At 48.1% G+C, this 288,358-nt stretch overlaps 2 protein-coding genes across 3 annotated transcripts in view; both read left to right on the forward strand.

Moving 5' to 3' along the window:
• The window catches only part of FIBCD1 (fibrinogen C domain containing 1), a 953,795-nt gene extending 943,517 nt beyond the window's left edge, over positions 1-10,278 (forward strand). For both annotated transcript variants that reach the window (XM_086924803.1, XM_086924804.1), the window contains one exon: positions 5,161-10,278. In XM_086924803.1, coding sequence (XP_086780929.1) covers positions 5,161-5,420 — 260 coding nt within the window. In that variant the 3' untranslated portion in view covers positions 5,421-10,278. The remainder of the gene's footprint in view (positions 1-5,160) is intronic.
• Positions 10,279-48,435: 38,157 nt separating this feature from the next.
• Positions 48,436-173,029, forward strand: LOC147718003 (uncharacterized). The gene is made up of 6 exons (XM_086919899.1): positions 48,436-48,821; positions 48,881-50,396; positions 108,693-108,872; positions 113,983-114,162; positions 119,171-119,350; positions 172,974-173,029. The coding sequence occupies exons 1-6, from the start codon at positions 48,684-48,686 to the stop codon at positions 173,027-173,029; spliced, it is 2,250 nt and encodes a 749-aa protein (XP_086776025.1). The 5' UTR covers positions 48,436-48,683.
• The last annotated feature ends 115,329 nt before the right edge of the window (positions 173,030-288,358 follow it).

Here is a 288,358-nt window from a genome sequence, read left to right on the forward strand (position 1 = left end):
GTGCACTGCTGATGGTTCAGTAGTGTGTGAACTGGAGTTTCCATACTTTATTTTTCCTTGCAATATTATATAGCGCGAACTCGACAACATGGCATGAGCACAATTTACATTACAGAAGAACATATTCATTTGTGGTAGGCACGGGGAGACAAAGCGATTTGCCTGGAATCACAGGATGTTGCGCTTATGCCGAGATTCGAACGTAGCTCCCCAGCTCTAAAGTTCGCAATTGTAGAACTTGTGGCGGGAGGTGTGTCTAAAAGTGTATGTCGGTGCTGGCCATCAATGAGAGAGACCTGTGCATTTTTCAAATCGGTGGTGAAAAAGTATGAGTATGTTGCTGGAGATGTGGCCCGCCGTGCCACCAATGTACATACCGGGGGAGGGTAAACACCCGTTATTCGGCAACTTTCTTTCCGCATACCATCACTCCGCATACTTTCATTACGAAAGTACCATGACTCCGCAATGGCAGCATGGCATTACATTTTATATGCTTTTACCATGCATACATTTACAACGAAATTCATTGTAAATGCATGAATGGTAAAAGCATGTTTTTTTTCTATGTTTGGATACGGTAAGTATGGGTATAGGGGTATATGTTTTGGGGTACTGAGGTATATGTTTTGGGGTGTTTGGGTATTTTAAGGGTTCAGATATACTTTTGGGTTATGGGGTACAGGGGTAGTTTTAGGGTTTAGGGATAGGTATGGGTTTTGGGGTACAGGGGTATTTTTAGGGTTCAGGGCTAGGTTTGGGTTTTGGGGTATAGGGGTATTTTTAGGGTTCAGGGGTCAGTTTGGGGTACAGGGGTATTTTTAGGGTTCAGGGGTCTGTTTGGGTTTTGGAGTACAGGGGTATTTTAAGGGTTCAGGGCTAGGTTTTGGGGCACAGGGGTATTTTTAGGGTTCAGGGCTAGGTTTGGGTTTTGGGGTACAGGGGTATTTTAGGGTTCAGGAGTAGGTTTGGGTTTTGGGGTACAGGGTTATTTTTATGGTTCAGGGCTAGGTTTGGGTTTTGGGGTACAGGGGTATTTTTAGGGTTCAGGGGTAGGTTTGGGTTTTGGGGTACAGGGGTATTTTAAGGGTGCAGTGCTAGGTTGGGTTTTGGGGTACAGGGGTATTTTAGGGCTATGGGGTAGGTTTGGGTTTTGGGGTACAGGGGTATTTTAACGGTTCAGGGCTAGGTTTGGGTTTTGGGGTACAGGGGTATTTATAGGGTTCAGGGCTAGGATTGGGTTTTGGGGTACAGGGGTATTTTTAGGGTTTAGGGATAGGTTTGGGTTTTGGGGTACAGGGTATATTTATAGGGTTAAGATGGGTTAGTGTTTAAGGGTGTTGGGGTATTTTAAGGAGTAAGGGTGGGTTATGATTATGGGGTGCAGGGGTATTTAAAGGGATCAGGGTGGACACCCAGAGCTGGATTGTACAGAACCAGGTAAAAAAAAACAATGAAATATTGGGCACAACGCTCGCTTTTTTTCCCGTAATCCCGCGCCCCGCACACGCCCACGCCCCAGCACACGCCCACAGCACACGATATGAGACATGGCATGAAGGGCGGAACGTACCCCACGCCCCCAGCGGTTTCACACCCACATCACAACGCAGACACGCCCACAAGGGACTACTTTGCTGGCACGGTTCTTTTACCTTTTAAATGTATATGGTGGGCATCTGCATAGCCTATGTCCTTCTGCTGCAACTGCCCGTTCCAACGCTGTATTGGGTGTTGTGATTGGTGCTGTGGTTCCTGAGATTACTCGCCTCAAAGGTTTGGGCTCTCTCTTTATTATTTTAGTATAGATAAATGTCATACAGTGGAACCTGTTAGTTGAGTAATAAGAGTTGGCTGTAGAAATTGTAACCTTGTCCTTGTGACTCTGTCTTTTGTAGAAGAGTCCAGAGTTTGTGTGCTTGATAAATGTACGAGAGAACAGCTCTTCTGTATGGTGAATTATTAAGTGCATTTTAACTTGTGTATAAGAAGAAACGGATATAGAGGCCACTGGGCACCATTTGTGATACCTTGGAGGTTAGCAGAGGGAATTCGACCTTTGTCGTGGTAGATGAGGCTTTTGTAGGAAAGAGCAGAGTGAGTGCACTCCATGCTCTTTGATAGTCAGCTTGAAATAGAAATGGCACCTTAAATTCTTTGGCACCACAATGTCTTGGCAGGTTGCATTTGTTTCTGTTTAAACTATGAAGCAGAGGGTAGAGGTCTTTGCTGCTCCACTTGTAGTGTTACTCCGCGCTCAGATGTTTTTCCTTCGGAGAATGTTTGTTTCTGCCATTTTCTTTCTTGTGAAAGCTGGTCCTCGTTCCAAGATTGGCGCAGAGACAAAGCGACCGGACAACTTAATATCCTGTGCACATTGTTATGTGTAACGTTCTTTGTTTTTTATTTTTAGCACTTTTACTTGATACTTACTTGTTTCTTTTAGTCTCTTCTAGAGCCACTAATTCCATCAATTCACATTCTAGTTTGGAAGATATTCTTCTTAGCTCCACAGTTGATGCTCTCACCGATAGAGCCAATAGCCACCACTATGCACGCAGTGCACTTTACACATTGTCTGCATATTTGCAAATGCCTTAGCACTGCAGCCCGTCCCGACGTTGTCCGGGGCAGAAGGGGGCTTGGGGCAGCACCGCGCAGCAGAGCGGCCAGCAGCGGGAGCAGCGGAGCCGGGGAAGGAGCGTCCCGAGAGCCGTGAAGGGGCGAGGAGGGAGCGCGGCTGAGAGCCTGGGGGAGCGAGCGGGGCCGAGGACAGGCAGTAGACAATGCAGCTTTTGGTTAGCAGGCTTACTGACGTTGCTGGTGCTGCTCTGGGCTTCCGAGGCCGGGGCACGTACATGCGGAGAGCGGGTGAGTGCAGCATGGCGGGGCTCTTACTGACGTTGCTGGGGCTGGTGCTGCTCTGGGCTTCCGAGGCCGGGGCCCCTGCGTGCGTGCTCCTGTCCGTTTGTTGTGCATGTCGCCCTCCGCAGGGTGTCGTTTCTGCGCTCCTGGCCGCTACTGCCCGCGCTCCTGCCCGCTCCTGGCCGACCGGTTTACTTTACCAAAATGGCCAATCCGTGATGTCAGCACGCCTAAAATTCTACGTCGTTAGCGCATACGCCCACCTCAGAGATGGCGCTACTTCCAAGGGACTACTTTGGCAAAGAACGTACTTTGTCCTTCTAAGGTATATTTTTTTCTGGTATATAGCCTATGTCCATCTGCTTACCCTAACGTTTCAAATGATGTATTGGGTGTTTTGATTGGCGCTGTGGTTCCCGAGTTTACCCGCCTCAAAGGTTCCCAGTTCTCTCTTTATAATAGTAGTATAGATATTCGTAGAATCAATTGGAGGAACCCGATCTAAATATTGTAGATTCTATTTTGATGGCTAAAGATATATGTTTGTCGGCCAATTTGAAAGCTCAGGTATATAAAACAATATTCAGATTATACTATACTCCCAAACGTATGGCAACATGGGGGCCTATGTACGATGGAAAATGCTTTCGGTGCGGAGGGGAAGATGCAGATATTGTCCATGTTTTTTACAACTGTCCGAAATGATTGTCTTTCATAACCAGTATAGAAAGGTTCATATCCTTAGTCATTAAATATCCGTTTAAAATATCCCCTGCACTTATGTTAGTAGGGGGAGGGCAAAGTGTTAATGAAAATGAGAATATATGTAAATGTAATAACTTTTTATTTTTGGCTATGACTATAGCTCGGCTATGTATTGCTACAGAATGGCTGCAACTTGAAGCACCGATGTTTGAATTTTGGAGAAGGAAATTGTTTAATATATATGAATTAGAATGGAATTTGTATGCTCTAAAGGGTGTCAGGAAAAGACGATTAGGTATACTGACTTGGGGAGTACTTAAAGTTTATTTAGAGGAATAACTCTTTGTATATATTTTGTATTGGGAATCGGTAACCTGCCCTACCCGCCCATCCATCATCATCAAAAATTATTGTAAAAGAAGATGTTGAATGTCTATTTTTTTATGTTGTGAATGTATTCTTTTTTTTTGTCAAATGACCCAACGATGGTGATAAAAATTTTTTTTTTAAAAGAGACAGCATCTGCGGCTTGGTTTACATTGCTAAGGGATCGAAATGCCTTTGACACCTTGTACACCATATAAGCTTGTTTAAAATGTCCTCTTTTTTGTGTAATGGTGTCTACTGTATACTCTGTTTGTTCTATGAGAAATGTGCTGAAAACAAACATTTTTCCTTGCCTGAACCCCTCACTTTATGTTGTACGTCTTTCTTGCTAAAATGGGATGCAGGCTTGTGTCCCACTTAAAACTGCTTCTAGTTTATTTTTTGTAAACATTGAATTGATTGCACATTAAATATCTGTTCGGCTGGACAGATTACTACATTATAGTACTGATTTGGTCTATATTTATTTTCTTTCAACAATTTTTTGTCTGGGGACCACTGTTTTTAGAAAAAAGTTTAATTACCCAAAGGTCCCTGACCAAGTATGAATTGGGTCTCCTTGTCCTTTTATAATATTTCCACAAGAGGGTGTCAAAAGAGGGGTGGAAATGTGTCAGTGAGTACCAAGGAAAGCTCCAAGAAGGAAGACTGAATGCCATGAAGAAAGAAGAGGACTCTTCACACTTCCCACCGAAAGGCATGTCGAAAGATCTTCCTTAGCAAGACACTAAATAAAAGTAGTAAAAATACTGATCGAAGTGGACTCTAAATTTGATTACATGTATTCTCAAAGGGTCCTGTAATAACAAAGTGAAATATAAACATTTGAAACACTCTATAAGTGAACGTTTCACAAGTGCTCTTTGAATGCAAAGGGGATGGGGGTGTGAGTCGGTCATGGGACAAATACATTGAAACCCCTCTTAACCAATGTGAATTATGACAATAAAAAATCTATGTAGACTCACAATTGGATGCGGATCATTGCAGATAGAATCCTGGTACAGCTATGAATCCAACTTATAAACAGACATCAGAAAGTAGATGCATCATTTTTTATTGTTTGCCCTGAATAAGATGGTGCTGGACACCTGAGTTGCAACTTATAGTCCGAATACTGCACTTGCATTTTGATCTATTACTGGTTGGAGATTTGCCGCATTGTATATTTACTTCTGTCTTTCTTCGTCTGCTCCCCTCCAGGTGACTCCTTACTGAAACATAGCGGCATGAGATTCACCACCAAAGACCTAGACAACGACCACTCGGAGAACAACTGCGCATCCTTCTACCATGGGGCTTGGTGGTACCGCAACTGTCACACCTCTAACCTGAACGGACAGTATCTCAAGGGGCACCACACCTCCTACGCCGATGGCATTGAGTGGTCCTCCTGGACCGGCTGGCAGTACTCACTCAAGTTTACTGAGATGAAGATAAGGCCTGTCAAGGAAGAGAAGTGACAGCCTCTCTTCAGAGTGTATCATCGCTTCTCAGTGTCTTGCCAACAGTGTTGCTCATTGTACGACTCTACTCCTGACTGTGGAGGGGTTTAAAAGACAAGGAGCGTAGGGGGTCCATTTCTTCCAGTGCCTGTAGACAGCAAGATTCACCTTGGTTGGAAGAGGGGAATGCAGAGGTCTCATAAAAATCCAGAGAGTAGATTGTACTCTTGCATTTCCAGAATGGAACCTGTACGAACAGCACCGGCGCTAGAATGATATGGGTCCAAGTCCATCTCGAGCACAACTAGGAAGAAACCACCTTGACAATCATTAGAAAATATAGGCAAATGGTCCCATTTTACAAGACTTACCCATGAGTCAGTAGAAGAGAAAACCTTCCAAAGAGCCTAGCAAATGACTTCCATTTGCCATGAAAAGATTATCCAAGCAGTTCTCTTTAGTGATGTGCCCATCAGGAGGCAGACAATTTTGATATCAGAGATGAAAGAAAACCCACAAATGCCAATATTTATTATCCCTTGTAAATCCAAGATAAGACATTCTGAGTGGCCTAAATGCATCTATAAATATTTCGGACAAACTCCTTATTTGCCAATATCCTCCTGGAAGAAGCTCATCGTAAATTCTCCAGAAAGAAGCCCAATCTTAGGATATCCAAGATGTCAGTCCTCTTCTTTCACTGGGCTATCCCAGAATCAGGGACACCAACTCTCTTCTGTAAATGTCTCACGATAAACACATTTGAGATATATTTTCTCTTGATTTTCTCATCCTGAAGACACCTAAGTTATCAAATCCATCTGGTGATGGGCGCTTTATGAAGTTATCAAGATACCAGCTCTTGTATCAGTCTGCACACCATAAGAACTTCAAAGGCAGTCACTTTTGCAATTTCCTTATCTCAACACCATCTTTGATGGTGACTCCCTCCAGCGATCAACTCATGTAGACGTCAGAGATACCCACTCTCTTCTGTGATTGAATCAACCTAAAGTCTTTCATGTCACCATCATTCAGTAATGGACCTATCCTGATACTCTCAGAAATGTCAGCTTTCTTCTGTTATTGTTTTTTCTTGAATCCACCTGGGATGATAATCAAATGTGACAGCCCCTGTGATATTGATCCATCTAAGCTGCAGACTCCCTTGTGCAATAGCTTCTTGTTAATACTTTCAAAGACTTCCTCAGGGTGGAACCATCCTGAAACACCCAGAGAAGCCCATCTTTAGCCCCAGGTTTAAAGAAAGCGTCCATAAACCCTCCAGAGTCTAGGCATCTGAGGTGTGGCGGCATCAGTGATGGACCAGGCTTTAACTCAGGCAGCTTTAACTTTGCTTCTCTCTATGATACATGGAAGCATCAAGAGTGAAAGAGCCACAAAGACTTCTCCTCTCCCTGTGAACTGATCTACGAGGCTGGTGCTAAGGTCATTTTGGACACCATTCACTGGACCGCCTTGGTCAGCAAAGAGACTAGTCACTTCTCAGCGGCCTGGGCTCATCTCCTGGCAGATCAGGCTGAAGGGTAGAACGGAGAGAAGTCCCAGCCGGCTGATGATTCTGCTAGGTTGTTACAACAGGAGCAAAGCATGCTATGTGTCGGAATCTCCTCTGATGGATGGGTGCTGTTGGAGGAGTTGGTGATATGTCAGACAACAGAAGTGACGTGAGACTATAGAAGTGAGATGCAAGACAATGGACGTGACATGCAATCAAGCTTGCACACTGGGCTCTTGTCATGCAGGGGCATAGTCCCATGGTGCAGGCATCGCTAGCGTTTGCACAAGGTGAGGTAAAGACCGAGCACCGGACGACACCTAATGATAGTTGCAAATTACTACAAAAGGCCAGAAAATTGTCTTCATTTTGGCTGGTCGGGCTGGACTATTCCTATTGGAGCAGGGTAACGACTGATTTACATATGGGTGGGTTCAAACTGAGGTGTCATGGTGGGCATAAAATGATGGACTGGAACGCGGCCCAAGCGATTGCCAGTGGCTGAGATTGATTCAAGCATTCTATACATCCCCTTGTTGTTTCATTTTGATGTAGGCAGCTCACTGTGGCTGACGAAATGCCATATCCCTTTTGTTGTATTTGAACTTGTGTACAAACAACAGATCCCCATAATAATAAACGTATGCCATAGCTCCCAGAAGTAAGGAAATATCACCGTCTCCTACCACAGCCCCCACCCGTCCAATGACTACTTCAGGGAAGCACCCCAGAATCAAGTCACAAGCTGACAGTGGGTTTGTAAAGCACATTCTTTTTAGAGAAAACCCAAATTTTTAGCTTCAGACATTACAAGCAAATGCTCAGAATAATTACATAAACACAAAGCACAACATCACTCAAGCTGTGGCTTTGTCATTCATGGACACTCAACTATGATCAACAATTGCAGATATATTTTGTTGTGTTTGTGCTCAGTGGTGTGATACAAATGAGATGCTTTCAGAGTAAGGACCGTCTGGGAATGACATAAGAAACAACCTCAGCGACCGGTCAAGTCCATAAATAGAAAACAAAGTCCATTAAACTGCAGGTTAAAGACGCCACATTGACTCTTATAGCCTTTTGTTTCTGTTTCTTACCTCAGAATCAAGGTAGCACCTTCAGGCATGCTCCTATCCTCTTAGAAATGCAGACACATTACTCCCTAGCCAATGCCTCAGAAAAGATTGCAGTAGCCCTCCACTAAAGCACAGCTGTGTCTCTCTAATCACGACCGCACTAGGCCATGCCTTACGAACAAGGCCCCTTCGTCATCAGCTCCTTACTCCATTCCACCAGGCCATTCCTTCTCTTTACAAATCCTACACCTCCAGCCTCACCACTCCCCGTAATTAGTTTAACAGGTCCTACATCCACTCCATCAGGTTCTTCCTTCCCTCCACTAAGCTCTGCTTTGCCTCCTCTCCACCTGACCCTGCCTACTCGCCACCATGTCCTATCTCCTCTCCACCTGACCCTGCTTACTCTCCACCATGTCCTGCCTCTTCTCCACTATGTTCTGCCTTCTCTTCACCTGGTTGTACCTCCTCTCGACCAGACCCTCCCACCTCTCTGCCATGTCTTACCTTTTCTCTACCAGGTATTACATCTTCTTCACCACTCCCTCTACCTATTCTCTGCAATGTCCTGCCTCCTCTCCACTAGACCATGTCTCCCCTCCCCCATGTCCTGTCTTCTCTCGACCAGGTCCTACGTTTTCTCTAACATGTCCTGCCAATTCTCCATCAGGTCCTACCTTCTCTCCACCAGGTCCCACCTCCTCTTCACAAGGTACTGCTTTCTTTCCATCAAGCCCCGCCTGCTCTCCACCAGGCCCTGCCTTCCTCTCTATCAGGTTCTTCCTCTTCTCTCTTAGCTCCTGCCTTATCTTTACCAGTACTTCCTGCTCTTCACCAGCCCTTGCCTCCTCTCCACCAGGCTCTGCCTTCTCTTCATCGGTCCTACCGCATACCTACCGGCCCTACCTCCTCTCCATCAGTCACGGCGTTCTGTCCACAAGGTCCTGCCTCTTCTTTCAAGGTCCTGCATGCTCTCCACCAGGTCCTCCCTCCCCTTCAAGGCCCTGCCTCTCCTCCATTAGCCACTGCATTCTGTCCTCCTTCTGCCGTCTCTTAACTCTGCCATGCTGACTTCTGTTTACCAGACCCTCATTCTCCACTTCTTCAACAGTGGCCCTTCCTCTCCACAACCACTCTCCCTACCACACTTAGTTCCACCACCGCTTGCTCCTGTTGCCCGATGGGGGGGTGGGCCTTGCTGTAGGTTCTCTTGTTCTCATTCGTAAGTCAGCATAATGCAAGATGCTGGGCAGCAGGTCTCTCAGTGACCGCAATACTACTGCACACGGCATATGCCCGTTGAGGAAAGGGGGAGACTTCGAGCACCATCTGAGAGAAAGAGACAGTGCAGTTAGACACAGCTGAAAGCAACTTAAGTAGAAACAGGCATGTGAGGGAAGAAGCCATTGGTATGGCAGATGTATTAACATGCAAATTAAAACTTTCTATATATACATCCATAAATTACTTTGAAAATGTGCCAGACAGGTGGGGGAGGAAAGGGACCATGACCCTGCTGACATTCCTTTGACTGGTGAGCCGCATTACATTGAGGCCAGGGTCAAAGGGTTGCACACTCCTAGCCTGCCATAAAAAAATAAAAATGAAGGTCATTATATGAGTGTTAAAATCCCTTATAAGTAAAAAAAAAAAAAAAGGCAGGTTTGACAGTATTTTTTACTCCAAAAATGAAAATGTCTTCCATAAAGTTAGACAAGTCAATAAATATCATTGGAGTTGAGCATTAAGTAGCAGAAGAAAAAACACAGAAATTAATCCAATTAGTGAAACATACTACAATGCCCGGGAACTTGAGGATAGATTCAGGAAGGCAAAACTTCTCTTGCTAAGTCTGCTTAAAGGCACTGAAGACGCAGATGAAGAGAACACTTCAAAGGACTAAGGCAGCTGTCTTTTTTTTACTACATCTTATGTTGGCCAGTGTACTAGTAATGTATTTCCTAAAGACCCTCCAAGGCTGCCCACTACACCAAACCTACAGCTAAACCTCTAAACCACAGCTGCGAAGATCACAATATGAAAAAGGATTGTGCTGCAGAAGCTTGCAAATGAACAAAAGGTCTACTGATACCCAAACCATTTTTGTTTATCTGGAAAGTCAGGAAATACTTTCAGGAAGTGAAGCAAAAACCAAGACTAGGAGGCTTGCATGAAGTGTTGTGTTTACCTGCTGGACTGAAAGGGCTTACTGCTTCCACCCAAATGATATGTCTGATTGGACTGAGGGACTGGTCCGTTCTCGCTTTAAATAAAGCTGTTGCCCAAATTGTTGACAAACAGGCTGCAGACTTTGCTTTCTGATGACTATGATTCTGACTAACATGCCTCGGTGCTGTGGTGGCTATGAGAATGCAAATACACATTGGTGGGTGGAGGGCACAAGGTGACTGATAAGCATGTTGAGGAAACCCCAAAAGTCATTGATTATTGGCTGATAAAGAGTGATCGCGTGGACTGGAAATATCAGTTTGAGAGCAAGGCCTGCTAACCTGTGTCCAGGATATATCAGTTACATTTTTCCTACTGGTGTTAGGAAAATGGTAAAGAGTGTTGAGAAACAAACTTTTATTTTAGAGGTGTACAAAACAAGGGTGGTGTCACTAGGGTCTTCTGAAGCATGAACTATTTCCTGTGAGTAAGACTGCAAGCCCTTAAAACTAGGAAAGCTAGAAATCAGAATATACTGAAGGTATCCCTGAAAAAAGATTTACTTTCATGCTTCAGATATCCAGAACTTGATAACATACACCATGAAGCATGTTACTTAGGAACATCAGTGTTCACAGGGCAGTATAACAGTTACATGTATTTAGATTGTGCAAACACAAAACTTCAAATGAAGATTGGAGCATCTGCGTGTACTCGCAGCCACCAGGCACCCACAAGTCACAAGCTCAGACCTCTAAACCCCCAGGACAGGGATGGAGACAGACACAACCTGTTGGTTGTCCTTGAAAGTGAGCAGTCGAGATCTTGAAAGAGCCATCTCTCAGCTAGAGCCCTTCCACCCAGTGCATTTAATCCTGAGAGCCCATCGCCTTCTCCTGCTGCATCCTAAAGCTTCAAGAGCCAGCATCCTGCCAGAGCTCAGAACATATGAAGGTAGCGGGGACTTGGGAGATGTGTACCACCAGATGCCATGCCCAGGAGTGCCTCCCTCTGCGCCCCTTAATAGGAACCATCACATGACCCCTGACGAAGGATCCTGTCTATATCCCCTGGTTCCTGCACCAAAAGAGGACATATGGGATCTCTAGATCCAAGCCTTTAGTCATGAAAGAGCTCCATTTTCAATGTAAGAACCCTAGATAGAGGCACAATGGGGCATATTTACAAGCCCCTATCCCGACAGGAACGTCACTTTTAAGGACGTTCCTGTGGCAGTACGGGCTTTGCCTTAATTACAAGTCAGCATTAAGACACTTAATGTGACTTAACGCCTCCTTGTAAATAAGGCACCCTTTCACTCTTTACATAGCATGAAAGAGGACTGCAATGGGTGTTGTGGCGGGCGTTCCGCCGCTACACCCATTGATTCTGACACTGCCCCTTATTTACAAGGATGGAGTAAATAGGAGGCAGCGCCAAAATTAAGACCAGGGAAAACCTGGTCTTAACATGGTGAAACGAGGAGAAATGCGTTCTTTCTCCTCATTTTTGCTGTTTCCATTTGTGCTGCATTGAGCAGCCCACAAAGGAAACAGCAAACGCCATGAATTATTGTGATGAACCATTACAAAAATACGATTTGCAACTTCCATGTGTGCTGCACAACGCAGCACATATGAAAGTTACAAACAGCCATTTGTGATTGTTTATGTGCAGGAAGGGACACATCCCTGCACATCATAAATCATGACCTCAAAGCAGGCACCCTTGCACCATAGCACAGTGGTGCCTGTGTTGGCGCCTGGCAGCTTACATTAGCGCCAGTGCTAGGAAAAACGCAGGGGTGCGCTGTATCTTTGTAAATACGGCGCATCCCTGCATTTTCTGAAGGGAGGAATGTCGCGTTAGCATTTTGTACTTAACATCACACTCCGCCATTCCCTTGTACATATGCCCCAATGCCCAGAATTGGCTCATCTGCACATGACGGAGCCACCGCCATGAACCATGCTCCCTCCTGGCACATGCACCTCATACACAGAAGAGTTCCATCGCTTCCTCACTCTGTAGACTGGAGTGCCTGCCTCCGAAAATCAAAACACATAGTGTACGCTACTCACTGCCCACAACCATCATGTTCTTGAGGGGGCGACCCAAAAACGTTCATGTTGATCTAAACATGGGTCTGTCCTCACCACATATTCCCCTATCACTAGTCCCTTTGTCAAAAGAAACTCATTGATTTTGGGAGGAGGCCACACTGGACTCTTGGGGTTTAAATATCTGGGGCTCGAAACTGATGAGAGCACACACAAGTGAGGTGGAAGCTGAGTTCACGCACAGCAGGACTTCCTAGATGAGCTGCCTAGTGCTGTCACCTAAGTGTAGTTACCAGTGGTCCTATGGCCCACTAGAAGAACATCTTACAACATGTGTGGATGTTCTCCAGGTCTTTCATTTTCAGAACAACATCTGGAAGAGATGGCAGAACCCGCCTTGAAGATGCATCAAGGGGCTCAGATACCTTCTTTACCTGCTTGAGTGCACCTCAGGCCTTAAGAGCCGAAGCACCTCTAATATCTCAGACCAGGCACAGCATCATCTATCAGAGGGTCAATCACTTGTAAGGATGTAATACATCATGGGTTGAAGCAAGGTTACCACATATGTTTAGGAACAGTGATAGGTTCCTGGGACCACTTGCTCTTAGGTGGGGCAGGGATTGATGGACCTGCAATATATACCCTCTTGCAAGGCATCCTATTTACACCTCTTTGGGGTGTCCTCCCGGCACCTCTAAGGGTGTCCCGCTGGCAGCTCTGAATGTGTTCTACTAACACCTCTGGGACTGGGGCTGATTTCTATGTTGGCCAAATGGATACTCTGTCTCAAAGGCGACAGATTGTCCCGGCCAACAACATAATGGTCCTCCCGTCAGATTTAAAAGCGTGTGGACCTTTGGTGTACCCAAGGTGAAGACTCTCTGTCTCCCCCATTGTTACATCCCTTTGACAGAGTAAACGCTATAGTAGGTTGACCTCTATGCCTGCCGATCTAGTATACCTGGGCGGACAAAGGGATCAGTTTTCACTGCTCTGCTCACATCCTCTCAGGGGTGTGTTCTAATGATCCCTCTTCAGAGGAGTGCTGTATTGATACCTCTTCAGAATTCTGTATTGCTGACACCTCTTCAGAATTGTGTATTACTGACACCTCTTCAGCAGTGTGTATTACTGATACTACTTACACCTCTTCAGAAGTGTGTTCTACTGACACCTCTTCAGCAGTGTGTATTACTGATACTACTGACACCTTTTCAGCAGTGAGTTCTACTGACCCCTCTTCAGAGGTGTTTTCTGCTTACATCCTTTCAGGGGGTGTGTTCTCCAGATACATCTTCAGAGGAATGCTGCATAGACACCTCTTCAGAATTTTGTATTACTGACACGTCTTCAGAGATGTGTTCTGCTGACCTCTCTTCAGAAGTGTGTATTGCTGACACCTCTTCAGTGGTGTGTTCTATTCACACCTCTTCAGATGTGTGTATTACTGATACCTCTTCAGAGGTGTGTTCTACTGACATCTCTTCAGAAGTGTGTAATACTGACACCTCTTCTGAAGTGTGTATTACTAACAACGCTTCAGAAGTGTGCATTACTGGCACCTCTTCAGAAGTGTTTATTATTAACACCTCTTCAGCAGTGTGTATTACTGGCACCTCTTCAGAAGTGTGTTCTACTGACACCTCTTCAGAAGTGTATATTAATGACACCTCTTCAGAAATGTACATTACTGACACCTCTTCAGAAGTGTGTTCCACTGACACCTCTTCAGAAGTGTGTATTACTGATACCTCTTCAGAAGTGTGTATTACTGACACCTCTTCAGCATTGTGTATTACTGACACTTCTTCAGAAATGTGCTCTACTGTCACCTCTTCAGAAGTGTGTATTACTGACACCTCTTCGGAAGTGGGCTCTAATGACACCTCTTCAGAAGTGTGTATTACTGACACCTCTTCAGCAGTGTGTGTTACTGACACCTCTTCGGCAGTGTGTACCACTGATATTACTGACACCTCTTCAGCAGTGTGTTCTACTGACACCTCTTCAGCAGTGTGTATTACTGACACCTCTTCAGCAGCGTGTTCTACTGGCACCTCTTCAGCAGTGTGTATTACTGACACCTCTTTAGCAGACTGTTCTACTGGCACCTCTTCAGCACTGTGTATTACTGATGTTACTGACACCTCTTCAGCAGTGTGTATTACTGACACCTCTTCAGAAGTGTGCTCTACAGGCACCTCTTCAGCAGTGTGTATTACTGATGTTACTAACACCTCTTCAGCAGTGTGTATTGCTGACACCTCTTCAGAAGTGTGTTCTACAGGCACCTCTTCAGCAGTGTGTATTAATGATGTTACTGACACGTCTTAGGAAATGTGTTCTACTGACACCTCTTCAGCAGTGTGTATTACTGACACTTCTTCAGCATTGAGTTCTACTGACCCCTCTTCAGAGGTGTTTTCAGCTTACATCCTTTCAGGGGGTGTGTTCTCCTGATACCTCTTCAGAGGAATGCTGTATAGACACCTCTTCAGAATTGTGTATTACTGACACGTCTTCAGAGGTGTGTTCTACTGACATCTCTTCAGAAGTGTGTATTACTGACACCTCTTCAGAAATGTGCATTACTGACACCTCTTCAGAAGTGTGTTCCACTGACACCTCTTCAGAAGTGTTTATTACTGATACCTCTTCAGAAGTGTGTATTACTGACACCTCTTCAGCAGTGTGTATTACGGACACCTCTTCAGAAGTGTGCTCTAATGACACCTCTTCAGAAGTGTGTATTACTGACACCTCTTCAGACGTGAGTGTTACTAACACCTCTTTAGCAGTGTGTATTACTGATATTACTGACACCTCTTCAGCAGTGTGTTCTACTGACACCTCTTCAGCAGTGTGTATTACTGACACCTCTTCAGCAGTGTGTTCTACTGGCACCTCTTCAGCAGTGTGTAATACTGATGTTACTGACGCCTCTTCAGATGTATGTATTACTGGCACCTCTTCAGTAGTGTGTTCTGCTGACACCTCTTCAGAGGTTTGTTCTACTGACATCTCTTCAGAAGTGTGTATTACTGACACCTCTTCAGAAGTGTGTATTATTAACACCTCTTCAGAAGTGTGCATTACTGACACTTCTTCAGAAGTGTTTATTACTGAAACCTCCTCAGCAGTGTGTATTACTGACACCTCTTCAAAAGTGTGTTCTACTGACACCGCTTCAGAAGTGTGCATTACTGACACCTCTTCAGAAATGTGCATTACTGACATCTCTTCAGAAGTGTGTTCCACTGACACCTCTTCAGAAGTGTGTATTACTGATACCTCCTCAGAAGTGTGTATTACTGACAACTCTTCAGCAGTGTGTATTACTGACACCTCTTCAGAAGTGTGCTCTAATGACACCTCTTCAGAAGTGTGTAATACTGACACCTCTTCAGAAGTGTGTTTTACTGACACCTCTTCAAAAGTGTGTATTACTGACACCTCTTCAGAAGTATGTGTTACTGACACCTCTCCAGCAGCGTGTATTACTGATATTACTGACACCTCTTCAAAAGTGTGTTTTACTGACACCTCTTCAAAAGTGTGTATTATTGACAACTCTTCAGCAGCGTGTTCTACTGGCACCTTTTCAGCAGTGTGTATTACTGACACATCTTCAGCAGCGTGTTCTACTGGCACCTCTTCAGCAGTGTGTATTAATGATGTTTCTGACACCTCTTCAGCAGGGTGTATTACTGAAACCTCTTCATAAATGTGTTCTACTGGCACCTCTTCAGCATTGTGTATTACTGATACCTCTTCAGAAGTGTGTCCTACTGGCACCTCTTCTGCAGCGTGTATTACTGATATTACTGACAACCCTTCAGCAGTTTGTTCTACTGACACCTCTTCAGCAATGTGTATTACTGATATTACTGATACCTCTTCAGCAGTGTGTTCTACTGACACCTCTTCAGCAGTGCATTCTACTGACACCTCTTCAGCAGTGCATTCTGCTGACACCTCTTCAGAAGTGTGTATTATTCACACCTCTTCAGAAGTGTGTATTACTGACACCTCTTCAGCAGTGCATTCTACTGACACCTCTTCAGAAGTGTGTATTACTGACACCTCATCAGCAGTGCATTCTACTGACACCTCTTCAGCAGTGCGTATTATTGACACCTCTTCAGAGGTGTTCTGCTCACATCCTTTCAGAGGGGCTTTCTGTGACAGATTTTTCAGAGGCCAAGGGCAGGCTGGATCCTAGGCTCCAATTGTAACAATCAGAGACTTTTACCACTGTTAAGGTTATTTGAGCCCCAAAACTGAGCAACAAGTACACCCCTGTAGCACTTGACCCACAGTGTAGAGAAATCGGGCAGCCCATTGCGAACTCAGGGGCAGGCTGTGCTGTAGAAGCTCAGAACTCAGTGAGACATATAACAGTTAATAATTCATTGTCCAGCCAGTGCTTGGACTTTTAAAAAAATCACTTTTAAAAAACAGCGCAAAAATGAACATAAATGCCAGAGGGATCCAATATGGGACAATCTTAGCAATGCTCTTGTTACTGATAAGCGGGAACAGCCGGTGCTAATTGTGGGCGACTTCTTTGGACCACGCACAGAATACGCCACTTTACCCTTGTGGGGTTTGAAATACTGAGAGCTATTCTGCTGACCCCCCCGTGATTTTGTTGTATATTCCTCTCCAGTGCTCATGGTACGCTAGGGTGAGTTGCCCCTGCTTGGTCTTTTCCCTTCCACTGTAGCTTTCAGCTTTTCCATCCTCTACAGGCTGGTTTGTCATTAGCAGCTGTGGCAGCTGACAATGAATAATTAATTATCAATTAAAAAAACTGTCATTTATTTATTACTTAATTAACGTACCACACTGTACCCCCACAAACCTACCAGCCCACTCTTAAAATGTAATTAAAATAAATGTAGCACAATTATCATAATGAATTAGTAAGTAAATATTAATTAATAATGTAATAACTAATTAATAATTCATTGCTCCTGTCCTTGCCCAAGCCATTGCTCCACAGTGACTGGTGCACACATTGTCTCTGACTGCAAGGAGGGGAGGCAGTATGAGTGATGGCTTGAGTAGTTCCAAAGCTCTGTTGGGGTTCGTCGCAGTCAAGCAAATCCCCGGCCTGGACAAAAGCCTGCCATCCAGAAATTAGAAGAGCCCACCCTGGGTTTCAGTCTTGATTTGGAACAAGTGGAGGGGGGAAGAGAAGAGGAGAGGTGAGACCAAGAGGGCGGGAGAGAGGGAAGGGAGGGAGAGGAGAGGAGAGTAGGAGACTGAATGGGAGGGAGAGAGGGAAGGTTAGGGAGGGAGAGGAGAGTTAATGGAGTCTCAGGGGAGATGCAAAACAAAAGCACAAAGAAGGGAGGGGCTTCCTCACTTAACTACTGTGCAACCTGTTTCAACTAATACTTCCACATGACAATGAGACAGAAAGGGATAGGTTTTTTCTGTTCACTTCAAAAATGACCCTTGGTGCCTTATTTATGACACTTTTGCACAGCTGTTGCATCACTTTTTGTGCTGCAATGGCAGCATAACAAATGCACCATGTTTAGCCCCATTAGCAAAGTGACGCATCTAAGCAGATGCGTCACTTTGTGAAGCCCTGCGCTACATTATCCCTGCATCAGATATTCTGTATGCAGGGTGGGTGTTCCCCGCATAAAGCCTCGTAGAAGTGATGCAGTGAAATCTATCAGATTCCCCTGCTCCACTACTAGGACGCCGCTGCTTCAAAATCTTATGCCTGCCTCACAGTAGGCATAATACTGACGCAGGCACATTTAGCATGGGACTTGCCCATGTGTAATGACCCAATGCTGGAGTTGTGTCACTTTTGCGACACACTTCAGCAATATGTCATTACCTCCCGTCCCTCCCTCGCCTTCCTTCAGCACAATTGAGGCTCCGCCTCCCACCCAGACCCACCCCCAGCATAAAAACTCTGCCCGCCCCCACCTCTACCTGTTTTTTTCTGTCTCCCTAGTGAGACTTACCTTTTCAGCTCCTCTCTGTGGCGGTGCCGGGGAGTCTTCGGTCTGGTTCTCTGCTACGGCGGTGCCCTCTGCAGCGTTCTCCTGGCGGTGCCTCCTCTCCTCGTCTCCCTCGTGGTGTGGGGGCGGAGCGGTGGCTCAGGAATCCTCGGCGGTGTCCGGCGGTCCTCCTGTGGCTGGGGCTGCGTTTCCGGGTCGGGCTGTGTGGCTGCCTCCTCCCGGTATGCTGTCTTCCCGGAGGCCAGGTGGGGCGGGTTTCGAACCATTTTTCCTTTTTTATTCCTGCTTGGGCAGTTCTCTTGCCCTGCGGTGCGGCCCTTGGTGCTTTGGCTTGGCGGCTGTTCTCGTGCCTTTGGTGACACGGGCTCTCGCTGCCTGGGGTGCGGCTCCGGCCACTGCTCCATGTTTCCTTGAGCCCTTGGCGCTTGTCTGCCGCTGGGTCGCTGGGGGTTGTTGGGGCCTGCTGCCTCTTCCCTGCTGCTGGTTCTCCGGTCCCCCTGGGGTGCCCTGGCCACATGGGCTCCGTGGGGGGTGTTCTGCCTCTCGTGTCTGCTTCTGTTGCTTGACTTGAGTGGGGCTGCTCTGTCCGGTGTTCTGGGGTTCGGCGTGTGGCTTCTGTGCCCTCCCATCTTCGTCCTGCGGCTCCTGTTCGGGGCTGGTTCCTGGGATTTGGGGGGTCCTTCTGCCGCCTTTGGCGTCGCATCGGGCTCTGGGTTCTTGTCATGGATTTTTCGCTGAACTCCTGCGCTGGTCAGGGGATGGGGGGGGGGCTTTGCTCTTTTCCTGCCGGGCTGGAACTGTGGGGTTCTTTCTTTGCTGTTCCCGGCCCTTCTGGTTGGGCTTGACCTTCATGCCCGGTGTGGTGTGTGGTGCTGTGGGTGTGGCATGCGCTGCCCGTGCGTGGTATTTTCCCATGCTGTTCCCACTGTTGTGCGCCTTGTCCTTGCTGCTCTGTCCACGGTGGCCTGCCCGGCTGGCGGTTGCTTGTCGGTTGCCTGTGTGACGTGCCGTGGCGGTCTCTCCTCTGCCCTCCGTGTTCCTTCTGCGCTGTGTTGGTCCTGGAAGGTTTTCAGGTTTCTTTGCGCGCTCGGTTGGTGTCTGGGGTTTCGCTTCTGTGCTGGTCTTCCCTCTCTTCCGCCAGTGGCTTTGCTTCTTGGTGGGGGTCGCCCCTTTCCTCCCGTTGTGCTGCCGGACTCTGTCCTGGCCGTGCTGCTTGGTGGGTCTGATGTTCTGCTTGGCTGCTGCTGTTGCGCTGGTTGGCCTGTTCTCTGCTTCTTCTGTTCCCTCATTGTTGTGGGGTTTCATGGAGTTGGCGCCGGCGGCTCGTGGTGGCTGGGTGTTGCCACCTTGGGCCCTCTGTTTGCCTTGCCTGGGATGGGGCGTCCTGCCTTTCCCGCGTGCTTTGCGCTGGGGCCTTTTCCGTTCTCCCCGCTGTGGGTGTCTCCTCTGGCTTTCGGGTGATCGTGGTTTTGGCCTTTTGTTCGCCCTGGCTTACTGCCTCCTTTTCTGGGTGCTGTGCCCTGTTGGGTTCCTGTCTCTGCTGTCTGGTCGATTCCCTGTCAGTGGGTGGTCGTCTTTGGCATTTCCTCCTATGTGGCTGCGGGACGTTTCTGTTGACGGGGTCCTGTGTGCCGGGGTTCGTGGGTGCTGGGTCTGCTTGGTGCCGGTTCCTCCGGTTCGTTGAGGGTTCCTCTGCCGGTGCCCGTCTCCGGTTCCTGCTGGGTGGCTCTCCTGGACTGGGTGTCCTGTTTGCTTGCCTTTTGTTCCCTCTGCTGGGTTCCTGTCGGTGGGGCTCGGGTTTCGGGCCCGCTCCGTTTTATTGCTGGGGCTGGGGTGTACGGCGGCTTTGTGCCTGTTCCGGTTCTCCTGGGGGTCTGCTCCTGGCTTCGGCCTGTTTTATTGCTGGGGCTGGGGTGTCCGGCCGCTTTGTGCCTGTTCCGGTTCTCCTGGGGGTCTGCTCCTGGCTTCGGCCGGTTCCCTTCCGTGTGTTGGCCTTTCAGGCGGCTTTTCCGCAGGCTCTGCCTGGTGGTTTTTGGCGTGCCCTGGGATTCCTTCCCTTCGGCCTCGGGCCTTCAGCCTGGGTCTTCGGGCGTGTCCGGTTGCTCTTGTGGCTCTCCTTCATACGGCTGGGGTGTTCCCTCTTCCTTCTCTGGTCGGCCTCTTGCGACTTACGGCTGGGGTGTCTTTTTGCTCGGTCTGTTCGGGTTGTCCTTTGTGGTTCTTCTGGTGATTGGGTTTTTGGTGGCCCGGGGTGTGTCTTTGCTGATCCCCTCTCTGGGCCTGGGGTTTGTCGGGGTGCCGTCTTCGGACTGTGCTCAGCCCCGTTCCCTTGTCCGGGTGCCTGGTCTCTCTTCCTTCGTGGGTTTGGGCCTTTTTGTCCCGGGCTCCTCGGGCGGTCCTGTGGCTGCGGGTGCTGGGGCACCTGGCTTCTGTGGGGTTTCTGGTTTCCTGGGCTCGTTTTCTTCTTCTCTGCCTGTCCGTCTGGCTCCTGTTGGGTTGGTCTCCGGGGTCTGTTGTACCTGCTGCCCTTGTCGGTCCGTCCCCGGGGGTGCTCTCCTGATGGCTCGGCCTCTGTTGCCTTCTGGATGGGTGTTCGCTGGCTCTTTCGGCTCCGCTTGTGGTGGCTTCGGTCACCGGCCTGTTCTGGGCTTGGCTGGGGTCGGTTCGGGTTCTGGTTCCTGCTTCTCTCCCGGTGGTCCTCTTGCTGGCGACTGTTGTGTCGTTGGGGCTTGCCCTGGTGCCCTTTCGGGGGTCTCTGCGGTTCTGAGGGTGTTGGCTCCGTGGTCGTTCCAGTGGCTTGGTCCTCTGCCTCGATTGGATGGGTCCTGTTTCTGGTCCTTATCCTTAGTTGCCTGGGTCCTGTTTCTGTGGGCTGGGGTCTGGGTGCTGGGTCTGTCAGCTCTCTGCCTTGGTGGGTGACCTGTGTGCTGGCTGTTCTGCTTTGCTGGTTTCTTACTTCGTCCTGGGTTTTCTCACGACTTCCCCTTCCCGGCTTTTTCGCTGCTCTGGCCTTTCCTGTGCGGGCTCCCTGGGTCTGTGCTCGGGGGTTGCTGCTGCTCCTCGTTGGCCTTGGGCTCTTTATTTTCCTCTCCTGTCCGGGCTGTGTTGCGCTCGGTGGAGGTTCCTTCCGGTGGCTCCGTGCCCGTTGGGGTTTCGGGCTCTTCCCATGGGTTCTGTGCGGGGTTTGTGCCTGCTGCCTGGTGGTTGTGCGCCTGGTTTCCGCTGTGTTGGGGGTTCCGGTCTGGTTGGCGGTAGCTTGCGGGCTTCCCGTTGGTCCTCCTCTTGGCTGTCCGGTGCTTGGTGTTTGTGGGCCTTTTGGTCCTGGTGTTCTGCTCTGGGTGTTGTTCCCGTGGTGCTGGCCTCCTTTTGGTGGGGTGGTTCCCTCCTGCTGGGGCTCTTCTGGGGTTGTCTGTGGCCCCTCTGCGAGTGCGGTGAGCGTCATTCCGGCTTCTTGGTGCTCCTGACTTCCTTGCATGTTGCCTGGGGTCTGTTGCCTGGTTGTTTTTCCGGGTCTGCTGTGTTTGTTTCCCCGCCTTGTCCGGTCCTTCCCTTCGGGGTCTTTGCTCCTGGGGTTGGTTATCCTGTCCGGTCCTCTCTCTGGGCCCGTTGCAGGTCTTGGGTTTCGGGTCTTGCCTTTTGCGTTTGCCCCCCGCATGGGCTTGGTCGGGTGACTGCCTGGCCTGCTGCGCGCACTGTGGCGGCCTGTGTTCCGGTTCTTGGTCCCGGGTTCGTGTCCTCTGGTGTCCTCTTGGCCTTCCGTCCTTGGGGTGTGCCCGTAGTCGGCGATTCTGCTTTGGCCTGTCGTCGCCCCTGTGGGGCGCTTGGGGGTCTTGTGGGCCCTGTCTGGGTCGTTTCCCTTCTGTCTGGGCTGTTCGGTTCTGTTGGTTTTGGACTGGTTCCGTCCTTTGTCCCTCCGGTGTCTCGGCGTTTTGGCTCTGTCACGGGTTGGTTTTGCCTGTGTTCGGTCCTGCTCCTTCCTTGGCTGTGGTTCCTTTGGTCGGTTTGGCTGTTTGGCCTCTTTTTCTGTGGTGCCTGCTGGTTGTGGTATCCTTCCGGGTGGTGGACTCTGTTTGTTCGCTTTGGTCCGGCTCGGGTGTTTGCCTTCCCCCGCTCCGTGGGGTTGTTGGTTTTGGTCCCCTGTCTTGGTGGCTTTTCCTCTGGTGGGGGTTCGGGCTTCGGGGTCTTGTCCTCTTTTGCGAGGCCAGGGATGTTGATCTGCTGGGTTTGGGGCACTGTTTTGTGTTCTTGGTCGCTCAGTTGTCCGTCTCTGTTTTCTTCTGCTTGCTATGTCCTCAATTGTGCTGAAGGAAGGCGAGGGAGGGACGGGAGGTAATGCATCCATTTCTAACGATAATGGCATTACTCCTAGTCCTACTCCCTCGCCTTCCTTCAAGGACCCTCCCTCCCTCCCGGTGCGGTACAACTAAGTGCTAGCTCGGCTTGTTTGTGTACAGGTAGAGGTGGGGGCGGGCAGAGTTTTTATGCTGGGGGTGGGTCTGGGTGGGAGGCGGAGCCTCAATTGTGCTGAAGGAAGGCGAGGGAGTAGGACTAGGAGTAATGCCATTATCGTTAGAAATGGATGCATTACTGCGCCTACAGATATGTCTGAAATACTGACGTATATGTAACTTCTTGCAAGATGGAGCACAGTACATTATATTAGGCGCATCCAATGAGGGTGCAGTGAAAACCTTTGCATTGTGGTTTTCACACTGACAGGCACCACCCACACCTAGGGGCGTGGTACCCTTAGTTGCATGTCGGGCGGGAGTCGGTCTTGCCTTTTCTTTCCCGCGGGAGGTAGAAGATGCCGGAAGCTTAGGTAGTCGCTGAGGTCATCAAAGTGCCAGGTTATCCCCTCCCGACAAGGAGTAAAGCGGCGGGAGAGATTGGCAAGCCCTCTTTGTCCTCTCCAACAGATTCCTAGACGGCGGACCATCCGCAAGTCACCAGCGAGTCATAACGGCATCTGTAGTTCGTCCACAGTCCGAGTGGCTTCCCGGTAAGGGCGTTGCTTGAAGGGATTTCATGGAGATGGACGCAGGTTCGTAGGTTGGTTCGTGGCATCGGGGAAAGAGGGAGAGGGCTTTACAGAGTAGTCAGCACCCATTGGGTGTTTTTTCGGGTATTACCTGTTGTTGAATAGGTAACAGTGTTTCAATTTGGCATAAGTGGGTAAGAGCTGTTTACACGGACTTTGGGGAATGTTTGGCGGGAACGCAGCGCTCATGGTCTAGGCAGCATGACCCGAAGTGGATTACGTAGGATATTTTTCGTTGAGTTGGTCGGCTGCAGGGTTTATCAGGTTACTCCTGGGCATTAGGGTAGTAAGCATCCCTGGTGCCCTGGGGATCGGCAGCGCACGCTTTTTTTTTTATATATATATATTTTTTTTTTAAAAACCTTTATTGAGTTATCAAAGCATTACAAGCGCAGGCCTACAAGCACAGGGGCCGGCCGCAAACTCAGAGTAAGGATTCAGGTGGCATGCAAATGTATACGACCGCGTAATATCAACGAGAGAAGCATAGCATATGATTGTAAGTGCCACTAGGCGAAGGATATCAAAGGTTTCATTTTTTAGTTATGAAGAAACAGTAGGGGCTGCACTATCGATGGCGTCACACCATAAAATAGAATTAAGAAGAGATGGGGGGGACGCACCCCGCATTGCAATCAAAATCAGGTGATGAACATTACAGCCTTAAGCATACTACGCCCACTGAAGCAGACTAGGAGCAAAAATCAGTGTAATAGCGAGCGATTCAGCTAGAGCATCATCCCGAAAACCCACCCTCCAGAGACAGTGAGGCATAGGCAAGTATAGACGCCAGATAGAGAAAGAAGTGAGATAGAGAGAGACAGCCAGCCTACTGAAGAGGAAGGGAAACCCCACCAAAGAGAGAAAGGAAAAGAAAGAGACCATAGAACAAAACAAACTAAAATAATAAACCCCCCCCCACACCCGCCACCCTGCACCCCTGTAATGGCTACGGCCAACCCCACTAACAGCGTGCCTGTCGCCCCGGAACTGCCCTAAAGAAAGGAAAGAAAGCGGAGGAGGAGAGCAATAGACACACTCCCGGTCCTCAGTACCCCACACCAGCAGCAGCCTCCCCAAGATTCAATGTCGACTATTAAAGCAAGTACTGAACACATACATGGGGAGAACTCCAATAAAAACCTCCCGTCTCCCAGTAGAATACACAGTGCATATCCGGCATAAAGCACATAGAAAAGCTAACCCCGAATGTCAAAGTCAACCCTGACCAGTTCGGTTCTTCACGAAAGCCCATGTCGTCCAAGCCACAGCGATCACGAAGAAAGCGAAGCTTCCAAGACAGTTCAAAACAATGGCGACGGATCGAGGAGATGAGACAAAATGGCGGCATCCGAGAATTCGACAATAGAGGATGAAGAAGGAAGACGAACCTCTCCGAAAGTCACTGAAGAACTGTCTTTGGCGGGAAAAACCTTTAGCAACAATGTTCCGTCGAACAGGAATAGAGCCGGGAAAGCCAACGACGATCACAGGTGCACCCTCCATGAGGCCAGAGTCATCAAAATAGGCTAAAATAGGCTTCCGCCCGGGGGTCTCTAAATGGTGCGGAGAATAATCCACGGGGTCCAAGGCATGTTGACAACTTGTCAGATTATCCACTTCTGGTTCCAAGTGTACGTTATCCAGCTTTACAGACATCCGTTGGCACAGGACGGCAAAGTGAGAGCGGAGCCCCCCAATGGCGGCCATTACAGACCTCAGCGATGGTGTGCCGTCAGTCTCCCCCATCTCCTCCGGCAGGAGACGAGGCAGGATTCGGACCCCTGAAACACCGTCCAGGAACCAGGCCCACACGGGTCTTATGACAACAGCGAGCGCTCACACAACAAGCAGGGTCGGTATTTCGCCACTCGCGGGGGCCAGCCCGACAACCTGGGCTCCCCAGCGGGTCACCGGGCATAGGACCCCCGACCGTGGTCGCCGATATCACAGGCGTCACTGTGCCGTGTCCTTGGATTAAGCCGGAAAGCCAGTTGCCAACTGGAATTAGAATGATTGGACCGAGGTCGGAAGACCGGAAACCACCCTGGTCCCACAGCCGATGTTGATCACTTCCAACCCAGATGGGCCAGAAATCGAGGTCCCGGCGGAAGCCCTGGAATAGGCCAAGAAATAAATTCGACGTAACTTTGTCACCCGGTAAGTTGGAGGGTCCGGGTTTGCACCGCAGGAGTCAGGAGCACTTCATACGTGTGGGAGTCCGGCGTGCGTGAAGGATGAAAAGCAGGATATATTAGCTGCCGGTGGAGGTCGGCGGAGCCGGGAGCTTATGCGGCCATCTTGGATCGTACCGTGACTCCTCCCCCAGCGCACGCTTTGTGATTGCTCCTGGTGAGGTTTGTTATGCCTGATATTGCATGGTTTGAGTTCATACGGCATGTTAACCCAGGGCACTTGGGGGCATATTATCAAGAATGGGCGTTACATTATCGCCGCTTTTATCGGCATGAAACTGCCGATAAAGCGGCGATAATGGGCTTGATAATATGCTCTATGAATTCCAATCGATTGGAATTCATAGAGCATATCTCCTGATGTATTGTTTTGTTTATGTTTATGATTTATTTTATGTTTGGTTAAACATTTGGAACACTCAGTCACCAGTCACGACTCACTCACTGTATGCATTCTTAGTTTATGTTTTGTTTGTTTTTGGACAGGTTATCTAAAGTCATTTTGAAATCAATACATAAAAAGGTTGAATACCAAAAATGTAACTTTCACCCTATGGTCAGTGTCAGTTCTTCTGATATATCAGCTATTGAATATATTCTTTCTTTATAAGTATTCAGAACTTGTTTCAAAGTAATTGTGTTCTGTGTTTGAGATATTCATCCATTTCTTAGAATGGGCGGTGCAGGATCTGGTGTTTTCGCAAGACTTGGTGCATTATTCGGATGACTTTGTATTCTTGGGTCCTTGTAACGACCGGATTTTCCGCTCAGATGGAATCAGCCCCTAGGGGCCCCTCTAACCCAGCCGGAACGTAATCACCTCCCACCTCAGGACGTATTTACAATGGGTATAGACATATATGTACGTACATCTCGTACCTAAGGATGGGGAAGATAGCAATAAACATGCATAGGTTTTCTACAATATCCTATTTATACCAACTAGCCTCGCGGCCACTTCGGCCCAGACTAATCTGCCCTAGGGCAGGTCTGAATATATACCCTTACACACTGATCACTATCAGTGCTCACTCGACACACAATCTGGCGTGTCTACACACATGGGTCTGCAGCCCCAGTGCTCTCATTTTCCAAACGGTCCACAATCAGGCGAACCTCCACACTGTGTCCCCCCAGTGCTCTCACTTATACACACGGTCCACAATCCAGCGAACCTCCGCACTGTATCCCCCCAGTGTTCTCACTAACGCCGTTCACTAACGACGACCACTTTCCTATGAGTACTCAAGAAGGAAATCTCTCACTTGTCTACTCGGGATAAAACTACAATAATCGAAATCAGTACGACTGGTCAAATTGATGTGTATATATGTACCTTCTGCTCTTGACATCAAACATACCCTCCTTCCCTCATTGTTCATTCATTCCTTACCTGATCGGGAATCACAACCGTTCATGCAAACAATGCTTGACTAGAAAGTGCGGTTACCTCGATTGAACAAGAATACAAGGCACATGTCAGTTCACTAAGAACTCGGGGTATTTATTAGCAGTTAACACAAACACAATACTATGCAATATGTATATATTCTGCAAAGAAAAAGACAAAAGGGGTTAGGATGAGCGCTCAATATGGGAAAGGGCGGAGGTCACCTGGTTAATATGAAGTCGGGGCTCGGTAGTCATCTAGGTTCCCTTCTCGTCTCTGTGTCTTGGCTCGTCTCGGGGTCACACCTCAGCCGTCACAAGTACACGTCTGCACCGCTAGGCTCAACCTCCTCTGCTTCCCTCCAAGGCACTGGAACCTCGCTCGCTATTAGCTACCGTCTCTCTCTCTCTCTGGCTCTATGCGCTCCGCGCTATTTCTCCTCCAGTCTTTCTCAGAGAGTCTCGGTCTTAGAATATTTCTCGGACTTCAAAATGGCGACTGTCCGCCTTGAAGATAATTAATAGCATAGATGCTAACGGCTAGCTGCCGCCTACGGACTAACTAACTCATTGCCTAACACTTTCGCTAATATCAAAGCCTGTCCCTTCATGGAAAGTTACGGCCAGTAACCTGCCGCCCACCAAATTCTTGTACCTCCCCGTACCAAGGACACGTTCCCAGCCGGCCAGCCTGGAGTTGTGTCTTCGGAGTGGAGAAAAATACATTCCTTCGATAAGGGCCAGCCTGAGCCGGTTCTCTCCAAGCGAACAACACCTTGAAATTAAACATTACACTTGACCTAGAAAGCCTCTCCAGCTACCGGGCAGAAGGCAAGATGGAGTCTGTCCCGTTTAAGGCCTACGACGCCCAAAATACGCATAACTCCATGGAAAATATGCTAATACTCTTGCAAAAGGATGAATCATCACTAGCACTTATATGTCTATTCCCTAGCTTAAGCTCATAAGCCCTGATCTAAGAAAAAGGGTACAAAAATGCACTACTGTGCCTTATGAATAGGTCCTACTTATAGTCCTCATCCCTATACTACAAAGATAATAGACTGGAGTCATTCTCCATCATCCTCCTTCTAAAAGGGCCAGAAAAATTCAGTTATTACATTTCACCCTTGACTCCAGTCTATAATCTATACACTAAATAGAACTGACATCAGTAGAGGAATAATAAGAAATAAAATTAACTGATCTATGTCTTCCGCTAATTCTACAATATTGGAGTAGAGAAGGAATGCACTGAATAAAGCAGCAAATAGCCACTAAAACACACACACAAAGTATAATACCCCCTAAAATCTGTTGTAAGGAATGTAAGTCAGGTAACCAATTAAAGAGTCAGTCAAACCAGCCCTGATCAATATGTTGTCTAACTTCTGTAGTCAAGTCGTGGAGTTTGTCAATATGGGCTTGGATCGATTTAGAATGGTCAGACAAATTAAAACAGCAGAGGCCCTCAAAATCAGAACAGTCATGTCCATGTTTCAATAAAAGGTAATCAATTGCAGCGCGATTCTGCAATATGGCTCGGCGTTCACCCTGGGCATCTAATAATAGATCAGATAACACAGTAGACGTTTGATTAATAGATTTAACCATCCAACAGGCCATCTTGCCAATTGTTTTGGCGTTATAGACAGCTAACGCCGGGACACCAATGATAGAAATAGCTAAACTAAGATATTCTGATTTAGAATAAAGGTGTACTGATGAATCACAATCTTCATGTAACATCATTGAATCACGTACTACACAGGAATGAGAACCAGGGTGCGAGGAAAACATTAACAAGCTTAATCTAGTAATAGCACATGGACCTCCAGAAATATTAGCGGGAATATAGGGCCAGGAAGTATTCCCGCAGGAAAACAACCATCCAGCAGGCAATAACATTGAACGGTAATAACTAGGGGCAACTAATAAACGTTTACATGTCATATTATTTTTTACGGAAACACATGAATTCGGAAGTCTCTTCAAACACAGCAATCGTTGATGAGCTGAAAAAGAAGTGGCAGCCTGAAGTTTTAATTTAAGGCATTCGGTGATAGCCTTGGGATCACATGTTAGAATAAAACATAAGTCACCTTGCGTGATATTATAGGTTGTGATTTGGGAATGAATAGGGGGATCAGAATCTGAAAGAATAGTACATAAGGGACAAAATTCATGGGCTGCAAAATCGCCCAGAATAATATTGGGTCGGGCACTTGAAATATTAAAAATATGTTGTAAAGTCTCAGTGGAGGCAGGGACGGCAACCAAACAGGTCGCTAAAATGTCAGTCACAGACCTCATGGGAGTGAGGCAAAAATGTGGAGAGTTAGTAACTCTTTTTGCAAGAGTAATCCAAAAATTGGAAGAAGAGTCCCACGCAGCGAAGGAACGAGGAATTCTGGTTCTCCAATCAACCGAAGTCGGTGGGTTCTCTCCTCTCCCGGCGTAGCAGACCAAAAGGAGTCCAACGCCGGCACATCCTGCAGCAGCAGTCCAGAGAATGATCTGAAAGAATACAAACACAGGCCTTAATCATTCTCGTAAATAACATTTGTCAGCTGGGACAGCTTCCCAGCTATCTTTCCCTGGCTTCATCACCAAAATGGTGTTGTCATGACCGGTCGCAATAACTTCAGCCTGTTCAGGGGGATGCTTAGGCGATTGCACCCATATCTTAGCTCCGGGATTATCGGAGGAGCCGAAGCCCTTTTGGCCACGTGTCGTTAGCAAAGTCGGGGCAGAGCCTTTCTTAATCTCACCACTGAAGATAGGCATAATCAACAATTGAGCAACGCGGTCAGACTTTTTGAATGATAAATCCACCTCACTGCTATTAGGCAAGAGGACCTTAATCTCTCCCTGATAATCGCTGTCAATCACTCCTCCAAGAACTTGAATACCTTTTAAGGCAAGGCCCGATCTAGGGGCAATCAGTCCAAAGCTACCGGCTGGTATACAGACACCAATGCCAGTTTCAACAATGACTCGGTCTCTACTTTTTAGGACAATGTCATCCATAGCATGCAGGTCCAAGCCTGCGGAACCTCGGGTTGCTCTACATGGAGCCAGAGCTCCGGGGGTAATTTCCCAATATATAACCGTAGCAGCAAGGGTATTCGGTTTTACATCCACAGCTGGAGGGAACAAACGCATTAAAGGAGATTCAGCATGCAACAAGGGACGATTGTTCAAAATCAATAATGCCTGAATTAAAAAGTCCCTCCAATGTTTGTAATGGTCATCCGTTAACTTTCGTAACTGTTCCTTTAATAAACCATTCATTCTCTCAATCAATCCCGAAGCCTGTGGATAATATGGAATGTGAAACACCCATTCAATGTTGTTTTCCACACAGAATTCCTGCACCAATCTTCCACGGAAGTGGGATGCGTTATCAGATTGAATTTGAAATGGAACACCATAATATAAAATGAGTAGTTCCAATGTTTTAATGGTATTGATTTGGGTAGCATTTTTACAAGGGAAAGCGACCAGAAGGCCACTATAGGTATCAACAGCGGTACAAATATACTGACAACTTCTGCTCATAGGAAGCGGGCCAATATAATCAATTTGCCAAATTTGAGCGGGCAATTTTCCTCGATGTAAATGGCCTTGAACAATGTGAGGCACTTCTCTCTTTCTAGAATGCTGGCAAATGGGACAATGCAGAATGACATCTTTAATCAAATTTAAAGGAAGGTGAATCCCTCGGTCAGTGGCCCACCTGCTAGTGGCTCTCTCTCCAAAATGTCCCGCTTTCTGGTGGGCCCATTTCGCCAATCCCGCCAAATCAAAATCTTGCATGTCCACCACTGCCTCAGAAATTTTAGACTTTTCATCTGCAATATTATGAAAGAATTTGTCAAGGGAATCTATTGGGGTGTGAGCATCTACGTGAAAGATTGTCACAGTACTCTGTGGGAGCAATTCCCAAATTTCTTGCCATAGTTCTTTTCCCCACAGTTCTTTTGAATGCAATTCCCAATTATGAGAATGCCACGTTGGTAACCATACCGCCAGTCCATTAGCAGTGGACCAGGAATCAGTGAAAATGTGACATGTGCCAGGTAGTTCCTGCTTCAAAACTTGGTAAACCGCATACAATTCAGCATATTGACTACTCTTTCCATCACCAGTGGTACTCAATAATTTCTGTGTAATCGGGTTGTAAGATACTGCTTTCCAATGTCGTTTCTCACCAATGAATCTCGCTGAACCATCCGTAAACCACACATGTTTTCTGTCCTCCACGGGCAGATCATCAAATGATTTACCCCACTTGACAGGAGATTCCTGTACTACAGGTACAGAACAATCATTTCCAGTCTCGTTCGAGGGCACCTGCGCCACTCGCTCATGCAACACAGCCACACCTTTCGGACCCACACGCGCTCTGTCCTGAATGTACCATTTCCATTTAATCACGCTCGCCTCCTGAGCATGTCCAATCCGATGGGATTTCGGCGAACTTAAGACCCACTGCATGATACGAATTTCAGGTCTCAAAATCACAGCATGACCTAGAGTCAATTGCTCGGTATCCACCAGAGCCCAGTAACATGCAAGCAACTGTTTTTCAAAAGGTGTATAACGCTCACCAGCTTCAGGTAACTTTTTAGTCCAAAAACCTAATGGCACTTTTTGTCCGCCCTGCTTTTGCCATAAACTCCAATTGGCATACGGACCTTCCACAGACACATTCAAATCCACATCACCCTCGCCCACAGGCCACAAATCCAAGGCATACTGAATGGTTTCTTTCGCCAAATTAAATGCATTCTGTTGTAGTTCACCCCATTCAAACGCATTCTTTTTGCGAGTGACTCGATATAAGGGAGCCAAAATCTGACTCAAATGGGGAATATGCTGACGCCAAAAACCAAACAAACCAATGAAACTCTGAGCCTCTTTTCTATTCCTTGGAACCGCGAAATCTAAAATTTTCCGCTTCACCTGTGGGATCACTTCTCTGTGACCTTCATGCCAATTAATGCCTAAAAATTTAACATTTTGGAATGGACCTTGTAATTTATCAGGATTGATTTCCCAACCTTTTGCTCGTAAACAGTCACGGATCTGATCTGAATGGGACTGGACCAGATCTTGCGTCTCACCTTGGATCAAAATGTCATCAATATAATGACACACCAGTATTTGTGGATGTACGGGCACCTCAGACAAGTGTTCTGCCACCAGATGGTGACAGATCGTAGGGCTATGCACATAGCCCTGAGGAAGACTCCTAAACGTCATTTGACATCCATTCCAGGTAAAACTGAATTGATCCTGACACTCGGGGGCAATTGGAATCGAAAAGAAAGCATTAGCAATATCAATGGACGCATACCATGTACCTGGATGCTTCTGAATTCTCTGAATCAAAGTAACAATGTCTGGTACAGCAACAGTCAAACGAGGTGTATGTTTGTTCAATTCACGATAATCGACCGTCATGCGCCAAGAGTTATCACTCTTGCGCACGGGCCAAACGGGATTATTCCAAGCAGAAGTAACCGGAGTTATAACTCCTGCATCAACCAAATCCTGAATTGTGGCACTGATCTCTTCGTGGCCACCTGGGATGCGATATTGCTTTTGAGAAACTACTTTCGTGGCTTGAGGAATTGTAATGGGGGGCATTCGTAAACGGCCAACCCGTACGGGTCTGGACGAAATGTAATGCTTGGTTCCAAATTGATAACAACCATCATCCAAATGTAAGGTCATTCCTTTCAAAATATCAATTCCAATTATATACTCCAAGAGTGGTACGACTAACACAGAATATTCTTTACGGGGAATCCTACCAATTTTCATCTCAAGCGTAGTTTGCACTGCAGGGGTCTCTTTTCCACCTAGACCAGTAATTGTGAAGAATTGTCCTTTAAATTTCTTTGCTTTGCCATGAATTAAAGTGGCCTCCGCTCCTGTATCCACTAATGCTCGGGCCCTTTGGATATTACGATGTTTCCAAAAAATCTCAATATCTACATAGGGTCTATTATCTCTGTGAGCCAACCTTCGTACTGGAGCTTGACCTATTTCCTAGTCATTTTTACTGCGTTCCGCTAACCAGGACAAATCAGGATAAATACTCTCGTGTTTCTTGGGTATCAGAATCTCCTGTTCATATCCATCTCCATTGCGAAATGGATTTTTGTCATTTACCTCGTACTGTTAATTACGATCAGCAAGCCTGTGACGATCCTCCCTTCTCCTCAACTCAGGGGAATAATCTCTCTCCTCTCTATACCGGTTGGATACACGATCATCTCTCCCCCTTTCTTTTTCCCCCTCTCTCTCCCTCTCTCTGTCACGACGAGGGGACACATCACGCTCATACCGCCGATCACCACGGCGATCAGAATCCACACGGCGCCTCTCATCACCACTGTCATCAGAACCACGGCCACAATCATTCTTTCGGACACAACGGGCACCCTCCTTCCGATCCAAACCACGCTTACGGAATATGTCCCACAAGCGATTATTAGGCTCACCGTCAATATCCTCCCTTTTCACACCGTCAGCCAAAAGTGCAAGAAACATATCACGTCTAGAGAACTTGTAATCCCCGGCAGCACGACCTTCAGGGCGAGATTGTCTCTCAGGTTTAAACCATTCACCCAACTCACCAAGCTGACGAACAGATTCAAGCACCGCAGACAAAGGGTTGCCAGTCTGATTAATCAATAAAGTCATCATAACCTGCTTGTAAGCAACAGGGGAAGAACGGATAATGCGATTGCGTACAGTAGATGTTAAAAGACCGTCCAACAACCTGTCAGAAGTACTGAGAAAAATCGCGGTCTTCATCACTTCCTCCTTCAGACGTTGCGACGCATCACGCAAAGTGTACCACGGCTTGTCATTGACAGGCCAATCAGATTCAGTAGGGTATTTCTGGCTACAGCCATCAGACGCAAGCTGGAGCAAAGTAATTTGACCAGCACCATTATAGTTCCGAAAATGATCTTGAATGGTAGAATCAGAACTCAAAGAGCAAAACCGTGAACAATCAACAGCATCGAGCATGATACCGGCAGCGCCCAGTTCATAAAGGCGCACCATCCACGTAAGCAAAGCCTCACCGGGCCGTTGTCGAAATCGTTGTAAAATATCACTAACCTCCTGTTGAGTAAAATCTTCAATACTATCCAGGGCAACACCACCCGGATTACCAGGAGCTTGTTGAAACTTGCGATGAAACACAGGATGAGCAGAAACCTCCGGCAGAGCTCCCGAAGAAGCCCCGTCCTTAGATTTAGAAGAACAGTCAGGATAAGACACGTCATCGGAACGGGAAGAACGACCACGGTCGCTAGACACGACATCTTTGTCACAAGAAGCAGATTTACAGTCACGTCCGGAGCGAGAAGACTCGCGCTTGTCACCCTCCTCAGCCGAGGAGTCAGAAGTATGAGAATCCCAGATATTACCATCCCACTCGTCAGGGTTCCAATCCATTCCGGCTTTCGCCACAACCATACGCACTTTCCGTGTAGACACACGACCACGACGGTGCTTGTACTTATACCTCGCAATGCGAACTGCAGCCCTTTCGGCAATAGTTTGATAAGTCTCAAGTTTTTCGGCAAGCAATTTATTTTGACACCGCAACAAAGTATGCGCATTCTGCAATTCAACAACCTGTCCTTCCATATCCTTGCACTGCTTTCGCAACAGAACAAACCTCTCATGAAGAATCCGGTATGCATGTAGTACAATCCAACCTCTGCGACCCAAAATAGGAAGCTCATCACCCTTCACTACCGGAGCTTTTTGCAAACAAGAAACCACCTCAGCAGGCTCCGCCTGCTCCAAGCAAGAAGTCCAATTCTCGCTCAAACCAGTAGAATCGGCCCACTCACGGGCCAAGGCCTCGAAAGGCGTAGACTCCCAGCCGGGAATCTGAAGAGGCAATTTGAAAACAGAGCCTGATTTTTTCGAAAACATTTCGACACACAAAAATTATATACACAATTATAAACAAAGAAAAACACGTACGAGCCGAGCGCAAACCAACAAGATGAAAACAATACAGCGCACACAGGCTTCGTAAACAGTTTGTGACGCCAGATGTAACGACCGGATTTTCCGCTCAGATGGAATCAGCCCCTAGGGGCCCCTCTAACCCAGCCGGAACATAATCACCTCCCACCTCAGGACGTATTTACAATGGGTATAGACATATATGTACGTACATCTCGTACCTAAGGATGGGGAAGATAGCAATAAACATGCATAGGTTTTCTACAATATCCTATTTATACCAACTAGCCTCGCGGCCACTTCGGCCCAGACTAATCTGCCCTAGGGCAGGTCTGAATATATACCCTTACACACTGATCACTATCAGTGCTCACTCGACACACAATCTGGCGTGTCTACACACATGGGTCTGCAGCCCCAGTGCTCTCATTTTCCAAACGCTCCACAATCAGGCGAACCTCCACACTGTGTCCCCCCAGTGCTCTCACTTATACACACGGTCCACAATCCAGCGAACCTCCACACTGTATCCCCCCAGTGTTCTCACTAACGCCGTTCACTAACGACGACCACTTTCCTATGAGTACTCAAGAAGGAAATCTCTCACTTGTCTACTCGGGATAAAACTACAATAATCGAAATCAGTACGACTGGTCAAATTGATGTGTATATATGTACCTTCTGCTCTTGACATCAAACATACCCTCCTTCCCTCATTGTTCATTCATTCCTTACCTGATCGGGAATCACAACCATTCATGCAAACAATGCTTGACTAGAAAGTGCGGTTACCTCGATTGAACAAGAATACAAGGCACATGTCAGTTCACTAAGAACTCGGGGTATTTATTAGCAGTTAACACAAACACAATACTATGCAATATGTATATATTCTGCAAAGAAAAAGACAAAAGGGGTTAGGATGAGCGCTCAATATGGGAAAGGGCGGAGGTCACCTGGTTAATATGAAGTCGGGGCTCGGTAGTCATCTAGGTTCCCTTCTCGTCTCTGTGTCTTGGCTCGTCTCGGGGTCACACCTCAGCCGTCACAAGTACACGTCTGCACCGCTAGGCTCAACCTCCTCTGCTTCCCTCCAAGGCACTGGAACCTCGCTCGCTATTAGCTACCGTCTCTCTCTCTCTCTGGCTCTATGCGCTCCGCGCTATTTCTCCTCCAGTCTTTCTCAGAGAGTCTCGGTCTTAGAATATTTCTCGGACTTCAAAATGGCGACTGTCCGCCTTGAAGATAATTAATAGCATAGATGCTAACGGCTAGCTGCCGCCTACGGACTAACTAACTCATTGCCTAACACTTTCGCTAATATCAAAGCCTGTCCCTTCATGGAAAGTTACGGCCAGTAACCTGCCGCCCACCAAATTCTTGTACCTCCCCGTACCAAGGACACGTTCCCAGCCGGCCAGCCTGGAGTTGTGTCTTCGGAGTGGAGAAAAATACATTCCTTCGATAAGGGCCAGCCTGAGCCGGTTCTCTCCAAGCGAACAACACCTTGAAACTAAAACATTACACTTGACCTAGAAAGCCTCTCCAGCTACCGGGCAGAAGGCAAGATGGAGTCTGTCCCGTTTAAGGCCTACGAGGCCCAAAATACGCATAACTCCATGGAAAATATGCTAATACTCTTGCAAAAGGATGAATCATTACTAGCACTTATATGTCTATTCCCTAGCTTAAGCTCATAAGCCCTGATCTAAGAAAAAGGGTACGAAAATGCACTACTGTGCCTTATGAATAGGTCCTACTTATAGTCCTCATCCCTATACTACAAAGATAATAGACTGGAGTCATTCTCCATCATCCTCCTTCTAAAAGGGCCAGAAAAAGTCGGTTATTACAGTCCTCCAGGCTCACCGGCTTGTGGGAAAGTCTTGCTGGGCTTCCAACAGTTGCCTAAGGCATTGGAGGTCCCCCTTGTGGAAAATGACCACGTATATGTACATAAGCAGCGTTCATTTGCGTTCACTATACCCCTCTCTGTGAGCAGAACGAGTACCGCGAAGCATTGACTGCATCATCCCGCCAGCGTAGGCCCATGCACGCATGTACTCGACAGCCATTTTTAGGCACCATGGCCTCTCTGCCCGTTTGTTAAACCCCCAGCACCCCCCCCCCCCATGTGCATTGAACACCCCCGCTCTCTCATGCATAGACCATAAGACCCTCTTCCTCTGCGTGACCCTACTCTGGAAATGACACCCCCGCCTGGTCCACACCCCCTGCATTTCCCCTCAGGAACACCCTTCCCCTCTTCTGATGATCCCCCCTCCCGGCCACGCCTGTCCTCTCGACCCGGTTCCAAGTCATAAGACCAAGCCTCGTGGATGTACCACCCCCCCTTTTTTAGCCCCGCATAGCAAAACATGATACACCAACTGAAGTCCCCGATCTTATCGCCTGCCCAACCTTAGATCTGACCGCCCCCTCCTGCCCTCGTGTCCTGTTGGAATGTCCGGCTGCAAGATCACAATCACTTGTTACATTTAGGAGGGGAAACGACACCCTAGGAAGGGTATGGGAATAGGCCTGAAGCTGGGATTCCAAACATGCCTTTTCGTACTTCAAAGTGTCTTTATTGCAATAAGGAATGTTTGTGCATCATAAACCTGTGTATAAAAGACGAAGCCTCAGTGAAACTTGTTAGAGCACCTCCTGAAGACACTGTGTGCGTGTCCGAAATGACAGGCTCTCCTCATGAGAAATAAAACCCTGTTCTTGCGTTCCTGTTTCCAGCGCCCGTCTCTTTATTTTGTAATTATTTAAAGATGGGAACTAAGAGGCGTCTTGCGCCAGCAGCCAGGGCATCGGTTGCAATCTGGACTGCTTTTCCTCACCCTGGCGGCTGATTAAATGGAGGGTCTCCCGACTTGCATGACTTTTCTGGGCATTAAAATAGACACCATAGCTGGGGTGTGCAGGCTCCCACAAGAAAAAGTGAGGGCATTCAAGGCTTCCATAGACGAATGTCTAGCTACCCGTAAGGTTACCCTGCACCAGTTACAGGTTCTCGTAGGGCAATTGAACTTTGCTCTCAGAGTGATACCCATGGGCAGGGCATTCTCCAGGAACATTGCCAGGTCAATGTCGGGACTCCAGGCACAACATCACCACACCAGCCTTTCATCTGAGGTAAAGGACGATTTATGTACTTGGAGAGAGTTCTTGTTGGGTTCAATGGCTCTCTGCTCTGACAGCAACCTGTGCAATCTAATGCAGATGTGGCCCTCTACACAGAAGCATCAGGCAGTGTAGGGTTTGGTGCAGTGCTGGGCACAAGGTGGTGCGTGAAACACTGGCCAGCAGAGTGGGTCGGGTCAGGGTGACCCGCAATGTGACATTCTTAGATCTGTTTCCTAACATTGTGGCACTACAGCTCTGGGGCACCTTCCTGGAGAACAAGCGCATCGTGTTCTGGTCTGACAGTATGTCTGCAGTGATGGCTATAAACAACCAGAGGGCCAAATGCCCCTTGGTGCTTCGCCTACTTAAGGAGCTCATTCGTTGCTGCCTAAAACGTGATGTGTATTTTATTGCCAAGCATGTGCCAGGAGTTAACAATGCATTAGCTGAGGCCCTGTCTCATTTTAGGTTAACAGAATTCAGAGCACGGTGGCCGCAAGCAGACAGCCAGATGGCGTTCTTCCCAGAGGAATCATGGAAGCTTGGTGCCCTATTGCTTCCGATCTGATAGCTGCCTCCCTTGCTCCCAAGACTAAGAGTATGTATGAAAATGCATGGTGGGTGTATATGGCTTCCCTCAGTGACCCCGTGGGGACAGAGAAATTTACAGCACAGGGGGTGCTGTTATTTGAAGTTAAACAGAAAGAGAACAAGAAATCATTATCTTTCGTTAGGACTAAGAGACAGTTGTCAGCGATCGCCTTTTTCGCGGGACTGGAAGGGGTGGTGGATCCTACCAAGGATCCTAGAGTCCGACGGGCCTTGAAAAGTTGGGAATGCTTGGCCCCGGTGGCGAAGGATGGTAGGAGACCCATAGACAAAAATAGATTGTCAGGTATTTTGGAGATGCTACCTCAGGTTTGTGCATCCCCTTATGAGACACACCTAAAGAGCTTAGCGTATTCACTGGCCTTTTTTGGGCCGCTCAGAATTTCAGAACTTATACCTGCCTCGAAGGCGGATAAGGAGGGGGAATGAAACGTGGCGGATGTTAGGATCTCAGAGGACATGCTACAGGTCAGGGTAAGGAGATCAAAGACGGATCCGTTGGGGAAGGGAGCATGGATGCATCTGCGGGCAGCTCCAGATGTATTGTCCAGTAACATTGATGCAAGCATTCACCCGAATGTGTCCTGGAGGGGGAATGCTAGGCTGTTATTGCATGCAGAAGGCTCCCGTCTGACAAGATTTCAGTTCACACGCTTGTGTAAGCGCTCCCTGATGTTGTTAGGCGACGAGATGTCGCTTTTCATGTCCCATTATTATTATTATTATTGGGGATTTGTAAAGCTCATGGCTGCCCTGAGACTTCCCAGCGCTATAAGATCGGAAACTGAGTAGGGTGCCGATGACTTAGAGATATTGCTTAAACAGCCTGTCCAGCACCTTGCTCTGTTTCTAATCACATTGGGGCTGCCACGACTGCGGCCTCAATAGGCCTGTTATTCGAGACCATTAAAGGGGAGGCAGATGGAAGTCAGAGCTGTACGTAGAACCTCCCATAGCTTAAACCATGCCTTTGGCACAGCGGTGTGATGAATTCCCTCTCCTTATTTGGGTTTCTTTCTCTGTTTTTAAATTCCATACAGTTGTCGAGCGGCCGCGACACAGGTTTGCTGGTATGGCCATTCCTTTTGCGCAGAGCAGGGCAGTTTTTTTGCGGCTCAAAGTTAGAAAAATCACAGGTGTCGATGTGAGTCGAACACCACTGGATAGGGATTGGAGGGCAGCGGGTGAGCGAACTGTTTAACCACATACAGAGGGCCTTGGACATAGGCAGCGTGCCCACCCCGGATGTGCTTGTTATTCATTCAGGGGGTAATGATATGATCACTGCGGGCCGGAGGTGTGTTAAGGAAGCTATCGCTGGTAAGGACCTATCTGCCAGACATGGTTATATTCTGGTCAGAAATAATTCCACGCCAGGCTTGGTTCAAGGGCGCACCTGTCTGAACTGGGGTGGCTTGGTGAGCAAAATAACGATGGATTAAACCCAGATCTGTGACTGGGAGTGAATGTTTTGCCATTGTGCAACATTCCGTCCATCATCTTGTGTGTTTTTCTAGTGGTGAACAGATCAGTTAAGAAATTGAATCAGGCAGTCGCTAAGGTATTGTTTGTCTCACCCCTGCGTACGGTTAGGCACAACTTGATACAGGCTTCCAATACAGCGTTATATTTACCAGATGCGGTGCATTTGTCTAATAAAGGGAATGAACTGTTCATCAAAACTATTTTAGGGGCCTTTTCAGTGGAGTTATGTGGTCAAGTGTTTGGTGGGGGAGGGCGAGAGCGCCAGTAATCTCCTCGTCTTGTGGTGGGGTCCCTGGCAAGAGAAATGGTGTGGACTCCATTTTAGCATGGACTGTCTGACCCTGGAAAAGGGCAAGCATCAATGGGGGCTCCAGGCTGGCGGGAGAGGGGACTGACCTGCTGGTGGTCCTGGACTCTCCTGCCCTACCCGAGATGCCTGTGTGTGTGTAAAGAAACTTTGGGGGGTATCTGGTATTCAGGAACCCCGGTGGGGCCAAGGCATTAAGCAGTGCCCTGGTGGTAGTGCCTCTGAGATGGAGGACTGGTAGTTACTAAGGGCAAAACAGTACAAGCTGGGGCCTGCTGGCACAATAAACATAGGGGGATTTATTACCAAAGTGTGTGTCTGGATATCCTGATGGCTAAGACCATGTATGGAATGTAAACACAATCTTTGCTTAAATGTATTCTTTGCAAAACCTACCTCTTTTGGCTACCATCTATGTTGTTTTGTTTTACTTATGTATAAAAATTGGTCAAGTGTTTTCAATCAACCAACAATTAAATATCGCGTAACTTTATGGTGTAATAAAGGACTATGCAGTGATGACCAACTATTTGCCTGATGTTCTTCTGTGGGACCAAAGGGTGAGGAGGGTAGAGAAATGTGCACAGTGTCCAGTTGTTCCGGTCCCATATCACTCGGGAGGGCTGTGGGTCTCTGTTTTGCTGGGATCTTGTGTTGGCCTCTGAGAAGTCTGGAAGTCTGTGTCCTGAGTTGCAAATCCATCGGGATTCGGCGGGAGCCTTGGAAATGCCGACCGGCAAGATGCTTCTTTGGTGCCTGTTTGAACGGGGGAGTCACTCCTTGACCCCAAGGGAGATTCTTCTGTCTTCTAGTCGATGTAGAATGTTGAAGTTCCAGGATATATGTTGCAGAGTTTCATTCAGGTTCCCATATTTATACTAAGTTAGGGGGTTGGACATACTCTGGGGACCCACCTATGGGAGGATCTAGGGAGGGGGTGGCTACACCCCTTTCCCTTTGTCCAGTTTTGCACCAGAGCAGAGGCTGAGGGCCCCTGCAACCGGTTTGAACTGGGATATGCACAGGGACACCAAGTGTGCCCCCAGCACTGTCTGAAAAGCATTCTCTGAATGCACCCACCCAGCCCCAATACACTAAAGCCAGTCTGGGAGGTGGTTATACCTCCCTGTGACAGGAAACCTATTGTCCAGGCCTCCCCTGCCAGTGTTTCGTCCAGCTGCAGGAGGCCAGACTCATGTCTTTGGCTGCAGCATCCATTTTGTGATGCTGGGGCTCTTTTAAACTTTTACCGGTTAGGTCTGTGTGTACATGTCTCTCCCTCTAGAAGGGTGGAATTCTACCCCTGCCACAAGGACTAGCAGGGGTGGGGATAGGATTCCAAAGTGTTTGACACCAAACACGACATGTTTCCATGCAGCCATTCCAAATGTTAGCATTTACAGCGAGGTTATAATGCACTTAAGAGTATATGGTCTGGCTGCAACACATAACAGCCTCAGAGAATAGATTCTGAAAGCTGCAGAGGGGTCCTGCTCAAGCATGGGCACCCACTCACACAAAACTAAGCACTCTGCCTTCAGGATTGATAAGGCCTGCCATAGGAGTGACTTATAGGTTTATATGTGTCAGTGATTAAGGTAGATATAGGTAACCTATATCTTAGTAAGGGGTGCATGCACCACCTTACCTAGGCTGCGGTAGCAGATTTGTGGTGCCATTTTTGCAGGCTTTCCAGGGATGGCATAATACATGCTTCATCCCCTGGTAGGCCTCTGGGGTACCTATGCCCTTAGGAACTAAGGTACCATATACTAAGGACTCACAAGGGTAACTTAGCAACCAATCTGGAGTGTACCTAAAGTACATGCAATCATTTTAGAGAGGAAGCAGCTAGGCTGGGGTCTTGGTTAGCAGGACCCAAGCCGTACTAAGGTTGATAAACAGTGAAACACCAGCAAAAAGCGGGGGTAACCATAGTAATCAGAATGCAGATCCTACTCTCCTACAACTGGGGTGCACTTATCAGTCCCTAGTACATGATACACCATGTACCCAGGGCATAGGTACCCCAAAAGACTCCCAGCGGCTGAAGCATGTATTATGCCACTCCTGAGAGACCATTCAAAATGGCACCACAGGTCTGCTACTGCAACCTGGGTAAGGTGGTGCATGCACCCCTTACTTAGATATAGGTTACCGATATCTATTCTAAATCACTGCACATATGTATGTATGTATGTAGAGAATTTATAGAGCGCATGAATCAACCCCGAAGGGGTATCTCCGCGCTAACATAGAAAACAAGTCAGACAGGCACAGATTCCCATAACTCAAGCCTTGAACAATTCTGGCTTCAGGAGTTTCCTGAAGCGAGCAAGGCTAAGAGATTTCAGTAAAACCTCTGGCAGAGAATTCCACTATTTAGGAGCCAAATAGGCAACAGTTTTGCCTCCAGATTGTATTTTCTTAACACGAGGGACCATCAGCAACCCTTTGTCTTCCGATCTGAGACACCGGGTCAGGCAGTACACTTTGAACTTATCCGCCAGATGGCTCGGGCTTACACCATAAAGAGCTCTATGGGCAAGACAGCAGAGCTTGAACTTGATTCTCTGGTGGATAGGAAGCCTATGGCGAAATTTCAGTAATGGCCCAGGAGAAGTGAGGGTGGTTTATTCAGACGAAGGCGCGCAGCCACATTCTGGACGATCTCCAGTCTGCTGAGAAGAGACTCGTTCGCAGATGCCAATAAAGCATTACAATAGTCCAGGTGATCACTGATCAGAACCTGAATTAAGGTTCTACGTACAGTGAGGGGCAGCCACGTGCCGCTCTGCGCAAAAGATTCAAGGTATGATAGCAGGTCCCTGCAGTGGTCATGACTTGATCCTTCATGGATAGCCGTACATCCAGCCGGACCTCTAGATTTTCGGGAACAGCGGTTGGAGAGGGGGCAGGGCCTAACGCTGTCGGGCCACCTCTCAAGGGACCAGGAAGATACTGCTGCACCAAACAGCAAAAATTCTGTTTTAGTCGCATTTACCTTCAAAAAGTGTTCCGACATCCATTCTGCTATGGCTGACATGCACTTAGCAAAACGCTGATCGACTGACTCCGTGTCCTTGTCAAAGGAAAGGAGTAATTGTCTATGGTCAGTGTAGGAGAACGGCGTAAAGCCTTACTCTCGGATGACTTTAGCAAGGGGGCCACATAGATATTAAACAAAGTAGGGCTCATCAGTCACCCCTATGGCAGGCCTTATCAATCCTGAAGGCAGGGGGCTGGGTTTTGTGTGAGAGGGTGCCCAGCATGAGCAGAGCCCCTCTGCAGCCTTCGGAACCTATTCTCCGGGGTTGTCTGTGATGCAGCCAAACCATATATATTTAAGTGCATTATAACCTCGCGGTAAATGCTAACTTTAAAACGGCTGCTTAGAAACATGTTGTGTTTGGTGTCAAACATCTTGGAATCATACCTCCACTCCCGTAACTGATGTGGGAGGTCTGATTCCTCCCTTCTAGCACCACTACTGAGGGCCACCGGTCTACCCGGTACCAGCTTTCTTTAAAACATGTTTTTATTGTTTTTTCCAACTCTACAAAACAATGACGCAAAGAAATAGAAATTCTCAACGACATTCAACAGACGTGGTAAGTGGATATACGATCAGTGGCATTGTCATCAAACAGGTGTGTATGCTATACAGTGCAATGTCTTTGCACAGGAGGCTCGTGACCCCTGCAGGTGTATTCATTCCTTTCTATAATTGTAACTTGATGTCCAATGAGCATAAAAAACTTTAGACCTCGTGCCATGGGGCAGGTGAGCAATTGGGGGAATGCCGTGAGTGTGGAGACCTTCACATAAGCACTGGGGGACAGGGAAACATCATACACAGCACAAAAGGCATCATCTGTGCAATATGACACTTTCTATAATGCTAGGTCTGCTGGAGTGTCCCACGCACGACATGTGCCCGACATGTGAAAGTCTTTAATGCCCTAACATCTACGGTTCATCAGGCATGGACTCCGCAGATGGAGGAAGAAGGTAGCTCCTTAAGGGACCCCATATGTTTCTTGGTTTCCAAGCTCTGGGCAATGTTTCTTCAGCGCTTGGACGCCCATTGGGCAGCAACCGCGCTATATAAATAACGATACAATACAATACAATACAGAGTCAGTTGATCTTGACAATATACTAAGTCATCCAGCCATTCCTTGAACTTCGGGCTCGCCCTCTACCCCAGCGGCAGGCCACTGCACGCTTAGCTAATTTTAATGCAATGGCAAGGGATTTGAGATAGGGTTTGGGATATGTTTAGCCAAACAGCGCTATCAATGGTGTGCACTCTAGAGTAATGGGGGCCATCTGGCACAGGGCATCGAATATTTGGGCCCAGTACTCACTAATTCTGGGACACTCTCAGGCCAAGTGTAAGACGTCAGCCTCAGGGCTGCCACACCTGACACAGCTATCTGTGGTTCTCAAATTAAATCGAAACACTTTAGCGGGTGTGTAATATAGGCGTTGCAAAAATGTGTAATGCGTGACGCGAAGTCTCGAACTGGCAGAGCTCTGTTCCATTTGAAGGCAGCAGCATAACCACTGGTCATCAGTGATCTCATGTCCCAGCTCCTGATGCCATCTAGTGCGAGAAGAACTAGGGGCTTCCGTCTGCTGTGTGCGTATATTGTGATAAAGCAAGGACACCAGGTGTCCTGGTGACGTGGCACCTATCAGTATGTATTAAATAAGTTGTGTGCGCATGAAAAATGTGCATGCAACTGAGAGAGCGCAATTTGAATAAAAAAAATATGTATGAACCATATTCACAAGCATATCGTATAAACGTGGAATCTATAACATGAAGTTAACACTTGTAGCTTAAAGTTAGCAGATGTAACCAATGTAATAGGAAAGGTATCTATTCTATAAAGTGTATTAGAATTAGAAAGGCCGTATACATAGTGGGCTAATATAGAATTGTATAGAAATGCTTAAGAATAGTAGAACGTGCAACACTGAATATACGTGTGTAATCATGAAACAAAGAAACGGCGAAAACATAAAGCGAAGAAATGTGTAGAGAATGTATAGCACGATGTAAGCACGAGAATAAATGTTGCGTTATATGTAGAATGTATTCACTTATAGTCATTGCTTTGCTAAATTCGAGTATATATAAATGTGTGTTAAAGGTTATACTGTGTAGAAAGCTTTTTGTAGGAATGTTAGAAAAGGTTTAGTCATATGTGATTTTAACCTAACTGACCAAGAGTTCGCAGGAGTGTAGTCCGCTGTATGTAATTTAGTGGACTCACAGGAGTCGTGAATAGCCTTAATTTGAATGTGCGAGACAAGAGTCAAAGGTCTTGCTAGATTTAAGGTGACAACGCTGGAAGAAGTTTATGGCCTAAACGTGATAAGAGACGCTTGGAATTTGAGTCTTGTTTAGAAATGACCGTTCACAGGACCAACTAAGGTTACGAATACAGTCGTAAAGAGTAGAGTTCTGCTGAGGTGATAGACTTTTGCTCCGAAAGTGTCAAATGAAATGTCAAATGAAGTCACCAGCAAGAAGACGAAGATGGCGTCTAAGGAGAAGGGTCAACTTAACGGACGATGCGAAGAGATGAAGCCATGGAGAGAGCAAGGAATGACATCATGGAGAAAGTACGTGGTGGGCGTCGAAGGGGCGTTCCACCCATACTGTGATTGTGTATTTAGGGACAGTACCCCGGGGAGAAGATAGCACAGATGGCCTGATAGCAAGTTAGGAGCGAGCGCTGAGAGAGATCAGAGCGCAAGAGAGCAGTAGGCCGAGGACCCTTAGAGAGCGGATGGGTAGGCAGAGAGGGTACTGCTTCTCGACATAAGTTACCATTAGGGGTTAAGAGAGTTTGAACTTCTTTGGAAGTCAAACTGCTGACACCTTTTTAGGTAAGGAACTTGCGAAGTAGGGATGCCACCTAGTACAGAGTAGGGACAGAATTAACTTGTTTATTCTTTTTGTAGATGACGCAACGGGACCACATTGTGATGCTTTAATCTGGAGATTTAGGAATTGACTCTAATTGTATTCTTTTGTATACTTATTGAATTTTATCCTGAGAGGATTGTATATGCAACTTAATTCAGATTTTATATAAAACTTTTAAAACTTCATCAGTTGTCAGTGGTCCTTCAGAGTTGCGTCAGTTTATGGGGTTTATCTAACCTATGCGGGGTTTGTCTTTTACTCAATGACAGAAAATAACCGATCCAAATTGATGAATGAGATTAGTATCTAAGTGATCAAAAAGGGTATCAAAATCTCATTCCCCGCAGTTGGTAGCAGAGGATGGTTTTCTTCTTGAGGAAGACAACCTAGGTCAGGTCTAGATTACCCCAAGGTCCCTAGTCATCGACGACCAGAAGAAGAATCCCTGCCGAAGAAGGTGCTGACGGTGCGTCGAGAGAAAAGCAGCAGAGTCGGTCGAGAGTGAGTATAAGGGTCATGCGTTGTAAGATTGCGGTGTTTTATGTTGTACCTGTGTTGTAATGTCAAGCGGAGTTGAATGCCTGTAGTGTGATTGAGGGAAGGTTGTGAGCGCGCGCAACCGGATAAAATCTTAAGTTCAAGGAGAGCTTAAGTGGTTCGGGTGTATCGAACACCCAGAGTAATTGTTCACCATTGAAAGGGGGTCATGAGGTACCATTGATCGCCCGACAGACCGATGATAGGGGGAGCGTAAGAGTGAGTGAATGAGTAACGGACGCTGGTCGGACGTTTACTGTGTGTAAGTAACCTATCAGTTAAGGCGAGCGTCTGACCGTGTGAGGAAAGACGTCTCGTCAGTTGAGGTGACAATTACAGTTAGACTGTGGCCGTACAGTCAGAGAAAAGTGATCGCTTGGACGGAAGTAGTCATTTTTCAGCGTATGAATGAAAACGCATGCAAGATCGTGAGACGAGTTGAGAAAGGAGGGGAACTGCTGCAGAGGGGACGAGTGACGTCAGCGTAGAGCCGCGCTGAGATTGGTCGGTCAGCATAGAGTCGCGCTGGGATAGGCCGATTAGCGAGAGCCGCGTAGGGATTGGTTGGTTTGTCATCGGGACGTAAACAAGGAAGAGAAAAGGAAAATCGTAGATTATCGAAAATGAAGTGTTTTAAACGGTTAAGGGCGATCTTTAAGAGAGATAGAAGAAACTTGTATGCCGGAGAAGAAGCTCCACCAGAAGGCACACCAGCTTATCACATGGCAGTGAATGTAGGCTTACACTCGATATTATGGATCTCCGAGTGGAATAAGCTAACAGAAGGGAATAAGGAATTGACGTTTCCGAGATACGGGACGTTTAAGCTAGAAGTATTGAATCAACTGAAAGCGGTAATTCTAGCAACGAGACCTCTACCGAGGCAACACAGTTCGAAGCCCTTAGTGCATGGTTTAGAGCAGCACACGAAAAGAGCTTAAAGAGACGCCAGGAAAGAGTGAGGCGATCGGTAAAAGCAGTGCAGGATGCTAAATGGGACGATGAAGCTAAAAAGTGGAGGGTGCAAAAGATAGAAGCAGACAAACTGTTCACAATGCTAGAAGCTACGGGAGAAAAGAAAACTCTAGAAGAAGATGAGGATAGCGAGCCGGATGAGGATTTGATAGAAAGACTGTTAACAGATAGACCACCTCCGTACAACAGAGAAGCCGAAAGGGGACGGAGCTAGATGGGGGGAATATAATTCGCTCCCAGTAACAGAGTGGGATGCCAAGAAAGGTGAGGAAGTACCTCAATCTAGTCCCGTACAGAGAGTAGTAGGAAGATTCGTGGTCCAGAAGGTGCCAGAAACACAGCATGCAAGGTCGTATCAAATGCCCGACGCTTTACAAGTTCCTGTTACCATAGGCCCTATAGTGTCAATCTACAACCCAGAGGGAGTCCAGCAGGAGGAACAGGCACGATGGGACAGGGAAAGGGCAGAGATAGAGGGAAGGAATAATACGATCAATTCCCAGAGGCAGTTGCTAGGACCAATGAGTCGGAGTACCCCACTAGATTCCGCAACGGGTCCCTGGATAGAACAGGGGGGCCAAAGAGGACAGATGGATCTGAGGGGACCGAAACCGAAATCCTATAAGGAATTAAGGGAGTATTTGAGAGAATGGGATGCTGCCGAAGAGACTCAGAATAAAAGATTAGAAACAGGAGCAGAATGGAGTGACCAGGATAACAGGATCCTCTCTCACTGCGGAGCTGGCGAAAGCAGCCCTGAGTGGGAGGGAGGGAGTCAAGGAAGCAGAGGAGATACTTGCCATATTGTCAGTGGCAATAGGCAAATGTGCGACGACAGGAATGCAGGGTGTGGGGGAGTGCCTCGCGTCGTCCTTAGTGAGGGGGAACGAAAGACGCAGGAGTACCGAAATAGTTTCAAGTGCACTCACCATGCCCCGGACAAAAATGTGCGACATTGGAATCACGGGAACATGGAGAGTCGCGAAGCGTCTCGCCATGCATCCGGTGATCACGGACGAAGTCAGGGGAATATGGAGAGTCGCGAAACGTCTCGCCATGCATCCGGTGATCACGAACGAGATCGCGGGAACATGGAGGACCGTGGAGGACCCTTCATTTTATTGAGCGACACCAGACAGCAAGGGATTTGCAGTGATACAGAACAGCACGGAGGATCCTATATTGTATCTAGAGAAACCGAGCCGAAAAGACGGAATGTAGTAATGGGGAATAGATCAATGTTCCACCATACCCCAAGGGAAGATGGAAAAGCTTGGGATCTAGAGAGGTGGGAACAAAGAGATGGAAGAAGAACTCCTCATAACTCACCTGTGCTTAGACGTAGGGCGCATAGTGGAGGTGAGAGGGGTGTAAGTGAACAACCTAGGACTGACGTACTGAGAGCTGAACTAAAAGCAAGACGGCTTGATGTAACGAGTTTAAAATCAGACTTGGATGAGATAATTGACGGCACAGTGGCAATAGAAAGGTTAGAGCTGTACGAACCGGATGAAATACTGTTTTTATCTAAGGATGTTGCTCGGAAAGCAAGGGCAGCTCATGAAAAATTATCTGAATTGGCAGACAAGTATATGATAGACATGTCACGGACTAAAGCTTTACAGGCCAACCATAGGCTAAATTGCACGGATCAGGATCTAGATGAGCGTAGGACGATTGGGCTAAGGGTACACATAAGGGAACTAATCATGTGTATCAGAATATGGAGGGATCTGGATAGATGGGAGGAAAGATGGTCCAAGAGGGGGTCCGTCAGAAGGAGCACACTTGCGAAGTCCCAAGATGGAGAGCTAATGCGAATGGAAGCTTTCCCTTTGCGAGAAATCGCGAACGGAAACTACGTCCATGTGCCCTGGAGTAGGGGGGATTTAGCGGCATTTACTAATTCTTTCCCCAAGTTAAGAGAGAACCCCGTGGAGTGGTACAAGCAGGTAGAGAGGTTCGTGAAGATCTCTAAGGTACTGTGGATCGATTTGAACACCCTGTTTGATATTGTAGTACCCGGAGATTTGTGGACGGCATGCAAGCTTAGTGTCGAATGGCCCGCTTGCGAGCCTCCGAGAGATGCCAGGACGAATGGTCCATCAGATAGAGTCATGGAAAAGTACGAGAGAGTAATAGCATGGTTAAAAGAGAAAGTACCAGTGCAGGACATAGACTGGGTTAAGATAGATCGAACAACTCAGGAACCTAAAGAGACAGTTCACGAGTTTTATGAGAGATTGCTGAAAGCATTCAAACAGTATAGCGGGTTGGATGTCATGGATCCCAAAGACATAGGACAATTTGTGTCGAAGTTTGTTCTAGGATTGAGACCAGACATAAGCCTAATGATTCAACAGCATTTGATTTGTTGGCAGAATAAACCTTTGGATGAGATTCTGAGGTATGCGAGGTACTGTAGCGACGAAATAGACTCAAAAGCAAAGAAACTTAAAGAAAAGCTGATGTTGGTGCAGATGCAATCAGCTGGAAAGGGTGGACAACGGCAACAGGGAACAGGCACACCAGCAAAGAAACAGAATAATCAGAGCAGAGATGAAGAAGAAAGACCGAGACCGAGAATAGATATCGCGACACTGAAAAAGACAACGAGGTGCCATCAGTGTAACGAGGTGGGACATTGGAGACGCGAGTGTCCCTATAATGTCGAGACGGGGGAGTTAGAACAGGAGGAGGATGAGGTTCAACCCAGCATGGTAAAGGGAACAGCAGTCCCGAAGGGAAAGTTTATCAAAGGGGGGAATCAGACTCCTCGAGCGCCGTTCCCTCAACCGCCTCGCATTACAAATGGAGGGAAAACCTATAGACAAATGCCATTGTTCGTAGGAGGAGAAGAATGCTACTACGTTGATCCTCTTACAGGGCAACGAGTGAATAGAGAAGAAGACTGTACTCTAGGAGCGGCCCTGGAAGTAGATCAGAGAGGACCATACGTAGAAGCTGAGGTGGCTGGATGTCCTACGACCTTTTTGGTAGACACGGGGGCCACTCGATCCACCTTGAGATCAGCGGTAGTCCCAGGTTTGCCAATGTCGGGAGAGACGATTCAGGTGGTAGGAGTCGCAAACAGGAGGATGACGAATCCTCTGACAGAACCAGTGTCAGTAAAGATAGGGAATTACAGTGATGAACATCAGTTTGTAATCTGTGATTCTAGCCCTGTGTGTCTGTTAGGAAGAGATCTGTTGTGTAAACTGAATTGCACAATACATTGCACACCTGAAGGAGTAGAAGTGCAGACCAACGATGAGGATGCCGATTTTAAGGTTGCAAACTCGCAGGAATGTGTGGAACTATATCCTACCTTGACAGTGGAGGAGCTTCCACAGGATTTGAGGGAGAAAGTGTCAGCTGAGGTGTGGGATTTCACTGGAGAAGAAATAGGATTGATCAAAGGGGTAGAGCCAGTAAAGATCATGGTAAGACCCAATGCCGAGTATCCGAGAATACCACAATATAAGTTGACACCGGAGACGATTGCAGGAATAAAGCCCGTGATCGAATCCATGATTAAACAGGGAATACTGAAGGAGATCGTGGGAAGTCCATGTAACTCCCCGATTATGGGTTTGCAGAAGCCTAGTGGAAAATACAGAATAGTGCAGGACCTTCGAAAGATTAATAATATCGTTGTTTCATGTTGTCCAGTGGTACCGAATCCATCAGTGATATTGTTTCAGATACCGTTCCAAGCTGAATGGTTCACCGTGATAGACTTATGCCAGGCTTTCTTTTCGATTCCTTTAGATGAGGAGAGCCAGTATTTGTTCGCTTTTAAGCTGGAAAATCGCGTTTTAACATGGTGTTGTATCCCTCAGGGGTATACAGAAAGCCCATCGATTTTTAACCAGCTGCTGAAGAAGAATCTTGAAAGTCTAGTACTGCCCAAGAACTCGGTTCTAGTCCAGTACATAGACGACCTCCTAGTTGCGTCAGAAACTGAGGAAGCTTGCAAGGTAGACACCATCACCTTGTTAAATCACTTGGCCGAGAACGGACACAAGGTGTCTCCAAGTAAATTGCAGTATTGTCTGACCGAAGTGCAATACTTGGGCCACAGGATTGAAAAGGGAAAACGGAAGGTGTCTCCAGACAGAATAGAGGCGATCATGAAAATGAACGCGCCTAAAACACAAAGAGAAGTCAGGATGTTTCTAGGCATGGTCGGTTATTGTCGGCAGTGGATAGCCAACTTTTCACTGAAGGCAAAACCTTTACTACAACTGACGCACAAAGGAGTAAGTGATCCGGTACCATGGGACAAAGATTGTTTGATGGCGTTTTTGCAGCTGAGGGAGGACTTATGTCGTGCCCCGGCTTTAGGAATGCCTGATTACACAAAACCATTCTTACTTTACTGCTGCGAAAGAGAGGGATGCGCTTTAGCAGTTTTGGCCCAGATACACGGAGATGCGCGTAGGCCAGTTGCTTATTTTTCGGCTACATTAGACCCAGTAGCCGCAGCGTTGCCCGGATGTCTCAAATCCGTAGCTGCAACGGGTGTCAGCATTGAACGATGTGAAAGTGTGGTAATGGGACATCAGTTAGTGGTGTACGTACCGCATTCTGTAGAATTGTTAATGACCAGGACTAAGACTCAGCATCTGACGAATAGCAGGCTCACACGCTACGAGCAAGTCATATTGGCTGCCGAGAATGTGACCCTAAAAAGATGCTCCGTCTTGAATCCTGCTACTTTGATGCCACTTCCAAATGATATTGATGATGAAATTTGTACAGATCATGACTGCCTAGATGTGACTGAACTATGCACCAAACCGAGACCAGATATCGTAGATGAGCCATTGACTGACCCAGATGAAATATTCTTTGTTGATGGTTCATGCGTAAGAGACGATATCGGTCAGCTGAGAGCAGCCTATGCAGTTTGTACGATTACCAGAGTTGTGGAAGCCGCCTGCCTGGAAGGAGTACATTCCGCTCAGGTAGCTGAAATTATTGCTTTGACGCGTGCCTGTTTAGCAGGTAACAAAATTCGAGTCACCATATACACCGATAGCCAGTATGGTTTCGGGGTAGTTCACGACTATGGGCAGTTATGGTCTCAAAGAGGTTACATGACCTCCTCGGGTTCTCCAATTAGGAATGGAGAATTCGTGAGATTATTGTTAGAGGCATTGCAAGGTCCGTCAGCCATAGCAGTTGTCAAATGTGCCGCGCACACGAAGAATGTAGATTTTGTGTCGCAAGGCAACCGTTATGCCGACGAGGTAGCACGTTATTGTGCAGAACAAGGTTATTCTCACACTAATGTAGAAGTGGGGGGAATACAGGAAAGAACTGAATTGACAATGTTGTTAGACACTGTAGATACATGGGATGAGCTAAAATGTGTTCAGGAAAATGCACCAGATGATGAGAAAAAGGGCTGGGAGACAGCTGGATGTACAAAAAGTGAAATGAACTTTTGGATTTCTGCAGATGGGAGAGCAGTTTTACCAAATGAACTCGTTAGTCCAATGGCAAGGAAATTGCATAGATCAGCACACATAGGTAGAGATGCCATGGTGAGAGTATTCAGACAAACGTGGTTTAATCCGAAGTTTAGAGTAGCGGCAGAAGCAGTATGTCAGCGTTGTGCGATCTGTCAGCAACTAAACGTAGGAAAGAGAACACCAGTCACACTGAGTCACATTGGGAGGTCTGGGGGGCCTTTCAATAGAATGCAGCTTGATTTCATTGAAATGCCTCAATGCAATAGGCTCAGATACGTTTTAGTGATTGTCTGTATATTTTCTAGATGGGTTGAAGCTTACCCGACACGTAGGTGTGATACACTTACAGTAGCAAAATTGTTGCTTAGAGAGTTGATACCGAGGTTCGGGGTGCCATCCTCTTTGGAATCGGACAGAGGAACTCATTTCAATAGCGAAATAGTGAAGATGCTATGTTCAGCCTTGAGTATTGACCAGAAGCTCCATTGCAGTTATCGACCAGAAGCTTCAGGGATTGTAGAACAAATCAACAGTACAATCAAGTCCAGACTTGCCAAGGTTTGTTCATCGACATCCCTGAATTGGCCTGATGCACTTCCATTGGTTATTATTATTATTATTATTGCATTTATTGAGCGCACAGCTACCCGGAGGTTTCCCGGCGCTTGCCTTGGGAACCCGTCCTGGCTTTTCCCTGTGAGATAGCCCCTACAGGGCATCCCCAAGGTGAAAGCCAGGCATCCCGCCGCAGGGGGGCCGTTGTGGAGATTAAGCAAGCTTAATGCCCAGAGTTGCAGAGTGAGAACCCATGATTAGAGCAGGCACCGAAGCGAGAATTATCGAGTCCGTGGACATTTGAGCTCAAGACCCTGCCGCGTCGGGAATTGAACCCTGGTCCCGGGTCTGACCTCAGCTTCCGGGTCTGCCTGCTCTACACCGTGAGCCACACTTCTCCACTGCGTTCTTATGAGCATACGTAGCACACCAGATAGGAAAACAGGTCTGTCTCCACACGAGGTGCTAATGGGAAGAGCTATGAGATTGCCATCGGTTCCGACTGCAGCGCTATTGAACATCACAGACGATTTGATCTTGGACTACTGCAAGGGACTATCTGATGCCATTAATTCTGTGTCCCTTCAGGTCCAGGCTGCAGAGGTTCCATCAGCACAAGACTTGTGCCATGATCTGTGTCCGGGGGACTGGGTCCTGGTGAAGAAGCACGTCAGGAAGAACTGTCTAGACGTGCGCTGGCGAGGACCGTTCCAAGTCATACTAGTTACGAACACTGCAGTAAAGTGTGGAGGTTTGCCCAACTGGATACACGCTTCATACACCCGAAGAGTGCCAACACCTCTGGAAGAAACAGCTCCTCTCTCGGATGAGAATCCGGCGGAAAGCGGAGAAGCCACAGAGGGGGAAAGCCAAGCTGTAGAGGTGATCGAAGAAGCTGAGCCGGTGTCGGAGCAGGCCGACGATGGTCAGGACACCAGTGGGACCGAAGTCGTCTCAGAAGAAGAGAGTACATGGGAGTTCGAATCAGATAACGAACAAGCTGTGAGTGATCAAGAGACAAGTCCAAGAACAAGGAGCAGGAGGGCAAGGAGTGACGAAGCCAGTTGGCCGGAGAGAAGGAGAAGGCCAGGCTTAAAAGGAAATCAAGAGAGAACCCTTGTCCCGATTTCTGAAGAGTCGGATCAAGAAGAAGAAACTACAGATTCAGGATCTGAGAGTCCAAGAAGATCAAGAAGGGTACGTGTGCCCTGCAGAAGGTACGCCACCCCAGAGTGGACTTATCTAGCAGATGTCTTGGGGACAGAAATCTGGGAGAGTGAAAGAAGTGAAAGTTATCGATCTCGATCCATTTGTGGCAGTGGAGATATGGATGTTGACGCCTGGACTCGAGACTGAGGGGTTACTGACTTTCACACTTCCCATACCCCCTTACCTAAGTCGGATCAAAGATCTAGTGCTAAATCGATTACAGTTTCCGACTTTTGGTCATCAAATACCAGAAGAAGAAGAAAAAGTCATTCGTTTCGAATTATTGGAACATGTTATTAAAGCTGCAGGTACGAGAATAATTGTAGATGCATAAAGACTTTTGTGTTTAAGCTATAAAGAAGAAGATAACCTAGCGCCGAGTGGAAAGAAGAATAAAATTAGGGATTACATTTAGAAGACGGAGAAGGGTTAGGGTTGTCTGTTGTTGAAGAGAAAAAGACATTGTTGTGAAAAGAGACTTTGTTGATTAAGAGCACTTTACAGACTGAGAAAGCAAACGAAGCAAAACAAAGACTCGAAAAGGAACTTTTCTTCGAAAAAGAAAGAGCTACGCTGTTTTGATAACATGGAGAATGGCAACCCAAACCGAAAAGCCAAATGCATAATAGGTACACTAATAGCGGTAGTAATTTTTCTTATTATTACAGTAGTTACCACATCATACATGGTAGGACATGCAAGTGAAAGAGAGACAACAGATGTAAAGCCTGTAACGACTTTGAAACCTGCTCTTGTTGAGAAGAAGGAGGAGAGCAATGTCATCCGTGAAAAGGCGTTACTGGCAAATGAAGCTCGTAGGTTACACGTAGACGAGTCACAGGGAAATTTTAGGTCAAATGCATATGCCAAGCTATTGTACGAATATATTGATGCCATGGAGGCCAAAGAATGCTATGTATGTATGCAATTGCCGGCTTCCGTAGACGAAGGCATCAGATATCATCATCTCCCACTGACTTATGGATTAACATGTAGTTTATTGCTCAGTATATTTTATGGTAGAGAAGGATTTGAGTACTACTTTTCAAATTATGATTCGGTACTGCCTGAAGTCCCGAATTATAAGCAAATGAATAAGTGGGACTATTACAAAAAGGAAGACAGATTAGCCAAGTTCTTTCTTCCTTGGGATACACTAGATACTTCATATGCACGCAGAAATAATCTGACTTGCAAAGTGTCAGAGGTAGAGAAAAAGTTCATAGGACAAGTAGACGACAGATACAGAAGGCAGAAGATTCTGAAAATGTCAGGACAATGGAAAACAGATTGGACCGAAGAAGAAAAAGCACACAAAAAGAAGGGTAGCAATGGTCCAATAGCTTTGGATAGAACGCAGAAAGGAAAGTTATGTTTAACTCGAAGCAAGACGTATTATGAGAGTGTATTTGTAGGTGAAGTAAATTGCGAACATGCTTTTCGTTTAGAGTACTATACGAAGGATTTCATGAAAGGGATGCAAGCTATTCCTAATGTATATTTTGTATGTGGAAGAAATGCCTATGTAAAACTGCCTGACAATTGGTATGGTTCGTGTTACTTGGCAATTGTCTTCCCCAAAATATATCATGCAAAGGATTTAGCGATCATAGAAGGAAAGGCTTCGACAAGAGCGAAAAGGGAAATAGGAGATGCTGAAGTGGTTGGAGACATTTTTGGAGCAATGTTTCCTATGTTAGGTTTAATACTTAACGATGTTAAGATCAGGAGACTAGCTACAGTTGTAGATAGATTATCTGCAAGTACTGCAAGGTCTTTAATGCTAGTAGAAGGAGAGATGCAGTCGATTAGAGCAATGGTTCTTCAGAATCGACTTGCTTTAGATGTACTGCTAGCAAAAGAGGGCGGAGTCTGCAAGGCTTTGAAGGTCCAAGAATGTTGTACTTACATTCCAGACAATTCAAAACCACTTGAGAAAGTCATACAAAACATTACGGAGATACATAGAGAAATTGAAGATTTATCAAAAACAAATGTTTGGGAGAAAGTAGGTCATGGAGTAGGAAAGGTTGGAAGTTGGTTTGCCAACCTTGGTAAAAGCATTGTGTGGTACATACTAAAACCTGTATTAATAGTATTGATTTGCATAATCACATTATTAGGGTTAGTTAAATTGTATAAATGGTATAGGTCGAACCGGTTACAAAGGTCCATGAGAGAGCAAGAAAGGAGATTAGCTGCTTTGCAAGATCAACAGTACAAAAGCTTAAGAGCACTCGAAACGATAAGAAGAGGGAACGTTGTAACTAGTTCTGTGTAAGGTGTTATTCAAATTGCATTTAGTGATGACTCCTAGAAGTCATCAAAGGGGGGAACTGAGAGAGCGCAATTTGAATAAAAAAAATATGTATGAACCATATTCACAAGCATATCGTATAAACGTGGAATCTATAACATGAAGTTAACACTTGTAGCTTAAAGTTAGCAGATGTAACCAATGTAAAGGAAAGGTATCTATTCTATAAAGTGTATTAGAATTAGAAAGGCCGTATACATAGTGGGCTAATATAGAATTGTATAGAAATGCTTAAGAATAGTAGAACGTGCAACACTGAATATACGTGTGTAATCATGAAACAAAGAAACGGCGAAAACATAAAGCGAAGAAATGTGTAGAGAATGTATAGTACGATGTAAGCACGAGAATAAATGCTGCGTTATATGTAGAATGTATTCACTTATAGTCATTGCTTTGCTAAATTCGAGTATATATAAATGTGTGTTAAAGGTTATACTGTGTAGAAAGCTTTTTGTAGGAATGTTAGAAAAGGTTTAGTCATATGTGATTTTAACCTAACTGACCAAGAGTTCGCAGGAGTGTAGTCCGCTGTATGTAATTTAGTGGACTCACAGGAGTCGTGAATAGCCTTAATTTGAATGTGCGAGACAAGAGTCAAAGGTCTTGCTAGATTTAAGGTGACAACGCTGGAAGAAGTTTATGGCCTAAACGTGATAAGAGACGCTTGGAATTTGAGTCTTGTTTAGAAATGACCGTTCACAGGACCAACTAAGGTTACGAATACAGTCGTAAAGAGTAGAGTTCTGCTGAGGTGATAGACTTTTGCTCCGAAAGTGTCAAATGAAATGTCAAATGAAGTCACCAGCAAGAAGACGAAGATGGCGTCTAAGGAGAAGGGTCAACTTAACGGACGATGCGAAGAGATGAAGCCATGGAGAGAGCAAGGAATGACATCATGGAGAAAGTACGTGGTGGGCGTCGAAGGGGCGTTCCACCCATACTGTGATTGTGTATTTAGGGACAGTACCCCGGGGAGAAGATAGCACAGATGGCCTGATAGCAAGTTAGGAGCGAGCGCTGAGAGAGATCAGAGCGCAAGAGAGCAGTAGGCCGAGGACCCTTAGAGAGCGGATGGGTAGGCAGAGAGGGTACTGCTTCTCGACATAAGTTACCATTAGGGGTTAAGAGAGTTTGAACTTCTTTGGAAGTCAAACTGCTGACACCTTTTTAGGTAAGGAACTTGCGAAGTAGGGATGCCACCTAGTACAGAGTAGGGACAGAATTAACTTGTTTATTCTTTTTGTAGATGACGCAACGGGACCACATTGTGATGCTTTAATCTGGAGATTTAGGAATTGACTCTAATTGTATTCTTTTGTATACTTATTGAATCTTATCCTGAGAGGATTGTATATGCAACTTAATTCAGATTTTATATAAAACTTTTAAAACTTCATCAGTTGTCAGTGGTCCTTCAGAGTTGCGTCAGTTTATGGGGTTTATCTAACCTATGCGGGGTTTGTCTTTTACTCAATGACAGAAAATAACCGATCCAAATTGATGAATGAGATTAGTATCTAAGTGATCAAAAAGGGTATCAAAATCTCATTCCCCGCACATCCCAAGGACAGGCACTCCGGAGTGGATCAAAAAATGATTCCAATATTCTTAGAAGAAGTTGTTTATTGTCGTTATCATAAATGGATTATTTGTGATATTATCATCATATCAACAAAATTCAACATGTGATCATTAAATGAAGACTCCGATGCATTTCGGGCGGGGCGCCTACACCCTGGCCGAATCTTCGCCGCCCGGCGCTTTCACCATGAATTCTCCTTGACAAAGGGCACCCCGCCCGAAATGCACGGATGAGCGACATGTGCGGGGGATAGGAGGGTGAGAGAAACAGTGAGTATAACATTTGGCCTTGGAGAGTCAGAATGTGACGCCATGCGTCTGCTGTGCATGTGATTGTGGTAGGCAGGGCTTTAAGTGGGAAATAAAAACTGGGGGTGCTCTAAAAGGGGCAGGGCAAACCTTAAAGGGGTGTGGCCATCTAAGTAGGGGCTGGTCTAAATCTGCCCCCCCTCGTGTGTCGCAGCCTGGGCTGAGACAGTTTCCATGGCGCACACAGAGCCGCCTCCGAGTACTTCACAGTTCTTTAAAAGATCCTGTGCATGTTAATGATTCTTTGTCGTTGTTTCACCCCTTCTTACATCAATTGCACAGGTCAGCAACAGGATATGCATTTAGAGGTCGGAAGGGGCAAAGACTGCTAATGGTAAAAAAAGAGCAGTGTAAAACCAAATGAGCTTCTGTGCCAGAAATCGAAGACTGCAAATTCAATCCCTAAAATTAATTATGCACCACTGAGCGCCAAAACATATTTGTTGCAAAGTACCTACACCCATGAAAGGGACTGCCAGTAAATGGGCAGGCCTGAGCACTTCAAGGTTAATCACTTAGGAACAAATATGCTTTAAGTTACTCCTTAAATTGATTAACAACTATTAGGAGGAATTATACTTCATTATTTTGCACCTAAAGCTAGCAAAGACTCGCATTCTTTTCTTTGGCACAGCAACATCTTTTAAAGTTGCTGCCGAGTGGGAGAAAAATGATCTGTGACCTGTGTATGAATCCTGAACCCTAGCCTAAATACCATAGTGGGTGAGGCTGTAACCTCATTGCAGCAGCAACGTGTATCTAATCAGGGACTTTGCAACACCTGTTAGTGATCGTTTGTGTATTTTTATTTTAAGCTATTACATTGTTGGGGCTAATTATGACTCGGGAGAGTGATTATTTCATTTTCTCCGTTCTCACTCTTTCACTTGCAGGTTTCATGGCCCCAGAAAATGAAAAATCTTGGAATTCCCTCTCGACCCTCCTACCTGAGGTAGTCTCTCTGTCCCTTCCGCAACCACCATCTTTTGATGGTGCTTCAAAGCGGGAGAGAGATGACCTCGGATTGATTCTTGAACCCCAGGCTGACCCCTTGATTGTGTGAGGCTCCACCCATTTACTGGCAGTCCCTTTCATGGGTTTGTGTGAGGCTCCACCCATTTACTGGCAGTCCCTTTCATGGGTTTGTGTGAGGCTCCACCTTGATACCTTTATGTATGTGTGTAACAATAGTCGAGGAAAAATAGAAAAAGAAAACGGACTACCTCTGCCTGGCCGAAAATAGAGCCCGATAGAGACCCGTTTCGAGGGCCCCTAAAAATAACTGCCGGTGCTCAGACCCGGACAGACCCGGCCCACTTAAAGCCCTGGTGGTAGGTTCAATGTCGCATGTGCGGGGAGATGCATTCAACACGCCATTGGATGGAACCAATAGTACGCATAGTGAGCCTGTGCGCATACATAATAAAGCTGACATTTTGCAGATCGAAACCTCCCTGAGCATATGGCCCAATGAGTACCTTCCATTTCAATCAAGGTTGTTTGCCCCCCCCCCATATCAGCTGTGTTATTTCAGACTGAAGTGTTTGGAAGAAGTGTCACCCGGGATGGTATGGAATATGTAAAAAAAGCTATAGTATTTGCAGCAATACCACCATTTTAATCAACACCGCACGTCCTGCGAGGGTCAATGGTAGGGAAATCCACCGGTGACATTTTCTGTGATCCGATGTATCGCTGTCCCATAATTGAGGCACATCAACTCGTCCCTGTCTCTAGTTATTACCACCACTAGTTAGCGTAGGTCCGATTCACACCGCTCCAGCGGAAAGTCCAGGGAAACACAAGGTTGCAGTGGTCAAGGGCAGTATTTGAGACTTCCCTCAATTTATATGTATCCCAGGCAGTTTACCAAACACTGTGAATTCTCTCAACAGTGGGTTTGAGTTATCCTGTGGATGCCTCACGTACAGCGTTAAATCATCCGCACATAAGGATATGAGGATTTGTCGCAGGTTACATCTGAGCGCCCTGTCTTGGTGGTGCTGCCTCAATTTTGACGCCAATGGTTCGATGGCTAGCGTGAAGAGTAGGGGTGAGAGGGGGCACCCCTGCCTCATGCCCCGGGTTATGGGAAACGCGTCAGACAAATGACCATTCATTTACACTTTCGCTGTTGGCTGTTGATATAGCAGTCGTATCCAGGACAGGAATAAGGCCGGAAACCCCATGCCCTGCAGTACCCCATAGAGATTGGATTAAATCAAATGCTTTAGTGGCATCCAGGAAGACTGCTGCCAGCGGCAGCTCCAATGCCACATTCTCTAATACAGAAATGAGGGTATGAAGATTATGTGTGGTCGCTCTGCCAGGTACAAATCCTGCCTGATCTGGGAGCACTAACTTTTCCATTAACAAGGCTAGCCTATTCGCAATAACCTTTGCCAGTATTTTGGTGTCGCAATTAATTAGGGATAGCGGTCTGTAAGAATCACAGTGTATTGGTGACTTTCCGGGTTTAAGTAACGACGTGATTAACGCCTCTCTCATAGATGGGGGTAGTTTGCCAGCTTTGAGCGATTCCTCATTCAGGGTTAGATGTAGGTAATTTAAATTTACAGATTCGAAAATACCGAATTTTGCTGATTCGATATTTTCGAATCGGTAAATGCTATGTGGGTAATTAATCGGTAAAAAATACTGAATCGGTAATTACCGATTCGCTATTTGCCATTCATTCCTATGGGCCTGGAGGCCCATAGGAATGAATGTCAATTACCGAATTGGTAAATACTGATTCGGTAAAATTATGAAAAAGTCAAGGGTGGCAGGGTGGCACTTTGACACCCTGTTGCACCCCTGATTTGTTCTTGTGTGCACATGTGGCACACATACATGCCCTAAGGGCATGTACGTCTGTCACATGGCACAGGTGTAAATGCACATATTTGCATTTACATAGGAATTCGTTATTTACCACCAACTAAAAGTTGGTGGTGAATAACGAATCCTTTAAGCCCAAAAGCACTGTTTGAAGTGCTTCCTACATTTCATTTACCGATTCGGTAAATACCGAATCGGTAAATGATGATTCGGTAAATACCGAATCAGTAAATACCGATTTGTTATTTGCCGAATCGGTAAATATGCCCCCTACATAGGAAAAGTCTATTACCGGTCGGTAACGGCCGATTTCGGCCATTACCGACCGGTAATAGGCCACCTACATCTGGCCCATAGTTCCTTTACTATCGGCGCCATTAGATCAATGCAATTTTTATAGAATTCGGATGGTAACCCATCGAGGCCTGGGGTCTTCCCAGATTGCAATTGCATAATGGCCTCCCGTATTTTATCTAGTTCGAAAGGAGCACAGAGGAAATTCCCTTTGCGAACTGCCGAGCCAGCAAAGGGTAACATCACCAAGGAAGATGTCTACTTCAAAATGATTCCTATGTTGTGAGGTGTAAAGTGCTGAATAGTGCGCAGTAAATGTAGCTAGTATGTCAGTAGTGTCACGTTGCAGTGTCTCCCCTGGCCCAATACACTACAGGAGAAGCATGGACGTCGTATGATTTCAGCAAGTGTCTTCCCAGGCCGTTCTCCCTCCCCATTTCTCCGCGCCACCCAGTATTTCCCCTGGAATTTCGTTTCCTGATCTGCGGATTCCATATATTCAGTAAGTTTCTCTCGAAACGCATGCTGCATATCCTCATCCCCACCCAGCCTCAGTTTTGCCTCAAGGTCTTTAAGTTCTGTTTCTAGTCGTCTGATCGCATTCTGTATGTCCCTTAACATGCCTGAGCCCTTGGAGATACAGAAACCTCGTACTGTCACTTTAAAGGCTTCCCAAATTGTTTCTACAGCACCTACGGAATCTTTGTTCCTATTGAAAAAGTCTTGGATCTCATCCTCCAATTCGCTGTCAAATACCATCTCCAGAAGCGCTAAGGGTTGCAGTCTCCAGGCGCGATGTGGTTTGTTATATCCTGATGGGGCCAGTGTGAGGTAGACTGGAGAATGGTCTGAGTATATTCTAGCTAGGTGTGTGTCTTCTTGCGTAAGGGGACCCAATCCTCGAGACAATAAACAATAATCTAATTGTGCCCAAGAGGCAGCGTGCTCCGTAAAGTGGATACCCTCCCACCCTTTTGGATGAATGTGTCGCCAGCCGTCTAATAATCCCATCTCTACTTTAATGCCCTGCAGAACATGGTTTGATCTGTTGTAATGATGTGGTGCTGGGTTTGATCTGTCTTCCGCTGGGTTAATAGCTACATTGAAGTCCCCACTCCATAATATATGCATGGAACCTATGTCAATTATTTTTCCCCAGAGCACAGTGAAAAAATCAGGAGTGTCTACATTTGGGCCATAACAGCTCACCAGGGTGACTGAGACCCTACCTAACCACCCCCACACAATAGTGTATCTCCCATTACAATCAAACAGGGTACCCGCTAAAGCAAACGGCGTCTGTTTTTTGATAAGTATCGCCGTGCCTCTAGCATAGGATTAGTACGAGAAGAAGAGCTGATGATCAGCCCATTTCGTAGCAAATGTAGAGGGGTGTAATGGGTGAACACGTGTTTCCTGGATTAGCGCGATATGTACATGATGTCTATCTAGGTATGCCAAAAGCTGAGGGCGCTTACGTGGATCCCCAAGACCCCGTACATTTCATGTGACTATCTGTTTATTCTGGTGTGTCATCAAATCATTTAAACTACGAAAGAGTAACTGTGGGTCTACTGGAAACAATATATCTAAGTAGTCTATGTGTGTCTCAATTCATAGTGTCCAGCATGTAAACTAACAAGGCATACAACAGGATACTTCACAATGTGGAAGAATATCCATCAGTTACTCGAACTGTACCGCCCTTTCCATCATTTGGACCACTTCACAGAGTGGGGAGTCCATGTTGTTGCCACTTGACCAGAGATGGGTAGTGAAATGACTAACCCAGTGTGTGTTGGGACTCGGGAGGTTAACAGCTGGTGTGTGTTGGCAACTGAAAGCAGTGCATGAGGAAAAGTGAATGAAAAAAAAGTGCTCTTTAAAATTGGAGAGTGAACGCAAACGACACTTTATTCAATAGCCGTCCACTTCCAATCTTTAAAAGCAATGTGAGTGCAAAGAATCAGTAGGTTTAACAAATAGCTACTGACTAGATGTTTCAGGTCGACATGTTTCTGCAGATTTTATGATCCATTCAGGTATCTACTGCTTCATCAGGACCACTATTGACTTTGCTACTGCTTTATAGTACATAACAAGGACAAAATAAATGATAAAGGTATCACCTGCTCAGTCCTTCCAGTCGTCCTGTGTAGAGGAGATGTTTCCAGGCGTTGGAGACACCAAGACATAGACAAAGACACAACATAAACAGACAAAGAAATCAAGATAACAGTACTATCATTAGTTAAGTTATCGTGCATGTGAGCCAGTCTATTGATAATGGCTCATTACTGTTAATTCAGCTGTGCCCATCTCAAAAATGATGGGAAAACCTCTAGCTCACCTTGAATGCAAGAGGAACATGCATCTCCTCACCTGGCTACAGCTCAGGATTATGGGGCACCGCTCTGTATTTCAGAAAGATATATGCAAAAATGTGATGATTACCTAAGCGACGGCTGAACAGTGTTAAACAAGTGTAAAATAGATTCTTCCTTCCAGGTCTAAAATCACGATTAGAACTATTCATATGTAGAATACAGCAAGATAGTTATGAGAAAATGCTGTAGGTAGTAAGAGTAATTTATCCTGTCGGGTACCTCGTCATTGTCTGCTCATAATGGAAGCTGACTAGCCTCAGAACATCTAAGCTTCGTCAGTGCAATTTGATGTTATCATTATCATAGGCTAGGGGCGTTATTGTAAAAGGGGGCTGAATTCGTTTTTGCAACAGCTATTTGGTAGATCCCCTTCATTTGAAAAAAAAAACGTAATCCGTTGGTTCTGTATTTTAGGACGAGCTGGTTCGAGCAGCGATTCACAGCGAAGACGAGGTACCCAACAGGATAAATTACTCTTACTACTTACAGTATTTTCTAATAACTATCTTGCTGTATTCTACTGATGGATGTTCTTCCACATTGTGAAGTATCCTGTTGTATGCCTTGTTAGTATACATGCTGGACACTATGAATTGAGACACACATAGACTACTTAGATATATTGTTTCCAGTAGACCCACAGTTACTCTTTCGTAGTTTATATGTTCTGTTAAGGGGGCTGTAACTGTGCCTAGGTTTTTAAATATTCCCTTGGACCCTCCTCCCACCCGTTAGCTGTTGTTGTGTCATCAAATCAGCCATGAGTACTTGAAGTGCATATCAAGAGGTGATTTGTCTCCTGAACTGTATGTGCCATTATCATTAAATTACCATGTGTCTGTTTGTCATAATTCAATATAGCGATGAACAATAAACATATCTGAAAGCCCTCCACATGCCCGCCCCCTACCCTCCCACAACGGCACCTGAATTGTAATGGAATGACAGTTCCCTCCCAAACCCCAACATTTTCCCAACTGATCCATACAGTCAACCCAGGCCAGCTTGAACTAGAGACGTATGGGGAATCACCCATAGCGGGGAAACCGCTGGTGCATCACAGTTACCTCCCCACTCCCAACATACACACCCAGCTGCGATAGCAGCAGATGAGACCCCGGAAGTGGTAGCAGGAAGGCGCTCGCCTCTACGCCGTGGAGAAAAGGGACCATTGTCCAAATCTTACCGGTAACCCATTATATGTTCGGTACTCTCCTTAGGAGCATTAGATGCACTTATCCAGTGACTCTCAGCTGACCACGTGTCAAGGCTCCCGCCGATGTAGGAAGTCGCCACTCCACAGCAAAGCTTAGGTGAAGGAGGGTCTGTAGAGGGATAGTACTATTCATATTGGACTATTAGCACCAGAAAGTGACAAGCCTTTCACCCCCCTCCTCATTAAGAATCGTCCCCCAGCTCTGGAGAGTGGGACAGAGAGGACTGATCAGCAGAGTTCTGTCGAGGTGAGCGTCTGCTAACATTTTTAAGGAATTCTTCTACTTGATGAGGATTCATAAATATCTTCTGTTTACCTTGGTGTGTGATCCTGAGGTGTGCCGGGTATAGGAGTGCAAAATCGATTGGCACCTTACGGAGCTGCTGCTTCACATGGAGGAATTTGCAGCGTGCTTCTTGCACAGCCACTGTGAAGTCAGGATACATTGTGAAGTTCATACCTTCATATGACAGCGACTTTCTTTCACGTGCTAGGCGAAGTGTGGTGTCCCGGAAGTTAAGGATCAGGGGAATGATAGGGCGGGGAGCGCTGCCTGGAGTCGGGCGAGGTCCAAGAGACCGATGAGCTCTCTCCACTGTCAGATGCGGGGAGAAGGCGGCTTCTCCAAAGGTGTCTGGTAAGAGTCACTCTATATAGTCCTCCATACGGCCCGTATTTGTGGTTTCCGAAATGCCAAGAACTTGAATGTTGTTTCTTCAACTCCTAGCTTCAAGGTCCTCATTCTTAGAGGCTAATACTTTCAGGATTTTGTCCATTTGTGTCATTTGTTTTTGCATTTGGGCCGCAGCGTCTTCCGAGTCTGAGATTCGCTGTTCTGCTTCTTTGATCTGTTCATCGTGCTTGTCCACTTTCAGTACCAGGAAGTCTAGGCAACTAATCATAGTGTGCATTTTGGCTCTGTTGCATCGCCAGGAGTAATGTTTTGACCTCATCGTCCGGGGTAGATGATTGTGCTTGAGATGGGTCTTCCATACTTTCTGCTTGCTCCTCAGCGTTTGAGCGAGTGACTGCCTTTTTCACCTTGAACACCAGTTTAGACTGTCATCCCTCTGGCTTCCCCATTTCGGTGTTTTGAGATAAAAGGCACCCTACGTCCGGATACACTGTTTAGATGACATCTGGGGTATAGGGTGCAATGACTAGTAGTAAGTTCATCCAAGTTTGTGCAGGTGAAAGGCTCTTCCCAGGTCCGGCGGCTTGCCCAATTAGTGATAGGTAGTCCAACCAGCACCCTGAGTCACCAGGAAAGAGATTCGCAGATGTGGCAGCTCAATGCAAACTGGGGCCGAGCCCCAGGGACACGGAGAATGATTAGTAGGGGCCCTTTCGGGAAAGAAGTGCTGTCTAGGAACATGGCTTCAGTCGCAGCAGCCGCCCGCGTAGCAGTGTTGAGGTTGGGCCTTGTGTCAGGGTGTGCAGCCTCCCCTCTTATCTTGGTAGAGCGCAATGACCTGCCGCATACAATATTTATAGTCCCTGGGGGCACACTGTCTCAGGGACCCTTAACTAGTACAAAATGGGATGTTGGCGAGAGTCCCCCGCCGCAGTTCCTCATCGGCCTATGTGAGCCCCCTTTGGATGCTGGCTATGTTGTGTTCTCCCGATCCTGTACGATGTAGCCGGGAGCCGCGCTTCCAGTCCTGCGGGCCCTGTGATGAGAGCACCAGTAAAGTCCTAGTGCAGAGGTGCGGCCACCTCATCCATTTGCTTCAGATATCCGTGGTGCGCACCCATGTCCCTCCAAAAGATGTCTGCCGCCTCACCAGCCGTGTCTGTCTGCCACGCAGCTGCCGGCGTGTTATGGCACCCTATGGGAGAGGGCCTCCCGCTACTCTGCTTGTCTTTCATTGAGGGTAGGCACTGGCTTCCAGTGGGACCACTGCCCTGTGACTCCTCGGGGACTGGGAGCACGCACATCAGCAATACGCGCGGTGAGTTCCCTGGAGTGTCCTGTCAACAAAATTGAATTGAAATTGAAAATTCCATTTATATAGCGCATAACCACCCGAAGGCCTCGCAGCGCTAGGGACTGAATTCTGTGTGCGACTGCAGGGAAAGATTAATGCGCTTTTGAGAACAGATGGGTTTTCAATTCTCTCCTAAATGACATCAGGTTGCTGTTTTTCCTGAGGGACAGGGGTAGGGAGTTCCATGCCTTCGCCGCTGAATAGGTGAAAGAGCGGCCGCCCCATCGGGCTCTCTTGATTTTTACTTTGGTTGCCAGGTGCAGTGAAGCTGAACGTAGGGTTCTAAGCGGCACATACGGCGGTATTAGAGGGTACAGTACTGCCGGGCCAGTTTGATGAAGGGATTTGTGCAGGATGCACATGGCCTTGAATAGTGATCTTGAGGCTACTGGAAGCCAGTGAAGCTCCTTTAGGGCGGTTCTCGCTGACTGCCAGCGAGGGATATTAAACAGTAGGCGGGCGGCGCAGTTTTGAGTGACCTGAAGTTTTTTTGTCACTGTTGCCGGGGCCCCAAGGTATAAAACATTTCCGTAGTCCAGGCGGGAGAGAATCAGGGCCTGGACCATGACCCTCCTCGCCTGGAATGGGAGCAGAGGGAGCACTTTCCGGAGCATTTTCATTAGCCCTATGCATACCGAGGCAGTGATAGTAGCTTGGGACGAGAAGTCTAGCGCTCTGTCCAACCAGACTCCCAGACTCTTTATCTGCTCTTTAGGAGGGGGGGGGAGTACCGAGACACAGAGGCCAATCATCCAGGAAAGAGGTAGGGGAGGAATTACCAAGCACCATGATCTCGGTCTTCTCCCCATTGAGCTTGAGGTGGGAGAGTTGCATCCACCCAGCTACAGCCTCCAGACATGGACCCAAGGTGTTCGACGAACCCCCCTCGTGGTCCAAAGAGACCACGAGTTGAGTGTCGTCAGCGTAGGTGACAATCCGCACACCAAAGGGGAGAACGATCTTCTCCAGAGGCTGCATATAAACATTAAACAGCGTGGGGCTCAGGGAGGAGCCCTGAGGAACCCCACAGCTGAGAAGATGTTTTGATGATGTCACCTCGCCCTCAAATACCTGGAAGAAGCGTTCCTCCAGAAAGGAGGTCAGCCACAACAGGGCCGCGCCCAACACTCCCAAGCCACTCAAGCGATGTAATAATGTGGCATGGTTCACAGTGTCGAACGCGGCACTGAGGTCCAAGAGTATGATGGCTGTTTTACCACCTTGGTCCATTATGGCTCTCGCTGCCTCCGTGACCGCTAAAAGAGCGGTCTCAGTGCCATGTTGTGGGCGAAACCCTGTTTGGGAGACCTGAAGCAATTTGTTGGATTCCAAATATTCCCCTAATGCTTTGTTGATATGCCTCTCCAGCAACTTACTCATCCATGGAAGCAGCGAGATAGGGCGAAAATTGGATAGATTGTTAGGATCCAAATTCGGTTTTTTTAACAGGGCCCTTACCATTGCACACTTCCAGGCGGCTGGTACAGAGTTGGAGGTAATGGAGGTATTAAGAGCCTCCAGCAAACAGGGGCGGATGGTGTCCATTGCTTTCACTAAGGTCTGGGGTGGAGCAGGGTCATTTGGGGATCCTGAAGTAACCTTCCGAGCAAGAGAATCTAAAATATTAGGGTCCAGGAGTGGAAAGGTAGCCAAGGAGCAGGATGGGGGCAAATCTGAATCTGAGGTGGGCAGTGGATTAGTGCCCCCATCATTTGCTGCTAATTGGGAATAGATGGCCTGAATCTTCTGTGAGAAGAAAGTGGCAAGATCCTCACAGCGGGCCTGCGCCCCCTCTGATATAGGTCTCTCAACAGGAAGAGATATCAGAGATTTAGCGATCTTAAAAATTTCCCTCGGTGAATTAGCTGCCATATTAATTTTATTTTCATAAAACTTGGCTTGAGCAAGTTTTATCTCCCTCTTGTAGTGCATTATAACTGCCCTGTACTCCAATTTTTTAGATTGAGAGCGGTCTTTCCTCCAGGCTCTCTCCGCTTTCCGGCACGTTTGTTTCAGGGCCCTAAGGGCGAGAGAGTACCAGGGAGCGACTTTGGGCCTTCTGATTGTTTGCAGGGAGCGTTTTGGAAGGACTCGATCTAGAGAGTTGGAGATCCAGTTATGAAAATTATGGACTGCTAGGTCAGGATTCTCCGTTTTTTGGGGCAGTTGTTCGGAGAGGGCCTGTTCCCAGGTGTACGGGCAATGTGATGGTTATTTAATTATAAAAAGGGCTGGCAGGACTTTGCAGCACTACACCAGCTTTGGGCCAGAGATGTATCCACTATTGTTCGTCTGAGAGTCCTGCGCATTAGGTTTGCACAGCGTATGTGCTGCTGTCAGTTTCCTTCGCTTGATGTCTGTGCGCTCACCCACCTTCGGCGGCCGTGCTCCACTGGCCGGTTTATCTGCCTCCCTGGTGTGTAGGTACAGGTGCGGGATGGCCCCTGGTAATCCGAGTCTTCGCTAGGGCTGCAGAGTTTTTAGCGCCAGCCCGCGCTCCAGAGTCACGGCCTAGAACCTTGTGTGAAGCTGGGAGCTCGTGTAGTAGTGCCCGCCTCTCTCAGCACCACTCCACGCTCCGTTAGTCTCCCGCTGCGATAGTTTCCCGGGGTTCAATCAGGCTGGAATTTACACCGGAGGTAGCGGTCACCTTACTTCATGGTTGCCATGCTTTGTGGTAAATTTTCTCCGTGGAAAGTAGGATAAATGCACAGGGTCGGATTGGGATCACAATTCGGCCCGGGCACTGACGAGAGGCATGGCCCATATTTAAGGGTCGTGGCCCACATTCAAGGGGCGGGCCCTTTCATGAAACACCATTTGCACAGACAAGGAATGAAAGTGGGAGGATACTGTTCTTGCACATGACACAGGGCCAATGGCCTACATGCTGAGCAACTAAAAAAATAGCAAGGCCCCTTTTTGTCACAAAATTATTCCAGCCCTCCAGCACAGGAGCACCTGAAAAGCAGCAAAGCCCCTGCTATTACTAACCTACTTAGCCCTCCCCAGACCTTCAGCTCAGGAGCATATGAACAGAGGTAAGGCCCCTGCAATTAGTAAATTAATCAACCCTCCAGGCCTTGGGAAAATGTCCTGGCAGGAGAGCACAAAACACAGCTTTCTGGGTCATCCAAGGTAGCCAGGTAGCCAGGGGGGGAGGCTGAGGTGAAGCTGGTGCATGGGAAGTGCCTTCCCAGTGTGTTCTGGCAGTTTGAATATTTACCATTTACTGTAGTATTACCCTTGTACCTGTCTATGGTACCCTTTTGTAACTTGCACACGTCACTTTTCTCTTGTAACACACTGTTTGCTACCTCTCACTTTTGTTTGCTTTAGATACTTGCACAAGTGCCAACATTGCCTACGTAACGTTTGTTCTTGTGCTGGAGTGTCTGCCATTAATTGCAGTATTATACCTCTACTTGTATTTTGTACGCTTTTGTAACCTGCACACATATCACTTTTTCCTCCTGTAATGTATCGTTTGCTCCTCTTGTATTTTGGTTGCTCACTATTGTCACTTTTGATTCATGTAACTTAACGTTTGCTTTTGTAATTTGTCCACTTGTAATTTTCTCCTCATGTATTATTGCTGCTCCTAGTGTGAAGCGCTCTGACACCTTCGGGTAAAGTCCGCTCTATATAAAATCGCATAAATAAATAAATAAAAAAAATTCCAAACATCACCAGGCCCCCACAGCAAGACCCATTCTTCCTCGCCCACTATGCCCTGAATGTGAAGGGATGTGGGCGAGGTGTTAAGACTAACACCGTTTGTGGGCTGCATGGGCGCCAGGGGGCCGAGGTGCAAATGGCTCAAAGGCCTGAGAAACACCTGCCCCCCAGGGAGGCCGATTATTGCAAACAATCACCCCAGCCCAGCCTCAGCTTGATTGCTTGGCAGGGTAGGGGTGAAGGAGAGGCCACAGCTGACAATCGCTGTCTGGCCGCACAGCGAGGCTGCTTTAATTTTCTGTGTCTGTCTCCGTGCACTCTGTGGGCCGTTTTTTTTTCTCCCCTTTCCTAGTCCACTCTCTGTGGACTGGGACAGGGGAGAAAAAAACGGCCCACAGAGGGCACTGAGGCACCGGCCCTTCGGCCCATGCCCGAATGCCCGCCTTGCCAATCCGCCCCTGTAAATGCAGCATATTGAAGCCGAGCTACCGGAGCCTTACAGAGGAGCAGCCATTCCAGTTGTGCGCCACCTAGCGCCCCCGGTACCAGTTTTCTTGACATGGGCAGCACAAAATGGATGCTGCCAGCCACAGACAAAAAGTCTGCCCTCCTGCTGCTGAGCCAAGATCGAGCAGGGGAAGGCCTGACAATAGGTTTCCTGACACAGGGAATGGAACCACCTCCCAGACTAGTGTATTGCGGCTGGGTGGGTGCACTCAGAGTGCCAGAAGGTCTGCACTGGGGGCACTTTTGGTGTCCCTGTGCATAGTCCAGCTCAAACCGGTTGCAGGAGCCATTTGCTCCTGCTCTGGTGTGAAACTAGACAAAGGACATGGGTGTAGCCACCACTCTGTCCTGTCCCTCCCTTAGGAGGGTCCCAAGAGTTAGCCCAACCAGACACGAGTCTTCCCTCTTGCTGCGGAGCCAAGCTCGAGCAGAGGAAGGCCTGACAAAGGTTTCCTGTCTCAGGGAGGTGTGACCACCTCCCAGACAGGCTTTAGTGTATTGGGGCTGGGTGGGTGCACTCTTAGAGTGCCAGAAAGTCTGCACTGGGGGCACATTTGGTGTCCCTATGCTTAGTCCAGCTCAAACCCGGTTGTAGAAGCCATTTGCTCCTGCTCTGGCATGAAACTGCACAAAGGACATGGATGTAGCCACCCCTCTGTCCTGACCCTCCCATAGGTGGGTCCCCAGAGTTTTTCCAACCCCTTACTTGGGTATAAAGTAGGAACCTCGTCTACAGGACTTTAGATTTTCACTGAACTAAACTCTGCAAGCAGAAACCATGGACTTCGACAGTCTACACTTCGCTGGACAACAGAATAATCTCCCTTGGAGTAAAGGAGTTACCGGTTTGCAACTCCCAAGCTCCTGAGGACTCTGAAGATTTTTGCAACACAGGAGGTTGGTTCCCGAGCCTCTCTGAGGCTGATCTGCTCTCTCAGCAATTCTGAGACCAGTATTCCTAGTGGGAACCGTGCAACCCAAACCCCTGTGCACCATGTACTTTTGCAGCAGCATATGCTTTTTTTGTGATCCAGGAGGCTGTGCTTTGGGCTACATGTAGTCCTGACCCGAGCAGTAATTCCATTGAAGATTTCTGGCCGACACTCTACGAGTGTTCCGAGGGCTGGTATTTCGTGATTCAGCTCGAGGTCCCTTCGTGATCCCTGGTCTGTTCACCAGTGGCGTCACTAGGCGGGTGGGGGGGGTGCGGACCGCACCGGGTGTCACCCCATCTGGGGGTGACATCAATCTACTACACTCACACTGACTGACTAGTAAGAAGCACACCACGTCACCACCTGTAGCTGATCGCATGTGCACCATCCATCCGCCATCTGCATTCTGCACATCACACAGTCACATGAGTCACAGTCACACAACAACGAAGGGTTTAATTGTTCTGTGAGTGAGTCATGAGTGTGACGATTCGAAACCGAAGCCGCTGAACGCAGTTATGCATGCATATACCACCAGGCAATGAGCAGCGGCGTTGTTGTTCAGGGCTTTCCGGCTTTCAGTTTCACTTGCCCAGCAGTTAATACTGGGTCCCAGGGCCGTCAATCTTAGCCCTACTACCAATGACGTGACAGCCCTGGGACAGCCCCCGCGCGCTGTGCGCAGTGCGCAACTACACCTGCTGCTCTTAGCCTCTGTCGTCACGGCGCGGTCACGCGCCTGCCAAGTAGAGTGCATGCGCGGTGGTGCGAGTGCGACTGTGGTGAGTAAATACGCCTTATAAATAATGTATATCATTGTACCGTCAGAGACCAATTGTTTATTTAGGCACAGTCTTGGGAGTCACTCCTCAGTGCATGCAATGTTTAGGCAGGGTCGAACTGATTTAGTAAAAGATGTTACCATGAGCGAGCGTCAGGTGCCCATTGCCCTCGGTGAAACCTGGGTTCGTACAGTTAGTGCCCAGCACCCGATGAAATGTTGGGCTACAAAACGTAAACTCTGCACTTTTAGAAAAAAGCAGAAATTATTTTTTCGCACCTTTTCTTTCTGTATTGTGCAAATAGTTTTTACTCCAAATCGCGGAACACGGTGCACATTTTAAAAGAGCTGACAGACGCATTTTTCATACCCTCTTACGTGAAATCTTCACAAATAAAGCAGCTTTCAATACATTGAGGTGTTAGTTGAGGGAGTGAGTGTTCCTCGCAAGCAATAACCACAACTGTAGTCAGGTTGAACCACATAAGTCACTAAATAAACCTGAGTTCAACCCCCTGGTAGTTTTGGCACGGGGCAGACGGGTTTCACCTGGGGGCAAAGTGTAAACTATTCATACAATACCAAATTAGAAATAATTTTAAAGAGAGCTCAAGAAAAATCCAGACCAATTTAGAAACGTAGATTTCATTTTAATAAACAAAATAGCACTCGAAAGACAAGAATCTAATAAGAGAAAATCGGAGTTACTGAAATTTAAAATTTAAATATAAAAATAGCACCAAAAAAGCTGGCATGTGGTTGTGCTTGACCAGTACCTAGGTGCAAGTTAAGGTCAATAATGATTGAGTCAGGTAATGAAACCAGATCAGGTTCCGAACTCAGAAGGGGTGAGTTATGTGCAGGACCCTCCCCTACAGCATTGCAACCACGATGCAAAGGATATTATTGTTTTTTTTGTTTTTTTTAAAACTTTTTTTTGGAAAGCCTTTATTTGACATTTCAACCAAGTACAAACACAGGCCTACAACCCCCAGGGCCGGCAGCTAAGCAGTTGCAACACAATAAAACAATCAAAACCCAGACTCAGCATCCCGGGGAGCAGATCCGCCACGTCCACAATACGTACTGGTTGTAAAACATATCAAGTTGGTAACCGGATAAAAAGTTTCCATTTTATAATATAAGATAGAAGGATCAGGTGCCATACAATATCTCAAGTTGTGAAAAAAGGGGGGGGGGCGAAATAGCAATATGTCCACAGTTAAATCATCTTCGTGTAAGTCAGCGGCGTTAAGACATACTATTCAGGATAAGCGAGCGTACAAATACAGTCCGCGCCGGCTAAATGCCCGCCCAGTAGCACTGAAACATCGCGAGAATTGAGGCACATATGAAACAGCAGAGATGGCCATAAAAATGAACCCGTTACACTGACCCGGAAAAGAAGAAAAGAAAAGGGCAAAGAAAGATAAGAAGAAAAAAGGCCATAGAAATAAAACGAAAAACAAAACTCCCATCCCCCAACCCCCCACCCTGCACCCCTGCAGATGACTACGGCCTACCCCCCTAGCAGCGTGCCTGTCGCCCAAGAACTGGAACCCGAAATATAGAAAGACCCAGAGAAAGACAGAAAGAAAGTAAACCCCACCCTAAGAGGGGAAATGGAGGAGGGCTATCTTCTACGTGCTCCCGGTCTCTCCCCCCCACCCTAACAAAGGGGTCCCCCCGAAACTGTCGCATCCGAATATTCCAAACTGAAAAAACATCTCGGGGGGAACCGCCAACCCTGCCCCGGACTCCGTTAATCTAATGAAGCAGTCCTGTTACCGATAAAACCACAATGAACCACCCAAACAATAGTCTCAGCCTTGGCCCCGTCAAACAAATTCGCCGAGTCCCTCAGACGAATAAAGCCCCATCATCAAAATGTCAAAAGATACACAGAAGTGGTCGGAACGTGGTTCAGTAGATGGAAAAAGAACGGTAGATCCCAAAGTAAGCCGCTGGTACCAACAATGTCCCTCCCCGTCTCCGAAGCCAGGCAGTATCACATCCGCCATCTTGAGAAACCGACCGGGGAGGGGGTTCGACACAATCCAAAACAGTTCACAGTACCAAGTAAAAGGTTCCAGGATAGGGACAGCAGTTGAATTTTCCGACAGCTGCAAAACCAGGGATTCCAAAAAAATTGTTAAGTCACCAATCACAGCCCGTTCGAGTAGATCCACTTCTGTAGGGGCAGGCACAGCTTCCAGAACCGGGTCTAAGTGCGCCACTGGGGCGTCGATCAAAGGGCAAGCTGGCTGCCGGGTCTTGGGCATCGAGTCAGGATCCAGTCTCAGTCCTTTAAGTCCATCTGCTGCCGACAACAGGCCGCAGGTCTGAGCTGCCACAGTCGCCTGAAGTGCCTTTAGGGCCACCAGCACCGTCCGCAATGACGGGCCACTTTGGGCCTGCTCCGCCCGGTTCCATATTTCCTCAGGCATAGTGATGCCCACGGAGAGGCGCCTTCTCCGGGGTAAGATCAGCCGGAGCAGGACTGAGCCGTGAGAGACCAACCGTCAGCATGCATTAGTGCGCGACGAGACTCCAACCCAAGGTGCGCCGGCGATGCAAATGCCGGGCCTCCGAGTCAGGGACCCCCGCAACACAGCACCGTGCGTCACTCGTCTCCTCACCTCCAACACAACACGAGGCTGCAGATGGTAGCAAAGCAATCCGAAAATTTCGAAAGTTCCAGAGACCGGACCCTGCCACCCTCAACAGTCCGCTGTTGTTCAACTCGGACCCGGCTAAGCCAGCACGCGAGACCCCGGCTTCCAGACTGGGTTAGGCCACAAATCGGTCCTCGACGTTACTCCACTGCACAATGTCAGAAAAACCCCGGGATCACACCATCGGAGTGCGAATTAGTTCATACACACGGATCCGGGGCAGGAAATCAGGATAAGTGACAGGATCTTGGAGCGTAGGACGGAGGTCAGCGGAGCCGGGAGACTATGCCGCCATCTTGCTTGCTGTCGTAGCTCCTTCCCCGCAAAGGATATTATTAACCTGAAATGTTAGGTGACTAAATAATTGCCCAAGTGCCCAAGTTTGTACTCGTCTCCTGAAATATAAAAGTCAGATTGCACTGTTACAGGAGACATACATTTTGGTGGAGAAATTGGGCAAGAAATGGAGAGGGCACCTGTTTGTCACTACATACTTTAATTACGCTCTGGGGTTAGTAACTTGGATAGTGGCTGGGGTTCCTTTTAGGGTGCTGTTGATGATAAGGAAAGCAAGTGGTCAAAATCTAATTGTGGTTGGGCTGCTGCATGGGAAGGACACATGCTCAGTGAACACGTGCTCTTTGAATGTTGACTAGAATTAATTGGACTGCAGATTTCAATTGTGTCCTAGATTGGCAAGGGGAGGGTGAGATGGTGCAGGCGGAGGGGAGATGGTGGAGGCAGAGGGGAGATATGGTGCAGGTGGAGGGGAGATGGTGCCGGCATAGGGGAGATGGTGCAGGCAGAGGGGAGATGGAGCAGGCAGAGGGAAGATGGTGCAGGCGGAGGGGGAGATGGTGCAGGCAGAGGGAGGGATGGTGCAAGCAGAGGGTGAGATGGTGCAGGCGGAGGGGAGATGTGTGGACAAAGGGAGCGATGGTGCAGGCAGAGGGGAGATGGTGCAGGCAGAGGGGAGATGGTGCAGGCAGAGGGGAGATGGTGCAGGCAGGGGTGAGATGGTGCAGGCAGAGGGGGAGATGGTGCAGGCAGAGGGAGAGATGGTGCAGGTAGAGGGGGAGATGGCGCATGCAGAGGGGAGATGGTGCAGGCATAGGAGGAGATGGTGCAGGCAGAGGAGGAGATGGTGCAGGCAGAGGGGGAGATGGTGCAGGGAGAGGGGAGATGGTGCAGGCAGGGGGGAGATGGTGCAGGCAGAGGGGGAGATGGTGCAGGCAGAGGGAGAGATGGCGCAGGCAGAGGGAGAGATGGCGCAGGCGGAGGGAGAGATGGTGGAGGCAGAGGGAGAGATGGTGGAGGCAGAGGGAGAGATGGTGCAGGCAGAGGGAGAGATGGTGCAGGCAGAGGGGAGATGGTGCAGGCAGAGGGAGGGATGGTGCAGGCAGAGGGAGAGATGGTGCAGGCGGAGGGGAGATGGTGTGGACAAAGGGAGCGATGGTGCAGGCAGAGGGGAGATGGTGCAGGCAGAAGGGAGATGGTGCAGGCAGAGGAGAGATGGTGAAGGCAGAGGGGAGATGGTGCAGGCAGAGGGGAGATGGTGCAGGCAGAGGGGAGATGGTGCAGGCAGAAGGAGAGATGGTGCAGGCGGAGGGGAGATGGTGTGGACAAAGGGAGCAATGGTGCAGGCAGAGGGGAGATGGTGCAGGCAGAGGGGAGATGGTGCAGGGAGAGGGAAAGATAGTGCAGATGGAGGGGAGATGGTGCAGGCAGAGGGAGAGATGGTGCAGGCAGAGGGGGACATGGTGCAGGCAGAGGGGACATGGTGTGGACAAAGGGAGCGATGGTGCATGCAGAGGGTAGATGGTGCAGGCAGAGGGGAGATGGTGCAGGCAGAGGGTGAGATGGTGCAGGCTAAGGGAGAGATGGTGCAGGAAGGGGGTGAGATGGTGCAGGCAGAGGGGAGATGGTGCAGGCAGAGGGGACATGGTGCAGGCAGAGGGTGAGATGGTCCATTCAGTAGGTTGTGAGGGGGTGACACCATGAGTTACCTGCACTGGGTGACACCAACCCTAGTGACGCCACTGCTGTTCATCTTGTGGAAAAAGATTATTTTTCGTAGTTTATGTCCCATCATACACCCTCTCAGTCACATCCCCAAGCCCATCATGTCGGAAAACAAGCAAACGAGAACACGAGCGAAACCGATCACGCGCACACAAAGTTGTCACAACACCAGACATCCTGTCAACGACCAGTTCTCCTTTCTCTCTCTCTCTCTCTCTTATCTAAGGAACCAGCCTAGGGTTATTTCTCAATGCTCTGCTTCTGCCGTGACTTCCTCATGATTAAAGACACAATCACGCTTCTTCCTGTCATGACTTCTGTATGATTTTGACACAGTAACGCTGCTATGATTTCTGTAAAATTACGACACGGCTATCCGAGTTTTACTGACTTCTGTATTGTTACAACACAGCTATCCGAGTTTTGCTCAAGGGAAGCTCCTTCGTCTTTTCTGTGTATAAATACCATGTCTTCTTTGATGAAAGTAGATTCTTCCGATCCTCCTCAGGTGACGATGCTCTCCCTTAACTCGAGTTACTGAATAAAGACCCTGAATTCGAACCACCACGGACTCTGCTCTTCATACTTGACCTTATTGATATTATAGAAATTCCAATCAAGGTAAATTACTAAAATATTTACCACAGCAAATTGGCGCCCGAACAGGAAGTTCCCTTTCTCCCCACACGCCGGTGATGCGGACTCAAGCCGGTATCTTCAAGACATCGATGGACTTCAAAAGAGTGCACGCTGCAGGGTGTTCCTGCATGAACTCCTTTGTGTCCGAGAGAGACTGTACCGAGGTCTGAGCATCCATACGAGGCGGTGAGGACGACAGTGGAAGTCTCGACCCAGAGCCCGAAACCTGTGAAGATTGCCGAGTCCGAGGTCTTCAGAATCCCGCCAAGTCCCTCGATCAAGAGCGCAGCGCAACTAGTCCAGTATCCAGATCTTCAAGATCTTCAAGTTCTCTGCACCTCGGTGAGTACTGCTGGGGGTGTATCAAGACGGGTTCTGATTTTTCAGAGCACGGTCAAGACAGGTTCTGATTTTTCAGAGCACGGTCAAGACGGGTTCTAGGTTTCTAGAAAACGGTATGTTTGTATTCTGATACTCAAGATCTATCGAGTTATTAAGTATAAGTTTTTGTTGTTTGTTGTTTATTGTCACAATGCCTTTGTTCTCAAAGTTGTGTAAACTAGGTACCCGGAGGGGGTTACCGGAACAAGATGTACCAGTCCCCCCAAAGGATACTCCAGGTTTTCTTATGTATACAAAGTACGGCATTGGTGCCGTTTTGTATTTGGATTTGTGGAAAGAGTACACTCAAGATTTAGAAATTGCGGTTAGATGGCCAAAGAGTGGCACATGGGATTTGAATTGTATCATGGCAGTTGAAAAGAAATGTTGGGAAAAGAAAGCAAGACCCTCAATGTTAGAGAGTTTTGGATTATGGCGAAAGGAAGCACATCAAAGTGAACAGAAAGAGCAAAGGAAAGTAGAGAAAGCAAATAGAATGTCAGAAGAAAGTAAGATGAGAAAGTTACGAGAACAGAATGCGGATATTAATTTTGAACAAATAAAGAGGGAGGCTTCGGCCTCCGTGACGGGAATGTATCACGTCCTCTCAAAAAAAACAGAGTCCAATGATAACACTAGTATTCCCACAGCACCCCCATGTCCTAAAACTCCTTCTGCTCCCAAAGACTTCATTACCACCTACCTAATGGAACCTCCTCCTGCTTATACCAATCAAATAACAGCCAGAAGAATAGTCACCCAGACTGAAACCATCTCTGACACCTCGAGTGGAGATCCACCCATGTTAGAATGTGATTACGACCCGACCCCAGGGGAAGGTTCACAAGTGGATATCTCCCTTCGCCTACGAGAATCACTAGAAGGTATACGAGAGGTACCGAATGTCGCAAATTGCCTGAACAAGCTTTACAAGACTCTCCGAACAGGAGAAAATTTAGAAGCCCTACAGGAAGCTATTAAAAATAGACCCATAGCGCATAGAAAATGCCTCTCCCGATTCATGATCAATTGTTTTATCAGCATGATAGCTAGCGCAGGAAAAAGAGTTCCTGATGATTTATTACAACTAGATCAAGCAGTGGTTGCAGGTAGTCACAATAAAATAAAATAAATAGATCTCTTTATTCCACTCTTTACAAGCAAGGTTTCTGATTTCCACCGAAAAGACACCCCTACTCAGGAAATAGAGAATGAGAGTACAGACAGGGAAGAAGAAGCTCCCTTTCAAGGAGCAGTACGCTCCCGTTTCACTCGTTCCCCGAATAGTGGACAATTAAAAATTAAAACTAAGAAATTGTCAGCACCTACAGATAGATTGTTCTAACGAACACAAGAAGCTCTAGAATTCATGGGTACTCACAAACTTTCTCTCGGGGGCCAAATTTACAGTGTGGTTTATGTCCGAGGGCCGCACCGGTGGGGGCGGGGTCAGTGGGGCAAGGGGCGGGGCTAGAGCAACAACAAAAAACTGTGACCATGAGGTTGATCACAGGTCCCTGCAGCGGTTCTCTCTCTCCCTCACTCTCTCTCCCTCCCTCTCTCTCCCCCTCTATCTCCCTCTGTCTCTCTGTCTCCATCTGTCTCCCTGACTCTGACTGTCTCACTCCCTCTCTCCCTCTGTCTCACTTGCTCTCTCCCTCTGTCTCACCCCCTCTCTCCCTTTGTCTCGCTCACTCCCTCTCTCCTTCTGTCTCACTCATTCTGACTGTCTCACTCCCTCTCTCCCTCTGTCTCACACTCTGAATGTCTCACTCTCTATGTCTCCCTCTCCATCTCTGTCTCCCTCTCCATCTCTGTCTCCCTCTCCCTCGCTCTGTCTCCCTCCCTCCCTCACTCTGTCTCCCTCCCTTACTCTTAGCAGGCTCCCTCACTCTTGGCGGGCTCCCTCACTCTCCTTCCCTCAATCTCCTTCCCTCTCCCTCCTTCCCTCTCCCTCCTTCCCTCTCCCTCCCTCACTCTCCTTCCCTCACTCTCCTTCACTCTCTCCTTCCCTCACCCTCTCCTTCCCTCACTCTCTCCTTCCCTCAATCTCTCCATCCCTCTCCCTCCCTCCCTCACTCTCTCCTTCCCTCGCTCTCCTTTCCTTGCTCTCCTTCCCTCGCTCTCTCCTTCCCTCACCCTCCCTTTCCCTCGCCCTCCCTCTCCCCTCGCCCTCACTCTCTCCTCACCCTCACTCTCTCCTTCCCTCACTCTCTCCTCCCTCACTCTCTCCTACCCTCACTCTCCCTGCCCTCACTCTCCCTCCCTCACTCTCCCTCCCTCGCTCTCCTTCCCTCGCTCTCCTTCCCTCGCTCTCCTTCCCTCGCTCTCCTTCCCTCGCTCTCCTTCCCACTCCCTCCTTCCCTCTCCCTCCTTCCCTCTCTCTCCCTCACTCTCTCCTCCCCTCACTCCCCTCCTTCACTCTCCCTCCTTCACTCTCCTTCCCTCACTCTCCTTCCCTCCTTCCCTCTCCCTCCCTCACTCTCCCTCCCTCTCTCTTTCCTCACTCTCTCCTTCCCTCACTCTCTCCTCCCTTCACTCTCTCCTTCCCTCACTCTCTCTTTCCCTCACTCTCCCACCTACACTCTCCCTCCTTCACTCTCGCTCCCTCACTCTCCTTCCCTTGCTCTCTCCTTCCCTCACTCTCCTTCCCTCCCTCTCCCTCCCTCACTCTCCCTCCCTCTCTTCTTCCCTCACTCTCTCCTTCCCTCACTCACTCTCTCCTTCCCTCGCCCTCCCTCTCCCTCTCCTCGCCCTCACTCCCTCCTTCCCTCACTCTCTCCTCCCTCACTCTCCCTCCCTCACTCTCCCTCCCTCGCTCTCCTTCCCTCGCTCTCTCCTTCCCTCGCTCTCTCCTTCCCTCGCTCTCTCCTTCCTCCCCCTCCTTCCCTCCCCATCCTTCCCTCTCCCTCCTTCCCTCTCCCTCCTTCCCTCTCCCCCCTTCCCTCTCCTTCCCTCACTCTCCCTCACTCTTTCCTTCCCTCACTCTCTCCTTCTCTCCCTCTCCCTCCCTCCCTCACTCTCCCTCCCTCACTCTCCTTCCCTCGCTCTCTCCTTCCCTCACTCTCCTTCCCTCACTCTCCTGCCCTCTCCCTCCTTCCCTCTTCCGTCCCTCACTCTCCCTCACTCTCTCCTTCCCTCACTCTCTCCTTCCCTCACTCTCTCCCTCCCTCGCTCTCCCCCTCCCTCGCTCTCTCCCTCCCTCGCTCGCTCCTTCCCTCACTCTCTCCTTCCCTCGCTCTCCCTCACCCTCCCTCTCCCTCGCCCTCATTCTCTCCTTCCCTCGCTCTCCTTCCCTCACTCTCCTTCCCTCTCCCTCCCTCACTCTCCCTCCCTCACTCTCCCTCACTCTCCTTCCCACACTCTCTCCTTCCCTCACTCTCTCCTTCCCTCACTCTCTCTCTCCCTCCCTCACTCTCCTTCCCTCGCTCTCTCCTTCCCTCGCTCTCCCTCTCTCTCCTCCCTCTCCCTCACTCTCTCCTCACCCTCACTCTCTCCTCACCCTCACTCTCTCCTCACCCTCACTCTCTCCTCACCCTCACTCTCTCCTTCCGACACTCTCTCCTTCCCTCACTCACTCTCCCTCCCTCACTCACTCTCCCTCCCTCACTCTCCCTCGCCCTCACTCTCCTCACCCTACCTCGCCCTCACTCTCCTGCCCTCACTCTCCTGCCCTCACTCTTCCTCGCCCTCACTCTCCTTCCCTCCCTGTCTCTCGCCCTCCCTTTCCCTCCCTGTCTCCCTCCCTCCACCTTGCCCTGCCAGGGCTGAGACAGCTTCTGGGCAGGCACACACACAAACACAGCCTCACTGGAGCACTTCACAGGTCTCTCCCTCCCTCACTCTCCCTCCCTCACTCTCCTTCCCTCGCTCTCTCCTTCCCTCACTCTTCTTCCCTCACTCTCCTGGAGTTCTGGACTTTTTGGTTCCGTCCAGAGGTGTCAGGGTACAACACCCAAAGACCCCGGAGTTCCACCTGCCTTGGTGCGCAAATGAACAGAAACACGGGCTTCTCGATGGTGGCGTCAAAGACCAAAGGTTTATTACTGCAGGGACACAGAAGTCATAGATACTACACACGGTCAGTACCCAGGAGCCTGTTCGATTTGTACATTGAGGGTTGCTCCTTATATACCAAAATTTATGCTCTAGGCAAATATTTCACATGTCGGTACACTCCCAAACCTTTGTGTCTCTAAACAATAAATATTTGGCGTTACACAGGAACTGTCGATAATATCTGATACCAAACATCACGAAGAGAGGTTCCCACTAGTTCATCACAATCCCCTGTCAATATTGCATTCAGGACCCGGACCGCCTCATCGTAAAGTTCGTTACCTCCCCCTAATAAAGGCCCAGAAGGAAAGGAGCAGAGCCAGGTGCAGAAGATAGAAAAGCGGGATAAGAGATGTTTGTAGGTTGTAAATGGGCAAGGCTACCGGCTTCGGCCGCCTAATCATGATCAGGTACAATGGACAGGAAAACCAGTTCAGGTGGGCTGGCCTCGGGCAGGGGAGGCAGCCTTTGTCGAGTCATGCAACTTCAGCGTGATCTGGTTTAAGGTGCACGTGTCCTGTAAGAGGTGAATCTCCGGCTAAGGCTACGTGTCCTTAATCAAAGTGGAGTAAATGAAATGATCAGAGGCTATTGCATATGTGAGGGCAAGGAACCACAATATGGCGGCCACGATCTAAGATGGATGCCGTGGGTATATCAGAAATATGTCAATGGAAGGAGTGCTCTTGCTCGTAGCGTAGCGAAAACACTAGGATATACTAAATGGATCATTTGCGGTACGCTGATACTAATTTTATGTATTTCCGGCAAACTTGAAAACACGGGTTCAAGTCGTCACGGAACCGTCACGGAACCTCAGACCCTCCTTTTGCCCTTACATAGGCAATTACTCAGTCTATGTCAGAATCTAGTTCTATGCTCATCAGGTCAGTGACATGCTGTTGTATCATCATCCTTTCTCGAGTCTTTTCTCCAAACGCAGGTGGTTTCCTAAAACAGGTTGCAGCACAAAGACTACACAGAGCAGGACCACACTGGATAATCAGACAACATGAGAATAGGAATACTAAGATGATACCAATGACCATTAGAACTTTCCATCCCCACGCTGAGATCAGAGTCCAAACCCACTCCATAAAGGACCAGTTTCCTTCATCTACATGTATGGAATCGGAAATTTTGTGCAACTTAGAGATCGCCTCGTAAACTGTTGGAGCATTATTAGGAATGTAGACACAGCAGCTCGATTGGATCATTCTGCATACCCCACCTCGGTCTGCAAGGATAACATCTAGAACCATACGGTTCTGCAATGTCATGAGTCTATCCGCCTGAAGCTCAGCTGTCAGATTGCTAAGGGCACCAGTAGTTTCGGTAATAGTAGATTCAACTACCCGTGTTAGCTGACGTATGTTTCTACTATTGGCCATAGGCCCCCAGAACGGAAGGAAGCCTTTGAAGAAGTCTCCAGCTTCCTGACCAGCGGTATCTTCCTTGCTGAAAACACCTCTAGCTACTCTTGTTCTGTAATAATCCGGCGAAGCAGTGTATGTTGGAGGCAACAATCGAGCAATATAACATGATCCTGAGAAGTCGGCAGGCAACCATGTATAAGCTCTGTCTCGACAAATGAAGTAGGTACCCCTAGCAGTGAGGAAGGCAGGGGAAGAGTTAGCCGGAAACACATAAGTCTCTACGCACTCACTCCTCCCTAGCTGAGCTCTCGGATTTCTCCCGTTACCTTGCAAACAGACCTGACCTCGGTGAGGTACGACCCAGATTGGAGTTGAGCTTTTACGCTTGCTTTCTCCTAAACTAAGGCGATACTCTGAAGTATTCCAACTTAAATATACTCGTAATTCGTCTCTAGGGTATGATGGAGTATTATTGACGTCCTTGATCATGTCAATAATTCCCTGGACTAAAGCTTTGTTGGCAGAGTTATATTTAGTGGAGCGTGGTGGACGTGGAGGATAGGTTTCAAGGGCATAAGCAAAAATGGTTTGAAGGGCCTGAAATGATCCATTGTAGCTAAAAGGTAAAACCAGATAGGGAATACCTTTATCCATGGTGTGAGGTATTAAGCCACACACCCAGCAGTCTGTAGTGTTAACTACCAGTTGGTGTTGGTGTAAGAGCTGTACAAAAGTGTTGTTAATGAATTCTGAGCGTCGAGCTTGCTCATGTTCTGGAAATGAGTGAAAAGAGTGTATAGAAGAAACAGTAGAAATGGCTGGATCAAGGGGAGGCACTGTAGAAACTGGCACAAAAATCAAGTTTATGCTAAAGACAATTCCACCCACCAATGTTGCTAAAACAATCAAAAATGTAATGGCACACTGTATCAAGAAACATTTGCTGTGAAGAATTCTATTTAGTCTGTTTCTGCGAACGTAAATCACATTCTTTCGTTGCAGCGCAGGAAGTTCCATCTTCTACAATCCGCTCGCGACCACTGATGATGTGTACGTAGATGAAAATGCCTCTGTCAGCCCTGGGAGTTCCCAAAACTAACAGAAAGATCGACCTTGTGTCAGACCCCTGCAAATTCAAACTAGGCACACAGCCACGACCCTACGGCTACCCAGACGGCAAGGCAATTTAAAAAACAATAAACAATAGCAAACTTCCTGGCTGAAAAGCAAAAAGTTCAATGTATATGTGTATCCAAAGCACAATATGCAGTTGCCTGCTTTATTAGTTCGTTTTATAGCTTCTAAGATTGTATCTTTTCTTTGCTGGTACTGTTGGATCGGAAAATAGTGTATCACTAGCAGCTGTTGCAGAGTTTACGCTCGCAGATGGCAAAGTTTCTTTTGATGCTGGAGACAAATGTTCAATGTTCAAAGTAGTCTTTTCAGGAGGAGAGTCAAGTTTCAAAGTGTCAGAAATCAAATTGGCATCGCTGAAAGGGACAAATTTTGGAGTTAATTCAGATTCGGAGGCACCAATTCCCTTCTTCACCCAGTCGTCGTAAGGCAGCGGTAGTGGAACACGCTTTACGTGGGAAGCGTGGATCCAGTTCTTCCGGCCAGCAACACGTACAGCTGTCCTCGTTGCTAGCAGGATCTGGAAGGGGCCGATGTAGCGAGGCTGAAGATTCTTTGTCCTCGCGAAGTTCCGGACCACTATGAAGTCACCCGGTTTCAGTTGATGCCCTGGACTCTCCGGAGGCTTTGGCAAAGCATCAAAAACCTGTTGATGAATAAGACTTAATTTAGCAGTCAAGTCGTAAAGGTAGTCTATCAACATAGGATATTCAATGGAGCAAAAGTGTTTAGGCCTCGGCACACCCCAGATATTTGCCGGGCGGCCAAATACAATCTCATATGGAGAAAGCCCTATTCTAGAATGCACCGTTGCTCTCGTTGATAACAAGGCCAAAGGAAGTGCGTCTGGCCAAGCCAAACCTGTGGATGCTTGTATTTTGGCTATTTTAAGCTTGAGGGTGCCATTGTAACCCTCCACTAGACCAGCTGACTGGGGATGGTTCGCACTATGAAATTTTTGTTTCAATCCTAGACCAGCACACACACTCTGCATAACTTTCCCTATAAACTCACTTCCGTTATCTGACCATACAATCCGTGGCATTCCAAACCTAGGGAAATATTCTTTGAGAAGAATTTTGGCAGTGGATAGAGCAGTGTTGTCCTTCAATGGGTATGCTTCTATCCACCTGGAAAAAGCACAAACCACCACTAAGACGTATTTTAAATTGTTGCAGCGTTCCATGTGAATGAAGTCTAACTGAATCACTTCAAATGGACAGGAAGGAGGAGCGAAATGACCAGCTGGAGTTGGAGTTCCCTTGCCAGGATTATGCATCAAGCACACCATACAGTTTTTCACCACTCTCTCTGCACACTTACTGATTCCCTCATTCTTCCAAACCGGAGCTAACATCTTACATATCCCTTTAGAACTTATATGCGCCACTCCATGCGCCATCGTTACTACTGCAAGCACATATGCATCAGGCAACATCCAACGCTGCTGTTCTGTCAAATCAATCCAACATCCATTCGAGTCCAACTTGCCCGTACTTTCTCTCCATACACGTTTCTCTTCCTCAGTCGCTTCTCTCTGAATTTCTTTCACACTTTCCATAGTGTCTTCACACATCCCGGACTCAGCAATCCATCTTGCAGACGTAGCAACATACATTCTACTCATCATGTCTCTAGCTGTCTGTTTAGCTGTTTCATCAGCAAAGGCATTTCCCCGACCAACATCATCCGTGATTGCTTTATGAGCACTGCACTTCACAATCGCAACTTCAGTCGGCAAGGTTAAAGATTCTAACAAGTCGTTAACTAGCTGACCATGTTGAATCTTAGTCCCATGGGACGTAATGAAACCTCTTTCTCTCCACAACCGGCCAAAACTATGGGCTACGCCAAATGCGTACTGACTATCTGTAAACACATTCACTCTCTTTCCCTCAGCTAAAACACACGCTCTCGTAAGAGCTATTAATTCTGCAGCTTGGGCAGAATTCTGACTCACTCTTGCAGTTTCCACAATCGTCTTCAAAGTCGTCACCGCGTAAGCAGCAGTCACATCACCATTCTCCAATTTGAAACATGACCCGTCCACATACAGCGTACCATCCGGATCGGATAGGGGAGTATCTTTAAGGTCAATTCGTCCTTTTGTCTCTTCTTCCGTTTTAAAATAACAGTCATGTGGCTCGGAATCACTCGACTCTAGATCAGTCGGCAACAGTGTTGCTGGATTCAATACATTGCATCTTTTGATCTGAATATGACTCGCTAATAACGTCAGCTCGTAACCAGATAATCTCGCACTAGTAAGGTGTTGTGTCTTCGTTCGGTTCATGAGTGTATCCACTGCATGAGGAACCATGACCACTAGCATATTGTTCATCACCAAACCAGCAGATTGTCGAATGGAAGCCGCAGCTGCCGCTGTAGCCCTCAAACAACTAGGCAATGCTCTAGCTACCGGATCTAATGTTGATGAGAAATACGCACAAGGGCGTTGTTTATCACCAAACTTCTGTGTCAGGACACTCAACGCGCAACCTTCTCTTTCGTGAACGTAGAGCGTGAATGGCTTACTGTAATCAGGTGTGCCCAATACAGGAGCTGAACACAATGCTTTTCGTAATTCAGTAAAACTCTCTCGACATTCATCAGACCATGGCACCGGACTCGGAACATTTTTCCCAGTCAAAGCTACCAACGGTTTTGCTAAAAGTGAAAAATTTGGGATCCATTGCCTACAGTAAGAGGTAATACCTAGAAAGGCACGTACTTCCCTCTGTGTGCGTGGAACACTCATTTGCGTAATTGCTTTTACTCTTTCTGGGGTCAACTTCCTTCCCTCCTTTGATAAGAGGTGACCTAGGTAGGTTACTTCTTGGCAACAATATTGCATTTTGGAAGGTGACACCTTATGATTCAAATTAGACAAATGATGCAATAGTGAAATTGTAGCCGCTTTGCAAGTTTCCTTGTCATCGGCAGCCACCAAAAGATCGTCTACGTACTGTACTAGGGCAGAACCTGGAGGAAGGACAAAAGAATCCAACTGACTTTTTAAAGCTTGACTGTAAATGGATGGACTTTCACAATAGCCTTGTGGAGCGCGTTTAAATCTGAAACTGCGACCTCCTAGACAGAAGCCAAAAATATCTCTGCTTTCCTCGGCTATTGGAATGCTGAAAAAGGCATTCTTCAAGTCGATGACTGAGAACCAATTGGCTGTAGCGGGAATCAATGTTAACAAGGCAGTAATGTCTGGCACTACAGGAAACTGCGGAATTACAATCTTATTAACTTCTCTAAGGTCTATGACAAACCTATAAACTGGAGGCTTTGTAGGATCAGTTCGTTTCAAGATCGGCAATACAGGACTATTACAAATATTTCCTCGCGTTTCTTCAACCACACCTTTCTTAATCAAATCTTGCACAATCAGTAAAAGTGCACGTTCTCCTTCACTCGATATTTTATATTGGGGAATTCTTGGAAATTTTACATTTGTTTTCAAAGTTACTACATATGGTGGAATTTCCAAAAGGCCTACATCATTGGGACCAGTCGCCCAAAGAGAATCTGGGAGTGAACGTAGCTCTGGCGGGAGTGCGTCCATTGACAAGTACATCGGAGAGGTGATGTTTTTTCCCAGTGTAAGCTGTACTCCTTCCGGAGAACAGTACAATGTCGCATATAGTCGCTTTAACAAATCTAAACCAAGCAGATTTTCATTACAACCTGTCGTCAAAATCAAGGGTGCTTTCAATTGGCACGGTCCAACAGAAATAGACAAAGGACCAGATATCGGGTTGTACACAGGGGCGCCTGAAAAACCTACGGAAACATTTGTTGAGCCAGACAAAGGTGCGCCAGGGAGTTTCGCATGAATTATAGAACTTTTCGCGGCACCAGTATCCAACAGAAACGGTTCGACTACACCTGATGTTGCTACTGCGACATAAGGCCCACTCTGATCCACTGGAACTGATACTACTCCCTCTCTCTGTCCATGGCTGTCCTAGTACCCATTTTGTTGAAATCCTTCTTCAACTTCACAATAATCCTCAACAAGATATTGCTGAGATCTATTCTGTTGAGCTGACTGTACATTTCGTTGATCAAAGTGATTAGAAGGACGATCATTCGTTTGCGGAGGCATAGCACCTCGTCCTCGTCCTCTAGAATTTTGTGCATAACCACCACGACCTCTCTGAGCTGCTGCCGCATTATTTTGCGCCAAGATCGGACAATCATTTTTATAGTGACCCTCTTTCTTACAGTACGCACACTGATTCCATTGATATTGAGGTCTTGATGTACTATAATCTGTCCTTTGGTATGAGTTCTGCTGCGTATTAGTCTGGTTCGCGCGAGGCGGATACGCCTGCTGCAAAAGAACTTTAGTTTTTAAATCTTTCGTTTTCTTCTCTGATTTTTCCTTTTCCTCTTTATCCCTATTTTCGTAGTACTGCGCAGTCGCAAGTATTTGCGCTGTCGTAGATACAGCCCACGCACTTTCTGAATCCTTTAATTTATTGCATAATTCAGGTAACAAATTATGCACAAATTTATCGACAAACAATCTCTGTCCTCCTTCAGTGCTCATATCCTGACCACTATGGTCTACAAAAGTCTCCTCGAACCTCGTGAAGAAGTCGGAGACACTTTCGTCTTTCTTCTGCTTGCATGCGGATAATTTATCCCAATTAACACGCAATGCAGGCATCAAAGTCTTCATTAAATCAATTATTCTACCTGGAAGATTAGCAATTAGGGGTTCGGGTTTTGCACCACCCGTTTGCTGACCATCCGCTGCAGTGATAGCTGCCCAATCACCACCTAAGGCTGCTTGATGATCCTCTCTACGAATTTTAGCCCATACTGGTTGTGGAACTACATTACCAAACAACATATCAATGTCGGCTAAGTTCATTATACAAGCCTCAACTGTCTGTGTCAATTCCTTGTAATATCCGGCTGGATTCTTACGTGGATCTGGTAAGGCCTGTTTCACTGCTAGTACTTCTGCTCGCTTCCATGGAATGTGTATCCACACTCGTTGGAACTGTGCTGGAGTGGCCACAATACCAGCAACCGCATCAGCTTGCACAGCTTCGCGCCAAATTGGAGGAACCTCCCTCATAGGATATTGGCGACTTAGCTTCATTTTACCTTTCTCTAAATCTCTCGGTGAACGAAGAGATGGATCATTCCTAAAACTTAAAATAAGTTCCATCGCTTCTTTTATATTATCACCCACTATCATTCCTGCAGCAAACTCCTTCTGCACTTTAATTAAATCCTCCAAGTCTGATTCAACATCGTCTTCTTCTATTTCCTCACGCAACAACGAGCACATCTCGTCAAAGACGTACCGTTGCGTTGGCTCTCCCCATTGCATAAATGTCTCTAACACATCTCTCGTACTATATCTTCTACCCTTCGAAATCCATCTGAGAGCCGTGGAGTCTAAAACTCCCCGTTCTTCAGTACTTGGAAGCTGACTCCGTCTCTGAACAGAGTCAGGAGTAGGAGTCTTAATCAAGGTTTTATATATAGGAGACAGCATATTAGTAACGGAATCAGTGATTCTTCGACGAACAGAAAGTGGAGTTAGTACACTCGCAGACATAGAGAATGCAGTAGAGGTAGGAATAGATGACGAAACAGTAGGAGTATCGGAAAAAATAGTTTGAGGATCAGTAGGTACAGTGGTAGGTATAGGAGCGGGCAGTGCGGGAAGAGGAGGAGCTGTAGGAACATTTACATTCACCACAGGAGGTATAGGAACTTGATTCTGAGGAACAAGAACACCAGGTTGTCCAGCAACCGGCAATTGAACATTCGGTACAAGTTGAGTCGCAGCACCTTGTGCGTACGGTGGAGGTGAACGTAACAGATAAGATAGCAGAGGATCGTTTTCGGTATCCTCCAGTATCTTAGCCATCTTCGATGGCAAGGCAGGATAGCACTTGTCAATCGCTAAGTTATGCTCTCTAATTGCTACATCTATAGCCTTTTCGCACTCATTATTTTGCAGTTGTTTAGTTGCTTGCTCTAGAGTTAACTCCTCTTGCTCTTTTTGTTCTTTCTTCAACCTTTTTATTTCTCTCTGTTTGGATTCTTTTCGCCAATAACGGAAAGAATCAAACATTGCCGGCCGGGCTTTCTTCCTAAACAATTTCGCTTCTAAATTATCAAGGATCTCAGGTTCAAAACTACCATGTAGTGGCCAACTAAGGACACCATCCTTCTTACAATAACGGACCCATATTTCATTATAAGTTATAGGACCCACACCATACTTACAGTATAAATCATAAAGGGGAGTCCCAATCGGAGGAACCAGACAAGAATCCTCTAATTGTGAGTCACTGTTGCAACTAAAACAAGACAACATTTTCCGACTTACCATTTTCAGTCTGGAACACAAAACAAACAAAACACGGAACAAAATATGTGCACTCGAACCAAGAACTTAGGCCTACCAAAACCAAACTAATGTATCGATACCCAAACTGAACCAAATAGATTATCGTAACCAGAACAACTAGTGATAATCTTACAAAACTAAACCAAACCAAGAACCGATCAAGGATTTAACAATCCTCACAAAGTAACCAGCTAGCTATCACTAAATACTTAACTGAGGCACTGAAGACGTCACCAAGGAGAGACCCGTCACGTTTCGCTGTACTAAGACTGCACCACTTCGGGTCCAAGACAGGGCGACGGTCAAGGCAACGGCCCACTGCAGCCGTCCTGAACGGGAACCCTCGTGGAAGAGAACTTCAGGGCCACTTTTGCGATATGCCGGGATCGATGAAGTGGGGCGCCTCCCTCAGGAATCTTCACACGAAGCTTCTCGAACTCTTCGGGCTTTTGGACCGGTACCGAATGACGTCGCCCCACGTTGGGCGCCAATTGGAGTTCTGGACTTTTTGGTTCCGTCCAGAGGTGTCAGGGTACAACACCCAAAGACCCCGGAGTTCCACCTGCCTTGGTGCGCAAATGAACAGAAACACGGGCTTCTCGATGGTGGCGTCAAAGACCAAAGGTTTATTACTGCAGGGACACAGAAGTCATAGATACTACACACGGTCAGTACCCAGGAGCCTGTTCGATTTGTACATTGAGGGTTGCTCCTTATATACCAAAATTTATGCTCTAGGCAAATATTTCACATGTCGGTACACTCCCAAACCTTTGTGTCTCTAAACAATAAATATTTGGCGTTACACAGGAACTGTCGATAATATCTGATACCAAACATCACGAAGAGAGGTTCCCACTAGTTCATCACAATCCCCTGTCAATATTGCATTCAGGACCCGGACCGCCTCATCGTAAAGTTCGTTACCTCCCCCTAATAAAGGCCCAGAAGGAAAGGAGCAGAGCCAGGTGCAGAAGATAGAAAAGCGGGATAAGAGATGTTTGTAGGTTGTAAATGGGCAAGGCTACCGGCTTCGGCCGCCTAATCATGATCAGGTACAATGGACAGGAAAACCAGTTCAGGTGGGCTGGCCTCGGGCAGGGGAGGCAGCCTTTGTCGAGTCATGCAACTTCAGCGTGATCTGGTTTAAGGTGCACGTGTCCTGTAAGAGGTGAATCTCCGGCTAAGGCTACGTGTCCTTAATCAAAGTGGAGTAAATGAAATGATCAGAGGCTATTGCATATGTGAGGGCAAGGAACCACAATATGGCGGCCACGATCTAAGATGGATGCCGTGGGTATATCAGAAATATGTCAATGGAAGGAGTGCTCTTGCTCGTAGCGTAGCGAAAACACTAGGATATACTAAATGGATCATTTGCGGTACGCTGATACTAATTTTATGTATTTCCGGCAAACTTGAAAACACGGGTTCAAGTCGTCACGGAACCGTCACGGAACCTCACTCCTGCCCTCTCCCTTCTTCCCTCTCCCTCCCTCACTCTCCGTCCCTCACTCTCCCTCACTCTCTCCTTCCCTCACTCTCTCCCTCCCTCGCTCTCCCCCTCCCTCACTCTCTCCCTCCCTCGCTCTCTCCTTCCCTCACTCTCTCCTTCCCTTGCTCTCCCTCGCCCTCCCTCTCCCTCGCCCTCACTCTCTCCTTCCCTCACTCTCCTTCCCTCTCCCTCCCTCACTCTCCCTCCCTCACTCTCCCTCACTCTCCTTCCCTCACTCTCTCCTTCCCTCACTCTCTCCTTCCCTAACTCTCTCCTTGCCTCACTCTCTCTCTCCCTCCCTCACTCTCCTTCCCTCGCTCTCCCTCCCTCTCCCTCCCTCTCCCTCACTCTCTCCTCACCCTCACTCTCTCCTTCCCACACTCTCTCCTTCCCTCACTCACTCTCCCTCCCTCACTCACTCTCCCTCCCTCACTCTCCCTCCCTCACTCTCCCTCACCCTCACTCTCCTCGCCCTACCTCGCCCTCACTCTCCTGCCCTCACTGTCCTGCCCTCACTCTCCCTCGCCCTCACTCTCCTTCCCTCCCTGTCTCTCGCCCTCCCTTTCCCTCACTGTCTCCCTCCCTCCACCTTGCCCGTGTGTGCCCGGGCTGAGACTGCTTCTGGGCAGGCACACACACAAACACAGCCTCACCGGAGCACTTCACAGGTCTTCAAAAGACCATTCGTATGTTAATGAGGCTTTGTCACCTCTTGCCCCCCTGCAGCCCCACTCTGACTACGAAGGGAATCGCCCGGCCCCCACAGAGCAGCAGTCTGAGTCGCGCTGCCGCAGGTGTGTTTGCTGACACTGTAAAAAAAGTTTTTAAACAAGGCTACATGTCTGCAAGGTCCGCGGGCCGCCAGGGAAGGCTTGCCGGGCCGCTGACGGCCCGTGGGCCCTACTATGAGTACCCGTGCTCTAGATGATTGGATGGACGACAAACCTCCACTCACTACCCAAGAAAAAAACTAGCTCGATCAAGCACCCATTGGGTATCTCAATACTCTATATATGGCCCTTATATAGTCGCTCAAATGTTTCTATTGATCCCTCTAACGTCCCAAAGGTTAGCAAGCATCTATATGGTTCAACACCTCATTACGATGTACGAAGATACTGGTTGCCCGCCCAAAACATTACATTCTCTCTTACGAGACTGCTTAGAAGGGAGGTGGGTGGCCAGGGGACAAGAATTCCTTAATATCTTCCTTGATCTACGACAGCGATATGTTCAATACTTTTCAGACAGTTATGACGCAAATCCACATCACTATGACCAAGGACAGTTCCCCCTCCGAGTAGTACATCCCGTTATAGATTCTGGAGGGAAACTACAACAAACATTTGTCTACACACCCCTGACAAAAATAGAAATATTAGAAATGAAGAAAATGGTCCCTTCTCACGAAAAAGATCCTTCGGGTTTTCATAGGGAACTCATGGATATTCTTCAAATGGATTCCTTTACCTATAAGGATCTCAATATTCTCCTTAAAATCCTACTGCCTCAAGGGACATATGACAAACTAAAAGGAAAAGATTGGGAGGTAGATGGGAAAAAGATGGCATGGACAGCTTTAGAGACAGAAGAAAGTACTCGTGCTGCTGGACAAGGCTTGGGACCTCTAGTCCAAGAACTCCCTTGCCTTCTCCCGAAAATACTCTCCCAGTTGCTGACCACTAAGAAAGAAGATTGGGATGCTATCTCTGCATGCAAACAGAAACCAGATGAGGATGTAGGGGACTACTATACCAGGTTAGAGAAATGTTTTCTCATCAACAGCGGCCTCTCCTCAGGTGGAGACGCCTATAGTCGCTTATTTGTCTCAAAATTCGTAGAAAATGCCTTGCCTACGATCAGAAATAGAGTACTAAAGGTAAAGAGTACTTGGCAAGCAAGCTCCCCTTCACAAGCACTTCAGATGCTCCAATATCACCAAAACAGGATTAGAGATGAACAAGAACAAGAAAAGAAAAGAACGAAGGATACTAAAATGAAGGTATTGGTAGCACAGACTAATACAATCCAACAGACCCCTAAACAAGCTCAAGTGTCACAAGAAAAAGTTACTTGCAATTAATGCAAAAGGCTAGGTCACTTTGTGCGTGACTGTCCAGTATTACAACATAATATTGCCACTGGGAAGGCCCAACCCCGTAACTATCCCCCACGACCCTCTGTTCCCACATCAACTCCCCCAACTGATACTAAACCTGCCACTCAACTCTATCAGTACCCAGTGTCATCCTATCCTGAATTCCTCTAAATTTCATCAGACAGCTGGGAGGAACACGATAGTCGTCCACTGATCCCGGTCCCGGTCGACCAAAAGGGTCCATATGTAAATGCTAAGCTCTTAGGTAAAGAAACAAAATTTCTAATAGACACCTGGGCCAGTAGGACGACAGTACAACACAACGAAGTTCCCAAGGTACCCCTCTCTGGCTCGAATAGTATTTCCTTGGGTTTCTCAGGTACACCAGTCATCAATAAGGTTTCTGAACCAGTATCACTTCAAGTTGGTCCTCTTACAACATCCACTGATTTGGTACTTACTAAGTCATGTCCCGAAAACTTACTCGGCATCCAGACGTTAAAAGAACTGGGTGCTGTGATATGCTGTTCCCCGGAAGGAATACGACTATTCCTCTGAGATTTCAAAGGTCATTTCACCACACGAGAATTAGACGTCAGACTAAGAGACATTCCTGCTACATTATGGGCTACAGATTCGACTGACATAGGGTTCATGGACATTACACCACACTTGGTCACATTTAAAGAAAGTGTTGTCCTACCTCGTGTCCGACAATACAAGTTACCTCCAGATGCAGAACAAGCCCTCATCCATATTATCGATGACTTAATACAGAAAGGAGTAGTCAGAGAAGTACCTTCCAACATATGTAATTCGCCAGTCTTACCAGTAAGAAAGAAAACACATGACGGTGCACCACCAGTTTACCGACTAGTGGTCGACTTACCCGAATTAAACAAGTGTGTGGTACCACAATACCCTGTGGTCTCTGACATCAGTACTCTGCTAACAGCTATAGATCCTGAAGCCACACATTTTACTGTAATTGACCTGAAGAACGCTTTCTTTAGTGTACCCATTCACCAAGACAGTCAGTACCTATTCGGATTCTCACTACAAGGTCGTAGCCTCTGTTTCACTAGAGCTCCTCAAGGGTACCCAGAAAGTCCCAGTATCTACAGTCAGGCACTTAAAAGACAGTTAGACGACATTGTTATGCCCTCAAATACAACATTGTTACAATATGTAGATGATCTACTGATCACCGCACGCTCTGAACCAGAATGTGAACAAGCATCACGGATTGTCCTAATGTTCCTTGCACAACATGGCCACAAGGTGTCACCCTCGAAATTACAATTGTGTTTACAGCAGGTAGCCTACCTATGACACCTGCTGTCAAAGGAGGGTAGGGCACTCACACCTGAAAGAATTCAACTCATTTTTAACATTCCTGTCCCTAAGGCACAGAAAGAAGTCTGTGCCTTTATTGGCCTCACGTCATACTGTAGACAGTGGATTCCCCAATTTGCATACTTGGCCAAACCCCTGATACAGCTAACGACCATAACCTCTTCCCCATTGCCATGTACACCTGATCATACTGTTGCTTTTGACACCCTTAAACAAGCATTATGCTCAGCACCCATCCTAGCTACACCCGATTAGGCCAAACCTTTTGTCCTATTTTTCACAGAACGGGAAGGCACAGCCTTGTCAGTACTCACACAAGCACAAGCCAACAAACACCGTCCCTGTGCTTATTTTTCCAGCACCCTTGACCCTGTTGCACAAGGTTTGCCTGCCTGTTTGAAATCTGTTGCAGCTACAGCTCTAGCAATACGGCAAAGTGATTCCATAGTACTAGGACACTCTCTTGAAGTACAAGTCCCGCATGCAGTAGAACTACTCTTGAATAGGACACAAACACAACACTTGGCCATAGCCCGCCTCACAGGTTACGAAGTCACTCTGTTCCAACCCCACATCATCATCAAAAGATGCAACATCCTCAATCCAGCTACGTTACTGCCTACTATTCCAATTGACAATCAGATTCACGACTGCTTAGAGGTAGTCGAACTAGTCGCAAAGCCCCAGTCTGATCTTACAGATGTCCCTCTAAGTACACCAGAACACACACTGTTTGTAGACGGTTCCTGTATGTGCCTCCAATCAGGCGAACTTTCAGCAGCTTATGCTGTCACTACAGAAAACACAGTCCTTCTAGCAGCTAGGATACCCGTACATTCAGCACAAGCAGCAGAGCTAATAGCTCTCACCCAAGCATGTGAGTGGTCTAAAGGAAAACAAGTCAACATCTACACCGATTCACAATACGCATTCGGGGTAGTCCACAATTTTGGAATTTTGTGGAGGGAGAGAGGTTTTCTAACCTCTCATGGAACAAAGATCCAACATGGAGATCTTATCCTCCAGCTACTAGAAGCAGTACACAGACCCGCAGAAGTAGCTATACTAAAATCAAAGCACATACCAAAGTCATAGACTCTATCACTAGAGGTAATGCTCTGGCGGATGCCACAGCTAAACATGCTGCCCAGACAGGAACACTAAGCACTGAAACCATCACTAGAACTATCTGTCCAGTTATCGAACCCACCAAAGATGTAGTAGACATCCAAAACCAAGCCACAGAGACCGAAAAGAGAAAATGGGAGGAAGAGGGAGGTTTACACACAGATCAAGGTTGGGTAACAAAAGACAAGTCCAAATGGTTTCTCCCTGACATAATGGTTCCCGTAATGATAGAAACTGCCCATGGTCCTGCCCATCTAGGAGAAAAAGGAATGTTAGACAGTCTGAATTTGATATGGCACAACAAGCATCTGCGTGCAGCAGCCAAACAAAAAGTACGAACCTGTATGATTTGCTGCCAGTTCAATCCCGGGAAAAGTGTATCAGTTGAACAAGGAGGGTTCCATCCTCCAGATTACCCCTTTGAAGTCCTCTAAATGGATTATATCCAAATGGAAAGATGTCGAGGATACAAGTATGTCGTCATAGTGGTCTGTACCTTAACCCGATGGACTGAAGCTTACCCTGTCCCAGACTATGGTGCCCAAATGACAGCTAAACAATTGGTGAGGGAATTTTTCCCCAGATACGGGTTGCACAGAGTCATCTACTCTGACAATGTACAACCCTTCTCCTCTAAATTAATGGAAGCAGTTTCCCTATTGTTAGGTTACACTTGGAAATTTCACTGTGTTAGACATCCCCAAGCAGCAGGCTTGGTGGAGCGGCACAACCAGACATTAAAAACCAAGTTAGCAAAAATATGCGCTGACAAGCAAATCAACTGGGTGACATCTCTTCCAGTTGCCCTGTTCTACATGCGAATAGTGGTAGATTCTTGGACGGGCCTGTCACCCTATGAGGTCACATATGGGAGACCTCCAAATATCTGGGGTGTCCCATCTCCTAAAAAGCTAACCGATATTGACGCAAATGTACTGACAGTTTACTTGGCTTCTTTGATATCTGCACTACGTTCTTGCCGTTCACAGGTGGCTGCAGCCTTTCCAGACAAGACCACACCCGACGAGCACTCCCTTCAGCCTGGCCAATGGGTGCTCGTCCGAAACTTCGACCGAACCAGCCCTCTGGAAAGAAGGTGGACGTCTCCCAAGCTGGTGCTGCTCACAACAAGGACCGCCGTCAAAGTCGAAGGACGAAAAGGGTGGCTCCATGTGAGCCACTGCAAGCCTTTCCACGGACCAACTCCTTCGGACGCTGTTGCTGATCCCGAGACCAGAGACACTAAACCATCAGACTTTAAAGACACTGAAACAACAGACTTTATTTCACCCCTTCCAGAACTTTTGCCCAAAGGAGAGTACAAATCGAGGCTGCGATCTTATCCAAAACAAACTTGAGACATTGTGCCTGACCTCGACCTACCAGTGGCTAATTAAGCCCAAGACGGACGCTTGGTGAAGTGGTTGCTGGGAAGTGTCCGGTCACTGGCGCATACTTTACTCAGACTAAGCAGCCGAAATCATGAAGACAAAGACTCATTGCACCAAACTGTTACGAAACAGAGCTCACATTTTCCTTTCTATCATGATTCTTATTTTCTGCATCATAGCTTGTCTAGGTTGGTTCCTTCATCTAGCTTTTACACTACCTTCCCCTATGCTTTTGAACAACACTGCTATGCATTCACACGTAGATCTTCCTTCACATCTCGAAAGTAGGAGAAAAGAATTCTTCAATAACACATTCATCTCCACGCTCCATCAACACCAACTAGTTATCAACAAAAAAAACTGTTGGGTCTGCGGCTTGATGCCACACTCCGTACACGGAGGTATGCCGTTTATCCCTCTCCCTTTCGGCTATGCTGGATCTACCTATGCTCTCTCTATGATATTCTCTGCCTCTGTTAGAAACATCCCTGAAACCAAGACCAAGATCACTAGTACCTGGAACGAGATAAAAACAAAGACTGTGCGCGCTGTTCAAAAGATGGTAGATTTCACCGTAACATGGGGACGAGCAGATAATAGTGAAAATACCAGTTATTCCCTCTTTAACGACACTACCTCTTTTAGAGAACCATTCTCAGTTCAGAAGAGACAGACAGAGCAGGGAGGATGGGCTGTACCTCATAAGGGCCTGTTTTGTGTAAGAGGTAAGGGCAAGGGTCAGAAGATGGGAGACAGTGAGTGTAATAAGACGTACACCCTACCTGATTTAGACTTCCCAACAATGACCACCGCCCCCAACACTTATTTTATTTGTGGGCCTCACGCACGTACTTGGCTACCTCAAGGCTGGTCCGGGAAGTGCTACATTGCATTTCTCCTCCCCCCTCCCTACACCACCCCAGCAGATTACCATCTAAGTGATCCTCCAACCGTGATTAATAGACGGCGAAGGGGGGTCATAGATGCTAAAGACACAGTGGATCAGGAGGCTGGCGATTTCTTCAAAGGAATCATCCCTTTCTGGGGGCCCATGATCAATAGCCGCCACATAAGACAACTGACTCGTGTAGTCAAGGGAGCCGTAAACGAAACAGCTGATGCATTAAGTAACATCACCGCTGAGATGGCTTCCGATAAACTCATGACGTTACAGAACCGTATGGTCCTAGATATCATATTAGCAGACCGTGGTGGCGTATGTGAACTGATCGGATCCAGCTGCTGTATATATATTCCAGATAATGCACCCTCAGTATATTCTGCCATTTCCCACCTTCATGTACTTTCAAAGACACTAGATGCAGACACTGCTGCATGGTCCCTGACGGGATGGCTCTGGGGCCTCCTGTCCTCATGGGGGTGGAAGATCCTTACAATAATAAGTCTTGCTCTAGCCATTCTCTTCACCTGTTGCCTCTGTATTCAGTGTGGCCCAGCTCTCTGTAGTTTCTGTACCACTGCCTGCATTCCCAAACCCCAGTCCAGAAAGAAAGAAAAGGAAAGAATCATGTTACAGGAACAAGTAGACGGCCTAATGAGTATAGAAGTAGACTAATAAGAAGAGGAATTTTAAAGGGTATATTATGGGACAAGGAGGGAATGTGGAAAAAGATTATTTTTCGTAGTTTATGTCCCATCATACACCCTCTCAGTCACATCCCCGAGCCCATCATGTCGGAAAACAAGCAAACGAGAACACGAGCAAAACCGATCACGCGCACACAAAGTTGCACACGCACTCCCCTTCCTCTTAAAATTCAAAGGTACATTCTTATGGTTAGGGCGATTCCGAGAAACAGCTTCCTCACTCAAACTGTATATTCCTACGGTTAAGCCGATTCCGAGAACAAGACCTCCCAATTTGTAACCATTTCCCTATAATCGGGCCGATTCCGAGAAATAGGCCCCGTTTTGCTAAACCACGACAACCAATTCCGAGAAGAAGAGCCCCCGTTTGCTGAAAGACACGACACCAAACATCCTGTCAACGACCAGTTCTCCTTTCTCTCTCTCTCTCCCTCTCTCTCTCTCTCTCTCTCTCTCTCTCTCTCTCTCTCTCTCTCTTATCTAAGGAACCAGCCTAGGGTTATTTCTCAATGCTCTGCTTCTGCCGTGACTTCCTCATGATTAAAGACACAGTCACGCTTCTTCCTGTCATGACTTCTGTATGATTTTGACACAGTAACGCTGCTATGATTTCTGTAAAATTACGACACAGCTGTCCGAGTTTTACTGACTTCTGTATTGTTACAACACAGCTATCCGAGTTTTGCTCAAGGGAAGCTCCTTCCTCTTTTCTGTGTATAAATACCATGTCTTCTTTGATGAAAGTAGAGATTCTTCCGATCCTCCTCAGGTGACAGAGCTCTGCCTTAACTCGAGTTACTGAATAAAGACCCTGAATTCGAACCACCACAGACTCTGCTCTTCATACTTGACCTTATTGATATTATAGAAATTCCGATCAAGGTAAATTACTAAAATATTTACCACAACCTATGGGTCCCTGTGAAGGTAAATTTGAATTTCCTTGGGCTTACCTGGTTGCTCCAGACGTGCCCTGACTGTCCATTGTTTGGAGAGTCCCCAGGACCTTGCTGGTCCTCACCGTAACTTGTTTCCTTTGCCAGTGTTGGTTGCCTTTGTCAAAGCTTGTTGGTGTTCAATCCGGACACTGACCCCCCAGCACTCGACATCCTTCTTGGGACAGCTCACCTCTGGACTTTGGTCATCATTGACATCTCCTGGTCCTTGTGGCTGCAGAGTCAAGCATCTTTTCTTCTCACCTGAAGCACCCGTCATCGGTGGGCATTCATCTACCAAGCCCCTGGTCACCCTGAAGTGACCCAGACTCTGTCCCTTCTGCTTTCAGGTTCTTCTCACCTCGGATCCAGGCTTGGATTTCACCGGACATTTTTCATCTTACCAGCAGCAGCACTTCTTTGCATCATACCTAGGGGTGGACGGACATTACCGTTACGCCCACGGAATGGATGGAAATTTGCATTTTCCGCCTTCCGCAAAGAAGGAAACTGATCTTACTGGCAAGAGACTGTGTCTGGAGGAGAATGATCTCACTGGTAAGAGACTGTGTCTGGAGGAGAATGATCTCACTGGTAAGAGACTGTGTCTGGAGGAGAATGATCTCACTGGTAAGAGACTGTGTCTGGAGGAGACCGATCTCACTGGCAAGAGACTGTGTCTGGAGGAGAATGATCTCACTGGTAAGAGACTGTGTCTGGAGGAGAATGATCTCACTGGTAAGAGACTGTGTCTGGAGGAGAATGATCTCACTGGTAAGAGACTGTGTCTGGAGGAGACCGATCTCACTGGTAAGAGACTGTGTCTGGAGGAGAATGATCTCACTGGTAAGAGACTGTGTCTGGAGGAGAATGATCTCACTGGTAAGAGACTGTGTCTGGAGGAGACCGATCTCACTGGTAAGAGACTGTGTCTGGAGGAGAATGATCTCACTGGTAAGAGACTGTGTCTGGAGGAGACCGATCTCACTGGTAAGAGACTGTGTCTGGAGGAGACTGATCTCACTGGCGAGAGATTGTATCTGGAGGAGACTGATCTCACTGGTAAGAGACTGTGTCTGGAGGAGAATGATCTCACTGGTAAGAGACTGTGTCTGGAGGAGAATGATCTCACTGGCGAGAGATTGTATCTTGAGGAGAATGATCTCACTGGTAAGAGACTGTGTCTGGAGGAGAATGATCTCACTGGCTAGAGATTGTATCTGGAGGAGAATGATCTCACTGGTAAGAGACTGTGTCTGGAGGAGACCGATCTCACTGGTAAGAGACTGTGTCTGGAGAAGAATGATCTCACTGGTAAGAGACTGTGTCTGGAGGAGACCGATCTCACTGGTAAGAGACTGTGTCTGGAGGAGAATGATCTCACTGGTAAGAGACTGTCTCACTGGTAAGAGACTGTGTCTGGAGGAGAATGATCTCACTGGTAAGAGACTGTGTCTGGAGGAGACCGATCTCACTCGTAAGAGACTGTGTCTGGAGGAGAATGATCTCACTGGTAAGAGACTGTGTCTGGAGGAGACCGAAATCACTGGTAAGAGACTGTGTCTGGAGGAGAATAATCTCACTGGTAAGAGACTGTGTCTGGAGGAGAATGATCTCACTGGTAAGAGACTGTGTCTGGAGGAGAATGATCTCACTGGTAAGAGACTGTGTCTGGAGGAGAATGATCTCACTGGTAAGAGACTGTGTCTGGAGAAGAATGATCTCAGTGGTAGGAGACTGTGTCTGGAGGAGACCGATCTCACTGGTAAGAGACTGTGTCTGGAGGAGACTGATCTCACTGGTAAGAGACTGTGTCTGGAGGAGAATGATCTCACTGGTAAGAGACTGTGTCTGGAGGAGAATGATCTCACTGGTGAGAGACTGTGTTTGGAGGAGACTGATCTCACTGTCGAGAGACTGTGTCTGGAGGAAAATGATCTCACTGGTAAAAGACTGTCTGGAGGAGACTGATCTCACTGGCAAGAGACTGTCTGGAGGAGACTGATCTCACTGGCAAGAGACTGTCTGGAGGAGAATGATCTCACTGGTAAGAGACTGTGTCTGGAGGAGAATGATCTCACCGGTAAGAGACTGTGTCTGGAGGAGAATGATCTCACTGGTAAGAGACTGTGTCTGGAGGAAAATGATCTCACTGGTAAGAGACTGTGTCTGGAGGAGAATGATCTCACTGGTAAGAGACTGTGTCTGGAGGAGACTGATCTCACTGGCAAGAGACTGTGTCTGGAGGAAAATGATCTCACTGGTAAAAGACTGTCTGGAGGAGAATGATCTCACTGGTAAGAGACTGTGTCTGGAGGAGAATGATCTCACTGGTAAGAGACTGTGTCTGGAGGAGAATGATCTCACTGGTAAGAGACTGTGTCTGGAGGAGACCGATCTCACTGGTAAGAGACTGTGTCTGAAGGAGACTGATCTCACTGGCAAGAGACTGTCTGGAGGAGACTGATCTCACTGGCAAGAGACTGTCTGGAGGAGAATTATCTCACTGGTAAGAGACTGTGTCTGGAGGAAAATGATCTCACTGGTAAGAGACTGTGTCTGGAGGAGAATGATCTCACTGGTAAGAGACTGTGTCTGGAGGAAAATGATCTCACTGGTAAGAGACTGTGTCTGGAGGAGAATGATCTCACTGGTAAGAGACTGTGTCTGGAGGAGAATGATCTCACTGGTAAGAGACTGTGTCTGGAGGAAAATGATCTCACTGGTAAAAGACTGTCTGGAGGAGACTGATCTCACTGGCAAGAGACTGTCTGGAGGAGACTGATCTCACTGGCAAGAGACTGTCTGGAGGAGAATGATCTCACTGGTAAGAGACTGTGTCTGGAGGAGAATGATCTCACTGGTAAGAGACTGTGTCTGGAGGAGAATGATCTCACTGGTAAGAGACTGTGTCTGGAGAAGAATGATCTCAGTGGTAGGAGACTGTGTCTGGAGGAGACCGATCTCACTGGTAAGAGACTGTGTCTGGAGGAGACTGATCTCACTGGTAAGAGACTGTGTCTGGAGGAGAATGATCTCACTGGTAAGAGACTGTGTCTGGAGGAGAATGATCTCACTGGTGAGAGACTGTGTCTGGAGGAGACTGATCTCACTGTCGAGAGACTGTGTCTGGAGGAAAATGATCTCACTGGTAAAAGACTGTCTGGAGGAGACTGATCTCACTGGCAAGAGACTGTCTGGAGGAGACTGATCTCACTGGTGAGGGACTGTCTGGAGGAGACTGATCTCACTGGTGAGAGACTGTGTCTGGAGGAGACTGATCTCACAGGCGAGAGACTGTGTCTGGAGGAGAATGATCTCACTGGTAAGAGACTGTCTGGAGGAGACTGATCTCACTGGTAAGAGACTGTGTCTGGAGGAGACTGATCTCACTGGTGAAGGACTGTTTGGAGGAGACTGATCTCACTGGTGAGGGACTGTCTGGAGGAGACTGATCTCACTGGTGAGAGACTGTGTCTGGAGGAGACTGATCTCACAGGCGAGAGACTGTGTCTGGAGGAGAATGATCTCACTGGTAAGAGACTGTGTCTGGAGGAGACTGATCTCACTGGTGAGAGACTGTGTCTGGAGGAGACTGATCTCACTGTCGAGAGACTGTGTCTGGAGGAGACCGATCTCACTGGCGAGAGACTGTGTCTGGAGGAAAATGATCTCACTGGTAAAAGACTGTGTGGAGGAGACTGATCTCACTGGCAAGAGACTCTCTGGAGGAGACTGATCTCACTGGAGAGGGACTGTCTGGAGAAGACTGATCTCACTGGTGAGAGACTGTCTGGAGGAGACTGATCTCACTGGTAAGAGACTGTGTCTGGAGGAGAATGATCTCACTGGTAATAGACTGTGTCTGGAGGAGAATGATCTCACTGGTAAGAGACTGTGTCTGGAGGGGACTGATCTCACTGGTGAGGGACTGTCTGGAGGAGACTGATCTCACTGGTGAGGGACTGTCTGGAGGAGACTGATCTCACTGGTGAGAGACTGTGTCTGGAGGAGACCGATCTCACAGGCGAGAGACTGTGTCTGGAGGAGAATGATCTCACTGGTAAGAGACTGTCTGGAGGAGACTGATCTCACTGGTAAGAGACTGTCTGGAGGAGACTGATCTCACTGGCAAGAGACTGTCTGGAGGAGACTGATCTCACTGGTAAGAGACTGTGTCTGGAGGAGAATGATCTCACTGGTAAGAGACGGTGTCTGGAGGAGAATAATCTCACTGGCAAGAGACTGTCTGGAGGAGACTGCTCTCACTGGTAAGAGACTGTGTCTGGAGGAGAATGATCTCACTGGCAAGAGACTGTCTGGAGGAGACTGATCTCACTGGCAAGAGACTGTCTGGAGGAGACTGATCTCACTGGTAAGAGACTGTGTATGAAGGAGAATGATCTCATTGGTAAGAGACTGTGTCTGGATGAGACTGGTCTCACTGGTAAGAGACTGTGTCTGGAGGAGAATGATCTCACTGGTAAGAGACTGTGTCTGGAGGAGAATGATCTCACTGGTAAGAGACTGTGTCTGGAGGAGACTGATCTCACTGGTAAGAGACTGTGTCTGGAGGAGAATGATCTCACTGGTGAGAGACTGTGTCTGGAGGAGACTGATCTCACTGTCGAGAGACTGTGTCTGGAGGAGACCGATCTCACTGGCGAGAGACTGTGTCTGGAGGAAAATGATCTCACTGGTAAAAGACTGTCTGGAGGAGACTGATCTCACTGGCAAGAGACTGTCTGGAGGAGACTGATCTCACTGGTGAGGGACTGTCTGGAGGAGACTGATCTCACTGGTGAGAGACTGTCTGGAGGAGACTGATCTCACTGGTAAGAGACTGTGTCTGGAGGAGAATGATCTCACTGGTAAGAGACTGTGTCTGGAGGAGAATGATCTCACTGGTAAGAGACTGTGTCTGGAGGGGACTGATCTCACTGGTGAGGGACTGTCTGGAGGAGGCTGATCTCACTGGTGAGGGACTGTCTGGAGGAGACTGATCTCACTGGTGAGAGACTGTGTCTGGAGGAGACTGATCTCACAGGCGAGAGACTGTGTCTGGAGGAGAATGATCTCACTGGTAAGAGACTGTCTGGAGGAGACTGATCTCACTGGTAAGAGACTGTCTGGAGGAGACTGATCTCACTGGCAAGAGACTGTCTGGAGGAGACTGATCTCACTGGTAAGAGACTGTGTCTGGAGGAGAATGATCTCACTGGTAAGAGACTGTGTCTGGAGGAGAATGATCTCACTGGCAAGAGACTGTCTGGAGGAGACTGATCTCACTGGCAAGAGACTGTGTCTGGAGGAGAATGATCTCACTGGTAAGAGACTGTGTCTGGAGGAGACTGGTCTCACTGGTAAGAGACTGTGTCTGGAGGAGAATGATCTCACTGGTAAGAGACTGTGTCTGGAGGAGAATGATCTCACTGGTAAGAGACTGTGTCTGGAGGAGAATGGTCTCACTGGTAAGAGACTGTGTCTCGAGGAGACTGATCTCACTGGCGAGAGATTGTATTTGGAGGAGAATGATCTCACTCGTAAGAGACTGTGTCTGGAGGAGAATGATCTCACTGGTAAGAGACTTTGTCTGGAGGAGAATGATCTCACTGGTAAGAGACTGTGTCTGAAGGAGACCGATCTCACTCGTAAGAGACTGTGTCTGGAGGTGAATGATCTCACTGGTAAGAGACTGTGTCTGGAGGAGAATGATCTCACTGGTAAGAGACTGTGTCTGGAGGAGAATGATCTCACTGGTAAGAGACTGTGTCTGGAGGAGACTGATCTCACTGGTAAGAGACTGTGTCTGGAGGAGACTGATCTCACTGGTAAGAGACTGTGTCAGGAGGAGAATGATCTCACTGGTAAGAGACTGTGTCTGGAGGAGAATGATCTCACTGGTAAGAGACTGTGTCTGGAGGAGAATGATCTCACTGGTAAGAGACTGTGTCTGGAGGAGAATGATCTCACTGGCAAGAGACTGTGTCTGGAGGAGACTGATCTCACAGGCGAGAGACTGTGTCTGGAGGAGACCGATCTCACTCGTAAGAGACTGTGTCTGGAGGTGAATGATCTCACAGGCGAGAGACTGTGTCTGGAGGAGACCGATCTCACAGGCGGGAGACTGTGTCTGGAGGAGACTGATCTCACAGGCGAGAGACTGTGTCTGCAGGAGACTGATATCACTGGTGAGAGACTGTGTCTGAAGGAGACTGATCTCACAGGCGAGAGACTGTGTCAGGAGGAGAATGATCTCACTGGTAAGAGACTGTGTCTGGAGGAGAATGATCTCACTGGTAAGAGACTGTGTCTGGAGGAGAATGATCTCACTGATAAGAGACTGTGTCTGGAGGAGACTGATCTCACTGGTAAGAGACTGTGTCAGGAGGAGAATGATCTCACTGGTAAGAGACTGTGTCTGGAGGAGAATGATCTCACTGGCAAGAGACTGTGTCTGGAGGAGACTGATCTCACTGGTAAGAGACTGTGTCTGGAGGAGAATGATCTCACTGGTAAGAGACTGTGTCTGGAGGAGACTGATCTCACTGGTGAGAGACTGTGTCTGGAGGAGACTGATCTCACTGTCGAGAGACTGTGTCTGGAGGAGACCGATCTCACTGGCGAGAGACTGTGTCTGGAGGAAAATGATCTCACTGGTAAAAGACTGTCTGGAGGAGACTGATCTCACTGGCAAGAGACTGTCTGGAGGAGACTGATCTCACTGGTGAGGGACTGTCTGGAGAAGACTGATCTCACTGGTGAGAGACTGTCTGGAGGAGACTGATCTCACTGGTAAGAGACTGTGTCTGGAGGAGAATGATCTCACTGGTAAGAGACTGTGTCTGGAGGGGACTGATCTCACTGGTGAGGGACTGTCTGGAGGAGACTGATCTCACTGGTGAGGGACTGTCTGGAGGAGACTGATCTCACTGGTGAGAGACTGTGTCTGGAGGAGACGATCTCACACGTGAGAGACTGTGTCTGGAGGAGAATGATCTCACTGGTAAGAGACTGTCTGGAGGAGACTGATCTCACTGGTAAGAGACTGTCTGGAGGAGACTGATCTCACTGGCAAGAGACTGTCTGGAGGAGACTGATCTCACTGGTAAGAGACTGTGTCTGGAGGAGAATGATCTCACTGGTAAGAGACTGTGTCTGGAGGAGAATGATCTCACTGGCAAGAGACTGTCTGGAGGAGACTGATCTCACTGGTAAGAGACTGTGTCTGGAGGAGAATGATCTCACTGGCAAGAGACTGTCTGGAGGAGACTGATCTCACTGGCAAGAGACTGTCTGGAGGAGACTGATCTCACTGGTAAGAGACTGTGTATGGAGGAGAATGATCTCACTGGTAAGAGACTGTGTCTGGAGGAGAATGATCTCACTGGTAAGAGACTGTGTCTGGAGGAGAATGATCTCACTGGTAAGAGACTGTGTCTGGAGGAGAATGATCTCACTGGTAAGAGACTGTGTCTGGAGGAGACTGATCTCACTGGTAAGAGACTGTGTCTGGAGGAGAATGATCTCACTGGTAAGAGACTGTGTCTGGAGGAGACTGATCTCACTGGTGAGAGACTGTGTCTGGAGGAGACCGATCTCACTGGCGAGAGACTGTGTCTGGAGGAGACTGATCTCACTGGTAAGAGACTGTGTATGGAGGAGAATGATCTCACTGGTAAGAGACTGTGTCTGGAGGAGAATGATCTCACTGGTAAGAGACTGTGTCTGGAGGAGAATGATCTCACTGGTAAGAGACTGTGTCTGGAGGAGAATGATCTCACTGGTAAGAGACTGTCTGGAGGAGACTGATCTCACTGGCAAGAGACTGTCTGGAGGAGACTGATCTCACTGGTAAGAGACTGTGTATGGAGGAGAATGATCTCACTGGTAAGAGACTGTGTCTGGAGGAGAATGATCTCACTGGTAAGAGACTGTGTCTGGAGGAGAATGATCTCACTGGTAAGAGACTGTGTCTGGAGGAGAATGATCTCACTGGTAAGAGACTGTGTCTGGAGGAGACTGATCTCACTGGTAAGAGACTGTGTCTGGAGGAGAATGATCTCACTGGTAAGAGACTGTGTCTGGAGGAGACTGATCTCACTGTCGAGAGACTGTGTCTGGAGGAGACCGATCTCACTGGCGAGAGACTGTCTGGAGGAGACTGATCTCACTGGTAAGAGACTGTGTCTGGAGGAGAATGATCTCACTGGCAAGAGACTGTCTGGAGGAGACTGATCTCACTGGCAAGAGACTGTGTCTGGAGGAGAATGATCTCACTGGTAAGAGACTGTGTCTGGAGGAGACTGGTCTCACTGGTAAGAGACTGTGTCTGGAGGAGAATGATCTCACTGGTAAGAGACTGTGTCTGGAGGAGAATGATCTCACTGGTAAGAGACTGTGTCTGGAGGAGAATGGTCTCACTGGTAAGAGACTGTGTCTCGAGGAGACTGATCTCACTGGCGAGAGATTGTATTTGGAGGAGAATGATCTCACTCGTAAGAGACTGTGTCTGGAGGAGAATGATCTCACTGGTAAGAGACTTTGTCTGGAGGAGAATGATCTCACTGGTAAGAGACTGTGTCTGAAGGAGACCGATCTCACTCGTAAGAGACTGTGTCTGGAGGTGAATGATCTCACTGGTAAGAGACTGTGTCTGGAGGAGACTGATCTCACTGGTAAGAGACTGTGTCTGGAGGAGACTGATCTCACTGGCAAGAGACTGTCTGGAGGAGACTGATCTCACTGGTAAGAGACTGTGTATGGAGGAGAATGATCTCACTGGTAAGAGACTGTGTCTGGAGGAGAATGATCTCACTGGTAAGAGACTGTGTCTGGAGGAGACTGATCTCACTGGTAAGAGACTGTGTCTGGAGGAGACTGATATCACTGGTGAGAGACTGTGTCTGAAGGAGACTGATCTCACAGGCGAGAGACTGTGTCAGGAGGAGAATGATCTCACTGGTAAGAGACTGTGTCTGGAGGAGAATGATCTCACTGGCAAGAGACTGTGTCTGGAGGAGACTGATCTCACTGGTAAGAGACTGTGTCTGGAGGAGACCGATCTTACTGGCCAGAGACTGTGGCTGGAGGAGACTGATCTCACTGGTAAGAGACTGTGTCTGGAGGAGAATGATCTCACTGGTAAGAGACTGTGTCTGGAGGAGACTGATCTCACTGGTGAGAGACTGTGTCTGGAGGAGACTGATCTCACTGTCGAGAGACTGTGTCTGGAGGAGACCGATCTCACTGGCGAGAGACTGTGTCTGGAGGAAAATGATCTCACTGGTAAAAGACTGTCTGGAGGAGACTGATCTCACTGGCAAGAGACTGTCTGGAGGAGACTGATCTCACTGGTGAGGGACTGTCTGGAGAAGACTGATCTCACTGGTGAGAGACTGTCTGGAGGAGACTGATCTCACTGGTAAGAGACTGTGTCTGGAGGAGAATGATCTCACTGGTAAGAGACTGTGTCTGGAGGGGACTGATCTCACTGGTGAGGGACTGTCTGGAGGAGACTGATCTCACTGGTGAGGGACTGTCTGGAGGAGACTGATCTCACTGGTGAGAGACTGTGTCTGGAGGAGACGATCTCACACGTGAGAGACTGTGTCTGGAGGAGAATGATCTCACTGGTAAGAGACTGTCTGGAGGAGACTGATCTCACTGGTAAGAGACTGTCTGGAGGAGACTGATCTCACTGGCAAGAGACTGTCTGGAGGAGACTGATCTCACTGGTAAGAGACTGTGTCTGGAGGAGAATGATCTCACTGGTAAGAGACTGTGTCTGGAGGAGAATGATCTCACTGGTAAGAGACTGTGTCTGGAGGAGACTGATCTCACTGGTAAGAGACTGTGTCTGGAGGAGAATGATCTCACTGGTGAGAGACTGTGTCTGGAGGAGACTGATCTCACTGTCGAGAGACTGTGTCTGGAGGAGACCGATCTCACTGGCGAGAGACTGTGTCTGGAGGAAAATGATCTCACTGGTAAAAGACTGTCTGGAGGAGACTGATCTCACTGGCAAGAGACTGTCTGGAGGAGACTGATCTCACTGGTGAGGGACTGTCTGGAGGAGACTGATCTCACTGGTGAGAGACTGTCTGGAGGAGACTGATCTCACTGGTAAGAGACTGTGTCTGGAGGAGAATGATCTCACTGGTAAGAGACTGTGTCTGGAGGAGAATGATCTCACTGGTAAGAGACTGTGTCTGGAGGGGACTGATCTCACTGGTGAGGGACTGTCTGGAGGAGGCTGATCTCACTGGTGAGGGACTGTCTGGAGGAGACTGATCTCACTGGTGAGAGACTGTGTCTGGAGGAGACTGATCTCACAGGCGAGAGACTGTGTCTGGAGGAGAATGATCTCACTGGTAAGAGACTGTCTGGAGGAGACTGATCTCACTGGTAAGAGACTGTCTGGAGGAGACTGATCTCACTGGCAAGAGACTGTCTGGAGGAGACTGATCTCACTGGTAAGAGACTGTGTCTGGAGGAGAATGATCTCACTGGTAAGAGACTGTGTCTGGAGGAGAATGATCTCACTGGCAAGAGACTGTCTGGAGGAGACTGATCTCACTGGCAAGAGACTGTGTCTGGAGGAGAATGATCTCACTGGTAAGAGACTGTGTCTGGAGGAGACTGGTCTCACTGGTAAGAGACTGTGTCTGGAGGAGAATGATCTCACTGGTAAGAGACTGTGTCTGGAGGAGAATGATCTCACTGGTAAGAGACTGTGTCTGGAGGAGAATGGTCTCACTGGTAAGAGACTGTGTCTCGAGGAGACTGATCTCACTGGCGAGAGATTGTATTTGGAGGAGAATGATCTCACTCGTAAGAGACTGTGTCTGGAGGAGAATGATCTCACTGGTAAGAGACTTTGTCTGGAGGAGAATGATCTCACTGGTAAGAGACTGTGTCTGAAGGAGACCGATCTCACTCGTAAGAGACTGTGTCTGGAGGTGAATGATCTCACTGGTAAGAGACTGTGTCTGGAGGAGAATGATCTCACTGGTAAGAGACTGTGTCTGGAGGAGAATGATCTCACTGGTAAGAGACTGTGTCTGGAGGAGACTGATCTCACTGGTAAGAGACTGTGTCTGGAGGAGACTGATCTCACTGGTAAGAGACTGTGTCAGGAGGAGAATGATCTCACTGGTAAGAGACTGTGTCTGGAGGAGAATGATCTCACTGGTAAGAGACTGTGTCTGGAGGAGAATGATCTCACTGGTAAGAGACTGTGTCTGGAGGAGAATGATCTCACTGGCAAGAGACTGTGTCTGGAGGAGACTGATCTCACAGGCGAGAGACTGTGTCTGGAGGAGACCGATCTCACTCGTAAGAGACTGTGTCTGGAGGTGAATGATCTCACAGGCGAGAGACTGTGTCTGGAGGAGACCGATCTCACAGGCGGGAGACTGTGTCTGGAGGAGACTGATCTCACAGGCGAGAGACTGTGTCTGCAGGAGACTGATATCACTGGTGAGAGACTGTGTCTGAAGGAGACTGATCTCACAGGCGAGAGACTGTGTCAGGAGGAGAATGATCTCACTGGTAAGAGACTGTGTCTGGAGGAGAATGATCTCACTGGTAAGAGACTGTGTCTGGAGGAGAATGATCTCACTGATAAGAGACTGTGTCTGGAGGAGACTGATCTCACTGGTAAGAGACTGTGTCAGGAGGAGAATGATCTCACTGGTAAGAGACTGTGTCTGGAGGAGAATGATCTCACTGGCAAGAGACTGTGTCTGGAGGAGACTGATCTCACTGGTAAGAGACTGTGTCTGGAGGAGAATGATCTCACTGGTAAGAGACTGTGTCTGGAGGAGACTGATCTCACTGGTGAGAGACTGTGTCTGGAGGAGACTGATCTCACTGTCGAGAGACTGTGTCTGGAGGAGACCGATCTCACTGGCGAGAGACTGTGTCTGGAGGAAAATGATCTCACTGGTAAAAGACTGTCTGGAGGAGACTGATCTCACTGGCAAGAGACTGTCTGGAGGAGACTGATCTCACTGGTGAGGGACTGTCTGGAGAAGACTGATCTCACTGGTGAGAGACTGTCTGGAGGAGACTGATCTCACTGGTAAGAGACTGTGTCTGGAGGAGAATGATCTCACTGGTAAGAGACTGTGTCTGGAGGGGACTGATCTCACTGGTGAGGGACTGTCTGGAGGAGACTGATCTCACTGGTGAGGGACTGTCTGGAGGAGACTGATCTCACTGGTGAGAGACTGTGTCTGGAGGAGACGATCTCACACGTGAGAGACTGTGTCTGGAGGAGAATGATCTCACTGGTAAGAGACTGTCTGGAGGAGACTGATGTCACTGGTAAGAGACTGTCTGGAGGAGACTGATCTCACTGGCAAGAGACTGTCTGGAGGAGACTGATCTCACTGGTAAGAGACTGTGTCTGGAGGAGAATGATCTCACTGGTAAGAGACTGTGTCTGGAGGAGAATGATCTCACTGGCAAGAGGCTGTCTGGAGGAGACTGATCTCACTGGTAAGAGACTGTGTCTGGAGGAGAATGATCTCACTGGCAAGAGACTGTCTGGAGGAGACTGATCTCACTGGCAAGAGACTGTCTGGAGGAGACTGATCTCACTGGTAAGAGACTGTGTATGGAGGAGAATGATCTCACTGGTAAGAGACTGTGTCTGGAGGAGAATGATCTCACTGGTAAGAGACTGTGTCTGGAGGAGAATGATCTCACTGGTAAGAGACTGTGTCTGGAGGAGAATGATCTCACTGGTAAGAGACTGTGTCTGGAGGAGACTGATCTCACTGGTAAGAGACTGTGTCTGGAGGAGAATGATCTCACTGGTAAGAGACTGTGTCTGGAGGAGACTGATCTCACTGGTGAGAGACTGTGTCTGGAGGAGACCGATCTCACTGGCGAGAGACTGTGTCTGGAGGAGACTGATCTCACTGGTAAGAGACTGTGTATGGAGGAGAATGATCTCACTGGTAAGAGACTGTGTCTGGAGGAGAATGATCTCACTGGTAAGAGACTGTGTCTGGAGGAGAATGATCTCACTGGTAAGAGACTGTGTCTGGAGGAGAATGATCTCACTGGTAAGAGACTGTCTGGAGGAGACTGATCTCACTGGCAAGAGACTGTCTGGAGGAGACTGATCTCACTGGTAAGAGACTGTGTATGGAGGAGAATGATCTCACTGGTAAGAGACTGTGTCTGGAGGAGAATGATCTCACTGGTAAGAGACTGTGTCTGGAGGAGAATGATCTCACTGGTAAGAGACTGTGTCTGGAGGAGAATGATCTCACTGGTAAGAGACTGTGTCTGGAGGAGACTGATCTCACTGGTAAGAGACTGTGTCTGGAGGAGAATGATCTCACTGGTAAGAGACTGTGTCTGGAGGAGACTGATCTCACTGTCGAGAGACTGTGTCTGGAGGAGACCGATCTCACTGGCGAGAGACTGTCTGGAGGAGACTGATCTCACTGGTAAGAGACTGTGTCTGGAGGAGAATGATCTCACTGGCAAGAGACTGTCTGGAGGAGACTGATCTCACTGGCAAGAGACTGTGTCTGGAGGAGAATGATCTCACTGGTAAGAGACTGTGTCTGGAGGAGACTGGTCTCACTGGTAAGAGACTGTGTCTGGAGGAGAATGATCTCACTGGTAAGAGACTGTGTCTGGAGGAGAATGATCTCACTGGTAAGAGACTGTGTCTGGAGGAGAATGGTCTCACTGGTAAGAGACTGTGTCTCGAGGAGACTGATCTCACTGGCGAGAGATTGTATTTGGAGGAGAATGATCTCACTCGTAAGAGACTGTGTCTGGAGGAGAATGATCTCACTGGTAAGAGACTTTGTCTGGAGGAGAATGATCTCACTGGTAAGAGACTGTGTCTGAAGGAGACCGATCTCACTCGTAAGAGACTGTGTCTGGAGGTGAATGATCTCACTGGTAAGAGACTGTGTCTGGAGGAGACTGATCTCACTGGTAAGAGACTGTGTCTGGAGGAGACTGATCTCACTGGCAAGAGACTGTCTGGAGGAGACTGATCTCACTGGTAAGAGACTGTGTATGGAGGAGAATGATCTCACTGGTAAGAGACTGTGTCTGGAGGAGAATGATCTCACTGGTAAGAGACTGTGTCTGGAGGAGACTGATCTCACTGGTAAGAGACTGTGTCTGGAGGAGACTGATATCACTGGTGAGAGACTGTGTCTGAAGGAGACTGATCTCACAGGCGAGAGACTGTGTCAGGAGGAGAATGATCTCACTGGTAAGAGACTGTGTCTGGAGGAGAATGATCTCACTGGCAAGAGACTGTGTCTGGAGGAGACTGATCTCACTGGTAAGAGACTGTGTCTGGAGGAGACCGATCTTACTGGCCAGAGACTGTGGCTGGAGGAGACTGATCTCACTGGTAAGAGACTGTGTCTGGAGGAGAATGATCTCACTGGTAAGAGACTGTGTCTGGAGGAGACTGATCTCACTGGTGAGAGACTGTGTCTGGAGGAGACTGATCTCACTGTCGAGAGACTGTGTCTGGAGGAGACCGATCTCACTGGCGAGAGACTGTGTCTGGAGGAAAATGATCTCACTGGTAAAAGACTGTCTGGAGGAGACTGATCTCACTGGCAAGAGACTGTCTGGAGGAGACTGATCTCACTGGTGAGGGACTGTCTGGAGAAGACTGATCTCACTGGTGAGAGACTGTCTGGAGGAGACTGATCTCACTGGTAAGAGACTGTGTCTGGAGGAGAATGATCTCACTGGTAAGAGACTGTGTCTGGAGGGGACTGATCTCACTGGTGAGGGACTGTCTGGAGGAGACTGATCTCACTGGTGAGGGACTGTCTGGAGGAGACTGATCTCACTGGTGAGAGACTGTGTCTGGAGGAGACGATCTCACACGTGAGAGACTGTGTCTGGAGGAGAATGATCTCACTGGTAAGAGACTGTCTGGAGGAGACTGATCTCACTGGTAAGAGACTGTCTGGAGGAGACTGATCTCACTGGCAAGAGACTGTCTGGAGGAGACTGATCTCACTGGTAAGAGACTGTGTCTGGAGGAGAATGATCTCACTGGTAAGAGACTGTGTCTGGAGGAGAATGATCTCACTGGCAAGAGACTGTCTGGAGGAGACTGATCTCACTGGTAAGAGACTGTGTCTGGAGGAGAATGATCTCACTGGCAAGAGACTGTCTGGAGGAGACTGATCTCACTGGCAAGAGACTGTCTGGAGGAGACTGATCTCACTGGTAAGAGACTGTGTATGGAGGAGAATGATCTCACTGGTAAGAGACTGTGTCTGGAGGAGAATGATCTCACTGGTAAGAGACTGTGTCTGGAGGAGAATGATCTCACTGGTAAGAGACTGTGTCTGGAGGAGAATGATCTCACTGGTAAGAGACTGTGTCTGGAGGAGACTGATCTCACTGGTAAGAGACTGTGTCTGGAGGAGAATGATCTCACTGGTAAGAGACTGTGTCTGGAGGAGACTGATCTCACTGTCGAGAGACTGTGTCTGGAGGAGACCGATCTCACTGGCGAGAGACTGTGTCTGGAGGAAAATGATCTCACTGGTAAAAGACTGTCTGGAGGAGACTGATCTCACTGGCAAGAGACTGTCTGGAGGAGACTGATCTCACTGGTGAGGGACTGTCTGGAGGAGACTGATCTCACTGGTGAGAGACTGTCTGGAGGAGACTGATCTCACTGGTAAGAGACTGTGTCTGGAGGAGACTGATCTCACTGGTAAGAGACTGTGTCTGGAGGAGAATGATCTCACTGGTAAGAGACTGTGTCTGGAGGAGACTGATCTCACTGGTAAGAGACTGTGTCTGGAGGAGAATGATCTCACTGGTAAGAGACTGTGTCTGGAGGAGACTGATCTCACAGGCGAGAGACTGTGTCAGGAGGAGAATGATCTCACTGGTAAGAGACTGTGTCTGGAGGAGAATGATCTCACTGGCAAGAGACTGTGTCTGGAGGAGACTGATCTCACTGGTAAGAGACTGTGTCTGGAGGAGACCGATCTTACTGGCCAGAGACTGTGGCTGGAGGACACTGATCTCACTGGTAAGAGACTGTGTCTGGAGGTGAATGATCTCACTGGTAAGAGACTGTGTCTGGAGGAGAATGTTCTCACTGGTAAGAGACTGTGTCTGGAGGAGAATGATCTCACTGGTAAGAGACTGTGTCTGGAGGAGACTGATATCACTGGTAAGAGACTGTGTCTGGAGGAGACTGATCTCACTGGTAAGAGACTGTGTCAGGAGGAGAATGATCTCACTGGTAAGAGACTGTGTCTGGAGGAGAATGATCTCACTGGTAAGAGACTGTGTCTGGAGGAGAATGATCTCACTGGTAAGAGACTGTGTCTGGAGGAGACTGATCTCACTGGTAAGAGACTGTGTCAGGAGGAGAATGATCTCACTGGTAAGAGACTGTGTCTGGAGGAGACTGATCTCACTGGCAAGAGACTGTGTCTGGAGGAGACTGATCTCACAGGCGAGAGACTGTGTCTGGAGGAGACCGATCTCACTCATAAGAGACTGTGTCTGGAGGTGAATGATCTCACAGGCGAGAGACTGTGTCTGGAGGAGACCGATCTCACAGGCGGGAGACTGTGTCTGGAGGAGACTGATCTCACAGGCGAGAGACTGTGTCTGCAGGAGACTGATATCACTGGTGAGAGACTGTGTCTGAAGGAGACTGATCTCACAGGCGAGAGACTGTGTCAGGAGGAGAATGATCTCACTGGTAAGAGACTGTGTCTGGAGGAGAATGATCTCACTGGTAAGAGACTAAGTCTGGAGGAGAATGATCTCACTGGTAAGAGACTGTGTCTGGAGGAGACTGATCTCACTGGTAAGAGACTGTGTCAGGAGGAGAATGATCTCACTGGTAAGAGACTGTGTCTGGAGGAGAATGATCTCACTGGCAAGAGACTGTGTCTGGAGGAGACTGATCTCACTGGTAAGAGACTGTGTCTGGAGGAGAATGATCTCACTGGTAAGAGACTGTGTCTGGAGGAGACTGATCTCACTGGTAAGAGACTGTGTCAGGAGGAGAATGATCTCACTGGTAAGAGACTGTGTCTGGAGGAGAATGATCTCACTGGTAAGAGACTGTGTCTGGAGGAGAATGATCTCACTGGCAAGAGACTGTGTCTGGGGAGACTGATCTCACTGGTAAGAGACTGTGTCTGGAGGAGAATGATCTCACTGGTAAGAGACTGTGTCTGGAGGAGACTGATCTCACTGGTAAGAGACTGTGTCAGGAGGAGACTGATCTCACTGGTAAGAGACTGTGTCTGGAGGAGAATGATCTCACTGGCAAGAGACTGTGTCTGGAGGAGACTGATCTCACTGGTAAGAGACTGTGTCTGGAGGAGAATGATCTCACTGGTAAGAGACTGTGTCTGGAGGAGACTGATCTCACTGGTAAGAGACTGTGTCAGGAGGAGAATGATCTCACTGGTAAGAGACTGTGTCTGGAGGAGAATGATCTCACTGGCCAGAGACTGTGTCTGGAGGAGAATGATCTCACTGGTAAGAGACTGTGTCTGGAGGAGACTGATCTCACTGGTAAGAGACTGTGTCAGGAGGAGAATGATCTCACTGGTAAGAGACTGTGTCTGGAGGAGAATGATCTCACTGATAAGAGACTGTGTCTGGAGGAGAATGATCTCACTGGTAAGAGACTGTGTCTGGAGGAGAATGATCTCACTGGTAAGAGACTGTGTCTGGAGGAGACTGATCTCACTGGTAAGAGACTGTGTCTGGAGGAGAATGATCTCACTGGTAAGAGACTGTGTCTGGAGGAGACTGATCTCACTGGTAAGAGACTGTGTCTGGAGGAGAATGATCTCACAGGCGAGAGACTGTGTCTGGAGGAGACTGATCTCACTGGTAAGAGACTGTGTCTGGAGGAGAATGATCTCACTGGTAAGAGACTGTGTCTGGAGGAGAATGATCTCACTGGCAAGAGACTGTGTCTGGAGGAGACTGATCTCACTGGTAAGAGACTGTGTCAGGAGGAGAATGATCTCACTGGTAAGAGACTGTGTCTGGAGGAGAATGATCTCACTGGTAAGAGACTGTGTCTGGAGGAGACTGAAATCACTGGTAAGAGACTGTGTCTGGAGGAGAATGATCTCACTGGTAAGAGACTGTGTCTGGAGGAGAATGATCTCACTGGTAAGAGACTGTGTCTGGAGGAGAATGATCTCACTGGCCAGAGACTGTGTCTGGAGGAGAATGATCTCACTGGCTAGAGACTGTGTCTGGAGGAGACTGATCTCACTGGTGAGAGACTGTGTCTGGAGGAGAATGATCTCACTGGTAAGAGACTGTGTCTGGAGGAGAATGATCTCACTGGCGAGAGACTGTGCCTGGAGGAGACTGATCTCACTGGTGAGAGACTGTGTCTGGAGGAGACCGAAATAACTGGTACGAGACTGTGTCTGGAGGAGACCGAAATCACTGGTAAGAGACTGTGTCTGGAGGAGACTGATCTCACTGGTAAGAGACTGTGTCTGAAGGAGACTGATCTCACAGGCGAGAGACTGTGTCTGGAGGAGACCGAAATCCCTGGTAAGAGACTGTGTCTGGAGGAGACCGAAATCACTGGTAAGAGACTGTCTCTGGAGGAGACTGATCTCACTGGTAAGAGACTGTGTCTGGAGGAGACCGAAATCACTGGTAAGAGACTGTGTCTGGAGGAGAATGATCTCACTGGTAAGAGACTGTGTCTGGAGGAGACCGAAATCACTGGTAAGAGACTGTGTCTGGAGGAGACCGAAATCACTGGTAAGAGACTGTGTCTGGAGGAGACTGATCTCACTGGTAAGAGACTGTGTCTGAAGGAGACTGATCTCAAAGGCGAGAGACTGTGTCTGGAGGAGACCGAAATCACTGGTAAGAGACTGTGTCTGGAGGAGACCGAAATTACTGGTAAGAGACAGTCTCTGGAGGAGACTGATCTCACTGGTAAGAGACTGTGTCTGGAGGAGAATGATCTCACTGGTAAGAGACTGTGTCTGGAGGAGACTGATCTCACTGGTAAGAGACTGTGTCAGGAGGAGAATGATCTCACTGGTAAGAGACTGTGTCTGGAGGAGAATGATCTCACTGGTAAGAGACTGTGTCTGGAGGAGAATGATCTCACTGGCAAGAGACTGTGTCTGGGGAGACTGATCTCACTGGTAAGAGACTGTGTCTGGAGGAGAATGATCTCACTGGTAAGAGACTGTGTCTGGAGGAGACTGATCTCACTGGTAAGAGACTGTGTCAGGAGGAGACTGATCTCACTGGTAAGAGACTGTGTCTGGAGGAGAATGATCTCACTGGCAAGAGACTGTGTCTGGAGGAGACTGATCTCACTGGTAAGAGACTGTGTCTGGAGGAGAATGATCTCACTGGTAAGAGACTGTGTCTGGAGGAGACTGATCTCACTGGTAAGAGACTGTGTCAGGAGGAGAATGATCTCACTGGTAAGAGACTGTGTCTGGAGGAGAATGATCTCACTGGCCAGAGACTGTGTCTGGAGGAGAATGATCTCACTGGTAAGAGACTGTGTCTGGAGGAGACTGATCTCACTGGTAAGAGACTGTGTCAGGAGGAGAATGATCTCACTGGTAAGAGACTGTGTCTGGAGGAGAATGATCTCACTGATAAGAGACTGTGTCTGGAGGAGAATGATCTCACTGGTAAGAGACTGTGTCTGGAGGAGAATGATCTCACTGGTAAGAGACTGTGTCTGGAGGAGACTGATCTCACTGGTAAGAGACTGTGTCTGGAGGAGAATGATCTCACTGGTAAGAGACTGTGTCTGGAGGAGACTGATCTCACTGGTAAGAGACTGTGTCTGGAGGAGAATGATCTCACAGGCGAGAGACTGTGTCTGGAGGAGACTGATCTCACTGGTAAGAGACTGTGTCTGGAGGAGAATGATCTCACTGGTAAGAGACTGTGTCTGGAGGAGAATGATCTCACTGGCAAGAGACTGTGTCTGGAGGAGACTGATCTCACTGGTAAGAGACTGTGTCAGGAGGAGAATGATCTCACTGGTAAGAGACTGTGTCTGGAGGAGAATGATCTCACTGGTAAGAGACTGTGTCTGGAGGAGACTGAAATCACTGGTAAGAGACTGTGTCTGGAGGAGAATGATCTCACTGGTAAGAGACTGTGTCTGGAGGAGAATGATCTCACTGGTAAGAGACTGTGTCTGGAGGAGAATGATCTCACTGGCCAGAGACTGTGTCTGGAGGAGAATGATCTCACTGGTAAGAGACTGTGTCTGGAGGAGAATGATCTCACTGGTAAGAGACTGTGTCTGGAGGAGAATGATCTCACTGGTAAGAGACTGTGTCTGGAGGAGACTGATCTAACTGGCAAGAGACTGTCTGGAGGAGACTGATCTCACTGGTAAGAGACTGTGTCTGAAGGAGACTGATCTCACAGGCGAGAGACTGTGTCAGGAGGAGAATGATCTCACTGGCCAGAGACTGTGTCTGGAGGATACTGAAATCACTGGTAAGAGACTGTGTCTGGAGGAGACCGAAATCACTGGTAAGAGACTGTCTCTGGAGGAGACTGATCTCACTGGTAAGAGACTGTGTCTGGAGGAGAATGATCTCACTGGCTAGAGACTGTGTCTGGAGGAGACTGATCTCACTGGTGAGAGACTGTGTCTGGAGGAGAATGATCTCACTGGTAAGAGACTGTGTCTGGAGGAGAATGATCTCACTGGCGAGAGACTGTGCCTGGAGGAGACTGATCTCACTGGTGAGAGACTGTGTCTGGAGGAGACCGAAATAACTGGTACGAGACTGTGTCTGGAGGAGACCGAAATCACTGGTAAGAGACTGTGTCTGGAGGAGACTGATCTCACTGGTAAGAGACTGTGTCTGAAGGAGACTGATCTCACAGGCGAGAGACTGTGTCTGGAGGAGACCGAAATCCCTGGTAAGAGACTGTGTCTGGAGGAGACCGAAATCACTGGTAAGAGACTGTCTCTGGAGGAGACTGATCTCACTGGTAAGAGACTGTGTCTGGAGGAGACCGAAATCACTGGTAAGAGACTGTGTCTGGAGGAGAATGATCTCACTGGTAAGAGACTGTGTCTGGAGGAGACCGAAATCACTGGTAAGAGACTGTGTCTGGAGGAGACCGAAATCACTGGTAAGAGACTGTGTCTGGAGGAGACTGATCTCACTGGTAAGAGACTGTGTCTGAAGGAGACTGATCTCAAAGGCGAGAGACTGTGTCTGGAGGAGACCGAAATCACTGGTAAGAGACTGTGTCTGGAGGAGACCGAAATTACTGGTAAGAGACAGTCTCTGGAGGAGACTGATCTCACTGGTAAGAGACTGTGTCTGGAGGAGAATGATCTCACTGGCTAGAGACTGTGTCTGGAGGAGAATGATCTCACTGTCGAGAGACTGTGTCTGGAGGAAAATGATCTCACTGGTAAAAGACTGTCTGGAGGAGACTGATCTCACTGGCAAGAGACTGTCTGGAGGAGACTGATCTCACTGGTGAGGGACTGTCTGGAGGAGACTGATCTCACTGGTGAGAGACTGTGTCTGGAGGAGACTGATCTCACAGGCGAGAGACTTTGTCTGGAGGAGAATGATCTCACTGGCAAGGGACTGTGTCTGGAGGAGAATGATCTCACTGGCGAGAGACTGTGTCTGGAGGAGACTGATCTCACTGGCGAGAGACTGTGTCTGGAGGAGAATGATCTCACTGGCTAGAGACTGTGTCTGGAGGAGACTGATCTCACTGGCGAGAGACTGTGTCTGGAGGAGACTGATCTCACTGGCGAGAGACTGTGTCTGGAGGAGACTGATCTCACTGGCAAGAGACTGTGTCTTGAGGAGAATGATCTCACTGGCAAGGGACTGTGTCTGGAGGAGAATGATCTCACTGGCTAGAGACTGTGTCTGGAGGAGACTGATCTCACTGGCGAGAGACTGTGTCTGGAGGAGAATGATCTCACTGGCTAGAGACTGTGTCTGGAGGAGACTGATCTCACTGGCGAGAGACTGTGTCTGGAGGAGACTGATCTCACTGGCGAGAGACTGTGTCTGGAGGAGACTGATCTCACTGGCGAGAGACTGTGTCTGGAGGAGACTGATCTCACTGGCGAGAGACTGTGTCTGGAGGAGAATGATCTCACTGGCAAGGGACTGTGTCTGGAGGAGAATGATCTCACTGGCTAGAGACTGTGTCTGGAGGAGACTGATCTCACTGGCGAGAGACTGTGTCTGGAGGAGAATGATCTCACTGGCAAGGGACTGTGTCTGGAGGAGAATGATCTCACTGGCAAGGGACTGTGTCTGGAGGAGAATGATCTCACTGGCTAGAGACTGTGTCTGGAGGAGACTGAGACTGATCTCACTGGTGAGAGACTGTGTCAGGAGGAGAATGATCTCACTGGTAAGAGACTGTGTCTGGAGGAGAATGATCTCACTGGCGAGAGACTGTGTCTGGACGAGACTGATCTCACTGGTAAGAGACTGTGTCTGGACGAGACTGACCTCACTGGTAAAAGACTGTCTCTGGAGGAGACCGAAATCACTGGTAAGAGACTGTGTCTGGAGGAGAATGATCTCACTGGTAAGAGACTGTGTCTGGAGGTGAATGATCTCACTGGTAAGAGACTGTTTGGAGGAGACTGATCTCACTGGTAAGAGACTGTGTCTGGAGGAGAATGATCTCACTCGCAAGAGACTGTGTCTGGACGAGACTGACCTCACTGGCGAGAGACTGTGTCTGGAGGAGACTGATCTCACTGGCGAGAGACTGTGTCTGGAGGAGACTGATCTCACTGGCGAGAGACTGTGTCTGGAGGAGACTGATCTCACTGGCGAGGGACTGTGTCTGGAGGAGACTGATCTCACTGGCGAGGGACTGTGTCTGGAGGAGACCAATCTCACTGGTAAGAGACTGTGTCTGGAGGAGACTGATCTCACTGGTAAGAGACTGTGTCTGGAGGAGACTGATCTCACTGGCGAGGGACTGTGTCTGGAGGAGACTGATCTCACTGGCGAGGGACTGTGTCTGGAGGAGACTGATCTCACTGGCGAGGGACTGTGTCTGGAGGAGACTGATCTCACTGGAGAGAGACTGTGTCTGGAGGAGACTGATCTCATTGGCGAGAGACTGTGTCTGGAGGAGAATGATCTCACTGGCGAGAGACTGTGTCTGGAGGAGACTGATCTCACTGGCGAGAGACTGTGTCTGGAGGAGAATGATCTCACTGGCAAGGGACTGTGTCTGGAGGAGAATGATCTCACTGGCTAGAGACTGTGTCTGGAGGAGACTGATCTCACTGGCGAGAGACTGTGTCTGGAGGAAAATGATCTCACTGGCTAGAGACTGTGTCTGGAGGAGACTGATCTCACTGGCGAGAGACTGTGTCTGGAGGAGACTGATCTCACTGGCGAGAGACTGTGTCTGGAGGAGACTGATCTCACTGGCGAGAGACTGTGTCTGGAGGAGAATGATCTCACTGGCAAGGGACTGTGTCTGGAGGAGAATGATCTCACTGGCTAGAGACTGTGTCTGGAGGAGACTGATCTCACTGGCGAGAGACTGTGTCTGGAGGAGAATGATCTCACTGGCAAGGGACTGTGTCTGGAGGAGAATGATCTCACTGGCAAGGGACTGTGTCTGGAGGAGAATGATCTCACTGGCTAGAGACTGTGTCTGGAGGAGACTGAGACTGATCTCACTGGTGAGAGACTGTGTCAGGAGGAGAATGATCTCACTGGTAAGAGACTGTGTCTGGAGGAGAATGATCTCACTGGCGAGAGACTGTGTCTGGACGAGACTGATCTCACTGGTAAGAGACTGTGTCTGGACGAGACTGACCTCACTGGTAAAAGACTGTCTCTGGAGGAGACCGAAATCACTGGTAAGAGACTGTGTCTGGAGGAGAATGATCTCACTGGTAAGAGACTGTGTCTGGAGGTGAATGATCTCACTGGTAAGAGACTGTCTGGAGGAGACTGATCTCACTGGTAAGAGACTGTGTCTGGAGGAGAATGATCTCACTCGCAAGAGACTGTGTCTGGACGAGACTGACCTCACTGGCGAGAGACTGTGTCTGGAGGAGACTGATCTCACTGGCGAGAGACTGTGTCTGGAGGAGACTGATCTCACTGGCGAGGGACTGTGTCTGGAGGAGACTGATCTCACTGGCGAGAGACTGTGTCTGGAGGAGACTGATCTCACTGGCGAGAGACTGTGTCTGGAGGAGACTGATCTCACTGGCGAGGGACTGTGTCTGGAGGAGACTGATCTCACTGGAGAGGGACTGTGTCTGGAGGAGACTGATCTCACTGGTAAGAGACTGTGTCTGGAGGAGACTGATCTCACTGGCGAGAGACTGTGTCTGGAGGAGACTGATCTCACTGGCGAGGGACTGTGTCTGGAGGAGACTGATCTCACTGGCGAGGGACTGTGTCTGGAGGAGACTGATCTCACTGGCGAGGGACTGTGTCTGGAGGAGACTGATCTCACTGGCGAGGGACTGTGTCTGGAGGAGACTGATCTCACTGGCGAGGGACTGTGTCTGGAGGAGACTGATCTCACTGGAGAGGGACTGTGTCTGGAGGAGACTGATCTCACTGGTAAGAGACTGTGTCTGGAGGAGACTGATCTCACTGGCGAGAGACTGTGTCTGGAGGAGACTGATCTCACTGGCGAGGGACTGTGTCTGGAGGAGACTGATCTCACTGGCGAGGGACTGTGTCTGGAGGAGACTGATCTCACTGGCGAGGGACTGTGTCTGGAGGAGACTGATCTCACTGGGGAGGGACTGTGTCTGGAGGAGACTGATCTCACTGGTAAGAGACTGTGTCTGGAGGAGACTGATCTCACTGGCGAGAGACTGTGTCTGGAGGAGACTGATCTCACTGGAGAGGGACTGTGTCTGGAGGAGACTGATCTCACTGGCGAGGGACTGTGTCTGGAGGAGACTGATCTCACTGGCGAGGGACTGTGTCTGGAGGAGACTGATCTCACTGGAGAGGGACTGTGTCTGGAGGAGACTGATCTCACTGGTAAGAGACTGTGTCTGCAGGAGACTGATATCACTGGTGAGAGACTGTGTCTGAAGGAGACTGATCTCACAGGCGAGAGACTGTGTCAGGAGGAGAATGATCTCACTGGTAAGAGACTGTGTCTGGAGGAGAATGATCTCACTGGTAAGAGACTAAGTCTGGAGGAGAATGATCTCACTGGTAAGAGACTGTGTCTGGAGGAGACTGATCTCACTGGTAAGAGACTGTGTCAGGAGGAGAATGATCTCACTGGTAAGAGACTGTGTCTGGAGGAGAATGATCTCACTGGCAAGAGACTGTGTCTGGAGGAGACTGATCTCACTGGTAAGAGACTGTGTCTGGAGGAGAATGATCTCACTGGTAAGAGACTGTGTCTGGAGGAGACTGATCTCACTGGTAAGAGACTGTGTCAGGAGGAGAATGATCTCACTGGTAAGAGACTGTGTCTGGAGGAGAATGATCTCACTGGTAAGAGACTGTGTCTGGAGGAGAATGATCTCACTGGCAAGAGACTGTGTCTGGGGGAGACTGATCTCACTGGTAAGAGACTGTGTCTGGAGGAGAATGATCTCACTGGTAAGAGACTGTGTCTGGAGGAGACTGATCTCACTGGTAAGAGACTGTGTCAGGAGGAGACTGATCTCACTGGTAAGAGACTGTGTCTGGAGGAGAATGATCTCACTGGTAAGAGACTGTGTCTGGAGGAGACTGATCTCACTGGTAAGAGACTGTGTCAGGAGGAGAATGATCTCACTGGTAAGAGACTGTGTCTGGAGGAGAATGATCTCACTGGCCAGAGACTGTGTCTGGAGGAGAATGATCTCACTGGTAAGAGACTGTGTCTGGAGGAGACTGATCTCACTGGTAAGAGACTGTGTCAGGAGGAGAATGATCTCACTGGTAAGAGACTGTGTCTGGAGGAGAATGATCTCACTGATAAGAGACTGTGTCTGGAGGAGAATGATCTCACTGGTAAGAGACTGTGTCTGGAGGAGAATGATCTCACTGGCCAGAGACTGTGTCTGGAGGAGAATGATCTCACTGGTAAGAGACTGTGTCTGGAGGAGAATGATCTCACTGGTAAGAGACTGTGTCTGGAGGAGAATGATCTCACTGGTAAGAGACTGTGTCTGGAGGAGACTGATCTAACTGGCAAGAGACTGTCTGGAGGAGACTGATCTCACTGGTAAGAGACTGTGTCTGAAGGAGACTGATCTCACAGGCGAGAGACTGTGTCAGGAGGAGAATGATCTCACTGGCCAGAGACTGTGTCTGGAGGATACTGAAATCACTGGTAAGAGACTGTGTCTGGAGGAGACCGAAATCACTGGTAAGAGACTGTCTCTGGAGGAGACTGATCTCACTGGTAAGAGACTGTGTCTGGAGGAGAATGATCTCACTGGCTAGAGACTGTGTCTGGAGGAGACTGATCTCACTGGTGAGAGACTGTGTCTGGAGGAGAATGATCTCACTGGTAAGAGACTGTGTCTGGAGGAGAATGATCTCACTGACGAGAGACTGTGCCTGGAGGAGACTGATCTCACTGGTGAGAGACTGTGTCTGGAGGAGACCGAAATAACTGGTACGAGACTGTGTCTGGAGGAGACCGAAATCACTGGTAAGAGACTGTGTCTGGAGGAGACTGATCTCACTGGTAAGAGACTGTGTCTGAAGGAGACTGATCTCACAGGCGAGAGACTGTGTCTGGAGGAGACCGAAATCCCTGGTAAGAGACTGTGTCTGGAGGAGACCGAAATCACTGGTAAGAGACTGTCTCTGGAGGAGACTGATCTCACTGGTAAGAGACTGTGTCTGGAGGAGACCGAAATCACTGGTAAGAGACTGTGTCTGGAGGAGAATGATCTCACTGGTAAGAGACTGTGTCTGGAGGAGACCGAAATCACTGGTAAGAGACTGTGTCTGGAGGAGACCGAAATCACTGGTAAGAGACTGTGTCTGGAGGAGACTGATCTCACTGGTAAGAGACTGTGTCAGGAGGAGAATGATCTCACTGGTAAGAGACTGTGTCTGGAGGAGAATGATCTCACTGGTAAGAGACTGTGTCTGGAGGAGACTGAAATCACTGGTAAGAGACTGTGTCTGGAGGAGAATGATCTCACTGGTAAGAGACTGTGTCTGGAGGAGAATGATCTCACTGGTAAGAGACTGTGTCTGGAGGAGAATGATCTCACTGGCCAGAGACTGTGTCTGGAGGAGAATGATCTCACTGGTAAGAGACTGTGTCTGGAGGAGAATGATCTCACTGGTAAGAGACTGTGTCTGGAGGAGAATGATCTCACTGGTAAGAGACTGTGTCTGGAGGAGACTGATCTAACTGGCAAGAGACTGTCTGGAGGAGACTGATCTCACTGGTAAGAGACTGTGTCTGAAGGAGACTGATCTCACAGGCGAGAGACTGTGTCAGGAGGAGAATGATCTCACTGGCCAGAGACTGTGTCTGGAGGATACTGAAATCACTGGTAAGAGACTGTGTCTGGAGGAGACCGAAATCACTGGTAAGAGACTGTCTCTGGAGGAGACTGATCTCACTGGTAAGAGACTGTGTCTGGAGGAGAATGATCTCACTGGCTAGAGACTGTGTCTGGAGGAGACTGATCTCACTGGTGAGAGACTGTGTCTGGAGGAGAATGATCTCACTGGTAAGAGACTGTGTCTGGAGGAGAATGATCTCACTGGCGAGAGACTGTGCCTGGAGGAGACTGATCTCACTGGTGAGAGACTGTGTCTGGAGGAGACCGAAATAACTGGTACGAGACTGTGTCTGGAGGAGACCGAAATCACTGGTAAGAGACTGTGTCTGGAGGAGACTGATCTCACTGGTAAGAGACTGTGTCTGAAGGAGACTGATCTCACAGGCGAGAGACTGTGTCTGGAGGAGACCGAAATACCTGGTAAGAGACTGTGTCTGGAGGAGACCGAAATCACTGGTAAGAGACTGTCTCTGGAGGAGACTGATCTCACTGGTAAGAGACTGTGTCTGGAGGAGACCGAAATCACTGGTAAGAGACTGTGTCTGGAGGAGAATGATCTCACTGGTAAGAGACTGTGTCTGGAGGAGACCGAAATCACTGGTAAGAGACTGTGTCTGGAGGAGACCGAAATCACTGGTAAGAGACTGTGTCTGGAGGAGACTGATCTCACTGGTAAGAGACTGTGTCTGAAGGAGACTGATCTCAAAGGCGAGAGACTGTGTCTGGAGGAGACCGAAATCACTGGTAAGAGACTGTGTCTGGAGGAGACCGAAATTACTGGTAAGAGACAGTCTCTGGAGGAGACTGATCTCACTGGTAAGAGACTGTGTCTGGAGGAGAATGATCTCACTGGCTAGAGACTGTGTCTGGAGGAGAATGATCTCACTGTCGAGAGACTGTGTCTGGAGGAAAATGATCTCACTGGTAAAAGACTGTCTGGAGGAGACTGATCTCACTGGCAAGAGACTGTCTGGAGGAGACTGATCTCACTGGTGAGGGACTGTCTGGAGGAGACTGATCTCACTGGTGAGAGACTGTGTCTGGAGGAGACTGATCTCACAGGCGAGAGACTTTGTCTGGAGGAGAATGATCTCACTGGCAAGGGACTGTGTCTGGAGGAGAATGATCTCACTGGCGAGAGACTGTGTCTGGAGGAGACTGATCTCACTGGCGAGAGACTGTGTCTGGAGGAGAATGATCTCACTGGCTAGAGACTGTGTCTGGAGGAGACTGATCTCACTGGCGAGAGACTGTGTCTGGAGGAGACTGATCTCACTGGCGAGAGACTGTGTCTGGAGGAGACTGATCTCACTGGCAAGAGACTGTGTCTTGAGGAGAATGATCTCACTGGCAAGGGACTGTGTCTGGAGGAGAATGATCTCACTGGCTAGAGACTGTGTCTGGAGGAGACTGATCTCACTGGCGAGAGACTGTGTCTGGAGGAGAATGATCTCACTGGCTAGAGACTGTGTCTGGAGGAGACTGATCTCACTGGCGAGAGACTGTGTCTGGAGGAGACTGATCTCACTGGCGAGAGACTGTGTCTGGAGGAGACTGATCTCACTGGCGAGAGACTGTGTCTGGAGGAGACTGATCTCACTGGCGAGAGACTGTGTCTGGAGGAGAATGATCTCACTGGCAAGGGACTGTGTCTGGAGGAGAATGATCTCACTGGCTAGAGACTGTGTCTGGAGGAGACTGATCTCACTGGCGAGAGACTGTGTCTGGAGGAGAATGATCTCACTGGCAAGGGACTGTGTCTGGAGGAGAATGATCTCACTGGCAAGGGACTGTGTCTGGAGGAGAATGATCTCACTGGCTAGAGACTGTGTCTGGAGGAGACTGAGACTGATCTCACTGGTGAGAGACTGTGTCAGGAGGAGAATGATCTCACTGGTAAGAGACTGTGTCTGGAGGAGAATGATCTCACTGGCGAGAGACTGTGTCTGGACGAGACTGATCTCACTGGTAAGAGACTGTGTCTGGACGAGACTGACCTCACTGGTAAAAGACTGTCTCTGGAGGAGACCGAAATCACTGGTAAGAGACTGTGTCTGGAGGAGAATGATCTCACTGGTAAGAGACTGTGTCTGGAGGTGAATGATCTCACTGGTAAGAGACTGTTTGGAGGAGACTGATCTCACTGGTAAGAGACTGTGTCTGGAGGAGAATGATCTCACTCGCAAGAGACTGTGTCTGGACGAGACTGACCTCACTGGCGAGAGACTGTGTCTGGAGGAGACTGATCTCACTGGCGAGAGACTGTGTCTGGAGGAGACTGATCTCACTGGCGAGAGACTGTGTCTGGAGGAGACTGATCTCACTGGCGAGGGACTGTGTCTGGAGGAGACTGATCTCACTGGCGAGGGACTGTGTCTGGAGGAGACCGATCTCACTGGTAAGAGACTGTGTCTGGAGGAGACTGATCTCACTGGTAAGAGACTGTGTCTGGAGGAGACTGATCTCACTGGCGAGGGACTGTGTCTGGAGGAGACTGATCTCACTGGCGAGGGACTGTGTCTGGAGGAGACTGATCTCACTGGCGAGGGACTGTGTCTGGAGGAGACTGATCTCACTGGAGAGAGACTGTGTCTGGAGGAGACTGATCTCATTGGCGAGAGACTGTGTCTGGAGGAGAATGATCTCACTGGCGAGAGACTGTGTCTGGAGGAGACTGATCTCACTGGCGAGAGACTGTGTCTGGAGGAGAATGATCTCACTGGCAAGGGACTGTGTCTGGAGGAGAATGATCTCACTGGCTAGAGACTGTGTCTGGAGGAGACTGATCTCACTGGCGAGAGACTGTGTCTGGAGGAAAATGATCTCACTGGCTAGAGACTGTGTCTGGAGGAGACTGATCTCACTGGCGAGAGACTGTGTCTGGAGGAGACTGATCTCACTGGCGAGAGACTGTGTCTGGAGGAGACTGATCTCACTGGCGAGAGACTGTGTCTGGAGGAGAATGATCTCACTGGCAAGGGACTGTGTCTGGAGGAGAATGATCTCACTGGCTAGAGACTGTGTCTGGAGGAGACTGATCTCACTGGCGAGAGACTGTGTCTGGAGGAGAATGATCTCACTGGCAAGGGACTGTGTCTGGAGGAGAATGATCTCACTGGCAAGGGACTGTGTCTGGAGGAGAATGATCTCACTGGCTAGAGACTGTGTCTGGAGGAGACTGAGACTGATCTCACTGGTGAGAGACTGTGTCAGGAGGAGAATGATCTCACTGGTAAGAGACTGTGTCTGGAGGAGAATGATCTCACTGGCGAGAGACTGTGTCTGGACGAGACTGATCTCACTGGTAAGAGACTGTGTCTGGACGAGACTGACCTCACTGGTAAAAGACTGTCTCTGGAGGAGACCGAAATCACTGGTAAGAGACTGTGTCTGGAGGAGAATGATCTCACTGGTAAGAGACTGTGTCTGGAGGTGAATGATCTCACTGGTAAGAGACTGTCTGGAGGAGACTGATCTCACTGGTAAGAGACTGTGTCTGGAGGAGAATGATCTCACTCGCAAGAGACTGTGTCTGGACGAGACTGACCTCACTGGCGAGAGACTGTGTCTGGAGGAGACTGATCTCACTGGCGAGAGACTGTGTCTGGAGGAGACTGATCTCACTGGCGAGGGACTGTGTCTGGAGGAGACTGATCTCACTGGCGAGAGACTGTGTCTGGAGGAGACTGATCTCACTGGCGAGAGACTGTGTCTGGAGGAGACTGATCTCACTGGCGAGGGACTGTGTCTGGAGGAGACTGATCTCACTGGAGAGGGACTGTGTCTGGAGGAGACTGATCTCACTGGTAAGAGACTGTGTCTGGAGGAGACTGATCTCACTGGCGAGAGACTGTGTCTGGAGGAGACTGATCTCACTGGCGAGGGACTGTGTCTGGAGGAGACTGATCTCACTGGCGAGGGACTGTGTCTGGAGGAGACTGATCTCACTGGCGAGGGACTGTGTCTGGAGGAGACTGATCTCACTGGCGAGGGACTGTGTCTGGAGGAGACTGATCTCACTGGCGAGGGACTGTGTCTGGAGGAGACTGATCTCACTGGAGAGGGACTGTGTCTGGAGGAGACTGATCTCACTGGTAAGAGACTGTGTCTGGAGGAGACTGATCTCACTGGCGAGAGACTGTGTCTGGAGGAGACTGATCTCACTGGCGAGGGACTGTGTCTGGAGGAGACTGATCTCACTGGCGAGGGACTGTGTCTGGAGGAGACTGATCTCACTGGCGAGGGACTGTGTCTGGAGGAGACTGATCTCACTGGGGAGGGACTGTGTCTGGAGGAGACTGATCTCACTGGTAAGAGACTGTGTCTGGAGGAGACTGATCTCACTGGCGAGAGACTGTGTCTGGAGGAGACTGATCTCACTGGAGAGGGACTGTGTCTGGAGGAGACTGATCTCACTGGCGAGGGACTGTGTCTGGAGGAGACTGATCTCACTGGCGAGGGACTGTGTCTGGAGGAGACTGATCTCACTGGAGAGGGACTGTGTCTGGAGGAGACTGATCTCACTGGTAAGAGACTGTGTCTGCAGGAGACTGATATCACTGGTGAGAGACTGTGTCTGAAGGAGACTGATCTCACAGGCGAGAGACTGTGTCAGGAGGAGAATGATCTCACTGGTAAGAGACTGTGTCTGGAGGAGAATGATCTCACTGGTAAGAGACTAAGTCTGGAGGAGAATGATCTCACTGGTAAGAGACTGTGTCTGGAGGAGACTGATCTCACTGGTAAGAGACTGTGTCAGGAGGAGAATGATCTCACTGGTAAGAGACTGTGTCTGGAGGAGAATGATCTCACTGGCAAGAGACTGTGTCTGGAGGAGACTGATCTCACTGGTAAGAGACTGTGTCTGGAGGAGAATGATCTCACTGGTAAGAGACTGTGTCTGGAGGAGACTGATCTCACTGGTAAGAGACTGTGTCAGGAGGAGAATGATCTCACTGGTAAGAGACTGTGTCTGGAGGAGAATGATCTCACTGGTAAGAGACTGTGTCTGGAGGAGAATGATCTCACTGGCAAGAGACTGTGTCTGGGGGAGAATGATCTCACTGGCAAGAGACTGTGTCTGGGGGAGACTGATCTCACTGGTAAGAGACTGTGTCTGGAGGAGAATGATCTCACTGGTAAGAGGCTGTGTCAGGAGGAGACTGATCTCACTGGTAAGAGACTGTGTCTGGAGGAGAATGATCTCACTGGTAAGAGACTGTGTCTGGAGGAGACTGATCTCACTGGTAAGAGACTGTGTCAGGAGGAGAATGATCTCACTGGTAAGAGACTGTGTCTGGAGGAGAATGATCTCACTGGCCAGAGACTGTGTCTGGAGGAGAATGATCTCACTGGTAAGAGACTGTGTCTGGAGGAGACTGATCTCACTGGTAAGAGACTGTGTCAGGAGGAGAATGATCTCACTGGTAAGAGACTGTGTCTGGAGGAGAATGATCTCACTGATAAGAGACTGTGTCTGGAGGAGAATGATCTCACTGGTAAGAGACTGTGTCTGGAGGAGAATGATCTCACTGGTAAGAGACTGTGTCTGGAGGAGACTGATCTCACTGGTAAGAGACTGTGTCTGGAGGAGAATGATCTCACTGGTAAGAGACTGTGTCTGGAGGAGACTGATCTCACTGGTAAGAGACTGTGTCTGGAGGAGAATGATCTCACTGGTAAGAGACTGTGTCTGGAGGAGACTGATCTCACTGGTAAGAGACTGTGTCTGGAGGAGAATGATCTCACTGGTAAGAGACTGTGTCTGGAGGAGAATGATCTCACTGGCAAGAGACTGTGTCTGGAGGAGACTGATCTCACTGGTAAGAGACTGTGTCAGGAGGAGAATGATCTCACTGGTAAGAGACTGTGTCTGGAGGAGAATGATCTCACTGGTAAGAGACTGTGTCTGGAGGAGACTGAAATCACTGGTAAGAGACTGTGTCTGGAGGAGAATGATCTCACTGGTAAGAGACTGTGTCTGGAGGAGAATGATCTCACTGGTAAGAGACTGTGTCTGGAGGAGAATGATCTCACTGGCCAGAGACTGTGTCTGGAGGAGAATGATCTCACTGGTAAGAGACTGTGTCTGGAGGAGAATGATCTCACTGGTAAGAGACTGTGTCTGGAGGAGAATGATCTCACTGGTAAGAGACTGTGTCTGGAGGAGACTGATCTAACTGGCAAGAGACTGTCTGGAGGAGACTGATCTCACTGGTAAGAGACTGTGTCTGAAGGAGACTGATCTCACAGGCGAGAGACTGTGTCAGGAGGAGAATGATCTCACTGGCCAGAGACTGTGTCTGGAGGATACTGAAATCACTGGTAAGAGACTGTGTCTGGAGGAGACCGAAATCACTGGTAAGAGACTGTCTCTGGAGGAGACTGATCTCACTGGTAAGAGACTGTGTCTGGAGGAGAATAATCTCACTGGCTAGAGACTGTGTCTGGAGGAGACTGATCTCACTGGTGAGAGACTGTGTCTGGAGGAGAATGATCTCACTGGTAAGAGACTGTGTCTGGAGGAGAATGATCTCACTGGCGAGAGACTGTGCCTGGAGGAGACTGATCTCACTGGTGAGAGACTGTGTCTGGAGGAGACCGAAATAACTGGTACGAGACTGTGTCTGGAGGAGACCGAAATCACTGGTAAGAGACTGTGTCTGGAGGAGACTGATCTCACTGGTAAGAGACTGTGTCTGAAGGAGACTGATCTCACAGGCGAGAGACTGTGTCTGGAGGAGACCGAAATCCCTGGTAAGAGACTGTGTCTGGAGGAGACCGAAATCACTGGTAAGAGACTGTCTCTGGAGGAGACTGATCTCACTGGTAAGAGACTGTGTCTGGAGGAGACCGAAATCACTGGTAAGAGACTGTGTCTGGAGGAGAATGATCTCACTGGTAAGAGACTGTGTCTGGAGGAGACCGAAATCACTGGTAAGAGACTGTGTCTGGAGGAGACCGAAATCACTGGTAAGAGACTGTGTCTGGAGGAGACTGATCTCACTGGTAAGAGACTGTGTCAGGAGGAGAATGATCTCACTGGTAAGAGACTGTGTCTGGAGGAGAATGATCTCACTGGTAAGAGACTGTGTCTGGAGGAGACTGAAATCACTGGTAAGAGACTGTGTCTGGAGGAGAATGATCTCACTGGTAAGAGACTGTGTCTGGAGGAGAATGATCTCACTGGTAAGAGACTGTGTCTGGAGGAGAATGATCTCACTGGCCAGAGACTGTGTCTGGAGGAGAATGATCTCACTGGTAAGAGACTGTGTCTGGAGGAGAATGATCTCACTGGTAAGAGACTGTGTCTGGAGGAGAATGATCTCACTGGTAAGAGACTGTGTCTGGAGGAGACTGATCTAACTGGCAAGAGACTGTCTGGAGGAGACTGATCTCACTGGTAAGAGACTGTGTCTGAAGGAGACTGATCTCACAGGCGAGAGACTGTGTCAGGAGGAGAATGATCTCACTGGCCAGAGACTGTGTCTGGAGGATACTGAAATCACTGGTAAGAGACTGTGTCTGGAGGAGACCGAAATCACTGGTAAGAGACTGTCTCTGGAGGAGACTGATCTCACTGGTAAGAGACTGTGTCTGGAGGAGAATGATCTCACTGGCTAGAGACTGTGTCTGGAGGAGACTGATCTCACTGGTGAGAGACTGTGTCTGGAGGAGAATGATCTCACTGGTAAGAGACTGTGTCTGGAGGAGAATGATCTCACTGGCGAGAGACTGTGCCTGGAGGAGACTGATCTCACTGGTGAGAGACTGTGTCTGGAGGAGACCGAAATAACTGGTACGAGACTGTGTCTGGAGGAGACCGAAATCACTGGTAAGAGACTGTGTCTGGAGGAGACTGATCTCACTGGTAAGAGACTGTGTCTGAAGGAGACTGATCTCACAGGCGAGAGACTGTGTCTGGAGGAGACCGAAATCCCTGGTAAGAGACTGTGTCTGGAGGAGACCGAAATCACTGGTAAGAGACTGTCTCTGGAGGAGACTGATCTCACTGGTAAGAGACTGTGTCTGGAGGAGACCGAAATCACTGGTAAGAGACTGTGTCTGGAGGAGAATGATCTCACTGGTAAGAGACTGTGTCTGGAGGAGACCGAAATCACTGGTAAGAGACTGTGTCTGGAGGAGACCGAAATCACTGGTAAGAGACTGTGTCTGGAGGAGACTGATCTCACTGGTAAGAGACTGTGTCTGAAGGAGACTGATCTCAAAGGCGAGAGACTGTGTCTGGAGGAGACCGAAATCACTGGTAAGAGACTGTGTCTGGAGGAGACCGAAATTACTGGTAAGAGACAGTCTCTGGAGGAGACTGATCTCACTGGTAAGAGACTGTGTCTGGAGGAGAATGATCTCACTGGCTAGAGACTGTGTCTGGAGGAGAATGATCTCACTGTCGAGAGACTGTGTCTGGAGGAAAATGATCTCACTGGTAAAAGACTGTCTGGAGGAGACTGATCTCACTGGCAAGAGACTGTCTGGAGGAGACTGATCTCACTGGTGAGGGACTGTCTGGAGGAGACTGATCTCACTGGTGAGAGACTGTGTCTGGAGGAGACTGATCTCACAGGCGAGAGACTTTGTCTGGAGGAGAATGATCTCACTGGCAAGGGACTGTGTCTGGAGGAGAATGATCTCACTGGCGAGAGACTGTGTCTGGAGTAGACTGATCTCACTGGCGAGAGACTGTGTCTGGAGGAGAATGATCTCACTGGCTAGAGACTGTGTCTGGAGGAGACTGATCTCACTGGCGAGAGACTGTGTCTGGAGGAGACTGATCTCACTGGCGAGAGACTGTGTCTGGAGGAGACTGATCTCACTGGCAAGAGACTGTGTCTTGAGGAGAATGATCTCACTGGCAAGGGACTGTGTCTGGAGGAGAATGATCTCACTGGCTAGAGACTGTGTCTGGAGGAGACTGATCTCACTGGCGAGAGACTGTGTCTGGAGGAGAATGATCTCACTGGCTAGAGACTGTGTCTGGAGGAGACTGATCTCACTGGCGAGAGACTGTGTCTGGAGGAGACTGATCTCACTGGCGAGAGACTGTGTCTGGAGGAGACTGATCTCACTGGCGAGAGACTGTGTCTGGAGGAGACTGATCTCACTGGCGAGAGACTGTGTCTGGAGGAGAATGATCTCACTGGCAAGGGACTGTGTCTGGAGGAGAATGATCTCACTGGCTAGAGACTGTGTCTGGAGGAGACTGATCTCACTGGCGAGAGACTGTGTCTGGAGGAGAATGATCTCACTGGCAAGGGACTGTGTCTGGAGGAGAATGATCTCACTGGCAAGGGACTGTGTCTGGAGGAGAATGATCTCACTGGCTAGAGACTGTGTCTGGAGGAGACTGAGACTGATCTCACTGGTGAGAGACTGTGTCAGGAGGAGAATGATCTCACTGGTAAGAGACTGTGTCTGGAGGAGAATGATCTCACTGGCGAGAGACTGTGTCTGGACGAGACTGATCTCACTGGTAAGAGACTGTGTCTGGACGAGACTGACCTCACTGGTAAAAGACTGTCTCTGGAGGAGACCGAAATCACTGGTAAGAGACTGTGTCTGGAGGAGAATTATCTCACTGGTAAGAGACTGTGTCTGGAGGTGAATGATCTCACTGGTAAGAGACTGTTTGGAGGAGACTGATCTCACTGGTAAGAGACTGTGTCTGGAGGAGAATGATCTCACTCGCAAGAGACTGTGTCTGGACGAGACTGACCTCACTGGCGAGAGACTGTGTCTGGAGGAGACTGATCTCACTGGCGAGAGACTGTGTCTGGAGGAGACTGATCTCACTGGCGAGAGACTGTGTCTGGAGGAGACTGATCTCACTGGCGAGGGACTGTGTCTGGAGGAGACTGATCTCACTGGCGAGGGACTGTGTCTGGAGGAGACCGATCTCACTGGTAAGAGACTGTGTCTGGAGGAGACTGATCTCACTGGTAAGAGACTGTGTCTGGAGGAGACTGATCTCACTGGCGAGGGACTGTGTCTGGAGGAGACTGATCTCACTGGCGAGGGACTGTGTCTGGAGGAGACTGATCTCACTGGCGAGGGACTGTGTCTGGAGGAGACTGATCTCACTGGAGAGAGACTGTGTCTGGAGGAGACTGATCTCATTGGCGAGAGACTGTGTCTGGAGGAGAATGATCTCACTGGCGAGAGACTGTGTCTGGAGGAGACTGATCTCACTGGCGAGAGACTGTGTCTGGAGGAGAATGATCTCACTGGCAAGGGACTGTGTCTGGAGGAGAATGATCTCACTGGCTAGAGACTGTGTCTGGAGGAGACTGATCTCACTGGCGAGAGACTGTGTCTGGAGGAAAATGATCTCACTGGCTAGAGACTGTGTCTGGAGGAGACTGATCTCACTGGCGAGAGACTGTGTCTGGAGGAGACTGATCTCACTGGCGAGAGACTGTGTCTGGAGGAGACTGATCTCACTGGCGAGAGACTGTGTCTGGAGGAGAATGATCTCACTGGCAAGGGACTGTGTCTGGAGGAGAATGATCTCACTGGCTAGAGACTGTGTCTGGAGGAGACTGATCTCACTGGCGAGAGACTGTGTCTGGAGGAGAATGATCTCACTGGCAAGGGACTGTGTCTGGAGGAGAATGATCTCACTGGCAAGGGACTGTGTCTGGAGGAGAATGATCTCACTGGCTAGAGACTGTGTCTGGAGGAGACTGAGACTGATCTCACTGGTGAGAGACTGTGTCAGGAGGAGAATGATCTCACTGGTAAGAGACTGTGTCTGGAGGAGAATGATCTCACTGGCGAGAGACTGTGTCTGGACGAGACTGATCTCACTGGTAAGAGACTGTGTCTGGACGAGACTGACCTCACTGGTAAAAGACTGTCTCTGGAGGAGACCGAAATCACTGGTAAGAGACTGTGTCTGGAGGAGAATGATCTCACTGGTAAGAGACTGTGTCTGGAGGTGAATGATCTCACTGGTAAGAGACTGTCTGGAGGAGACTGATCTCACTGGTAAGAGACTGTGTCTGGAGGAGAATGATCTCACTCGCAAGAGACTGTGTCTGGACGAGACTGACCTCACTGGCGAGAGACTGTGTCTGGAGGAGACTGATCTCACTGGCGAGAGACTATGTCTGGAGGAGACTGATCTCACTGGCGAGGGACTGTGTCTGGAGGAGACTGATCTCACTGGCGAGAGACTGTGTCTGGAGGAGACTGATCTCACTGGCGAGAGACTGTGTCTGGAGGAGACTGATCTCACTGGCGAGGGACTGTGTCTGGAGGAGACTGATCTCACTGGAGAGGGACTGTGTCTGGAGGAGACTGATCTCACTGGTAAGAGACTGTGTCTGGAGGAGACTGATCTCACTGGCGAGAGACTGTGTCTGGAGGAGACTGATCTCACTGGCGAGGGACTGTGTCTGGAGGAGACTGATCTCACTGGCGAGGGACTGTGTCTGGAGGAGACTGATCTCACTGGCGAGGGACTGTGTCTGGAGGAGACTGATCTCACTGGCGAGGGACTGTGTCTGGAGGAGACTGATCTCACTGGCGAGGGACTGTGTCTGGAGGAGACTGATCTCACTGGAGAGGGACTGTGTCTGGAGGAGACTGATCTCACTGGTAAGAGACTGTGTCTGGAGGAGACTGATCTCACTGGCGAGAGACTGTGTCTGGAGGAGACTGATCTCCCTGGCGAGGGACTGTGTCTGGAGGAGACTGATCTCACTGGCGAGGGACTGTGTCTGGAGGAGACTGATCTCACTGGCGAGGGACTGTGTCTGGAGGAGACTGATCTCACTGGGGAGGGACTGTGTCTGGAGGAGACTGATCTCACTGGTAAGAGACTGTGTCTGGAGGAGACTGATCTCACTGGCGAGAGACTGTGTCTGGAGGAGACTGATCTCACTGGAGAGGGACTGTGTCTGGAGGAGACTGATCTCACTGGCGAGGGACTGTGTCTGGAGGAGACTGATCTCACTGGCGAGGGACTGTGTCTGGAGGAGACTGATCTCACTGGAGAGGGACTGTGTCTGGAGGAGACTGATCTCACTGGTAAGAGACTGTGTCTGCAGGAGACTGATATCACTGGTGAGAGACTGTGTCTGAAGGAGACTGATCTCACAGGCGAGAGACTGTGTCAGGAATAGAATGATCTCACTGGTAAGAGACTGTGTCTGGAGGAGAATGATCTCACTGGTAAGAGACTAAGTCTGGAGGAGAATGATCTCACTGGTAAGAGACTGTGTCTGGAGGAGACTGATCTCACTGGTAAGAGACTGTGTCAGGAGGAGAATGATCTCACTGGTAAGAGACTGTGTCTGGAGGAGAATGATCTCACTGGCAAGAGACTGTGTCTGGAGGAGACTGATCTCACTGGTAAGAGACTGTGTCTGGAGGAGAATGATCTCACTGGTAAGAGACTGTGTCTGGAGGAGACTGATCTCACTGGTAAGAGACTGTGTCAGGAGGAGAATGATCTCACTGGTAAGAGACTGTGTCTGGAGGAGAATGATCTCACTGGTAAGAGACTGTGTCTGGAGGAGAATGATCTCACTGGCAAGAGACTGTGTCTGGGGGAGACTGATCTCACTGGTAAGAGACTGTGTCTGGAGGAGAATGATCTCACTGGTAAGAGACTGTGTCTGGAGGAGACTGATCTCACTGGTAAGAGACTGTGTCAGGAGGAGACTGATCTCACTGGTAAGAGACTGTGTCTGGAGGAGAATGATCTCACTGGTAAGAGACTGTGTCTGGAGGAGACTGATCTCACTGGTAAGAGACTGTGTCAGGAGGAGAATGATCTCACTGGTAAGAGACTGTGTCTGGAGGAGAATGATCTCACTGGCCAGAGACTGTGTCTGGAGGAGAATGATCTCACTGGTAAGAGACTGTGTCTGGAGGAGACTGATCTCACTGGTAAGAGACTGTGTCTGGAGGAGAATGATCTCACTGGCTAGAGACTGTGTCTGGAGGAGACTGATCTCACTGGCGAGAGACTGTGTCTGGAGGAGACTGATCTCACTGGCGAGAGACTGTGTCTGGAGGAGACTGATCTCACTGGCGAGAGACTGTGTCTTGAGGAGAATGATCTCACTGGCAAGGGACTGTGTCTGGAGGAGAATGATCTCACTGGCTAGAGACTGTGTCTGGAGGAGACTGATCTCACTGGCGAGAGACTGTGTCTGGAGGAGAATGATCTCACTGGCTAGAGACTGTGTCTGGAGGAGACTGATCTCACTGGCGAGAGACTGTGTCTGGAGGAGACTGATCTCACTGGCGAGAGACTGTGTCTGGAGGAGACTGATCTCACTGGCGAGAGACTGTGTCTGGAGGAGAATGATCTCACTGGCAAGGGACTGTGTCTGGAGGAGAATGATCTCACTGGCTAGAGACTGTGTCTGGAGGAGACTGATCTCACTGGCGAGAGACTGTGTCTGGAGGAGAATGATCTCACTGGCAAGGGACTGTGTCTGGAGGAGAATGATCTCACTGGCAAGGGACTGTGTCTGGAGGAGAATGATCTCACTGGCTAGAGACTGTGTCTGGAGGAGACTGAGACTGATATCACTGGTGAGAGACTGTGTCAGGAGGAGAATGATCTCACTGGTAAGAGACTGTGTCTGGAGGAGAATGATCTCACTGGCGAGAGACTGTGTCTGGACGAGACTGATCTCACTGGTAAGAGACTGTGTCTGGACGAGACTGACCTCACTGGTAAAAGACTGTCTCTGGAGGAGACCAAAATCACTGGTAAGAGACTGTGTCTGGAGGAGAATGATCTCACTGGTAAGAGACTGTGTCTGGAGGTGAATGATCTCACTGGTAAGAGACTGTCTGGAGGAGACTGATCTCACTGGTAAGAGACTGTGTCTGGAGGAGAATGATCTCACTCGCAAGAGACTGTGTCTGGACGAGACTGACCTCACTGGCGAGAGACTGTGTCTGGAGGAGACTGATCTCACTGGCGAGAGACTGTGTCTGGAGGAGACTGATCTCACTGGCGAGAGACTGTGTCTGGAGGAGACTGATCTCACTGGCGAGGGACTGTGTCTGGAGGAGACTGATCTCACTGGCGAGGGACTGTGTCTGGAGGAGACCGATCTCACTGGTAAGAGACTGTGTCTGGAGGAGACTGATCTCACTGGTAAGAGACTGTGTCTGGAGGAGACTGATCTCACTGGCGAGGGACTGTGTCTGGAGGAGACTGATCTCACTGGCGAGGGACTGTGTCTGGAGGAGACTGATCTCACTGGCGAGGGACTGTGTCTGGAGGAGACTGATCTCACTGGAGAGAGACTGTGTCTGGAGGAGACTGATCTCACTGGCGAGAGACTGTGTCTGGAGGAGAATGATCTCACTGGCGAGAGACTGTGTCTGGAGGAGACTGATCTCACTGGCGAGAGACTGTGTCTGGAGGAGAATGATCTCACTGGCAAGGGACTGTGTCTGGAGGAGAATGATCTCACTGGCTAGAGACTGTGTCTGGAGGAGACTGATCTCACTGGCGAGAGACTGTGTCTGGAGGAGAATGATCTCACTGGCTAGAGACTGTGTCTGGAGGAGACTGATCTCACTGGCGAGAGACTGTGTCTGGAGGAGACTGATCTCACTGGCGAGAGACTGTGTCTGGAGGAGACTGATCTCACTGGCGAGAGACTGTGTCTGGAGGAGAATGATCTCACTGGCAAGGGACTGTGTCTGGAGGAGAATGATCTCACTGGCTAGAGACTGTGTCTGGAGGAGACTGATCTCACTGGCGAGAGACTGTGTCTGGAGGAGAATGATCTCACTGGCAAGGGACTGTGTCTGGAGGAGAATGATCTCACTGGCAAGGGACTGTGTCTGGAGGAGAATGATCTCACTGGCTAGAGACTGTGTCTGGAGGAGACTGAGACTGATCTCACTGGTGAGAGACTGTGTCAGGAGGAGAATGATCTCACTGGTAAGAGACTGTGTCTGGAGGAGAATGATCTCACTGGCGAGAGACTGTGTCTGGACGAGACTGATCTCACTGGTAAGAGACTGTGTCTGGACGAGACTGACCTCACTGGTAAAAGACTGTCTCTGGAGGAGACCGAAATCACTGGTAAGAGACTGTGTCTGGAGGAGAATGATCTCACTGGTAAGAGACTGTGTCTGGAGGTGAATGATCTCACTGGTAAGAGACTGTCTGGAGGAGACTGATCTCACTGGTAAGAGACTGTGTCTGGAGGAGAATGATCTCACTCGCAAGAGACTGTGTCTGGACGAGACTGACCTCACTGGCGAGAGACTGTGTCTGGAGGAGACTGATCTCACTGGCGAGAGACTGTGTCTGGAGGAGACTGATCTCACTGGCGAGGGACTGTGTCTGGAGGAGACTGATCTCACTAGCGAGAGACTGTGTCTGGAGGAGACTGATCTCACTGGCGAGAGACTGTGTCTGGAGGAGACTGATCTCACTGGCGAGGGACTGTGTCTGGAGGAGACTGATCTCACTGGAGAGGGACTGTGTCTGGAGGAGACTGATCTCACTGGTAAGAGACTGTGTCTGGAGGAGACTGATCTCACTGGCGAGAGACTGTGTCTGGAGGAGACTGATCTCACTGGCGAGGGACTGTGTCTGGAGGAGACTGATCTCACTGGCGAGGGACTGTGTCTGGAGGAGACTGATCTCACTGGCGAGGGACTGTGTCTGGAGGAGACTGATCTCACTGGCGAGGGACTGTGTCTGGTGGAGACTGATCTCACTGGCGAGGGACTGTGTCTGGAGGAGACTGATCTCACTGGAGAGGGACTGTGTCTGGAGGAGACTGATCTCACTGGTAAGAGACTGTGTCTGGAGGAGACTGATCTCACTGGCGAGAGACTGTGTCTGGAGGAGACTGATCTCACTGGCGAGGGACTGTGTCTGGAGGAGACTGATCTCACTGGCGAGGGACTGTGTCTGGAGGAGACTGATCTCACTGGCGAGGGACTGTGTCTGGAGGAGACTGATCTCACTGGGGAGGGACTGTGTCTGGAGGAGACTGATCTCACTGGTAAGAGACTGTGTCTGGAGGAGACTGATCTCACTGGCGAGAGACTGTGTCTGGAGGAGACTGATCTCACTGGAGAGGGACTGTGTCTGGAGGAGACTGATCTCACTGGCGAGGGACTGTGTCTGGAGGAGACTGATCTCACTGGCGAGGGACTGTGTCTGGAGGAGACTGATCTCACTGGAGAGGGACTGTGTCTGGAGGAGACTGATCTCACTGGTAAGAGACTGTGTCTGGAGGAGACTGATCTCACTGGCGAGAGACTGTGTCTGGAGGAGACTGATCTCACTGGAGAGGGACTGTGTCTGGAGGAGACTGATCTCACTGGTAAGAGACTGTGTCTGGAGGAGACTGATCTCACTGGCGAGGGACTGTGTCTGGAGGAGACTGATCTCACTGGCGAGGGACTGTGTCTGGAGGAGACTGATCTCACTGGCGAGAGACTGTGTCTGGAGGAGACTGATCTCACTGGCGAGGGACTGTGTCTGGAGGAGACTGATCTCACTGGTAAGAGACTGTGTCTGGAGGAGAATGATCTCACTGGCGAGAGACTGTGTCTGGAGGAGACTGATCTCACTGGCGAGGGACTGTGTCTGGAGGAGACTGATCTCACTGGTAAGAGACTGTGTCTGGAGGAGACTGATCTCACTGGCGAGAGACTGTGTCTGGAGGAGACTGATCTCACTGGAGAGGGACTGTGTCTGGAGGAGACTGATCTCACTGGCGAGGGACTGTGTCTGGAGGAGACTGATCTCACTGGCGAGGGACTGTGTCTGGAGGAGACTGATCTCACTGGAGAGGGACTGTGTCTGGAGGAGACTGATCTCACTGGTAAGAGACTGTGTCTGGAGGAGACTGATCTCACTGGCGAGAGACTGTGTCTGGAGGAGACTGATCTCACTGGAGAGGGACTGTGTCTGGAGGAGACTGATCTCACTGGCGAGAGACTGTGTCTGGAGGAGACTGATCTCACTGGCGAGGGACTGTGTCTGGAGGAGACTGATCTCACTGGTAAGAGACTGTGTCTGGAGGAGAATGATCTCACTGGCGAGAGACTGTGTCTGGAGGAGACTGATCTCACTGGCGAGGGACTGTGTCTGGAGGAGACTGATCTCACTGGAGAGGGACTGTGTCTGGAGGAGACTGATCTCACTGGCGAGAGACTGTGTCTGGAGGAGACTGATCTCACTGGCGAGGGACTGTGTCTGGAGGAGACTGATCTCACTGGTAAGAGACTGTGTCTGGAGGAGAATGATCTCACTGGCGAGAGACTGTGTCTGGAGGAGACTGATCTCACTGGTAAGAGACTGTGTCTGGAGGAGACTGATCTCACTGGCGAGAGACTGTGTCTGGAGGAGACTGATCTCACTGGAGAGGGACTGTGTCTGGAGGAGACTGATCTCACTGGCGAGGGACTGTGTCTGGAGGAGACTGATCTCACTGGCGAGGGACTGTGTCTGGAGGAGACTGATCTCACTGGAGAGGGACTGTGTCTGGAGGAGACTGATCTCACTGGTAAGAGACTGTGTCTGGAGGAGACTGATCTCACTGGCGAGAGACTGTGTCTGGAGGAGACTGATCTCACTGGAGAGGGACTGTGTCTGGAGGAGACTGATCTCACTGGCGAGGGACTGTGGCATCCCTTCCTGCACAAAAACAATCACCCTCGCAATGCAGGCACCGCAGCTACAGGACACAAGGCCGCCTGCACTGGCGCATGGCAGACAATTGTGCGTCAGCGCAGGGAAGAGCACACAGATGTGTCATATTGCTGCTAATACAATGCTTCCCTGCCCTTTTAAAAGGGTGCAGCTCAGTGCAGCCAGATGGCGAAATGTACCGCGCTGCGTTAATTCTTTGTAAATGAGGCCCTGTGTGTCTGGAGGAGGCGCACTCACCTGAACCCCACAAAAAGATGACAGCTGCTCTAGCCGTCACCGGCAGAGACACGGAGTCAGACAAGGGGGGGCACAGCCAGTCTCACTGATGCGGGGTCAGAGGTCCGCAGTGGAGGCTCCGACTGCAAGAAATGGCCATGTCTTCATGAAAGGCAGCCGTAAAACAGAGATGTGGTTTCCATGGTTGCAGAGCGCCTGTCCCCCCGTCATGCCGCCTGTTGCAGACAGGAGTTGGAGCCTCTTCTGGAATCTAATGAGAAAAGACAGGATAGGTTGCGGTGTGAGGGCGGGGAGGGACCGACGATGAGAGCAGGAGCGGGTGGAGCCAAGGCGTGGGGCCCAGAGAGGACAGATAGAAGGGCCGGTGGCTTTTGTGGGCCCAGAATTTTATTGTCAGAAGACCAGGTGGAAGTGAGAGCCCTGGGCTGGATTGACAGAGAGCCATGGGTGGGGAGGGACGGGACCCAGGGCTGGACTGACAGAGGGCCAGGGTGGGGGCTCAGGGGTGGGGGCTCAGGGTTGAATTGACATAGAGGCAGGGTGAGTTGGGGTCCAGGGGTTCATTGACAGAGGGCCTCGGCATGGGCCAGGGGGAGGAGGGGCAAGGGGGGGCGCTTGACCCCACTGGAGCCTTCTTGCCCCCCCTGCGGACACCCATGCTTTTACAGAACCCTTTTATCATAATTCTGGGCCCTGCAGGGAGCAGAGCTGTTCCCTGCCAGAGGCCTCAACTCCCTGATGGGACGCCTTGCACGCCTCGCAGACACTCCCACCCAATGTCATTCTGTCTGTGGCTGATTATCATATACAGAATGACAATGGCCAGTTTGAGTTGCAAAAGCAAACATCCCATCCTGAACCAGTGAGGCTGCTCAGTGGGTTGGGTATGGGCTGCCGAGACCAGCGGACACAGAGCAGTGTTGTGTATACCATGACCGGGCTTTTGTCCATACGGCCAAGAAACGGAACAGGCTCTGCCTCGAGTGCCACTTGACATCACCACTGCTAAAGGTGGTACAGAAATACACAACCCCCTTCAATCTCGTGCTCAATGGCTTTCTGGTTCGTGCAGTCCGTTCTTTAATCAGCCATAGGTGAAAGTGCAGGCTGCATTCTAAGCGGAAGTGGCAAACTAGGTCTGGACACCAAGACCTATTTTAACACTGTGTAGCCTGATAGCAAGGGGTTTTCTGAATGAAGATCTGGGTGGGTTGGGGGGGGTGATGCATTATCCTCCCAAGTCAAAAATTTAGGTTGCAGCCCGGATTTCAGATCCCACTAAAACGTACACAGTCTTGTGTCAATAACATATCTATCTGCCAAAATGCACCCTATCATGTCTGGCAGGACGTCCCGACCCTGTGTTTCACTGCCTTATATCCCTCTGCAACAAGCATTTGCATAGCCAATAGGTCTCTCCTCTGGGACCTGCTGCATAACTATACACTTATAAGGTCCCAAAGGCGAGACCTATTGGCTATGCCAATGCTTGTTTTTCTCAGCTTGGCCTGAGCATTACCAGCTCCTGATTGTCTGCCATTTTAGCCCCGCCCCTATTGATTAACATTAGCCATGCCCCTTCATTTGCCAGTTTAGCCCCCTCAGAAAAATTTCTGCGGACGCCCACAGGCCTGGGTGAATGAGGGCTGGACCAACAATCGATTCGAGGTGGGTGGGGCCTAGGGGTGAATTGACAGTGGGCCCAAGGCTGGATTGATGGACGGCGCAGGTTGGGGGGAGCGCTCAGGGGTGGACCGACAAAGGGCGCAGGTTGCGTGAGGGCCCAAGGCTGGATTGATGGACGGCGCAGGTTGGGGGGAGCGCTCAGCGGTGGACCGACAAAGTGCGCAGGTTGGGTGGGGGCCCATGGCTGGATTGATGGACGGCGCAGGTTGGGGAGAGCGCTCAGGGTGGACCGACAAAGGGCGCAGGTTGGGTGGGGGCCCAAGGCTGGATTGATGGACGGCGCAGGTTGGGGGGAGCGCTCAGGGGTGGACCGACAAAGGGCGCAGGTTGGGTGGGGGCCCATGGCTGGATTGATGGACGGCGCAGGTTGGGGGGAGCGCTCAGGGGTGGACCGGTAAAGGGCACAGGTTGGGTGGGGGCCCAAGTTTGGATTGATGGACGGCGCAGGTTGGGGGGAACGCTCAGGGGTGGACCGGTAAAGGGCACAGGTTGGGTGGGGCCCAAGGCTGGATTGATGGACGGCGCAGTTTGGGGAGAGCGCTCAGGGGTGGACCGACAAAGGGCGCAGGTTGGGTGGGGGCCCAAGGCTGGATTGATGGACGGCGCAGGTTGGGGAGAGCGCTCAGGGGTGGACCGACAAAGGGCGCAGGTTGGGTGGGTGCCCAAGGCTGGATTGATGGGCGGCGCAGGTTGGGGGGAGCGCTCAGGGGTGGACCGACAATGGGCGCAGGTTGGGTGGGGGCCCAAGGCTGGATTGATGGGCGGCGCAGGTTGGGGGGAGCGCTCAGGGGTGGACCGACAATGGGCGCAGGTTGGGTGGGGGCCCAAGGCTGGATTGATGGACGGCGCAGGTTGGGGAGAGCGCTCAGGGGTGGACCGACAAAGGGCGCAGGTTGGGTGGGGGCCCATGGCTGGATTGATGGACGGCGCAGGTTGGGGGGAGCGCTCAGGGGTGGACCGACAAAGGGCGCAGGTTGGGTGGGGGCCCAAGGCTGGATTGATGGGCGGCGCAGGTTGGGGGGAGCGCTCAGGGGTGGACCGACAATGGGCGCAGGTTGGGTGGGGGCCCAAGGCTGGATTGATGGGCGGCGCAGGTTGGGGGGAGCGCTCAGGGGTGGACCGACAATGGGCGCAGGTTGGGTGGGGGCCCAAGGCTGGATTGATGGACGGGGCAGGTTGGGGGGAACGCTCAGGGGTGGACCGGTAAAGGGCACAGGTTGGGTGGGGGCCCAAGGCTGGATTGATGGACGGCGCAGGTTGGGGAGAGCGCTCAGGGGTGGACCGACAAAGGGCGCAGGTTGGGTGGGGGCCCAAGGCTGGATTGATGGACGGGGCAGGTTGGGGGGAACGCTCAGGGGTGGACCGGTAAAGGGCACAGGTTGGGTGGGGGCCCAAGGCTGGATTGATGGGCGGCGCAGGTTGGGGGGAGCGCTCAGGGGTGGACCGACAATGGGCGCAGGTTGGGTGGGGGCCCAAGGCTGGATTGATGGACGGGGCAGGTTGGGGGGAACGCTCAGGGGTGGACCGGTAAAGGGCACAGGTTGGGTGGGGGCCCAAGGCTGGATTGATGGACGGCGCAGGTTGGGGGGAGCGCTCAGGGGTGGACCGACAAAGTGCGCAGGTTGGGTGGGGGCCCAAGGCTGGATTGATGGACGGGGCAGGTTGGGGGGAACGCTCAGGGGTGGACCGGTAAAGGGCACAGGTTGGGTGGGGGCCCAAGGCTGGATTGATGGACGGCGCAGGTTGGGGGGAGCGCTCAGGGGTGGACCGACAAAGTGCGCAGGTTGGGTGGGGGCCCATGGCTGGATTGATGGACGGCGCAGGTTGGGGGGAGCGCTCAGGGGTGGACCGACAATGGGCGCAGGTTGGGTGGGGGCCCAAGGCTGGATTGATGGACGGCGCAGGTTGGGGGGAGCGCTCAGGGGTGGACCGACAATGGGCGCAGGTTGGGTGGGGGCCCAAGGCTGGATTGATGGACGGGGCAGGTTGGGGGGAACGCTCAGGGGTGGACCGGTAAAGGGCACAGGTTGGGTGGGGGCCCAAGGCTGGATTGATGGACGGCGCAGGTTGGGGGGAACGCTCAGGGGTGGACCGGTAAAGGGCACAGGTTGGGTGGGGGCCCAAGGCTGGATTGATGGACGGCGCAGGTTGGGGGGAGCGCTCAGGGGTGGACCGACAAAGTGCGCAGGTTGGGTGGGGGCCCAAGGCTGGATTGATGGACGGCGCAGGTTGGGGGGAGCGCTCAGGGGTGGACCGACAATGGGCGCAGGTTGGGTGGGGGCCCAAGGCTGGATTGATGGACGGGGCAGGTTGGGGGGAACGCTCAGGGGTGGACCGGTAAAGGGCACAGGTTGGGTGGGGGCCCAAGGCTGGATTGATGGACGGGGCAGGTTGGGGGGAACGCTCAGGGGTGGACCGGTAAAGGGCGCAGGTCGGGTGGGGGCCCATGGCTGGATTGATGGACGGCACAGGTTGGGGAGAGCGCTCAGGGGTGGACCGACAAAGTGCGCAGGTTGGGTGGGGGCCCAAGGCTGGATTGATGGACGGGGCAGGTTGGGGGGAACGCTCAGGGGTGGACCGGTAAAGGGCACAGGTTGGGTGGGGGCCCAAGGCTGGATTGATGGACGGCGCAGGTTGGGGGGAACGCTCAGGGGTGGACCGGTAAAGGGCACAGGTTGGGTGGGGGCCCAAGGCTGGATTGATGGACGGCGCAGGTTGGGGGGAGCGCTCAGGGGTGGACCGACAATGGGCGCAGGTTGGGTGGGGGCCCAAGGCTGGATTGATGGACGGGGCAGGTTGGGGCGAACGCTCAGGGGTGGACCGGTAAAGGGCACAGGTTGGGTGGGGGCCCAAGGCTGGATTGATGGACGGCGCAGGTTGGGGGGAGCGCTCAGGGGTGGACTGACAAAGTGCGCAGGTTGGGTGGGGGCCCAAGGCTGGATTGATGGACGGGGCAGGTTGGGGGGAACGCTCAGGGGTGGACCGGTAAAGGGCACAGGTTGGGTGGGGGCCCAAGGCTGGATTGATGGACGGCGCAGGTTGGGGGGAGCGCTCAGGGGTGGACCGACAAAGGGCGCAGGTTGGGTGGGGGCCCAAGGCTGGGTTGATGGACGGCGCAGGTTGGGGGGAGCGCTCAGGGGTGGACCGACAAAGGGCGCAGGTTGGGTGGGGGCCCAAGGCTGGATTGATGGACGGCGCAGGTTGGGGCGAACGCTCAGGGGTGGACCGGTAAAGGGCACAGGTTGGGTGGGGGCCCAAGGCTGGATTGATGGACGGCGCAGGCTGGGGGCAGCGCTCAGGGATGGACCGACAAAGGGCGCAGGTTGGGTGGGGGCCCAAGGCTGGATTGATGGACGGCGCAGGCTGGGGGGAGCGCTCAGGGGTGGGCCGACAAAGGACACAGGTTGGGTGGGGGCCCAAGCATGGATTTGCAACAGGCCTCCGTGGGGTTGACAGAGGCCTCCATCCTGCACAAGGCCGCAGCCACATCTGGCCACCCCCACAGTCCTCCAGTGTCGGGTCATGTGCCAGTACTGGTGCATCCATCACCCCCCTCCCTGCCTGGTCGGACTCGCTGCACTATCCACCTCCCTTTACTTAGGAAGGGCGCCTTTCTTGGCGCCGTCATCTAACTAGAGAATCATTTGGAAAAAGCGTAATCCTGCATCTCCCTGGCAGGGGGGCGAGTGGGCCAACCCTCGCGAGAGGCCGTCGGGCTCCCAGGACAACCAATATATCTCCATCTAACACAACCCTCGGCGCTGTCACAGAGCCAACTCACAGTGCCAGAGGCAGGGCGGATTTAGCACCGGTGCTTTCCCTTCACCCCTCCACCCTCATGACCTCCTCCTCGGATGCCCTCACTACCACCTGGCAAAAGCGCCCCCCCCCCCCATCTCACCAGAGCCCCTACCTCACATTCACCTAATTTATTTTTTAAAGTGCTGGTAAAGGATGGCTTTACTAATAAGAATGTATATCTTCTCAAACAAACCCTTTTTGAGCAACATTAGGAATAGATAATGAAAAACTGAGGGGAAAAAACAGAACGCCCTAAGGTGTTTAATGCAGGTTGCAAGCAGCTCTTTGATGACAGATGGTAACAGTAACTGTTCGTTCTATATTTGGGTAGATTTTTTTTGTTTGGTAACAAAAGGCTCTCTGTGACAATAGCAGTAATCCACTCAGCTAGCCACATAAAATACGAATTTGTGATCCGCACAGTACACATTCTTAGCAGCAGGCACATTAACCCTCTGTGCTACTCTATAGCGAGTCAAAACTGTCACCAGAGAAATTCTGATCTCTATCTCTAGCAGGAACATTAATCACAAGATTTATCTTGAAATTGTTATTGCTGCCTGAAAGCCGGACTCACAAGGATCTGTGCAACAGGTGCTATTAGACTGATGGTAAGTTAACGCTAAACAGTGCCCCCTGGAGGTCTGCGGGTCGCTCCCTGGATCATGCCCAGTGCAGCTGCATGGGTCACACCGCCCTAAAGCTGGCCCTGGAGGTCTGCGGGTCGCTCCCTGGAACATGCCCAGTGCAGCTGCATGGGTCACACCGCAATAAAGCTGGCCCTGGAGGTCTGTGGGTCGCTCCCTGGATCATGCCCAGTGCAGCTGCATGGGTCACACCGCACTAAACAGCGCCCCCTGGAGGTCTGCGGGTCGCTCCCTGGATCATGCCCAGTGCAGCTGCATGGGTCACACCGCCCTAAACAACGCCCCTGGAGGTCTGCGGGTCGCTCCCTAGATCATGCCCAGTGCAGCTGCATGGGTCACACCGCACTAAAGCTGGCCCTGGAGGTCTGTGGGTCGCTCCCTGGATCATGCTTAGTGCAGCTGCATGGGTCACACCGCACTAAACAGCACCCCCTGGAGGTCTGTGGGTCGCTCCCTGGATCATGCTCAGTGCAGCTGCATGGGTCACACCGCCCTAAAGCTGGCCCTGGAGGTCTGCGGGTCGCTCCCTGGATCATGCCCAGTGCAGCTGCATGGGTCACACAGCCCTAAACAGCGCCCCCTGGAGGTCTGCAGGTCGCTTCCTGGATCATGCCCAGTGCAGCTGCATGGGTCACAGCGCCCCTGGAGGTCTGCGGGGCACTCCCTGGATCATGCCCAGTGCAGCTGCATGGGTCACACCGTCCTAAACCGCTCCCCTTGGAGGTCTGTGGGTCGCTCCCTGGATCATGCCCAGTGCAGCTGTATGAGTCACACCGCCCTAAAGCTGGACCTGGAGGTCTGCGGTTCGCTCCCTGGATCATGCCCAGTGCAGCTGCATGGGTCACACCGCACTAAACCTGGCCCTGGAGGTCTGCGGGTCACTCCCTGGATCATGCCCAGTGCAGCTGCATGGGTCACACCGCCCTAAAGCTGGCCCTGGAGGTCTGCGGGTCGCTCCCTGGATCATGCCCAGTGCAGCTGCATGGGTCACACGGCACTGAAGCTGGCCCTGGAGGTCTGCGGGTCGCTCCCTGGATCATGCCCAGTGCAGCCGCATGGGTCTCACCGCACTAAACAGCGCCCCCTGGAGGTCTGCGGGTCGCTCCCTGGATCATGCCCAGTGCAGCTGCATGGGTCACACCGCCCTAAACAGCGCCCCTGGAGGTCTGCTGGTCGCTCCCTGGATCATGCCCAGTGCAGCTGCATGGGTCACACCACCCTAAATAGCGCCCCCTGGAGGTCGGCGGGTCGCTCCCTGGATCATGCCCAGTGCAGCTGCATGGGTCACACCACCCTAAACAGCTCCCCGTGGAGGTCTGCGGGTCGCTCCCTGGATCATGCCCAGTGCTGCTGCATGGGTCACACCACCCTAAACAGCGCCCCCTGGAGGTCTGCGGGTCGCTCCCTGGATCATGCGAAGTGCAGCTGCATGGGTCACACCACCATAATCAGCGCCCCCTGGAGGTCTGCGGGTCGCTCCCTGGATCATGCCCAGTGCACCTGCATGGGTCACACCACCCTAAACAGCGCCCCTGGAGGTCTGCGGGTCGCTCCCTGGATCATGCCCAGTGCAGCTGCATGGGTCACACTGCCCTCAACCGCGCCCCCTGGAGGTCTGCGGGTCGCTCCCTGGATCATGCCCAGTGCAGCTGCATGGGTCACACCGCCCTAAACAGCGCCCCTGGAGGTCTGCGGGTCGCTCCCTGGATCATGCCAAGTGCAGCTGCATGGGTCACACCACCCTAAACAGCGCCTCCTGAAGGTCTGCGGGTCGCTCCCTGGATCATGCCCAGTGCAGCTGCATGGGTCACATCGCCCTAAACAGCGCCCACTGGAGGTCTGTGGGTCGCTCCCTGGATCATGCCCAGTGCAGATGCATGGGTCACACAGCCCTAAACAGCGCCCCTGGAGGTCTGCGGGTCACTCCCTGGATCATGCCCAGTGCAGCTGCATGGGTCACACCGCCCTAAACAGCGCCCACTGGAGGTCTGCGGGTCGCTCCCTGGATCATGCCAAGTGCAGCTGCATGGGTCACACCGCCCTAAACAGCGCCCACTGGAGGTCTGCGGGTCGCTCCCTGGATCATGCCCAGTGCAGATGCATGGGTCACACAGCCCTAAACAGCGCCCCTGGAGGTCTGCGGGTCGCTCCCTGGATCATGCCCAGTGCAGCTGCATGGGTCACACCGCCCTACTGCAGGCCCTGGAGGTCTGTGGGTCGCTCCCTGGATCATGCCCAGTGCAGCTGCATGGGTCACACCGCACTAAAGCTGGCCCTGGAGGTCTGCGGGTCGCTCCCTGGATCATGCCCAGTGCAGCTGCATGGGTCACACTGCCCTAAACAGCGCCCCCTGGAGGTCTGCGGGTCGCTCCCTGGATCATGCCCAGTGCAGCTGCATGGGTCACACCGCCCTAAACAGCGCCCCTGGAGGTCGGCGGGTCGCTCCCTGGATCATGCCAAGTGCAGCTGTACTTGGCATGATCACACCACCCTAAACAGCACCTCCTGGAGGTCTGCGGGTCGCTCCCTGGATCATGCCCAGTGCAGCTGCATGGGTCACACCGCCCTAACCAGCGCCCACTGGAGGTCTGTGGGTCGCTCCCTGGATCATGCCCAGTGCAGATGCATGGGTCACACAGCCCTAAACAGCGCCACTGGAGGTCTGCGGGTCGCTCCCTGGATCATGCCCAGTGCAGCTGCATGGGTCACACCGCCCTAAACAGCGCCCACTGGAGGTCTGCGGGTCGCTCCCTGGATCATGCCCAGTGCAGCTGCATGGGTCACACCGCACTAAAGCTGGCCCTGGAGGTCTGCGGGTCGCTCCCTGGATCATGCCAAGTGCAGCTGCATGGGTCACACCGCCCTAAACAGCTCCCACTGGAGGTCTGCGGGTCGCTCCCTGGATCATGCCCAGTGCAGATGCATGGGTCACACAGCCCTAAACAGCGCCCCTGGAGGTCTGTGGGTCGCTCCCTGAATCATACCCAGTGCAGCTGCATGGGTCACACCGCCCTACTTCAGGCCCTGGAGGTCTGCGGGTCGCTCCCTGGATCATGCCCAGTGCAGCTGCATGGGTCACACCGCACTAAAGCTGGCCCTGGAGGTCTGCGGGTCGCTCCCTGGATCATGCCCAGTGCAGCTGCATGGGTCACACTGCCCTAAACAGCGCCCCCTGGAGGTCTGCGGGTCGATCCCTGGATCATGCCCAGTGCAGCTGCATGGGTCACACCGCCCTAAACAGCGCCCCTGGAGGTCTGCGGGTCGCTCCCTGGATCATGCCAAGTGCAGCTGCACTTGGCATGATCACACCACCCTAAACAGCACCTCCTGGAGGTCTGCGGGTCGCTCCCTGGATCATGCCCAGTGCAGCTGCATGGGTCACACCGCCCTAACCAGCGCCCACTGGAGGTCTGTGGGTCGCTCCCTGGATCATGCCCAGTGCAGATGCATGGGTCACACAGCCCTAAACAGCGCCCCTGGAGGTCTGCGGGTCGCTCCCTGGATCATGCCCAGTGCAGCTGCATGGGTCACACCGACCTAAACAGCGCCAACTGGAGGTCTGCGGGTCGCTCCCAGGATCATGCCCAGTGCAGATGCATGGGTCACACAGCCCTAAACAGCGCCCCTGGAGGTCTGCGGGTCGCTCCCTGGATCATGCCCAGTGCAGCTGTATGGGTCACACCGCCCTACTGCAGGCCCTGGAGGTCTGCGGGTCGCTCCCTGGATCATGCCCAGTGCAGCTGCATGGGTCACACCGCACTAAAGCTGGCCCTGGAGGTCTGCGGGTCGCTCCCTGGATCATGCCCAGTACAGCTGCATGGGTCACACTGCACTAAACAGCGCCCCCTGGAGGTCTGCGGGTCGCTCCCTGGATCATGCCCAGTGCAGATGCATGGGTCACACCGCACTAAACAGCGCCCCCTGGAGGTTTGCGGGTCGCTCCCTGGATCATGCCCAGTGCAGATGCATGGGTCACACAACCCTAAACAACGCCACTGGAGGTCTGCGGGTCGCTCCCTGGATCATGCCCAGTGCAGCTGCATGGGTCACACCGCCCTAAACAGCGCCCACTGGAGGTCTGCGGGTCGCTCCCTGGATCATGCCCAGTGCAGATGCATGGGTCACAAAGCCCTAAACAGCGCCCCTGGAGGTCTGCGGGTTGCTCCCTGGATCATGCCCAGTGCAGCTGCATGGGTCACACCACCCTAAACAGCGCCCCCTGGAGGTCTGCGGGTCGCTCTCTGGATCATGCCCAGTGCAGCTGCATGGGTCACACCGCACTAAAGCTGGCCCTGGAGGTCTGCGGGTCGCTCCCTGGATCATGCCCAGTGCAGCTGCATGGGTCACACCGCCCTAAACAGCGCCCCCTGGAGGTCTGCGGGTCGCTCCCTGGATCATGCACAGTGAAGCTGCATGGGTCACACCGCCCTAAAGCTGGCCCTGGATAGATGTTGCAAGAGAGGCAGCCAGGGTACAGTTGATGGTGCATGCTTCTGTACTGCACTGCACACACTTGAAGGTCGGTCCTAAGGTTTGGCAGGAGCACCATAGGCCGGTGGAGAGCTGGTCAGTGATGCACAGGCAACCGTGCAACCTATGGTGACCCCCTTCTTCCAAGAGATGCAGCTGCCCTGGCCGCTCACCGGGGCCTAATCACACAGCATGGCCCAAAGGTGCAGCAGACATTAGTACCTGATTTGTGCACCCCTCCAGGGCACTTTGGCGTTACATAGAAGGGGGGCAGACACTTGCACAGGGCCTTTATTACAAACAGTGAGCCTGGTGGCACAGCAGGCATAGGCCTCTATGTTCCGAGCTACTGGGGCATGTTGGTATCAAGGAAGGGACCACAGACACTTGTGCACCCCTTTCTGTAATACCGATACCGCTGCGCACACGTAGAACCGGCGCTATCTTTAGAGGGCATTTCCTTTTTTGCATGGGAGGGTGTGACCCCAGGCAAATGAGAGGATCCTTTTGCCGTCCTTCCCTTGCTCTAGTAAGGACACAGGCGCAGAGACAAAGAAGCCATCAGGAAGCGCGCTGTGTACCACAAGGAGGTGGTGCACAGTTACCCCCTGAGGGCAGCCCTCGGGAGTCCGCCCGCATGCATGCCCCTCCAGGCGGGTGAAGTCACGTGCCCCACCCATGTGATGCACAGTGTACCCCCTAAGGGCAGCCTTCTGGAGTCCGCCCGCAATCATGCCCCTACAGGCAGGTGAAGTCACCTGCTCCACCCATCTGCAGGGGATCTCTCTTCCCTCTTTGTTGCCTCCCACAGAGAGAAAGACGGACAGCATGATTCAAACACCCTCCCCCTCTTTTACTAATGTGCTGCCCCCAGGTCAGTACGAGTTTGCAGCTGCCTTGAGAACAGCGCACTGTTTTAATAGGGGGCACCGTCCCACTGCAAGCCCAACAGACATTTAAAAGGTATGCTGGGTACAAACAGCTGCAGTGCACTCTGTCTGTAATATGGGTCCAGCTTGCCTTTCAATGATGCAGTCTCGCAAGTGCAGGTGCGAGTCGGTGCTGGTATCAGGAAAAGTACAGTATTTGCCAAATGGCACAGTGTTTAGGTGTGCGCACAGCTGAGGATCCCACCAGCTCGGACAGGCACAATGCACCATTTTACATAATCAGACTCCTGCACTTTTCATTTCATTCATACCCCTCGTTGACCTCAAGCAGCACCACAAAGCAGGAAGCGCTATGTAAGAAACTGGGTTACTGGTTGAGGGGGTGAAACCCGCCTCAAGCAGGAATCACAAACCGTGTCAGGGTGAAGTCACAAGTAAATCCCAAACTAACCTGTGCTCAACCCTCGGGTAGCTTGGCACAGAACAGTCAGGCTTAAGTAAGAGACAGTGTGTAAAGTATTTGTTAAACACTTAAGAAAATTAATAAAATGGAACCACCACACAAGAAGGCTCCCACAGAAAAGTAGAAGAAATACATTTTTAATAAATAAAACAAGACCAGAATTACTGACATCCAATCAGTAGAACCAGAGACAAGCGATTTGAAACATTTAGATGAAAATAGCGCCAAAAGCACAAAGTGCCAACTGTGGTTATCTGGTCGCACTGGACTGGGACAAAGTCACACGTTCACACTGACCTCAATGGAGCACGGGTCAGCTACATGGATCGAGTTAGGCCCGATGAACAAGAATACTTTAAATCCTGGTTGCAGAGCGTTGCAAGGATGCGCCCAGGGTGCGTCACTCAGACGAGGCACTGTGAGATCCAGGTCAGAGGTGCGGCGCACAGCGTAGGCTCTGGGGAACTACGAGGCTGTGAGGGGAGGTCCTGCATCATTGTTGAGGAAGCCATTGACGTGGGATCCTTGCGTTCCAAAGTCTTGCATCGAGGATGGGTTGCGCACAAACTGGTTTTGAAGAGAATGTGAGGCCTGCGATGCAAATACCCGTGTTGTCATTGAGGCTGCTATCCACAAGGGGCTTGCAATGCAAGGGTCTGCGTCAGGGATGCATCGTGCATTGGCTGTTTCAAGGAGGCTGGAGGCTGCGAGGTCGGTGCGCAGTACTTGGCTGGAAGAATCCTTGCAGCAGAGGCGATCTGTCCCTTTTGCTTAAGGTTGCGCCGCACAGCAGAGGAGATGTGTTGATTAGGCTGTGTTCAAAGTGCTGAAAGAGCACCTTCAGACCCACTTCCAAGGGTCCAGAACTGGTGTGGCACCATTTGGCAGGGTAGAGCTCATAATTTCAGAGCCCAGGTGCTGGTTGCAAAAGACTAGCCCTAGGTGTCACTCTGGTGGTCCTGGGTACAAGTTATAGGTCCAGTCCTTCCCACCCTGGCAAGAGGCAGCAAGCAGCAGGTCCACACAGCAGGCAGCACTCCTTCAGGGCAGCAGTCCAGCAGAGTGGCAGAATCTTCCATTAGTCCCAATTGTAGTGAAGAGTTGGTGTCTGAGGTCTAGTATTTATACCTGACGCCTCCTTTGAAGTGGGATAAGCTTCTGAGGTTTCTCTTTGAAGTGCACAGGTGTCCAGTCTCTCCTTTGCTGGCCCCAGACTAACTACAACTCCAATCCTTTTTTCTGAAGGCAGGAAACAGCCTATTCAGGTGTAAGTGGGCCTGTGCCTAACTCTGCCCTCCTATCCTGACAGTGATAGGCAATCCAGGCACACCTAAGCTCTCTATTGTGTGTGGCTGTCTAGGAGGAATACATAAGACCAACTGCCAACTACACCTGGTCATGTGACTTAGAGACAGGCTGAATGCACTAAATGGCTAAGGCAGGAAATTGCAATTCAAAATTCAACTTTACTATATACAAGTATTTTTCGTTACATAACCACAGACAGCAAACATGAACTGGTTACCTGTCTCCATAAGGAATGTTATCCCTATTAAATGAATAAGGTAACTGTGGAAAAAGGTAGGGCTAGGACCTTTCTCAAGATTTGCCCGGCGCTAACCGCCCTTGTACCATTCAAGTTTATCAAGCAATGAGGCAGGCGCCGGAGACCAGAAGGCAGGAAACAGAAGTTTTATTCCGACGGAGCAGAACACATCAGATCAGACAACAAGGTATCGTCTCGAGGTGCTCTAACAGCCTCTCGGAGGCCTGGCCTCTTATACACTGGTTTATGGCATGTGACCTTTCTTTATTACAATCAGAACATTGTGACATAAAGGAAAAGACATCCCCGTAATCCTCGTGTCAATCCCACCCCCATATATCCCCACAATAGAGGTCCTCAACCTGCTGATAAGAGGAGGGGGTCATCACGCAGCTGAGTGTTCCGTCGAGTCTTAGGATGTGTGCGCCTGATCATATCACAGGGGGTGGGGAGGCCTGGATCAATAGAGGGTCCTTTGAAGGAGAGCGACCTCATACAATAAGGGGCAGTGAATGATATCTTCCGGCTTAGGCGATGGCCTCAGACCTGTGTGGACAGCTGGACACGGGGGAAGGGGTCATCAAAGGAGTGGTATTCATGCCGCGTGGACAATCGAGCTGAGGGAAGGTTTATCAACAGAGGGGCATTCATAGGAAGAGAGGAGGTGCTGGTCAGGCGCTGGTGTGACTCCCAAGGACAGGGTCATGCAGAAGGGTTATGCTCATGAGGAGGAGGGAGGGGAGCCAGGGTGCGCGGAGGATGCTTGCTGGGTCAGAGGGGCGCGCTGGCGATCGATCGTGGACAAGGAGACCATGATACCTAAAATGGCTGTTGTGCATGTTGTACGTGGGTGACAAGCTGGCGCAGATGATGTTTAGATTGCAAACTAAAATTCCACAGTCCTCCCTTTTAACATGTCTCGCCAACTTGTCAGTTTGGATTTATCCCCATAAGGCCACGTATTTCTACTTCATAGAGGGGGCTCATGTGCTCATTTCGGAAGTCCAAAGTCTTTGGGCACATACAGTTAGAAACAAGGCCGCACAAAGGTGGCAGACATTGGATACCTAAGCAACACCCACATAATATCACAACAGGTATCAGCACGAAGGAAAACAACTTCCAACCCCAGTTCTTCAAAGCGTCCCAAAACCAGCTCCCAAGCGACCATCCTTCCTGTTCTTGGTGAACCTCTGAGGAAAGTCTGTGGAGGTGTTCAATGGCTTTGTAGACTGAAGGTGAGTTGTCTGGCACGTAGGTGCAGCAGCTGGATCCGATGATGCGGCATGCTCCTCCTCGGTCGGCTAGGACCACGTCTAGGACAAGACGATTTTGAAGGGTCACAAGGCGGACCGCCTGAAGCTCCGCAGTGTTGTTGGCGAGGATGCCAGCCGTGATGTTGATCGTTGTTTCCACTGCCTGGGTCAGGTGTCGGATAGCACGGCTGTTTGCCATTGGGCCCCACAGGGGAACAAGTCCCTTTGCTGCATCAAGGAACTGTGCTCCGGTGGAGTCGGCTTGTCCAATGTCATCTGCACGCCTCTGCCGGTGGTGGTTGGCAGGGGCTACATACGTGGGTGGAAGAACGAAGGCAATGTAACAGGCGCCTTTCCAACCCCTCGGGAGCCAGGTGTAAGCTTTGGTGCCACACACAAAGTACATATTCGGAGAAGCAAAAAAGGAAGGGGGGTCAGCTGAGTCCAGTGTTCTGGTGATTCGGCAGGAACTGTGACCCACCAGCTGCGTTCCCTGGCCTTCGAGGCACACAAGGCCAGTGACATTGATAACAGACAGAGCCACAGTCAGGGTGGCGGTAGTTTGTTTTTGCAGATGAGAGAAGGTGGTTCTGGCTGGATTGTGGAGCACCTGTACTTCGACTCGTTCTTTGGCTGGAATGTCTTTAAGGAAGGTGGCGCCTGCGAGCGCAGGACACAAGGCAGCAGGGGTCTTTCCGGTTTTGTTCAGCCAGAACCCAGAGTAGAAGTGTGACACTGTCCGGCTGGAGGTGGCGTTGTCCTTGTGGCTCTCTTGCATGAGGATCAACCAGGCGAGGCAAGAGCCGTGAACTGAGAAAGGTGAAGGGATGAAGGGGATGGAGTGTCCAGTGGCATGCGGGAGCAACCCGCAGATCCAACAGTTCGTAGCATTTGCAGCAAGGTTGTGTTGGTGCAACAGTTGCACGAAGGAATTGTTCCAGAATTCCCTGCGCCTTTCTCGGAGCTGGGGCGACAGAGAGATTAGGTGATGCTCTTTCAGGGGTGTTGGCTGTGCAGTAGGTAGCAATGCCTCATGAGCCGGTGTGCTTTCCTCCAGAATCCAGAAGGAGGTCATGAGAAGGAGGCAGAAGAGGAAGACAATGAAGAGTGCGATTGTCTTTGATTTGTGCAAATTGTCAGTTTTTGGATTTCTATACTGGGTATTTCCTGTTGCTTCCATCATCTTCTTATCTGGCGCTTCCATCATCTTCTTATCTGGCGCTTCCATCACCTTCAAGGGGCTCGGTAGTGGGCAGAACCACAGACTTCGTTTAGCTTCTCTCCCGGTAACCCTTGATTGTGTTTAGGTCACCGTTCTGAGATTTAACTTAGTCCGTGGCCTACTTAGCCGAAACTCCCTCCTTTCGACGCAGGAAATACCCTTCTCTGGATGGCACAGTGGGATCAGAGAATTTTGCAAGTTCGAGTGCCTCAGTATCGGGATAACAGTCCAATATCGGTCGGTCTTTGCTCAGGAGCTCTTCTTGGGTGTTGACGTTTTCTGTCGTGGCCAGGTTCGCAGAGACCTTCCGGCAATGATGTGCGTGCAGCCAGTGCTTCTTCCCCTCCACTCGAAGCGCCGTTCGGGTGGTAATCAGCACTTGCCAGGGGCCCGTCCACCGCGGTTCCAGACTCTTGGTCCGCTGGAAATTTCGTATCAACACGAAATCTCCCGGTTGGATGTCATGGCCGGGGCCCCTGGAAGCATCGGGGATGGCCTGCTGCACCTGTTGATGAATGACAGACAACGTTTTAGTTAACTTGCACAAATAATCAGACAGTAGGACGTCTGGGACGTCATGAATGGAGGTCGGTTTGGGAGCAGTCCAGAGATTCATCGGTCACCCAAACACGACCTCGTAGGGGGTCAAATGGTGTTTGGTGGGAGTGGAGCGCATCGATAACAAGGCCAGTGGGAGGGCATCCGGCCAGTTAAGTCCAGTGGTGGCCCCTATTTTTGACAATTTCAGCTTCAGTGTGGCATTATGGCGTTCCACTAGACCGGCGGATTGGGGGTGGAAGACCGCATGAAACCTTTGCTTCACCCCCAACCCCTTTAGGATTAGTTGGATAACCTCAGCTATGAAGTGGGGGCCATTGTCGCTCCATAAAATTCGACAAAGGCCATAGCGAGGGAAGAATTCTTTCAGTAGTACTTTGGCAGTAGTCATGGCAGTGTTGTCACGGGTTGGATAGGCCTCTACCCATTTGCTGAAGGCACATACGATGACTAGTACATACTTCAGGTTTTGGCATCTCTCTAGTTGGATGTAGTCCATCTGAAGGACCTCAAAGGGGTGATTGGGGGTCCCAAACCCTCCCCGGGGTACCACAGTTCCTTTCCCGGGGTTGTGTTGCAGACAGATGAGGCACTGCTGAACTAGGCGTCTGGCTGAGTCAGGGATCTTGTCGTTGTGCCAGACTTTGGAAATGAGTTCGATCATGGGTGCAGATCCTATGTGTGCGGGGGAGTGTGCCATTGTCAGTATGGGAATCAGGTATGAGTCGGGTAGCAACCATCTGTTTGCATCTTTTGTTCGCCAGCAGCCCTCTTCATCCTTCAAACCCACCCTTGCCCACTTGGTCAGCTCGTGAGGGGTGCTGGCCGACTGTATGTCCCTGATCATTACCCTTGTGTCACTCCATGTTTCTGCTTGTGACCTGGTCACATACATGCGTGTCACCGTCCTATTCTCAGCAGTGGTTCGTGCAGTAACGTCGGCTAATGCATTCCCTTGTCCGACTAAGTCTGTCACCCTTTTGTGTGCCTGACATTTGATCACCGCTAATCGTTTGGGGAGGAGAACTGCTTCAATCAGAGCGGAAACTAGATCTCCGTGGAGGATTGGGGTGCCGTGGGACGTCAGGAATCCCCTCTCCCTCCACAGGAGCCCAAAATGGTGGACCACTCCGAAGGCATACTGGCTGTCCGTATATACGTTCGCGGTGGTCCCTGCGGCTATGATGCATGCTCGGGTGAGGGCTATCAGCTCTGCTGCCTGGGCAGATCGTTGTGTGATGCAGGCTGTCTCAACTATTGTTCGGGCTGTCGTTACTGCATAGGCAGCTGAAGTGGTGCCATCTGGGAGTTTGATGCATGAGCCGTCTACCCATAGCTCTCCATCGGGGTCAGGAAAAGCAGTGTCTCGGAGGTCAACCCTACTCCTAGTTTGTTCGTCCGTGAGGGTCACACAGTCGTGGATGGGAGGCACGTCGGGGTCATTTTCAGGCAGGGGCAGTAATGTGGCAGGATTCAAAGTCGTGCATCTCTTTAGTGTGATGTGGGGTGCAAGTAGAGTCAACTCGTACCCTGTCAGTCGTGCGCTAGTCAGGTGTTGGGTCTTTGTCTGATTCAAAAGGGTGTCGACTGCATGGGGTACTAGCACAGTGAGGGAGTTTGAAAGTACGATTCCTTCGCTCTGGCGGATAGAGACAGCAGCGGCAGCTACCGCTCGAAGGCAGGCAGGTAAGGCTCTGGCTACAGGATCAAGAGTGGCGGAGAAGTAGGCACAAGGGCGCTGCTTAGGACCAATTGATTGAGTTAGGACAGACAATGCGCATCCCTCCCTTTCGTGGGTGAAGAGGGAGAAGGGTTTGGAGTAATCCGGCGTTCCGAGGACGGGTGCTGAGCAGAGTGCATCCCGTAATTCCTTAAAGGAGGCTTGACACTCAGTGGTCCAAGGAAGCGGGGAGGGGACATCTTTGGTCAGCAGGGCAAGTAATGGTTTCACAATGAGGCTGTAATTAGGCAACCACTGTCTGCAAAAAGAGGTTAGGCCAACCAAAGAGCGGACCTGCTTTTGTGTTTTTGGGATGGGGGTGTCTAGGATGGTTTGGATTCGGTCGGGTGTAAGTTTCCTCCCTTCTTTGGACAGAAGATGGCCTAGGTAAGTCACTTGTGGCTGGCAGAACTGTAACTTCTTTTTGGAGACTTTATGGCCATTTTCTGCAAGAAAGTGTAGGAGTTGGACGGTGGCTGTTGTTGCAAGCGGGGTGGTGTCGGCCGCCAAAAGGATATCATCGACATATTGGATCAACACCACTCCCTCTGGTAGCTGGAAGGCATCCAGCTGTCTTTTGAGGGCCTGGCTGTAAATGCTGGGACTTTCAGTGTACCCCTGGGGAGCTCTACAAAATCGGTACGAGCGGGATTTTAAAGTGAAGCCGAAGAGATAACGGCTGTCTGGATGAATAGGGATAGAGAAAAACGCGTTCTTAAGGTCGATAACAGTGAAGGTGGTGGCAGTGGACGGGATGAGGGTCAGAATGGTGGTGATATCGGAGACTACAGGATATTGGGGTACAACCACCTTGTTAATCTCTCGTAAGTCGATGATGAAGCGGTACGCTTTCTCATCTCCTTCACCTTGCTTCTTAACAATAGGTAGGATTGGGCTGTTGCAGACGTTGCTAACCACCTCTTCAACCACTCCTGCATCTACCAGAGACTGAATGATCGCTACCAGTGCCTTCTCACCCTCTGGCGATATCCGATATTGCGGGAGTTTCGGGAGCATAGCGTCCTGTCGTACAGTTATGTGAATAGGATCAATCATCATTCGCCCCACATCAGAGTCATTTTTGGCCCACAGGTACGGAGGCAGGGTGTCAAGCAGGGACAGGTCAGCGTCAGTTATGGAGCACATGTGTCGTGGGGGACGGGATCTGGGCATGTCTGGGTTGTCGTACAGGATGACTCGTATTCCATCTGGGGAACACCTAATGGTAGCTCGAAAATGTTTCAGTAAGTCAATGCCCATAATGGCGTCAGGGGAGTTGGAGGAGAGTAGAAATGTCGCGTCAGTGGTGTTGTTTTCTAGGTCAAAGGTAATAGGTACGGACAGGGGGTTAGTGGAGGGCGTTCCATCGAAACCTATCGACGTTATGTGTGAGCCAGACAAGGGTGCCCTTGGAATCAGTCGTTTTGATAACACACTACGTGTCGCCCCAGTGTCTACCAAGAATGGAGACTCTGTACCCAGGACCTTAGCGGTGACATAAGGACCTTGCTGGTCAACACAGAGCTCGACTGGATCCCTCCCTTGCCCCTGGCAGTCCTATGCAAAATCGGGGGCATTTTCACCTTCGGATAGCTGATATTGGTTCTGTCGGGGACGGTCAAATGTGTTCAGTCTCCCTGATCTGTCATTGTTGGTGTCGTTGGGGTTCCCTCGTCCCTGTACTCTATTCCTCGGACCACCTGCCACATCCCTGGAATCCCTATTTCTATTCATCTCTAGCAGAACCGGACACTGGGATTTCCAATGGCCGAACCCTTTGCAGAAGGCGCATTTGTCATTGCTAATGTCTCTACGTCCAGTGTGGGGTGCTGGGGTGTGATCTTTAGAAGGTAGATCTCTGGGGGTGGTTGATTGGTAGTTCCCCCTTTGGTGTTCCCGTCCTACCGCTATACCCTGTATCTGGGCTATCATTACCCTTTCCTTTAAATCTTTCTTCTTTTTCTCGGACGCCCTATCATTCTCATTCTTTTGGTGCTCGTAATACTGAGCCATCTGAAGGATAGCTGCGGGTTTGGAGGCCCCCCAACTACTCTCACTCGTCTGCAGTTTTTGGGAGACTTCTTGTGTTAGGCCCTTTACATAATCTTGTACAAACAGGTGCTGTCCGGTTGCGGTGGTCATGTCTTGGCCACTGTAGTCGGAGAACACTGTCTCGAATCGGGAGAAGTATTCTGACACATCTTCCTGGGGTTTCTGTCGACAGGCCGTGACTATCGACCAGTCTACCTTTCTTTCCGGGATCAGTGTTTTTAATTTCTGGACTAGTTTGTCTGGGAGTTCCAGTATGTCCTTCACTGGTTTCCTTCCTGGCTCTCGCTGTCTATCTAGTTTACCGAGTTGGTCCCAGGTATGTCCAAACAGATCCGTGTGGTCAGCCTTCCGGATTTGCTTCCACACGTCAGCTGGCAGGCATAACCCAAAGAACAAGTCAATGTCCGCTAAAGTCATTATTGTCGAACCCAAGGCTGTGCCTAATTCGGTATAAAATGCCGTCGGGTTCTTTCTTAAATCGGGCAGGGTTTGTTTGAAGGTTAGGATATCCTGTCGGTCCCATGGTTGGTAAACCCAATTGTACACAACCCTCCCTTTTGCATTTTCATTATTAATATCATCGCTTGTTCCCTGGCCCCGTGGCGGGATCCAGTAAGGGGCCGCTTCTCTGATGGGCATCATAGTATTGGCTACTGCTACTGAGGTTGTTTCAGGGACTGTAACCTTGGTTTCTGGTTTTTGTTCCGTGAGGTGGTGGAAGACCTCGAGCATCTGCATGAAGAGCTCCGTCGCCTCACGTTCAGTCCCATCTCCAACATCAATCTTCCTATACAGCGTTGTTAGTTTAGCGGGACCCTTACTTTGATACCTATCTTCATATGCGTTCAGGGTGTAGTAGCTGAATCGCAAGATGAAATGCCGTCTGTGGCTGTCGGCATGTGAATCATATACACTCATTGTATAATCTTCGCTCTCCCTTCGTTCTACTAAAGTCTTTGCTATTTTGTCGATCCCATCCCGCTCATCTTTGCTCAACCTATTTAGTCTGGCTGATGATTGTTTGCTAGCCTCGGGATCGTCTGACGAAGTTGTTAATGTGGCTGGCGCAGAGGCCGTGAGGGCTGGTGCACTAGCGCTAGGGTCACTTTCACTCACACCCGGGGTTTGCAGGTTTTGTTGGCTGGGAGCATATGGAGGGGGCATGTAGATGATTGGGGGACCTAGCAGTAACTCATCGTTTGCCCGTTGTTTGGAGGGCAATTCAGGGTAGAGCGCAGAGGGGGTCCTAACAGGACATTGGCCTGTCGACCCTGATTCTTGGTTTTGTGTAGCTTCCTTTCTTTCTTTTATTTCCTCTTCTAGTTGCTTTGCGGCCAGGTGGGCTGCCTTTCGTAATTCTTTCCCTATTTTTGCTTCTTCTCTTTTCTTTCGTTGTTCCGTTTCTTTGCGCCACATGCCGATACTGTCGAGCATAGTGGGCGTGGTCTTATTCTTCTGGAGCGCTATTTCTAATGTTTTTATTTTATTTTCATTAAAGGAACCTATCAGTGGCCACTGACTTTCAGGGTTCTTTTTTGTATATTTATGCCATAGTTTAGTGTAAGCTATAGCGACTAGTCCATACTTAGTGAACATGTCCTTATTAGGGGTGCCCTCCAGTGGAGCTGGATGGTTCATCTCTAATAAGCGGTCCGGGCTAAACAGGCTACCAACCAGTGGGGAGAAGATAGGCATGACGGATTACAACGGGGACAAAAGTCTGCACTACCTATCTTATCACGGCGGGCAAAGACTAGACAGAATATTTCTATTCTCCGTTGTTTGCCGGCGGTGAATACCTCAAACGAACCAATACCGAACAATCGGTCAATCAAAACAATCAGTGGGGAGAATAAGTGGGCACGAAAAGTTATCGTTACCTACTCTTTCTCTACCTGCAAAGACAGACCTTGTTCTTCCCTGTTTGCAGAAAAAGAATCTCCAGACAATAATCCACGAACGACAGTTCGGGAAACAGTGGGGGAGGAAGATAGGCACGACGGATTACAACGGGGACAAAAGTCTGCGTTACCTATCCTTCACTGTTTGCAAAGAGAGAGCCTGTTGTTTTCTCCGTTTGCAGACAGCGAATCTCCAGAGGTTTCAACAAAGCGTAATACTAGTATTATCCAAACAAAACAATCTTTTCTCAATTCGTCGTGTTTACACGACCTTACCCGGACCGCATGGACGGTTTCCTGTCCTCTGGATCCAGCGCCCGATCGTCCTCTCTCCTTCGTGATGCCCGTGGCACTCCTGATGGTTCCCAGTCAGGACCGTAGATCACTCGAGAGAGGTCTGTTCAGAACTAGTGAAGGTCGGATGATCGGCTGTCAGACGAGGGTCTATCGGACACGAGCTCTTCCCGATCGTTGCAGTCGTTCACTCTGTCATCGGGACCTCTCCCACTGGATCCACGTGTCGCTGATGGGCCCCACGCTTTGGGACGCCAATTGTGGAAAAAGGTAGGGCTAGGACCTTTCTCAAGATTTGCCCGGCGCTAACCGCCCTTGTACCATTCAAGTTTATCAAGCAATGAGGCAGGCGCCGGAGACCAGAAGGCAGGAAACAGAAGTTTTATTCCGACGGAGCAGAACACATCAGATCAGACAACAAGGTATCGTCTCGAGGTGCTCTAACAGCCTCTCGGAGGCCTGGCCTCTTATACACTGGTTTATGGCATGTGACCTTTCTTTATTACAATCAGAACATTGTGACATAAAGGAAAAGACATCCCCGTAATCCTCGTGTCAATCCCACCCCCATATATCCCCACAATAGAGGTCCTCAACCTGCTGATAAGAGGAGGGGGTCATCACGCAGCTGAGTGTTCCGTCGAGTCTTAGGATGTGTGCGCCTGATCATATCACAGGGGGTGGGGAGGCCTGGATCAATAGAGGGTCCTTTGAAGGAGAGCGACCTCATACAATAAGGGGCAGTGAATGATATCTTCCGGCTTAGGCGATGGCCTCAGACCTGTGTGGACAGCTGGACACGGGGGAAGGGGTCATCAAAGGAGTGGTATTCATGCCGCGTGGACAATCGAGCTGAGGGAAGGTTTATCAACAGAGGGGCATTCATAGGAAGAGAGGAGGTGCTGGTCAGGCGCTGGTGTGACTCCCAAGGACAGGGTCATGCAGAAGGGTTATGCTCATGAGGAGGAGGGAGGGGAGCTAGGGTGCGCGGAGGATGCTTGCTGGGTCAGAGGGGCGCGCTGGCGATCGATCGTGGACAAGGAGACCATGATACCTAAAATGGCTGTTGTGCATGTTGTACGTGGGTGACAAGCTGGCGCAGATGATGTTTAGATTGCAAACTAAAATTCCACATAACCTCAATTGTATCCTATGAGAGAGTTGGGCCTTGCTATAGTGAAAAACGAATGTATGAGTTTTTCACTATCAGGCAATGTAAAACATAAAATTACATGGCCTACTTTTAAACACATATAAACATTCCACCCTGCCCTGTGGGCTGTTTAGGGCCTACCCATGAGTGACCTAAATGTATTAAAAAGTAAAGCTTGGGCCTGGAAAAGGTTTATTTTGCCAGCTGGATATGGCAGTTCAAAAGTGCACTCACAGGCTTCAATGGCAGGCCTCATACATGTTTAAAGGGCTACTAAACTGGGTGGCACAATAAGTGCTGCGGGCCCACAAGTAGCATTTAATTTAAAGGATCTGGACACACGTAGTACTACCTTACTAGGAACTTACAAATAAATTAAATATGCCAACTGTTACCATCTTTTAAGGAGTTACCACTGGTTAGCAGTGGAAAGTGAAAACTGCTAAGGCCAACAAAAAAGAGATCAGAAAAATATGGAGGAGCAAAGCAAAAGGTTTGGGGGGAAGACCGTCCTAAGACTGACAGGTCTAACACACTCTCTATGGGTATCTAGTTGTGCTAGGCAAGGACAAAGTCACGAGTTTAAGCCGACCATTATCAGATGACATGTGGACCAAATACAGGGGCCAGGCTAGTCCCACTGAAAAAATTACCTTTTCAAAGCCCTGCATGCAGAGTTCAAAAACTTTGGGATTTCATAACCTGAGCTCAACTGATATCAGCCAAGGGTCTAGTTCCTGGGGAGGCACATCTTGGGGTTCAGTAACTCACTCCAGCAGAGGCCAGCAGGGCTCGGGTTTATTCAGTGGCAGGTCCAGTTTCAGGTCCAGGCAGGGCCAGTTGCAGCAGGTCAGCTGGGCAGTTGCAGGGAGGCCTCTGGAGCTCGTTGTGTCCCGGTAGCTCAGAACAGGTGGTCAACCAACTGACCTTTGCAGTCACTCGGGTGTTCCTGGGTTCAAGGAGATGGTCCTCCCTCCTTTAAGCAGCATAACAGGCCTCAAGCAGTCCTCTGAAGAACAAGGCGGGTGGCAAGCAGCAGGGCAGTTGTCCGGAGAACAAGGCAGTCCTGAAGCAGCTGGACAGTCCTCTGGAGTACATAGCAGTCCTTCTGTAGTCTTCCATAGGTCCAGGGGTGTACTGAAGAGTTGGTTTGAGGGTCCACTATTTATACCCGGTGCCAGCTTTGAAGTAGAAGAAACCTCAGGAGTTTTCTCCCTCAGCTGTTATGTTATGTTTTGTTATTTAAGCTTATAGTGTGCACGAATACTCCAAAGAGTGGTCCAGCGTGAACCTTGAGGAGTGAAGAGAGAATGATTAAATGAAGAGGAGTGTTTTCGTTCTTTTTTTTAAAAGATTAGCGTCCTGGATGCTACGAAGAGCAAATGGGAGCTGATTCCATGCAAATGCAGGGCTAAAAGCAAGAGATCTGCCACCCATCCTCCGCAGACGAAAGTGAGGAATGTGTGCTAGAAGCTGGGAGGCTGAACAAAGCTGTCAAGCTGGCGTGTAGAACATAAAGCGTTTTCTTAAATGCATTGGGCCGGCATCTAGCAAAGCATGATGTGCCAAGACAAGGGCTTTGAACTTTACTCGTTTGGCCACAGGAAGCCAGTGAAGAGTGTGCAGATGTTGCCTTACACTGATTCTAATAGGGATGTTGAGAAGACGCCTGGCCATCACATTCTGGACTACCTGTAGCCTGTTAGGCAGGTAGATAGGAAGGCCAACATACAGGGCATTGGCATAATCGATACGTGAAAGTATCAAGGCTCAAGTGACCGTTTCCTTGGAGGCCCTAGGAAGGAGCAGTAGAAATTTCCTGAGGGATTTAAGAACCCCAAAACAGTTTCCAGCAAGTCTCTTAATCGGGTTAGGGAAAGACAAGTTCTCTTAAAACCAGACACCCAGATGCTTGGTTGGTTGCCCTGAAGATGGCGGTAAAGGATAGTCATCCGGCTAACGTGCTACCCTAAACTGAGGCGGAAAGCTACCATACAGGAGGGTTTCAGATTTGTCTTTGTTACATTTGAATTGTGCAGAGGAAAGCCAGTGAAAGACAGCTGATAGACAGCTGACAGACAGCTGACAGACAGCTGATAGACAGCTGTAAGCAGATGAAGTGGAGGACTCAGCTTTTTTCCAAGTAAACAGGAGCTGCGTTTCGTCAGCATAGGCAATAATTGTGGCACCCGGGGACTTCCGCTAGCTGAATCAAGGGAGTCACATAGATGCCAAAAAGGAGGGGACTCAATGAGGACCCCTGTGGCATCCCGGTGGCCACTCTCTGCGGTGAAGAGGTGGACGGGAGGAGCCATATCTGTTGTGAGCGACCCTTCCAAAAACAAATTCAGCCAGCACCAGGCAGTGCCTATTATAATTATGTCTGCAAGTCGAGCAAGCAGCAGTGAGTGGGGAACGGTATTGAATGCTGCCGAACGGTCCAGCAAGATAAAAGCTGCCCTTCGGCCAGCATCCAAACACTCCTGAATGGCTTCTGAGACTTCCATTAGGGCTGAATTCGGTGCTATAGGAGGCTTTAAATCCAGATTGGAATTTCCTTCCTCCCTGTCAAGGCCTCTTGGTGTGTATGGTGACAAAACCCAAATGTGAAGTCCTTTTTGAGTGTGTTGAGGCAATGCCTTTGAATTGCAATTTTGGCTGTGCACAGCTCTCCCTCTCCCATCCTGACAGGGTGGCCCATCCTGCCAACACCCTTTTTGGGACTGGTAGGAATATCCAAAGGCCAACAGCCAAGCGAATCACAGCAATTATTATTGCATTTCTTATATAGCGCCAGAATCGACCCCCGAAGGGGTATCTCCGCGCTTGACTTGGGAACCCGTCCTGGTTTTTCCCTGTGAGATAGCCCCTACAGGGCATCCCCAAGGTGAAAGCCAAGCATCCCGCCGCGGGGGGGCCGTTGTGGAGATTAAGCAAGCTTAATGCCCAGAGTTGCAGAGTGTGAACCCATGATTAGGTCAGGCACCGAAGCGAGAATTATCGAGTCCGTGGACATTTGAGCTCAACTCCCTGCCGCGTCGGGAATCAAACCCTGGTCCCAGGTCTGACCTCTGCTTCAGGGTCTGCCTGCTCTAACCAGTGAGCCACACTTCTCCACTGCAATGTGACACAGGATATAGGCTGAAGGCACCAAATGGCTAGGGTAAGAAAATACCAACTTCAGAAAAGTGGCATTTTCAGAATTGTGACTTAAAATCTGTCTTTACCATTAAAGGGGATTTTATATTACAATTATTTATTGACCTCACATGACATTTTTACCTATTCCCAAACAAACGTTATTATTTATTGAATATAATAAGGTAACCCAATGTTCTCCTTTTGGAGAGGTAAGCCTTGCTATAGTGAAAAATTAATTTAAGAGTATTTTACTAACAGGACATATAAAACCTGAAAGTATGCACTTTACCCTGTCCTATGGGCTGTTTAGGGTCTACCCTAGGGGTGACATGTGCATTGAAAAGGAATATTTAGGCCTGGGAAAAAAAGGTTCATTCTGCTAGGTCAAAATGGCCATTTAAAAAAGCACACGGGATGTAATGGCAGGCTTGAAACACGTTTTAAAGGTCTATTCAAGCGGGTTGCTCAATGAGTGCCGCAGGCCCACTAGTTGCATTTAATTTACAGGCCCTGGGTACATGTAGTTCTTTACTAGTGATTTACAAGTAAATTAAATGTGGCAATTGGGTGTAAGCCAATTGTATCATGTTTGGAGAGAGCACAAGCACTTTAGCACCGGTCAGCAGGGGTGAAGTACACAGAGTTCTAGAAACCCCAAGAAAACTGAATAAGAAAACAGGAGGGTGAAGACAAAAATTCTGCGGGTGACCCTGCAGAGAGGGCAAAGTCCAACGATCATGCAACTCATTTTGAAGATGGTGGAGACCGGTGAGGAGGCAAAGGAGTTCAGTCAGGATGGGATGGTGGAATCCTAGCTCGGAAAGCCCGCGATGAGGCATGCTGTGGCATATAGGATGCCCTTAGCGGGTGCCAGTGTGAAGTCTTGGAGGCCCAGGGCGGGACACCACCAGCATTCAGAGGGAAGAGTATGAGGGTAGAACAGCAGTTCCGAATAGAGTTGGTACCAGGCCCTCTTTGTCTTTGAGGTTGAGGCTGGTGAATCCAAGTGACTTGGCTTTCCGTGAAAGTTGGGGCTGTAAAAATCCGGGGTTCATGTCCTTGACCCAAGCACACATGGGTTCGAATCCCATCCTCGTCGCCAACATTAAAATGATCCAAAGTCCAATTTTGAAATAAAATGCAGATTTATTGTCAGCACAGTAAAGACGTCCACACAGGTTGAGCTCCAGGTGCAACTGGAGAAAACAGTGCGGAACAAATGCAGTCAGAAATCCATGCAGAATGGGGAACACGTTATGAACGTATACAAGGCGCGCGCCAAAGAAAGCATGCAGCATGGGTGATGTAATAATTGTGCAGAGCTGAGTGTGATGGAGGCATGTTTAGAACATTAAGGTGAATGCAACACCCAGGTTTGTGATCTTTCATGTTTGTGCTTTTTGGCAAAGATCCATCTTTCTAAGCAAGCTCACTTTTTCATGTGTTCCATTCAGTGCTCTGAAAGCTAGCATCATTAGTTACTGATAGGCTGTCATTTTCCTCACTATATCCCTAGTCGCACCCTTCGTTCGACCCACGACAATCTCATCCTCCCTGCTAAATACAATTTGAAAACGAAGGGAGGGAAAACCCTAAGTTTCCTTGCCACGAAAGCTTGGAATAACCTGCCAAAAACTCTTAGACAACAGACCCTTGAAAAACCCTTCAGAAAGCTCCTAAAGACCTGGATTTTCAACCTCTCTGACGACTACTCCAAAGCAGCCATCTAACCCCCTTAGGATTGGTCATCCAGGATCCTCAGCGCCAAGATGCTCCCTCCGGAGCGAACGTTGCGCTCTAGAAATACCCTCACAAATATCACAAATATCACAAATTAGAATTCAGACTCCTTCCAGGCTGCACAAGAACCTGGGATTTGTATTATTGTAAATGGCAGACACGCCCAGTGAGCTGCAGACCAATCAGAGTGGCAAACGAGGTCTGCCAGGCCTCCATCAGGCTTAGGTGCGGACTCACAGAGGTTGGGATATGCTAAGCAAGTTGTGTGAGAGGCAACATATACAAAACAAAACAATGTGTGGAGCATTCAACAAGACAATAGCATCTGGTGTAGTTATTCGTCTTTTATTTTCAACTGTTCAGGGCATGCAGATGTTGAAACCAGCCAACGCGTTTCACCCAAACATGGGCTTCTTCAGGGCTAATTTAAGAATCACGAATCTCTGGTTTAAGAAGAAGGGGATTCATGCTGTGTAGACCCGAATCCAGTGTGAGCAGCAAAGTATCAAAGGAGGCGTGTCCGGTGGCCGTCTTTCCAAGTAGCGTGAAGACGAATACACCAGATGCTATTGTCTTGTTGAATGCTCTACACATTGTTTTGTTTTGTATATGTTGCCTCTCATACAACTAGCTTGTGATATTTGTTGTGGTCTATTTGCAGCAGGCCATTTGAGGTGAGCAATATACTTTACACAATCTGTGACTAGCCTTGGTAGTGCCGTCATCTGGGACCCTGCTGCTTGATGCTACATAAACTTAGGTTGGGATATGCTGCATACAACTCTCCTGATGAGCTGGAGCCAGCAATGTGCTTTAACATGTAAACAGGGCATGCTGTTGGCTTGTTTAGCTCTGCTTATTTGAGCGACAACCTTCAGTGGATGCATGGATGCAGGAAATGTAAAGAAATGCATTAGGCTAACACAAGATGTGTGACATTTGTCAGGGCTGCAAATATATGAGAGAAAAAGCCTGTAAAAAAAGGAAAAACATGGAATTCAGTTAGTTAAATATCAAATCCGAATGTTATGCTCCATTTTAAAGTTGAAAACTCAGAACAGAAAGTATTTACCACGGGTGTTAATTGCTTCACTCAGTGGTAATGGGTGCTACTTATCGCAGCCGATAAATAATTAACACATGATATCGCTATTACCAGGTGCGATAAATAGCATCTTTACTTGTAATCAGTCCTTTCGTGTTAAGTCTTCAGCGGCTGTGTCACGGCAGGAGCTGGCTAGATAGACCCAGGACCCTAAATGACAACATTTCAACCCTGTTTTACAATGTTTAACTTTCCTCAAAATACACTAAAGCTGGAGTTAGAGTAGAAAGTAGGCTGGATGTTTAGAGGAGAGGTGCACTCTCTTCATATATTCTATGACTAACATTAGAAGTGTAAATCAGCTGTTCTAGCACCTGGACAACCTCTCTTACCCTAAGGACACTACTGCAGATAGGAAACTCACCCAGTTGCTGCCGCTGCCAGACCTCACCCAGCTGCTGCCCAGCCTCGTTCATGCTTTCCTCCGGCATACCTGCCAACTCACACGGTGCCACCGGGTAAAACAGGATATCGCTTCCCATCACACGGTCTCCTGCTGAGGAGCCGATATCACACGGTGGCAGGGAAAACACGCGGAGAATGACTGTAAATAGTGGTTTTCCAGCTCGTTTTCCGAGGCTTTCAACTGCTAAATCAATTAAGGGGCGTGGAAAGCACCGCAGGACGTCAGCACCAGTCTCAGCAATTTACTTTTTTTTTTTTTGAGGGCATGGCGGGTTCAAAAGTGCCTCGTAGGTACTTCTCAGCACGAGGCCCTGCCCCTCCAATTCCCCTCCCCTCCCTCACACTGTAAGATTTGTGTCCAGGTACCTGCCCCTGGCCTCATCTGGTCAGCTTTTCTCTCCAGTTCGATCCCTTCCTTAAAGAAAACTGAAAGTACCTTGCCCTTGATAAAAGAAATGGTCCCAGTTTGGGACAGTTTTAGTGCAATGGCTCCCTCCCTGCCTTAGGTGGGACTCAGTAGCGGCTGCTACTGATCGGGAGTGGTAGGGTGTGGGGGTTTGGGAGGAGGGAAGGAAATGAAACAAAAAAGGAACACCTTCCTCGGCTGGCCGGCCGCCATCTCTCCTCCGTCCTTTTCTTCCTGTCTCCACCGGCAGCAGGAAACAACAGGAAGCACCCGAGTTCCCAGGCTCCCCATAGCCAATCACAATGCTGCAATGCAGCGTTGTGATTGGTCTGAGCGCCGAACCACCTCGCTCAGATGGGGACAGGGAGGTTGTGCATGTTCCTCACCGGGCTGTGTAAAGCAAGCCTGGTGGGGAATGTCAAAGTGCGCAGGACTGTTTGGCCGGCCCGAGGGTGCCGGCCAAGCAGTCATTTGCACTTAAGAAGTGCAAACCACTCCTCCCCCTGCGCTGTCCAGCCCAGCCCATCCTCGAGCCACGGTCTCGAATACAATGATAATAAAAATACGTTGCTTTCATTGTATTTCGATTTTAAGCAGTGGGGCAACGCCCTTCTGCCTTAGCGGAGGAGCCGCCACTGGCTCAGATCCTGGAGCGCGGTGCGCCTTTAAAAAGTGACGGCAGACAACCTGCACTGCCGGTTTATGCTTTCTGCCACTGGGTGTGTATTGTAAAGATGCAATCCAGAGTATTTAAGAAGGAAGCAGTTTATTTGCCCAACAGGGAAGCAAGTCGTTCACATCAAAGAGCAACTGACTTGTAAAACACATCACATTCTAAAAATGACATGGCTGCATTCTCAACAAGGAATGCACATAATTAAAGGTAAAGATACAACACATCTCCCTTATTATAATAACAAAAATAAAAGAGAAATGAAAAACAAGAAAGAAAAAGAAAAGGAAAAAAGAAATGGGAACAAACAGAAAACAAAGATCCAGTGAAAGGAATAAGTCTCTCAGGATAGTAATCTTGAAGATACAAAGGAGGTCTCCTAATTCTAGAGTTTGTCCCACGAGAAGAAACATGCTCATCTTGAGGAAGTTGGAACGAGCGTTCAAGATCCGAGCATTTCACTGGAGCAGTTTCCATAACACATTTGCCAGGAACAGGACCAGGTTTCACAACACCATCATCCCCCTCCACACACCTTGACAAACGTGACATACTCCAGACATCTCCCCCAGAAAGCATAACCACATTCTTCATGACCTTTACAATTCGCCTAGGCACGAAAAACTTTGACTCACCCTTAGGGGACCAAACAGCCTTTTTGACAAAAACTAAATCACCCACTTTCCAAGAAGAATTCTTCGCCCCCTTCAAAACGTCAAACCTGCGCTTGTACTTATCTTGACAGTTTTCCAACCTAGAATCCTTGAGCACAGAGCCTCTATCCTTAAGGGACAACCACAAAGGATTAAGCTTGGAACCAGCAACTCTACCTTTGAGTTTCTTGAAAGGCGAAATACCAGTTACACTATTGGGAGTGTTCCTGTGTGCCCAAAGTTTTTCTCTGAGAATAGGTTTCAAAAGAAGCCTTCTCTCCAAAGCGGTCTGGGCACACGCCCTAATCAACCTATTCATGCTCTCTACCAAGCCATTTTCCTGCGGAGAATAAAGAGCAGTCTTTTGATGAGTGATAGATAGATCCTTCAGAAAGTCAGACATTTCTTGGGAGGTGAATTGGACACCATTATCAGAGACCAAAATGTCAGGTACCCCTTCGCAAGTAAAAGCATCCTTTAAAAACTCAATAGCATTCCTACTTAAAACAGCACCCATACAAGAAGCAGACAACCACTTCGAAGTGTAATCTACTAGAACAACAACAAATCTCTCAGAGGGTCTAAGGTTCTCAAAGGGTCCAATAATGTCAACAGCAACTTTAGACCAAGGACGTTCAGGTATAGCAACAGGAGAAAGAGGGGCAGTGTTCACCTTCCTGGATTTATCATTACCAGCACAAATGTGGCAGTCCCTGACAACAATTTCAACTTCACGGTCCAACTCAGGCCACCAATAGGATTCCCTGACCCTTGCTTTGGTGAGGCTACGACCTAAATGTCCCTCATGAGCTAAATTAATTATCTTCTCCCTCATTCCAAAAGGGGGAATCAACCTGTCGCCTCTGAATAATTCGCCTTGAACAAAGTTCAATTCATCCCTCACATTCCAATAACCTTTAGCAGGATCAGGAACTTCTTTCAAAACAGGCCAACCATTGACCGTTGCTTCCAAAACAAAATTCCTTGCCGGATCATCAGAAAAACTATCTTTCCATTCCACCTCATTTAATGCAGACTCCCTTACCCAAGAGACAACAGGAGAATCAGAGTCACACATGACCAACTTATCAAGGGGTGACCTAGAGAGAAAATCAGCGGGGACATTCTTAAGACCAGGTAAGTACTCAACACAGAAATTGTACTCCATGAGTCCTTCAACCCATCTCTTAATTCTAGGAGTTGTACATTCGACATTCCTACACGAGAACAACTGCACAAGAGGTTTGTGATCGGATCTGACCACGAAAGGTAGACCCCTCAAATAAAACCTAAAATGCTTGATGGCCCAAAAACAAGCAAAAGCTTCACGCTCAATGACCGAATATCGCTCCTCAGCACCCTTCAAAGAACGAGACGCGAAACCAATGACCTTTTCCGATCCATCCACAAGCTGTGACAAAACAGCCCCCAAACCACGTAAACTCGCATCAGTGGACAAAATAGTTTTCTTATGCACATCAAAATGCCCCAAATTTGGCATCTTTGCAATCTCAGACTTGACAGTTTCGAAAGCCTCAGAACACTCCTTGCTCCAATTGAAAACAGCACCCTTTTTGAGAAGAAGTCTAATTGGTTGCATCACACTAGCAAAATTTGGAATGAATTTAGAATAATACTCCGACAACCCATTGAAAGATTTCACATGATCCTTGTTAGAAGGGGGATGAGCTTGAAGGATAGGCTCCGCAAGGTCAATCTTTGGACTGATACCCTCCCCAGATATGTTGTGCCCCAAATAAGACACAGACTTAACCCTGGATTTGCATTTTTCCCGTTTCAAGGTTAAACCAGCTTCCTTGAGTCTAGACAAAACAGCAAATAAGATGACATCATGCCTGCTAACGTCAATCCCGTGGACCAAAATGTCATCCTGGAAGAAAAGAACAGAATCAATCCCTGATAAAACATTCTTCATGACTCTCTGAAAACAAGCAGCTGCGCTGGCTAAACCAAAAGGCATCCTAATAAACCTGTATGCACCAATGGGAGTTACAAACGAAGTTAAGTGTCTTGACTCCTCATGCAATAAGACCTGGTGGTATGCTGCTGACAGATCCATAACGCTAAACACAGTAGCACCACCCAACTTTGTCAAGATCTCATTGATATTAGGCAAAGGCTGCCTGTCAACCCAAATTGAACCATTTAAAGTCCTGAGGTCCACACACATCCTAATTTTGGTACCCTTATCCTTAGGTGCCAAAACAATTGGCGCAAGCCATTCTGAGGATTCTATCTCCTCAACTACACCAAGCTTCAACAGCCTATCAATTTCAACTTGAAGAGGTTTTAACATGAGATTGGGCACCTTCCGAACCCTATGTACAACAGGCTTGGCATTCCCTTTCAAAATTATCTTGTGCTTGAAACCTTTCAGTAGACCCAAATCTTCCCTAAAAACCTCAGGAAATTTCTCAAAAATGTCTGAAAAATCACCCAAATGAGAAACTAACATAACCTGTTCAGGTGCGTTTGGATTCAAAGTAATTCCTAAATTCCTTTGGTGACGCCACCCAAGGAGGTTATCTCCCCTTTTTGCGACGTAAACCTTACCAACAGTTTCTCTGCCTTTAAAAGCAATGGTTTGGATGGAGTATCCTAACACCTCAATCCTTTGTTTAGCATACCCAACAGGATTGATATCAGGAGTCAAAAGTTAGATTTTATCTCCATCAAAATTGGTAAACCAAAACTTATCACTGATAAGAGTGAACAGTGAACCAGAGTCAGCAAGTACGGGAACAACTTTGTTGGCAATTTGGATGTCACAAGAAGGCATAAATACTTCATCATCATCAACTTGACTCACGCCATTAACAGCATCATTGGTAATACAATGAATAGAATCCTGAGAGTATACTTCATCATCATCAATACAATTAACTTTGTTGCTTTTACACATCCTAGCATAGTGGCCTTTCCTTCCACAATTTCTGCAAACAGTACTTTTAGCAAAACAGTTCGGATAGTTCGGTCCATGTTTCTCGCTTCCACATCTGGGACATCTAAACTTATTCTCTTTGTTAAAATTGTTAAAATTGTAACTTTGTTTAGGTCTTTCAACTTTAAGAGTGGTTTTCTCTTGTTTGGAAGGAGCTTTACTAACAGCAGCAACACTAGTCTCTGGTTGAGAAATTTGACGATGTTCATTACTCACACTGGAAACAGGATCAGTTTGAGAAGGACCCTTCCTAATCTCCTTAACCAAGTAGAGGTATGTTCAACACTTTCAACAATAAGTATGGCCTCTTTCAAATTTGGATTTTTAGACAAAAGTTTTTCCTGGATTTTGAGATCATTGGTACAGCGAACAAGTTGATTGCGAATGAGAGAGTCAGTCAAAAGTTCAAAATCACAAGTTTGTGCAAGGGATTTAAGCGCTGCAACATAGTTTCCAACTCTCTCACTCTTAGCCTGTGTGCGCATGAAAAATTGATGTCTTTCCATGACAACATTAATGCGTGCACCAAAATGATTTTTTAAAAGGAGTACACTCATCTCATACACATCCGAAGGTTCGCCAGCACCTCTACCAATAGGTATTGGGTCCAAACTATCATAAATATTTCTTCCTTCGATACCAAGATTGTTCAACAAAACAGCCTGTTTCCTGACGGGAGAAAACTTCTCCCCACCAATGGCAAGCAAATAAGAGTCAAAAATAGGTTTCCACTTCTTCCATGGTAAGATTGGTTCACCTTGCTCACTTAAAAATTGGGGAGATTGATTCATTCCACTGGCAGAAGAAGACATGCTGAAAAGCAAAAATAACTAAACAAACTAACACAATAAGTTAACTAAATAAGCTAACACAACAATCTAAATAATAATCCAAAATAATTAATTAAAATAACAACGAGAACAAACTTGTCTGTTGCTTTTTGCTTTTCTTTTCCTCCGTACTACTTTTCTTGGGTACATCAATTCCTTAAGCAAACTTCTTTTCTTCAAACGAACATCAATAAATTCCAATGTAACAGGGATGACTTCCAGCTGATTACAGGAAACTTATGGTCAAATTTGCATCAAAACATAAAAATATGACTTGCCTCAATCCATCCTGTAAACGTGGTGAAATGCGCGGTGAAATGCGCAAAATGAGAGGTTAATAACGCGCTTGTCAAAAGCCACAACGCACTTCAGTAGCTTGCTAGCAACAGCAATGCGCGTCAGGACGGCAAAGGACACGGTTGCATAGCAACGAGAAATGCGCGTTCTGCGTGTGGCTGCGTGTGACGACAAGGCGCGCTGACAACAAAACGCGCTGACGACAAGACGCGCTCAGACGCTGTGAGCTTGTGCCGGTTGCTGGAGTGACGATGAAACGTTCCGAAGAAATGGCAGGCACGCTCCAGTACAGCTTGCGCAGTTCGCGTGCAGGATTCAAAACACGCTGACCAACGAAGGTAAGCGCAACTTCAGCAAACCTTAAAGAATAATAAATATTTAAAATTGTACTTGCCGCTGAGTGCCGCAAAGAAATCACCACCATAAAAGTCAAGGAAATTCCACGAAGAAAAAAAAAATCGGAAGTCCAGATGAATAAAAACTCACTGTTGAGGTTTTAAAAAAAAAAAAAAAATGGAAATCTGTATCACGCCGGGTTCTCAATCACCTGTTGGGCCCATCGTCGCCAGTATTGTAAAGATGCAATCCAGAGTATTTAAGAAGGAAGCAGTTTATTTGCCCAACAGGGAAGCAAGTCGTTCACATCAAAGACCATGTAGCAACTGACTTGTAAAACACATCACATTCTAAAAATGACATGGCTGCATTCTCAACAAGGAATGCACATAATTAAAGGTAAAGATACAACAGTGTGTATACTCAAAAGCCCTCTAACCTTTGACCTTCCGGCACCCTTCAACGTCAGTGCGTAGCAGGTAGTGCTGAGTACCCTGGAGACCTGCTTGCTGTCCTGGCTCCAGGTCCCGTCTGTCCTCGCTCGGCGCCTGCGTGCGTCCTGCTCAGCCCCTGCCACCTCTACGCAGTATTTTAAACTCAAGCCTCGCTGCAGCCCTGCTCAGAGCCCCCAGGGGGCCCATGGGCTCTGCAGCTGGAGGGCCACGGATGGCGTCTGACAGATGGTGTCTGGTGCTGTGACTATGCCGGAGAAACTAATAACTAGCAAGAGAGTCATCACTTGGAGCACAACCCCCAGAATACTGGGGTCCCCCTTGTCTCTCATAGCCGCCCCCTCTCCGTGCAGTCAAGACTGCTGAGCTGCCAGCTTGCCTTTGGTGTCCCTAAGCAGCCTGTGCTCATTCAGCAGGGATACTGGAATTATGCGGCAGGGGAGGGCCAAATTATGCATCAGGGTTGATTCAAATATTGCAGCAAAAAAGGCACATTTTGCTGCATATTGTGGCTCATTTTGTAATAGTATTACTTCAATATTTTTCCATTTTCAAATTTATAAACACTATCTGGGCATTGGTTGCACCTCATTAGTGCCAGTTTAACACCCAAATATAGCAACATGCAACACAAATGTATCCAGGCAACCTTGGCAAACCACTTTCCACTGAGCTGCAAAGCGTTTTGCGGCACATTTAGTAACTCTTTAACCATTTGAGCTACAAACTATGCAGATTATGCTGCAAATTATGGATTATTTGGCAAATATATAATTGCAAAAAGTGCAGCAGCCATATAATCAATCAATCAATCATAGTATTTATAAAGCGCACTACTTACCCATGAGGGGCTAAAGGCGCTGGGGCGAAAAGCCAGGTCTTGAGGAGTCTTCTGAATGTCAGCATGTTCTTGGGTCCGTCATAGGTGGATGGGGAGGGTATGTATAGGCATTTATGTATGTATAGGCATTTATATAGCGCACTACTTACCCGGAGGGTCCCAAGGCGCTTCGACCGCTGCGAAACCCTTCCTGGCTTCCCTGAGAGATGGTCCCTTAATGGGTATCTCCAGGGTGAGACCAGGCATCCCCGGCGGTCTGGTGGGGCCGTTAGTGAAGATGAGGCAAGCTAATGCCCAGAGTTGCCGAGTGTGATCGCTGATCAGAGTGGGCACCGAGGCGAGAGAATTATCGAGTCCGCTGACCCTGGTCCAGAAACTTGCCGCGCCGGGAATCGAACCCTGGTCCCGGGCTGTCCTTTGCTCTCGGGTCTGCCGCCTCTAACCAGTGAGCCACACTACTTCCAGGTCTTGTCGGTGAGGTGGGAGAACGATCTGCCGCCGGAGGTCGCTCTTCGGATGCGGGAAACTGTGGCGAGGGCGAGGTCGGCGGAGCGGAGCTGGCAGGTGGGGGTGTAGAAGCTGACAGGCACATGCATCAAGCGATTTTGGAATCGCAAACGGTGCGAATCGCAAAATTTGGCCGTTTGCGATTCCAAAATCACTTTTTGGGAGGCATCATTCATTTCCCATTTCTCTCAATTTAAGAAATCGCAAGTTTTTCCGATTTCTCAAATTGCGATAGCATTTAAGAAATCGCTAATTTTTGGATACCTTAAATGCTATGCATGATTTTTTTTTTTGCAAATTCGCAATTTTAAAGGGAAAAATTACCATGAAGTACACCTTCATGGTAATTTGCGAAAAGTTTCAAAAATGCAAATAAATGCATTTTTGAAACTTACATTTTACACACACACATGCCCTTGGGACATGTGTGTGAGTAAAATGTACTTACATGACATTCCAGGGGTGCAGGGGGTGGTCCTCTGGACCCCCCCTGGACCCTTGCAATTTCATTCTCATTTAGCGATTCCTTAATTGCGAATTCGCAAAATGGGAATGCCTTCCCATTGATTCCTATGCCTCTAGGCCCATAGGAATCAATGTAAAGCAATTCCTTACTTGTGATTCGCAATTAAGGAATCGCAAATAAGGAAAATTAGCGAATCGCCCAAAAAATTGCGATTTTTTGATGCATAGGATTTTGCGATTCCTAAATTGCTATTCCTTAATTTTCGCAATTTAGGAATCATAAATTCCTACAATGATGCATGTAGCTGTGAGTCGTCTGTTGAGGTACGCTGTTCCGGTGTTGTGGAGTACTTTGTGTGCGTGGGTGAGGAGCTTTAAGGTTATCCTCTTGTTGACGGGGAGTCCATTAGAAATCTTTATTGCATGATTAAAAAAAAAACCTATGCAAGTTACAGAATTTTAAGAACGATATATCAATAAATACATATAAAAATAAGTATAGGATCATATGCGTTATGAAGATTATAAAAATGTGTAAAACATACTTTAAAAAGGAGAGCTAAGGATCATGTCCATCATACAGTAAGGTGGCAGTTGGAACTAGGCTAGTAATTGTGCTGGTGAGAGATCACGTACTTGGGACACCTCACCAAGTTTTTTTTCTGCTTGTTCCAAAAACCTTACTAGGGCACAATTTAATTTAGTGTTCCGAGGGTCAAAGCAAGCCAAGACTGCTGCTCTACACGATCTAATCATGTTTGTGTTCCAGAGTTTCCTCAGGAGGGACCGTCTTTCGTTCAGCAGGTTTGGGCAAAGACAAAGGATGTGTACTATGTCTTCTTTGTGATTCCCGCAGAGTCTACATTGTTCCTGTCAATGGGCTCTTTTCCATTTTGGCAAATGGACCAACAGGTTGATTGCTCCCATTCTCAACTTTAGGAAACTTAATTTTGTTCGAGCAGTGAATGGTTGAGTTAGGTACTCCTGTGGGGTCAACAGGACATAGGATTGCAAGGACATCCATCCGTGACTTCTTTTTGCCAGCCGAGCCTTGTCTTCCACGGAAGAGAGCTTTTTTGTGCTTATTTTCGCTAGTCGTTTGAATTCATTATGGCTTACTTGCATGCCCCAAAGGTCTTTCAGGCCTAGTGTTCTTAATCCTCTTTCCCAATATGCATGCCCTGCTCGCCATAGATTCATTTGTAGGCAAGACCATAGATGTTGCGCTAGGCTGCCTTCCTTCGATGACCTCAATTTAAGACAGCACATTAGAAAACTCAAGGCTCTGGCAAGTGATTGGTGGCAGATTCCCAGTTCCAACCTAATTTGGGCCGGTGATGTTTGACTTAGTAGCTTGAACACTATTCTATAAATTTTTGTAATAATTTTGTCCAATTGGCCGCTATCCAAGCCTTTTAGAACCTCGCTTCCGTAGGTTAATGCGGGAATAATTTTTGCTTGCGCTACTTGGATTGTTGGAGCGAACGTTGGGCCTTGTAGTTTCTTATGTATAGAACTGATTGCGAAAGCGAGCGCAGAACCCTTCTTTTTTTGTTCTTCTAGATGTGTTTTGTATCTACCGTTGTTGTTATAAAAGACTCCAAGGTACTTGTGGCATTTGGATTCAACAATCCTTTCTTGATTCAAGACCCAAACCAGCTTCTTGGCCTTTCCTGAACGAACCGCCAAAATTTTGGTCTTCTTGCTGTTTATCTGGAGCTCATTCTTATTTGAATAGTCAGAGATGGCGTCCATGAGTCTTTGCAAGCCGATCTTTGTTTTGCTAAGAAATACAACATCATCAGCGTATAAAAGATTTGACAACAAGAAACAAGCTACTTTGGGAGAATGAGAATTTACCTTATTTAAGGCTTCTGGAAGGTCGGATAGGAACAAGTTAAAAAGTGTTGGGGCAAGGACACATCCTTGTTTGAGCCCTTTTGTCGTCGGAATTGGACGTGATAGTCTGGACCCGTTCCCAATCTTTATTTGTCCATGTGTCCTGATGGAGAAGCTGTATGGCTCTTAGGAGATCATTTGGGATGTTTAAACTGTACAACTTCTACCAGAGCTTAGCTCTATTCACCTTATCGAAGGCAGCTTTATAATCAATTAATCCCATGTAAAGTGGGCAAGTGCTTACCTCTGCCTGGTCGCTCAGACAAGAGAAGGTCATAAGATTGACCGAGGTGCCAGTGTTACTTGTGAAACCAGTTTGGTTCGGAGGAATTACAGAATGATCATCAGCCCATGCCCTAAGTGAGTTAAGAAGCAAACCAGCAAAATACTTTGCTTCATTGTCGATGAGGGCTATGAGGCGATAGTTCCCGGGAGATTTTTTATCCCTTCCTTTGAAGATTGGTGCCAAAATGGATCCCTGCCAGGAGGGTGTTATGATGTTATTTTGCAGGATACAGTTGAAGAGGGTGGTTAGCTTCAAGGCCCAGTAGGTTGTGTCCTCCTTAAACAGAGCCTGAGGAATTCCACCAGGGCCTGGGGCACCGTCCTTCCGACCCTTTTTGATCAGTTTTTCAATTTGGGCCACCTCGATTGTTGTTGATTCGTTGTTGCTTTGCGACATGGGGCACTCATTTGGTTGCGCAGTTTTCTGGCCAACGTTGAAAGATTCCTTCGTTGAAGGGGATTTGATGTTACAATCAGTTGTATTAGCGGCCACTTTATGAGCGAGAATGTCTTCGACATTGAGATTCTGATGAAGGGTTTTTACTTTTTGGTCATTAAAATGAAGATACAGAGAGGCGACCCACTCAGTCTCCAGTATGCATGAGGACGCAACCTTCGGGGCTCGCCCAGAAATGCTGTTGATGGTTCGCCAGAACCTAGCGGAATTGTTTGTTTCAATGTCATTTTGCAGCCTAGCCCAGAAGGAGTTCCAGAGACTTCTGCGTTGTTCTCTTTTAGCCTTCTTTAGGTAGCTGCGAGCCTCTCTCAAATTTGTTAATAACTGAGGATCCGTAGGATTTGTTTTTAAAGCCCGCCATGACCGATTCATGTTTCTTGTAGCAGATTGTATTGCGGGGTTGCGACTGGGCGTCTGGCTTTGCCCGTACAAGTTCGCCTGCCTTATGGGTTTTGCATGTTTGTCGATCAGTACGATTGCGAATGTTGACCAGTTAGCAATTTCATCGTTTGTGGGCCTCCTGGTGCCCTCCATAATAAGTTTGGCATCTGCTGCTATTTGTTGAAAGTTGCTGAAGGAGCACTTGATGCGTTTTAAATTTATCGTGTAGCAGTCAGATGGCAGTGACCTATCTTCTTCATGTTGAATTAATCTTGTCAGAAGCGATATTTCTTGTGGGCGGTGTTCACTTTCAGTTCTGCATCCAAGGGTAAAACCTGTTATTTGGCGGAGAAGTGGAAGACTGACAAAGGTATAGTCAATTAGCGAAGCGCCATTTTTACTCAGATAGGAGAAGCAAGGTGGCTTGTCTGGAGGAAAGCGCCCATTTAAGGCTCTGAGGCCCAGATTTTCCAGGTTGCCTTGTAAGGAGCGTCCTTTGGAGTCGTTCTTGTGCCAACCTGGGGGGTCCTGCGGGGGTATGACCCAAATGCTATCATGTGATTTGGTTATCTCGTTTTTGCCCAGGTCCGACATTAGCCACATGTTGAAATCACCTGATAGTATTATTTCTGGTTCAAGGGGTCCGATTTTCACTCTTAGTACAGTTGCTATTGCTTCTTCTGAGAAAGAATGCCTTGATACTGTGTTTGGACGGACATAGGCATTCATTAAGAGCAGGGTCCTGCACTGGGCTTTGTCGGAGGTAAAGGAAATTCCCACGCACTGGAGGGAATGTGATGAGCCACCTAAGTCCCATGAAGCAATTGCATTTTTGATGGATATGTAAATTGCTAGGCCACCACTACCTCTTTTCGAAGATTTCAGTTTTTGTGCTGGAATATGATGGGCTTTGAAGCCTTCGATTTGCTGCGGTTCGAGGAGCCATGTCTCTTGAAGTAGTAGTATCTCGAATTCCTGAAAATAAGAGATTATGGCTTTGTCTTCCAGTTTGTTGGCTAGGGGAGTCAGTGCAGGTCTCTCGGGTGGGGTGTGAAGTGACTGCGGCAAGGGATGTCGAGGATCAGGCTTGCAGAGGCGTTCTGAATGCATTGAAGCTGTTTCAGGAGTTTGGCCAAGACTCCTGCATAGAGGGCGTTTCCATAGTCCAACCTGCAGCTGACGAGGGCATGGTTGACCGTTCTTCTCGTTTCGGTGGGGATCTACTTGTAGATCTTGCAGAGCATGCAGAGGGTGTTGAAGCAGGAGGAAGAGACGGCATTAACCGGCTTAGTCATGGGGAGGGTGGAGTCGAGGATGACCCCTAGGTTGCGTGGTCGGTGAATATTGGAGCTGTTCCAAGTGCATTCGTCCACCAGGAGTCGTCCCAGGCTAAGGGGGTGGATCCGAGGATGAGGACCTCCGTCTTGTCTGAGTTCAGCTTCAGCCGGCTGTTCCTCATCCATTCGGCGATGGCCTTCATTCCTTCATGGAGGTTGGTTTTGGCGGTCCTTGGTGAGGGAGAGGATCAGCTTCATGTCATCGGCATAGGAGGTGATGCTGAGGTCGTGCAGTCGGGCGACGTGGACGAGCAGTGCCTTGTAGATGTTAAACAGCGTTGGGCTGAGGGATGAGTCCTGGGGTACGCCTCAAATGATCTTGGTATCTTCGAAGTGGAAGGGGGAGGCGGACACTCTGTGTTCTGCCGGAGCGGAAGGAGGTGGTCCAGTCCAGGGCCTTCTCTTGGATCCTGGCGTCATGGAGGCAGGTCCAGGAGGATGAGGGCCGCGGGTTCTCCGTTGTCTAGCAGGGTCCTGATGTCATCAGTGGCGGCAATGAGGGCGGTTTCAGTGCTGTGGTTGCTGCGAAACCCAGACTGGGATGGGTCCAGGATGCTGTTTTCCTCAAGGTAGCGGGTCAGTTGTTTGTTGACAGTCTTCTCAATGTCCTTCGCCGGGAACAGGAGCAGGGAGATGGGCCGTAAGTTCTTGAGATCATTGGAGTGCCTCTTGGGTTTCTTGAGTAAGGCGTTGATCTCGGCGTGCTTCCAGCTCTCCGGGAAGGTTGCTGTCTCGAATGAAATGTTGATGGCCTTCCAGAGATGTGGTGCGATGGTGGTACTGGCTTTGTTGAAGATGTGGTGTGGGCATGGGTCTGAGGAAGAGCCGGAGTGGACGGTGTTCATGATCTTGATGGTGTCATCGTAGTTTATGTTGGTCCAGGAGAGCAGGTGGTTGGTGCAGATGCTGGTCGTGGGAGCAGAGGTCTCAGTGGTTGTCGGGGCGGTCGTAGCATTGAAGCTGGCATGGATGTCTGCGATCTTGCGATGGAAGAAGGTGGCCAGAGATTCGCACAGGTCTTTCAAAGGTGGGATGTCTTTGGTGTTGGAGCTGGGGTTGGAGAGTTCCTTCATTATGTTGAAGAGCTCTTTGCTGTTGTGTGCATTGTTGTCTAGGCGGTTTTTGAAGGAGGCCCTTTTGGCGGATCTGATGAGGTGATGGTGTCTGTGGGTGGCGTCCTTGTGGGCTGCGTTGTTCGTTCACGGTGCCAGTTCTTCTCTAGCTTTCGGCAGGTTTGCTTGTAGGCCTGGAGGTCTTCAGTGAACCAGCTGGCTTTCTTGCTGGTGTGGCTGTTGGAGGGTTTCTTGAGCGCTGGTATTTGGTGACTTTGCTCAAGCAGCGGAGAGGCATCTGTTGGGTGCTGTGGTGCGTGGTGGGTTTCCGAAAGGTGAAGTGGATGCAGCGATGGTCGGTGCAGTGGAGTTCGGTGGTGTGGTTGAAGGTGACGTTGGGCCTAGCAGAGAAGATGGGATCAAGCATGTTGCTGGTGAAATGTAAATTGATACTTGTATAGCGCACTACTCACCCGCAAGGGTCTCAAGGCGCTTGTACGAATACCGCTGTGGAACCCATCCTGGCTTTCCCTGTGAGGCGTCCACTCCTGGGCACCCCCAAGGTGGATTCCAGGCATCCTTAGCGTTGTGGGGGCCATTGTGGAGATTAAGCAAGGTATTGCCCAGAGTTGCATAGTGGGACTCCATGATTGGAATAGGCACCGAGGCGAGAATTATCAGGTCCGTGGAATTTTGAGCCCAAGACCCGCCGAGGCAGTGAATTGAACCCTGGTCCAGGGCTAGACCTCTGCATCAGGGTCTGCCGCTCTAACCATTGAGCCACACTTCTGGAGTGGGTGGGTGTTGTGATGAGTTGTCTGAGTCTGAGGTTGTCGATCAGGGTGGTGGAGTTGGTGTTGTTGTTGTTCTCGAGGTGAAAGTTCAGGTCGCCGAGGAGGATGTAGTCTGTGGAGGCGAGGGTGTGTGTGCTGACGAAGCCTTGCCATAGGCACGCCTTCCACGCGCCAGTGTGGCATCCGCCATATGAAGGATGGTGGGAGGGAGGAGCAGCTGGGAGGCGGGAGCGAGGCGTCGAATGGGTGTAGAGGGGGGCGGGCTTCAGGGGGCGCAGCGGCGGGAAAAACGAAGGGGGAAGCTGGCGGGGGTACAGAAGGCAAGAAGGGCACGGTCATGGGGAAAATAAACAATAATACAATAAAATACAAGAAATACAATAGGGCACAACAGGAAACAATAGGGGCATCAATGAAAACAAAGGAGGCTATGAAAGGGCACGAGCAGCGGCAGCGGGTTCAGGGCAACATCGCACAGGTGGTGATGTGCGGCGAGGGGAGTGACCTGCCTGGTAAGGGCTGTAAATTTTGGAGGGATAAGGGAGGATTGGTGGGGGCCAGAGTTTCCCTTAGGAAGTCCTTGGCATGTGGCCCCGCCCTTGCCGAGGACTCACACCTCCTTACATGATGAAATATATGTTCAAGTTAGCAGGTCTGTACTAAATCCCACACAAAGGGGAACATGATTCCGGATTAGGGTGACTACCTCCTTTCAGGATTTTACTAGCACTGTTTCCAGTTCAAGACTCTTGTAGGACAACCTAGTGCATTCTGGATGTTGTAGTCTTCTTTACTTCCTTTGGCCTCATTAGACTAACACTCCTGCAATCAATGATTTGTAGGTAAACAGTTCAGGACTGGAGGCAGTGTCCACAGTGACCTGAGTGAGGGGGTCACCTCATCCCATATACAACCCAGATTACACAGCAACAGGTAAAACCACGGGTACACCATTTCAGGCACAGCGCAGAGTGTGCACAAGAAGATACTTCCAATAAGAGAGTAATCAAGACAGAGGACAGAATGTACAGACAGATGCTCCCAGAGTACAAATATTACAGGCAAAGCACGGAGTAATCGAGAAAAGACGCAGCCGGAGACTAACAGGTACATCACCGAGTGCACAGGTGCAGCCACAGGCTAACAGGTACAACACTGAGTGCACAAGGACAGGCGTAGCCACAGGCTAACAGGTACAGCACCGAGTGCACAGGTGCAGCCACAGGCTAACAGGTACAACACTGAGTGCACAAGGACAGGCGTAGCCACAGGCTAACAGGTACAGCACTGAGTGCACAAGGACAGGTGCAGCCACAGGCTAACAGGTACAACACTGAGTGCACAAGTACAAGTATAGTTACAGTTTATCAGCACTGAGTATACAATAGAGGGTAAAGCCACAGGTGCACACAGAGTATACAAGAACAGGAACAGCCACAGGCTAAAGGGTACAGCACAGAGTGCACAAGGACCGACACAGGCTAATGGGTACAACACCGAGTACACAAGGACAGGTGCAGCCACAGGCTAACAGGTACAACACGGAGTACAACACGGAGTACACAAAGACAGTTACTGCCACAGGCTAACAGGTACAACACTGAGTACAACACGGAGTACACAAGGACAGGTACTGCCACAGGCTAAGAGGTGCATCACCGAGTACACAGGACAGGTACACTCACAGGCTAACAGGTGCATCAGGGAGTAACCAAGGACAGGTACAACACACGGTACACACGAACTGGTGTAGCCACAGACTAACAGGTACATCACCGAGTACACAAATGACAGGTACAGCCACAGGCTAACAGGTGCCGCACTGAGGACACAAGGACAGGTACAGCCACAGGGTAACAGGTACATTACCGAGTACACAACAATAGGTACAACCACAGGCTACCAGGTACAGCACTTAGTATAGAAGAACAGGTACACGCACAGGCAAATAGGAACAACATTTTGTACATAAGGACAAGTTCAGCCGCAAGCTAACAGGTACAGCACCAAGCTCAAAACAACAGGTAACAGCCACAGGCTAACAGATGCAGCACCGAAGACACAATGACAGGTGCAGCTACAGGCTAACAGGAACTGCACAGACTACACAGGACAGGTGCAGCCACAGGCTAACAGGTGCAGCACCGAAGACACAATGACAGATGCAGCTACAGGCTAACAGGTACAGCACAGAGTACACAGGACAGGTGCAGCCACAGGCTAACATGCACAGCACCGAGAAAACAAGGACAGGAACAGTCACAGGCAAAGCTTTAAGTGGGCTGGGTCTCACCGGTGCTGAGCACCGGCAGTTTTTTAAAGGGGGCCTCAAAACAGGTCTCTATCGGGCTCTGTTGTGTGCCCTGGCACAGGCGGTCCGTTTTTTTCCGGGCTGCAGTGACAGCAGGCACATCGATGCGCGCTGCTCACACTGCTCACTTCTCACTAGTGTGCGCTGCTCACACTGTTCACTTCTCACTAGTGGAGAAGTTACGGCATGACGTCATGCCAGGTGAGTGTTGTAGGGGAAGAGAAATCCTTTAAAGAGAGTCATTTTCTCTCTGGATTTCACTTCTCTTTTTGAAACTGAGGAGCAGCAACATTGTCGTGGTGTCGCCAGTGCTTTAAGTGGAAACGTTTACAATATTATATAATAGCCATAGTTGCTGCTTATTTATCTTTGCAATTAACAACCATTGACAAAGCAATAGTCCTGACTTGTTGTAGGTATGATGGGGCATATTAGCAATGAACCTCGTTAAACTGCCGCTAAAATGGCGATAATGAGCTTTCTAATATGCGTTATAGAATTCCTAGAGAAGCCCAGGTTAGATGTCCTGCACATCTAACCTGGGCTTCTATAGGAATTCTATAACGCATATTAGCCAGACCCCCCAGGATATTGCGGCATGGATTCGCAAATTTAGCGGCACAAATATGGAAATTTAGCGGCATTTTTGTGGCACTTTATTTTACTTATAATCATTAACTTTCAGCCTCAAATCAATGGAAACTGTTTTAGCAGAGTATTCCACTTTGAAATAGGCATGTTTATCCGCCAAACTATATAATCTATATAACCTCTACCTCAACTTAGCGACTGATCATGGTCTCTATCACTTCTTTTTACCAATTGCACATGTGTTTGGAATATATATAGTTAGACATTCTCTATAGTCATAGTCTCTGTTATATCTTATTTATCTGTTGTATATTTATACCGAATTGGAAATGTATAACCTTCCTCGATGTTAAGCGCTCTGATACCCACGGGTCTTGTTCGCGCTATACAAAACTCTAAATAAATAAATAAATAAATAAATAAATAGAGTGTCTGCAGCTCCAATCCTAACCTCGTGCCTGCCAGGAGACCTTTTTTGTAGCTAAAATAGTACATACCCAGCTGATTTTACAATTATTTTTGCGAACGCGAAATGCAGGAGGGTCTTGCTAAAGCTGTCTGTAGGTGAAACCAAAAAAAACAAAAACGAGGTGTTTCTCTATTGTCATAAAATATTTTGGAGTGAGTCCCACTTATATTTGCAGTTTTAATTCATATTTCAAGGGAGAAAGAAAATATCTGATTTCCCTGAATTTCTCTATTTTGTTTTACCCGTCTTTAAAAAGAAATGATGGGCAGGCCGGTGCAGTACTGGCCAGGTGACAGTCATACCTATATGGGACGGCAGGCACCCCATGCCAGTGCAACCTATGAGAGGCACCTGACAGAGCAGCTGCCAAGCTGTCTCTACTGTCTTGAGGACAGAGAACACCTGTCCTTTAAAATTCCCGCCTCGTGGCTACAGGACACAGCGTGGGCTCTGATTACAGGTCTTTCACCTCACCTGGCACCTACTCGGGACACAAACCTCACCTGTTACAGACCTTCCAGTGCCATACCCTCACCCAGTGCCATGCGTCCAGGGCACTGACCACCTCTGGTGCACTTGAAGGAGACAATGTTACCAACCAAGAAAGCTCAGCAGGTTAAGCACTTGCTTTAGAGTTATGCGTTCAACTCGGAGGTTCAAGTCTAGACACTCCAGCTCAGCTGAGCTGTCCACCGTTTTCAATGAAATAAAGTTGCTTTTTAATCGACTAAGGGCTTTAAACCCATGCTGGGCGCTGCCCTCAGTGCCTGGCTGCCGCTGGTCCTTGCAGAGATAAGAGTCAGGTCGCTAGGCACTCTCGAGAGGGACACATGCTCTACTGAGCATGCGCCTCACAGCCAGCATATATATATTTTTTAATTCCTAAGCGGTCCAAGTGCAGACTTGCCGCCAGCCAAGGCCTGACTTTTCGGGATCTGAAAAAACCTCCCATTCATGACACGCAGCCGTGTAATATTAATAAGCAGTCCCGGGCGTCTAGGGCATACGCCCTGTATTCCTGGGACTGACTGTCAATCACTTCACAGGCTGCAAGCAACAACCCTGGGATGAGTTGGGAAGGGGTGTTGCTCGCTGCCTCTGAATGGACTGATAGCATGAGACCTGAGGTCACACATTTACAGCTCAGACAGGAAAGGGGTCATGGGCAGAGAATTAGAAGAAGGACGAATTCTACAAAAGCAATGTCACACCTACCAGGCAGCTATTTTAAAAAGCAAAACATACATTTAAATGCGCGTCACTGGAACATCATAGGTTATGTTAATGTATCCTATGACAGCAGGTGAAGAAATGTAAGGGGGGAGCGAAAGCAAACCTGCTGTGCCCCTGGATACTTCTCAAAGTGAACTTTCCTTTCCCTTGAACTCATGTCAGGACATACATTTCTGTGGTTTGCTTATTTGGGATGGCATCTGGCTCTTGATCACTGTGAGAAATCTGTTTCAGATTTATTACATGTCGAGCGAGAGCAGGACTTCTCTCAGGATTTAGTTTTTGGTGCAAAAAATATTCATTTGGGACCGACAAGTCATTTTGAAGCTGCCCCCTTTGATCTGCCGAGAGACGGCTGCTGCAGCTTCATCGAGATAAAAGTTCAGAGGTCGGTGCCAGTTCACTGCCACCAGAGATGTGATGCACACCTAACAAAATATCTGTTGTGTTTTCACAGCATCGTTAAAAAAAAATGCCTGCATTCTCCAAATTTCGCAGGCAGTTTTGTGAAAATCGTAGCCTTTTTTCAAAACTGCCGATTTCGTGATTTTTTTGCAAATCGCGAAAACGCGAAATTCTGGAGGGACTGATTAGCAAGCCCATTATCGCCGTTTTAGCAGAAGTTTCCTGCCGCTTAAACGGCGATAATTTTAACGAGGTTCCTTGCTACTATGCCCCGATGTTCCTTGTTTTATCAGAATATCGTGATAAAATTAATGAAACAGCGAAATACAAGTCGGGCGACACACTATGCTAAGCACATATTTTTAGCTTACATGTCTTTAAGCCATGCCCTTAAATGCATTGGCCACGCCCCTTTGAGAGACCATCCCACTTAAAGCCCTGGCCACAGGCTAACAGGTACATCATCAAATACACGACGACAGGCACGGGCTCAGGGTCCGCAGCCCGAGCACACTCTGCTGTCAGGGGAGCACAGCGGCAGGAAGTGCATATTAGAGGCCCATGTGTGTTATAGGTAGCCCGGTCGCCACACCACACGTTCTGTTGAGGTGGGGTTGGAGTACACCAGTACTTTTGGCTGCAGAACCGATTTTTATGGGAACAGTAGCGTGGACCGGCCGGTCACCTGTGGTGAACCTCTAAGAGTGCCCCAAAGACGGGTGTGGGCAGGAGCTGCGCCCCCGGTGCCACCCTCACTGCCCGGCGCCGGCAGTGCCAGCAGGTGCCCGTCTGTCCCTCGTGCGTCCCCCCAGGATCACACCGCGAGCCGGTGAAGGCTGCCCCCCTGCCTTCATAACTTTTCAATTGCACGAAAGAGTACAAGCTCTAAAAAAAAAAAAAAATTTAATTCATTTGCAGCAGGCGCCATCGGTAAAATAGAAGCGAGGGCGCATCAGCATTGGAGAGCGCGAGCCACGAACGACAGTACAGGATCAGTACGTGATGGGAGCAACACCTAGGTATACGCACAGGGGCGTGCACAAGTTCGCCGGCACAAGGGGAACACGCACACATAGCGGCACAGCACAATTTATAAATAGAGGGATTTTAAAAATGGTTTCCCTCGAAAGATCACAAATGGCATACATTACCACAGATATTCACTAGGTGACTTCTTAACCCAAAGTTACTTCTGTAGCTCAGTGAAAGAAGGGCACAAACTGTTGGCTTTGTGAAATGCTGCAAATTCAAGGAAGGCAAATATGGCCAAAACCGAGTGGACATCGAAATTCACATTGGACAGAGGAGAAAAATCAAGGAGAGAACCCTCTATGGTACCACACATGTGGTATATGTCTAGAAATGAGATATGGGAATCAGTGTATTGGAAGTACGGTTAACAAACTCAAACTACGGGGCATATTAGCAAGGGTGATGTCGCCGCTTTAGCAGGACTTTTTCCCGCTAAATAGGTGACATTTTTATCGCCCTATTAGCAAGTTGTCGCTAACAGCAGTTAGCAACATCTTATAGGCGACAGCTACAGGTTTGGGGCCCGCTGTGCATGTCAGCGATACTTATTGCTAATGACATACAAAAAGTGGGCGTACCCCACCTGTAAGCGACTGAAAGCAGTCGCTAACACAGCTATCGCCTATTAGCAAGGCAGGCGAAGCGATTAAATAAATCGCACTAAGCACGAATATCGCCAGAACCTAACGCCTGCTTAGACTTAACCTTTATATCCAATGGGAGGTAGATATTCAGGTTAAGTCCCCATTAGCGATAATGCCTGAATATCGCTGGATTTCCAGCGATATTCACGCATTGAGCCGCTATCGCCGGATATTTTATCGCTTTGGAGATAAACGTTGCTAATAGAGGTGTGGCCGGAAATAGCAAATCATTTCAATTTTTTTTATTTGTGTGGCATTTTACTCTACCCAGTTACAGCCTAATATGTTATTTAATTCAACCAATGCATACACGCTTGTTTAAGGTTTAATATGAGTTATTGACATTAAAATACATTCACAAAGTGGGATACGTTTCCAATCACAGAATGTTCCAAATACACTTAAAAGTGGAATCTCAAGCCGTTTGTCTCCGAGCCATGGAGTTTCTGTTATCAGCCCTTCTTCTCCGTTTTTCCACAAGATCAGTCCAAACATCAATGGCAAAATATCCTAGTTTGCGAATGCTTTCCACATAATTATGGCTCTGCCATATTTGCCACATCATGGATCATCAGCTGCATAGTTTGAAGGTTTTAACTAATAAATTGTTTGTAGTCCGAATGGCTCAAAAGTTACAAAAAATGTGACTTGTGATTCTGTGAAGTGATGGCCCTTTGCAAATGTTGACTGATGCCTTTCTCACTGCTGTATTTGTATGTTACACTGGTACTAATAAGGCAAAATCTTTTCAGAGACTGTTAACAGGTATAAAAACGTCAAAATAGCAAAGTATCAGTAAATATACCGCATTACGCAGCAGCCTTTTTTTGCTGCATAAATTAGTCAACACCGTGGCATAATTTTGTCTTCTATTGCGGCATAATTCCAGTGGCCCCAAAGCAGACAGCACATGTTAAAAGTGCTTGTGCATGAAGCGGTGGGGCTGTGGGGCTGGTTGGGGGAGAGAGAGATTTCGAGAGACGACGACGAGGGAAAATGAATTATTTATTTCATTTTTCCTCGTGGTCGCATGTCGAATACTCCCCAACCCGGCCCCATCGCTCTTACCTGCAAGGGCCGCGGCTGGTGCTGGTGGAGCCCTGTGCAGCAATGTTTGTTTGTGCTCCCAAATGACTCCCTCTGCCACAGATCTCCTCACTACCACCCTTTAACAGTGTCCCTCGAATCTCCATAACCACACTCTCGCTCAGATACATTTATTTTGATATACAGCCCCACTGATACCAGAGAAGGGTGTTAGAGCACTTTACACCACACACACTACACAGAGACAATCAATCATATGTGTGTAAATCACTGTATAGGAAGTGTTACATAAGACAAATGTCTGCAAGGTGTAGTAGTCACATGACAACCATACTCGTAGGCAGCATAGTTTATTAGTGATTGGTCTGGAGAAACACAAACTTTGAATTTAGAACGTAATACCAAGGTTGGGGGTTCTCTTTAATAACCAGAACTGATTTCTATCCAAATGAACCTTTTTCGCAACTTTAGAATAATCAAAGACTGGGGAAAAACCATAATGCTCTAATGTATACCTTGCAGTTTGAAAGTTTGCATGCTGCTCTTAGATGACAGTTAATAGTCCACTGTTCTATGTTAGGATTTTGAATTATAAAATGCAAGTAGCAAAAGGATCTCACTGACCAAAGCAGTAACCTACTAACCTAGTTAACATTATGTGCACTTTGTGATCTGCATGGTACGTGTTCTTTGCAGCCGGCACATTAACCCTTTGCACTACCTTTCCACCAATAAAAACTTCCACTTGACAAAACTCCATCTCTCTCTAGGAAGAACATTAATCACTGGAGTTATTATGACATTGTTATTGTTGCCAAACATTGCTGGAGGGCAGGAAGGAGCCAGCAGGCCTTCAAGCTTAATCCACACTTTCCACTGCTGGGGCCCACCTGCTGGTGCTAAGACGCGTGGGCTTCTATGGTCTTGCAGGGCCTTCTAGGGTCTAGCATGGGAATGTGCTCCCTCAGGAAAGTGGTGTGGTGGACTGATCAAGAAGGCTGAAACTGATTCCCCAGTTCCAAATTTGGTAGCTCTGACCAGAGCCCACATCCTCTCCCCTACTGAACACCATACTGCCCCACTGAGAGAAACTCGTGCAATCTTCAGCTACAACCTAATTGTGCGCGACTCAATTCAAATTATGCATTAGACAAGAGTAATATGCTGCCAAAAAAGAAAAAAAAACAACATCCTGGAAAAAGCAAACACTCAAGGGAATGCAAGATTAAGTAAAGCATGTGAAATGTATGCTGAACAACTTGGGTTACCGTAACGCTTTTACACTCATTCAGAAATTAGTGAGTGCTTCTGCATGAAAAGTTAAGGTCATGACTACACGGCCCAGAAAGGACCTATTTCAATGTCCATTGCTTATATCCTTACAAAACATAAAAAATATGATTTAGAAAGACCACATCCCTGAGCACAGAGCTACGGTGCACAGTTTGTTTTGCCATCCATCCATCAAGCATGTATTGCACAGTACCTCCAGGAATGGTGCACTTCCACACCCAGGGAAAGACGAGAAAACAAAACTAGCACTTTACTGGCAAACTCTGTAAAGTGGTTCTAATGTGTTTGAGTCTGAATAAAAATCAATCTTGCCACTTTGCGACCGCTCTATATTTCTTTCTTTAGTTTTTCACATGTTGGACCTTTTATTTCTCTCCATCCCAAGGCTGCACTTTGGAATATAAAAATGTACGAAAAAAGACGACATTTCCAGAAAAAGTGTTTTTCGTTTTTGGATACATTTCACGGAGAAATAAATAAACGAAAGGAGAGGAAAGAGGGAGTAATGATCGTTTCTTGAAGTCATAGTTTTCAGCACCGGAGGAGGAGTGAAACAGAAAGAGAGAGAGGAAGAGTAACAAAAAGGGGGGCGAGGAGTCAGCTGCCAGTGGCAGAACAGATGTGGACACTGTCCTTGTCTTCTCTGGGAAAGAAGGAAAAGACAGAGTCCTTTTCTTTCTCTGCCCACCCTGTCCGTCCCACGAACGCTGAGCCTTATCTCAAGGCCTTGCACATTTCTGCTGCCCTTAGACAGATGTTTAAAATAAAAAAAGTAGGGGAACGGAATCAATTAAATTAAAGAAGTAGGGGCACGCCGTTCCCTGCCGATCCCGCCCACTTCCACCACTGCAAGTATGCAATGTCCAAGCACATCTGGAAGGAACACAACAGATATCTTAATAACCTGGCATTCTCCGGCATCGAACACATTCCTCTTCGGATCAGAGGGGGAGCTCGTGTATTGATCCTAAGGAAGGCGGATCGAAATGGATCCTATTGGTTGGAACTGAGATTCCGTGGAGATTGAACACTGATGCAGAGCTGTGCACATTTCTATAAAGTGTCTCTTTGTGGGAAGGGTACAGCGGTGAATCATTGTCTTAGGGAGACACAAGTTTCAAGTTCAAGTTCTGGCATTTATAAAGCGCACTACTCACCCATCGGGTCATAAGGCGCTAGGGGAAGGGGTTCATTGTTTGTCGAAAAGCCAGGTTTTAAGTTCTTTTCTGAAGGAGATGTGGTTCTGGTTAAGGCGGAGGTGAGTGGGGAGTGAGTTCCACGTCTTGGCCGCCAGGAAGGAGAAGGATCTGCCACCCATGGTGGATTTCCGGATGCGCGGGACTGCGGCGAGGGCATGATTGGACGATCTAAGTTGACGGGTGGGTTTGTAGAAGGACAGTCGAGTGTTGAGGCATTCGGGTCCTAGATTGTGGAGGGCTTTGTGTGCGTGGGTGAGAAGGCGGAAAGTAATTCTTTTGTTAACGGGAAGCCAGTGGAGATCTTTTAGATGTCTGGTGATGTGATCTTGGCGCGGGATGTCTAATATGAGTCTCGCTGACGCGTTTTGGATGCGCTGGAGTTTTTTCTGTAATTTTGCTGTGATTCCGGCGTAAAGTGTGTTACCATAATCCAGTCAACTCGTGACCAGTGCGTGGGTGACAGTCTTTCTTGTTTCGAGAGGGATCCAGCGGAAGATCTTTTTGAGAATGCGAAGTACGTTGAAGCAGGAGGACGAGACGGCGTTGACTTGTCTGGACATCGAGAGAGAGGAGTCTAGGATGAAGCCAAACTTCCGAGCATGGTCTGTGGGTGTGGGTGCTGCGCCCAGCGCGGAAGGCCACCAGGAATCGTCCCAAGCTGAGGGGGAAGAACCTAGGATGACTACCTCCGTTTTGTCTGAGTTGAGTTTTAGGCGGCTCTGTTTCATCCATTCGGCTACTTCTTTCATGCCTTCGTGAAGATTGGTTTTGGCGGTGTTGGGGTCTTTGGTGAGGGAGAGGATTAACTGGGTGTCGTCGGCGTAAGAGATGATGTTGAGGTTGTGTTGACGCGCGATGGAGGCGAGAGGACTCATGTAGACGTTGAAGAGGGTGGGACTGAGTGAGGATCCTTGAGGTACGCCGCAGATGACTTCGGTGGCCTCTGAGTAGAATGGGGGAAGTCGGACTCTTTGCGTTCTCCCAGCGAGGAATGAGATGATCCAGTCCAAGGCTTTTCCTTGTATGCCGATGTTGCTGAGGCGTTGTATAAGGGTGCTGTGGCAAACAGTGTCGAAAGCGGCGGAGAGGTCGAGTAGGATGAGGGCCACTGTTTCTCCGTTGTCCAGGAGTGCTCGGATGTCATCGGTCGCTGCAATGAGGGCGGTTTCGGTGCTGTGTTTGGCTCGAAATCCAGATTGAGATGGATCAAGGGAGTTGTTGGATTCAAGGAAGGCTGCGAGCTGGCTGTTGACGGCTTTCTCGATGACTTTGGCCGGGAATGGGAGGAGGGATATGGGTCGGTAGTTTTTAAGTTCAGAGGGGTCTGCTGTGGGTTTCTTCAGAAGGGCGCTGCGTTCGGCGTGTTTCCAGCTTTCTGGAAAGGTGGCAGAGTTGAACGAGCAGTTGATGACATCACGGAGATGGGGGGCGATGATGGAGTCAGCTTTGTTGAAGATGTGGTGGGGGCAGGGGTCAGAGGGCGAGCCAGAGTGGATTGAGTTCATGAGGCGAATGGTGTCTTCAGTGGTAATTGGGTTCCAGGCGCTGAGGAAGTTAGTTGGCGGAGTAGGATCAGAGGGGGGTGGGGAGGATTGAACGCTGGGAGAAATCTCGAAGCTGTTGTGGATGTCAGCAATTTTGTTGTAGAAGAAGGAGGATAATGCGTTGCAAAGGTCTTGGGAGGGCGTGATATCATTAGACACTGCGGTGGGGTTGGTGAATTCTTTGACGATATTGAAGAGTTCCTTGCTGTTATGAGTGTTGTTGTCGAGACGATCCTTGAATTCTGATTTCTTAGCGGATCGAATCAGTTGGTGGTGTTTGCGGGTGGCTGACTTGAGGGAGGCCATGTTGTCTGAGGTTGGGTTTTTTCTCCATATCTTCTCCAGAGTGCGGCATAGTTTCTTGGATTTTTTAAGGTCATCATTGAACCAGGGAGCCTTTTTTCTGCCTGGTTTGATCTGGTTCTTTTTCAGGGGGGCTAATTCGTCAGCGCTGTGGGTGATCCATTGCTTGAGATTGGTGGCCACTTGGTTTGGGTCCAATGACAGGGTGGGAGGGTTTTGGTTGAGTGATGTGAGAAGTTGGTCGGAGGTGATTTTGTTCCAGTTTCTCCGAGGAATAGGTTGAGGGCGATTGCGGGTTAGGGAGGTTCTGTAGCTGAAGTGAACGCAGCTGTGGTCCGTCCAGTGGGGAGCTGTGGTGCGATCGAAGGAGATGTGCTTGCTGGATGTGAAGATAGGGTCGAGCGTGTGTCCGGCTACATGGGTGGGGGTGTCCACAAGTTGTTTGAGTCTGAGATTGGCCAGGTTGTCCAGAATGGTGGTGGTGTTGCTGTCGGGTTTGTTTTAAAGGTGGTAGTTGAGGTCTCCTAGAAGAATGTAGTTCTCGGAGGCTAGGGCGTTTGGGCTGACAAAGTCTGTGATGTCGTCGCTGAATTGGGTGCGGGTACCTGGAGGCCTGTAGATGAGGGTGCCTCTCAGTGTGGTCCTGGGGTCGGTGTGGATCTGGAAGTGGAGATGTTCGGCGGTTGCAAGATTGTCGTCGGAGCTAGTTGTGATTTTGATGGTGTTCCTGTGGATGATGGCGATGCCTCCTCCTGTTTGATTGGTGCGGTCTTTGCGGATAATCTTGTACGTGTCCGGTATGGCTATGGCAATGTCTGGAGCTGATGATGTGTTCATCCATGTTTCAGTAAGGAAGGCGATGTCAGGTGACGCAGTGTCGATTAGGTCCCAGAGTTCTGTTGCGTGTCTGTGGACCGAGCGGGTGTTCAGCAGGATGCACTTTAGGCGGTTTGAGTCGGAGTTGTGTTTGGAGGACGTGGAATTGGTGAGGGTCCTAAAGCAGTTAAAGTTACAGGAGAGGCAGGCGAAAGGGCCGTGAGTACATCCAGGAGTAGCTTCGCAGCAAAGTGGTGTACGTCCGGGATTGAGGGCGAGGAGAGTAGCGGCATCATATGTGATTCTGGAGTGTCGGGAGCGGCGGGGGCCAGGGGGTCTGGTGCTGGGCGCGGTCCAGGCGCGGACGGGCGTAGACGGCTTACCTTTGGCGCACCTTCGGTGCGCATGGGGCGCGACCGCTGCGCGTTACCGCTGCGCGCTGGAACATCTGTCATATGTGGACAGTGGAAGGGGAGGGGCGAGGGGGGGATCAGTTTACCTCAATTCGTTTTCAATATGTACCTCAGGGGTGTACAAAGATGAAATCTAGAATGAGTGTATGATATGTCTATAATTGATCCAGTAGGGGTCACATCCACTTTCGACTGGGAATTAACCCTCCTTGTCCGCCTCCCTCTCCTATTCTCTCCAGGATCCGGTCTTCTTTCCTTTCCCCCTCTAGATGCTGTACTTCCATTCTTTCACTATACTGCATTTTTGGTGCATGTGTTAGGCACAAATAGGTTATGAAGTAGTCCCAATGTTTGTGAATGGCAGACATTTTGTACTTTACATGCAAAACACATGATTTGTCCAGCAGATGAGACCCCGGGACATTTTAATTTCTGTTAATAGCGCATCATTTGTACTAGCACTTTGAATGATATATTAACAATAGGATATCATCTCGAGAGGGATATCTGGGAGTATCTCGGTCAACCTCAGGAAATAACACGTCATATGCACCTGTGTTTTACATGATGCATAAACAATAGGATCCCACCTGAAGAGTCACGCCTGGGAGTACCGCAGTTAACCGAGAAACCCTTAAAAAATATTTGATAGCCGGGGGTGATAGAGGCTAGCCTCTTATATTCCTATTACCATCAGGAATTCCTACCATGCACAATTCGCACATTATCCATATCGGTATGCAACGTTTACAACGCACGCGTTACAACGATGTACCATTACCACGCGGTTGTAACAACGAAAGTTGTTACAACGAATCGCGCTGGGGAGCGCTCAAGGATAGTAAATCATTTAATTTACTATCCCAACACCTTCCCTCCTATCCATGGGGACTGGTGTTGGAATAGTAAATTAAATGTTTTAAATTTGCGCCCCCACAACGCAAGTCGTTGTAACGACATGCGTTGTTACAACCGCGTTGTAATGGTACGTCGTTGTAACGCGCGCGTGGTAATAACATACATGCTCCATATCAAGTGGGATTATAATGCGATAATGTAGGGACTTTTGCTTCTTTCTTCATTACAATCTCTCCTGCTTTGCTTATGAGAATGTTACTATGTTATGATGTAATAGAATGCTGCCTCAGCTTTCAATGAGTTGTGACTTGGGGCTGAGCTGAGAGGATCCTGCTCCTGGTGGGGTTCTTATTATCTTAATTACTTATCTATTACTTATCCATGAATGCCCTTATACCATCATACTTCAAATAAATTACATCTACAAGCAACTACTCGGTCCTTGTTCATCCTTCCATCACTACAGAAAATATTGCAGATTTGCACATTATAATGAACTGTGAACAGAGTGGGTAAACCCCTGATCTTAACATCAAGCACCATGCACTCTTATACATGTTGTGAGATGGTTCAAATTACCGTTCTGCACATCACAATATGAATTATGAACATACTGGGTACATATGTAACCTCTATTATGAACACACGCACTTTAGTAATTATAAATTCTCGTAATTCAATTCAAATTTTAGGATTGGCAACTGGTCATTTTATGCACAAACCCATATAATGCTGATATCTTATCTGACAGAAATGGAATGATTATTACTTTAGCAAGTTTAAGATTACATTTGTTAACGAAAATCTTTGTGCAAATCCTTTTTGAGTATATTGGGGCAAATGGACAAGCTCCTATCACCAACACAATATCACCTATATTGACGTTGTGGTGGCGATAGGGGCTGCGCCTTATGTACAAGGCAGCGTTAAACCACTTAACGTGTCTTAACACTGCCTTGTACATAAGGCCTACTTTCACGCTATGGTTAGCGTGAAAGGGGCATGCAGTGGGTGTTTTGGTTGGCGTTCCACCGCTACACCCATTCATTTTGACGCTGCCCCCTTCGTACAAGGGTGGCGTACCTAGGAGGCAGCACAAAAAGTAAGACAAGGTAAAAACTGGTGTTAAGATGGTGAAACGAGGGGAAATACCTTATTTCTCCTCATTTTTGCTTTTAACAAAGGCACAAGGCAGCACACATGGAAAAAGAAAAATGACATTGTTAGTTTATGTGTAGGAAGGAGTCCCTTTCTGCACATAAACAAAGTTTAAAAAAATTCAATGTTGTCACTTTCATGGGCTGCACACAATTATATTGTTGCCAATGCAGATCAGACCTTGGGACAGTGGTTTAGTTACTATAATTGACTTTGCATCTTTGTAGTGGCCATTTAATGAGTTTCTTTACACGTATATTGGGGCACTAGCCCGGAATTGTGTAATATGTGCTTCGAGTTTTGCGCATACATAACGTGGGAACTCGTGTGTCGAGCGTAGGATAAGGAGTTTCATGTCGACACTGGAAACATACACTGCGTGGAAATGTTAACTCTTATAATGCTCCAGGTATATAAAAACATTTTTTGAGGATGCATTGTGGATATTAGGTTGATTTTATCACAAGTTAAAGTTGGGCTATTTCTAAACTACGAATCTGTTGTTCAATGCACTGCGTTAGCAGTCAACTTTACTTTGCCTGGTCCCTCGTGGTAAGCGATTGGAAATCAACTTTGGGATGACACAGTAACACCAAATGAAATGATTTGATTTTTTTTTTTTAATATTTTTTATTGCAAAGTTATATAGAAATTTCCAATCACATTACATAATTGCGCCTACAACCCTGAGGCCGGCTTGCAGTATGTTGTACTGGCGATCCAGGTGCAGATATTTTGGCCTTCTCCGATTGTTGAGGCATTATTGATTACTCAGGATACTTATTTATAGGAACGGATAAGATCTACATCGAAATACAATTTGCATTTTGTGTTTTTTGTATAACTAATAAACTTCATAGTTTATACATGGTTTGCTATCTGGTATCGACGCTGCCCTGCGAGAGATCAGGTCCGCAATTCTCCCTAAGTTACATCCCGCCCGCGCACCCCCCTTTCACTAAACCCCGCTGCATTGTAACCAGCCCCGTTCCCCTCACGTGTGCTGCCTTCCGTTGTTCTTGACCCCTATTCAGTGTCCTCCTCATCCTCAGAGCCATCAAGATCCTCCTCCGGCAATGGCTCACAAATATCCCCTCTATATGTGTTCCACGGTTGCCAGACCCCATTCCATTTGCGTGGATTATCTCTCAGTTTGTATACTGCCCTTTCCGTCAACATAAGCATATCCATTCTTCTGCTCCATTGTGCCAAAGTGGTGAGTTCCGCTGCCCCCCATTTTTGTGCAATGTCCCGTTTGGCCGTCATGAGGCCTATCGTGGTCCATAGCCTCTCATAAAATGTGAGATCTGTAGGTCCCCATATATTCAATAGGCATACACGCGGGTCCAGTGCGAGTGAGGTGTTAAGTGTTTGAGCGATAGTGCGGAGTACCCGTTGCCAGTAGCCGACAATATGTGTGCAGCTCCAGAGTGTGTGTATGAACGTGCCCTCTTCCCCGCAGTCCCTGAGACAATAAGGATGGTCTGCTCTCTGCAATTTGTGTAATGTAGTTCTCGTATAGTATACCCTGTGTAGGATTTTTAGTTGTACCAGGCGGAACTTGGACGATATGCCAGCCTCACGCGGAGATGCGATGGCAGCGTTCCAATCGGAGTCATCGAAGTCTCCGACTTCGGCCATCCATTTGTCCTTCAACCTCCCCAGTGGGTCGGGTAAGTTATTGATCAATTTACGATATGTTAAGGAGGTTGCGCCTTCCTGCATGAAGTCCGTGAGCAAACGGTCTTCCAGCGGGGAGGACTCCGGTGGTGTCGTATTCGGTGGGATCGCCGCCTGGAGGGCATGTCTGATTTGTGTATACCTATACAGCTCGTTATCTCCCAGTTCATACTGGTCCTGAAGGGACGCAAATGGGATCACACCCTCTCTAGTCCACATGTCCCCCACAGTCGATATCCCAATGTTATCCCACTGGGTGAAGCCCTTAGTGCGCCGTAGGTGTCCCAATGCCTTGGTGTCCCACAGTGGTGTGAGCTTCGTGATGGTCCCATCCCAGTGTGGCTTCGCCTGCGCCTTGTACCATAGCTGTACGGTATGTTTGGTGGGTCCTATAAGTTTCGCCGCTGTGCCCCGGTGGTATAGAGGTGCTAGTAAACTGTTTGTACCTAGTTGTGCCCTGTCTGACTTGAATGCTGGGTCGTCCTGTGGAGCGTGTACCCACTGATTGAGGATCTTGAGTTGGGCCGCCCAGTAATACAACTGCATATTAGGCAGAGCAATTCCGCCATCATACCAGCTCCTGTTAAGTTTCGTGTGAGATATTCGGGCTGGTCGGTTTCCCCAGAGCAAACTCGATATTAGTGCTGTTACCCTCTGGAGGAAACTGGCGGGTACCAATTTTGGGGCATTTTCAAGTACGTATAGGAAGCGCGGTAGCGCCATCATTTTAAATATTGCTGCTCTGCCCAGTAGTGTTAGTGGAAGTTCCTTCCAGTGTTGCACATCATTACGTAGTCGAATTACAGGGGGTTGCAGATTGAGTGCTGAAAACTCAGTGTCGTCTCGAGTGATATGTATTCCTAGGTATTTAAAGGAAGAGGAAGCCACCTCCAGCGGGCAGGAGTCTGGCAGGGGCGGGAGTGGCCCTCTGAGCTCAAAGAGTATCGATTTAGTCCAGTTGATAGTGTAGCCTGACACTCCCCCGTGTGAGTTGCAGATTGCAAGGAGGTTCGGAAGGCTATTCTCTAAGTCTTTGAGGTATATCAACATATCGTCCGCATATAAGGAAACTCTGTCTTCCCACTGTTGATCCCATCTAATCCCCCTAAGGAGCTGCGTACTTCGTATAGTGACCGCCAGCGGTTCTAGGACCAGCGCAAATAGGAGGGGCGACAGTGGGCACCCCTGTCGAGTTCCTCGTCCCAGACGTATGTCTCGTGACGTGTGTCCATTCCATGTCAAACGCCATTTTGGCGTCCAATGACAATATCGCTGCTGGTTCCTTCAACGGTGAGGTTCACGCCAAAACTCCGTGCACTCTACAAAGATTTAAGGCCGTGCTTCTATGCGGCATAAAGCCGGACTGGTCCGGGTGGATCAGCTGACCTAAGCACGGCATAAGCCTGTTCGCCAGCACCTTCGCTATTATTTTGGCCTCTGGGTTCAGGAGCGAAATAGGTCTATAGGACTTACAGTCGCTAGGCGGCTTACCCGGTTTTGGGATGGCGACTATAGTTGCCATCCGTTGATCTGGGGGCAACGTACCCTTCTCTCTACTCTCCTCATACATCTGAAGTAGGGGTTCACTCAGGGATTCCGACATGGTTTTAAACCACTCAATGGGCACCCCGTTGGGGCCCAGAACCTTACCCGAGTGGAGGGAGTTAATTGCCAACTCAATTTCATCAGTCGTTAAGGGGGCGTCGAGGTCCTTCGCCGCCTCCTCTGTCAGCGCCGGCAGAGGCACACAGTCGAGGGTGGCTCGGGCCTCATCCTCCATCACTACTACTGTCGGGGTGTTCACTTCACTAAAGTGGTCGGCCAATGCATCTACTATTTCCTCCGGCTGGGTGTGTGCAATGCCATATGCGTCAGTGATTTGCAGTATGTTCCTGCCTCCCCCCTGTTTCTTGTCCAGCCACGCAAGGAGTTTACTGGCTTTGTCCCCAATGTCATAGACTCTGTGTTTAGTCGCGGCGATGTCCGCCATGGTCACACGCCTCAAATGGTCGTTGAGGCGGCGTTGGTGTATCTGTAAGGCGTGAAGTGTGTCTTCTGATGGGTCAGCCATGTGGGCGGTGTTGGGCCTCTCGAGGCCCAATTCCAGCTCCAAGGCTTCTCTCCTTTGTACCCTCTTGTGATTTGTTATCGCCGCAATAGCCTGTCCCCTGAACACCGTTTTATAGGCTTCCCACAATATTGAGGGGGAGGCTACCGAGGACTGATTCTCTTCAAAATATAGTCGGGTCGCTTTCTTCAGGTCTTTACTAATTGTTGGGATTTTGAGATACCCTGGAAAAATCGGATAGATCCTCCTACGTTTGGTGCCTGAACTAGATATGGTTAGAGTGACCGGCGAGTGGTCCCAAATGCCCCTGGGCTGTATCTTTGCTTCGTCGATGTTAAGGAGGCTGTTTCCTAATGTGAAAAAGTAGTCTATCCTTGAAAGGCTATTGTGGGTTGCTGAGTAGTAGGTGGACTGTTGCTGTTCCGGGTGTAGCCGATGCCACACATCCACCAATCCCTGCGCTTCTAGAAAATTCTGGAGTTTGCTAGGGCCATCTACGTGTGTTCGTGTGGGGAATCGATCAAGGGTGTTTGTGAGCGTTGTGTTAAAATCTCCGCCAATGAGTAATTCTCCTTCAGGCAGTTCTAACAGGAACTTGCCGAGGTCTGGCAGTGCCACGGCTTGCAGCGCCGGCGGGATGTAAACGGAGACCACGTTCAGCAGCCTACCTTCCCACTGGCAATGTACCACTGCGAAGCGGCCCTGGTCGTCTATTTTCGTGGATTTCACTATGTATTGGAGGACTTTCGCAGCAATATGCCTGTGCCCCGTGACCCTGAGGTAAATTCCGCGTGTAATATCATGTGGTATCCTCTCCTATCCAGAGCCCGTGTGGCCGCCCCCACCAAGTGTGTTTCCTGCAGAAGAACCAGGGCGGGTCCCTGTCTCTTAATTCCTTGTAGCACCAGGCCCCTTTTGATCCTATCGCCCAGGCCCCTAACGTTCCAGGACATAATTTGCAGTGGGGCTGGTGGAGTGTGACTATTTACCCTGGCCATAGGAATCACTGGTGTTGGGGCCTGAAAGATCCCATGGGATACAATCTCCCTCTTGTCCTGCGGAGGGGTCTCGATAGGCCGCGAGGCCTTCTCGCTGCGGGTGAGGTGTTGTGTGGGGGCATGCACGAGAGAGGTGCGACGCTATCATACCCCCTGCCACCGGGCCTCCCCAATGACATGTGGTGTTGTCCAAAGGCAGTGTCATACCAATCAGCATGTGTGTGTGTCAAAACCATAACTTGTAGGACCAGTGGTCCCGAACTTTAACCATCCCCTTACCCCTACCCAACCCCCTCCCTGCCCCCCTGCTATACGGACTCAAACTGCCCGTCCCCCCAACTGAGCAGAGTGCATGTCCCAACCCCCAAACAATGTACTTGCGCGTCGGGGTGAGGGACTCTCCGCAGCCAGAGGTCTCTCAGTCTCACCCCCAGAGGTCCATCACCCAGTGTCCAATGGCGGGTGGCGTGTGGGCAGCACAATAAGTCTAGTAGAGTACGAAAACCTGGAGATCATATTTCTTCGTTCTCCTCTTGTCCACCTTCGTCTCTTAAGGGTGAGCTGCTCTCCGGGCCCCTTCCCGATGCCTGGGAATCCGGATGTCTTCCTACATTACGGCCCTTTGGGGGTCGGTTGGTTCGCCGAGGGTGAGGGCCCAGCCTCCAACCCTCCAGCCAGTCTTGCACGGCATCAGGGTGTCAAGAATTCCTGTCATGCGAGGGGAGGAAAACGGTAACCAGCGAAAACGGACTACATCTCCCAGGATGCTTAGCGGTTGAGAGGTTATGTAAACAGGAGAGCTGTTACATAACTCAAGGAAAACACGCCCTTATGTAAACAGGAGAGCTGTTACATAACTCAAGGAAAACACGCCCTTATGTAAACAGGAGAGCTGTTACATAACTCAAGGAAAACACGCCCTATAAAGGGAGGAACCGGGAGGTACAATGCTGTCGGATATTGTGTTTACACTGACGTACCTGCTTCGTGAAGAGCAGCGTTCCGGAGTGGTGCTCCAGTAAGGCAAGAACGGAGGTAGGTCGAGTCGTTACTCCCTGGGCCGTGTCTTGCCCCATCGTCACCTGTGAAGGACCCGGAAGCTCTACCGGTCAACCATTGAGCTTCGCTTTTTGACTCGGCTGAGTCAAAGCGCAGTGGCGCTTATGCTGGTTGGAGTCGTAACTCCCAGCCCGACCAGAGATACAGGGACTGCCAGCTGTAACGCACACCAGGAGGTGTTTGCCGCGTTACAGACTCGGAAGTCCACAGGATCGATCGAGCGGCTGCTCTCGGTTCAGTCTTCTTGCTTTTGATTGGGGTATCGGTGACGCATCACCAGGAGGTGACTCCGCGTCCCGGTGCAGTCTGAGGAAGAGGTTGAGCGGCTGCTCCCTTCAGGTAGAGACCCCGGCTGGGTGGTTCCCTGACTCCTCGATTCTCCCCAACACTCTTCGTGCCCCTCACAGCCTACCGATTGGCATTGTCGGCCATTTCATTTCTGCCCTCTGTTGGCATACGCCAGGATCGGCGTATATGCAGAGGACGGTTAGGACCATCCGTGCTGTGGGCTGGTAACGTACTTAGCCTGGAGGATTCCAGTGACTATAACTTTTGTTTACTCTTTGTATTATTTTTGCCTTCATTAAAATAACTAACCCTTCACAAGTGGTTGCGTCCTCATTATCGTGTCTGTCAAACGATCCTGAGACGTTCAGGGCGTTACAAAATATCCGACCTTAATAACACTAACTGTCTCCCGGTCGATAACAGACATGGCAACACTTGATGATGTGCTGGCTGCTTTAGCGACCGTGCAAGTTGAATTGGCTGCCTCTAGGCAAGAAACAGCCGATGTAAAAGCCAGACTGGATGCTATCCAATTGGACCCGCTCACGCCCAGCACCTCCCTCATGAACCAGACCCCTGCGGTAGTAGTGGAAATGCCGGTAGCCATCCCCTTGGCAACACCAGAGAGGTACAGTGGGGATCCTAACACAGTGCAGGTATTCCTCACACAAGTGGCGCTACATTTATCGTGCAAACCAAAGGCGTTCCCCACGAGTCAGGCTTGTGTGGCTTTCCTTATTTCCTATTTGGCTGGAAACGCGGCACAATGGGCCGTACCTCTGGTGAACAGGGACGACCCCATCTTATGTGATTGGGGTGCTTTTCGCGAGGAATTCCTGAAGGTATCCGACAGAAGGGCTGACTCGTACACGGCGGACCGTGAAATGCTTGAGTTGAGACAGGAATCCAAAGACCTGGTGCAGTATCTCAACGCGTTCCGAAGGCTGGTTGCGGAAACCAAGTGGCCTGTTGCTAAACAGACGGCGCTCTTCCATCAAGGGCTGTGCGATGAGCTCAAGGACGCCGTGGCTCATATTAACCCTCAACCCAAGACATGTGAGGGCCTTATCAACCTGGTATTACGGCTGGAACATAGGCTAAGTGAAAGAAAGGGGGATCATGGGAGAAAAGGAAAATCCCGTCCATCCTATGTGACGGTGGGAAGTCCTGAAACTTCCACCGTATCCAAGGGAGAACCCATGGACATCGGCGCAATACGAGCGAGCCTCACAGCCACGGAGAAAGAGTCACGCCGTAAACAAGGATTGTGCCTATATTGTGGCAAAAAAGGCCACTACGTACGTGAATGCCCTGCCAAACCGAAGACGTCACGTTATCGGGCCAACCGGTCGGTAACAGCCGTGGTGGACGTACCGGCGGAAAACTAGAGGACTCCCAGACCAAAGAAGGGGCATCTCGGAGTCACTCATCCATCCCTTCACTTTCCAACTCGGTCACTAAGGGACAACGACACCTGTTTCTCACGGTGCACGTGGGAGTGCATGACCAGTGGATACCCGTTGTGGCCATGGTGGATTCAGGGGCCACTGGCATGTTTATGGACCACAACGAGGCATGCAGGCTAGGGCTAGTGCTTCTTCCCCAAGCTGTACCCGAAGACGTCTATGCTGTAGACGGAAGGCGATTGGTGACGGGGCCCATCGGGCAGCACACGGGGGTCCTTCCGATGAGATATGGGAGGAACCATTTGGAACAAATCGATTTTAACATCATCCGAGCGCCCCAATATGGCGTCATATTGGGATTGCCGTGGCTACAGAAACACAACCCCTCTGTGGATTGGCCAACACATCGCATCGAAATGACGTCACCGTATTGCACTCTGCATTGTGGAATACGAACGGAATCCCTTGACGCAGATGAGAGCGGGAGTCAGACGGTGGCTACAGCGGCAGAAAAAGATGTGGCTCTCCCCCAGGCTTATCACAGTTTTGAGGATGTATTTGATGAGGTGAAGGCGGAAGTGCTACCACCACATAGACAGTTTGACTGCCAGATCGACCTGGTGCCAGGGGCCAGCGTTCCCAGCGGCAGGCTGTATGCCCTGACGGAGCCTGAAAACGTGCATCTCCGGGGGAACCTGGATAAACTCCTCAAGCTAGGATTCATCTGCCCGTCCAAGTCTCCGGCCGCCTCGCCACTCTTCTTCATCCCGAAGGCTAATGGGGAGCTGAGAGCCTGTGTGGACTTTAGGGCATTTAATGCGATAACCATAAAAAATCGGTACCCCTTGCCTCTCATCAGTGTACTTCTGGAACAGGTCAAGAAAGCTCGTATCTACACCAAGTTGGATTTGAAAGGGGCATACCATCTGGTACGCATGAGGGACGGAGACGAGTGGAAGACCGCCTTTAAGACCAGATTCAGCCTTTTTGAGTACCTCGTCATGCCGTTCAGTCTGTGCAACGCCCCGGCAGCCTTTCAGTACTTTCTGAATGAGGTATTCAGAGAGGAGTTGGATATCTACGTGGTCGTATATATCGACGACATCCTCATCTATTCGTCCAGTGTGGAGGAGCACGTACACCATGTCAAAGCTGTGCTCCAAAAGCTGAGGGAAAGCATGCTGTTTTGTAAACTCAGCAAGTGTGACTTCCACGTCACATCCGTGGAATTCCTCGGAGTGATGCTGAGTCCAGAGGGACAGGAGATGGCAGAACGAAAGATCAAGGCGGTGAAAGAATGGCCGGTGCCCCAAAGCGTGAAGGACGTCCAAAGTTTCATTGGCTTCGCCAACTTTTACAGGCGGTTTATAGATGGATTTTCAGGATTGGTGGCCCCAATCACACAGCTACTGAGGAAGTCCAAGGAGTTTGTCTGGTCCCCTGAAGCGAACACAGCCTTTGAGGCCCTGAAAAGCGCCTTTGGTAAGGCGCCGGTGTTGGCTCACCCCGATCCGGATCTCCCCTACGTGGTGGAAGCGGACGCATCGGATGTGGCGCTGGGGGCTATCTTGTCCCAACGCAACCACGACACAGGGGTGCTTCATCCCGTTGCGTACATGTCCCGCAAACTCAACGACGCCGAACGCACCTACCATATTGCGGAGAAGGAGCTTCTCGCAATCAAGGACGCCTTCACCGAATGGAGGCATTGGTTGATGGGGGCAAGACATGTGGTATCGGTGTACACGGACCATCGGAACCTACAGTTCATGACGGCCACAAGACACCTTTCTCCCAGGCAGCTGCGGTGGATGATCTTCTTTGCGGGGTTCAACTTCCGCATCACATATCGGCCGGGGACGGAAAACCGGAAGGCAGACGCCCTGTCCCGTCAATCTGCAGTTAGGGCAAACCATTGCCTGCGACCGAGCATTCATCTGGTGCCATGACTCTCCATGCGCAGGTCATTTGGGCTTTGAAAAAACGGTGGCTAGCATGGGACGGCATTTCTGGTGGCCAACCATGAGAGTGGATGTCAGGAGGTGGGGACAGGAGTGTCCTACGTGTGCTACCATGAAGGCCGACCATGGCCGAACCCAAGGGCTCTTACATCCACTTCCAACCCCGGATAGACCATGGGATAGCATATCACTGGACTTCGTGGTGGGCCTACCGGTAGACCAGGGGATGACGGCAATACTGGTGGTGGTGGATTACTTGACGAAAATGGGGCACTTCATCCCCTGCAAGAGAGTCCCTACGGCCCGGGAATTGGCGTCACTACTCCTAAAGAATGTGGTACGACTGCATGGATTACCTGGGGTGATCGTGTCGGACCGGGGGTCACAGTTTACTGAGCAATTCTGGAAGACTTGGTGCACTGCGCTGCATGTTAAGACCGCCCTGTCCACCAGCTACCACCCTCAAACGGACGGCCAAACCGAGCGCCTGAACCAAACGCTCAAACAGTATCTGTGATGTTTTGTGGACCAGGGCAGGGAAGAATGGGTCGACTTGAATGGGTTGCAGAGATAGCCGACACCAACGCCACTCACAGCTCCACACAGTCATCTCCGTTCTATAGCAACTATGGCCAACATCCCAGGTTCTTGCCATTTCTACATCCGTTCAGAGAGGACAGGATTCCCGCCACAGCGGACAGGATGGCACACATAAAAGACACGTTGATGCACTCAAGGGCTGTCCTAATAGAGGCCAAGAGAAGATACAAGGCTGCGGCAGACAGGAAGAGAAGGCCCGGGCCACTGTACCGCACTGGAGACTACGTCTGGATATCCACAAGAAACATGAGGTTTCGAAAGAACAGTGTGTTCCATCCCAAGTACATGGGCCCCTATCGAATTACCAAGTGTATGGGTCCCGTGAACGTGAAGGTGTGCTTGCCCCAGTCATTGCGGATACACCCTGTCTTTCATGTATCATTGCTCAAACCAGCACCCTCCAAGCTGTCTGGGACACCTAGGCCGGTATGCGTGGAGTCGGAGGTGGAGTATGAAGTGTCGGGCATACTGGCGTCCAAATGGCGCAGGGGGAAGCTGTGGTACCTGGTTGCGTGGAAAGGCTATGGCCCGGAGGAGCAATCATGGGAACCGGCTGAAGGGGTTCATGCTCCGCGCTTGGTCTCCTTGTTCCATCGGCGTTTTCCTGCCAGCGCTGGCCCCTTGGGGAGCCTCTGAGAGGGAGGATGTACTGTCAAGAATTCCTGTCATGCGAGGGGAGGAAAACGGTAACCAGCGAAAACGGACTACATCTCCCAGGATGCTTAGCGGTTGAGAGGTTATGTAAACAGGAGAGCTGTTACATAACTCAAGGAAAACACGCCCTTATGTAAACAGGAGAGCTGTTACATAACTCAAGGAAAACACGCCCTTATGTAAACAGGAGAGCTGTTACATAACTCAAGGAATAGTGAACAAAGAGATTGTACAGAGTTCCCCAGTGGGAGCCAATGGATTAGCTCAAGCTAGCTTTTCTCTCACTAATTATGAAAAGGTAAGTGCATGGTGTAAACCCTTTTCGGAATTTAAGGATACCTCACACAGGTTACCGGTAGGACGACTACTGTCATCCCATCCGATGGCCGTCCAGCGTCATCATTGGTATCCTGCTCCTACGGCAGGCTGGCGGTGCAATGCCCGTCGGGCAGCATGGGGGGCTGCACTTTGGCGGAGTTCTTTTATTCCGAGCCAACGGGTGTGTGCGTGTGAGGGGCCTAAAAAAGTGCAATAGTGAGCGTGAGTGTGTGTGTATTAAAAAAAGTCAGTAGAGTCCATTAAGAATTATTTTAATAGTCAGGCTCACTGCTTTATTAAAAGAAAGTAAAGGGGTTTTAAGGAGTGATGGGCAATGTGACCAATCCTTATTCAACCCTTAATGTGAATTCGGTCGACATGTTTCTTGCCATAAGGGCAATTCGTCAGGACCTTCAGTGCTCATATGATTGCTTGGAATCCTCTTAAGTGAGAGGACTCCGGTATACGACCTGTACAGTGTCGCACAGTAAATGTATCCTTTGATGGACCTCCTGGGAACTAGGGAGGAAATAAACAAGAAGTTACTAACATTATTGTATTTGTGGCCCAAGTACATCATATGGTGCCAACAGGAAAAGTGACAGTGATGTGTGCCCGGAGGATAAAAACTGCACGAACCATGTCAGTGTAGGGAGGTTCTGTGAGAGAAAAGGGGTGAGAGACAGAACGGGGAAAGACTACGTTCTGTAAGTAGCTGGCATGCTTAAGTCGGAGCATGCATCGTGGTGAAATGCTGGGCTCACGGCGGTGAGACATACTGTATGGGGTGTGCTAATAACACTAACACCAGTCGTTATGTTTGAACCTTACAGCAGTCGAGTGACGTGAGGAGCCTATATCTTAATAAGAAAAGGCTAATGAAATAGCTAAAACCGCACAGAAATAATGATAATAAAAAACCATTTGACACTCTGTCTTTATACTGGGTTGGGGGCCGGTGCCGGCGTGATAAACGTGATCAGCAGGGAGATCACAAATAGAATGCCATGCTCGCCGTGTTAGAGTTAAAAAGATCAAGGATGGACTTACCCGTTAATCCCGTTTGTAGGTCTCACGAGCTGTCCAGGTGGGGCCAGCAACGAGTGAGGAGTTCCTACAAAGAGAGTAAGGCGCCCCGCGAGACCGAAAAGTTAGTCAAGCGGCTCGGCTTACCGCGGACTGAAGTACGGCTGAGTGATCAGCCGCAGCGTGCCTAACAGAGCGCACGCGAAAGTCAGCGGGGGTCAGGGATTGTCTCCGCACCTTACCTCAAGAGTCGCTGGTGGCAGGCATCTAGACACCTACCCCTCCCACGTAAACGCCGAAAGCAGGACAGCCAGTAAAGTTGTGGAGCAATGGCCGGTGCAGTTAAGGGCGAGTTGTGCGCGCACCAAGGGGGTGTGTCCCTACGGTTGCTAGGCAGCGTCACGCGGGGGTAGAGAGCAAAGAAGGAATTGCTCAGACAGCGAGGCAAGGAAGGTACAATGAGGGGGCCATCTTGGAACGGGAGTTAGGTCTTATAAAGCGTGTTGGTAGTCGCTTGGAGCTGGACAATACAGTCCTGATTAAAGACTATCTGGCTAAAGTTGTCCAGGGCACCCCATAACTCAAGGAAAACACGCCCTATAAAGGGAGGAACCGGGAGGTACAACGCTGTCGGATATTGTGTTTACACCAACGTACCTGCTTCGTGAAGAGCAGCGTTCCGGAGTGGTGCTCCAGTAAGGCAAGAACGGAGGTAGGTCGAGTTGTTACTCCCTGGGCCGTGTCTTGCCCCATCGTCACCTGTGAAGGACCCGGAAGCTCTACCGGTTAACCATTGAGCTTCGCTTTTTGACTCGGCTGAGTCAAAGCGCAGTGGCGCTTATGCTGGTTGGAGCCGTAACTCCCAGCCCGACCAGAGATACAGGGACTGCCAGCTGTAACGCACACCAGGAGGTGTTTGCCGCGTTACAGACTCGGAAGTCCACAGGATCGATCGAGCGGCTGCTCTCGGTTCAGTCTTCTTGCTTTTGATTGGGGTATCGCTGACGCATCACCAGGAGGTGACTCCGCGTCCCGGTGCAGTCTGAGGAAGAGGTTGAGCGGCTGCTCCCTTCAGGTAGAGACCCCGGCTGGGTGTTTCCCTGACTCCTCGATTCTCCCCAACACTCTTCGTGCCCCTCACAGCCTACCGATTGGCATTGTCGGCCATTTCATTTCTGCCCTCTGTTGGCATACGCCGGGATCGGCGTATATGCAGAGGACGGTTAGGACCATCCGTGCTGTGGGCTGGTAACGTACTTAGCCTGGAGGATTCCAGAGACTATAACTTTTGTTTACTCTTTGTATTATTTTTGCCTTCATTAAAATAACTAACCCTTCACAAGTGGTTGCGTCCTCATTATCGTGTCTGTCAAACAATCCTGAGACGTTCAGGGCGTTACACAGGGGTGTCAAAGAACCATGTTTTATTTTCTGCTACCACCCTGAGCCTTGCGGGGAAGAGCATGGAATACGGGATTTCTCGTGTTCTCAGTTCTTTCTTTACCTCGAAAAAGGTTCTTCGCCTGCGTGCGACGTCCGCTGTGTAGTCGGGGAAGAAGGCCACAGTGGAGTTTTGAAGTCTGATTGGAGGGGACGTCCTGGCTGCCTGCAAGATGGCATCCCGGTCTCGGAAATTGAATAGTCGAGCAACTATAGGCCGCGGGGACGCCCCTGGTTGCGGTTGACCACCTGGTACACGGTGGGCCCTTTCCACGGAGAAGAAAGTGGACAATCCTTTTGGCTTAACTTCATTCGTGATTAGGCTCTCCACATACAAGTCCATGGATCTCGTGCCTTCTGACTCCGGTACCCCAATAATGCGGATGTTGTTCCGCCTAGAACGCCCTTCTTGCTCATTGAGTTTCTCACGCAGTACCTTGCTGTCCATTGCCAACTTCCCCATTGCCTGCTGGAGTTCCGAGACGTCCTCCACGAGGGATTTTGTGACCACTTCCATGGCGTTGACTTTCTCCGACATTTTGTGGAGGTCGGCTCTGAGCAACGTTACATCCATTGAGATCGAGCCCACTGTCGTCTGTAGCTGAGCCAGTGCCTGCATCACGTCGTCTAGTGTTGCCTTCTTTCCTCCCGGGGCATCCGCAGTTTCGCCCCCCGTCTCTTTCCCTGCCGTGGGGGAGGTAGCTGGCTTGTCGTAGGCGTAGCGTTCTATGCGGATCTGCGTGGTGCCGCTCTCCGTCCTTTCCCCGCCATACCTCTGGTTTTCGTGGCTTTCGGGCCTCTCCGCTCCAGCTTGTTCGGAGCGTCTCAACCACAGCGTTCACGGAGTGTCGGCATTCTCGCTCACGTGTGAGCGCGATTAGGGAGCTTCCCTGCTGTCCACCGGCACCAATGAGCTGACCCTCCCCGGACCCCGGAGGATCGTATCGTTCTTACGAACCGGGTGCAGTTAGCAGGGTTTGTTCTTGTTCACCAACCGGGCTCCGGTAGGGTGCTCCGCAGGGCGAGTTACGCTAGCGGTCTATTGGTGCGCACTGTCTTTCACCGTTCAGAAAATGGCGGCTGCCCTTTACAATCTTGAGCTCTCCTCGGCGTGTGGCCGCCAGTCATGCAGTATACGGGTCCGGAGGTGGCGGCCGCGGTGTGCAGATGCCGCCACTCCACCTCTGATTGTAGGCAGTGCCCAGTCTGTCGGCGTGATTATTGGGTCCCGGCCGCCATGCACTACGTGCGGCCACTTCCGGCAAAGGTCCCCCGGAACGGCTTCACTTCCTGTTGGGCTAGTCGATCAGGGAAGGTCCCGGCTCAGATGGTCAGAGTAGGCCAGCCCGCAGCTCCGACGGAGCTCGGTCTCCAGGCGTCGGATTTGAACGCCGCTTTCCGCCACTTACACTGCCCGGTCCTGGGCTCTGGTTCCCTCCTGCAGGGCTTGAAAATTGTGATGGATTACGAGCCGGATAGTCGAAGAGGCCGCCTTAACCGCGGAGCCTGTCCCTTATGCTGCCGCCATGATCGGCTGCTAGCCACGCCCCCCGAAATGATTTGATTTTTGATTTTCAAATGCTTTTATATAATGTGGGCATTGTGTTAACCAATTTTGAATCGTATTGCATTTCCAAGCTGGGAAAATGAGAACTACGAGTCTTTTGTTTATCGCACTGTTTGTGTAGTTTAATCATGTGACACATGTTTGGAGTGTTTAAAATAGTGTTTAACTTTATTTCACACCGTTGGTGAACAAGCCTGCAGGACAGGCGAAACGCGTCCAGCAGCTGACAGATAAATTAGTTACTTATGCAAGACACTGCATCGTTATTCCTGCTTTCCGGCCCTTAAACGCATCATGGCGGAAAGAAGAATGCACAAATAAAAACTTGCAAATCTACCTATATGGGTCCGATTTGTTTCTTATCCTGGCTGTAATGGACGGATGACATAACGGAGTTCTTGGAATATATATATATATATATATATATATATGGAACAATCCTCAGCAACCTCTCGCCCGGAGCCCAAATGCAGGAGACCGCTGCGCAGGAAGGAAGAAGGAGACCTCAGGTGCAGTGAGCAATTTTCATCTTTATTGTACCCTCGAGGAAGCGGCACACAGCATGACGTTTCGGCCTACACAGAGGCCTTGATCACATGACGCACGCTGGGAAAAGGCAATATTTAAAGTGCTAGTGTTAAGTGGGGATACATTCCAATTGGTAAGTTTGTGGTCACATGATGCACATATTAATGGATACTGACAACAGACTTTGAATTACAACCACATCTCGGGATAATCCCTGGCTGACGTCATGTTGAACCGGTGGAAACTGTATCGGTAAAGTGCAAATGCAAATTCATGTATATACACACACAATGTAAACAAAAATTACTGGATAAATCCAATTGTGCAAATCGCAAACGATGTGAAAAGTGCAATGTGCTACATGAAGATCCTACTTAACACATGTATACTATATACAATATATACTCTGTACAAAAGGTCATGTATAACATCTAAATAAGTTAATAAATACAAAAATATATCATAAATATGTAAATATATATATATGTTAAAACCATGACCCTACAGTGCAATATGAATAAATATACAGATAAGCACGACACCGTTCGTTTGGGATGAGATCTATAGTATGCAAGATTAATCAAACAGCATGAATGTTTTCGCTTTAATACTCAGATCGCAGCATCCCATTATTGAATGCACAACATTGTCTACACGTGCACTGAGCTGGATAGATGACGGGCAGAGGAGAAGTAGACCCCTCCCAAGAGAGAGAGGGGGAACCATCGCAGCCTCTGCCCTACTCCCTTCCACTATGCTCATGAATTGCCTAGGCCGACCACAACTCAGAACTGTTATATATATACACATATATATATATATACTAGCAGCCCTTCCCGACGTTGTCCGGTTATGAATTGCTGCCGGCCAGTAGTATATTGTTTTGTAGGATTTCGTTTTGATAGCATTTCTTATCTGTGACAGGCCTCTGAAACGCTCCGATTCACAGTGCACTGCTGATGCACTTAAGAGTGCGCGTTCAGTAGTGTGTGAACTCGAGTTTCCCTACTTTATTTTTCCTTGCAATATTATATAGCGCAAACTCAACAACATGGCATGAGCACAATTTACATTACAAAAGAACACATTAATTTGTGGTAGGCACGGGGAGACAAAGCGATTTGCCTGGAATCACAGGATGTTGAGCTGATTCCGAGATTCGAACGTAGCTCCCCAGCTCTAAAGTTCGCAATTCTAGAACTTGTGGCGGGAGGTGTGTCTAAAAGTGTATGTCGGTGCTGGCCATCAATGAGAGAGACCTGTGCATTTTTCAAATGGGTGGTGAAAAAATATGAGTATGTTGCTGGAGATGTGGGCCGCCGTGCCACCAATGTACTTACCGGGGGAGGGTAAACACCCATTATTCCGCAACTTTCTTTCCGCATACCATCACTCCGCATACTTTCATTACGAAAGTACCATGACTCTGCAATGGCATTACATTTTATATGCTTTTACCACGCATACATTTACAACAGAATTTGTTGTAAATGCATGAATGGTAAAAGCATGTTTTTTTTAATGTTTGGATAAGGTAAGTATGTGTATAGGGTTATATGTTTTGGGGTACTGAGGTATATGTTTTGGGGTGTTTGGGTATTTTAAGGGTACAGATATAGTTTTGGGTTATGGGTACAGGGGTAGATAATAATAACTTTATTGCGTGATTTAAAAAACCATTGCAAGTACAAAATTTAGAGAAAAAGTTTCAATTAAAATACATTAAAAGTTCATTTAAAAGAGGGGATAAGTAATGTCTGATATGGGTGAGAATGACAGGTGAAGCCTGCCAAGACATTATGCCAACGAATGACCACAGACTGTGGGCCCCTCACAAAGTTTTTTTGCTGTGTGATCCATAAATCTTACAAGGGCACAGTTTAGTTTAGTGTTCCTCGGATCGAAGCAAGCTAGGACTGCTGCCCTACATGTTCTAATCATTTTTGTATTCCAGAGGTGCTTGAAGAGGGCCCGTCTTTCAGGCAACAGCTTTTGGCAAAGACAAATGATGTGTATTATGTCTTCTTTATGCTCCCAGCAGAGTCGGCATGAGTCTCGTCCTTGCTCTCTTTTCCATTTTGGCAAATGAACCAACAAGTTAAAAACTCCCAGTCTCAATTTTAAAAAACCTAATTTCGTTCGTGCAGTGAAAGATACGGTTATATACTGCTGTGGGATCAACAAGGAATAGGATTGCATGGTCAGCCACCTGTGACTTCTCTTAGCTAGGCGTGCCTTGTCTTCGACTATTGAAAGTTGTTTGGTGCTTATTTTCGCCAGCCTTTTGAATTCTTTCTGACTTGCGTGCATGCTCCAAAGATCCTTTAGGCATAGGGTTGTTAGCCCTTTTAACCAGTAATCATGGCCTGCTCGCCATGTGTTCAATTGGTGGGTGGCCCACAAGTGATGTCCTAGGCTGCCTTTCTTTGACGACCTCAGTTTGTGACAACATACAAGAAAAGTCATAGCCCTGGCAAGTGGTTGATGGCAAATTCCCAGTTCCAACCTGATTTGTGCCGGTGATGTTTGGGTTGGTAGCTTAAATACTGATCTATATATTTTTGTGATGATTTTGTCCAATTGGCTGCCTTCCAGACCTTTTAGGACTTCGCTACCATAGGTTAGAGTAGGGATGATTTTTGCCTGTGCGACCTGTATTGTTGGTGCGAAGGTTGGGCCTTGTAGTTTCTTCTGAATTGAACCGATTGCGAAAGCAAGTGCAGCACCCTTCCTTTTTTGTTCTTCTAAATGGGATTTATATTTATCGTTGTTATTGAAAATAACTCCCAGATACTTATGGCTGTGTGATTCCACAATGCTTTCCATGTTCAAATTCCAAGACAGTTTTTTAGCTTTGCCTGGACGACTGCCAACATTTTCGTCTTCTTATTGTTGGTTTGGATCTCGTTCTTAATTGCGTATTCAGAGGTTGCATCCAGGAGCCTTTGCATTCCAATCTTTGTTTTGCTGAGGAGGACCACGTCATCAGCGTATAAAAGGTTTGACAGCAACAGGTCAGCCACTTTAGGAGCGTGAGAATTAACCTTATTTAGGGCGTCAGGAAGGTCAGATAAAAATAGATTAAAAGGTATCGGGCCAGAACACAACCCTGCTTTAAGCCTTTTGTCGTCAAAATTGGGCGTGATAATCTTGAACCGTCCCTGATCTTAATCCTGACCCATGTATCTTGATGTAGGAGTTGTATGGCTCTTAAGAGGTCAGGTGGGATATTGAGTCTGGACAGCTTCTGCCATAGCTTTGCTCTGTTCACATTATCAAAGCCCTTTCGAAAATCGATGAACCCCATGTAGAGTGGGCAGGAGCTAAATTTTGCTTGATCAATCAGGCAGGAGAGGGTCATGAGATTGACTGAAGTGCCAGTGTTGATTGTAAAACCAGTCTGATTTGGAGGAATGACAGAGTTGTCGTCCAACTAAGCCCTAAGTGAGTTGAGCTGCAGACCCGCGAAGTACTTAGCCTAATTGTCAATAAGGGCAATGAGGCGATAGTTCCCAGGGGAATTTTTTTCTCCGCCTTTAAAAATTGGTGCAAGGATCGATCCCCGCCAAGCAGGCGGTATGATGTTGTTGTGCAGGATTGAGTTAAATAAGGTGCATAACTTCTCAGCCCAGAAGGTAACATCTTCCTTGTACAAGGCGTGGGAGATTCCTCCTGGAACTGGTGCCCCGTCGTTCCGACCCTTTTTAATCAGTTTCCCAATTTCTGCCTTGTCGACAGTTGTTAGATCTTTGCTATTGTGAATCAAAGGGCACTCGTTTGGTAGTTCCATTTTTTAGTCTCCCTTAAGGCGTTCATTCATTAGGGGGTTTGTTGTGTTTTGGACTGTTACCCGATCAGCATTTTTTGTGCCGCGTTGTCATCGGAGGGGGAGCTCTGGTGTTTATTGAAGTGAAGATAGACGAAATCAACCCACTCCGACTCCAGTATGCATGAAGAAGCGACTTTAGATGCGCGCCCGGATGCACTGCTAATTGTGCGCCAAAACCTGGCGAAGTTGTTTGTTTTGATGTCTTGCTGTAATTTGGCCCAAAACAAGTTCCATTAGTTTCTGCGCAGCTCACTTTTGACTTTCTTAAGGTAGTTACGGGCCTCTCTCAATTTTGTTATTTTTGTGGGATCCGTTGGTTCAGTTTTTAACGCCCGCAATGATCGATTCATGGATCTAGTTGCGGATTGTATCACAGGATTCGAGCAAGACATGTACATTTTCCTAGTCTGGGCTATATGCCTCATTGGTTTCCCGTGTTTGTTGATTAATTCGGTTGCAAATACTGACCAGTTGGCGATTGTGTCCTCCAGGCTCGATAGATTGTTTTGCCTCTGTTGCTATCTGTTGAAAATTACTGAAGGAGCATTTGATTAATTTTAAATTAATTGTAAAACTCTCAGATGGAAATGCCCTTTCTTCTTCAAGTTGCACAAGACTGGTCATCAGTGATATCTCTTGGGGACAGTGGAAACTTTCTGTTCTGCTCCCAAGGCGGTAGCATGTTATTTAGTGGAATAGTGAAAGGCTGACAAAGGTATAATCGATTAGTGAAGTCCCCTTTTTTGATAAGTAGGAGAAACGGGGAGGCTTATCTAAGGGAAAACGCCCATTTAGAGCTCTGAGCCCCAGGTTTTCGAGGTTACCTTGTAGGGAACGTCCATTTGGGTCGTCCTTGTGCCATCCTGGCCGGTCCTGCGGAGGTATCTCCCAGATACTATCATGTGATTTGGTGACCTCATTTTTTTGTAGGTCTGACATTAACCACATATTAAAGTCACCTGTTAGTAAAATATCTGGATCATGAGGTCCCGATTTCACTCTCACTACTGTTGCTATAACTTCTTCTACAAAGGATTGCTTTGCAGCTGTGTTTGGACGGACGTAGGCATTCATTAAGATCAAGGTCCCGCGTTGGCCTTTATTGGAAGTGTAGGAGATTCCCACGCACTGGACACAATGTGATGAACCCAACATGTCCCAGGAGGAGACTGCGTTTTTCGTTGATATATAGATTGCTAAACCACCACTCCCTCTTCCTAAGCGATTCTGTTTATAAGCTGGAATGTGGTGAGTTTTAAAGCGTTCTATATGCTGCGGTTCAAAAAGCCATGTCTCTTGTAGTAGAAGTATCCCAAACTCCTGGAAATAGGATATTGTAGCGTTGTCCTCAAGTTTTCTTGTTAGGCCGTTGATATTCCATGAACAGGTACAGGGGTAGTTTTAGGGTTTAGGGATAGGTATGGGATTGGGGTACAGGGGTAGTTTTTGGGTTCAGGGCTAGGTTTGGGTTTTGGGGTATAGGGGTATTTTTAGGGCTCAGGGGAAGGTTTGGGTTTTGGGGTGCAGAGGTATTTTAAGGGTTCAGGGCTAGGTTTGGGTTTTGGGGTACAGGGGTATTTTTAGGGTTCAGGGCTAGGTTTGGGTTTTGGGGTACAGGGGTATTTTAGGGTTCAGGGGTAGGTTTGGGTTTTGGGGTACAGGGTTATTTGTAGGGTTCAGGGCTAGGTTTGGGTTTTGGGGTACAGGGGTATTTTTAGGGTTCAGGGGTAGGTTTGGGTTTTGGGGTACAGGGGTATTTTAAGGGTTCAGGGCTAGGTTTGGGTTTTGGGGTACAGGGGTATTTTAGGGTTCAGGGGTAGGTTTGGGTTTTGGGGTACAGTGGTATTTTTAGGGTTCCGGGGTAGGTTTGGGTTTTGAGGTACAGGGGTATTTATAGGGTTCAGGGCTAGGTTTGGGTTTGGGGTACAGGGGTATTTTTATGGGTTTAGGGATAGGTTTGGGTTTTGGGGTACAGGGTATATTTATAGGGTTAAGATGGGTTAGTGTTTAAGGGTGTTGGGGTATTTTAAGGAGTAAGGGTGGGTTATGATTATGGGGTTCAGGGGTATTTAAAGGGAGCAGGGTGAGATTAGCACACAATATGAGACATGGCATGAAGGGCGGAACGTACCACATGCCCCCAGCGTTTGTCACAACCCCAGCACACGCCCACAGCACAATGCAGACACGTCCACAAGGGACCCCTTTGCTGGCATGGTTCTTTTACCTTTTAAATGTATATGGTGGGCGTCTGCATAGCCTATGTCCTTCTGCTGCAACTGCCCTTTCCAGCGCTGTAATGGGTGTTGTGATTGGTGCTGTGGTTCCTGAGATTACCCGCCTCAAAGGTTTGGGCTCTCTCTTTATTATATTAGTATGGATAATTTCCAATCCTGGATCCTTATGTACGAAATCAGGCGCTGACACCGTGGGATCAAGATCAGAGAAAAGTTTTATTTATTTCATACGAATAGCTTGGCGCGTTTCGGCAGCAAAACTGCCTTGTTCACAACAATATATATATATATATATCTCAAAACAATACCCTTTCAGACATAGAGTGAGGCATAAATTATGCAAAAAAGAAGCAGAAACCTCTGAGTAGTTGAGAACTACCCAGAGTTCTCCACTTCTTTTTTTCATATATATATAAATATATATCACCTACTGGCGGTCGCCAGTAGGTAGTTATAGTTAGAACCTGGTTTCCATAGGAAATCTGCAACATTCTATTTGGAATAACTTTGGCGCCGGTTGACGAATCTTCGCAAATTTCTCCAAGAAAATGGCCTGCTCCGCTCTGCTCCTTCCCTGAAAGTTTGGGGGTGATTCGTGGAGCGGGGGCTGAGAAGAAAGGGGGGTCCCAAAACGTATTTTCCCTATGCAATTTTCCATAGGACCTTTAGCCAGGCTACAGCCCGAATGGCTGAACGGAATTACACCAAATTTGGCAGAGAGGTAGAGTTTGGTTCGCAGATCACCCTTTTAGTTAAATGGTGTAAATCCGTTCAGTAGTTCCTGAGAAAATCCAAAGTAAAATCATTGATATATCAATAGGCACTTACCATACGCGTACAGTACGCGTACAGGTCCGCGTACGTACTCGTACCTTTCCGAGCATGAGCTGCATGCTGATTGGCTGTCAATTGTCTGTCAACACTCCAAACCAGGAAGTGTTGGCAGCCATCTTGTGCCTCGGTAGACTGAGGCACAAGAAATCAGAAAAACAAACGTGTAGAACGCAAAAAGGGGCAGGGTAGAAACACCCTGACGCCCTAGGCCTGCTCAGGGGTTCCCACAAGGACCATCATGGGCAATTTTTTTTTATTTATTTCTTGAAAAATCGCGGGGTACGCGTACGTATGCATACGTACGCGTACCTTTCAGAGTACAAGCTGCATGCTCATTGGCTGTCAACACTCCAAACCAGGAAGTGTTGGCAGCCATCTTGTGCGCGGTAGACCGAGGCACAAGAAAGCAGAAAAACAAACATGTAGAACACAAAAAGGGGGCAGGGTAGAAACACCCTGACCCCCTAGGCCTGCTCAGGGGGTCCCACAAGGACCCCCAAGGCCCTAAAAAATATATATCTTTTTTTTTTAAATTGCGGGGTACGCGTACGTACGTGTACCCCGCGAGAAAAAAAACAGTCTTCTTTTTTTTTTAAATTAGCCCCAGGGGGGGACCAAATCCCGGGGGCATAGTGAAAAAGAAGTGTGGGGGGCTCCAATCCCCCCACACTGTCCCGGGGACCACCACCCCCGGGGCAAAGTAATTATTTTACACCTCTCTGCAACGCAGCCCCTGGCACACACTGGAGGCTCCTGGTGAGCTAGTTGCCCCCCAGGGACCCCCAGTATGCAAGGGGAATTAGTTCCCTCTCTGAAAAAGCGCCAGTGGGCTGCATTGCAGAGAGGTGCAAAAAGGGGCGTGGCCTTATTACACCTCTCTGCAACGCAGCCCCCTGGCGCATACTGGAGATTCCTGGTCGGCTAGTTGGCTCCCAGGGACCCCCAGTATGCAAGGGGACTTAATCAACCAACTTAGAACACTCTACAGTGCGCGTTTGCACAGTGGTGAAGGTAGGGGACGGTGCTTGAGTTGATGTGGGTGCAAACATGCCCTGAGGCGCGTTTTAAGTTGGGGTATTAATTCCTGTTCAATCCAGAGTTCCCCTAGGGGGCAACTAGTCCAATAGGTATCTCCAGTAAGCGCCACGGAGCTGTGTTGCAGAGTGTTGTAAAAAGGGGGCGTGCCCTTTGAACACCTCTCTGCAACACCGCTGCTTGGCGCATACTGGAGGTACCTAGTGGGCTAGTTGGTTCACAGGGGACCTCAGGATTGAAGAGGAATTAATTCCCCAATCTAAAACAATCCACAGGGTGTGTTTGCTCACATGTTACCTCAGGCCCGCCCCCTTCCTTCACTATTGAGCAAAATATTCCTGTAAATTCTGCCGAAATATGAATTCCAATTTACTCACCTGTTATCACAAGAAACGTCAGTGCTGCATCTTTGAGCGCACTACTGATCCTGAAAAGTAATTCTAACCATACTTACAGTAACTTGGATTTCTTTCCATAGGCTAACATTGACTGGTTTCACTTTGAAATTTTTCTAAATGTGGAGTTTTGGAACTTAAAAAAATTCTTTTAAAATCAGCCGAACTACGAATTCTGGGTATTTCTCGCAGATGTAGTGTGCGTGGCCACTTGCGTTCTTTGCATTGGCTACCAGTTGAGGTGCGTATAAAATTCAAAACCCTGGTCATTGCCCAGAGCGCCTTGTATGGCCAGGGTCCTTCTTATCTCCAGAAGAGGTTTGTTTTTTACAATCCTATGAGAAAGTTGCGGTCACCCTCCCAGCTCCTGATGCAGACCCCGAGATTTAAACGCCAGAGGCTTGGTGGGAGTTCTTTTGTGCGCAAAGCTGCTTTGGCTTGAAATGCTCTTCCCATGTCCTTATGCAGTATTCCAGACTCAGTGATCCTCAAAAAAAAGTTAAAAACCTTCCTCTTTGAATAGCACCTTGGTTAGGGGTTCCTTTTTCTGAGTGCGCACCGGGACACCCTTCGGAGTATCTGTGAGCGATATATAAATGGATTTAACATAACGAATTCTGATTTACTCACCGGTTATCAGGAGAGACCTCAGTGCTGCACCTTTCAGCTCACTACTATTCCTGAAAAGTAAATGTAACTGTACTTACCAGTAACTTGAATTTCCTTCCATAGGATATCATTGCCTGATATATAAAATATATATAAATTAAAAAATATATTAAATAAAAAAAATTGCAATTTAAATATTTTTAAAAAAATATTGTTCAAATTATGTAAATCAGTATAAAAAAATATAACAATTAATACATTTAAAAATTATCATTTACAAAACCTTAGAAATTCACTGAAAAAACCATAGGTTTCAGCCACGTTATAGTTAAGAATTAGCATTTAAAAAACCTTAGAAATTCACTGAAAAAACATAGGTTTCAGCCACGTTATAGTTAGGAATTAGCATTTAAAAAACCTTAGAAATTCACTGAAAAAACCATAGGTTTCACACATGTTATAGTTAGGAATTAGCATTTAAAAGACCTTAGAAATTAACTAAAAAACCATAGGTTTCACACATGTTATAGTTAGCTGGACATTTCACTCATACAAAACCATTGAAATCCCCCCTTTATAGTTATTTCAGCTAATTGTAACTCACGTGCCCGCAATGCACTGCTGATGATATCACATATTACATCACTCATGACATGGTCAGTGACATCACTCGCGAGTCGTGACATCACTGATGACATCTCAAATGACATTACTGATGACATCATCCTTGTGAAAGAGTGGCAGACCTCCTCTCACCCTAATATAACCTTTGATACACACATTGAAAAATAGAAACTAAAATGTTCAAAAATATGGGGATGCCAATACCAGTTACAACAACCTATTCAGTAATTCCAACATCTACATACACATCCACTCATTCACCAACAGTTCTATATAGTCACTCACACATGTACTCTCTCATCATATGTACTCATACACCTATACATCCTGTTACACACCGACACTCATCCATAGAGTTACTCACACACATACTCACACATGCAAAAATCCATTTATTTGCATATACAGCTATACACACACCACTACACTTACTTTTACTGAAACGTACATATACTTACTCTCTTAAACAATCACTTATAGAAACACATACTTATTTATACAGGAACTATTCCAATCTTTCACTCTCACATATAATCACTTATATACATCAATACTCACATATAGTAGATTAAAACATATGTCGTTACTCATAAAGACACTATTGAGACAGACATTCACTCACTAACTCACCCATACACACACTCATCCACCCATACAGTCCTGCACACATGCTGTCTTCAAAACACATACAAACAGTGAGTCAGTCATTAATTCATCTATGCGCTAAGTAATACCCCTCACCGAACCATACAGACACTCATAATGAAACTCAAAAAAACAACTAATAACCCATATAGACACTCATGTAGCTACTCACCAACCCATGTAGCCACTTATAGACAAAGTGAGACACTGGTACAGATATTTACATATTTAAACATTACTCTCTAATACATGTATTCACTAAGATACACTTAATAAGTCAGTTATGCAATCATTTTTACAAAAAAAAGTTACTTGTAATTTATAAATCCTCTGTTATAGTTAGCTGAACTAACTATAACGGGGGAATTTCAATGGTTTTGTATGAGTGAAATGTCCAGCTAACTATAACGTGTGAAACCTATGGTTTTTCAGTGAATTTCTAAGTTTTTTAAATGCTAATTCCTAACTATAACGTGTGTGAAACCTATGGTTTTTTCAGTGAATATATATGTATATATACATATATATAAACACGTCCTGACCACCAAATTGCAAGGCGGAACCACACAGGCACGGACCTCTCGAAACTTCTTCCACATAAATTACGGACTCTCACACTTCCTTAGTGTGTAAGCACTGCAAATCTTTATTTTGGCATACAGATGAATGGACCAGTGTCCTCCATGACGCTTTTCGCTCCTCTAGGGAGCTTGAGCACATGATGCGTCTCAGTGAGTGTGACATATTTAAAGTGAACTGTGTGCACCATCAGCCATAGAAAATAGGCTGACTGGTCGATGTGCAAATAAACATAAACAAAAGACTTAGGCAATGTTTACATGGTCACGTAAATGCAGTAATAGAAAATATATAAATATGTAATGTATAAAGTGCACCCTGCAGCAAATACATCTAATATACACATTGTGCAAATGATATTTACAGAGTCAAAGTGTCAACCTGTAGGCAGATCACTGAGTTTGAGCCAATCACGATAATGCCGCAACAGCATCTTAAACTGCATTATTTCATAAGACTAAAAAAGTAGAAATACCTAGTATCATATGCAGTTTAAAACCAGAATAAATGCATAGTGCAAAATAATATATTCACAGTGATAGTTTCCACATTTGACCCAAAAGAAAGCAGATCATTGAAAAGTCAATCACGGGAAGTGCCGGAAAGGACTCATGGCAGGCAGCCACATCATAACAAACTGCAATAAAAATCATTATTGTTCAATACCATATGAGCAAAATAAGAGGCAAAGTTATGTTACTTTTATCTGTGCAAAATTCCTACCACTATGAGACGGCATATATGTGCCTAGAAAACCATCAAAAAAGATAGCTCATATAAAAAGTACAAATACAAAATTAGATGTAGCTTCTTTTAGAGCTCTCAAAAAAGCGGTATGATCAGTTCATGAGTATTTAAAAGGAATTATTGCTAAAAATTCAAAATAAATACTTAAAACCTGCCTTATTTACACATATAAAACATGGTACAAAAATAGAAGAACAGAAAGTGCCATATGCCTGAAAAGTGCAAATAGTGCTGTGCAAAAAAGTATAAACTGTGCAAAGAGCAAATCGTCACATTAGCAGCAAGGGGAAACCTCCTAGATTACTTAAGCCTAAGCAATCTTAAAGTGCAAATGTGCCAGTATTCACAAAATAGAGCTCATAGAAATGTATATACAAATAGTCATAAAGACACAGAACGACTATCAAATACAACCCACAGTTAATGTACCGATGGTAATAAAGTAAGACACTACGGAAAAATTATGAAGATCCTCGTTCATATTAAGGCCATTAGGGACTGTAGTATCGAGAGCTAAAATAAACGGAGTTTCTTTCTATCTTAAAAGCTTGTCTCGATTTCCCCCCGTCCGGGGTTGGGAACAGATCCTACAACTGTGTACTCCAAGTCTTTCAGTTTGTTATCATGCACAAACTTGAAGTGTCTGGACACTGGGTAATTGTGGTCAGAGTTGGCAATGGCCCTTACATGTTGAAGGATGCGCTTATGCACCGGGAGCTTGGTGCTGCCAATATATTCAAGGTTACAGGTGCACTTCAACTTACATATTGCATGTTCACAACGGCATGTTAAATGTTACTAGATAGCAATTTTCTTCTCACTAAAAGCTGTTTTATAATGAGTGCTATTTTTAGCAAACGTGCACGCTTGGCACGAGGTGCACTTAAAAAAAACAGATTTCATGAGCCAGGTATTTTTAGATTTCACCTCTGGCATTGATTTAATTAGGACAAAACAAACAGTAGGGGAGGGCTAGAGGGACGTTTAAAGACCAGTGCCTAAGTATTGTCCCCCAAAGGACTGAATAATACACAATAAACTTAGGGGTCTAAGGGCTAAACCAGAAAAGTGTTTGCTAATGTAAGTCCTATGTCTAATGAGTACTATAGGAATACAAAGGAATAACAGACCGAATCGCCAACAAATGGAACACCTGTAATCGTGAGTCACCCCAGTTGTTTTGGATTCCCATCAAAGTCTTTTAAGATCAATATTATCATTTGGTAATCCTTGCCGGGTATTGTGTCTCCTGATCATTGAGATCACATGCATACCCTCTCGGATGGTTCGGGGTAGCGACCACAATCACACAGGTATCACAAATGATGTTGATTCAATGGGAAAAGTGCAGTGCGAAAAGAAAAAGTGGTGTTTAAAATAGGATAGGGAACTAACAGAAAATTTTTAATAGGCGTTGGCCCCTTCCTGATTAAAAACAAGAACAGTCTGGCAATATCATCGCATTGATAACAAATATCTGCGAGGAGACCAACATGTTTCAGCCTCTGAGGGGGATACCTCAGGCTTTCTTCAGGGTCTCTGTTCTTAGGTGTGCTACTGCCTGTATATGTGTATTAATAAGTGTGAAAAATTATACAAAAAAACACACAAGTGAAAAAAGCCAGAAAAGGATATAGTGTTCCTTCTTCTGTGCGAACTCCTCTTCGGAAGAGGAGTTCGCACAGAAGAAGGATCTTCCTCAGAGGCTGAAACATGTTGGTCTCCTCGCAGATATTTGTTATCAATGCGATGATATTGCCAGACTGTTCTTGTTTTTAATCAGGAAGGGGCCAACGCCTATTAAAAATTTTCTGTTAGTTCCCTATCCTATTTTAAACACCACTTTTTCTTTTCGCACTGCACTTTTCCCATTGAATCAACATCATTTGTGATACCTGTGTGATTGTGGTCGCTACCCCGAACCATCCGAGAGGGTATGCATGTGATCTCAATGATCAGGAGACACAATACCCGGCAAGGATTACCAAATGATAATATTGATCTTAAAAGACTTTGATGGGAATCCAAAACAACTGGGGTGACTCACGATTACAGGTGTTCCATTTGTTGGCGATTTGGTCTGTTATTCCTTTGTATTCCTATAGTACTCATTAGACATAGGACTTACATTAGCAAACACTTTTCTGGTTTAGCCCTTAGACCCCTAAGTTTATTGTGTATTATTGATTTAATTAGGACATTCCTCATAGAGGCTGCCCGTCTGAAAGTAATGGCTGGCAGACTCGGCAGAATGGGAACTAAAATATTGTCATTTTGAATGATTGGCCATTCTGAATAAATGATTTTCTGGATAGCCTGCTCCTAAGTGCAAAAAGTTGTTATCAGCCGAATAGGGTGCACCTTGTTATTTAAAACAGCCATACCGTTTGTTGTACTATCATTGGGCTGAAGTAAAATCTCCCTGTGCCTATTGTTGGGTTTGTTCAAAGCTATATTAAGTATGTTCTTGTTATAGCCACTGTTAAGAAATCTTTGATATGCTTCCATTTGACATTTTCTAGAAACTACATCAGAGCTACAAATACGCCTGATGTGGATGAACTCTCCGTACGGAATGCTATTAATTAAGTGCCTGGGATGTGAGCTGTGGGCATGAAGAATTGAATTCCCAGCCGTAGATTTCCTATGTAACATGGTCTGAAGGGAACCTCCATCTACATATACAAGTACATCCAAAAATTCAACAGTAGATGCGTCAATGGATGCAGTAAATCTCAAATTTAAGTTATTAACATTGATTTCATTAATGAATTCAAAAGCTTCTTCCCTTGACCCCTTCCAAACGAGACATACATCATCTATGTAACGCCAATAGTGTACTATATGGCTCCACCAACGGCGGTAAGTGGTTCTGAGGACATGCTTCTCCCACCATTCCCACACGTAAACATGAATAACGGGGGGAGAAGCATGAACCCATTGCCACCCCACGCACCTGTTGGAAGATCTCGTTTTGGAACTGGAAAGAATTGGTGGTAAGGCATATTTCCATGATCTCTAATAGCATATCATTATGATCTCTCATAGTTAGATCACGATTCTCTAGAAAATGTTTGGGAGCATTGATTCCATGACAGTGATTAATACTAGTGTAAAGGGATTCAATATCCATTACAACCAATAAATGATCCGAACAGCAGGTCACAGTGATGATTTTGTTCAAAAAGTCTGTAACATCCTTTAGATAAAATGGCAAACTAACCACATGCGGCCGCAAAAAGAAATCTACATATTTCACCAACTTTTCATTCATACTACCCTGAGCAATGATCGGCCGCCCAGGCACTGGAGTGATCTTTTTATGGACTTTTGATAAAAAATAGAGGACTGGTGTAATCGGATATTCAACATTTAGAAAATTCATTTCCTCTTTAGTTACCCAATCCAATCCTCCGCCACTGATGGATTTTTTTACGGGTTCTGTCTTCTGCTTTATTCATTTCAAAAGTAAAAGATTTCCTGTAGCCTGAAGTGTCAGATAGATGTCTTTCTGACTTGGCCAAGTAATCCACCCTTGACCACAGGACTGTGTTCCTGCCCTTATCTTATTTATTGATAATCACATCAGAGTTGCTTTGGAGATTTTTAATCAAAAGATGGTATTGGTTGTTTCTGAAATCATTTTGGAGCGTTTGATAGATAGATAGATAGATAGATAGATAGATAGATAGATAGATAGATAGATAGATAGATAGATAGATAGATAGATAGATAGATAGATAGATAGATAGATAGATAGATAGATAGATAGATAGATAGACAGACAGACGGACGGACGGACGGACGGACGGACGGACGGACGGACGGACGGACGGACGGACGGACGGACGGACGGACGGACGGACGGACGGACGGACGGACGGACGGACGGACGGACGGACGGACGGACGGACGGACGGACAGACAGACAGACAGACAGACAGACAGACAGATAGATAGATAGATAGATAGATAGATAGATAGATAGATAGATAGATAGATAGATAGATAGATAGATAGATAGATAGATAGATAGCAGAAAGGCCTCTTTATTAGGACGGATCTACAATGTAAAAGAGCGACTCCAATAAAATGACAGAAAACATTAGACCCCAAAATTACAATAATAATACTAGCACCCGCCCCCCCTCGCCCCCCCACTTCCCGTGCTGTAATACTCTGACTGCGGCAGCAACTTCTAGACACAGCATCTGCCACTCAGAATCTTCCTTCCATTCACATAGCCATCATTCCAAACAGCTTCTTCTGCTACCTGTGACTCATGCACCCTCGACAAGCACCTTTCACGTTCCTCCGTCCCCCAAGGCTAGCTGGACACTCATCGTGGCTATGCCGGCCAGTCAGGGGCGTAGCTTGGTCACTAAAGTTGGGGGGAGGGCGGCCTCTGAGTCCAACTTCCAGAAGTGACTCCACAGAGCTGTACTGCCAACCAGGAAAACCCAATAAGGTTTTTTGTCCTCACCGAAAGCCCCCTGTTACTACATTCACCCTAACAACACTAACACCTCAAGTTTCAACAAGCTGCTCACCACTTTTTCCCTTAGCGGCCAAAAATAATGTTCATTTCCAATGAAGGAGAAGTGGACCCCATCCGTCCGGAACAAGGAGCGCTCCTCCGCCCCATGTCCTGGTGCAGGATAACTCAGATGTCAAGATGCCTACGAAGCACTCTAATTTGTCTGTTAAGTCTCTCCCTCTCTCTCTCTCTCTCTCTCTTTTTCTCTCTCACTCTCTCTCTCTCTCTCTCTCTCTCTCTCTCTCTCTCTTTCTCTCTCTCTCTTTTTCTCTCTCACTCTCTCTCTCTCTCTCTCTCACTCTCTCTCTCTCTCTCTTTCTCTATCTCTCTCTCTCTCTCTCTCTCTCTCTCTCTCTCTCTCTCTCTCTCTCTTTCACTCTCTCTCTCTCTCTCTCTCTCCCTTTCTCTCTCTCTCTTTTTCTCTCTCTCTCTCTCTCTCTTTTTCTCTCTCACTCTCTCTCTCTCTCTTTTTCTCTCTCTCTCTCTCTCTCTCTCTCTCTCTCCCTCTCTCTCTCTCTGTCTCTCTCTCTCTCTCTATCAATTTCTCTCTCTCTCTCTCTCCAGAGCTTTATGCTTAGTGGCCCCTTCTATACTCTCCTTGCAATAGATTCCATCCATTCTATGCGGGTGCCTGCCAAATGCAAACAGCCTTCTCAGTTGCATTAAGTCTGTCTTCACTTTCTTCAGCAGCACCGTATTAGAGAACCGCACAAATTGTTCTCCCCTTGAAGCATAACCAACAGGTCAGAAGTCTACAAAAAAGTGATGGATGAAATGCTTGATTTATTCCCAGCCAGTGGCAATTACTCGGGCTGCCTCCCAGTCCATCATTATTTTGCACACCATGCCATCTCCGTTGGGATGAAGTTATATATATGCAAATCAGTCTTGACTCTGCTCGAATGGGGACAGTCCAGTCCGAACTGCCAGGCCACCTCCTCCCTGTACTGGAACACAAGCAACCCAAGACTGGTTTCGCCCTTATGAGGTCTCATCCATCTGGTATGGCTTGACTCCAGTGGCACAGTGAGCACGGGGCCCATGTCTGGGCAAACTTGTCCAACTTAGAGCATCACACTGAAGTATACAAAAGAAATGATAGATGGAATGCTTGAATGAATCTCAACCGCTGGTAAGTACTCTGACCTGCATCCCAGCCCATCATTATTTGCATACCATGGCTCTTCCGTTCAGACCCCGCCATATGCAAATCAGTTTCGACCCTGCTCCAATAGGAACAGTCCAGCCCGAAGTGCTAGGTTTAGGTTCTCCCTGAGCCAGAACAGCAGCAACCCAGGACAGGTACACGGGACCCACGTCTGGGCATACCTGTCACACTTAGGGCATTGCACTGAAGTACCCAAAAATTGAGAAATGGAATGTTTGTGTTAATCTCAACCACTGGTAAGTATTCAAGGTCACATCCCAGTCCACTGTTATTTTGCACACCATGCTGCCTCCGTTTGCACCCAGCCATGTGCCAGTCAGTCTTGACCCAGTTCCACTAGCAACAGTCCAGCTTGAACTACCATGCCAGGCAGATTTCACTCCTATTAGGGGCTCATCATACGGGCATAGCTTGGTTCCAGTGCCACAGTGCAGCAGGGGACCCACGTCTGTAAATACCAGTCCCACTTAGGGCGTCACACTGAAGTATTAAAAAATGTGACAGGTGGAACGCTTTCATTAATCTCATCTATATTGTGTTTGATTACCTACAGCCCCAAACAAAACCTGCAAAACAAACAGCAAGTATTGTTAACTAAATGCAAACCACTAACAAAGGTCAATAGACATCCTAATGTACAGCTCACAAGACTATTTGCATCAACCAGGTCCATTTGATGTAATCTCCAGGGAAACGAATTATCCTTTTTTGTAGCCATCCCAGTTCTAAAATATGTGTCAGGTAATCCTCAGAGTGCAAACCCAATGCTCTTAATGCTACCCTCAATACCCCTAATAAGTGTGACGCTTCATCCTGCTTCCACGTTCATGATAGACACTCTCCTCAGTAACCACAGCAATCTTTGTTCCACATGGCCTCCACATCGCAGGCAGGACACTTTATACAGCAGCACCGCTTTCAAACACATCCAACTCATTTCCCTTCTGATCAGATTTTTGTTGTCTAGACCATATTGTTAAAACCCATTCCTTGACCTTTATGTCTCCTCTGATAAAACCCTCCTTATTTCTACAATGTAACAATTCTGAAATCATAAAGACCCCAGAGAACACCCACACCAGACATAATGCCAGCAAACTCACCTCAAGCAGCAAATAACATAACACCAGCAAAATCCCTATCATGTCCCTCAACATGTCAAACGCAAACAACTAACTCACTCCCCCAACCCACCCTTTCTCCCTTACCCGTTCAGCTAGTTTACACTTGGCTAACTCCCCAACAATGGGATCACATCCCCAAAACATCTTACTGATAAATGAAATCCCTTCCAACTTCCTCGCAAAAACAACCAGTGAAAGCCCACCCCAGCCCAACCCAAACTGCACCATATTATCTCTTGTCTCCTGCAACCCAACACTAACTCCCTCCCTGCTGTTCATGCTCCAAGTGATATATTCATTCCATGTCTGCTCATAATCTCTTTTGGTAGATGTTGCTAAAGCTTCTTTGACCAGTTCAATCTTTCTCAATTCCCTAATACTCGGATTCCTCTCTGAATCACTGTCTTCTGCCCACCGCCCCTGGAGCCAGTTTGTGGAACCTCTGCCACTGTGAACGAGACAAAGCATCTCCTTTGTTATCCTCCGTACCTGGCCTTGGTCTGGCTATAAACCCAATATTGTGCTGTAAACACCCCAACATAAATCTTCGCAACAGTTTAAAAACCCTTACATCCTTTGCCTTCTGTCCATTAACCAATGCCCATTCTTTTTGATCAATGGGAGACTTGCAACAATAAATGTCATTTTTCTGTTTGCCAATTCTGTACACACAAAACCCCCACCGCCAATTAGAAAAATCCCCAAAAAGGCAATGGTACTACTGTGTCTTAACCAATGCCCTGGCCGTTACTATGAACATCATCACCCATCCAGAAACAGACCACAGCCATACGCACCTTCCAAATCTGATCAATCTGTATGTTCCACAACTCCTCCAATGACAATATTGTCACACCTTTGAAATGCCCCAAGAAACAGAACTAAACTTGCAACCCTGTCCCTACTGCCACCAAAACCTGTAATCTGCAATGAGACAACACTGCACTTGACATGGCAAACCCCAGTCATCTACAAAATGTCCTCCCTACACTCACCTCTCCATATGCACAATTCAAATAGGCTAAGAAAAACTGTACTTACCTCAACATTAACTTCTGAGCCTCATCTTCTTATTTAAAAATTACCACAATCTCAAGATCTCACGAGATGCTCACAGGTATCTCGCAAGAGGTGTGAGAAATGGACCACACCTTAAGTAAGGATTGTGATTGTTTCATATGGATGTCTTTTTGCTTTATTTCACTATTGGCTTTTGGTGAGAGTAGATATAGTTGCCTTACTATCCTTTCCTGTTTGCGTTTCTTCACAAAGATATCTTAATCATATTCTGATGCCCAACCAGGGGCAGCTGCACCAGCTCAGATATCTCAGCCTCCAAATGAATTCTTGGTGTGGCAATTCTTTGAAAAGAGGACAGGTAGTAAGAACATTTCGGAAAAGTATGTTACCTGTAAACTTTGTAGCAAAGAGTTCATCGGGAGAGCGGAGATAAGCAATATAACATGAGTACCATTGGGATGTGGAGACACCTGAGGTCTATGTATACACAAAAGCTTGCACAGGCAGAGTTGGCTTGTACTGCAGAGCTAGACAACTATACAGGAGTTTTATTATCATTTGAACTAGAAGAGATTGTGCCTGGGCAGGTTCTAAGTGCACAAGCTGACAAAAACCCTGCTTTCTTAAATAAAGAAGATTTTGCTGTTTGTGTAAGCTGATCACTTTTTCATCAGAGAGTAGTTTTAAAAAATGTTTTTTAACAGTTTTTTGCAAGATTTTCTCCTTTTTGTTTTTGAAGAGATGCTGTTTGTGTTTAACATTTCAAGTTTTATATTTTTGCAGTACCCTTTTTCAAATAAAAATTGAAATACCCACAAAAATAGTTAAAGTGATTGAAAATACTAAATATGTAATAATTGTTCAAAACTGTAAAAAAAGAACAGCCCTTTTCAGAACTACCCTATAGCTATATTTCCCTTTTTTCCTTCTCCAAAGCTCTTGCAAGTGAGGCACTCACGTGTGTGCATTTCAAGGGAGCAGTCCTTCCTGGTTTACTCTGGCGAGATCGTACTTTTTATATTGGGATTTGCATTTACACTCAATATATCCTGACGTAGTATGTGTAACTTATATACACCAGAATAGTAACGGTGTGTTTAGTTTAATGAAATGTAATCTATTATATAATAGTGGGAAAAAAAAGAAACCACTTAGATTTATGAAAAAAAAACTCTTGATTTAACTTCATGAGACAAACGTTTGTACATCGCACGCATTGACACTCATTTATTTACTTAAAGTCCATTAATTATTTAAAAAAGTTCAACCACTACTTTTTTTGCAATCCCGCGAGAGTCTCACGAGGTCATAAACTTTTTTTTAGAGGTAGTACTTAAGCCTTATAGTCCCCATTAGTAGGGCTTGGGGAGGAAATAGACACTCAAATGAGACCTTTTTAACAGTATAAAAGTGCACAGTAGGGTAGAAGGAGACACTGGGATCTCAGTGACACCTCTCCACAGCCTAACAACTGTGTATAGGAGACAATGGGGAAAGTCTGACCTCTCCAGTGAGATCTTGCATGAAGGTAACCGGAGTGCAGAGTAGGGTGTAAAGAGACACAGCTTCTCTACTCACACCTTTCACCAGGCTCAGCATTATGCATATTAGAATGGGAAAGGTACATGCTTCACATGTGAGACCGTATTATTCCATAGTAAGTGTAACAAGTACTGTCTTCTCCACTGAGACCTCTTCCTAGGGAAATAACCATATATAATAGGGAGTGGGAATGGGTTTCACTGTCCAGTCACAGCTCTCCCCAGGATAACAGACATATACAGTAGTATGTAGGGAAACATTCTCTTCTCCACTAACACCTATCTCCAAAATAGCATGGGTGTGTGCTACAGTGTTGGGAAGGAATGGCCTCTCTGCTGACACCTCTCCCTGGACCAACAGGGATACGTAGCAGTGTCTGTAAAGGGAGTGACCTGCACGCCAACACGTCTTCCCAGGGTGAGAAGTGTCGGTAGTAAGGTTTGTTCCCATTCTGACAGGTATGCATAGCAGACAGGGGAGGAAGTACCGTATTTGCTTGCAGATCTCGCTTGCATGATAAGTCTGCGTAGTACAGTTTGGAAAGAATGGTCCCTCTCCTGTGACATGTGACTTGGATGATGGGTGTGCAAATTACAGTGTGAAAAGGGGCTTACCTCTCTGTTCACAGCTGCCCTCAGGATGACAGATTTAGAAGGTGTAGGGATGAAATTACCTCTATGCTGAGAGTCTGTTTTGCATAACAACTGTAGAGAGTATGGTATGGAAACACACTGACCTGTCAGCCGAGGCATCTCCCCAGAGTAACATATATGCAAAGTAGACTGTGGGTAGAAACTGTTCCCACTGCACATACCTCTCTTCATAGAGATAAATGTCCATAGTAGAGTAAAAAGTGGAGTTTCCTCTCTGTTGAAAACTGTGTCTTGCACAACGGCTTTCCATATTTGATGGTGAGGACATAGTCACCGCTCTATCAGACATCTCCTAATGGGGACAGTCATATGTAATACTGTGTGCATAGGAGCTGGCAAGCGTGCGTATTAGAGTATTAAGGTACCCTCTATACTAAGACCTCTCTATTGTATCAGAGGTCCCTATCCCACAGCATAGACAAGGACTGATCCCTCTAACACCTCACTGTTGAATAACAAGTCACCATAGCTGCATAACAAAATAATAGGCTTCTCCATTACCAAGTCTCTGTATGATAATAGATATGCATAGTAACATAGAGACACATATACACGCAGCGCCATATCTACAGTCTCTGAAGATGGAACTACCAGTTTTAGTGAATACTGCAATACTATAATAAAATTGAAATTTATATTAAGTATTAAGCTTAACTTACAAATTTTTTATTATAACAAAACAATGTAATAATAATACAAAACTACAACAAATATATTAACAAATGATATGAACAACTAAAAAACTAAAAAAATAAACACATATATAATAAATAAAAATGTTCTGCAACACTCATCAACAGGCAATAATGTCTCCCCCTTATTGCTGTGTTTGCCTACTGGATTTTGATTTACATAGTACTTCTTTTTAAGTGATTTAACCACCTTAGCCTGCCAAAGAGTCTTCTATTTCCTGGTATATTATGGAAAACTAGAAGGCAAGACAGTCTCAGTAAAGCAGCAAATCTATAAATTACAGTTCTTAAAGCCTAGCTCGTGTAGAGTTTGCTTGTGATGCTGAACTGCACAACTGTTCAGGTGCTTCCACATCCTTCCAACCCCAAAATACTGTGCCTGAAGAGGTAGGCAGAAACATGCATGATGATTTTACATTTTGGGGACCCCTTTTTTCTAAGCCCCTGCATGATGGATCACCAGGAAATTTTCCAGGAAAGAGGTGAGGTAGATGACAATTTTGGGGGGGAAGTTTTGTGAAGATTAGAAACAAATTTGGGCAAAATTTATTAGCAGACAAAAAAACAACGCTCAATTTATAACTGTAATTACCTAGTGGGAACTGCCACTCATATATGTGTGTGTGTGTGTGTATATATAACACACACACATATGGAGCGACAAACTGTTTGCCTGCGTGAACCGCCACCAAAAGCAGCGCTGCCGACCTTGGTCACGGATTATCCAAATCCGAGGTGTCTGAGTATCGAACGGACACCAGAGGCAGCTCGGCATTGAGGTGGCAGGCGAAGGACGTAGTTGGCTGAACTGGCAAGGGGCTTAGGACATTTTGCATCAAAGCAAGAAACATCCAATGACATTGCCCCATGGAAGAAGTCGCCTCCTTATTGGACGATGAAACACCAATAAATGCCTTTCAATTCATGAAGTCTACAGCCCATGTCCTAAACCGCACTGATGAAGCGAGAGCAGAAACGCGTCTGCGGAGGGAAACTGTGACCTATGAGTGCACAAGTGAGCATTGTTTTGGCGAGAAACGAAACGGGTTCCATCCCCGTGTGTTGTGCACCCGCCGTGAGTTCTGTGTGCAGGCGTTGATGGAGTTGGAGCGACACACAATATATATATATATATATATATATATATATATATATATATATATATATATATATATATATATATATATATATATATATATATATATATATATATATATATATAGTTTGACAGCTACCTGCCGTTCCTCGATCACATCCACCATCCGGGGCTGGTGCACAGCGGCGGTAGCAGGTACCCGCTTGTAAATGTTTGAGAAATCCTTGTGTAAGCATCACTTCTTAATTGAGGCTTTGACAAAGGCCACAAGGTCGAAACGCATCAGCTATCATAATAAAATGAGGCGGTGATTAAGGAGTGCTGACTTTTCTTCTTTATTGTAAGACCCCGGCCCTAACACAGAAGACATTTCCCCTCAACCTCATCTGTCCTATGAGCCATTAACATCATGGCCCAGGATTGACATTCAGGGTCTGCGAGACATCCTTGGTAAAGTTAAATCTGGTTCGCCCACTGACCCCCTCCCTATCCCAATACTCTGACTCCTGGACACCCCACTACTCGCCGTGATATGCCAAACCTTGAACCTATCCCTTACCACGGCGAAGGTCCCTTCACCGTGGAAACATGCTATGGTTTCACCTCTTCTCAAGAAACCATCGGCTGATCCGAAAATCCTAGCAAACGTCCGTCCTATATCCCTCCTGCCCGTCTTCTCCAAAAGTTTGGAGAAACATGTCCATGAACACCTCGCAAGGTTTCAGAGACAAACGATATTCTGCACCCATCCCAATCGGGTTTCCGCCCTGGATTCTCGACAGAGACAACACTACTCGGAGTAATGGAAAATCTCCGCCTCCTGGTCGATAAAGGGGATTCAGCTGCGCTGATTTTACTTGATCTCAGCGCAGCGTTTGACACTATCTCCCACAATATACTGCTTGCCTCACTCTCCAACATGGGCATTAGAGGAAAGGCACGTGATTGGATTGCATCCTTCCTGACACTGAGGACATTTCAAATCTCCTCCAGCACCGCGGCATCCAACGTCCATTTCTCCCCCTATGGAGTGCCACAGGGATCTGTGTTAAGTCCCCTGCTTTTTAACCTTTATGTAACCCCGCTCGCCCAGATCGCTGAAATAGCTGGTCTCAAAATGTTCAAATACGCCGACAACTCACAAATCGTATTCTCCCTCTCAAACAATGACCACGACTCCCCCTCCCTCCTGCAGACAGGTCTCAGGAACATCGCCTCCTGGATGAGCACTAATATGCTTAAACTTAACGGCAGCAAAACCGAGGTCTTAATAGTGGGCCCCAACCCGAACCTCTGGAATCCAAGACATTGGCCATCCGAAATGGGCCCCTTACCTACTCCGTCACAACAAGTTTGTAATCTAGGCATTACCATAGACAAGGGCCTAACCATGGAACCCCAGGTTAACAACCTCACAGCTACCTGTTTCACAATTCTGAGGTGGCTCAGAAACATCTTTTGGATTCTCCCGGACGACACTCAAAAGACTGTGGTCAACGCACTGATCACTTCCCGTTTAGACTACGGCAATGTCCTTTACTTGGGAGCCTCACAGGCAGTCATGCGACGCCTCCAACTGGTACAAAACGCTGCAGCCTGACTACTATGCAAATGCCATAGGAGGGAACGTATGTCCGGTCACCTTAAGTTGCTCCACTGGCTAAGAGTCAAAAATAGGGTCAAATTCAAAACTCTTAGCCTCATGCATAGAATAAAATGGGGCAATGCCCCTAGATACCTTCAAACCCTCGGGCATACCTACACGCCGGCCCGATGCTTGAGATCCTCCACCCAAGGCCTATTCTGTGTCCCCAAAACACGCCGAGCAAGGATGGGAGGAAGATCCTTCTCCCTTCTAGGCCCCAAGCTCTGGAACTCCCTCCCGCAACCTCTCCGCTTAGAAACTCGCTACAATCATTTCCGCAAAGCCATCAAGACCTGGCTATTCAACCAGTAACTTGCCCCGGTCTCCTCCCTGAGACTTTCTCCTCCCCTTGGTTCAGTATCTTCTAGCGCCGGGAAACCCTTTTTGGATAGCTGTCGCGCTCAATAAACTCAAAAAATAAATAAATAAATAAAAGTTGTAGTGATGTTTACACAATGATCTCTCTAAAATATATATATATATATATATATATATTCACTGAAAAAAACATAGGTTTCAGGCCTTATATAGTTAGGAATTAGCATTTAAAAAACCATTGAAATTGCTCCTATATAGTTAGTTGTACTAACTATATTTCGCGCACCCGCAATCCACTGCTGATGATGTCACATATTACATCATTCATGACATGGTCAGTGACATCACTTATGACATCACTGATGACATCTCAAATGACATCACTGATCACATCACTGATGACATCATTCATGTGATAATACGATGCACCTCCTCACACTCTAATATAACCTTTGATACACCCAGTGTTAAATACAGACTACCATTCTTGAAACCATTGACACACCAATACCAGTTACTACATAGGCACTCACTGATTCCTAGGTCTACACACACATCCACTCATTCACCTATACAATCACTCATACATACAGTCACTCATCAATACAACACTATCATATGCACTCATACACCTATGCAGACTCTCACACACTGCCACTCATCCGTGGAGTTACTCACACACCTAGTCAGTCATGTAAAGAATCAATCACACTTCCATATCCTCATCTATACAGTTATACACACAACACCTTACTTATTCAAACATATACTAACACATACTTACTCTCTTATACAATCACTGATACAATCACTGATACAAGTACACATTGATCTGCACAGAGTCACACACCTCCCAGCCAGCCACACACACACTCAGTCTCCCATACAAATACTTGGGCAACCAATCAATAACCCATATAGCCACTGATATAGATACTGATCAATACATGCAGCAGCTTACACAACAACAGACATACTGATGCACACATTCAGACAGTTTAGTCACTAACCCATGCATTCAGTAAGACACATTTAATCACTCACTCATACAGTCAGTCACGCACCTACTAAATCCTTCATCCAGACACTTATACATCCACTCATTCTTCAATATGTAAAACATATTTAAACTTTACAGAAACACACAGTCACTGGATGATGTCATCAGTGATGTCATTTGAGATGTCATCAGTGATGTCATCATTGATGTCACTGACCATGTCATGAATGATGTAATATGTGACATCATCAGCAGTGGATTGCGGGTGCGCGAAATATAGTTAGTACAACTAACTATATAGGAGCAATTTCAATGGTTTTTTAAATGCTAATTCCTAACTATATAAGGCCTGAAACCTATGTTTTTTCAGTGAATTTGCAAGGTTTTTTAAATGCTAATACTTAACTATACAAGGCCTGAAACCTATGGTTTTTTCAGTGAATTTCAAAGGTTTTTTAAATGCTAATTCCTAACTATTTAAGGCCTGAAACCTATGGTTTTTTCAGTGAATTTGCAAGGTTTTTTAAATGCTAATTCCTAACTAAATAAGGCCTGAAACCTATGTTTTTTTCAGTGAATTTGCAAGGTTTTTTAAATGCTAATTCTATTAGCGGATAATGTTTAAATATGTTAATATCCTTGTGGGACCACCTGAGCAGCCCTAGGGATCCGATTTTTGGACCGGAGCAAGATGCTCTCTGATTGTGCCGTATTTCTTGCCTTCTGCCCCCCTGATTGTGCCGTATTTCTTGCTTCTGCCCCCCTGATTGTGCCATATTTCTTGGCTTCTGCCCCCCTGATTGTGCCGTATTTCTTGCCTTCTGCACCCTGATTGTGCCATATTTCTTGCCTTCTGCTCCCTGATTGTGCCGTATTTGTTGCCTTCTGCCCACTAATTGTGCCATTTTTTTCTTGCCTTCTGCCCCCTGATTGTGCCGTTTGTTGTGCCTTCTGTCCCCTGATTGTGCCGTTTTTTGTGCCCTGCCCCCCTGATTGTATTATCTTTGGCAGTGTTTGTTCACTGCTGGTATTGCCTTTGCCTGTGCTTCTTTGCTGCCGTTATTGTCTTTGACAGTGTTTGTTTGCTGCCATTATTGTCTTTGCCAGTGTTTGTTTGCTGCCATTATTGTCTTTGCCAGTGCTTGTTCGCTGCTGGTATTAACTGTCATGTTCTGGACGCCGAACGCCCGTGGCGGCCGGAAAGAGAGCAAAAACTACAATTCCCGGCATGCCGCGATGACGTCGCGTTCCGACGCGAGCTGCGCGCGCATGCCAGGAAATAAATACTGAAGTCTAACGGCGGTGAAACGCCGATAATTCCGTATGCGGTGGCGTTCCCGGAGTCCCTGGCTGGAGGCGGTAAGAGGTGTCTGGCGTTCCAGTGGGCATCTTTACCGTGAGTAATCTGGTGGTGCTGGGTGTGTGGCGTTGGTAGCTTCGATCCCAACTACACATCCACACCCGGTTTTCTGTTCTGAAGCGGCACTCTGTGCCTATCTATTTGGAAACTCAAGAGGCTCAGTGGTTGAGAGGGTGGTCACAAACTTTTGTGGCTGCATGTTGGTTCTCAGGGAAACGGACCTGATGAGCGAGCCAACTCAGAATTGAGCCTGCAAGGTGCATTATTGCTGTAAATATTGTATATACTGGTACTCTTGCAAGGAGGCGATAGGACTCACTTGGAGCTTTTTTCTTTGAGCCTCGCTTTCCTTCTGCCCTCACTGTTTGTGTCATAGCAGAACTTCTTGAGGGCACGCCCGTTAATAACCTTTACAGAGTGAGGATTAACTCTGTAACGCCAATGTGAAGTATTTCTTTTACTGTGTGGCAAGGAAGTGTTTCTGAGGAGCGCAGTATTCATTATTGTTTTCTTATATCATTCTGGACAGGAGACAGGAGGGTATTGGAAAGGTTAACCAAAGGAACTGTGTGGCTGCCCATTGAAAGAAACATATGCATTACTTTGGGGTATGTGTGGTGACTTAACTTTTGAGCAACAGCCAACAGTCTGTGCCTGGAGTAAAGGGAGTGAATCGTGTTTATTTTGTATTCACAGTTTGACCCCGTTCCTCACACCACAACAATCTCCTGTCTCCATTGGATTTGGTCTTTGCGTATTTTACTTTACAGGTACTAACTGGTGATTAGTGGGGGGGAGGAGTTGGGTGGAGAGATTAGATTACTTTGTTGTAGTATAGGGAGATAGGGTGCTTTAATATCTTGTTCTTTGTCATTGCAGATCTCCCTCCCCGCTGTTCCCTCCCTTCCCGCGGCCTGCTGCACTCTCTTAGCAGCTCTGTGTTTTATTACAGAGCTCTGAGGTCGTTTGGTAGGGCCGGGATTGGACTCTCATCACAGCCCCGAGGAAGTTTGGAGCCAAGCCTGATAGAATTATCGGCCCAAGGATTTTGCCTCCTCTTGGCTGTGCTGAGAGTTCGCCATGACCACCTTAGAGGATGTCATGGCCGCTTTGGCCTTAGTACAGGTGGAGCTAACAGCTGCTAATAGGGAGGTAGCAGCTTCCAGGGCTGAGAACGCACAACTGCGTGCCAGGCTGGATAGAATGCCCACCCCCACTACCACTACAGGGGCATCCAGTAGCACCTCCCCTGCCACATCTGTGGTAGTGGAAATGCCTGCACAAATCCCGCTAGCACCCCCGGAAAGGTACTATGGTGATATCAAAAAGATTCAAGTATTTATGACACAGATCCAGATGCACTTTATGTGCAAACCCAAGATGTTTTCCACACACCAAGCAAGAGTAGCTTTCCTGATCTCATACTTAGGGGGAGAAGCTGCACAGTGGGCGGTTCCAATTGTCAAAAGGGATGACCCACTTTTATATCATTGGGATAATTTCAGAGAGGAGTTTGAAAAAACCTTTGACAGGAGGGCCGAGACTCTCACGGCCGACAGAGAGTTGTTACAATTAAAACAGGGAGACAATGACCTTGTTACCTAGCTCAACAATTTCAGAAGATTAGTGGCCGAAACAGATTGGCCTGAAGCCAAAAGAACCGCTTTGTTCTATCAAGGCCTCCATGAAGATATGAAGGACGTCTTAGCCCAGATAGATCCTCAGCCCCGTACGTGTTCTGCTCTAATAGTCCTTACGTTGCGATTAGATCATCGCATGAAGGAAAGAAAAGGAGAGCATAAGAAGAAGGACAAAGCCGTGATGCCTTATGAACAACCTGGTAACAGTGATAAACCAACTTCGTCTCCCGAGGCCATGGAGATAGGGGCGGTGCGAGCCTCCTTAACCACCAGCGAAAGAGAACACAGACGCAAGCAAGGATTGTGTCTCTATTGTGGGAAGAAAGGCCATTATGTAAGGGAATGCCCAGTGAAGCCTAAAGGTAACCGAGGACGGGGAGGCCCGAGTGTAGCAGGAGTCTCCGCAAAAGAGTCGGGAAACGACAAAGCTTGATGGAAAGCGAAGGGAAACCCTCAAGCATACACATTATCCCTTCACTCACCCCGGATTCCTTGGATATGAGAAACCACCTGTTTATGAACATGTACATTACCATTAACAAGAAACGACAAGAGGTGCAGGTAATGGTTGATTCAGGAGCCACAGGTTGTTTCATGGATTGTTCCATGGCTCGTCGATTAGGAATAACCCTCATTTCCAAAGAAAGACCTGAAACAGTCTACGCTGTTGATGGACATGAACTTCAAGCAGGACCAATTACTTATCGTACAAGCGAGTATGAAATGGTATGTTCCGATTCCCACCAGGAACGGTTGATCTTCAACATCATTGAAGCTCCGCAATATGGAATCATCCTAGGTCTTCCCTGGCTACAAAAACATGATCCGGATATACGTTGGGCTACCAAATCCATTCAATTCCTTTCCCCTTATTGTCGAGAACACTGTTTTCCCACGGAGAAAGAGCCTGCACAAAACTTAGAGCCTATGCAAGCAATCGCCACAGCAGCAGAAAAAGACGTAATTCTGCCCTCTTGTTATGCTGAGTTTGGACTAGTGTTCAGTGACAAAGAGGCCGAGGTGCTGCCACCTCACCGCACGTATGATTGTCGCATTGACCTCCTCCCTGGCTCCGAGATTCCAAACGGAAGGATTTACGCGCTTACTATACCTGAAACAGAGACGCTACGAGAATATCTTGACAAATATTTGGCTTTAGGATTTATTCGACCCTCTAGATCACCTGCAGCATCCCCTTTGTTCTTCATACCAAAGGCTAATGGTGAAAAGAGATGTTGCATCGACTATAGAGCATTAAACGCCATCACGGTGAAAAATCAATATCCGCTACCTTTGATCCCGGTGCTGCTAGAACAAGTCAGAGCAGCACATATCTATACGAAGTTGGACTTGCGTGGGGCTTATCACCTTGTTCGCATAAGACGGGGTGATGAGTGGAAAACGGCCTTTAAGACGCGGTATGGATTATATGAGTATTTAGTAATGCCCTTTGGGCTTTGCAATGCACCGGCCGCATTTCAATTTTTTCTGAATGAGGTCCTTCGTGAATTCCTGGATCGTTACGCTGTCGTTTATATTGACGACATTCTCATTTATTCCAACTCAACAGAGGAACACATCTCCCATGTAAAATCAGTGCTGCAAGCCCTCCAGAAACACCATCTCTTCTGTAAAATCACCAAATGTGAATTTCACGTCACGACGGTGGAGTTCCTAGGTGTGATGCTTACTCCGTCAGGGCAAGTGATGGCCGACAGAAAAGTCCAAGCAATTATAGACTGGCCCCGTCCCAACAATGTTAAAGACATACAGAGCCTGTTGGGGTTTGCCAACTTCTACAGGCGATTCATCGCTGGTTTCTCAGGAATGGTGTCACCCCTCACGCAACTCACGAAGAAAAACATCCCGTTTGTATGGACAGACAAAGCTCAACAAGCATTCGATGAGCTCAAGGCCGCGTTCTCCTCTGCACCAGTGTTAACACACGCCAATCCGGATTTACCATTCATAGTCGGGCAGACGCTTCAGAAATAACCCTGGGAGCAGTGTTATCTCAAAAGGAAGACTCGACAGGCACTCTGCACCCGATTGCCCACATGTCCAGGAAGCTCAATCCCTTGGAAGTAAACTACACCATCGCCGAAAAGGAACTGCTAGCTATACGGGATGCCTTTATGGAATGGCGACACTGGTTGATGGGATCTCGGCACCAGATCACGGTATACACCGATCACCGTAATCTTCAGTTTTTAAGAGCTGCGAGACACCTTTCCCCCAGACAATTAAGGTGGATGATGTACTTTGAAGAGTTCCACTTCGTGGTTACCTTTAGGCCTGGTACCTACAATAGAAAGGCGGATGCACTTACCAGGAGAGAGAACCACCTGATACCAGAGGAGAAACCGGTGCAGTCTATCATTGACCCTGCAAAAGTCATAGGGGTAACTCATACAGAAGACTTCATATCCCGAGTCAGGAGGGGAGTGCAAACCTGTGTGTGGCGCACATGGCTCAGACATCACCCGGAATGGAAAATGAAACATGGCCTTCCGATGAGAGGAAAACAGGTACTGGTGCCCTCATAAATCTTACGCCGTGTTGTGTTCTCTTGGTGCCATGACGTTCCGTGTGCCGGTCACATGGGTTTTGTCAAGACCGTGGAAAAAATCCAGAGGCAGTTCTGGTGGCCTTCCCTTAGACCGGATGTGCTTCGTTGGGTGGCGGAGTGCGTTACATGCAGTCAAATGAAAACGAACAGACAAAAACCTCAGGGAATGTTACTACCTTTGCCCACTCCGGAGAATCCGTGGGAGAGGTTCTCAGTCGACTTCATTGTGGGGCTTCCAAAAGATCAAGGCAAAACAGCCATAATTGTGGTAGTGGACTTCTTGACCAAAATGGGTCACTTAATTCCTTGTGCCCAAGTACCCACTGCAGGACAATTAGCTCAACTACTCCTGGTGAACATTGTAAGACTGCATGGCCTTCCCAGAGACATAGTGTCCGATCGAGGAGCACAATTCACTGCGAGATTTTGGAAAACCTGGTGTAAGGCGTTGCACATCACTTCGTCTGTGTCCACCAGTTTCCATCCGCAGACGGATGGACAGACGGAGAGACTGAACCAATCCCTGAAACAGTACCTACGTTGCTACGTACAAGATAGTAGTGAGTCATGGGTTGATTGGTTGTGGGTGGCAGAAATAGCCTACAACAGCACTCAACATGCATCCACTCAATACACGCCTTTCTTTTGCTCTTATGGTCATCATCCCAGGTTCACCCCTATGCTATTGCCATCTGATAAGGTGAGGTTACCTGAGGTAAGGGATAGGTTGTTGCGGGTGCGCAAAATACTTTTGAGCACACGCAAAAATCTTGAAAAGGCCAAAGCTAGGTATAAACACCAAGCGGACAAACACCGGAGACCTAATCCTGTATATAAAAAGGGTGATTTAGTATGGTTGTCCACCAGGCATATTAAATTTAAGAAGCACAGTGTGTTTAATCCTAAGTTTATTGGTCCTTACCGGGTGGTGAGTCATGTGAACCCGGTTGCTGTGCGACTGCGTTTGCCGGCGCATCTTCGCATACACCCTGTGTTTCACGTTTCCCTTTTGAAACCCTCTAGGAGTCCAATTCGTAAGTCCCCGGTGCCTATATGGGTGATGCAGGATCAGGAATATGAGGTGAGATGTATCCGGGACTCTAGATTGGTGAGAGGTCGTTTGCAATATCTGATCTCCTGGAAGGGGTTTGGGCCAGAGGAGGATTCTTGGGAGCCAGTGAACGCTGTTAAAGCACCCCGGCTGGTGGCCCGGTTTCACCGTTTGTTTCCTGACAAACCTGGAGGTGGTGGGACCCCTTTGTAAAGGGGGGTGTACTGTCATGTTCTGGACGCCGAGCGCCCGTGGCGGCCGGAAAGAGAGCAAAAACTACAATTCCCGGCATGCCGCGATGACGTCGCGTTCCGACGCGAGCTGCGCGCGCATGCCAGGAAATAAATACTGAAGTCTAACGGCGGTGAAACGCCGATAATTCCGTATGCGGTGGCGTTCCCGGAGTCCCTGGCTGGAGGCGGTAAGAGGTGTCTGGCGTTCCAGTGGGCATCTTTACCGTGAGTAATCTGGTGGTGCTGGGTGTGTGGCGTTGGTAGCTTCGATCCCAACTACACATCCACACCCGGTTTTCTGTTCTGAAGCGGCACTCTGTGCCTATCTATTTGGAAACTCAAGAGGCTCAGTGGTTGAGAGGGTGGTCACAAACTTTTGTGGCTGCATGTTGGTTCTCAGGGAAACGGACCTGATGAGCGAGCCAACTCAGAATTGAGCCTGCAAGGTGCATTATTGCTGTAAATATTGTATATACTGGTACTCTTGCAAGGAGGCGATAGGACTCACTTGGAGCTTTTTTCTTTGAGCCTCGCTTTCCTTCTGCCCTCACTGTTTGTGTCATAGCAGAACTTCTTGAGGGCACGCCCGTTAATAACCTTTACAGAGTGAGGATTAACTCTGTAACGCCAATGTGAAGTATTTCTTTTACTGTGTGGCAAGGAAGTGTTTCTGAGGAGCGCAGTATTCATTATTGTTTTCTTATATCATTCTGGACAGGAGACAGGAGGGTATTGGAAAGGTTAACCAAAGGAACTGTGTGGCTGCCCATTGAAAGAAACATATGCATTACTTTGGGGTATGTGTGGTGACTTAACTTTTGAGCAACAGCCAACAGTCTGTGCCTGGAGTAAAGGGAGTGAATCGTGTTTATTTTGTATTCACAGTTTGACCCCGTTCCTCACACCACAACAATCTCCTGTCTCCATTGGATTTGGTCTTTGCGTATTTTACTTTACAGGTACTAACTGGTGATTAGTGGGGGGGAGGAGTTGGGTGGAGAGATTAGATTACTTTGTTGTAGTATAGGGAGATAGGGTGCTTTAATATCTTGTTCTTTGTCATTGCAGATCTCCCTCCCCGCTGTTCCCTTCCCTTCCCGCGGCCTGCTGCACTCTCTTAGCAGCTCTGTGTTTTATTACAGAGCTCTGACGTCGTTTGGTAGGGCCGGGATTGGACTCTCATCACAGCCCCGAGGAAGTTTGGAGCCAAGCCTGATATTATCTTTGCCTGAGCTGTGTGGGCTATGAGAGCTATGTGGGCTGTGAGAGCTGTATGGGCTGTGAGAGCTGTGTGGGCTGTGTGGGATGTGAGAGCTATGTGGGCTGTGAGAGCTGTGTGGGCTATGAGGGCTGTGAGGGCTGTGTGGGCTGTGAGAGCTGTGTGGGCTGTGAGAGCTGCATGGGCTTGAGAGCTGTGAGAGCTGTGTGGGATGTGCGCTGTGTGGGCTGTGAGGGCTGTGTGAGCTCTGAGGGCTGTGTGGGCTGTGAGAGCTGTGTGGGCTGTGAGAGCTGTGTGGGCTGTGAGAGCTGTGTGGGCTGGGAGAGCTGTGTGGGCTGTGAGGGCTGTGTGGGCTGTGAGAGCTGTGTGGGCTGTGAGAGCTCTGTGGGCTGTGAGAGCTGTGTGGGCTGGGAGAGTGTGGGCTGTGTGGGCTTTGAGAGCTGTCGGAGCTGTGTGGGCTGTGAGAGCTGTGTGGGCTGTGAGAGCTGTGTGGGCTGTGTGAGCTGTGAGAGCTCTGTGGGCTGTGAGAGCTGTGTGGGCTGTGAGGGCTGTGTGGGATGTGAGCTGTGTGGGCTGTGAGGGCTGTATGGGCTGTGAGGGCTGTGTGGGCTGTGAGAGCTGTGTGGGCTGTGAGAGCTGCGTGGGCTGTAAGAGCTGTGAGAGCAGTGTGGGATGTGAGCTGTGTGGGCTGTGAGGGCTGTGTGAGCTGTGAGGGCTGTGTGGGCTGTGAGAGCTGTGTGGGCTGTGAGAGCTTTGTGAGCTGTGAGAGCTGTGTGGGCTGTAAGGGCTGTGTGGGCTGTGAGAGCTGTGTGGGCTGTGAGAGCTGTGTGGGCTGTGAGAGCTGTGTGGGCTGTGAGAGCTGTGTGGGCTGTGAGAGTGTGGGCTATGTGGGCTGTGAGAGCTGTGTGGGCTGTGAGAGCTGTGTGGGCTGTGAGAGCTGTGTGGGCTGTGTGAGATGTGAGAGCTGTGTGGGCTGTGAGAGCTGTGTGGGCTGTGAGGGCTGTGTGGGCTGTGAGGGCTGTGAGAGCTGAGTGGGCTGTGAGAGTTGTGTGGGCTGTGAGAGCTGTGTGGGCTGTGAGCTCTGCTTCTTTTGTGTCTCGGTCTACCTAGCACAAGATGAATGCCAACACGTCCTGGTTAGAAGTGTTGACAGCCAATGAGCATGCTGCTTTCCTTTGAAAGGCATGCTGATTGGCTGCCACTGTCTGTCAACATTCCAAACCAGAAAGTGCTGGCAGCCATCTTGTGCCTCGGTAGAACCAAGGCACAAGAAAGCAGTGAAACAAAGGTGCAAAACACAAAGGGGGCAGGGTAGAAGCACAAGGCCCCCCCAGGCCTCCCCCCCCCCCAAAATATTTTTTGAAAAATCGCGGGGGTACGCGTACCCCCGCAATTTTTTGAAAAAAAAATTTGGGGGCCCGGGGGGGGGGGCTTGTGGGACCCCCTGAGCAGGCCTAGGGGGTCAGGGTGCTTCTACCCTGCCCCCTTTTTGAGTTCTACATGTTTGTTTTTCTGCTATCCTGTGCCTCAGTTTACCGAGGCAGAAGATGGCTGCCAACAATTTCTGTTTTGGAATGTTCACAGACAGTATCAGCAAATCAGCATACAGCTCGTACTCGGGAAGGTACAGAGTACAGTAAGCTTACGTGCACTCACGGTGTCCCGCCCATAGATATATAATTTGGGAAAATTTAATTTTCTCAACAACTACTGGAGGGATGTTCACCAAATATACAAAAGGCACTTCTGCATACCAGGCTCTACCATTTTGCCAAGTTTGGTATAATTCCATTCAGCTGTTCGGGCTGTAGCCGTGTCTAAAGGTCCTATGGGAAATTGCATTGGACTCAATTTCACATTCAATTTTCTTAAAAACTACTGGAGGGATTTACACCAAACATACAAAAGGCACTGCTGCATACCAGTCCCTACCATTTTGCCAAATCTGGTGTAATTCCGTTCAGCCGTTTGAGCTGTAGCCTTGTCAGAATGTCCCTATGGAATTTAAAATTAGGAAAACACGTTTTGGGACCCCCCTTTTTTCTCGGCCCCTGCTTGACGAATCCCCCCAAAACTTTCAGAGAAGGAGCGGAGCGAAGCAATTTTAAGGAAAATTACACGCAGATTCCTCAATCGGCGCCAAAGTTATTCCCAATAGAATGTTTGGAATTTCCTATGGTAACTAGGTCCCATCTATATATACCTACTGGTGACTGCCAGTAGGTAATATCTATATATATATATATACACTTTTACAGCAAAATCTTTATTCATAGGATTAGCTAATGCCATCAATGCTGCGCTGAAAAATGTTTAAAACATTTCAGGCTCAGTATTGCAGCTTTCGGTTGATAGACCACCATCGAGGCCAACCTGGAATGATAAAAGCAGTCCCTGATACATGTGTTTTGCTCTTATTTGAGTGCATCTGATAGGCATAGCTCTGCCCAGACACAAGGAGTACCCAGTATAAGTCAAAGCAATACCAGCTCATCCTGTGCTTAAAGACTTTGCTGCAAAAGTGGCAAAAGGCTTTGTCACTTTTGTAGCTCAGCGTGGATGGCCCTGTGGTAATCCTGTGCTTAAACAGTCATTTGAGGAGAGCAGTTTCAGAGTGTCGGTGGTGTGGTATAGAGCTCCATGTGGAGGAGCTGCTCTCCACCTAAAACACAGGAACTACCCAGGGTTCTCTACTTACTTTTTGCATATAGACTTGCTAGACACTGACATATATATACAATATGTTTTGACAATATATGTATATATTTATATATATTTGAGCAATAATATAGGGTGTTTTCAAATTTTTCAATATAACACATCCTATTAGCTCTAAAGACCTGTGTCACAATTTAAAATTTATAAATTGAATCAGCTCGTATGGCCTTCTCCCTACCCGATCAGAATAATAAACAAAAACATTTTTTCTTTGCACATAACACTTTAGGCACGAGGTTTTTCGTTTTTTAGTTTGGTTTGGGTAAGTCAGTGAATTTATAAGATGCATATATTACATATGTTTTTGATTTAGCATTTTTTTGGGATACTTCAATCATTACACACAAGCGTTGGACAAGAAGATTGACAGTATTGATGTTTTTGTAGTTCAAGAGGGTATAATATTTATGTATTATGCAGTTATGAAACAAACTTTTTTGGACTATAATATATGTGTTTTAATTGAAACATTTTATAAAAGGTCTATAGAGGGATCTTTTTACAAATACACATCATCTCCAAATTATGACACTTTGTGAATTTCTGAATTTTTGATGTAAATTATTCCCATGTATTTATACAGATATTATGTACAGTGATGATCAAATGCCAGAACTCTTGGTTTCATTTCTGTGCACTTAAATGACTATGTATAAAGTTGCACATATTGATAGCATCTTGTTACACCTAAAACGTGTTTTTAAGTCTTTCTACCATGTTTAAGTTTAGGTCACTTGACTTCCTAACACCCGATTGGTGTATGGTGTTTTACATTTGTTGGGTCACATGTAACGTGACTCCAGTGAGCAAGGCGACTGAGTTCGTCGAAACACGTCTGGTTTATTTGAGTACTTGCAGTTCACTTGAAATATTTGAAGAAATATATACCTGCTTTTCAACAGAAGGAAGTGTCCGTTTCTCCGTGCAATCTGTGCACCTGGGAGGGTTTTTGATTCGATATATATATATATACTAGCAGCCCGTCCTGACGTTGTCCGGGAGCAAAAGGCTGCATCAGGGCCCCCGCATGCCCCGCAGAAGAGTTGTCTGTGCAAGTCCTGGCCCTGTTCAACTGATTTGGCCCACTTGTATTATTTTTTTAATTCGTATGTATTGTTTTCCGCATTTTATGTTGTCCACAAGATGTGAGGAAAGTGTCGTGTCACCTGTTTAATGTTTTTTTTCTTTCGAAGGCTCTTTCCGTGTGTTCGTTTTTGTATCCCTTCAAAGAAGTTTCCCTTTCGTTTTGTCAATTGGGTGGTCAAGTCCTGGCAGTGCTCGAGTGATTATGGGCAGTTGTTATTTTCGTTATTCGTATGTCTTATTGTAAGCGTTTTATCTTGTCCGCAAGATGTGAGGAAAGTCTCGTCAATGCGCAGTCGGTTGCGTTTCTCCGTTAAGAAATGTCGGCTTTTTTTGTTCTTGTGTACCCCCTTGTGACGTCGTTGGTCAATGGCCAATGGTTAAAGACTTTTTTTTTGGTAAGCCGAAGTCGTGTGTGTTTCTTTAGTGCGTTGTGATTGGTGTAGTATGCGATTAATCCTGCCCCCTGTGTGGCATCATTTGATACTCCTCGTCGATGGAAGGCCCGCCCGGTTTTTAATGCGAAGGCGTCAATGTTGTCTGAGTAACTGCAACAAATGCGTGTATATTTCTTATAGCGCGCACCTCTGCTGTTTTTGTATATTGGTGTTATCGCGCTGTATGTGTGAATTTAAATTCATTGAAAGCGCATTTCCGCTGTATGTGTTGGGATTTGCAAATGTTTGATAGAAATTCATTGAAAGCGCATTTCCGCTCTGCATATTGTGCGTTCTAAATTCAGTGAAAGCGCATTTCCGCTCTGTGTGCATATGTAAGTGTGTTGTGAAGTCGCTTGGCCTATGTTTGTTATTTGAACTTGGCACAACCCTGTAAACGCCCACATTTGTGGTTTGAGAGGCCCACCACCACGCCCCCAAGGGACTACTTTACCACTTTTGGCGTTTTGCTTTTTTAATGTATATGGTGTAAATATCTATAGCCTATGTCCTTCTGCCACATTTCCCCTTTCAAATGGTGTATTGGGTGTAGTGATTGGAGCATTACTTTTGGAGTTTACCTGGCTCAAAGGTTTGTGTTCTCTCTTTATAATAGTAGTATATATATATATATATATATATATATATATATATATATATATATATATATATATATATATATATATATATATATATATAATATATGCGTTCGTTGTAGTCTCTCCCACCACCTCGTCAGCAATAGAAAAAGACCACGCGACTCCAGTGTCTAAATTAGGCAAGTTGATTTATTTTCGTCAAGCCACAAGATCCGATGCGTTTCGGGCGTCCGCCCTTGCTTACAGATATCTATAATGGTGCACAACACATAACGCAACTCCCAGCATGCAAAAACACTGAAACTCACTTGGTAGGCCCACCTGAGCAATTACTTACTAGCATGCAGAGGGGAGAAGAGGGTGTGTTACTGCTTCTGTGGACTGTTAGCAGGTCTCTGATGAGAGAGCATGAGCTCTGAAACGCGTCAGGCTATGGAAAATGTTTGGAATGAAATGCCAGTTTGAAAGTAAAGTTTCTGATTAAACATCCTTTGCTGAGTGCGTCTTCAATTTTTGGACAATACTTTGGAAATATAGATACGCATCTGCCAGGTACATATATATATATATAACGAAAATCGCCATTCAAAATGTCCCTTCTTCGGAAAGAACAACGAGGAGTGGAGCCAAAATCTGGTGCAAAATCCTTAGTGCTTTATTTTTGTGCAAATAGTCAGCCAGCGATCCGTCATGACGCGTTTCGCCTCCACCAAGAGGCTTGATCACATGACCAATATATATATATTCACTGAAAAAAATAGGTTTCAGGGACATTATAGTTAGTTGGACATTTCACTCATACAAAATAATAGAAATTCCCATGTTATAGTTAGTTCAGCTAACTATAACTCGCCCCCGCAATGCACTGCTGATGACGTCACATATTACCTCATTCATGACATGGTCAGTGACAACACTGATGACATCACTGATGACATCATCCAGTGACTATATATTTCTATAACATTTAAATATGTTTTACATTTATATTATATAGATATATATAATAATGTATAATATATTATATATATATATAATATATATTTTTATTTATATTTATTTTTATTTTTATTTTTATACATTTACATTTAGGTGTATTGGAGAATGAATGGACGTATAAGGCTGAGGATGGATGATTAAGTGGGTGTGTAACTGACTGTACAAGTGAGTGATTGTGTCTTACTTAATGCATGTGTTAGCAACTGATACAGACATTCACACAGTTTAGGTTGTCAGATGATGTGTTAGTGGTTCCATTGTTTGGTTAGCAGCTAAATGATCATCTATATGGGCTATTGATTGCTTGTCTGAGTATCTGTATGGGTGCCTGAGTGTCTATGTACGTGGGTGGGGGCTGTGACTCTGTGAATAAATGTGTGGGTGGATAATTCACTGCGTATATGTGTTCAAGTCTGTATCTGTGAACGGCTGTATGGCTGGGTGAGTTTGTGTATGGATGTCTTCAGTGGTGAGTGAATAGATGCTTCAGTGGTACATGTGTGAGTAACTGCATATGTCAAAGGCAGTATATGTGAGTTTGGACTGTATATATGACTATATGTGAGAGTGAGTGATTGTGAGAGTGCCTGTAAGGACCAGTGTGTGCTTGTATTAGTTACTGTATTAGAGTGAAAGTATGTGTCAGTATATTTTTAAATAAGTGAGGTGGTATGTGTATAACTGTACAGGCGAGTAAATAAGTGTGATTCATTTTTTTCCATTACTGACTAGGGGTGTGAATAACTCTATAAATGAAAGTCGGTGTCTAAGTGTCTGTACAGATGTGCGATTGGATATGATAATGCATTATTGATAGCTGACTGTATGTAGTAGTAGTATAGCTTTATTTCGATACGGTACATATCATAAAAGCAGTACAAAAAATAAAAACATTGCAGAGATGCATAATATAAAATACCGTAGGGAATCATAATAAAAACAGTGATACACAAGATACACATTTAAGATATCCTTACAGATATTTACACTAGTATCTAAAACAGGTCACAAAAAACGCATTACTGGATCAATAGCTTTCTTGCAGTTCTTATACGCCATGCCCAGCCAAGAAATTTTGCCATGCAGCATGCAAAGAATGGGCGGGCATCAGAGCGCAGTATACGTAGGGCTTCTAGATGTGATCTTGTTCCTAGACTTCTACACAAGGGCTTTAGCCATTTCAATCTAGGAGCTGCATAGACACTGCACTCAAACAGGAGGTGGGCGACAGACTCAACCCTTGAATCGCAAAACGGACAAAACGGGACCGTTTGGAAAGGAGGATTCCAAGAGGAAGTTAGCAATCCTAGGGGGAGAACACCCACCCTGAATTTGAAGTATAGTGATCTGTCTCCGGAGCTGTGAATTAAGTCCAGATAAGGTTCCCTGAGGGGGAGCTCCTTGACTAGTAAGAACTGGGCAACAGATTTGCAATGGTTGGAGTTACGCATTCTGTTGCTTTTTACCCATAACCAGTAAACGTTCTTTAGGAACTGCTTGGGCGGTGCTGTTTTATTGGCCCAGGCATCTCCTAATCCTAGCTCATAGAGCAATCGTTTTACCTCCCTGAACCAGGGTACCTTATTGCAACCTGGGAGAGACAACAAATCTTTCAGGGCGTCAGCGTAACTACACAATTCTGGGACATTCCATACCCGGGACCAAAGTAGCAGGGGGCGTAATTTTGCTTGCTCACAGATTGGGCGAGTACCTGCATCCAACAAGAGAGGGATTGTAGGAGTACTGTGGGGTAGCCTCATCAGATCTTTATGGAAATTGTTTTCAAGATGGGCCAAGGTATCGACTCTCTGCGTGCCCCACAGTTCTGCGCCATATAGAGCTGCGCTTACAACCCTTGCTCTGTAGATATCTAGCTCTGCCCCAATTGGTTTCAAGGAAGAGGCTCGTTGTTCCTTGAGCAAGGCACCTGTGACCCTTTTATGAGTCAGAAACACCTTTTGGTGGTGTGCCTTCCAACTCATTGAGTCACACAAACGTATTCCCAGGTAATCAAATTCTTTGACTCTCTCCAGAGGGATGGAGTCTAAAACGGGTGGGGCGACGGATTTCTTGGGGGGGTTAAGGACAAGGAATTTGGTCTTGCTTATATTTATAGCTAAACCCCTGGTGTCACAAAAGGATTTAAAGCTAGAAAGCAATTTCTGAATGCCCGCTGGGGATTTCGAGATCAGGAGGGTGTCATCCGCAAACAGGAGCGTTGGGACTTTTCTCCCCGCCAGAGTAGGTGCATCCGCAGGGTGTTGCAGCAGATGCTCCACCACTCCGTTGACATAGAGAGAAAACAGAGTGGGGGCAAGCACACACCCCTGGCGGACGCCCCTGTCTACTGGGATGCGAGATGTTTTTTCTCCCTGGACACCCCACCTGATCTGGGCGAAATTGTCTTCATGGAATTTTTTAAGCAAGAACAACAGGTAGGTGGGTAACCCTAATCCATCAAGGACATTCCATAGTAGTGCCCGCGGGACCAGGTCGAAGGCCTTTCTCAAGTCTATAAAGACTAGATATAACGTACCCCCTCCCAGCACCACCACCTTCCAATATATCATTAGAAGGCGGAATGTTTGCTCGATGGTGCCTGTCCCTGTTCTAAAGCCTGCCTGGAAATCGGACATGATCTTTCCCTCATCGGCCCACTGCAAGATCCTACCCAGGACAACTTTCCCCGCAACCTTCTGTGATGAATCCAACAAACTTATAGGGCGATAGTTGGCTGGGTCGTCCCTGCTGCCTTTCTTAAAGATAGGCACAACTTCTGCACCCCTCCAAGAGTCAGGAAAAGATCCTCCTAGCAGAGCCTCATTTAGAAGTGAAGCGATTAATCTGCTCCACACTGCTGGGTAGGATTTCAGTAGGTCACCTGGGATCCCGTCGGGACCTGGAGCCTTATTGGGGACAATGCCCCTAATAGCCCTTTCAACTTCCTGGCTAGTGAAAGGGACGTCAATAGCAAGGGAATTAACTGTTGTAATGGACAAGGATCCCGGACATGGAAGAGACAAGTCCAGTGCAGCAGAATAAAGCTTGGAGAAATGGGCAAACCAAGCGTCACCCGGGATATTACAGGTTATTTGCTGATCAATGGGCTTATTCCTTGCTCTTAGGAGATCCCAGAACCCTTTGGAATCCTTCATGCTACTAGCTTCGGTTAGATCACACCAGAAGTGATGATCATGAGCCTCCTTTGCCTCAGCCACTATTTTTTTGTAGGATTTCCTTGCGGAACTAATAGCGACTTGGTCCCTACTCTTTACCGCAGCAATGAGCTCCCCCTTAGCAATACGACATTTAGGGGAATACCATTTGTCTCTAGCATTGGAGTCACTTTTGGAAACCACCCTGGGCTTAGTATATTGAATAATAAACAGTTTGCTCAGTGCTACTATGGTCTCTGAGAAAAGTGATAGGACTTTTGTACTGGATGGGCTTAAAGCATCAAGCCGAGGCTCCACCACAGACAAGATGGTCCCGGCTTGCGCCAACCTTGCCTCATCTGCTTTAACTTTTGCCCACTTCAAACGCCTGCCACAATTGGACGGAACAATTTCATGGGATGACTTCCAGATATGGACTTGCTTATCGTACTTCTTAGTTTGCCAAAGGGGAGAGAGGGTTAAACAAAGAGGGTTATGATCACTATCGCAAGATGCTACAACCTCCATATCTAGGTGAAAGGGCCAGAGATTATAATTCAAGATGATAAAATCAATTCTGGAGGTGTGGCCCGTTCTGTTATAAGTGTGAGCACCCATAAGGTCCGATTTTGATCGCCCATTCACTGGCCTCAGGTTGTGTTCCAAACAGAGTGCATTGATGTCTATCGCACTTTGTGTCCATTTGGGAATCGGGTCAAGGGACAGGATCGGGATACCCCTTCTTGCATCTTCTTCAAAGGAATCCAAAATATCTTCTTTTGCCAAGGGTTCAAAACAACAGTTAAAGTCGCCTGCAAGGAGAATATGGGAGTCGATCTTGCAAGCAGCTAGGTCGTTGCTAAGACCTGTCTGAGGTAGGCTTGATGTCCCGCTCCTGGCGCCCCTCAGATATAGGTTGAAAACCTCTAACATCCTTCCCCCCTGGCAATGTATTGAAATCCTCTGCAGGTCGGGAGAGTGTGTGGACCTATGGCTCACTTTTAGGCCCAGAGCAATGCTAACCCATATTAAAAGGCCTCCAGACGGGCGACCCTTTGAACCCCTTTGTTGGAGAGCTGGGACAAAATAGGTGGTAAATCCTACTCTATATTTTGGTTCCTGGGTCCAGGTTTCTTGCAGGATACAAATGTCAAATGGCTCTAAAAACACATTCCATTCTGGATTATCAAAGTTCCGATTTAGCCCTGCCACGTTCCAGCTTACAATCTTTAACGGGGGTACAGCTATGGTAGGTTGGCTGAAAGAGTGAGCAGATGCAGGTGGAGTAGGCACAGCCACTAAGGGTAACCTTTCTAAGGGCTCATCTTGGGAAATTTTGTGGGAGGTTGTGGGGACCATAATTCCCTCAGGCTGGGTTCCTACAGATGGTGTGGCCTGTATGGGGGCCTTGGGTAGGATGTGGGAGGGTGCCAACTGGTCATCCCTACCTTGTGGGCTAAAAGCTCCCAAATCAGTCAGCTCAGCTAGATCTACGCTACTCTTAGCTATCGAACCCCCCTCAGAAATAGAGCTATATGATGTTCTTACTAAGCCAGAGGGATGGACAGTGACTAAGGATTCGATGCCTACACAAAGGGAATCGGAACGCCCATGGGCTGGCAAAGATAGTACATTACCCGCTGTGTGGGAACCAGAGTGCCTGGGGAGTCAATCTACTTCCTCCAGGCCTCCGAATCTATTTGAGATTGGGAAACCATTCCAATGTGAAAGGGGATCCACTTGATGGTTATAGCGGTTTCTCCTTGGTTGGTGATGGACTAATGACCAATTGTCTGTCTGATTATACATGGATCGTGGGGGATAGAAAAAGGACAAAGGCCTCGGGATGACAGAGGACCCTTCACTGCAAGGCCACGAACATATATGCTGAGCCGTGTGTGGATCATCAAAAGTTACGACTATACAATCCCCCGCGTTCGTTTTCCTAGTTGGGCCCACCCAGGAAGTTCTGCGCACCATCAGAACTTTACTTCTGCGGCCATTGGGAATAGGTCTGTTGACATTAAGCCAATGCATTATTTTATTTTTCAAGGACCAATGATTCTCATATTGGCCACTGCTAATCTGAGGAACTCCCGTCAGCACAACTACAAAGTCGTTGGCTTCCGGGGGAAGGTCAATATAACCCCCTCTAAAGTTATTCTTTACCTGGAAGTCCTGGGTAGGCGGTATAGTCGCCTCGCCAGGCTGGAGTTTTGAAGTTGTACCAGATTTAGTGTTAGCAGGTAAGTGGGTGGAAGCCCGTTTGGGGGCCTTAGGGATTGTGGCAGTTGACATTTGGTCCACCGCCACAGTCCTCGGTTTGGGGACCGGGCGTGCAATGGTAGGTATAGTGGGCAGACTTTGGTGTGCTTGTGCTGTGGGAGCTGGGGAAATAGCATCAGCTACAGGGAGGCCCTGGTTCTCAAGACTTCTCAAACCGAGAGTGGCCAGAGCAATAATGCTCTTTTCCATCTCAAGTAGGTTATTTTCGATTCGTGAAAGTCTGAGATCTAGAGGGGAAAGAAGCTTTTTAAGGGATTCCCATACCAGATCTGTAAACCTTCAGTTTCTAGGGTGGTACCGGGTGATTGCTCAGTGGTTGTCCCCGCCCCACCTCCCTCCGCTGGGGGCTGCTTCCCAAGAGGCCGGACACCTTTGGTGGTAGGTGTTGAGCCTTTCGTCAGTGTCAAGTGTTGTGACACCGCAATTTTCGCCTTCTTCCGTGAATAAGCGGAATGAGAGCGAGGCTTCCGGTTTGGTTGTGTAGCACTAGGGGCATTAAAAACCACTGGAGGGGGAAGGATAGTAGTGACATTCTGAGTGCAAGAGGTGGCAGGTACACTCTTTCCACAAGGTTGGGTTGTAAGACATGGTGTGGAGAAGGGACAAGTTGGAGCGGGGTCGGATGAACCTCAGCCTGTGAAATTATACAATGGGGAATGGGAGGGCGCTCTGGAGTAACCGCCGCAGCTATGGGGCCCAAGGAGGATTTTTTGGAGGTAGCAATAACTTTAGACAATCTTCTAGCCACTGCCAACTCAAGAGATACCCGAGTTTGAAGCTTGGATATTTCCTGGTCAATGGCAAAATTAGTGCGGGTAATGAAGTCGTCCATTGGACCACTAATTGGATGACCACCTTTAGAGGCCTTACTCCTGGTTATTCTAGTGCACATATCTTAAGCAAGGGGCAAGGCCAGGCAACAAATAATATGTGGAATGGAGGGCGGAGATTGAACTTTGTGGTCCTCTGTAATAGGGAACAGTGGGCGAAAGAGGATGGGCCAGTCCAGTCCGCTCAGTCCTCGAACGGCCTCAAACGGCCCGCTCTTTGCCCGGTCTTCGCCCCGGTCGCTCCCGCGCGCGCTCCCGCGCAGCGTTTGGTGTCCGTATTTGTAGATCCAAGGTCAATGGGCGGGGTTTGGTGGAGGTGGGGCGGGGCGGTCAGGGAGAGCGGGGCCAGGTGATACGGCCGCTTACACCGGGACTCTTGGGAGTGTGAGCCCCGGGTTCCACTCGCAGCCCTGCAGCCTCTCAGACCCCCACCGAAGCGCCAAGCAGAGGGAGAAATCCGAAGCGGGACCCGCGGAGCGGGTTCCGCAAGCCGTTGACAGAGAGCCTTTACAAACAGCAGCACAGTCCAGGTAAGAGAGGAGTGTCCCACGCAGCACAGGGTCCTCCCCTCTTTCCTATTGGTGGAGGTGGGGCGGGGCGGTCAGGGAGAGCGGGGCCAGTTGATACGGCCGCTTACACCGGGACTCTTGGGAGTGTGAGTCCCGGGTTCCACTCGCAGCCCTGCAGCCTCTCAGACCCCCACCGAAGCGCCAAGCAGAGGGAGAAATCCGAAGCGGGACCCGCGGAGCGGGTTCCGCAAGCCGTTGACAGAGAGCCTTTAAAAACAGCAGCACAGTCCAGGTAAGAGAGGAGTGTCCCACGCAGCACAGGGTCCTTCCCTCTTTTCTATTGGTGGAGGTGGGGCGGGGCGGTCAGGGAGAGCGGGGCCAGGTGATACGGCCGCTTACACCGGGACTCTTGGGAGTGTGAGTCCCGGGTTCCACTCGCAGCCCTGCAGCCTCTCGGACCCCCACCGAAGCGCCAAGCAGAGGGAGAAATCCGAAGCGGGACCCGCGGAGCGGGTTCCGCAAGCCGTTGACAGAGAGCCTTTACAAACAGCAGCACAGTCCAGGTAAGAGAGGAGTGTCCCACGCAGCACAGGGTCCTTCCCTCTTTTCTATTGGTGGATGTGGGGCGGGGCGGTCAGGGAGAGCGGGGCCAGGTGATACGGCCGCTTACACCGGGACTCTTGGGAGTGTGAGTCCCGGGTTCCACTCGCAGCCCTGCAGCCTCTCAGACCCCCACCGAAGCGCCAAGCAGAGGGAGAAATCCGAAGCGGGACCCGCGGAGCGGGTTCCGCAAGCCGTTGACAGAGAGCCTTTACAAACAGCAGCACAGTCCAGGTAAGAGAGGAGTGTCCCACGCAGCACAGGGTCCTTCCCTCTTTTCTATTGGTGGAGGTGGGGCGGGGCGGTCAGGGAGAGCGGGGCCAGGTGATACGGCCGCTTACACCGGGACTCTTGGGAGTGTGAGTCCCGGGTTCAACTCGCAGCCCTGCAGCCTCTCAGACCCCCACCGAAGCGCCAAGCAGAGGGAGAAATCCGAAGCGGGACCCGCGGAGCGGGTTCCGCAAGCCGTTGACAGAGAGCCTTTACAAACAGCAGCACAGTCCAGGTCAGAGAGGAGTGTATGTATGAATGACTGTATGGGTAAATGAATTCATGTGTGTGTGGACATAGGAATTAGTCAGTGGATATGTACTAAGTGGTATTGGTATGTTCATGCTTTCTAAAATTATACTCTGAATTTTACAGTGAGTGTATCAAGTGTTATAAAAGAGTCTGATGACCTGCATCGGATTCTCATGTGGATGATGTCATCAGTGATGTCATTTGAGATGTCATCAGTGATGTCACTGACCATATCATGAATGATGTAATATGTGACGTTATCAGCAGTGCGTAAGGGGGGAAGCGATATAGTTAGCTGAACTAACTATAACACAGGAATTTTTATCGTTTTGTATGAGAGAAATGTCCAACTGACTATAGCGTCCCTGAAACCTATGGTTTTTTCAGTGAATTTCTAAGGTTTTTTAAAGGCTAATTCCTAACTATAACATCTGTAAAACCTATGTTTTTTTCAGTGAATTTCAAAGGTTTTTTAAATGCTAATTTCTAATTATAATGTTTATTAAACATATCTTTTTTTTCTGTGTGTTCTAATTATCATCCCATTCTCAACCTGGGGAAAACTGCAAATCTCACCATCCTTTCCATCGATACCTTCCGCCAACAAAATTGCCACAAACTAGAGCCACAACTAACGCTAATAACATGCAAAGTAGACGTTCCCGTGCAAAAAAAAACATGAAAACACCACTTCCCCATATTTTAAACAACCAGCCAAATCTGCAATGAGATCCAAAAAGCAGACGGCATACCAGTAACAAATTAACATCAACCTTTAACTGGTGTAAGGAGGTAAACTAACTACTGTATGAATTAGACCCCACTCACAGCTACATCTAAAGACAAACATGGGATAGAGATACTGATCATGCAGTTCCGACACCCAACAAGGCCACAACACCCAGCGCCACCACCACCAGAACCTCCCCCCGGATGACCCCCCCCCCGCTACTACCACAGAGGTAGCGCAAAACAGGACAACGGACCTTCCCAAAATACCATGGCTCCTCAGCCGCACAATAGCTGAATGTTGGGAAATGTTGTAACCAACTATATATGAAGAAGGCAAGTCACCCATCAATAATAATGCACACAATGATAAGTGTAACGCTGATGTGCTGCACAGACCTCACTATGCAAAGCACAAACCTCTGCATGTGGAGATATACTATTGATACTTGTAGTGTACTGCACAGTGGACGCAACTATGTTATCTCAGGAAGTGGGGAAGATCTCGGTTATATAGCTGTGTTGTCCCCCCCTGGAAGCGGAAGAGGAGTGGGCTGATCCAACGTACGCCACTCCAGCATAGGAGTATGAATATATAAGCCAGGCCCTGGGCACGGTTCAATTCTGGGAAGACCAACAAGTCTGCCAGGCCTGCTCCACACAAGCCCCCTGCGAACCCAGCACTCAGGGTGCGCACACGCTGAGTGCTCCAGGTGCCACTAACTGTGCAGCTCAACTCAACGCCACATGGCTGTGCGCCCATCCTGACCGCTGCCTGTGCCCCACACTGGGGTTACACGTTTCAAAATTTAAGATTAGTAGCGATTCAAATTGTGTAAGAGACTATAATGGGTTAAGAAGACCAAATGCTCCCAATCTGTGCTGCTCAAGTCAATGTCACGTGCCTGAGGACCTTTGCTGACCGCTGCCTCTGGCCTGCACTGTGGAAGACCGGCGACACGTGGTGCCAACTAACCCTGTTCAACGCAAGCCGATCCCACATGTGTAACTGGTTCCTGAGTCCTGAATGGCAGCGACCCAAACTTCATGGCAGTGACCACAGCAGCAGACTCCCTTCAATCAGTGAAGGACATTTCCATAGGGAAGTCCAGCGACACGTGGTACCACTGAACCTGTACTACAAACGCCGGTGGGGCCACCAACGTATGCACATGGCTAAGGGCCCTTGCTCACCGCTACCTCTGACCTACACTGTGAAAGACCATCGACACATAGTGCCACTAACCCTCTTCAACACAAGCTGATCCCACATGTGTAACTGTATCCTGAGTCCTGAGTAGCAGTGACCCCAACTCCCTGAGACAACTACAGGAGCAGACTCCCTTCAATCAGTGAGGCATATTGCCATATGGAAGGATGGTGACACGTGCTGCCACTAACTCTGTTCAACACAAGCCGATCCTACATGTGTCACTGTGTCCTGAGTCTTGAATGGCAGTGACCCCAAGTCCGTGGCTGCGAGCCTGCGACCACAACACCACACTTCCTCTGATCTCCCTCCCTCTGATCAGTAAGGCATATTTCCATATGCAATGGCGAGGACACTTGGTGCCACAAACTTTGTTCAACACAAGCAGATCCCACATGTGTAACTGTGTCCTGAGTCCTGAATTCCACTGACCCCAAGTCCGTGGCAGCGACCATAGCACCACACTCCCCTCGATCAGTGAAGCATATTTCGATATGCAAGGCCAGCGACACTTAGGCCCACTAACCCTCTTTAACACAAGCCAATCCCACATGTGTAACTGTGTCCTGAGTCCTGTATTGCACCAACCCCAACTTCATAGCAGCGACTACAGTACCTCACTCCCTTCAATTAGTGAGGAGTATTTACAGATTGAAGTCTGCCGACAAGTGGTGCCACTGAACCTGCACTATGGAGGCCGGTGGGGCAACTAACGTATGTACATGCCTGTGGGCCCTTCCTCATTGCTACCTCTGGCCTACACTACTGTCAGCAGGCCTCACAATTCAGATACAGTCCCAATTCTACAAGACGCAGTCCAGTAGGCAAGACACATTGCTCCCAGAGCGACCCATCCACATCAACCATCATGACAGGCTCATACAGACTCAATGCTTCTGGTACCACTAACCCTATTTAACACAAACCAATCCCACATGTGTAATTGTGTCCTCAGTCCTGAACGGTAGTGACCTCAACTTCGTGGCAGCGACCACAACACCAGACTCCCATCAGTCTTATCTGTTGTTCTTTTCTTTAAATACATTTTGTTATATGTAAATCTATACATGACTACGATTCTTCTTTCTCCAACCGCACAGGGACACTACCGGGCCCAAGAAGGTTCTTGGAGGTATGTTGGTAATGTGAGAAGAGGGTAGGTTACCTGCTAATTTGGGGAGAGGGAGCGTCAAAGGGGTATCACTCACAGAAAAAACTCTGATATCTTTTCACAAATACCTCGGACAGATGTCAGCCGACGGACTTTTGTAGTCTGAGTTATGAACAGTTCGGACCCAGGCTTGCAGAGGGACAGCTGCGGCCCGTCCGTTCGAATACCAGATGCAGTACTATGAGCCGTCCGCGTCATTGTGTCTATCCCTGCCCTGTTCCGTCGTATGCCACGCCACGCCACTCTGATTACGTTCCGATGTTGGCCCCACATAGCTACCTGTCGCAGGCGTACTCGCTGTTGGTGTGCAAGTCAGTGGTCTAGTTCTCAATATCTCACGGCCACTCCATGAGAGCAGGTTTACACACACACCACACCCATCCAGCACATGCGGCACAGGCCATGTGACCACACAAATATAATAGATCGACAACGTCACATCCTTTATTGCCGGTGCTGACTACCTGGCGAACGCTCCATGGGTCTCAACCATAAAGAGTCCATGAAAAGTTGCGCAGAAGGTTAGTTGCACCCTCAGCTATATGGCCGTCAGCGACCTACCATCCCCTTGGTGCAGACTTCATATGCATAGAGTTAGTGCCACCCCAAACTCATGTGCTCATCAGGAGCCTACCACTATGTGGCACAAACTTGAGTTTCACAGGCTTACCAGCACCAAACACCGAGGTGGTCTCCGTCATTGATGACTCAGGACTCGGTGACATGTGTGAGATCTGCAGGGCCGCGGAGAAGCTAAAGTGGTCTCCACCATTCAAGTCTCACCGACATCTGTGACATCCGCGGAACAGCTAATGTGGTCTCTGCCATTCAGGACTCAGGACTCAGCAACACATCTGAGATCGGTGAGGTTTTGATGGGAACGTGCAGTCCGTCCACTGCTGCACACTCCCCCGGAACCAGGTAATTATTTGCTCATGGATGCACAGAGGCAACAGTCTCTCTCTCTCTTGCTCTCTCTCCCTCTCTCTCTCTCTCTCTCTCTCTCCGTCTCTCTCTCACTTCTCTTTCTTCTCTTTCTCTCTCTCTCACGCTCTTTATTCCTTTCCTTCTATCTCTCTCTCCCTTCTCCCTTTCTCACTCCCTTTCTTTCCTTCCCACTCTTTTTCTCTCTAACTTGTTTTTCCTTCTCTGTTTCTCTCTCTCAGTCCTTTGATATGTGCATTACACACGTCCTTATTTTGTGCTTTATTTTTCCGGCTCTGTTGACGACATCCATTGTCCCCACAGGAGTCTTCCACCTTGTTTTTTGCTATTATTTTTGTTAAATTTTGTTTATTGGTTTATTCTTTATATATATATATTAATAAAAAAATATAATTTAAAAATAGTTTATAGTTTATTAAAAAAAAAGGTTGACAAAAACAATTAGTTACCTTTTCGGTTGTTTTCTTAACTGCTGTAAGACTCTTTCTTGTTCTTATTACTATTATTTGCTGGTATCCACCATGGTGTTAAATATTGGAGCACTTATCGCGGGAATACTGGTGATCTCTGCAGTTTTCACCAACTTCTGAATACTGTGTTAGATTTATCTCAACTGTACTTGCATTAAAGTACTGATAATGAAATGCAGAGTAGCCGTGCCCGTGCAAAAAGACACGAGGTACGCCTTTGCTATTTATTCTAAATACTAAAATCCTGTATTGAATTGCATTGCGGCAGTGCCTGCACTTACAGTGTACACACAAAATCAATGAAGAAATCTCATTGTATTTATATTGATTAGGAATAGTGTGTCAGGTGCTGGATCTTGACGAGATACACTGCCAAGTTCGTATATTGTTCTGCACACAAAATAAATGACATCACAATTGCAATATGTAAATAATTCCGGCGATAACCCACGTTACCACCAGGAACTTTAACCTGCTTTCTGCTGGTGTTAAGCAGGACGACTACCTGCAGCATGAAAGGAAACACAGCCAAGAGCCACACCAGAACACCCACAGGTGCCATAGAGTCAATGATCACGGTACAGAGATACCCATGAGGGCCACAACACTCATCGCAACAACCCCAAGACCACCAATGCCCCCCAAAACGCATCTGACCAAGTGTGTCCGTGTGGTCATTGTGTTAGCATATTAGGCACAGGCCTTGCAACATCACAGTATGCAGTCTTCAGCAGACGTTACCATGTCACCTAGGGTGTTGGCAGTGACCCTGGACATGTAGCTATGCACGCATCTCCTGCAAGCAAAACACACGTGTAGTGGTCCGGTGTACACAGGTCAGCGCAGGGGTGTGCCTATCCGGCAAGGGAAACGGGGTGTCTCTGACATGTCCATGTGCAGGAAGTACGGTAAGTGTGTCTCTGTGTTCTGGTGTGGCCTGCTACAAGGGCCACAACAGACGATGTTGTAAAGTGGCATACACCAAGACCAAATGGCACTCTCATGGTGAACTTTGAATGCTGCAGGACATGCCGGAATAGGCATTATTACAATGCTATGCCGTACGAGTACACAGGATACAACAGCACACCGTACAAAAGTGTGGTGGCTCGCGGGAGAGAGGAGCAGCTGTTTGGCAATGTAAACACACATATACCACGTGCTGGGCATATCATCCATGATGACCACTGTTGCAGACATCCCACAACACCAAGGACCGGCCTTTGTACACATCCTGTATGAATGCAGCATGGTTTTCACTTCTATGCTCATTCAGTGATGTGATGTTCCCGGGTTGTGTGACCTATGCTCCTTGTTGGTGTGTTTCATTTTGGCCATTGTTTGTCTATACTTGTGCTGTACTTGGTTGTACATGTGTACCATTGTGCCCATCTCCTCCGTCCCCCCACTCCCTGCTTCTTCCTTTTCCTGCTGCTGTTGTTTCTATAATTTTGCTCCTCCACACATAAATACATGTAAAGAACAAATTAAAATACTTCCTTGATTGTTCTACCTTTCAAAACTTCCCTCTATTAGTTTCTATTTAATTTTCCATATAAACAGTTTTTTTCGTATTCAACGACACATCGAAGTCAGCAGTGCAACGTATTCTATCAACACACTTTCTAGAACATTCTACAACATGTGCAGGTTAAAAGTTCATTTATGTTTTTAAACCTAACAATATTTTTTTGCAACATTTTCTCGAACATTTAACGGCACCTGCAGGTTAAAAGTTCACGATTGTTTTAAGTTCAAACAGTGCCTTCCAAATGCAAGTAGCAGGTGTGGTTGAGTTGAGCAACTTTTATCCTATAATATGTACTCCTTGTTCAATCTTCTTTTTCTTAACCAATCACAAAGATGCTTTTCCACAAAACGAGCGTGCACCCTACTTTTAAAAAGCAATGCTTTTCATCTCCCAATCAGGTATCGTTTTGTATGGGAAAGAAAAAGTTACCCATCTTTAAACATATATCTTATTCTACGAAGGAACTGCATGAGCTACAGACATCTTTCCATACCTTTCAGCCATACCTTCAAAATGCTAGTGTGGATCATAGGACATAGTTATGTTTTCTGGTGCAAGAGGTATGCAGAACAGAGACGTATTGACTTAGACCTAGGTTTACAAAATGTGTACATTAAATGGTTTCCACAGAGAGGATTTAAGTGGCACCAATTGTTGCCTTTGGTTAAAACCTGTTTGCATCTCCAACACCCTGACCTCATTATTGTGCACTGTGGTGGAAACGACCTAGGCACATTGACTAGGGTAGGTTTGGAAATGCTTATGAAGGACACTTTTAGACAATTGATGTTACTTTTGCCTCAAACTGTCTTTGTATATTCCAATATATTCCAAAGACAGAAGTGGAAATGGTCAAAACAATTCTGTCCTCAAATTGAAAAATCTAGGAAGAAAGTCAACAAAGCTGTGTCTGCATACCTTAGGGACAACAAAATGGGGTCCATCTACAACAACAACATATGTTTTGATATGGCTGATATCTACAGAAGTGATGGAGTACACTTCACAAATCAGGGAAATCGAGTTTTCCTGAATAACTTGAAGCTGTGCATCCGCACTTATTTTAAGCTCCAACTAATGAACACAAGGGCTCTTTTTAGAGCCACCCTATAACTTTCAATTCAGGCCCGCTATTTTAGGGTTAGGTAACGGCAACTCCCGGACCATCGCCGAAATGTATTCTCCACACAGCTGTGGCACAGATGCCACACCATCTCACTTTGCAGCACAGAGCTCTTGCTTTAATCACCGACTCTACTCACCCATAATAATAATCCACATTTGTAAAGGGCAAAAAATCACCCGTAAGGGTCTCCAGGCGCTGGGGGACATCGGGAAGATTAAGCAAGCTATTGCCCACTTCACAAATACTGACTTGATTTGATACACGCGAATTTACCTTCGCACTCCCTGTATAACACACCCTAAGCACCATACACAAATTACAATGTTCAAAAAAAAAGTTCCTCAAAGAAGGTATAACTACATGCACACTACTTCGACAGATGTGGCACAGCAGCCAGAGCACATGACTTCACAGCATATGACACACAGTTTGGGCCCACGCTTTCATCCCAAGTCCGCCAGCAGCTCACCTTAGCACCATGAGACTAGGCAGCACCTCACATATTTTCCGTACCTCAGGACTTTCAGACCAGTACGGGTCAATAGTTCATCCTAATAGGTATAAACATATGCTGACACTACTTCTACAGGTGTTGTGCAGCGGCCACGACACATGATTTTGCAGCATAACACACAATTTGGGCTCTCGCTTTAATCCCAGAGTCCCACACCAGCTCACCTTAGTAGCATCAAACTCTAGGCAATGCCTCACTTTATTTCCGTAGCCCACCACTTTCACACCGGTAGAGGTGAATACTTCGCTTGGCACCCCCTCTGTAGCACACCCTAAACATCCCACATAGGTTACAGTGTTCCTACCCTCCTGTTTCCCACTTTTTTAGCCCTTTTTTCCCCTTACTCGCTTGAATGAAATCACAAAATGGCAGCCAACACTTCCTAGTTGCAACCGCTCACAGCCAATCAGCAGCAAGCTCGTGCTCATAACGCCTCAGCCAATCAGATGGCTTAATTCCCAAATATCGATATCTGTAAATTTTTATATTTCTCAAAAACTACAAAACAAATTTACACCAAACAAACAAAAGCATGCTTTCTAGACCCTTCTCCCTGCCAAATTTGGGGTAATTCCGTTCACCCGTTCGACCTGTAGCCTTGTCTAAAGTTTCCTATGGAAATTAACATGGAGAAAACATGTTTTGGGATCCCCCTTTTTTCTCGGCCCCCCCTTGACGAATCACCCCCAAACCTTTAACATAGGAGCTCATATCAACAAAGAATTAGTTTTGAAAATTTCATGAAGATTCATCAAACAACGCCAAAGTTATAAGCAAAACAAAACATTTTCTTCCAATGGAAACTAGTTCCAAACTATAACTACCTACTGGTGACCACCAGTAGGTAATAAATATATATATTTAGATGGGTTCTTTGAGTTCTCTAGCACATAGCACTTTATTCACTTTTTGGCTGTCAGCCAAAGGTAGGGCAACTATTGCTTTTTAATGAATTTTCTATACATCTGCGATATACATGTTAATTGTAGTGGACCATTTCACCAGCAACCTACAGCGCATCGTAGTGTCCGTTTTCTCTGAATGGTGCCTGCAATGCATTTTGGAGTGTAAATATAAAGACGGAGTCTCAGTGTGGAGGCATCCATGGAGGATTAACAAGCCGGATGTGTGAGTGGAGGCCCATTTGTGGGCTTGAAACGTCTCAGACAGTGGCACATAACTGAGGCACACACTACAAGACCCACAAACCAACGCAGACTCATTTGAGTCACCCATTGGAGGGCTCATATTTTTAAGTGGGTGGTGTGGCCTCTATGCCAAAATGACTGTGGCGCTTCTGAAGCGTGCAACGACAGCGAAACGCGTCTGGCGTGACTAACAGGCATGCTGTAAACTGGATCCGCCCGCCGATCCGGCTTTTACCTCATGAAGGTTGCTGCAGTGGATGTCAGAGTGCGTCTCCACAGGTGGGAACCTTGGAGCTTTGATCTATATATATATATATATATAGTGAGGAGTGTATACGAACTTTGTTGCCTTGCGAGAGAGTTCTCTTGTGGCGGAGTTCGTCTCGTCTTTCAGAAATATAATTACGCCGTATTTTACCATGTCTGCCACCGTGTTAAGAAGCAGGGAGCAGGCTGCCTTATCTGTCTTTGTCCCCCCGGCTGGGGGGGCGGCTGCTCCGACTTTGCCGAGTGATACTGCAAGCTCCACTACACCCAATGTACGGGACTTATTTCGCAAGCTGGAAAAACTTATGAAAAAAGAAATGTCTAAATGGTGGGAGAACAAATCGTTGTCAATGTATCTGGAGGTTGGCCGCGTACCGCGTGGCTTAAGGATTACACTTGCACCAAGCTATGATAATCCCGACCCACTAATGCTTGAAAAATGGGCGGTGACCAATTTAGATTGCTCGGCGAAATTAATGGCGATTCTTGTTGAATTTGCGGAAAGCGACCGAGCGAAGATACAAAAAGAGGTTGAACTTGTAGAGGCGGAATTAACCGCACTAGGAGAAAGTGATGCGGTAATGAAAAAAAATGAGAGAGGAAATGGACTCTCGACTTGCTAAAGAGGAGGAAATAATAAAAAAACGCAAAGCACTCAAGTTTGAAAGAGACCGATTGGATTACCTAAATGGCCATATCTTTACTTTTGCCCGTAAATTTGAGAATAAGGGAAGTCACTCAGTAGCGGGGGGTGCTGGGAAAGTATTGAACAGCAATGTCAGCACTATTTCTTCCATCAGTTTGAGCTCTACTGAGGGAAATGACTCTGATGGGGGTCAACAAAACACCCCGTTGGGGTTTACCGCACTAACGCCTGCACAGGAGGTCCAGCGCCTATGCGAGGCAAGAAGAGAGACTTTGCGCCCGAGAGTGAAATTCACTCAAGTAGGACAATGGCGAACCGCAAGCGGGCAGAGCGGAGACGAAGCCACAAAAAGAGGTGGGGGTGCAAACAGGAAACAGAATCAAAGGAAATGGGCGAACAAGAAACGGGGCAACCAGCCGGGTCCCCTTCAATAATCAATCTGACTGATATCGTCCTAACCCCCAAGGAAACTAAGATTTTGAGTCTGGGTTTGTCATTTTGTCCACCACGAGCGTTTGACTATGCAGGAACTCGTATGGACACCTACAGATTCATAAGGAAATTGAAGTTGACTAAGTTCCACCGGCTTAGACCAAGCAAAACCAAGAAATTGACCTCTTTGGAATCTAATACCAATCCTATGCCTCTATTAGCAGGAGATGCTCCTTCCTTTGAAGACATCTGGGAATTACAAAACGAGCAAAATGAATCAGTACTTGAAATACCCTCTCTCACGCCTAATCTGAACCCTGGGCGTGAAGTAGCAAGAACGTCTTTCAAGCCCAAATCAACCTTCAATCCGATCTCTGTCCATGACAATCTGGACATCTACCAGGAACTAATAGTGGAGGACCTAAAAAAACTGTACATCAGTACAAATAAGAAAAGCCAAGCCATTGCTAGACAGAACCAGTGCTACAATTCACTAATCAAAAAATTGAGAACCAACGAAGGGTTGGTGGTGAAACAAGCGGACAAGGGCGGTAATATCGTCCTCTGGGGGCGTGAGCTATATCTAACAGAAGCAGATAAACAACTGAGTGATACATCCTGTTACCGCAAGACCAACATCACCGTGATTAGAGCAGCCTGGAATGAACTAAATGGCAAACTCATTGGCTGGCGGAGCAGTGGGTTGATCACATTAGACGAACTTAAATTTCTAAAAAAGGAATTTCCTGTGATACCCACGTTTTACCTTCTGCCGAAGGTCCACAAGGATCCTCGGGTCCCACCAGGTAGGCCGATAATATCGGCGATTGGAAGCGCAACAGAAAACCTCTCAAGGTATATTGACTATTTTTTACAGGAGTGGGTGAAGGGACTGAACTCTTACATAAGAGATACTACTGACTTTTTGTGCAAACTGTCTAAACTGGAGTGGAAAGAAAACTATATATTGATGACACTGGACATATGCTCTCTCTATACCTCTATAAGACATATGGATGGCATGAAGGCAGTTCAATTTTTTCTTGATAAACGCCCTATGCATGACATTGAGCATAACAGAATGCTCATGGGGATGTTACAAATTTGTTTGCAGCAAAATTTCTTCTCCTTTGGTGGCCAAGCCTATCAACAGCTTAGGGGGGTTGCCATGGGGTCTTGCTTTTCCCCCAGCTTCGCGTGTCTCCACATGGGGCTGTGGGAGGAGCAGACCCTCATGGGACAGCACAGGACTATCGTTGAACAAAATATTCAATTATACCTCAGATATATAGATGATTTGTTTGTTGTCTGGAGTGGTTCAATGGACAGTGCTGTTGAATTTGTTGCTAAACTCAATACTAATGATGTGAATTTACAATTTACATCGTCAATTAGTGATATTTCAGTGCAGTTCCTGGATGTAGAAGTCTACATTGATAGACTGAACAATAAATTGGAGACGAGACTGCATAGAAAAATTACTGCCGGTAACACATTGTTACATGCCTCAAGCAGCCATCCCCAACATTTAATTCGCAGCATCCCTTATGGGGAGATGCTGCGCATTAAACGTATCTGCAGTACTGAGTCTGAATGCAGATTAGCCCAGGAGCAGTGTAGATCACGCTTTTTGGAGAGGGGGTACAGTAAAAAGCTGGTGGAAGTCGCTATAACTAAAACTAACAAATCTACCCGAGAGCAACTACTAGGGATTTGTCCAGTGGGTAGCAGTGACCTAGCTGAGATTCAGCCTTTAGTTAAGGAGAGAGTACAGTGTCGAGCCATTGTTACATACAGCCAACAACACAGTGAAATACGTAAGATCTTTTCACGGAATTGGAATTTGGTTCGGGGTGATCCGATAATAGGAGATCTGGTTAAGAACAAACCTGATATCACCTTTAGGAAATCTCCTTCGTTAGGCAATGCCATTGTCAGTAGCACCATGGACGTTCCCAAAAAATGGTGGGAACGTATCACTGGGTTTAAGAAATGCCAGAGCTGCAAGGCATGCAAACATGGCATAAACAAGACCCATTTTTCCAGTCCTTTCCATGACACTCCTGTGGCCATTAGACAGAAGTTGGGGTGCAAGACCGAATATGTTGTCTACGTATTAGTGTGTCCTTGTGGCCTACAGTATGTGGGGAGTACTCGTCTCCCGGCCCACAAGCGCATCCTCCAACATTTACGAGCGATCATTGGGAAAGATCAGGCATACCCCGTGGCCAGACACTTTGAGAAACATCATCAAAGTAATGCAGATCTTTTAAAGTACTATTTGGTTGATACTGTATTACCATTAAAGAGGGGAGGAGACAGAGATGGGAAACTTCGTCTCTTAGAAACACGCTACATCCTCGAACTAAATAGTAAACAGCCTGGGGGATTAAACCATAGTGAGGACCTTTACACATGTCTGGGATGATCTATGGTTCCTTTTAAGAATTATCTTGCAGGACACCGGCTGTCGTTTGAGCTAAATGAAATTATATGTAAATATGTATATAAGGCAGCCTATGAATATTTGTATTCCTATTTGAACAATAGATACAATTTTAATGCACTGTCACTTTATCAGAAATTGAATGACCCCCGAGGAAGCACATAGCAGAAAATGGATATGAACATGAATTTTAGGTGATACAATGGAGAATTGAGATTTGGTTCTGGTCCAATTGTGATATTGTTCTGACAATTAAATCAGTTTATAGTGTAACAGGATTAGATAGTAAAACATATGAATTGAAGGTTGCAATTTTATACTTAATGACCTGATCATGCTAAGGGTATTTATACCCACATAAAGGTCAACAAAGGACTTGATTCAGTCTGTCTTTTGTGGCAAACTAGAATCGATGTAATACTTGTAAATAGGGTGTAAATATATGAAATTAGGATATGGATTTATACATATTTTTAAAGAAATAGAATTTTCTTTTCTTTGTTTTTTGTATTGAATATTCTTGTTGGGATATTTCCCTTTTATATATATGCATGCCTTCTTACCCTGTACAATATCTATGGAAAGCGATCAGCAAAATGGACATATGTGATGAAATGCCGTTTTTGTTTTGATGATGCAGTCTTGAACCAACAAATGATGCAGAGCACTATGCTCTAAATTTTGTTTTCTCCATTAATTGTGAATTGGTGTATATCCCTTTAAATTTTAAAAGTGGAAGTACTGCCCATTTGAGTATCACACTATATATGTCACTTCCTCCTTCTTGACATGACATGTGATCAAGCCTCGGCTGAGGCGAAACGCGTCATGGCGACTGGTGGGCGTTTAAATGCACAATAAACTCACTGGAACGAGAATTACCGAGTTTGTGGCTTTTTTCGAATTCTCGTCGATCAGCGAAAGCGGATGCCAAGCTGGGCTTCGAGACTTGTGGAAATATATATATATATATATATATATATACATATATTTATATATATATATATAAATATATATATATGTATATGTATGTATATATATATATATATATATATATATATATATATATATATATATATATATATATATATATATATATAGTCAAAACATTTGTGAAGTCTATTTTTTTTTAAAAGATGCAATTCACTGTCATTATATACATATTAACAGCTGAACAGCACAATCCTGCTTGTGTTAACAAGGCTTTTTGCTGCTTATGTAAGCTGATAATTATTTCATCAGAAACAAATTTCCATTTTCCTCCTTAAAAAAGTCAAAATAAAAAAAGCTAAAAGTTACATACTAATCAATAATTCATAACAGTAATACATAACTATATTGTTTAAGGGTTACTACGTTTTTCACCTACAATCACATATTTATATCTAGTGCACCCGGAACTTGTAATTCATTTCTCCTGAAAAATTCCTCACCCTCAACCAGTCAATTTTCATATTTTTGCAATTAAGTTATAACATTCCGTGACCTCTTCTTCCATAACAGTTTATAAAGTAACACATTCATCTTCACACACCTTTGCTAACACTCGCCACACACAGTGTTTCACTATAGAAATAGCAATATCACCACTGGAGCATCCCATAGAGCTAAAATGTATATACAAGTAGGTTCATAAGAACAGTAGAGCTTGTATTATTACATTCTTTTTTTTTTGTTTTATATAGCGTGAACTAGACCCGAGACATCTGGTATAAGAGCACTTTACATGAGCACCAGTTTCGTTACCGAAGAACACATACATTTTTGTTAGGCACTGGGAGATTAAATGATTTGCCCAGAATCACAGGATGTTGAGTGTTGTTGCCGAGACTCTAACCCGGTTCCCCAGCTTCAAGGTCAACCGCTCTAGCTGTAAGGCTACACCCTCTCTCCTTTCTTTGTTTTATAATTCAAGAAACAGTACTTCCTTTACCTACAAGTATATGCTGTTGAAAAACTTCGGGGTAAATTTACAAGGGGATAGTGCCACAAGAATGTCACTTTACTGATGTTCTAGTGGCGCTATGCCCTTCTCCATATTTACAAAGTGGTGCGTAGCCGTTTTGCGTTTCAAGATCATACCATTGCAGATTGGCTGTCTTAGTGCAGAGAAAACAGAAGAGTCGCTCCCCAGCCTCCCTGGAGACCTGGTATCGTTGTGCTGCATCTGTGCTGCTTTCAAGCTTCGTTTTTACTCTGTAATAGGCGCTGCTTCGCCTCGCTCCAGACATAATTGAATCGTATTGCTGAGTTTTCCTTCACTTGCACTGTTGCGCATTGACCGCAGCTTCGCCTCACTTGTGTTTACATTCAGTCAAGTGTGCTTGTTTGACGATATTGCGCTGAGCGCTGCTTAGCCCTGCCTCCGCTGCTATTACTTGAGCCTTAAGTGCGCGTTTACCCCCAGCGCTGTGCTCTGCCCTCCCCCACGCTGCCATTTTGTTTATTGTGTTGTTGTTGGTCTGCGTCCTCGTGAGCCCGCCCCGCCTCCCAGCTGAGCCGCCCTCCCACTTGGTATTTACAGCGCTCCCATACCTGGAAGCGCTGTGATCCCCTCAGCGCTGCTTGCTGTGAGGTCGCTCCCCAGCCTCCCTGGAGACCTGGTATCGTTGTGCTGCATCTGTGCTGCTTTCAAGCTTCGTTTTTACTCTGTAATAGGCGCTGCTTCGCCTCGCTCCAGACATAATTGAATCGTATTGCTGAGTATTCCTTCACTTGCACTGTTGCGCATTGACCGCAGCTTCGCCTCACTTGTGTTTACATTCAGTCAAGTGTGCTTGTTTTGACGATATTGCGCTGAGCGCTGCTTAGCCCTGCCTCCGCTGCTGTCACTTGAGCCTTAAGTGCGCGTTTACCCCCAGCGCTGTGCTCTGCCCTCCCCCATGCTGCCATTTTGTTTATTGTGTTGTTGTTGGTCTGCGTCCTCGTGAGCCCGCCCCGCCTCCCAGCTGAGCCGCCCTCGCCCCTCCCCCTCCCCACCATCCATATATGACAGCAGTTCCCGCGCGCAGCGTTCACGCGCAGCGACCGCGCCCAATCCGCGCCAAAGGTAAGCCCGTCTACGCCCGTCCGCGCCTGGACCGCGCCCAGCGCCAGTCCCCCTGCCCCTCGCGCTGCCCAGCCCTCCCGCATTACCTACGATGCCGCCACCCTCCTAGCCCTTAACCCCGGTCGCGCCCCCAACTGCGTCCAAGCCGCTCCTGGACACACCCATGGACCTTTCTCTTGCTACTCCTGCAAATTCATCGGCACCGACAACATCTCCGCTACGACCACACCACTGATTCCAGACCCCAACCACCTACAATGCATCCTTCTCAACACCCGCTCGGTCCACAGACACGCCATTGACCTATGGAATCTACTAGACACCATCTCTCCAGACGTCGCCTTCCTAACAGAAACATGGATGAACGCCTCCTCCGCCCCTGACATCACCATTGCCATCCCTGAAGATTATAAGATCATACGCAAGGACCGTACCGGCCACACAGGAGGAGGAATCTGACGCCAACCTCCCCAACTCCGAACACCTTCACTTCCAGATCCACATCGACCCCAAGACCACACTCAGAGGCACCCTCCTCTACAGACCACCAGGACCCCGCGCAAAATTCAGTGAAGACATCACGGACTTCATCACTCCACACGCGATCCCCTCCAAAGACTACATCCTTCTGGGAGACCTCAACTTTCACCTTGAAAAGATCAATGACCGCAACACCACCACCCTCTTGGACAACCTCGCCAACCTCGGACTTAAACAACTGGTCACTTCCCCCACCCACATCGCAGGTCACACACTCGACCCTATCTTCACCTCCAGCAAACATATCTCCTTCAGCCACACTACGGATCTCCTCTGGACTGACCACAGCTGCGTTCACTTCACCTACAACAAGCCAAAACCCATCTACCACCTCCAACCAAC

Source organism: Lissotriton vulgaris, chromosome 5, assembly GCF_964263255.1.
Source record: "Lissotriton vulgaris chromosome 5, aLisVul1.2, whole genome shotgun sequence".
NCBI lineage: Eukaryota > Metazoa > Chordata > Amphibia > Caudata > Salamandridae > Lissotriton > Lissotriton vulgaris.

Bases quoted from the DNA above. Each gene is read 5' to 3' on its own strand.
- LOC147718003 (XM_086919899.1), top strand. From the start codon at position 48,684: ATGCAGGGTGTGGGGGAGTGCCTCGCGTCGTCCTTAGTGAGGGGGAAC. The intron at 50,397-108,692 runs GCAGAGATGAAG...ATGATCTCACAG, and splicing joins AAAGAAACAGAATAATCAGA to GCGAGAGACTGTGTCTGGAG. The intron at 114,163-119,170 runs GTAAGAGACTGT...ATGATCTCACAG, and splicing joins GGAGGAGAATGATCTCACTG to GCGAGAGACTGTGTCTGGAG.